The 285,875-nt window shown below is 43.5% G+C and overlaps 16 protein-coding genes across 18 annotated transcripts in view; 10 read left to right on the plus strand and 6 right to left on the minus strand.

Annotated features, from left to right (window-relative positions):
• Positions 1 to 16,893: 16,893 nt before the first annotated feature.
• LOC115775641 (butyrophilin subfamily 3 member A2-like) lies at positions 16,894 to 25,081 on the minus strand. The gene is made up of 6 exons (XM_030723112.1): positions 25,066 to 25,081; positions 24,795 to 24,837; positions 19,600 to 19,949; positions 18,401 to 18,679; positions 18,206 to 18,307; positions 16,894 to 17,288 (listed from the first exon to the last, which is right to left on the minus strand). The coding sequence occupies exons 1-6, from the start codon at positions 25,079 to 25,081 to the stop codon at positions 16,894 to 16,896; spliced, it is 1,185 nt and encodes a 394-aa protein (XP_030578972.1).
• Positions 25,082 to 44,287: 19,206 nt separating this feature from the next.
• LOC115775642 (butyrophilin subfamily 3 member A2-like) lies at positions 44,288 to 54,067 on the minus strand. Its single transcript, XM_030723113.1, has 5 exons — positions 53,945 to 54,067; positions 50,650 to 51,025; positions 45,259 to 45,537; positions 45,064 to 45,165; positions 44,288 to 44,688 (listed from the first exon to the last, which is right to left on the minus strand). The coding sequence occupies exons 1-5, from the start codon at positions 54,065 to 54,067 to the stop codon at positions 44,288 to 44,290; spliced, it is 1,281 nt and encodes a 426-aa protein (XP_030578973.1).
• A 789-nt stretch (positions 54,068 to 54,856) lies between these two features.
• LOC115775767 (uncharacterized) lies at positions 54,857 to 62,977 on the minus strand. 3 transcript variants are annotated; one of them, XM_030723295.1, is made up of 7 exons: positions 62,822 to 62,961; positions 58,999 to 59,163; positions 58,431 to 58,781; positions 57,354 to 57,689; positions 57,159 to 57,260; positions 56,092 to 56,421; positions 54,857 to 55,569 (listed from the first exon to the last, which is right to left on the minus strand). In XM_030723295.1, the coding sequence occupies exons 3-7, from the start codon at positions 58,753 to 58,755 to the stop codon at positions 55,175 to 55,177; spliced, it is 1,488 nt and encodes a 495-aa protein (XP_030579155.1). In that variant the 5' UTR covers positions 58,756 to 58,781; positions 58,999 to 59,163; positions 62,822 to 62,961; the 3' UTR covers positions 54,857 to 55,174. The 3 variants fall into 3 exon arrangements, with proteins under 3 accessions (XP_030579155.1, XP_030579157.1, XP_030579154.1); XM_030723297.1 differs by having other exon boundaries at positions 58,999 to 59,139; positions 62,822 to 62,931; XM_030723294.1 differs by lacking the exon at positions 58,999 to 59,163 and having other exon boundaries at positions 62,822 to 62,977.
• A 4,187-nt stretch (positions 62,978 to 67,164) lies between these two features.
• LOC115775818 (uncharacterized) lies at positions 67,165 to 74,696 on the plus strand. The gene is made up of 6 exons (XM_030723345.1): positions 67,165 to 67,234; positions 72,700 to 73,041; positions 73,213 to 73,314; positions 73,776 to 74,102; positions 74,175 to 74,465; positions 74,541 to 74,696. The coding sequence occupies exons 1-6, from the start codon at positions 67,198 to 67,200 to the stop codon at positions 74,612 to 74,614; spliced, it is 1,173 nt and encodes a 390-aa protein (XP_030579205.1). The 5' UTR covers positions 67,165 to 67,197; the 3' UTR covers positions 74,615 to 74,696.
• Positions 74,697 to 76,690: 1,994 nt separating this feature from the next.
• On the minus strand, positions 76,691 to 89,542 carry LOC115775759 (7SK snRNA methylphosphate capping enzyme-like). Its single transcript, XM_030723264.1, has 8 exons — positions 89,452 to 89,542; positions 85,859 to 86,269; positions 84,882 to 85,150; positions 80,541 to 80,838; positions 79,888 to 80,467; positions 79,600 to 79,812; positions 79,154 to 79,262; positions 76,691 to 77,165 (listed from the first exon to the last, which is right to left on the minus strand). The coding sequence occupies exons 2-8, from the start codon at positions 86,239 to 86,241 to the stop codon at positions 77,113 to 77,115; spliced, it is 1,905 nt and encodes a 634-aa protein (XP_030579124.1). The 5' UTR covers positions 86,242 to 86,269; positions 89,452 to 89,542; the 3' UTR covers positions 76,691 to 77,112.
• Positions 89,543 to 96,776: 7,234 nt separating this feature from the next.
• On the plus strand, positions 96,777 to 100,574 carry LOC115775701 (HLA class II histocompatibility antigen, DP alpha 1 chain-like). Its single transcript, XM_030723175.1, has 4 exons — positions 96,777 to 96,843; positions 97,447 to 97,692; positions 98,803 to 99,087; positions 100,115 to 100,574. Exons 1-4 carry the CDS (start codon positions 96,786 to 96,788, stop codon positions 100,228 to 100,230), a joined length of 705 nt encoding a protein of 234 aa, XP_030579035.1. The 5' UTR covers positions 96,777 to 96,785; the 3' UTR covers positions 100,231 to 100,574.
• Positions 100,575 to 101,680: 1,106 nt separating this feature from the next.
• On the plus strand, positions 101,681 to 105,799 carry LOC115775700 (H-2 class II histocompatibility antigen, E-S beta chain-like). Its single transcript, XM_030723174.1, has 8 exons — positions 101,681 to 101,811; positions 102,427 to 102,699; positions 102,940 to 103,153; positions 103,561 to 103,628; positions 103,708 to 103,809; positions 104,298 to 104,444; positions 104,678 to 104,876; positions 105,129 to 105,799. Exons 1-8 carry the CDS (start codon positions 101,757 to 101,759, stop codon positions 105,148 to 105,150), a joined length of 1,080 nt encoding a protein of 359 aa, XP_030579034.1. The 5' UTR covers positions 101,681 to 101,756; the 3' UTR covers positions 105,151 to 105,799.
• A 6,198-nt stretch (positions 105,800 to 111,997) lies between these two features.
• On the plus strand, positions 111,998 to 131,976 carry LOC115775643 (macrophage mannose receptor 1-like). Its single transcript, XM_030723114.1, has 6 exons — positions 111,998 to 112,126; positions 112,734 to 112,870; positions 130,089 to 130,230; positions 130,422 to 130,688; positions 130,977 to 131,202; positions 131,628 to 131,976. The coding sequence occupies exons 3-6, from the start codon at positions 130,197 to 130,199 to the stop codon at positions 131,974 to 131,976; spliced, it is 876 nt and encodes a 291-aa protein (XP_030578974.1). The 5' UTR covers positions 111,998 to 112,126; positions 112,734 to 112,870; positions 130,089 to 130,196.
• LOC115775677 (uncharacterized) lies at positions 115,507 to 120,630 on the minus strand. The gene is made up of 7 exons (XM_030723154.1): positions 120,514 to 120,630; positions 119,846 to 120,193; positions 118,384 to 118,716; positions 118,199 to 118,297; positions 117,241 to 117,567; positions 116,244 to 116,573; positions 115,507 to 116,175 (listed from the first exon to the last, which is right to left on the minus strand). The coding sequence occupies exons 1-7, from the start codon at positions 120,548 to 120,550 to the stop codon at positions 116,084 to 116,086; spliced, it is 1,566 nt and encodes a 521-aa protein (XP_030579014.1). The 5' UTR covers positions 120,551 to 120,630; the 3' UTR covers positions 115,507 to 116,083.
• Positions 131,977 to 138,313: 6,337 nt separating the features above from the next.
• Positions 138,314 to 144,700, plus strand: LOC115775644 (uncharacterized). Its single transcript, XM_030723115.1, has 8 exons — positions 138,314 to 138,492; positions 139,910 to 139,951; positions 140,054 to 140,290; positions 140,394 to 140,615; positions 142,090 to 142,188; positions 142,389 to 142,418; positions 142,495 to 142,539; positions 144,615 to 144,700. Exons 1-8 carry the CDS (start codon positions 138,462 to 138,464, stop codon positions 144,698 to 144,700), a joined length of 792 nt encoding a protein of 263 aa, XP_030578975.1. The 5' UTR covers positions 138,314 to 138,461.
• An 825-nt stretch (positions 144,701 to 145,525) lies between these two features.
• Positions 145,526 to 146,327, plus strand: LOC115775682 (V-set domain containing T-cell activation inhibitor 1-like). The gene is made up of 2 exons (XM_030723160.1): positions 145,526 to 145,843; positions 145,932 to 146,327. The coding sequence occupies exons 1-2, from the start codon at positions 145,594 to 145,596 to the stop codon at positions 146,171 to 146,173; spliced, it is 492 nt and encodes a 163-aa protein (XP_030579020.1). The 5' UTR covers positions 145,526 to 145,593; the 3' UTR covers positions 146,174 to 146,327.
• Positions 146,328 to 150,658: 4,331 nt separating this feature from the next.
• LOC115775674 (uncharacterized) lies at positions 150,659 to 161,168 on the plus strand. The gene is made up of 7 exons (XM_030723149.1): positions 150,659 to 150,710; positions 152,261 to 152,611; positions 152,718 to 152,840; positions 158,037 to 158,369; positions 158,537 to 158,866; positions 159,109 to 159,450; positions 160,062 to 161,168. Exons 1-7 carry the CDS (start codon positions 150,689 to 150,691, stop codon positions 160,247 to 160,249), a joined length of 1,689 nt encoding a protein of 562 aa, XP_030579009.1. The 5' UTR covers positions 150,659 to 150,688; the 3' UTR covers positions 160,250 to 161,168.
• Positions 161,169 to 195,978: 34,810 nt separating this feature from the next.
• Positions 195,979 to 211,992, plus strand: LOC115775645 (uncharacterized). The gene is made up of 6 exons (XM_030723117.1): positions 195,979 to 196,088; positions 197,893 to 198,243; positions 198,350 to 198,475; positions 209,546 to 209,878; positions 210,157 to 210,498; positions 211,985 to 211,992. Exons 1-6 carry the CDS (start codon positions 196,067 to 196,069, stop codon positions 211,990 to 211,992), a joined length of 1,182 nt encoding a protein of 393 aa, XP_030578977.1. The 5' UTR covers positions 195,979 to 196,066.
• An 18,463-nt stretch (positions 211,993 to 230,455) lies between these two features.
• LOC115775647 (C-type mannose receptor 2-like) lies at positions 230,456 to 232,353 on the minus strand. The gene is made up of 4 exons (XM_030723118.1): positions 232,232 to 232,353; positions 231,621 to 232,040; positions 231,111 to 231,455; positions 230,456 to 230,799 (listed from the first exon to the last, which is right to left on the minus strand). Exons 1-4 carry the CDS (start codon positions 232,263 to 232,265, stop codon positions 230,456 to 230,458), a joined length of 1,143 nt encoding a protein of 380 aa, XP_030578978.1. The 5' UTR covers positions 232,266 to 232,353.
• Positions 232,354 to 238,029: 5,676 nt separating this feature from the next.
• Positions 238,030 to 240,588, plus strand: LOC115775648 (C-type mannose receptor 2-like). Its single transcript, XM_030723119.1, has 5 exons — positions 238,030 to 238,105; positions 238,245 to 238,619; positions 238,698 to 238,925; positions 240,274 to 240,365; positions 240,487 to 240,588. The coding sequence occupies exons 1-5, from the start codon at positions 238,030 to 238,032 to the stop codon at positions 240,586 to 240,588; spliced, it is 873 nt and encodes a 290-aa protein (XP_030578979.1).
• Positions 240,589 to 283,176: 42,588 nt separating this feature from the next.
• The window catches only part of LOC115775649 (uncharacterized), a 13,319-nt gene continuing 10,620 nt past the window's right edge, over positions 283,177 to 285,875 (plus strand). Inside the window, exons 1-2 of the mRNA XM_030723120.1 lie at positions 283,177 to 283,654; positions 285,768 to 285,809. Coding sequence (XP_030578980.1) covers positions 283,177 to 283,654; positions 285,768 to 285,809 — 520 coding nt within the window. The remainder of the gene's footprint in view (positions 283,655 to 285,767; positions 285,810 to 285,875) is intronic.

Below are 285,875 nucleotides of genomic sequence, written 5' to 3' on the forward strand. Positions count from 1 at the left end.
CTCTGATGTGGTTTTGCTTCAGTGTTTCTGTGCCTCCCTGTCTGTTTGCCCTCTATTTGATCACTTCCTGTTTTATTTTGAACACAGATGTCTTTGATCCTTTTACTTCCTGTCTCAGTCTGTGCACTCAGTAGATCTCCTGGCTGTGGCTGAACTGTGAGTGTTTCTCAGGTTTCTGACCTGCAGCAGTGACCCTGAAGTTCCTGCAGCTGTAATCAGAGCAGGAGGAGTTCTTCAAGGAGCTTCATCGGTTCCTTCATCACCTCCTCTCAGATGCTGGAGCTGCAGCATGGAGGAAGATCTTATCTGTGCTGACGTTTCACTGAGTGAATGTCCCAAATGCTGCTGCAGGTCTTTACCCCCCTCTCAGAAATCTTCACTCTAACCTACCCTCAAAGCTTCTGCACTGGCTCCCTTACAGGGTCAGGCCTCCCTCGTGTCACTGAACTGCTCCACTGCTGTTGTGTATGCTGGGCTCTGAGGCCCTCAGATGAGCTTCCAGTGATTCTGGCTCACAGGTGGAGGAGACGGTGAGGAGAGAGGACCTTCATCTGATGGCTGAGGAAGAAGCAGCAGGATGGATTCAGCCAAAAAGGGGGCGCTAGAGGGAGGGACGTCCCCCTCAGTGAGAGAGGCAGATATGAGCTGAAACACAGGAATCAAACCGGGGACGCTGCTGTTGTGGAGCTGAACTGGAACCATTCACACACTGAGGCCCTCTGAACACATTTTAATTACAGCTGTGCAGACACACTGATGACTGACTGGAACACTATGATTCACATTTTAGATCAACACCATCCTCCCACAGGCTTTAGATATGGACACTAGAGGGAGCTGCTGGACTGGAAACACTACATGGACACAAGCAGGTCATTTCAACTCAAATCAAAGTTTACTTGTCATGTGCATGGTCATACAAGGTACAACTAGCAGTGAAATGCGTTGATGACTACCTTTACAAAATAGCACAAGATGAAGACATAAATAGATTGATTTCAAAAATGTAATTAGGAATATAATCAAAATATCCACTGAGGTAAAATGTAAGTGGTATGAAACAAAATTATTTCAAAATAAAATATATAATAAGTAACAAAATATATACACTAGTGTATATGTATGTACATATATATATATATATATATATATATACACACACACTACACACACACACGACACATGATGCACTAGAATGTAACAAATATTTATGCTATAATATATATATATATATATATATATATATATATATATATATATATATATATATATATATATATATATATATATATATACACAAGGTGTGTGTGTGTGTTGGGGGGGGGGGTCCTTCAGCTGTTCTGATTCAGGGCCCTAATAGCTGTGGAAAGAAGCTCTTCCTCAGCCTCTCAGTGTTAGCCTTCAGGGAGCAAAAGCGCCTCTCTGATGCCAACAGAGAGTAGAGTCCATAGTTGGGATGGCTGGGGTCTTTTACAATCTTCCTGGCTTTGGTCTGGCACCACCAGTAGTAGATGGTAGGTCAGGAAGTTCAGTCCAAATGATGTGTTCTGCTGAACACACCAGTCTTTCAAGACCTTCTCTGTCCTGCTTGGTGCTGTTCCCAAAGCAGACTATGATGTTCCCCATGAGGACCTTCTACACTGGTGCAGTTGTAGAAGATCTGCAGTACCTGGGAGGGCAGTCTGAAGTCTCTAAGACGTCCAAGGTGGTAGAGACTCTGATGAGCCTTCTTTGCTGTGGAGTTGGTGTGGCAAGACCATGACAGGCCCTGTGAGATGTGCACTCCAAAGTACTTGAAGCAGTCTGCTGTCTCTACTGAGGCTCCATTGATCTGAACAAGCTGATAGCTCCGCTCTTGCTTCTGCCTGTGGGCCACAATCAGCTCCATAGTCTTGCTGACATTGAGCAGAAGATTATTATTCAGTTTTCCAGGGGTTTAATCTCCTCCAGGTAGGCCCTCTCATTGTTGTCTGAGATCAGGCCCAACTCTACAGTGTCATCAGCAAACTTCACAATGGTGGTAGAGCTGGCAGTGGCCACTCAGTCATGGGTGTATAGTGAGTGAAGCAGAGGGCTCAGGACACAGCCCTGGGGGGCACCAGTGCTGAGGGTGAGGGTGGATGAGACATGATTGCCCACTCACACTATTTGTGGTCTGTTAGGAAGTTGGAGATCCAGTCACACAGGGATGGATGGAGTCTGAGATCTTGGTGGTGTGTATGGAGAGGATAATAGTGTTAAAAGCTGAAGTGTAGAGGACAAACAACATTTTAACATAATTACCCTCCTAATGTCCAGGTGGGTCAGTGTGGTGTGACGCAGATGTGTAACTGCATTGGGTCCATGGTGTCTGATAATGAAGTGATGAAGAGTCTGATCAGCCATTTTATGTAATCATGTATTTGTTTCTTTGAAGCAGATGAAAAGGTGGAATTTAATATAAACTAACACTAATGATGATTTGTTGACATTGTTGCTGTTTTACCATTACATGATCACCATAAGGGGGGGGGGCTTCATCACTGAGAGGACTGAAAATCCTTGGGCTGGCATCACTGTGCCCCCCCGGGGTTGCTTCCTGGATGTTTTCTAGCTGCTCCCTGCTCCACGTTGTGCTGTATGTGTGCTAAATACTCCATGTGTGATAGGTTGAATGCAGAGACTGAATTTCACTGCATGTGTATGAATGTGACAAATAAAGATCTCCCTTTCTTCTTTCTAATAGTGACAGTTGTGTCACGATGTGTATGGAAAACAACACTTCCTGCACTGATTTCAAAGTTAAAGAGCTCTGCTACTTCATTGCTTAGGCTTTTATTGTGAAACATTTACAGGAACGTGTGGAAAACTCAGATTCTACAAAAAATTCATCCTTTAAGACCTCCTCACTAACATCACTGTTACTTCATAACAGCAGAGGAGAAGTACATGAGAAGTTTAAAATAATTGTTTACATGAGTCTGATTAGGTTCATTATCAATTACAATGATTATTATAAAACTATTCCACTTTAAAGCAGTTCTCCTAATTGACTTTTAAAAAGGCCAGCTGATGTGTGATGTGCTCAGATCAACATGATATAGAAGATCACTGACACTGAATCCCCTCACACTGACACACACATTACACTTGTCTGTCTCTGCAGTGAGTCTGGGCAGCAGAACAAGTGGTTAAGTCCACACAGGCTCCATCCAAACTAGTATCACCTTCACACACACACTGACATAGTGAATGAAACTGATTCTTTGGGAAGTACTGATAAATCAGGCTGATACTCCTCATTAGTCTTTATCTCAGAGGAAAACATTCAGTTTCTAATAGCTAAATCTCACCTGCAGAAATAAACACAGAGACCAACAAACAGCAAAGTCAAGCTAACTCTGCACCTCTCTGCATCACACAGTCCCAGTTCAGACTGGTAAATATGAACTGGGACTGAGCTTCACTCAGGATGTGGTTTGGTTAGCTTAGCTTAGCATGATGGCTGCAAACAGCAGCTAGCTTGGCTCTGTTACAGAGCAGCTTTACCTGGACCTCCTTGATCTGATGGTTGTTGGTTCATAACTGACGCCTTCAGTTGTCACTGCTGAGTAGACTGCAGCTGAATCAGTGTCTGCAGAAACAGCATTAGTGAAGGTTACAAATGATCTTCGTCCAACTTCTGACAGTGGACTCATCTCTGTTCTTGTCCTGTTGGACCTCAGTGCAGTGGTTTGAATCATATTTATCTAATAGACTCCCATTTGTTCATGTTCTGTGGGTACTCTGGTTTCCTTCCACAGTCCAAAGACATGCACTTACTGGGGTTAGGTTAATTAGTCACTCTAAATTGCCCATAGGTGTGAATGTGAGTGTCTCTCTGTGTTGGCCCTGCGACAGGCTGACGACCTGTACAGGTGTGCCCTGCCTCTCACCCTATGATGGCTGGGATAGGCTTCTTCTTCTTCTTCTTCTTCTTTCCAGTGTTTCTGTCTTCATCTCTTCCTCTGTCTGGGGCATCTTGGTGTTCCCAACATTGCCGTGCTGTCTCTGCTCCACCTGGACTCATTGCTCTAAAAAGACAACACAAAACTCACCAATGATTGACCTTTATAGAAGTATGAGACTTATGTGAGAAAAAAAAGTTCAAAGAACTCTTAAATTATCACCATCTCTTCAAAATATGTAAAAAAATAAAATAAAATCCCAACTATACAATACAGAGTCCAACCTGTCATGCAGGGTTTGGTGACAGGGTGAACATTTTTGGATTAATTTAGTATCTAAGAACTAGGGTTTAAAAATTTTTCCCGAAAATGACATGAATCAAATCCCGGGAAAAAGTTTTTTATTTTATTTGATTTTAATTAGGGCTTCTGTAGCCTGTGTCGGCCTTAACGTATTCTGATATTGTAGAGGTAGCTTTCCAGCTATGTCCTGTTATGCCCAGTAGGGGGCAGTGTTGGCTTGATTAATGCAATATCTCGGCATTCGAGTGCTCGAGCTATGCGGTGTTGTATCGTTCCTCAACACTCCCTTAACAAATATAATTCAAATATTCCTGCATTGTACATGGAATTATACCAAGATATTTTACAATTGCTGGTGCAAAACAATACGGTTCATCTCCACAGCATTGATAAAGGCTCAGCCACTTGTGCTGTCCACAATGCACACCGTTCCACCAGTGGAACGCTGTAACAGTCATTGAAAAGTTAACTACCGTACTGCACTATAATATGACATAACACAGGGCCTTGAGTAATGCACTACGACTTGGTCATTGCCATTCTGGCAACAACAAATTTATAACACCGTGTCTGAGGGTTAAAGTAGGTTCGCTGTGAATCGTCTTTTGAAAAACTGGCCAATCCTTATAGCCTAAAAAATATACATTTTACTCAACTCCATTTTAAAAGCGAACTATGTTAAAGTATCTATTTCATGATACTTTCTTCACACATTAGGCCCGTATCCTAATTCATGATTGTTAGTAAGCGGCTGCAAACGAGGAAAAGAAACACTCGAAGTTAAACAGATATTTCTTTATTGTTCAGGGCAGGCATATTTTATAGGCTATATAATGCAATATAACAATATATAATAATATAAAATACCTTAGGGTAAACACATTGCCTAAGATTTCAACAAATTAAAGAGGAAAAAAGTACAACTGTGTAATACCTCTATTAAAACGCTTGAGATGAAGGCTGAACGTGCCTGAAATGAAGAGTAATGCTTTTCGCATTAAACGAACCCTTCTCTCAATATTTCTTTAAATTTAACATTCTGAAGCTTTCTTTTCTTTTCTTTCTTGTCTTTCGCGCGACTTTTTTCCCGCTTTCCCGTCTCAATGTTTCCCGGAAAACGGGAAATGGTTCTGATCGCATTTCCCGGGAATCCCGGATCCCGGGATTAAACCCTGCTAAGAAGCACACAGTGGACCATCAGCTACCAAAGTTATTGATTATTGAAGGAGACCACATGCTGTTTTCAAAATATATTTAAACTTTCTGAAAACCTTTTCTATTAATCAGCTTTTCCTCTGACAGGGTGGACATGTTAAGGTTGACCACATCTAACTACCAACATAATCACATGAAAATTAGGAAATATAAGTGGAGCTGCTCACTGTAGCTGCAGCAGCTGTTTGAACCTCCACTGAAGAAAGACAGATTCAGGCTGTTGATGTTACTGATTTCATTTGTTGGTTTCTTAAAGGGGCAGTTACTCCATGATGACAGGGTGGACAGTAGTTTTAGGGACGGGCACAAAATGTTAAATAAAATAATAAAAATGGAGACAAAAAAATCAAAATGGTTTGTTTTACCCAAGAATTTGGTAAGAGTAATAAGAACATTTAAAAAGTATTTTCATTTTGTGCCATTTAATACTTTATTATTACACTGCTTGAAAGGAGCAGAGCAGCGTGTGGGACATAGCAAAAACAGATCCATCCAACCAAAGAAAATGGTATAAAATTAGTGAAAATAATTTTAAGAAACTTGTTCTACTGATGTGTGTGTGTCAGTGTATCCACATTTATAATAATACCTAAATTTTTCATTATTTTGTAACATGTTAGTAATAATTTATTGATTCTGATGAGGACACCAAAAGGTACTTTATACTGATATTGACCCTTTTATGATAATCTTTGGTGTGTTTCATGCAACATGAGCACCATCTGCTGGACAGGCAGCATCTTGTCCTCATGCTACGCTGAATTGTTGTGAACTCCTGTAACGCGTCATAATGAGTTCAGGTTTATTGTTGTTTTATTGTTATTTCTGCAAATATGACAGACCTGATGTAAACATGCGTCTATAAATGGCTGCTGTGACTCTCTGAACAGACATGAAACAAATTCCTGAATCTTTTGGTCTCGACGCACAAACAAAAAGTTCTCCGCTATAAAGTTCTCCCTCACAGTAATATTCAGTAAATTTTGCTGAATTTACTGTCTGTACTACACAAAACTGTCAAAAGTTTTCACTCGTCTGCCTTCACACACATATCACCATGAGGGACACCCATTCATTATCCAGTGATGGATTCATCCGTATGATGACGGCCCAACAAATTACTTTCTCTTTGACCTGCCGCGGCAACTCCTCCTTCCAGTTGGTGCCGCTCCAGTTCACCCTCTTTGCCCAGTTCAAATATGTTTCAAATGGCATTATAGCCATGAAAATATTGGCAGCATAGTGCTCTGGGCGGTAATCACCACGCAGAAAGCACTCCTTGTAGAAATCCTCACCCCGCTCGGCGGTCAAAACCCTCACGCTTGGGAGTTGGGCGGCGGGTGTAGGAGGTGTGGGGGACGGCACTCGGGTCCTCCCTGGGCGTCGCTGCTTCTCTGTACAGAAGGTGGGGAAGTGATAGGCATCGTGCAGGCGTGGTGGACCTGGAGTGTGTTATTGATGGGATGGTTGGTTCGTCCTCGCTGGCCGGTGTGGAGCAGTGTTAATTTTGACAGCAAATTTTGATTTAGTTTTAGTCATAATTTAGTATCTGAATAGTTTTAGTTTTAGTCGATGAGTTATGGTAAGAATATATTTGACTAAATACATTTCACTGTGCATTGTACTGTGTATAACTGTGCATGTGACAAATAAACACTATCTTATCTTATCTTATCTTATCTACAGTCGATTTAGTGACTAAAATATAAAGGGTGTAAAATGTAAATGCTTTTTCTTCAGTTCCCTTTAATTAGTCATTATACACACTTACACAAAATTAAACATTTATTAAAGTTATGGAATATTATTAATAATATTAACATTAGCGTTTCACCTGCTTCCCACACACCTGATCATTAACACCACCTTACTGAGATAATCCAGCGTTTTACAGCAGGACGCTCTGAAAGGTACAGGGCAGTGTTCAGGACTAAGATTATAAAGGCTAATCCACCGCGGGGTGGAGATTTTCTCTAAACACAAACTGGGAAAAACACTTTACCCTGCATGACATTAAAATGCTGACCTTTGCATGGAGATCTGGGTGACTGGTTTGCAGATGTCGTTTAAGATTTGTGGTGTTTTTACCCGAGATAGTCGCCCCACATGGTTTACACATCGTTTTGTTTGTCACAACGTCAAAGGACAAATGTGTCCATACATCGGCTCTTCTCTTTCTCCCTGCTGACATTGTTTACATCACTTCTATTGGAAGGAACGACCAATCACAGACTAGTTGGTCTTCCCGGGTTTAGAGCAAATTTATGCAACTGTGCGTTTGATTGGATGTTTTCCTAACTTGTCCCGCCCTGTCACAAAATTAAATCAGTTCTGATTGGATTTCGTCCCTGCCAAGCATTTTCATCTCGTTTTCATTCGTTGCCAAAAGTGTCAATTAATTTCATCATCCTTTTTACATATTTAGTTTCTCCCGAGTAGAGTCCGTGCTCTCATTAGTGCACCAAGTTAACAAGAATGGTCTGAGTGTCAAAGTGTCGGAGTTTTCCTGAATGCATCCAAAAGATTAATGACCGACTTTTATCGGTCGTGTTCGCTCAGAAATTTCTACAGACACAGAGATGGGGGTGGGCGGAGCTTCTTGGCTGCAGGAAGTGTTTATTTCACACCTGATCACTGAGAGGTGAAAAGGTTTCACTGTGATTTGCATCACAGAGCAAATCAACAAGTATTAATACGGGAAAAACGTGGTCAGTTAAATACAAACTGGACTGTTTTTACTGTCATAAATACTTTCTGTTGTTTCCTCCGAAGAGGGCACACGAACCACTGTCTTAATGGGCATACTTAAACTGTATGCCTATTACAACGTAGAGATGCTGCATCTTAAAATTGCCGCACTCAGCTGGTGAGCCGGCTGCAGCAGTCCACAGTGGGGGTGGGAGAGAGAGAGCATTCTTTCCACAGAAGAATCCTCTGTAATGCTATAGTCTGGGCTCTCTTACTGTCTGCAAAGGTAGTTTCTGCCCTTAAAATCACTGTAGATTTACCAGAGATACGCAGGATTCATTTATTTTATCCAAAGGTGAGGACACTCTCTTTTGAGCGCCGCTTTCAGAACGAGATTTTAATTTACAGAAAAAGACAAAGTGGTTTGTGCAGGCAGTCCACTACATTTTAAAATTATGCAGTTTATAAAACTGTAAAACTGGTGATAAAACATCATGTAATTAGTGTGCTTAATTACTTATTCATCAGGTTAGGGTTATTCAGACTGAACATTAACACCCTGTGTAAGAGCCATTTTCTTTTGTTGTGTATTGTGTGTTTGGACACTAGGGGGCACTTAGTTTATGAGTTGTTGTATTTATATGGGAAGGGGTTTGCTCATTGGGTGGGCGTCAATAGTGGAAGCATAACAGTTTTTGACTGTGCAACGTGTTAATCAGGTATGCCAGCATTTTCACTGTTAAGTTAGGCTGCATATGCTGTTCAACGTTAGAGATGAGAGCTACCTGTTGTCGGTCACAAAATAATAAAAGGAAAGTGAACACAAAGATGTTTGATTTCATCAAAGTGTGTGAGTACACAGCTGTGGAGCACGCGTCAGAATCAGCTGAAGTTGAGTATCAGCACAGGAAAGCTGATTGTTCTGTCCTCATCAGGTGCCCATTTACTTGACTAGACAGACAGCTAACGATGGAATGGATTTCTGAGGCCGAAGTAGGTTTTGAAAGTTTATTCCAATCTTCAGATACACGAAATCCTTCCTTGGGATTCGTAAAACTAAATAAACAAACAGAAATGTACATAAAAGTGTGTTTGCTTCATCCTTCTACATACATTCATTGTAGCATACAAATTACATGCGGAAATGAACATGCTAGTTAGCTTGCTAGCTCTACATGACTTGCAGAAAATCTTCAGACATATTATCTACCCACAAACAATATATTGCCATTAATTTCACTACAAATTAACTTAAGATGCATGAAAGCATACATTGGTCCTTAATACACAAAATTACAAACAATATTAACTTACAAGCAAAGCCTTTCCAAGGGCAAGAACGACCTACAAGGATGAACGCCTCTTCACCTTAGCATGCTCTGACCCAACTGACGTAATGAACTTCTTACTCTAGCTAGATATGACGTCACAGGAAGTTACATCAACTGAAGGTAAGTGTCAAAATAAAATGCAGGCTTAACATTGAATATTCCCCCACTAGAAAGGTGGCGCTAAACCCCCAAAAAGTTCCAATGCCATGACACTGATACACCCTGTTCACTCTCTCCTACCTGTCAGCATACACAGTTTTTGTACCTGTAAATAAATACTGCAGTATTCAGCTGGACACTGTTGCTGAACATGTGGCTGTTGTTGCATTTGGTCGCTTTCACAGCGGCATGACTGCGATCGTTGCCGCTGCGACTGTTAATTTGGAAAGTAGATTATAGGTCAACAAGTCATTTATAGCCGTTTAAATACAGACAATAATTTTCCAGAAATACCTTTTTGGCAGACGATCACTTTTTGGCACAACACCAGCACGTCACCAGCACGGGATTATTCCCGTAAATGTAAGAGCCAAACCTTTGGGTCCCTCCCCTAAAGTAGCTTTTCACTGAGTCTTCACCCTTAATGTTTAGAACAGAGCTCCACATATTTCTGCCATATTTCTTTAGAGCAGAGTACACACTCACATACATCATTGTTGAACAATTGAAGGAATATACTCATGGTATACGTGTCCCCTTACCTTATGTACATTTATTTTCCTGAGGAATTTGGAAGATTAACATAACTGATTAAAAATACAGAAGCTTATAGTGTTTCGTGTCATCATGAACTTTGTGTTCTGACTGTGCAACGGACCACACTGATGGAGACTACACAATGATAGAAATGGAGACTCTGAGGTCACCCAGCAATTGAAATTCTCTGTTTTCCACATATTGTTTTGTATAATGATGTAACCAAGATAGATAAGCTGTGACTATATGAAACTGTAAGCTGAAAAAGACTGTGTCTGTACTTCATGCCATCCCACACAGAGATCAGATGCAGTTCTGACCCAGATTAATCTGTAAACTGTGTGACAAATGGTTAATTAAATTTAATAATTGGACTCCTTATTCCGTTGTGTTGTCTCATTCCTGTTCAATAAACAAACACGCAGAAACCTAAAAGGATAAACCAGCAGCTCATATTTTTAAAAATTTCTTCACACTCCTCTCTGTCGTATAAATGCACCGTTCACTGACAGAACTCAGCAATAATCAATTCATGTTTACATTTTCTTATTGTTTACAAACATTAGCAGTGCAGTTTAATGATTGTTTCATGCTGTCAGGTTCATTAATCAGCTTGTTCTGTGTCTACATCCTCTACTTTACTGTCAGCAAGCAAATATTTATATCAGTGTTTTACAGAAAGGTTCAACATTATGATTGTATTAGAATCATAGAACCTCTGAGCAAATATAATATGTATGAATTAAATACAGCATAGCGGGCTGTAAGTGAAAGTGCTTCCACTATCACTGCTCCTCCTGGTGGATACACAAGACATTACTACTGTGATGTATGAACCTAGAGATGTCCTACCAATACTTACCACCAGAGGGGCAGACCGCCACTAGGGCATACAGGGGTTCTGAATGTAACCATAGCAACAGTAGCATAATAAACAAATGAGTGAACCAGCAAGAAGTTGTCCTCCATGCTCTGTGTGTCGAGTAATAATGTTTACTTAGTGACACTATAAGGGAGCAACATAACATAAATTGGCGACGAGTCGTGTATTTCGGAATACTTTTCATCGACTGGCTGTGAAAGTTAAGTCAGCTTTGTGCAAGTTTGTGGACCGAAATGAACACCCGCGTTTTTGGATAGCTAATGTGCTGATCAACTATGAGCCAACCATCATCGGAGGGCCCGAGTGCAGCTAGTGTTACATCTGCGGATACAAGGACATCGAGTGCTTCGAGTTCATCTACAGTGCACGTAATCCCAGAAAGACGTATGATGGCTGGAATATATGGACATATGGACATTTTCGATGAGTCTGGTGAGCAATGGGCAACGTATATTGAACGTTTTGAGCATTACGTGGTGGCTAATGACATTCATGAGGCTAAGAAGGTTTCAGTACTGTTCAGTGTGATGGGACCTAAAACGTATGGACTGCTTCGTAGCTTAGTAGCTCCCGTGGCACCTGGCACAATGACTTACAAACAGGCTGTGACTGTGCTTAAAGATCACTTCACACCGAAACCGCTCGTTATAGCCGAGAGGTTCAGGTTCCACAAGCGAAATCAGGGGGAAGGAGAAACGGTAGCACAGTATGTAGCAGTGCTCAAGAAGCTATCGGAACACTGTGAGTTCGGGGCTTACCTAGAGGACGCTCTGAGGGACAGATTTGTTTGCGGATTGAAATGCGAAGCTGTGCAGAAACGCCTTCTGACTGAGGAAAACCTCACGTTCAAGAAAGCTGTTGAACATGCAGTGTCAGCAGAGACAGCAGCACGCGACGTACAGCAGTTAAGTAATTCCCTGAAAGTAAACGCAGTGTTTTCGCAAGGTGAAAAATGCCGCCGCTGTGGGAAGGGAAATCATAGTGATGATGACTGCTGGTACAAAGACCGCGAATGTCACCAGTGCGGGAGGAAGGGCCACACGAAACGAATGTGCAGGAGTAAATCAAAAAGCAGTCATGAAAGAGAACATAAACACAAAGATATTAAGCCTGAACAGAAAAGCCATGCACACAAACGCAGCGTGAAAGATAGAAAGAAAAAGATCCATCACGTCGAGGCGAATGAAAGTGAAAGTGAAGGAACGAAATCGGATAGTGACAGTGACTTGGGACTGTATGCAGTGTCTCAGAAAGGGAAATATTCACGCATATCAGTAGTGCCAACAGATAACGGAAAGAAAATGGAGATGGAATTGGATACAGGGGCTGCAGTGTCATTGATTCCTTGGGAACTGTACAAACGAAAGCTGCATAAGTTTCCTCTGCAACCCACTGATATCATACTAAAGACATACACAGGAGAGCCTTTGGCACCAGAAGGAGTTGTTAAAGTGCAAGTGGCATTGAACAAGCAACACGCTGTCTTGCCACTGTATGTGGTGAAGGCGGATGCTCCACCATTATTTGGCAGGGAGTGGCTGAGAGCCATTCAACTAAATTGGAGAGACTTAAAGACTGTACATGCAATTGAGTACAGACAGACAGACAGCTTAGAGACAGTGTTAAAGAGACACTCCGCTGTTTTCTCCGATAAGTTAGGCACCATGAGAGGAGTGAAAGCCAGGCTCACTCTAAGACCAAACAGTGTACCCAAATTCTGCCCACCACGCAATGTGCCATATGCTCTTCGACCGCGAGTGGAAGCTGAGCTGACACGCCTCACTGAGCTTGGCGTCATCTCACCTGTGGCGCATAGTGACTGGGCTACGCCAGTGGTGCCCGTGAACAAGAAGGATGGCGCCGTGAGACTCTGCGGGGACTTCAAAGTCACCATCAACCCAGCTCTCTGCATCGACAAGTACCCAATTCCACGTATTGAGGACTTGTTTGCTTCTCTCGCTGGAGGTCAACGCTTCAGTAAACTGGATCTATCTAATGCATATCTACAGATGGAAGTAGAAGAGAGCTCCAAGAAGTTGCTGACCATCTCAACACAGAAAGGACTGTTCTGCTTCAACCGCTTGCCGTTTGGTGTAGCGTCATCGCCCACCTTGTTCCAGAAGGCAATGGACCAGGTGCTCCTCGGACTGCCACACACTCACTGCTACCTGGACGACATACTGGTCAGTGGTCCTGACAAGCAGACACACCTGAAAACTCTGGATGCAGTACTCAGCAGGCTAGAGGAATACGGCCTGCACCTCAAGCAAGAGAAATGTCTCTTCTTCCAGGAATCCGTGGAATACCTGAGCCACATCATCGATGCTGCTGGGCTCCACAAGTCACCGGAGAAGGTACGTGCCATCGTGGAAGCACCAGCACCAGGCGATGTAAGTAAACTTCGATCTTTCCTAGGAATGCTAAACTATTATGGACGCTTTATCCCTGATATGGCCACTGTGCTAAAGCCGTTGAATGAACTGCTGAACAAAGAAAAGAAATGGCAGTGGACGTCAGCCTGTGCATCAGCGTTCCAGAAAGCCAAAGCACTCCTGGTATCACAAGAGGTGCTCACACACTACAACCCTGAGTTGCCTCTCCGTCTCGCTTGCGATGCTTCACCCTATGGGGTCGGAGCTGTTCTCTCGCATGTCATGCCGGATGGCGATGAAAAACCCATCGCCTATGCATCCAGAACTCTCAGCAAAGCAGAACAAAACTACGCTCAGATTGAGAGGGAGGCGTTAGCGATAGTCTTTGGAGTACGCAAGTTCCACCAGTACCTGTATGGCAATACATTCACGCTACTCACTGACCATCGCCCGCTTACAACCATCTTCAGTCCAGTGAAAAGCACACCATCTATGGCTGCAGCTCGCATGCAACGCTGGGCACTCATGCTTTCCGCTCACAATTACACCATTGAGTACCGAAAGGGGGCCCTACATGCCAACGCTGATGGACTGTCAAGGTTACCGCTCCCTCATGCCCCCAGTGAGAAACAAGGTGCAGTGGAGGTGTTCTACACGTCACAGTTGGACACATTGCCAGTCAGCAACGCCGAGATCAAGCGTCACACCATGTCGGATTCCACCCTGTCCCGTGTCATGGAAATGGTCACAACTGGTCGTTTTCCAGCTGCAAAGGACGCAGGTGAGCTGTCTCCCTATCTCCAGCGCCGCCATGATCTCACTGTGCAGCACGGATGCCTTATGTGGGGGTTGAGAGTGATTGTGCCACCCAAACTGCGCCCCCGGGTGCTGACAGAGCTACACTCAGCACACCCAGGTGTAGTAAGGATGAAGAGCTTAGCTCGTAGCTACGTTTGGTGGCCCAGCATCGACTCCCAGATCGAGCACCAAGCAAAATCATGCCACTCATGTCAACGAGTGCAGAAAGACCCTGGCCTAGCACCCTTACACCCGTGGATGTGGCCATCCAGTTCTTGGGAACGGATACATGTGGACTTTGCAGGTCCATTTGAAGGGCACATGTACCTGGTCATAGTGGACGCACACTCCAAATGGCCCGAGGTGCACATCATGGATAGCACCACATCCAGCAAAACCATCCAAGTGCTTAGGGGACTTTTTAGTCGCTATGGCATTCCACACAGTCTTGTAAGCGACAACGGCCCTCAGTTCTGCTCTGAAGAATTCAGCACGTTTCTGAAAGCCAATGGAGTCAAACACATTCGCTCAGCACCATACCACCCTGCCTCCAATGGCTTGGCAGAGCGATTTGTGCAAACCTTCAAGCACGCTCTGAAATCTTCCAGAGGTACTACACCAGTGCAGCAGCGTCTGGATACGTTCCTCCTGACCTACCGTAACACCCCCCATGCAACAACCAAGGAAAGCCCTGCAATGCTGTTCATCGGACGCAAGCTGCGTTCTCGACTGGATTTCCTGAAACCAAGTATGGCTGGAACAGTGCACCAGTCACAAGAGGCTCAACAGCAACGACGCCAGCTACACTCTAAACAGAGACAGTTTGAACTTGGTGAGCCAGTGCTCGTGCGTGATTATAGGAGGGGGGAGGATAAGTGGACGCAAGCTGTGGTGATCGAGAAGACCGGACCAGTGTCCTACAAGGTACATGTGGGAACACAAGGGGTCTGGAAGCGGCATGTGGACCAGATGCTGACTCGGCCCGAGTCAGACCCACCAGAGACTGCAAGGAGTTTTCCTGTGAGTTGTCCGCTGTCACTTCCTCAGACAACCACACCTGACCCAAATACACCTCAACAGAAGGAGGATACTGATACAGTGCCACACACACCACATGCACCACCAAAAACACTCAAGACACCACAGTCCACAGAAATGACACACACAGAACATTCAGAGACAACAGGGACTGTACGACGATATCCTGTGAGGATCACACGTCCGCCGGTACGTTACAGGGATCAGTAAACTTAACAACCACAAAAAAAAAAAAAAAAGAGTTGAACAATGTTGACATTCCAAGATGTTGTAAAAAAAAAAAAAAGAAAAGAAAAAGTTGAAGAATGTTTAAGAATGTTTGCTTTTGTAGAATGTTGTTAAATGGTTTTGAGTTTTGATATTTGAAGTGATTATAAGCCGTGACATAACTCTCCTATTTTCTGGTAATGTTGTGGAGAAGTAAAGAAAGAAATAATCTCATGTAGTTTAAAAGGGGATATAATGTCTTACGTTTGTTTCCGAAGAAATGTTTTTGTTACTGACAACAAATCTTAGTGGGGAGGAGATATGTGATGTATGAACCTAGAGATGTCCTACCAATACTTACCACCAGAGGGGCAGACCGCCACTAGGGCATACAGGGGTTCTGATAGCAACAGTAGGATAATAAAAAAACGAGTGAACCAGCAAGAAGTTGTCCTCCATGCTCTGTGTGTCGAGTAATAATGTTTACTTAGTGACACTATAAGGGAGCAACATAACAACTACCAGTTTTCCTAAATGCTGCTTAGGGGCGTTCCCACCCGTAGCTGCACTGCTACATCATGAGTGGGGGATTTCATTTCAGCCACGGACCGGCCGGAAATTTTGAGCGGCTTCAACACCTGCTGCTGATGCACAGAGAAAACCTCACTGTTGAACTTCTGACCTCAACAGGAAGTCTCTGTGTATGTCAGAGGAAACTGATCCGTGACTGAAAGACTGTTTACAGCCCACAGTTTTCACCTCGGTGCTGAACGTGGAGGAGTGATGATCCTCCTCAGACCCAAGCTCGCGTCTTCATGCATCTTTAATTTCTCTGAGCTTTTTGTGATTAGTATAAAAACTCACCATGATTATCATCATCAATAACAAAAGTATGTCCTTATTTTGGGACAGTGGGTTTATTTTACAGCATAACACAAAAATGTTGTTTAACAAAGTGTGAAAGACTTTATCAGAAGTATTAGGGGACCAAATGTAATGTCCCCGTGTGATAAGAGGTTAAACAAAGTCTCAGTGAATTAATTATCACGACTCCATCCACTATACAAAAAGAAAACCCAGAGATCAAAGAACCAAATGATCAATAAAACAAAGTGAGCTTTATTTAAAAAGTACTGACTGCACAGATGGTGAGACAGAGATGAGAAATGTGGATAATTACATGGAGGACCATACAGAGTGGAGGGCAGGACTATTTATACAGCAAAGACCGACTGGACTTGGAAACAGGAGGGGATGGTACTGATAGGCAGAATATGTGGACTGCTCCTTTATTACTACGATGAGCCATCAGGACTAAAGGTAGGAACAGGTTCAAAGGTCGGGTGAAGGAAAACTCAGGTTTTAGATCAAATCCATATTTACAAGAAAAAATAACAATTTAACACCATCATGTGATCTTGATGATTGCAGTGACATCAATGAACGCTCCTCATCTGCAGAGGATCCACCTGTGCTTCCTCTCCTCCCTCCTCCACCTGTGACAAACCTCTGACTGTGAGCAGCACTGATTTCTTCCTGATGAAGTCTCCCCTCCTCCAGACTAAACATCTGTATTCTCCACTGTCTGCCTCTTTTGGCTGTTTCAGGGTCAGAGTGAGGTCTCTCGGCGGGTCTTCATTCATCTCTGTTCGGTCTCTGTAATCCTCGTGCTGTTCTGTCTCGTCAGTCTTCTTGCAGAACACGTAGACCATCTTTCTTTCATCATAACGTTCCCACATCACTTTAGCATCAGCAGGCAGGTTTCTTGTAGTTTTAAAGGGCAGCTGGACAGACTCTGCTCCCTCCTTCACCTCCACCTTTACCTGAAAGACTGAGAGGATACAAACAACACATGAGCTGTACAGACAGCAGCAGCAGCTGGAGGACAGAAGCAGATCAGAGCAGAAGGTAACAGGGACAGAGATGTAGGAGGTCAGCTGTGGGGTCATGACGCACTTTCAATATGGCCGCACTTCACAAGAGCAGCAACAACACAAGTGTTCAGCTTTTGGTAGTAACAGTGAAAGGCTGAAGACTCTGAATAGCAGAGGTCGGCACTGCCTATACATTAATTACAGCAACATACACATTTATGACTACATGTGTGAACATTGTGTTCACTGGTGTTTTGTTGCTGTTGTAGCCTCCAAAGCTGAAGCTGACTTGTTCTTCTCAATCCTGGAGGCTCTCTGGGGGGAACTGTTTACAAACTTTACTGAGACTTCGGCCGGTCAGTACAGAACATTCAGCTGTTTGCATCAATGAAAGCAGCGGGTTCTAGCCCAGGCACAGAACAGCAAGTTTGCACTGTCCATGCGATGAGCCGTGAGCACCGTCTGTAGCCTTAGTAACCAAAAAACAAAGTCTCTGTTGTCTATATTCAGGAAAATAGAACATTCGTAACCAATCAGCATCCTACATGCATTACACGTGACACACTACGTAAGAGAAAGAGGAGGGAACAAACGCCTCGACTGTGGACCGCCTTACAATATTTTATTCACAATAAAACAGAAAATATGTTTAAAATGAGGCTTCATAATATTTCATGGAAATACAGGATGGATGGATGGATGGATGGATGATGATGCATGGATGGATGGGTGGATGGATGGATGGATGAAGCATTTTCTCAGTTTAATGTGATATTTTCTGTGAATATTTGTTTATGAGATTTGCAAACATCAGCACAATACAGGATACCTGTTAACCATCGGCATTATGGGTAATGTAGTAGGAGAGACTCACGTGACATGAAATTGTGCCAGAAGCAAAATAAAAGACCTCCAGAAACAACTAGAACAAGAACCAGTAAAACCAGGAAAGCTGTGGCCCAGGATAGAAATGGTTCTGTGGAGAAACAAAAAACAATAACAATGTGACCTTTGAACTGTGGATCTTACTCTCCTATACTCACCTCCTGTCTGTATCTGAATTACTGACCTTTGACCTGCAGCACTACTTTCTGTTTCAGGATGTCTTTGTCCCTGTAGATGGTGCAGATGTATTCTCCACAGTCTCTCTGTGTGGGCTGTTTCAGGGTCAGACTGCGGTCTCCAGTTCTCAGCAGGTCTTCATTCATCTTCATTTGGATTATGTACACGAGGTCTGGGTCAGAGCGAGTCCAGTCCACCCTGGTGTCCTCGGGCAGGTCAGGTGTTGTTCTGCAGGGCAGGATGACAGACTCTGAGCCTTCCTCCACCTTCACCTCCACCTGCTGGTCTGAGAGGACAATAAACCACAATATGAGCTGTAGAAGCAGCAGCAGTCACACTGATGGGAACTGGAGCCCAGCTGAGGATCTACTCTCTTGACCTCTGACCTCTGACCCAGTTAGAATAAAAACACAGACTTCTATAAAAACCATCCTGACAGTTTGATGTTACTGGCTGACAGAAAACCATCAACTGTAAATAAATCCACAGGTGTGTGTGTGTGTGTGTGTGTGCTGAGCCTCCCTGAGTGCAGCACACACACCTCTGTGCATGCTCTGCAAAAAGGAAAAAACGATCACCTTCATGGATCAGTTTTGTTTAAACCAACAACCTGAAGGATTAAATGAATCAGGTGAAGGATGCTTTGCAGCCTCTGAATGGAGCAACAGGTGGGGATAGTGCAGCAGTGTTAGCTCCACCTGTGTGTGGACAGCAGCCTGTGGTTAGCTTATCCAGCAGCAGGAAAGCTTGTTAGCTCCTAAATGTGTCGGTCTGTGTTTGAACAGTTTGTGTGTGCGATCAGCTGTTTGTGATCATCTTTGATAATAAAACCTGAAAACTTCAGTTCTCCACAGCAGAAAAATCTCATGCAAACATCATCCCTGCTGTCAGCCTGCAGTCCTCCTCCTGTTACCTGCACTGCTGATGTCTCTGAGCTGCAGTTCTTCTCACAGAGCTCCATGTTTGACTCTGTATACAGTCTGTAAATGTCAGGACTCTGATCCTCCACATGGAGCAAAGACTGCACAAGTTGTAGCAGTCACATCTGATTTTCTGCTGCTTTCTTCTTTCCACTGAGGTTCAGTCTGTGCTAAATGTTGCTGCTGAGTTCTGCAGGAAATGTTACCTTCAGTTTGACCTCTGACCTTTGTCTACAGTACTGACTTTGACCTGTAAATACAGAAGGTGTTGGGGTTTGTTACTGACCTTTGACCTGCAGCTGGATGTCTCCCAGTTTCAGTTCTTTTCTTCCATCACTGATGGAGCAGGTGTAGCTGCCGCTGTCAGTCAGTTGTGGGTTCCTCAGAGTGAGGCTGAAGTCTCCAGAGTCCAGAGCATCAGACCTCACTGATGTGCGTCCGCTGTAACGCTGGTTTTGTCCTCTAAGATCATCTCCTCCTTCTCGGAGCAGGTGGACAGATTTGGGATCCAGATCACTGCGAGTCCACATCACTGTGGGGTCCTCAGGTATAAAACCTGAGTACTGACAGGGCAGCAGGACAGACTCCGCCCCCTCATTCGCCTCCACCAGCACAGCCAGGGCATGCTGGGAAACAGTGAGGACACACAAACAGAAACACAAATGAACTGCATGCTGTGGGTTTGAGTCCACATTTATCTGCAGGGAGCAGAGAGCAGGTTTACAGTCAGTCACTCAAATCCAAACTAGATTTAATCAGAAACACTGAAGTCAAAGAAATGTTCATATTTAATCTGGACGAGTTTAAACTGAGTGAAAGGCTGAACTCTGAGTCCTCTCAGAGCACGGAGAACTCTGCAGGATCCAACCCACCACAACATGCTCTGAGATTCATTTCTAATGATTCAGTGTGTGTGTCCATCAATCAGCCTCAGTCAGTGTGTGTGTTCATCAGTCAGCCTCAGTCAGTGTGTGTGTCCATCAGTCAGCCTCAGACAGTATTTTGGGAACTGTTTTTTTCTTTTTTTTAAGTACTCCTTTTATGGTTTATCCTTTTAAATTATTATTATTATTATTATTTTATGTTTTTTTTTTTGTTTTTTTTTGTGCTGTATTGTATTGCTGTCTTTTATCTGGTAAGTGCTTTGTTCAACTTTGTTGTCTTTTAAAGCGCTCTATAAATAAAGTTGGATTGGATTGGAGTGTGTGTTCATCACTTAGCTTCAATCAGCTAAGTGGGCATGCACAGCCCACTCACAGAGGTTCTGCTTCCTCTATCGTACCATCTGCTGTGGCCCAGAGTTGAACTTCTTGCTCATGCCAAGATTTCTGCCAAGCTCAGCAGTTTTATTAAAAGAACCTCGTGGGGTTCATGAGCAGGACACCTGTCAGAACCGTTGCCCAGTTTTTGATTTGTTTTAGGGGCTGAGCATAAAGCTGCTGCTCAGGCAAAATTGGCCTCAACTTCTCCCAACACATAGCAAGTATAAGGTCTGAGCAGTCCTAAATCCTTTTAAATGAGCACTTTAAGAGAGTCCTGAGAGGGTTAACCTTGACAGTTGTTGTGAGGGATGTTACTTACTGTCATGATGATGACTTAAAAATGCTCTGGGCTGTTTGTGCCCTTTTAGATATTGGGGAGGATTAATAAGAGTCTCTGCTGGGTAACTGTAGGGGATAACAGGTGACCCAAAGTCAGGAAAACTGCATAAACTGCTCAGTGTGTGCAGTTTATCAGCAAAAGGCTGCAAACTCAGCAGTGGAGGCCTGATCTGATTTTGGGCAACATGGAAAACAACATAAATTCCCTGTTTGCATCCGCGCCTCTCGCAGGTGCAACTTGACTTGACAGTTTTCTACTGCATCATATGTGAGCGTGATCACGCGCTCCCTGAAGCTGCAGGTTTAACGCATTAAGATGCTTCATTGTGTCACACTTTTCCTCCCGGAGTCCTGCTCAGACTTTTACTTTACTTTCTATGAACTGACAGATTTGCTCAGGTAGCTCAGCACACCTATGTGATCAGGAACGTCACCAAACTCAGAAGGGATTTCCTCTGAAACTGCAGGTGATTTAAAGCTTTGCCTCTTATAGAGTTCACTGTGTTTCGGTGCTCATGGCGTGTTGTGTCTTCAGGACTTTGCAGCGTTTCCTGGTGTGTGAGCAGTGATGCTTTCTCAGCTCACCTGTGCAGGTCTCTCTCTGCATCTTCTCCATATCTGTTCCTCCAAGCTGCTCTTTTTCCCGCACATCACAGGCCAGGAAAAGAGACAGTTTACCTCTGATGTCAGCGTTCAGGTCCTCTGCCTCCCACCTGTTTGGAAAATCCCTGTTTTCCACTTTTGTTCTGTTAACTGCAATTTCCCCATTTGTGGGACTAATAAAGGCATTCTTGATTCTTGATTTTACCAGACCGCCCCACAAGCTGTTATCATCTCCCGATCAAGACAATCAAGCTCATTGTCTCTTTCTTACAAGGGTTTTTTTCCCAGACGGTCATCAAAGAGGTTCAATCTCACAACACAGTGGTTAATTAAAAATACAAAGGTAAATGATCTAATATCCGACCTAACCTGTCAAACATAAAAACAGACAAGACAGGGCTTAATTAAAATACTATGGTGAAATAATAGCTGTATATCCGACCTCACCACTGGGGGTGATACGCTACGTCATCTACATACAGAAAAGCCGGCTGTCCCACAGGCTTGTGTGATCTCCTTGAAGGAGACGCGTAATCAAAGAAATCCCTATCGTATTGAAACATGTCAGACTATGATCAAACTAGGTAGGCCTCGTGAACAGTCCTATATCAACATTCTTCCCACAGGGTTAAGACAGAAAACAGAATTTCATGCTCATCATAAGCTTTGTGCGATGACCAGTACAAGGCTTTTTTCCATGTTAAAGCCTGGAGTGTAGGCAGGGCGATCAGCTGACATGATGTTTTTGTTTGTTTGGAGTCATTGTTACAAGCTACAAACAGTTTATACGTATCAGTTTTCGAGGTGGACAGCTGAATGTATCCTGACAGTATCTATTAAGCATAATTTAATAAAATATCTATTACTAAAGTGTTTGTTGATTAAAGTAGGTTTTTTTTATCTATGAATTTCCCCCATGTTGTCGAGAAAGCAGGGCTTACTGTTGTTTTTTTCTCTCTATGTGGGATTTTTTTTCCACGGTTTGTGTAAGCTTTTGCGTGATGAGTAACACAGTGCCTTCTATGTTTCTTAGATGTGACCAACACATTATTTTTCAAGCATGGCACGATGAGAGTGTGATCAGCTGACACGGTGATTTTTGTGGTTGTTCAGATGAAGGTGCAAAGGATCATGGGAGTTCTCATTTCGGGGGTTTATGTGTTTAGTTACAATGTTATCAGCTATGTTTTGCTGTTCTGTCATCGATATTATTAATTTGAGATGTGAATTACGCACGTTGCCAGGTACGGAGGCTAGCTAGTAATGGAACACCGTGACTGAGATGGCTGTGCCCGCTAATGGCCTACTGTAACCGCGTTTGTTTCAGAGCAGCACGCCTGTGTTTCTTGTCAATAAAGTTGCAGTTCCTGGCTACGATCAGTGAGCGTATGTCAGAAATTCAAAAATCAACTCAAGTTCTCTGGTGTTTCTTGTACTTGAGCGTGACAAGACCGTCTCAAATGCTCGTTTGTCAAGAGGATCACATAGTTTCTTTTTTCCCCAAGTTTTTCTTTTTAAACTGACTCCAGCGCAATGCTACACTCTCTGTCTTTTAAATGGATTCAGGTAAGCATATTCTTTCACACAAAATTATGTGAACCAAACTCTATTCTGTATAGCAACGCATTCCTTTTTTTTTTTTAAAGAAAAATAAATAAATAATGGTACGTTTGTGTATTTTGTGTATATTACATCAATGATAACTAATGATGCTTGTTTTCCAGACGTTAAAACTTCACCACCTGCTACACCACCAACATCACTACCGCCACAACCATCACGGGTGATGACCGTTCCTCCTCCTCCTGATTCCTTCATCTTCTTCACCTCCACCATCTCACCAAATACCTGAAGAGCAACTGTTGCGGCGCGGGGTCACGGCTGTTAAGCTTGCCACACTACGCATTCTGTGTAAGGCCGTGCAGAACTATCATGAAGGGATATGCTACGGATGTCGACTCAAACACCCTAGCTATGATCAGCACAGCTGTAAGCAGGATATTCCTGATTTCTTCTATGCACCCCATTATGATGAAGTGATGAAAATATTCTGGACAGATCGTCTCATTCCTGCCATTCGACTCTTCTTGTGGTCCAACAGTCTGGACGACGCACGTAAGGATTTCACACGGATTGTGGAAGCTCAGGTGTCTGAATTGATGCATGCATCACAGATGCAATAGACATTTTTTATCATGAACTGAGGGAGGAGTATTTCTTTGAGGACTTACCAGCAAAGCTTCTCATGGTGGAAAACTACTGGTTAGGCAAACACAGACTGTGTATGTAATGCATACTCTGTATTTTTGGTTTATGGGGTTGAAATAAATAAATGTTAAAAACTGTACAGACTGCTCATTTTTAACTCTGGAATAGTATTACTCAAATAGATGTACGTTCCTAATAAACACCTAAAAAAAAAAAAGCCCCACAGTCTCAGTCATGCGAGGCCTAAATTGTTTTTATTCATAAAGAATCAAAAACTTCACATGCACTGTTGTTTTGATCAGATGTAAGCTCGACAAGAACCCCTGACAGGAGGAGTTGAATAACATCAGGAGCTATTTCCCTAAAACACTAATGAGTGTAGAAGATCATTTAATCATTAAAGATATGCGTTTTTCACACACTTTAACCACAGTGTGCATTGAATGATACCATAATCTTCTGTATCACCCCTCCTATAACCAACCGTCATTCCTATGTACAATTTAAAATCCACAACTTGATGTTTAAGCCTGTCTTTTTGACGTGGATAAATAAAGCTTAAACTACTTTATTTTACCCAAAAACATCTATACCAGCTTTCAGCATCATAGGGCATATCCTCTAACCGCTAGCCTGCAAAAAGACTCTAAAGTCAGCACAGAAACATGCGGAAACATCACAACTTAAAATACGTTTGTTTTTTTTCTGTATCGTAGTCTGCATGGTACACACAGGGCTAGTGTCAGTCAAGGACGGCCCGTCAGAGCAAAGGATCATGGGAGTTCTCATTTCGGTGTTTATGTGCTTACTTACAATGTTGTCAGTTATGTTTTGCTGCTCTCTCATCGATATTATTAGTTTGAGATGTGAATTACGCATGTTGTCAGGTATGGAGGATAGCTAGTAATGGAACACCATGACCAATATGGCTGTAGCCGCTAATGGCCTACGGCCACCGTGACTGATTCAGAACACGCCTGTGCTGTGTGAATAAAACCTGCAGTACCTACATATGGCCCGTAGTAGTAGTAGTAGTAGTAGTAGTAGTAGTAGTAATAATAATAATAATAATAATAATAATAAGGAAAACAATATGGTAAGTAGGATGAGGTCTTGAGCTCAAAAGTTGATTACCAACTTTGTTCCTGTGGCGTTTGCACAGAGTTGAGGATTTCTCAATGTCGCAGGAGTATGATCTGGTGGAAGTGCGTAACTTCCCTGTGGAGATGTGTCAGCTACACGCAGTCATGCTGGACTTTGTGACTTTACTAACACATCATAACCCTTTGATGGGAGGACTGGGACAGCCGGCTTTCTTGTATGTAAATGAACAACCCCACTGTTGAACTCGGCCATTGCCATTTTATTTAGCCATAGTATTTTAATTAAGTACTGTCTGTATCATGCTTGACAGGTGAGCTCGGATATTAGATTATTTACCTTTGTATTTTTAATTAACCACTGTGTTGTGAGTTTGAACCTCTTTGATGATCATGTGGGAAAAAACACTTGTGACGAGAGACAATGAGCTCAATTGTTTTGATCGGACACTGTGTACGTCATTATCACACGTCAGCGCAAACACGCACGGACACACGCACCTCACATGCACGCGCAAGGCTTTTTTCACACCTAGGTGTGAAAGGGCCGCATTATTATTACTACTGTCGCCCCACATGGTTTACACATCGTTTTGTTTGTCACAACGTCAAAGGAGAAATGTGTCCATACATCGGCTCTTCTCTTTCTCCCTGCTGACATTGTTTACATAACTTAGTTCTGTTGGAAGGAACGACCAATCACAGGCTAGTTTGTTGTCCGAACTTGTCCCGCCCTGTCACAAAACTAAATAAGTTCTGATTGGATTTCATCCCCGCCAAGCATTTTCATCTTATTTTCATTCATTGACGAAAGTGTCAATTAATTTCATCATCGTTTTTATCATTTTAGGTAGTTTTGAATTAGTTATCGTCTCGGTATCGTCATGAAAAAAAGGCTCTTTGATGAAAACTATGATGAAAATATGTCGTCAACGATTTTAACACTGGTGTGGTGTACACAGAAGAAGACTGTGCTGAAGAATAAAGGAGGTCATACCAAATACTGGCTTTCAGGCTCCGTTTTGAACCTTATAAACTGCATTCATGTATGTTTCAATAAATGGCTGCTCCCATTTCCTGTAAAATATAAAGAAATGAGAGATTTTGGAGTACTGAGCCACCAAATTAAAGTGAATTAGACCAGTGCTAACTTTATGGAGGTGGGGGCAGGGAAACGGTCTGGGTGATGGTGCTTTCCGGAAAACGGGACGTTCAAAGACCACCAATAAAAGCCAGCTTAGAACACTTCATTCTTCTGTAAATTTAAGGTTTTCCAAGTTGACATTCAGTTTTTGGTGGTTTATTTTTTGGTGTTGAAACCGCGAGTTTCTCCCGAGTAGAGTCGATGCTCTAATTACTGCCCCGAGTTAACAAGAATGGTCTGATTGTCAAAGTGTCGGAGTTTTCCTGAATGCATCCAAAAGTTTAACAACCGACTTTTATCGGTCGTGTTCGCTCAGAAATTTCTGCAGACACAGAGATGGGGGTGGGCGGAGCTTCTTGGCTGCAGGAAGTGTTCAGTGTTGCCAAGTCCGCTTATTATAAGCGACTTTGGGCTTGTTTTTTTCTAAAGTCGCCTGCAAATCTCGCGAGTCTCGGGTTGCGGTTTTTTGGGCTTGTTTTTGAACGTGGAGTTGCTTATGTGGGCTTGACTTTCTTTCCGAGTGAAACTCATTGCTTATCTCTCGGGGCCCCATAATAAAGCAAAGGACGAGTGGTAGGTAGTTTGTCCCTTCCAAGCCCCCGTTTCCTGGTTATCACTCCTGCCCGAGTTGACCGGGCGCGGACCCAAACAAACACTCATAACAGCCCAGAGTGAGGAGGCAGCGCAAGAATGAGCTCCAGTAAGCGGGGAAATATATTTAAAAAAATATAATAAAGAGTGGGAGGAAGAGAGCGCACTTACAGAATGGATCCGAGCTCCGATGGGAGCATAGGCGTAGGAACCGGGGGGGGACGTGTCCCCCCCAATTTTGGAGACAGGTGCATTTGTCCCAACAAAAAATTACACAGCAGAGGAGAAAAATACTTGATTTTGAAATCTTTAACTCACGTGCTTTTATTTTGAAGGCAAAACATGCGCTCCGCCGCCTCCCTCTGAACGGCTCTGAGTGTTTGGGAGGCAAGAGACAGCGGCAGGAGTCAGAAACTCTTGAATGAGGTAAAACATATTAAACAAATATGTAGGATCGCTTTTTTGCATTTGCGCAATAATTCTAAAATTAGAAACATCCTTTCTCAGAGTGATGCTGAAAAGCTCATTCATGCATTTATTACTTCTAGGCTGGACTATTGTAATTCGTTATTATCAGGCTGTCCTAAAAGCTCCCTGAAAAGCCTTCAGCTGATCCAAAATGCTGCAGCTAGAGTACTGACAGGGACTAGAAAGAGAGAGCAGATTTCTCCCATATTGGCTTAAAATCCTTCTCCTCACCTACAAGGTCTTGAATAATCAGGCACCATCTTATCTCAAAGACCTCATAGTACCATATCACCCCAACAGAGCACTTCGCTCTCAGACTGCTGGCTTACTTGTGGTTCCTCGGATACTTAAGAGTAGAATGGGAGGCAGAGCCTTCAGCTTTCAGGCGCCTCTTCTGTGGAACCAGCTTCCAGCTTGGATTCAGGAGACAGACACCCTCTCTATTTTTAAGATTAGGCTTAAAACTTTCCTTTATGATCAAGTCTATAGTTAGGGCTGGATCAGGTGACCCTGAACCCTCACTTAGTTATGCTGCTATAGGCCTAGGCTATTGGGGGGTTCCCATAATTTACTGTTTTTTTTTTTCATTCACCTTATTTACTTTTTTTATACTCCGCTCTGCATTTAATCATTAATTATTATTAATCTCTGTCTCCCCCCCCCTCCCTGAGCCTGGTTCTGCTGGAGGTTTCTTCCTGTTAAAGGGAGTTTTTCCTTTCCACTGTCACCAAGTGCTGCTCATAGGGGGTCGTTTTGACTGTTGGGTTTTCTCTGTATTATTGTAGGGTCTTTACCCACAATACAAAGCGCCTTGAAGTGACTGTTGTGATTTGGCGCTATATAAATAAAATTGATTTGAATTATATGCAGAATATGTGGACTGCTCCTTTATTACTATGTTGAGCCATCAGTAAAACAAATATTGCACACTTGGGAAAACAGACAACAACATAGGGAGAACTAAACTCTAAAGCTATGGGAGAGGAAACCTAAACACCACCCACAAGGAAACAACAGGGAGGGAAACTAAACAAAGAAAAAGGCCACGACATGGAGACAAAACGCACACAGGAACACAAAAACGGAGAAGAGAAGAACAAAGAGAAATCAGAATAAAGTACAAATAACTATAACCGTGTGTGTGTGTGTGTGCGTGTGTGTGTGTAGTGCAGTGGTGCTAGTTTTGATCATTATGTGTCTACAGGCCTCCAGCAGCCACTGCTGATGGGTGCAGTGTGATGAACACCTGCTGCTGATGCACAGCGAAAACCTCACTGTTGAACTTCTGACCTCAGCAGGAAGTCTCTGTGTGTGACGGGAAACTGATCCGTGACTGAAAGACTGTTTACAGCCCACAGTTTTCACCTCGGTGCTGAACGTGGAGGAGTGACGATCCTCCTCAGACTCAAGCTCTCGTCTTCATGCATCTTTAATTTCTCTGAGCTTTTTGTGATTAGTATAAAAACTCACCATGATTATCATCATCAATAAAAAAAAGTTTGTCCTTATTTTGGGACAGTGGGTTTATTTTACAGCATAACACAAAAATGTTGTTTAACAAAGTGTTAAACACTTTATCAGAAGTATTAGGGGACCAAATGTAATGTCCCCGTGTGATAAGAGGTTAAACAAAGTCTCAGTGAATTAATTATCACGACTCCATCCACTATACAAAAAGAAAACCCAGAGATCAAAGAACCAAATGATCAATAAAACAAAGTGAGCTTTATTTAAAAAGTACCGACTGCACAGATGGTGAGACAGAGATGAGAAATGTGGATAATTACATGGAGGACTGTACTGTTATCACTACGTGTTGGATACACTGTGTATGTTAACGCAGATCAACAGCAAGCCAAACTCGATATTCATGAGCCAGGAACCGAGCGTCTTGCTCCTTTATTACAGTCTTCTTGACAGCTTACAATTCTTTACAATTGTGGCTTGAAAGCTCAATGAACAAGGTCGAGTGAAACTAGAAAATAAACAGAAAATAAAATATACATCAGCTCTTGCTATGTGAAATAAATGCACCAAATAAAATTGCTAGTGCCAGAAAGCATGCATAAGAATTAACTTTGGCTGTTACTAAAGCTCAACAGCATTTTAGCAATCTTTTCATATGCTAATTAGATCGTTAGCATCGTTGCTATGCTAATATACAGAGCACAAAGCAAAATGAGCCCCTGGGATAAGGCTAATTCCTGGTATCAACACATTCACAAAACGATCTCTAAATCGGCTCTTATAACCATATAACATTAACCAGAACATAGATCAGACTTACAGCCATTGCTTTCGAAGGTGCAAATAAAGATTTAGGACACAGGAGGTGAAGTTTAAGCATGGATTGGCAGGTTTTTCGCTACAAACGTTTTTCCTCCACTAAGCTCTGCTTCCGCTACCCACAATGCATTGCTACCTCAGAATTCACCTTCAAGATAAAATACAGATAACCAACACTGACTATATAAGTTTTTTTAACTAAATGACCATCTTTTTTAACATGAATTACTGCAGATGAATTATGACATTTTTTACCACTGAATTATTATGAACTATTTCTTAACCTTTGCGTTGGGCAGAACACTCCCCGCCTGGCATTACTGATGCCACTACTTTTTATCAGTCTCTTCATTCTTTAAGAGCACAACAACATCTGAGATGGGGCGCAAATAAGTCTTTGAGACACCCTGGGATGATGTCCTCACTTCCACCTTTCTGACTTTCCCGTCGCTGCTCGGAAAAGTGGTTGTGACGATGGCCATTGTCCATTCGTTTCTGGGTGCTTGATTTTGTTTCAACAGCACAATGTCACCTGGCTGAAGATTGTGGTGTGTTCTATGCCACTTGCGCCTTGATTGGAGGGTGTTGAGATATTCGTTCTTCCAGCGACTCCAGAACTCGTTGGAGAGTGCCTGCACCTGTTTCCACTGGTTTTTGAACATGTCTTTTCCACAAAAATCTCCCGGTGGAGAAGGAATGTGCTGCTTCTGGGTCAACATCATTGCAGGGCACAGTAGGAATGGTGAGGAAGGATCTGTTGAGATCGGAACCAAGGGCCTTGCATTGATAATTGATGATACCTCAGCCATCAGGGTACAAAGCACTTCGTGTGTTAGACGGGTGTGTTTGTTGAGCAAGAGCATAGAATCCAATATTCTGCGAGTTACCCCAATCATCCTTTCCCAGATACCCCCCATGTGGGAGGCATGTGGAGGATTAAACTCCCATGTACAACCATTGGCGTGGAGATAGTTGACAATGTTGGGAGGGTTCTTGATTGGTTGTGTCATACCAAGCTCCACGCTTGCTGCGATGAAGTTGGTGCCCCTATCTGATCGCATTTGTTTTGCCAGACCTCGTATCGCAAAGAATCTGCGTATTGCATTTATGGTGCTGCAAGCATCCATAGATTCAATGACTTCAATGTGTACACCTCTTGTGGTCATACACGTAAAAAGTATCGCCCACCTCTTGCTTTGTGCTGCGCCACCTCTCGTGCGTCGAGTGACCACTGACCATGGGCCGAACACGTCCAACCCGACATACGAAAATGGAGGACATGTGTTGAGTCTCTCAGGCGGGAGATCTGACATCTTTTGAGTCTCTAGTTTTCCTCTGAGTTTCTTGCACGTTACACAGTGGTGGATAATAGATGAGACCAGCCTTTTGCATCCTACAATCCACAATCCGGCTTGCCTAACTGCACTTTCTGTGAACTGCCTTCCTTGATGCACAACCTTAGCGTGATAGTGAAGGACAAGCAACTTTGACACGTGATGGTTGCCTGGTAGGATGATTGGATTCTTAGATGCTGTGTCCAGTGAAGCATGTTTGAGGCGACCCCCAACTTTGATGAGGCCTCCATCTATATAGGGATCGAGAGTCACAATGGAGCTTGAGCTGTGGACGGTTTCATTGGCTTGGAGAGCAGCATATTCATCAAGAAAGGCATCTTTCTGAACGGACTGGAGAATGATATTCCTGGCAGCATCCAGCTCCTCTGGAGTGTGTGGAATTCTGCATCCATGCCAGCCTCTGCATGGATGGTTGGAAAAGTTGCTTGATGAGTGGGAACGAGCTTGGTGAATTAAGAAGGCAATGGCGCGTACCAGTGAGTTCCAGTTTGAGAAGCGTTGGAAGCGTTCTGTCGTGAGTCTGCCCCGCTTAACCTGTGTAGCGAAAGTAGCAACTTGTCGGATTTCAGCGTCCATTTCAGGTTCGATCAACTTGAATGATTCATGCGTGTCCGGTTCAGGTAGTTTGTAAAGGAAGTCTGGTCCCTTAAACCACATGGTGTCCATGAGCTGGGATGCAGGTACTGACCGGGTAGCTAGATCGGCTGGGTTTTGCTCTGATGTGACATAATGCCACTGTTCAGGGGATGTAGACTGGCGTATTCGGTGAACTCGATTATGTACGTAGACATAAAAGCGTTTCGAATCATTGCAAACATACCCAAGAACCACTCTGCTGTCGCAGTAGAACTTGACAGCGTTTGGTTTGTGATCAAGTTCTTCCAGAATGAGCTCCGCCATCTCCACTCCTAGAACTGCCCCACAGAGTTCAAGGCGAGGTATTGTAGGTTCTGGCTGTGGTGAAAGTTTTGCCTTTCCGAGCACAAAGCCAACTTCGCATCGACCCTCTGCATTGACTGTTTTCAAGTATGCCACTGCTGCTATAGCCCAACTTGATGCGTCACAAAAAACACACAATTCAGTGTAGGTGGACTTGGAAAGGGCGGCTGGTACGTAGCAGCGCGGCACTCTGAGGCTGCTCAGATCTTGGAGGGACATTTTCCATATCTCCCATGTGTCCATTTTGTCTTGAGGGAGAGGAGCATCCCAGTCTTGAACTCCAATTGATATTTTGCGTAACAAAAGTCTGCCTTTGATCGTCACTGGAGATGCTAGTCCCAAGGGGTCAAAGATACTGTTAATCACCGAGAGGACCCCGCGGCGGGTGTAGGGTTTGTCATTAACAGCTACCTTGAATGTAAATGAGTCAGTGTTTATGTCCCAGCACATCCCTAGTCTTCTCTGATCCGGTAAAGCATCATCACCGAGACTCAATTCTTTGATGCCAGAGGCCAGATCTTCTGGATTGAAGGCTTGCATGACTGAGACACTGTTTGAGGCGATTTTGTGGAGCTTAAGATTGGACTCAGCTAAGGATGCACATGTGCGTTTGAGCAGATCGATGGCTGCAGACTCAGTGGGAAGCAAAATCAACCCGTCGTCCACATAAAAATGTCTCTCGACAAAGTGCGTTGTGTCTGCTCCAAACTTTGTCTCGCCTTTCCGGATGGCTCTTCGTAGGCAATAGATGGCTACCGCTGGTGACGGGCTGTTGCCAAAAACATGCACCCGCATGCGGTACTCCTGCACCTCTTTTGACAAGTCGTTGTCCTTATGCCACAGGAACCTCAGATAATCTCTGTGGTCTGGTCTGACTAGGAATCCGTAAAACATTTGCTGGATGTCAGCAGTAGCTGCAATTAGCTCTTTCCTAAACCGGATCAGCACACCGAGGAGGGTATTATTGAGATCTGGGCCCGTTAACAGTACTGAGTTGAGTGACACACCACATTGCCCTGCACTGGAATCAAAAACTACCCGTATCTGACCGGGCTTCTGGGGATGATATACTCCGAAAATGGGCAGGTACCAGCACTCAGTATTGTCGACAATGGGTGGAGCGATCTCTGCGTGATTGTTCTCAAACAGCTTGTCCATAAACTCTGAGAACTGTTCTTTCACTTGAGGTTTATTGATCAAGTTGCGTCTCAATGAATTGAGTCTAGACAGTGCTTGGTCTCGGTTATTTGGGAGTGGCAAGCGCGGGGACTTGAACGGTAAAGGAGCGATCCAGTTATTACTTTCATCCTGGTGAACTTCCTTTTCCATTATCCTTAGAAAGGTCTCATCCTCGAAAGACAGGGCACGCTGGTTATCATCATCTGTGCGCTCAAAAACTTTCTCTCCGAGCTTTTCTTCTGCTACATCAGGTTTCGAGCTATGCTTCAAGACGCTATTCTTGTGCTCCCCGCCGTAGCATGGTTTTTCTTTGACGTTGATGCTGTTAGGACAAGGAGTGAAGAGAGATGGACGTCCGTTGGAGAGTATGTGCGTTTTGTAGACATTGACAGTTGGCTTATGAGCGTTGAGGCATACTTCCCCTACAATTACCCAACCCAGGTCCAGACGCTGTGCGAAGGGAGCGCTGGGGGGTCCGTTTATTTGCTTTCTTGCCTTGTGGACTTGTATGATGTCTCTGCCCAGTAAAACCGCTATCTGGGCGTCAGGATCATACTCAGGTATGAGAGGAGCCAGATGTTTCAAGTGAGGGTGGGCAAGAGCTACTTCAGGCGTTGGTATTTCATCTCTATTAAACACTATCTCATCACATTCAATGAGAGGAGGGAGGTCTAGACTTGGGCCTTCACCTACTGGTTCAATTTGGAACCCCACTGCTTTCCTACCGAGCATTTGAGTTAGACCGGCGCACGTTCTCATATGGTACGTCAGATGGCTTCCCTTGATTCCAAATAGCTCAAAGAATTCAGGACGGGCCAGTGAGCAATTGCTCTGATCGTCAAGGATTGCATACATTTTGACGACGCGTTCTGGTTGGCCTTTAGGGAAGACTCGAACTAGACATACCTTAGAGCAAGAACGTGGGGGACAGCCTTCACCACAGATCTTAGTGCACCGTGACGTTACCTCGGGTAGCGTGTTGTCTTGGGGCTGAGACTCTGGTTCTGATTTGTTTTCTGCCTGGGGTTGCTGAACCATATCAGGATGCATGGCAGAGCAATGTTTTTCACTTTGGCACTCCTCACAATTGACTTTCATGTCACAGTCTTTTATTGTGTGCATGGGGGAACAACAACGAAAACACCGTTTGTGTTCTTTAAGTATGCTTCGTCTTTCTTGCAGTGGTTTGATCCGGAAGGCTCTACATTTGGCTAGAGGATGCGTTTTCCTGTGGACTGGGCAATAACGTGTTAGATCATCCTCTTTGGTACTAGCAGGAGCAGTTGTAGCAACCTCTGTTCTGTTTACAGTTAGAGGAGATTTGTAGCTAGTTTGTCTAAGTAGTGGTCTCTCATTTTTGTTGAAGGGTTGGCTGCTGCATGTTGCAAAACTTGGGTCGTTTCTCGCTTTTGCCTCCTCTCGGACAAACTTAACAAAATATGAGAAGGGAGGGAATGCCACTTCATATTTTTGTTTGTATTTTGAGCCTGTGTGAAGCCATTTATCTTGTAGGTTTGGAGGCAGCTTTTCCACTATGGGCTTAACACCACGTGGCGTGTCAAGGTAGGCGAGGCCTGGGAGATAAGCTTCATCTTTAGCAACCTCCAGCTCTAGGAGCAGATCTCCTAGTTCCCTGAGTTTTGCGTTATCTCTATTCGTTAGGCGAGGGAAGCTGTCTAGTCTTTTAAACAAGGCATTTTCTACTACTTCTGGTGAAGCATAACATTCTCCTAACCTGTCCCATGACAACTGGAGGGCTGCCTTGGGGTTAGTGGTATAGACAGCTCTGATTCTTTTAACATGCTCTGAGGACTCTTTACCGAGCCACTTCACTAGGAGATCCAACTCCTGGCTACATGTGAGATCAATGTCTCCAGTTGCATTTAAGAATGATGACTGCCATGCTCTAAAGTTTTCAGGGGTGTCATCAAACTTGAAAAGCCCCGTTGTGATTAACTCTCTACGTGCAAGAAATTTAGCAAAGTCGGCCATAGGTGGGTAATTGCTGTGGGGAGCATTGCAACTGTTTGGTTTGTCACAGTCTCTTGGTGCGTTAAAAGCTTCCTCTTTTACATACATTTTCTTGAACACTGGTGGAGAGGGAGTTCGTCCAGAGCTCCTTGGTATGAACGATGGTGCGTTTGATGCCGGTTCAACCTGAGGTGTTTCTCCTTTAGCCGAATGTGACTTCAGCTCGGTTTGGTGTTGCACATACTCCATAGTTCTCTGTCTGACGACTTGCGGTGGGACTGCACTCTTTGCGCTTTCTCCTTTGTCTTGTTCAGCAGCTGCGGCAGCTTCTAGAACCTCTGCTTTTGCTGTAGCAGCTGCAGCTTTTTTCTCTATCTCCAGCATCTTTAAATCCAGTTCTAGACTTGCCTGTTGTTTTTTAATTTCTAATTGTTTCTTACTATAGGAGGCTTTAGCGTTTGTGGCTTCAGCCGAGGCCCGTGCAAAGATGGCTGCTTCCAATACGCTGGACCTCAAGGATAACTTGGAGGATGAGTGCCTGGAGCTGGAGTGTTTGGATCTGGAGCTAGCTATAGATGAGGCTTTAGACTATGCTGTAGGAGGGAGACTATGCTGTAGGACGGAGACTATGCTGTAGTCACGCGAGACTTTGTGAATCTCGGCAGTATCGTTAATGGCGGCGTGACTCTATCAGCAAACATTTGCGTGATTAGCCTTTTTTTTTTTTCGCCAATTTATAACTAGACAGGCTTAAAACTAAAAAAATATAGGTAGTTTCTTAGCCTAACTTAAATTATTTTCAACAATCTGGAGGACGGTGAAGAGGACCTGGATAGTTTGCTGCGGTACATCGACGGGTGTTTTGAGCGAGTCGTCATGGGGAAAACAGACAAGACGCCGACTCCCTCCACCAGCAAAGCAACGCCGTCCACAAAAAGAAGCCGCCCAGAAGATTCCCCAGAGGCAACTTCGCCACCCACCACCAATATTGTGGACATTCTGGAGTCCATTAATAACAAATTGTCCAGCTTTGACGCCCGCTTGGCCCTGGTTGAAATCCTTCACAAGGAGTTTCAGGCCCTGCGGGAGTCAGTCGAGTTCAGCCAGCATCAGGTGGAAACACTGGCTGCTGAAAACGCTGTCCTCAGAGAGTCGGTGAATTCCCTCACCGAGGAAACGACCCGGCTCTCAGAAGAAAATAAGAAAATTAAAGAATCGATTATCGAGCTTCAGGCCCGCAGCATGAGAGAAAATCTTGTGTTTTCAGGTATCCCGGAGAAGGCAGAGGAGGACCCGGAGGCTACAGTGAAGGAATTTATCCAAACTCACCTGAAGCTCCCGGAGGACGCCGTGAAGACCATCGCCTTCCATAGAGTCCACCGCCTGGGAGGGAAGCGACCCGGAGCACGCAGACCCAGACCGATCGTGGCCAAATTCGAACACTTCAAAGAAAAAGAGCTGGTGAAGAGCCGCGGCCGGGAGCTGAGAGGGACGGACTTCAGCGTCAACGACCAGTTTCCAAAGGAGATTCTGGAGCGACGCAAGGCCCTATTCCCCATCCGGAAGAAGTTCATGCAGGGAGGCTCCCGGGCTGTCATCGCCGTGGACAAACTGTATGTAAACGGACAGCTTTACCGAGACAAAAACACCACGCCATGGCTCAGCTGATCGATCAGGTGATCTGTGTCCATATTAACGTTCTTTTCTGAGTTTTTTTTTCAACCATCTAAACAGTACCATTAAATAGTCTAAATCTGTCTAAGTAGTACCATTAACGCCGACGAGTCAGCATAGTACCGTGATCGTTTGTTTGTTTGTTTGTTCTGTTTTGTTTTCCCCTCATCTAATTTCATTCTTATGTCACTTAGGTCACTTTTTACACGTCTTTTTTCTTTCTGCACTCAGCAATATGTTTACGTCACTTACAATGCTACAGTTTACTACACTAACATACAGCGCAGATGCACACACACCAACATACAGCGCACATACACACGCACACATCAATATAAAGGGCACACGCCAACATACAGAACATATGTACACACACACACACATCCTTAGTGAGCACACAACAGTCCATCAGTTAGTTTAAATATGAGCACACTCAGATTTGTCTCATGGAATGTGCACGGGGCTGGTTCGAGGGAAAAGAGACTAAAAATTTTTAATCGGTTAAAAGACTTAAAAGCAGATGTTGTTTTTCTACAGGAGACACATGTGTCCAAAACATCTGTGCTCACTCTTTCCTCTCCACAGTTCCCTCACACGTACTCAGCCTGCTATAACTCCAAACAAAGAGGTGTAGCTATATTGATTAACAAGAAGATAAACTTTAACATTAGCAACAGTACAATAGACCCTGAAGGTAGATTTATAATACTTAATTTATCTATACAGAATACAGATTTATGTATTGCTAGTATATATGGACCAAATGTTGATGACCCCTCCTTCTTTCATGCTTTGTTCACTTCACTCTCAGATCACTCTGACACCACACTTGTAATAGGAGGAGACTTCAACCTGGTACTTAATGCAGATATTGACAGGCTCAGTACAGCAGTGAGTCAGAGGAACTGGCAGTCTGCAGACATTCTTAAACAGTACATGAAGGATTTTGGACTTTGCGATGCTTGGCGTTCACATCACCCTACTTTGAGAGATTATAGTTATTTCTCACCAGTACACAAATCTCATTCCCGCTTAGATTACTTTTTAGTTAGCAGCTCCATAATGATGGATATCACAGACACTCAGATTCACCCTATCACTATTAGCGATCATGCACCGGTGTCTATGTCTCTGACACAGAAAAGAGTCACACCACCAATCAGGAACTGGAGATTTAATACATCATTACTTAAAGAAGAAGATTTTATTAATTATTTCAAAAAGGAATGGTCAGCATACTTAGAATATAATGATATTCCAGGAATATCACCATGTGTTCTTTGGGAAGCAGGAAAGGCAGTAATGCGGGGCAAAATAATATCTTACTGCTCGCATAGGAAAAATAAAGAAAAAGCACTTGTGTTAGAATTAGAACAAAAAATTAAATCTTTAGAAACTGCTTATGCCGCTTCACCACAAGAACATACAATTATCAGCCTGAGGAAACTGAAACTGGAGCTAAATGAAATAATTGATAAAAGGACACAATTTATGTTGCAGAGGCTGCGTTTGGAAAACTTTGAGCATGGAAATAAATCTGGAAAATTCCTGGCCAAGCAATTAAAACTGAATAAAGAAAAAACAGCTATTTTTTCTATTAAAGACTCGACTGGTATTATTACTCATGACCCACAACAAATAAATAACTCTTTCAGAGACTTCTATGAAGCCTTATATTCACCACAGATTAACCCATCTGATACTGAAATTGAAGAATTTCTTAATAATATAAATCTACCAAAACTAAATGACAGCCAGGCTGCAGCTCTGGATTTACCTCTTTCATTGTCTGAACTTAGTGAAGCCCTACAGCATCTCCCAAATAATAAAGCCCCAGGCCCAGATGGTTTTCCAGCCGAGTTTTATAAAGAATTTTGGTCTGAGCTAGCTCCCATTTTTTTCAGAATGGTAACTCAGATTCAGAATGACCACATCTTATCTCCAACCTTAAACTCTGCTAACATTAGCCTGCTTCTTAAACCAGGCAAAGACCCCACACTCCCACCCAGCTACAGGCCAATCTCTCTCATTAATGTAGATCTTAAAATAATTTGCAAAGCCCTTGCCAAAAGATTAGAAAATATTACTCCATTTATTGTACATCCAGATCAAACAGGCTTTATCAAGGGTCGGCACTCAGCCAATAATACACGTCGACTGATAAATATAATAGACTATTGTTCTATTAACAAATTAGAGACGACAATCGTGTCTTTAGATGCAGAGAAGGCATTTGATCGGGTAAATTGGAAATTCTTACTAGCAGTTCTGCAAAAATTTGGATTCGGTTCATCCTTTATAAACTGGATCAGAACACTACACAGCTCTCCGAATGCGCGTGTTAGGACAAATGATCTCATTTCACAAAGTTTCAGTCTGCAGAGGGGCACTAGGCAGGGCTGCCCACTCTCTCCCTCTCTTTTTGTAATTTTCATTGAGCCGCTAGCAGCAGCAATCCGTCAAAATGCAAATATTAAAGGGATTCAAACTGAAAATATGGACCATAAACTTAGCCTTTATGCTGATGATGTATTACTTTTCCTTGGGAATTCACAAGGCTCTCTTTTGAAGACTATCACACTGATAGATAAGTTCTCATCTATATCTGATTACTCTATCAATTGGAGTAAATCAACAGTTTTGCCTCTGAATTGTAATTTCCAGAGAACCTCTAGGACCCCACTAAAGTCAGGAAATATTAGATATTTAGGCATAAATTTTTCCGCCAGGCTCTCAGACTTGGTACGATTAAATCATATCCCCTTATTAAAAACAATAGAGGATGATCTCACACGTTGGAACAGTTTACCTATATCACTCATGGGGAGAGTTGCTGCCATTAAAATGATGGTTTTACCAAAAATTAATTATCTATTTTCATTGATCCCTAATAAACCTTCTATTCCTTGGTTCAAGTCACTAGATTCAAACATCTCAAAATTTTTATGGAAAAACAAACCGTCAAGAATAAGCTTAAAAACTTTACAAAAGCCAAAACACAGTGGAGGTCTAGAATTACCAAACTTTTATTACTATTTCTTAAGCAGTAGATTGCAGTATATTTCAAAGTGGATCAAATCCAATTCATTAGACAACCCATGGCTGGATCTAGAACAGGCGTTTTGTGGAAAAATAAAAATCTCAGATTTACCTTTCATTAGTTCCAGTATTAAACATCATAACTGCTATAAAGTCCTTAGTATAAATACCTCTCTGACAGCCTGGTGGGAATTTTTAAAAATAACTAAGTCTTCACTCATCCCCTGTAAACTAACACCCATTTGGAACAATCCAGATATTTGTCAGAAAAAGAAAATGCTGAATTTTCCGTTATGGCGTGATAAGGGTATAAATAACTTAGAACATATTATCCAAGATGGAAATTTTATCACGTTCCAAGAACTTATATCAAAATATAGAATTGGCAACGGTAGATTTCTGGAATATCAACAAGTTAAGTCCGTCCTACAGGGAAGATTTAACCTTAATCAATTGAATCTAGAAATGCCTACTTGGGTAACAGAATTTCTTAACCTCTGTACCCCAAAATTGTTATCAAAATTATATAAATTATTAATAAAAACTGATGATTCAGTTTCCCTCCCAATTACAAAATGGGAGCGTGATCTTTCTGTCAACCTGGATCAAAATTTATGGACAGAAATATGTTTAAATATCTTCAAAATGACTAAAAGACCCCAAATACAACTTGTACAATATAAGATTCTCCATAGAACATACTACACTGGACAAAGGATGTTCCAAATGGGCCTTACACACTCAAACATATGCACCCACTGTACAAGCAATTCAGAGGATAATCATCTACACGCTCTGTGGTCTTGTGTACCAGTTCAGAGATTTTGGCAGAGGATTTGTGAAGATCTATCCACATGGTTTAGCTGTCATATCCCAACTTCCCCTAGACTATGCATCTTAGGTGATGTCAGTGAATTAATTATGGAGTTAAATATATCACACATAGTTCTTACTGCCTTGTGCATCGCTAAGAAGATGATCCTCATGAACTGGAAGACAAAAAATAAACTATGTATTACTCAGTACAGAAATTTATTAGTAGATCATGTTAGTTTAGAGAGAATGTCTGCTTCTTCTAAAAACAAATTGGAGGAATTTGACTCTCTTTGGTTCCCACTGCTCAGCTCCATTACTTAGTGGGGGTGGTGGGCTGCGGGCTCTGCTCCTGATGTGCTTTGTGGGGGGGTGGGGGGGGACTCCGGGGGCCTGGGTAGCTGGTAGCCTCCTGAGGCTGGGGTCCTGGGGCGACCTTCTGGTGATGTCTGTGTGCCTGTCCTGGTTGATGGTGGTGGGGGCTTGGATGGTGCTGCCTTCGGTCCTGGGGTGTGGGCGGGGTGCTTGGGGGGGTGGTGCCGGCCCTCGGTCGGTTGGCTGGTCTTCCCTGTGTGGCTTGGGGGCTGGGGTCTGGGGCCCCGGCACTGGGGCCGCGCCGGCTCCCGGTGGGCCCCCCCTGGCGCGGGGGGGGCCTCTGCTGTCCCGGCCGCGCCGCCGGGTGGGGTGGGTTGGCCTGACGTCGGGATGTCCGGTCTACGCTTTTGGGGCCCTGGGGTGCCTGCATTGCAGGGGGGTGGGGTGGGGGATGGGGCCGCGGTGGGGTGGTTGGGGGGGACTGGGCACTGCATTTCCATGCCCAGGCCAGTATGTCCTGTCGCCTGTTTGTGTCTATTGTTGAGTGAATGGGCATCTAGGAGGAGCGGGCCGCCCTCTGCGGTGGGGGCGAGGGCGCCAACCTCGGGTGCTGCAGTGCTCCGGGATGCTGTCACCGCGGCCCCGGGCTCACCTCCCCCTGCCCTGGGCTGGGGTGTGGGAGGTCGGGGTGCCTATTGAGCCAGCGGCCAGCTGGCTCTCTTCTTCCAGGATTTTTCCTGGTCATATGCCCCCCCCCCCCCCCTCCCCCTCCCCATACACAAACACACACACACACACACACAGAATACACATCACTCACAGATGTAGGATGGAGAGGCCACGTGGAGAGCTGCACCACCACTTGCCTCTCCGTTTTAATTGCACTTTAGTCATTATAACTCACAACACATACACACTTACACCCTGATACACATAGGACCTTTGGGGCAGGCATGTTACTCAGAGGTTGATGAGATGGGCCGCTGAGGTGGCCCCACTCGGATCCTCGTCACTGTCTGTCTCCAAATTTTATTTGCACTTTAGACATGGAGGGTTTTGGGGGGGCAGTGTGGGCAAGCGCTGACGACCAACAGTTGGCGCTTGTGGCATAACTGTCCCCTCAATTTTAACTGCACCCTATACACCTCATTCACTCACAAACATTAACACATAGACCTACAAGTTGGGGAGGAGGAGGGGTGGATGGGTCATCTTACACCCCGATTTCTTGCGTCTCGCCCGGGGTAGGGGTCGGGTGGTTCCTTGGGGACCGGGCTGGTGGCGTCCTGGGGTCGCTGTTGGCCCTGGGGTGGTTTCCACTTGCCCCGCCTTCAGAGGGTGGGTAGCTATGGATGAATGTGTGTCTTTGTGTATTTGTCACCGTCTCCGTGAGTATGGGTGGGTGAGTGAATGTGTATGTATGGCATATCTGTGTGTGGGTAAGTATGTATGGGCATGTATGAGTATCTGTGTATAAATGTGTACACGGGTGTCTGGGTGTGTTTGTATGTATGGCTGGACCTGGGTCTGGGCCTTGTGCCTTGCCTCCTGGCCACTCCTTGCTGGTTGCCTCCTCCCCCCTACCCCCCTGGGATGGGGGTGCCTCGGGGTTCCTGGGTGGGGCTGGGTGTTCTGGCGTGGGTACTGGCCTGCCCCCCTTGGGGGTGCGGTGCGGGGCTGCGTTGGCTTCTTCGGCGTGGGGGGGGGGCTCTGTGGAGGGTCGGGCGGTCCTTGGGTGCCGTGGGCCCGGGAGCCCTGCCGCCGGCCAGTGCAGGGGGCTGGCCGCTGGGGGGGGGGCTGGCTTCTCATCGCCTTGGGTTCCCTGGAGCCCTCGCTCCTCGACTGGGGGGGCTCCGTCTGAGACCACCCTCTCCCGTCTGCTGGGGTAGGTGTGCGGTTGTCTTTGGACTGAGTGGCCGGGGGTCTTCCTGGCTCTTGGTGGGCTGCTGGTGGCCTGGGGTTCCGGGGGCTTTCCGTACCTGCCTCTGGCTTCTGATGGGTGGAGCTGCAGCGTTTTGCCCTCATTGGTAAGTACGTTCCATGACACAGACACAAACATGACACAGACACAAACGCCCACTCAATCACAACTCAACAAAATTGTTGGTGTGCGTAACATGCTTTGTTAGTTTTGTTTTTCACACACAAATTTATTTTTGCAAGTATTGATAGTATTTTTTTATATGTTAAAGTGATGAAGTATCTGATTAATAGACTTGTGCTCTTTCCCCTTTTTTTTTTTTTTTTTTTTTTTTTTGGCTCCCTTTCTCTCTCCCTTTTTCTTCTCTTTATTTTCCTCTTCTTCAGCCTGTCAGCTCTGGCTGTTACATAGTATGTGGAAAAATAACTCAGATAAATAAAATAAAGGGTTAAAACAACAACAAGAAGAGCCTATTGAGAACCTATAGAGCTCATCTTGAAATAGCAAATATGTTTGGCACAACAACGCATTCAGATCACAGTTCTGCTTGCAAGATCTACCAGACATGACAGGCTTAAAAAAAAAAAAAAAAAAAAAAAAAAAAAAAAAAAAGATGAGGCTTTAGCTTCAGATTTAGCCATTTCTTCTGCCTTCTCCTCATGCGGGTTGTCCATCGCTGTGGTGTAGGTTTTATTTTCCACCAACTGCTGATCTGGCTTTTCACTGTACTGTTATCACTACGTGTTGGATACACTGTGTATGTTAACGCAGATCAACAGCAAGCCAAACTCGATATTCATGAGCCAGGAACCGAGCGTCTTGCTCCTTTATTACAGTCTTCTTGACAGCTTACAATTCTTTACAATTGTGGCTTGAAAGCTCAATGAACAAGGTCGAGTGAAACTAGAAAATAAACAGAAAATAAAATATACATCAGCTCTTGCTATGTGAAATAAATGCACCAAATAAAATTGCTAGTGCCAGAAAGCATGCATAAGAATTAACTTTGGCTGTTACTAAAGCTCAACAGCATTTTAGCAATCTTTTCATATGCTAATTAGATCGTTAGCATCGTTGCTATGCTAATATACAGAGCACAAAGCAAAATGAGCCCCTGGGATAAGGCTAATTCCTGGTATCAACACATTCACAAAACGATCTCTAAATCGGCTCTTATAACCATATAACATTAACCAGAACATAGATCAGACTTACAGCCATTGCTTTCGAAGGTGCAAATAAAGATTTAGGACACAGGAGGTGAAGTTTAAGCATGGATTGGCAGGTTTTTCGCTACAAACGTTTTTCCTCCACTAAGCTCTGCTTCCGCTACCCACAATGCATTGCTACCTCAGAATTCACCTTCAAGATAAAATACAGATAACCAACACTGACTATATAAGTTTTTTTAACTAAATGACCATCTTTTTTAACATGAATTACTGCAGATGAATTATGACATTTTTTACCACTGAATTATTATGAACTATTTCTTAACCTTTGCGTTGGGCAGAACAAGGACCATACAGAGTGGAGGGCAGGACTATTTATACAGCAAAGACCGACTGGACTTGGAAACAGGAGGGGATGGTACTGATAGGCAGAATATGTGGACTGCTCCTTTATTACTACGATGAGCCATCAGGACTAAAGGTAGGAACAGGTTCAAAGGTCGGGTGAAGGAAAACTCAGGTTTTAGATCAAATCCATATTTACAAGAAAAAATAACAATTTAACACCATTGTGATCTTGATGATTGCAGTGACATCAATGAATGCTCCTCATCATCAGACGATCCACCTGTGCTTCCTCTCCTCCCTCCTCCGCCTGTGACAAACCTCTGACTGTGAGCAGCACTGATTTCGTCCTGATGAAGTCTCCCCTCCTCCAGACTAAACATTTGTATTCTCCACTGTCTGCCTCTTTTGGCTGTTTCAGGGTCAGAGTGAGGTCTCTAGTACTCAGTGGGTCTTCATTCATCTCTGTTCGGTCTCTGTAATCCTCGTGCTGTTTTGTCTCATCAGGCTCCCTGCAGAACACGTGGACCATCCTTCTCGGATCATAACGTTCCCACATCACTTTAGCATCAGCAGGCAGGTTTTTTGTAGTTTTGAAGGGCAGCCGGACAGACTCTGCTCCCAACTCCACCTCGACCTTCACCGGAAAGACTGAGAGGATACAAACACAACATGAGCTGTGATGCTGCAGCTTCTCATACAGTTTGTGTGGTCTTTGCCTTTCTTCCTGCTTCATATCATTTCCTCGCTACACAATTAAAAAGCCGGGGTTGTTTGGATCTCATAAATATTTCTTTCACAATAAAACAGAAAATATGTTTAAAATGAGCTTTCTTAATATTTCATGGAAATACAGGATGGATGGGTGGATGGATGGATGGATGGATGGATGGATGGATGAAGCATTTTCTCAGTTTAATGTGATGTTTTCTGTGAATATTTGTTTATGAGATTTGCAAACATCAGCACAGAACAGGACACCTGTTAGCCATCGGCATTGTGGGTAATGTAGTAGGAGAGACTCACGTGACATGAAATAGTTCCAGAAGTGAAATAAAACATCTCCAGAAACAACTAGAACAAGAACCAGCAAAACCAGGTGAACTGTGGCCTTGGATAGAAATGGTTCTGTGGAGAAACGTAAAACAATAACAATGAGACCTTTGAACTGTAGATCTTACTCTCCTGCACTCAGCTCTGGTCTGTATCTGCATCACTGACCTTTGACCTGCAGCACTACTTTCTGTCTCAGGATGTCTTTGTCCCTGTAGATGGTGCAGATGTATCCTCCTGTGTCTCTCTGTGTGGGCTGTTTCAGGGTCAGACTGAGGTCTCCAGTTCTCAGCAGGTCTTCATTCATCTTCATTTGGATTATGTACACGAGTTCTGGATCAGAGCGAGTCCACTCCACCCTGGTGTCCTCGGGCAGGTCAGGTGTTGTTTTGCAGGGCAGGATGACAGACTCTGAGCCTTCCTCCACCTTCACCTCCACCTGCTGGTCTGAGAGGACAATAAACCACAACATGAGCTGTAGAAGCAGCAGCAGTCACACTGATGGTAACTGGAGCCCAGCTGAGGATCTACTCTCTTGACCTCTGACCTCTGACCCTGTTAGAATAAAAACACAGACTTCTATAAAAACCATCCTGACAGTTTGATGTTACTGGCTGACAGAAAACTATCAACTGTAAATAAATCAACAGATGTGTGTGTGCTGAGCCTCCCTGAGTGCAGCACACACACCTCTGTGCATGCTCTGCAAAAAAGAAAAACTGATCACCTTCATGGATCAGTTTTGTTTAAACCAACAAACTGAAGGATTAAATGAATCAGGTGAAGGATGCTTTGCAGCCTCTGAATGGAGCAACAGGTGGGGATAGTACAGCAGTGTTAGTGCCACCTGTGTGTGGACAGCAGCCTGTGGTTAGCTTATCCAGCAGCAGGAAAGCTTGTTAGCTCCTAAATGTGTCGGTCTGTGTTTGAACAGTTTGTGTGTGTGATCAGCTGTTTGTGATCATCTTTGATAATAAAACCTGAAAACTTCAGTTCTCCACAGCAGAAACATCTCATGCAAAAATCATCCCTGCTGTCAGCCTGCAGTCCTCCTCCTGTTACCTGCACTGCTCTCTGACTGACACATCACAGTAATCCTGACGTGGACACATCCAAACCTGAGAGTCTCCTTCACATCAGGACCACCTGGATGAAGCTCTGCTGCAGCTTCTAGAAGTTAAAGCTGCGTCTCTGTTCACAGAGATCAGCTTCACAGCAGCTCCTCGAGTCTGAACATCCAAACACTTCCTGCTGCTGATGTCTCTGAGCTGCAGTTCTTCTCACAGAGCTCCATGTTTGACTCTGTATACAGTCTGTAAATGTCAGGACTCTGATCCTCCACATGGAGCAAAGACTGCACAAGTTGTAGCAGTCACATCTGATTTTCTGCTGCTTTCTTCTTTCCACTGAGGTTCAGTCTGTGCTAAATGTTGCTGCGGAGTTCTGCAGCAAATGTTCCCTTCAGTTTGACCTCTGACCTTTGTCTACAGTACTGACTTTGACCAGTGTTGCCAGATCTTGCGACAGAAACAAGCAACGAGCTCTATGAAAACAAGCCCAAAAGAAGCCCAACTGGCAACCCACAACATTGTGTAAACCTGAGGCCGCTTTTAAACAGTATAGCTCTATAGCAGTATAGCTCACTTCTTTGTTTTATCTCATTGTGTTTTGGAGCAGTCAAACCCATGGTTCTTAGCCTCATAGAAGAGCAGGGTGCACAGTTTTTGTGTGTGTGTGCTTCTCTGTATCAGCATGTTGAACTAAATCAGCATGGTGAGCACATATTTCACACTTGCAACATCTGGGGAATGCCTTTGGCACGTCTCCCATTAGGACCGCAGCTACTTTCAGAGATGTATGCAGACAGAATTTCTTTTTTTTTTTTTGAAGGGGGGCCAGGAGGAGGGGAGGTGAAGGAGCACAGGGGGTGACTAATCAGCACCATTCCTCTGTTACTGATCATTTCATATGCACAGCTGTTAAATACAGAAAATACGCCTAGAGAAATAATTTCGTCGCATCGTTTTAGCGCAGCCCTCTTGTGCGGCGCCCCTATGCATTGCATATAGTGCAAACCCACTTTTAGCACCACTCTCTCCCATCCAGGGGCATAGGAATGAGTTTCCTATTGGGGGGGACAGATATCAGAAACCTGACAGATCCATAAATACTCTAAGCAAAGCATTAAAAAAATGCTATTTAATCTTTTACTTTCTTCTTTTTCAAATGTTTTTTGGAAAAACAGTGTTGTGTACACGTATATTATTGCATGTATAATTTAAATATGTATATGATTTATAATCATAGGACGTGGGCAAACTGGCTTGAGCACAGATAAATGTTACCAGTGCACAGATAATTGTTACCAGTGCACAGATAAATGTTACCAGTGCACAGATAAATGTTACCAATGCACAGACAATGTTACCAATGCACAGATAAATGTTACCAGTGCACAGATAATTGTTACCAGTGCACAGATAAATGTTACCAGTGCACAGATAAATGTTACCAATGCACAGATAAATGTTACCAGTGCACAGATAATTGTTACCAGTGCACAGATAAATGTTACCAGTGCACAGATAAATGTTACCAGTGCACAGATAAATGTTACCAATGCACAGACAATGTTACCAATGCACAGATAAATGTTACCAGTGCACAGATAAATGTTACCAATGCACAGATAAATGTTACCAGTGCACAGATAAATGTTACCAGTGCAAAGATAAATGTTACCATTGCACAGATAAATGTTACCAGTGCACAGATAAATGTTACCAATGCACAGATAAATGTTACCAGTGCACAGATAAATGTTACCAATGCACAGATAAATGTTACCAGTGCACAGATAAATGTTATCAGAGCACAGATAAATGTTACCAATGCACAGATAAATGTTACCAATGCACAGATAAATGTTACCAGTGCACAGATAAATGTTACCAGTGCACAGATAAATGTTACCAGTGCACAGATAAATGTTACCAGTGCACAGATAAATGTTACCAATGCACAGATAAATGTTACCAGTGCACAGATAAATGTTACCAATGCACAGATAAATGTTACCAGTGCACAGATAAATGTTACCAATGCACAGACAATGTTACCAATGCACAGATAAATGTTACCAGTGCACAGATAAATGTTACCAATGCACAGATAAATGTTACCAGTGCACAGATAAATGTTACCAGTGCACAGATAAATGTTACCAATGCACAGATAAATGTTACCAGTGCACAGATAAATGTTACCAATGCACAGATAAATGTTACCAGTGCACAGATAAATGTTACCAATGCACAGATAAATGTTACCAGTGCACAGATAAATGTTACCAATGCACAGATAAATGTTACCAGTGCACAGATAAATGTTACCAATGCACAGATAAATGTTACCAGTGCACAGATAAATGTTATCAGAGCACAGATAAATGTTACCAATTCACAGATAAATGTTACCAATTCACAGATAAATGTTACCAATTCACAGATAAATGTTACCAGTCCACAGATAAATGTTACAAGTGCACAGATAAATATTACCAGTCCACAGGTAAATGTTACCAATGTACAGATAAATGTTACAGTGAACAGATAAACGTTACCAATTCACAGATAAATGTTACCAGTGCACAGATAAATGTTACCAGTCCACAGATAAATGTTACCAGTGCACAGATAAATGTTACCAGTGCACAGATAAATGTTATCAGTGAACAGATAAATGTTACCAATGCACAGATAAATGTTACCAATTCATAGATAAATGTTACCAGGCCACAGATAAATGTTACCAATGAACAGATAAATGTTACCAATTCACAGATAAATGTTACCAATTCACAGATAAATGTTACCAGTGCACAGATAAATGTTACCAATTCATAGATAAATGTTACCACTGTAATGGTCCTGGGCCGGTGGCCCAGCATTTTGAGTTTCTTGTGTGTAGCCGCCTTTGTTATACTTTTTAGGTTATGTTCCTTAGTGTTTCTTATAGTTATATATTGTTTGAGTATGCTGTTTAGGTTCCCTTGTTGTTTTTTGTGTATGTTCCCTTTGTCAAGTTTTCAGTGTTAGGTCTGCGTCTGTCTGTTGTAGTCAGTTCCTGTTTTATTTTGACAGTCTCGTGTTCCCTTTGTTTTGTATCTAGTTGTGCTTCCCCTTTGTTATTAGGTTCATTTGGTTCACCTGTCGTCCCCTGTTGTTTCCACTTGCCCTAATTCCCCTGTGTGTATTTAAACCCTTAGTCTGCCTTTGTTAGTTGTCGTGTCGTTGTCATTGTCCTCCCCAGTGTTCCCCTCCTAGCTGTGTGTTTTGGCTTTTGGTTTTCTCCCAGGCTTCTGTTTGTTTTTTGCCCTGGTTGAGATTTTTGTATTTTGTATTTTTCAAGTCCCTGCAAATAAACAAGTTTTAGTTTATGTCGGCACTTGGGTCCTTCCCTCCACACACAGCCCCTCACCGTGACAACCAGTGCACAGATAAATGTTACCAGTGAACAGATAAATGTTACCAATTCATAGATAAATGTTACCAGTGCACAGATAAATGTTACCAGTGAACAGATAAATGTTACCAATTCACAGATAAATGTTACCAGTGCACAGATAAATGTTACCAGTGCACAGATAAATGTTACCAGTGAAGAGATAAATGTTACCAGTGCACAGATAATTGTTACCAGTGCACAGATAATTGTTACCAGTGTACTAGCATATTAAAAAAAAGTTTCATTACAAATGTGAGTTTGGGGGCCCCCTGGTGGTCAGGGGGCCCTAGGCAGCCGCATATGTCGCCTATGCCTCGGTCCGGCTCTGTTAATGGCAACGATCCTGACAGACCGTTTTACCTCATTCAAGAGTTTCTCACTCCTGCCGCTGTCTCTTGCCTCCCAAACACTCAGAGCCGTTCAGAGGGAGGCGGAGGAGCGCATGTTTTGCCTTCAAAATAAAAGCATGCGAGTTAAAGATTTCAAAATCAAGTATATTTCTCCTCCACTGTGTAATTTTTGGTTGGAACAAATGCACCTGTCTCCAATATTGGGGGGGGCACGTCCCCTCCGTCCCCCCCGGTTCCTACGCCTATGCTCCTATCTGAGCTCGGATCCATTCTGTAAGTGCCTCTATTTCTCACACTCTTTATTATATTTTTTTCTATATTTCTCCCACTTACTGGAGCTCATTCTTGCGCTGCCTCCTCACTCTGGGCTGTTATGAATGTTTGTTTGGGTGTGCGCCCGGTCAGCTTGGGCAGGAGCGATAACCAGGAAACGGGGGCTTAGAAGGGACAAACTACCTACCACTCGTCCTTTGCTTTATTATGGGGCCCCGAGAGATAAGCAATGAGTTTCACTCGGAAAGAAAGTCAAGCCCAAATAAGCAACTCCACGTTCAAAAACAAGCCCAAAAAACCACAACCCGCGACTCACGAGATTTGCAGGCGACTTTAGAAAAAAACAAGCCCAAAGTCGCTTATAATAAGCGGACTTGGCAACACTGACTTTGACCTGTAAATACAGAAGGTGTTGGGGTTTGTTGCTGACCTTTGACCTGCAGCTGTATGTCTGTCAGTCTCTGTTCTTGTCTTCCATCACTGATGGAGCAGGTGTAGCTGCCGCTGTCAGTCAGTTGTGGGTTCCTCAGAGTGAGGCTGAAGTTTCCAGTTTTTAGAGCATCAGACCTCACTGATGTGCGTCCGCTGTAACGCTGGTTTTGTCCTCTAAGATCATCTCCTCCTTTTTGGAGCAGGTGGACAGATTTGGGGTCGAGATCACTGCGAGTCCACATCACTGCAGGATCGTCCTCAGGTATATGACCTGGGAACCGACAGGGCAGCAGGATGGACTTTTCTCCTGCATACACCTCCATCACCACAGCCAGGGCATGCTGGGAAACTGTGAGGAAATCAGTTGTTACGCCCTATTATTAGTAAGTCATAGGTAAATTTGCAGTCATTTTCTACAGATGTTTTGAATAATATTTACTTATTTCCTGTAATACCTTCTACTCAGGTTTTCAGTCTACTTCACATAGTATTTTTATTTACAGTTACTCAATTTATGTAGTATTTCTGCTGAAATAGTTCATTCAGATGTAACTGAAAATATCACATTTACTTATTTCTGCTGTTTTGTTGTAACCAATTTGAGGGCATTCAAATAAACTCAATATTTTTAAGTGTAAAAATGTTACACTAATTCAATTATTATTACTATTATTATCATTATTAACCGTACAACAGAATGCAGAGGCGCATTTATTATAGACGTCAATAGCGAAATAACGAGCGTTCCTCTGTGCGGGTGTAAACGCTGTGACACAGAGGTCAAGTTCAGGTGAAGGAAGAAGCAACAGAAAAATAACTGAGGTGATCAAAGCGCAGTTTAACGGAACCACAATCACTGGAAACAGACTTCTGGAAAACTCGGTCAGCTCAGTCAGCCCGATAAAGGCCACAGACATATACGTGTGTCTGTGGCCTTCATGAACCTTCAGCAGATGAAGCTGAATCCTAATCTTACATTTGATTTAAAATGAAATGATTCAGCTGCAGGAGAGAGAACGTGAAGATAAAATGTGGAGAAAGATCAGACGACAGACCCCAGATCTGCTCTCAGCCTACTTTATTAAATAAAACCTGTTGTTGCTGCAGTTTAATAAAGCCAGTAAAGCTTTAATGGAGCAGGATGAACCTCATTCTTATTATTTCTGTCATTACTGGATAAAAACTCTGCTGTGAGGATCTCAGCCTCACTGATAGATGAAGCCTCTCTGACAGTCACAGAGTGTGAGTTACTGTCAAAGGTCAGAGGTCGTCTCACAGTAAGTTCAAACTGCAGGGCAGCTCTCCAAGTCTGTAATAAATGTAAAGTTTTCTCAGTACAGAAAAAACGTGTTGGATGAAATATTTAGACACATCTCAGTCTGTTTAAATAAGGAACACGTTTCCATTTAAAGAGGAATACAGATCATTTATTCATGTGACTATAAACTGATCCCAGACAGATCCAAACAGGAAGAGCTGGGAAATGAGCGGATCTGAATCGGATTGGGGTCTGATCCAGTCTGAATCCATGATCCATTTTGTGGATGTCACACAAGCAGACTCTGCTGCAGACCCAGTTTCCTGATCTGTTACAGAGCAGGTCCTGGCGCTGAGGCTGCTGGATGTAATTATTCTGTGAACACATGAACTTCCTTTAATCCCCTTTTAAAGTCATTCCAGCCTCATGTCCAGATCCACCTGTGGCTGATCCCTGATCACTGTGGTCTGAGACTGAAACAGACTGCAGATCAGTTTGGTTTAAGCTGACAGTCAGCAGCTGCATTACTGCGCACAGAGTCTCAGAGGAACAAAGATGGACAGTACAGATCTGAGGCCCCGTTTACAGGAGAACGTTCCAGTGGAACCGGGATCATTTTTCTGTTTCCAAAAAGTACCGAGTTCACACGAAACATTTTAAAAACGGTCGCAGTAGTTCCCAGATTCTCCTCTATACACAAGTTGGCAGCAGCAATGATTCTGAGCTCAGAATAAACTCGACACATCTGCACTGTAAGAAGTAATTCTGCATATTACTTAATTTAATTAGTGTAACATTTTTACACTTAAAAATATTGAGGTTATTTGAATGCCCTCAAACTGGTTACAACAAAACAGCAGTAATAAGTAAATGTGATATTTTCAGTTACATCTGAATGAACTACCTAAGCAGAAATACTACATAAATTGAGTAAATGTAACTACATAAATACTATGTGAACTAGACTGAAAACCTGAGTAGAAAGAAAAAAGAAAGAAAGAGCTTTATTTGTCACATACATTTACATGCAGTGAAATTCATTCTCTGCATTTAACCCATCACACACATGGAGTATGTAGTACACACAGCACAGCATGGAGCAGGGGGCAGCCAAAGGGCGCCCGGGGAGCAACCTGGGGGGGTGGGCTTGCTCAGGGACCCACAGTGATGCCAGCCCGAGGATTTGAACCAGGGTCCTCTCAGTGACGAACCCTCTTCTTCTCCCCTAGGCCACCACTCCAGACCAGTAGAAGGTATTACAGGAAATAAGTAATTATTCAAAACATCTGTAGAACATGACTGCAAATTTACCCATGACTTACTAATAATAGGGCATAACAACAGCAGCAGCAGGTGTGTTTCCGGGTAAAACAGGAGCACAGAGCTCCATCAGTGATCTCACAGCAGAGGGTTGGTTGCACTTCTCTACGCAACCACTAGATGTCTCCATGCTCCGTGTTTGTCATTGGTTCCAATCAGAGCCTGCTGAGCCTGTTAGCAGACAGTGGAGGGACCTCCTGCTGATCCATATGACACACACACACACACACACACACACACACACACACACACACACACACACACACACACACACACACACACACACACACACACACACATTAATCTGTTGCAGTTTCCTGTGTGTACTGAAACTTCCTGTAGTCTCTGGAGCTTGAAAAACTTGAAACTTCCTGTGAAACCGAAAGCATTTTTCTTTGGGCGTTGGAAGGAGGAAAGTGACCGGTGTTTTTTGTTTTGTTTTGTTTTTCGTTTGTTTGATTATCATACAATATCAACATCAAAACTCATAGCAGAGCGTTCATCTGCCTAAACATTATTTATGGTGACTTCATCATCATCAGTATCAGTGTGAGGACAGAGACAGCGATAACTGGATGTGCTGGACTAAAATCTCCATCTTTCTCTCAGAGTACTCATACTCATGTTTTATCCAGCTTCACTTCTCCCCTAAAGCCCGCCTCCCTTCTAGATTACTCATTTCAACTATAATTTTCAGTATTGAATTGGGCCCGACCAGCTCAAACACTGACTTGATGTCTGTCACAAGAGTCACTGTCGTCCCCGTGGGCCCCGAGACTGTCTTTATTATGTTTTCTGCAGTTTTGCCTGGTGTATATTTGGGGATGAAGACCACCATATTTCACCATTTTAGATGTGAATGTCTCAGAGGAAAAATGGATATCAGTTCTCTGGTTTGGTTCAGACTCAGGATGGTCTTCATCTTCAGACTCATCCTCCTCTGTTTCACTGTCATGATCAAAGATGAGTTCCAGAGGCTCCAGAGCTGCCAGCTGTTCACTTCATCACATGCAGCTGCAATGAGATGTTGTTGGGACGCCCTTAAACTTGCTTTGCTCTTTCCCTGCTGAAGGACTAGTCTGTGTGTGTGTGTGTACAATGGTGCTAGTTTTGATCATTATGTGTCTACAGGCCTCCAGCAGCCACTGCTGATGGGTGCAGTGTGATGAACACCTGCTGCTGATGCACAGCGAAAACCTCACTGTTGAACTTCTGACCTCAGCAGGAAGTCTCTGGGTGTGACGGGAAACTGATCCGTGACAGAAAAGCTGTTTACAGCCCAGTTTTCACCTCGGTGCTGAACGTAAAGGAGTGATGATCCTCCTCAGACCCACTTTTCTCTGAGCTTTTTGTGATTAGTATAAAAACTCACCATGATTATCATCATCAATAACAAAAAGTTTGTCCTTATTTTGGGACAGTGGGTTTATTTTACAGCATAACACAAAAATGTTGTTTAACAAAGTGTGAAAGACTTTATCAGAAGTATTAGGGGACCAAATGTAATGTCCCCGTGTGATAAGAGGTTAAACAAAGTCTCAGTGAATTAATTATCACGACTCCATCCACTATACAAAAAGAAAACCCAGAGATCAAAGAAACAAATGATCAATAAAACAAAGTGAGCTTTATTTAAAAAGTACTGACTGCACAGATGGTGAGACAGAGATGAGAAATGTGGATAATTACATGGAGGACCATACAGAGTGGAGGGCAGGACTATTTATACAGCAAAGACCGACTGGACTTGGAAACAGGAGGGGATGGTACTGATAGGCAGAATATGTGGACTGCTCCTTTATTACTACGATGAGCCATCAGGACTAAAGGTAGGAACAGGTTCAAAGGTCGGGTGAAGGAAAACTCAGGTTTTAGATCAAATCCATATTTACAAGAAAAAATAACAATTTAACACCATCATGTGATCTTGATGATTGCAGTGACATCAATGAATGCTCCTCATCATCAGACGATCCACCTGTGCTTCCTCTCCTCCCTCCTCCACCTGTGACAAACCTCTGACTGTGAGCAGCACTGATTTCTTCCTGATGAAGTCTCCCCTCCTCCAGACTAAACATCTGTATTCTCCACTGTCTTCCTGTCTTGGCCGTGTCAGGGTCAGAGTGAGGTCACCGGTTGTCAGCGGGTCTTCATTCATCTCTGTTCGGTCTCTGTAATCCCCGTGCTGTTCTGTCTCGTCAGGCTCCCTGCAGAACACGTAGACCATCTTTCTCGGATCATAACGTTCCCACATCACTTTAGCATCAGCAGGCAGGTTTCTTGTGATTTTGATGGGCAGCCGGACAGACTCTGCTCCCTCCTCCACCTCCACCTGAATGACTGAGAGGATACAAACACAACATGAGCTGTACAGACAGCAGCAGCAGCTGGAGGACAGAAGCAGATCAGAGCAGAAGGTAACAGGGACAGAGATGTAGGAGGTCAGCTGTGGGCTCACGGCTCACTTTCAATATGGCCGCACTTCACAACAGTGAAAGGCTGAAGACTCTGAATAGCAGAGGTCGGCACTTCCTATACATTTTTTTTAAAGCCTCTCATGTCTGCCAGGTCTTGCAAGCAGAACTATGATCTTAATGCAGTGTTGTGCCAAACATATTTGCTTTTTCAAGATGAGCTCTTTAGGTTCTCAATAAGCTCTTCTTGTTAATGTTTGACCCTTTATTTTATTTATTTTTAACTTACTATGTAACAAATTCTGTGCCAGAGCTGACAGGCTGAAGAAAAAGAAAAGAGAAAAGAAAGAAAAGAAAAAGGGAGAGAGAAAGAGAGCGAAAGAAAAAAGGAGAATAGAGAGAAAGTAGAAATCAGGACGGCTAAAGGTAGAAAGTTTCAAACTCAAACCTTTGACTGTGAGCAGCACTGATTTCTTCCTGATGAAGTCTCCCCTCCTCCAGACTAAACATTTGTATTCTCCACTGTCTTCCTGTCTTGGCTGTGTCAGGGTCAGAGTGAGGTCTCCGGTTGTCAGCGGGTCTTCATTCATCTCTGTTCGGTCTCTGTAATCCTCGTGCTGTTCTGTCTCATCAGGCTCCCTGCAGAACACGTAGACCATCTTTCTCGGATCATAACGTTCCCACATCACTTTAGCATCAGCAGGCAGGTTTTTTGTGGTTTTGAAGGGCAGCCGGACAGACTCTGCTCCCAACTCCACCTCCACCTCCACCGGAATGACTGAGAGAGTACAAACACAACATGAGCTGTACAGACAGCAGCAGCAGCTGGAGGACAGAAGCAGATCAGAGCAGAAGGTAACAGGGACAGAGATGTAGGAGGTCAGCTGTGGGGTCACGACTCACTTTCAATATGGCCGCACTTCACAAGAGCAGCAACAACACAAGTGTTCAGCTTTTGGTAGTAACAGTGAAAGGCTTTTAAAAAGGAGTTTAAAGGCAGAGGGGGAGGGGCAAAAATCCAGCTGCTGTAATGCGAATGTGTGTGTGTGTGTGTGTGTGTGTGTGTGTGTGTGTGTGTGTGTGTGTGTGTGTGTGTGTGTGTGTGTGTGTGTGTGTGTGTGTGTTTGTATGTGTGTGTTTGTGTGTCAGACATCAACTGAGCTGTGATGCTGCAGCTTTTCATACAGTTTGTGTGGTCTTTGTCTTTCTTCCTGCTTCATATCATTTCCTCGCTACACAACCCCAATTAAAAAGCTGAGGTTGTTTGGATCTCATAAATATTTTATTCATTTTATATTTTATTTATGTTTAAAATGAGGCTTCATAATATGTCATGGAAATACAGGATGGATGGATGATGGATGATGATGGATGGATGATGGATGAAGCATTTTCTCAGTTTAACATGTGATGTTTTCTGTGAATATTTGTTTTTTTGAGATTTGCAAACATCAGCACAGAATAGGACACCTGTTAACCATCGGCATTATGGGTAATGTAGTAGGAGAGACTCACGTGACATGAAATAGTGCCGGAAATGAAATAAAAGACCTCCAGAAACAACTGGAAGAAGAACCAGGAAAACCAGGAGAGCTGTGACCCAGGATGGAAATGGTGCTGTGGAGACACATAAAACAATAACAATGTGACCTTTGAACTGTGGATCTTTCTCTCCTGCACTCTCCTCTGGTCTGTATCTGCATCACTGACCTTTGACATGTTGCAGCACTACTTTCTGTCTCAGGATGTCTTTGTCCCTGTAGATGGTGCAGATGTATCCTCCTGTGTCTCTCTGTGTGGGGTATTTCAGGGTCAGACTGAGGTCTCCAGTTCTCAGCAGGCTGTTGGTCATATTTGTGCGATCGCAGTAATGGCAATGCTGATTTTCAGGGTTGTTACTTCTGTTTGCATAAACATGGACGATTGTGAGTTTTCGGTCAGAGCGAGTCCACTCCACCCTGGTGTCCTCGGGCAGGTCAGGTGGTGTTTTGCAGGGCAGGATGACAGACTCTGAGCCTTCCTCCACCTTCACCTCCACCTGCTGGTCTGAGAGGACAATAAAGCACAATATGAGCTGTAGAAGCAGCAGCAGTCACACTGATGGGAACTGGAGCAGTGACACACACTCAGGTCTGAGTATCTACATACTAAATGTATTCACTGCAGGAAGGAATAAACAAGTTCCCATCTGAGAGAAACCATCATGCTGAAGGACTACAAAAAATGATCAGATGAAGGATGCTCAGCACCCTCTGAACTGATGGGATAACACTGTAGGCACACAACCTGTGGTGGACATCCAGCAACAAGTGGCTAACCCAGCACTGGCAACAGGGTCGTTCATTAGGTCCAGAAAAGGCGTGAGATCCTCACAGTTTAATCTTTACTGATCATTCAGGAGCAGCAGAACACCTTTAACCAGGTGAGAAGGAGTCAGGAACACAGCGGGAACAGAGCTTTATCAAAAAGCAAAGTCTGAGGCTAATCTTAGAAGTACAGAGATCAGTGATCTACACACAGCTGCTGCTCAGCTTCCTGTCTCTGATGTAACTGGTTGCAGGTTTACTGTGTATGCAGAAAACTATGAGATGTTATTTCTTCTGCTTTGTTGTCTCCTGTTTGGTGCTTCCATTAAGGTTACAGAACATCTGTGAAAGGTTACTGTTGATTTAATCAGGTCTGTCACCATGTTGAGGAAATACAGCCCTTTAGTTTGACCTCTGACCTTTGCCTAGAGTACTGACTTTTGACTTGTATTTACAGCAGGTGTTGGTGTTTGTTGCTGACCTTTGACCTGCAACTGTAAGTCTCTCAGTATCTTTTCTTCTCTTCCATCAGTGATGGAGCAGGTGTAGCTGCCGCTGTCAGTCAGTTGTGGGTTCCTCAGAGTGAGGCTGTAATTTCCAGTTTTAAGAGCATCAGACCTCACTGATGTGCGTCCGCTGTAATGCTGGTTCTGTCCGCTAAGATCATCTCCTCCTTTTTGGAGCAGGTGGACAGATTTGGGATCGAGATCACTGCGAGTCCACATCACTGCAGGATCGTCCTCAGGTGGAAACCCTGAGTACTGACAGGGCAGCAGGATGGACTTTTCTCCTGCATACACCTCCATCACCACAGCCAGGGCATGCTGGGAAACTGTGAGGACACACAAACAGAAACACAAATGAACTGCATGCTGTGGGTTTGAGTCCACATTTATCTGCAGGTTTATGTTCATAAAAACTGATCAGATATTTTACTACACACACACACACACACACACACACACACACACACACACACACACACACACACACACACACACACACACACACCCATCGCTCCTTGGAACCTGTTAGCACCTGACTCATACCTGTCGTCTGAATGGCAGAGGTGAACTACTTGACCCGTTTTGTTCCACCTCGCCTTCAGCTTTGCAGGGGTGGAGTGAACCCAAGGAGCCTTCTGACACTGAAACAGGTTCCTTGGACGGCTGACCCTGGCCCGTGGGACCCTATTAGGATTGCCCTGGTTAACGCTAGATCGGTAGGAAATAAGACATTCATAACAAATGATTTCTTCATCTGTCATAAGCTGGATTTCCTCTGTCTGACTGAAACCTGGCTAAGTGTTGGTGTTGTTTAAGTCCATTTTCAGATCTTTTACCACCAGAGTTCATATTTTAACTCACCGAGGATAACTGTGGAGGAGTGGCCACTATTTATAAAAATACTTTCCACTGTCATCAGCTGTCGTCTGTCTGCTATTCCAGCTTCCAACTGAACTTGTTTGTGATTGGGAAAAGTCATCCTGTCCTGTGCGCTGTTATTTATCGTCCACCCAAATAAAAGAACTTTATTAATGACTTTTCTGAGTTCCTGGCTAAAATAGTGCCAAAATATGACAGGATATTAATTCTTGGCGATTTGAACATTCATGTGTGTTGTCCTACTAAACCACTAGCAAGGGACTTTTTAAACCTTCTGGATGCTTTTAACCTTTTACAGTCTGTCACAGGTCCCACACAGGAACATGGACACACTCTCGATCTGGTTTTGTCTCATGGTTTACCTGTTTTTTAATGTTAAGATTTTTTGATGCTGTCTTTTCCGATCATATGCCTGTTTTCTTTGAAACCTCGTTTCCTCGTCCCATTGCTATGCATGGGCCTCCTGCAGCATCTCATATGTTCAAACCCTCAACTGCTGCTCAGTTTTCTGTTGCTTTTAATAAGATATTTGAGGGTCATTCAGAGCGGCTCGCTTGCACCAGCACTGAGGAGCTGACTGCTGAATTTTCTTCTATTTGTCAAAACATTTTGGATACTGTTGCTCCCCTAAAGGTCAGGCGGACAAAGTTCAAGTCTGAGGCTTAATGACGTCACTCGTGAGAGATTGCAGAAAAGCAGAAAAGCACGTGGGAAGCTTTTTTTCATTGACAAGATTTTGACTATCAAAGCACGTATTTCACCCCCTTCCTATGACCCTTCCATTGTCACCACTCCACCTGCAGCTTTTAGCCATTTTGAACCTGTGTCTCTATCATTATCTGGGGAAAATTGTTACACAAATTAAATCAGGCTCTCATAATGATATTTTTTAAAGAGGTTTGGGACACTATTGGACCTTATATTCAAAGGCTTATAAACAGCAGTCTGACCTTGGGTGAAGTACCGGTGTCCTTTAAACAGGCAGTGGTACAGCCTTTACTGAAACGACCTGGCCTGGATGCTTCTTTGTTATCCAATTTTAGACCGATTTCAAAGCTTCCTGTTGTGTCAAAAATCTTGGAAAAAGTAGTGGCCTCACAGTTGCAATCTTTCTTAAATACTCACACTATTTTTGAAACATTTCAGTCAGGATTTAAAGCATTTCATAGCACAGAATCTGCACTCTTGAGAGTTTTTAATGATATTTTAATAACTGCTGACTCAGGAGACTCGGTCATACTTGTGCTTCTAGATCTAACAGCGGCGTTTGACACAGTAGCTCATGATATTTTAATTTCTCACCTAAAACATTACGTTGGCATTAGAGATACTGCACTGGAGTGGTTCAAGTCTTATCTGACTGACGGTAAATTTTGTTCAACATCTGCTGCTCTGTCATGTGGTGTTCCCCAAGGTTCCATCGTTGGGCCCCTTCTTTTTAGCATTTATTTACTTCCCCTTGGCTCCATTATCAGAAAACATAATGTGTGATATCATTTTTATGCAGATGATTGTCAGATCTACTTCCCACTCAAGCGTAAAGACCCTAACTCCTTTAGACCTTTGTTAGAATGTCTTAAGGATATCAGAGCGTGGCTGGCTCTGAACTTCTTGGATTGTAATGAAAAGAAAACAGAGGTCATTATAATTGGGCCAAGCAGCCCAGGTGTTCCACCATCTGACCTGGGTCCACTTACATCCTGTGTAAAAACAGTTGTGACCAATCTTGGGGTAAAAATTGACACAGCTTTTAAAATGGATAAGCAGATAAACACAGTGGTGAGAAATAGCTTTTTTCAGCTGAGACAGCTTTTCCAAAATTAAGTCACTTATATCTTTTTGAGATTTAGAGAGGGTTTTGCATGCATCTGTGACCATCTGTGATTATTGTAATGCACTTTATGTCAGTATTGACCAGGCTTCACTGTCGCGCTTACAAATGGTCCAGAGTGCTGCTGCTCGTTTATTGACAGGGACACATAAATGTGAGCACGTCACCCCTGTTCTTGCCTCTCTACACTGGCTTCCTGTCTATTTTAGAATTCATTTTAAAATGTTATTGTTTGCTTTTAAAGCTTTCAGTGGCGTGGCCCCCACATACCTAACAGACCTCTTACACACACACACACACACACACACACTCTGCAAAGGTCCCTCAGGTCAGCTGACCACCTGCTTCTTGCTGTCCCCAAGTCGAGACTGAAACATCGGGGTGACCGAGCTTTTTCTGTGGTGGTGCCCAAACTATGGAATGAGTTGCCCCTCTATGTTAGGCTGGCCCAACACTAGAGGTCTTTAAATCTCATTTAAAAACACACCTTTTCTCTAAGGCATTTCAAAATATCAGTCTCTAGTTAGTTTGAGTCTGCTTTTATATTTTTATTTAGTACTCCTTTTACGGTTTATCCTTTTAAATTATTATTATTTTTATGTGTTTGTTTTTTGTGCTGTATTGTATTGCTGTCTTTTATCTGGGATGTGCTTTGTTCAACTTTGTTGTCTTTTAAAGCGCTCTGTAAATAAAGATGGATTGGATTGGCACACATACACACACATGCACACACACACACGCACACACACACACACACACACAGATACACACACACACAGGCAAATGTTATCAAATGTATTATTGTAGCACATAGATGTAATATTCCTAAGGTGTTACATTAACGATGCTTCACTGGGAATCTTTCTGGGAAAAATCAGGTCTCATTAGGAAAGATAGCCTCCATCTCACTTTGGATGGAGCAGCTGTCACTTCAACAAATATGACTGAAGTTATTAAACTACACAAAACAGTTTCAACAAAATGACACTTTGACACAATGAACCAGTAGTCTGTGTGCAGCTTATGTAACAGTCTATTATTAGTAAGTCATAGTTAAATTTGCAGTTATGTTCTACAGATGTTTTGAATATTTACTTATTTCCTGTAATACCTTCTACTCAGTTTACTTCACATAGTATGTTTAGTTACATTTACTCAATTTATGTAGTATTTCTGCTTAAATAATTCATTCATATGTAACTGAAAATATCACATTTACTTATTACTGCTGTTTTGTTGTACCCAGTTTGAGGGCATTCAAATAAACTCAATATTTTTAAGTGTAAAAATGTTACACTAATTCAATTATTATTACTATTATTATCATTATTAACCGTACAACAGAATGCAGAGGTGCATTTATTATAGACGTCAATAGCGAAATAACGAGCGTTCGTCTGTGCGGGTGTAAACGCTGTGACACAGAGGTCAAGTTCAGGTGAAGGAAGAAGCAACAGAAAAATAACTGAGGTGATCAAAGCGCAGTTTAACGGAACCACAATCACTGGAAACAGACTTCTGGAAAACTCGGTTTCCAAATTCTTTTCCGGGATTTAATCCCTGTACGAGAGTAACGATCACGTAAAGACACCGCGGTTAGCTGGTTGGTGTGATGATGGTCAAACTCAACTGAGAGCAGGTTAAAAAGTTTCTGACCGTTGATGAAGAGCAGCAGCAGCAGAGTCTTCATCGTCCTGTAGAAGAACTAGAACCGGCACAGAGTCCCGTTAAAACCGAACAAACGAACAAAAAGAGGCTAAAACCGTTACTTTCCTCCTTCCAACGCCTGACCAAAAATGCTGTTGGCTTCACAGGAAGTTTCAGTGCACACAGGAAACTGACAAGTTACCATATTAGGGTGTGTGTGTGTGTGTGTGTGTGTGTGTGTGTGTCTCCTCTTTGCACAGAGGAGAAAAATAACTATTAAATGCAGAGATAAACAGGCATATTAAGCAGTAGGGTTACATGCAGGGGTGAAAGTAAGCCGGTACGGTCCGGTACTGCGTACCACTAAAAGATTCTGTGTTGTGCCAGAAAGTGATTGTTGATGTTTCTATGTGCTTTTATGTGTAATGTCTTTGCTTATATTGGTGAATAGAGTGTAGTCAGTAGGATTTATAAAAGGCTTAGATATAAAATGAAGAACTGACCTGTTATTCAAGTATGTTTATGACTCTGCAATATTGCACGTACATTATAATAAATCCAGTTCTCTTTGGTCACTTAAAATATCTTTATAGAGTGTAATGTTATATTTGTTCTGATTTCTGCTGCCGTCTTGGCCACATATCTCTTTAAAAATCTCTCTCTCTCTCTCTCTATGTATATATATTGTAGCGATTCTCTTAGTTAGAGAGCGTGTTGATGTTGTGGGATTTCGGACTGTTCGGGAGGTTCGTGAAGGCAGCATGGAGAGAGAGAAAAGACCGAGAGCTTGCCTGTGTGTGTGTGTTGCTGTTCCGCTGTTGTAGTTGTGGTTGGCGTGGCTGTGGCCTACAGCCAGTGGCGGTTTCTGATATGGGCGACATGGGCAGCCGCCCAGGGCGGCATTTCATCTAGGGCGGCATGACCGCCCCCCTCCCCCCAACGCATTGCGATCGCCGCAGCAACGCCTACCGCACTGCTCCACTTGTGGGATAATGGGCGCCCTCTGCTTGCTGTGTATTGCATGTAGCTTTCTGCCATGGTCAGACAGGTTGTAACAGAAGAAAAAGGGCAGGCGGGGGATTCTCTCTCTGTCTCGCTGTCACTGCTTCACTCGATCGTCACACACACAGCGCTGCCCCGCCCCCTTCTCCTCTCAGCCTGGGGTGCGAGTCGAGTGAAGCAGTGATGGCGTGAGAGTGAGACTGTCAGCCGGGTTCATTCATTCATGCCTGTACAGTTTGGGCCTGGTTACAGCCAACAGTAACCGCTGAATTATAAATAAAGGCGACTTTTGCTGGCAGTCTCTCGCCAAACCTTTCATCCTCACGGACACTGCCATATCAAGATTAACGCGAAGTGTATGTCCTAATATTGAAAAGTTTTGCGAGATCTCGCAAAAGTAACTCAGGATCTCGCAAAACTTTTGCGAGATATGCAAAACTGACTCTTTTTTTTTTTTTTTTCCTCCCATGTTCCACAGAATGAATCTGTGCGTCTAATAAAATTAGATGCACACAACTGATAGAACACAAAGCCAATTTCATTTATAATACTGTAAATATGGTCATTAAATCACAGTATTTGTGTGAACCCGAATCCTGATAAAAAAAATAACACAAATACGAATCTAGACAGTTTGGACAAATGTTGGTGGATGGCGCAGTGTTGCCAGATTGGGCAGCTTGTGAACACATTGGGGTGGAATATTATATAGATATTTCTATATAATTATAAAATTATATAGATATATAATTTTACAATAAAAACTTCCTAAAAACCTACCAAATATGGTGAAAAGCAGCCAAAATTTTAACAAGTTACCCAAAGCTTGTATATTTAAATATATATCACACCTGGTGCTATTAACATGAGTTTCAGTGGAGGTTTTGTTGTGTTGGGCTGGCAACTGTCAGTCAGATCTGACAACCCTGGGGATGGCGGTGGTGGTGGCGAATTGTGGCAGATGGAAAGGAAAAGGTCAAAGCCATCAGGTGCACAGTTTAGGAAAAAGAGAAAAGAAGAAGAGGAGAAACAAGCAAAGATAAAGGTAAGCAGAAGCTGTGTAATATTTCAGTTTCTTCCATGTTTTTTCAAATAAAAATTTAAAAGAAGGCCCTGTGACAGGCTGGCGACCTGTTCAGGGTGTACCCTGCCTCTCGCCCTATGACAGCTGGGATAGGCTCCAGCCCCCCCGCGACCCTGACCAGGATAAGCGGAAGCGAATGGATGGATGGATGGAAATTTAAAAGAAATTCTGAGTGTGCCTGTGATGGTGGGGGGACCTTCTGTTAAAGCCTGTCTGTCAGACCATGGCAGAAAGCTACATACACCACACAGCAGTCGCTCATTACCCCCCCAAGTGTAGTAGTGCGGCGATCGCTATTGTGTGTGTGTGTGTGTGTGTGTGGGGGGGGGGGGCGCCGGCGGGGATGCTCGCCCAGGGCGCCAAACAGGCTAGGACCGCCACTGCCTACAGCAGCCGTTTTTCTGCTAATAAAGACGACCTTTGTTGTGAATATCGCCGACTGTGGAAGTGTGTTTACAACGTTACAATATATATATATATATATATATATATATATATATATATATACTTATATATACTTACACACACACACACACACACACACACACACACATATATATATATATATATATATATATATATATATATATGTGTGTGTGTGTGTGTGTGTTTTTGTCATATTACTGGCATGAATTTAAAACTACTTTCACCCCTGGTTACATGCATGCAGAAATGATAGTAGAGGGAGGGACTGGGAAGGTTCCTGTGTGGGAAGGACAGTCAGTGTGGGTCAGTCAGTGTGTACACTAACCCAGTACACCTCCAGAATCACCCGCACCTACAACCCAGAGCTGTGTGAACTGAGACTCCGGCTACAGAGATGAGGAGCCAAAACGACAGCACAAGGTTTTCAGTGAAGATAAAGGAGTGAGAAGCTCAGTCACATGATCACAGTAACTACATTTAAACTAAGCTGCACTCTTGAGTCTCCGCCCTCCACCAGTGACTGTTTACTGCTTCATCCATAGAGACTCTCTCATGTATTCTATTATAATGATGTTATAATGTGAGCAGACTTTTTCATACCCTCAGACGGAGCTTCTGCAAAGTGTTGAGAAGCACTGATGAGCCTCACCGTGCAGTCACACAGCAGCTCTGACTTTCCCGTTGCCACAGTTTTAGGTACTCAGCCACTGCCAGTCCCTCAAAACAGATCATTTCACCTGCAGATGCTTCTTTATGGTCCTGCAGTTGTGTCTGTGTTTGCATACAGAGAGCCTCCATGTGGCAACGTGGACACGTTCTGCAGGCTGGAACCTCAGGGTTCTCCCGATCTGACATGTTTTACAGTATTTGTGCTTCCTCTCTGCATCAGCTCTTATTCTGGTGGATGAAGCAGGCTGACCTGCCTGCCCTCCCCTCTGTGGACACACTGATTCAGGCTGGGTCAAAGCTGTTCAAAAGAAAGAAATGAATCTTATTCAGAGCAGATCACATGATCAGTGCTGGCTCTGATCCAGATCAGACCTTCAGTTTGTTTTTGAGCAGTGGGATCATCTGAAGCAGCTGAATGACTCTGTCCCAGGAGAGGGACTTAACCTAAAACATACACCATGTGGTATCAAAGCTGCACTGAGGTCCAACAGGACAAGAACAGAGATGAGTCCACTGTCAGAGGCTGTAAGAAGATCATTTGTAACCTTCACTAATGCTGTTTCTGTACTGTGATGAATTCTGACTGAAACTCTTCAAATAAACCGTTCCTCTGCAGATGATCAGTTAGCTGTTTTACAACGACTCTTTCAAGAGTCTTTGAGAGAAAAGGAAGGTTGGAGATTGGCCTATAATTAGCTAAGACAGCTGGGTCAGTGATGGCTTTTTAAGTAGAGGTTTAATTACAGCCACCCTGAAGGCCTGTGGTACATAGCCAACTAATAAAGACTGATTGATCATTTTTAAGATTGAAGCATCAATAATTGTAAAGACTTCTTTGAACAGTCTAGTAGGAATGGGATCTAATAAACATGTTGCTGGTTTGGAGGAAGTAACTACTGAAGTTAACTCAGAAAGATCAACTGGAGCATAAGTCTAAACAAATACCAGCAGTTATTAAAGTTGCTTTACTTGATGATTGTTCTGATTTGTTGCTTTCTGTAGAGGAAACACAGGACCTGTTATCTGCATGGAAACATCTATGGAGCACTCAGGTGTGAAACTATGAGGAAACTGAAGCTCCTCCTCTTTCCTAAGAAGTGCTGTGTGGCCGGCTGGACTTCATTCTAACAGAGTGTGAAGCTGAACTCTGAGCAGTGTGAGAGTGTCAGCAGATGATCACAGTGAGAGCTGCTGACAGAGGACCATGAAGATGTTGGTGGTGTTTGTGATCCTCGTGCACGGTAAGATCTCCTTCCTCTCTCTGCTCTCATCAGCAGCTTTTCTTCCATCTCTCTGTTTGATGTGTTGAAGCAGAAGGAGGAGATTTCCATCAAACACTGGATTCTGATTCACATCAAACTAACAACCCAAAGCAGCTCACTCTGAAATCACTGCGTTCTTCTTCAGAGGAGCTCATGTTGCACTCAGCTGCTCTCTCTGTGTGTGTGTGTGTGTGTGTGTGTGTGTGTGTGTGTGTGTGTGTGTGTGTGTGTGTGTGTGTGTGTGTGTGTGTTTCCCATACGGATCATCAGGATGTCCTGTCTGCTTCCAGGCTCAGCAGGCTCTGATTATTGTTGGAATCAGTGACAAACACGGAGCAGGGAGACATCTAGTGGTCGTGTAAAGAAGTGCAGTCAACCCTCTGCTGTGAGATTCGAGATTCAAGACTTTATTTGCCATTTGTACTCACATGTAAGGTTTGGGTACCTAAGAATTGTTGTGCAGAGCTTTTGAGTAGTGAAGTAGTGAAAAAAATAATAATATACGCATAAATATATATACAAAAATATATAAACAGTTACTCAAGTTGGAAAAAGATGATTTCTTATCCGGTGCTATTAATAAATATATATTACAGAGTGCCAGGTTAATGGAGACTGACAGCGGTTATTGCACGCTTAGTGTTACAAACACAGTGGATACTGTACACATGTAAGTTGCTTGCGTAGATCAGACAGATATTGCACCAGTGAGTGTTATTTTAATAAATAAAATGTTGCACATCAGGTTTTAGCTGTGTGAGGAATGTTGCACAGTGGAGTTTGGCTGTGAACGGTCCTTCACTCTGAGCTCTGGGATCCATCAGTCTGACTGTGGCAGGGAAGAAGAAGCTTTTACAGAATCTGGTCCTGAGTGTGATGATGCTGTCTGCTGTGTGTTTGGGCGTGAGGAGAAAGTGGGCGGGGTGGTGTGGGTCTCTGATGATGTGCTGTGCCCTCTTTATGCATCGTTGTGTGTAACTTGTTTCCACTGTTGGGAGTTTAGTCCTGATAATGTTTTCAGCAGTTTTCATGACTCTCTGCAGAGCCTTCCTCTCAGCCTGAGTGCTGTTGTCATACCACACTGAGATGCCAGTGGTGAGGATGCTCTCCACCAGGCCTCTGTAGGCTTGTGTGAGGGGGCGGCAGCTCCGCCCAGCCTTCCTGAGCAACCTGATGAAGTGCAGCTGCTTCTGAGCCTTTGTCACAGTGGCTGCAGTGTTTGCAGACCAGCTCAGGTCAGATGATACGTGAAGGTCAAGGAACTTGTGGCTGTCTACTCTCTGCACTTCGGTGCCCCTGATGGTGAGGGGGTGCAGTTGAGGGGCTTTCTTCCTGAAGTCAGTGATGATCTCTGCAGTATTTTCTACATTGAGGATGAGGTTGTTTTCCTCTCAGTAAGAAAGTGTGCTGTCGACCACCGCCCTGTAGAATCAGAATCAGAATCAGAATCTTTATTGTCATTGTACACAGAAGTTGCACAACGAAATTTAAAATGCATTCCTTTCTAGGTGCCTCAGACAATAAATAATAAAATAATAAAAATATGAGTGATAAAAATGATTACTAAAATACAGTGCACAATAGTAAATTAAGACGAATCTAGCCCCAATACACACACCAACGCACGCACACAGTCAGCACTACCACCCCACATCACTGTCCAAACCACACAGAGTTCAGTTCAATGATAGCCCTGGCATAAAAGCTGTTCCTCAGTCTGTTTGTTCTGGCCTTCATTGTCCTGAAACGTCTGCCTGATGGCAGTAGCTGAAACAAGGAGTGTCCAGGGTGTGAGGGGTCCTGGAGGATGTTCTGTGCCCTCCTCTGGCAGCAGGCATTGAACAGTTCCTGGAGGGAGGGCAGGGGACAGCCTATGATCTTTTGAGCCGTGTTGATGATTCGCTGGAGTGTTTTCCTGTCTGCTGCTGTGCAGCTGTTGAACCACACGCACAGACAGTAGGTCAGGATGCTCTCTACACAGCAACGGTAGAAGGACACCAGCAGATTCTGGGTCAGATAGTTGCTCCTAAGAACCCTCAGGAAATGCAGTCTCTGTTGGGCCTTCCTGACAATGCTGGTCATATTGATACTCCAGGTCAAATCATCCTGCAGATGTACTCCCAGGAACCTAAAATCTGAAACCAGCTCCACTTCATCCCCCTCGATGAACAGAGGTTGAATGACATGTGTTGTCCTCCTAAAGTCTACTACCATCTCCTTTGTCTTAGTGGTGTTCAGGATCAAGTTATTCTCACTGCACCACCTTGACAGCCGCTGCACCTCGTCCCGGTATGCTGACTCATCCCCGCCTGATATGAGCCCCACCACAGTGGTGTCATCCGCAAACTTAATGATGCAGTTACTGGCATGTATGGAGGTGCAGTCATGTGTGTAGAGGGTGAAGAGTAGGGGACTCAGCACACAGCCCTGTGGAGAGCCGGTGCTGAGGCTGATGGCTGAAGAGAGGTGGGGACCTACTCTTACCCTCTGGGAACGGTCTGTCAGGAAGTCCTTGATCCAAAGACAGGTGGAGCATGGTATCCCCAGATCTGACAGTTTAGTCACCAGTCTGCCAGGAAGGATGGTGTTAAACGCCGAGCTGAAGTCCACAAAGAGCAGCCGAGCGTAGTTCCCCCCCTGCTCCAGGTGAGAGAAGGCAGAGTGGAGGGCCGTGGCAATGGCGTCCTCTGTGGACCGGTTGGCTCTGTAGGCAAACTGGTGGGGGTCTAGTCTGGGAGAGAGACTGGAGATGACGTGAGCCCGGACAAGCTTTTCAAAGCACTTCATAACAATTGGTGTGAGTGCTACTGGCCTGTAGTCATTCAAACCTCTGATAGTGTTCTTCTTGGGGATGGGGACGATAATGGAGGACTTCAGGCAGGAAGGGACAGCAGCCTGGCTCAGGGACTGGTTAAAAATGCTGGTAAAAATACCAGCCAGCTGAGCCGCACAGACCTTCAGTATCCGTCCAGAGACACCATCGGGCCCCACAGCTTTCCTGGGGTTCACAGTTTCCAGCATACGCCTCACCTCTTGCTCTTGCAGCCTGAGGATGCTGCTGCTGCCTACTGATGGATGTTGGATGGCTGTCTCTGATTGCTGTACCTCAAAGCGTGCAAAGAAGCTGTTCAGCTCCTCTGCCAGATTGATGTTACGCTGATCAACTAACAGGCTGGGTTTGTAGTTCAAAATATGCCGAACCCCTTGCCACACCTGCCTGAAGTCGTGGCTCTGGAAACAGTCCTCAATCCTCCTCTTATACACAGCCTTGGCCTCCCTGATGCCCCTCTTCAGGTTGGCTCTGGCAGCGCTGTAAAGCGCCCCATCACCAGCTCTGAAGGCGATGTTCCTTTCTCTGAGTAAGCTCTGCACCTTTCCATTCATCCATGGCTTTCTATTTGGAAAAACCCGGATATTCTTGTCCACAGTTACAGTGTCGGTGCAGAACTTGATGTAGTCCAGAACAGCCGAGGTATACTGCTCCAGGTCCTGGTGCTTGAATACGTCCCAGTCAGTTGTTTCAAAGCAGTCCTGCAGCTGTTGAGAGGCACCTTCAGGCCAGGTCTGAACAGTCTTAGATGTAGAAAGAGCAGTTTTGCTGAGGGGGGTGTATGCTGGAATCATAAGCAGGGACAGATGGTCTGACTGGCCCAGATGTGGCAGTGGCACAGCCCTGAAACCCAGCTTGATGTTAGAGTAGACTTTATCCAGTGTGCTGTTCCCTCTTGTAGGGCATTTAACATGCTGATGGAACTTGGGTAGAACAGTCTTTAAATCGACATGGTTAAAGTCTCCTGCAATGATGTGTACAGCCTCAGGATATCTGCTCTGTTGACTGCAAACCGTGTCATGTAAGAGACTAACAGCCGAGTTAGCATTAGCATCAGGGGGAAGATAAACAACAGTGATCAAAACAGCTGTAAACTCACGGGGCAGATAGATGGGCCTGCATTTAACAGTCATGTACTCCAGGTCCGGAGAGCAGTGGCTGTTCACAGTCATACTGTCTGTACACCAGCTGTTGTTTACATACAAGCACACACCCCCTCCTCTGCTCTTACCGGAGGTCCGCATTCTGTCATGCCGGTGCGTTGTCCTGCCGGCTAGCTCGATGGCTGCATCAGGAATGGATGAATGAAGCCAGGTCTCAGTGAAGAGCAAAACGCAGCAGTCCTTCACGGTCCTGTTTGTAGCCACCAGCAGTCTCAACTCATCCATTTTATTCGGGAGTGATCTTACATTGGCGAGGAAAACACTGGGTAACGGAGGTCTATGAGGCCGTTTACGTAGCCTCTCCAAAACGCCAGCTCTGCCGCCTCTTTTCTGCCTCCTTTCTCTGCGCCGTCTCCGTCTGCGACCCCCCCTCACAGGGATGATGAACCACAAAGAGCCAGGTGGTCTGGCGATGTCCACCGGGATGTTGTGAGAGTGGAGGAAGTCAGCCATAACCGCCTGCTCACTTTGTGCTCCTATATGTAGGAGTTCGTGCCGTCTGTATGTTATAATGTCCGCCCGACATAATGGTGATGTGTTGAGCCACAGTTGAAGCACACATAACAACATACACAATTTCACAGAGCACCGAAAAGGAGAGCACTGAGCCGCTGCGACTATGCGCGCCGCCATCTTGAATGACCAGCATTCAATATGTACCCGGTCTCGTCCCCACCCTTGGTGAGGCCCAGGATGGTGTCATCAGCGTATTTGATGATGATGGTGTTGTCCATGTTGGATACACAGTTGTGGGTGTATAGGGTGAAGAGGCAGCAGCCCTGTGGTGATCCGGTGCTGAGACCCTTCCTCCCATCCTTACAACCTGCGGTCTGAATGTGAGGAAATCCAGAACCCAGTTGCAGGTGGCGGTCGGGACCCCAGGCCGGACAGTTTTCCAGTCAGCTTTCCTGGTCGGATGGTATTGAAGACAGAGGTGTAGTTGAGGAAAAGCATCCTGACATACGTTCTGCTGTGGTCCAGGTGTTGGAGGGTGTGGTGGAGGGGTGGTTACTGCATCATCCACTGATCTGTTTGGACGATAGTCAAATTGAAGAGGGTCGACAGTTTTTGGCATCATGGAGTTGAGATGTTTGAGCACCAGCTTTTCCAGACGTTTCGTGGTGATTGGTGTGAGCGTCACTGGACTGAAGTCATTCAGGGTGGATGCACCTGGTTTCTTAGGTACGGGGATGATGGTGGAGGATTTGAGGATATGTGGGATTATTGTCAGTGCAAGAGAGGCGTATAATATATAGTGTACACACTGATGGAGCTCTGTGATTGGTGGATTTAAACCACACATTTATGTTCCTGTTTTACCTGCAAACACACCTGAAGTCTTTGTGTTTGTTGCCTCTCTTTTGTTGTTTGTTTTTGTGAGTTTTAAAGTGAGTCTGAATTTGATCTTTATCTCAGAGTGTCACGTGGAGTCTCTGCCTGTGTGTCCTCAGTTTCCCAGCATGCCTCAGCTGTGGAGCTGTACGAGGGGGAGCCGTTCGTCCTGCTGCCCTGTGAGTTTCCCACGTTTGAATTGGGTGGCCCCTCGGTGGTGTGGAGCCGCTCCGACCTCAGTCCTCCGACCGTCCACCAGCGTCAGCTGCGAGGAGACGAGCTGAAGGAGCAGAACCAGCGTTACAGCGGCCGAACATCCATGAAGACTGACGCTCTGGAGACTGGAGACCTCAGCCTGAAGCTGACCGACCTCCAACTGTCTGACAGCGGCACCTACACCTGCTCCATCAGATCATCTAGAGGAGCGTGGAGACTGAGAGATGTACAGCTACAGGTCAAAGGTCAACAACAAACCCTGTGCCTGCTGTAGAGCCATCAATCCCCTCTGAGATTAAACTCAACTTTATTGTAATATTGTCAGAATGAACATGCTAACATCTGAAATATAATTCTTCTATTAGCTACATTTGGGCAGAGGTCAAAGGTCATGTTGTTCTTGGGTTTCTCCACAGAACCGTTTCCATCCTGGGCCACAGCTCTCCTGGTTCTCCTGGGTCTGGTTCTCGTTGTTTCTGGAGGTCTTTTATTTCATTTCCGCCACTATTTCACATCCGGTGAGTCTCTCCTGTCTTCTGCCTGCTGTGGCTTCATGTTTGGGAGGGGAGATGTTAGCAGATGTTAGCAGATGTTAGCAGAGCGAGTCTGTAATTGTCTCACAGCTGTCTCACACACTCGATCATCAGAGTCCCTTCCTGCTCCTCCCTGAGGCTGATTTTACCGAGAGCAGAGCTGAGCAGTGCTCACACTGAGCCTCTCTGTCAATCTGAACCACTAACAGTGACCTGTGTGAAAATGCAGCTCTTCATGAATCCCTGTTAGTGTGTGTTCATGTCTGAATGTGGAAAAGCTGATAAACACCATCATCATTCTTGTTACCGCTGACTGAGGCCAAGGCTTTGTCTAACCAGCAAACACAAAGAAATCCTGGCTGTGATGAATTTACTAGAAGATGAAGATGAGACAGGGAGGTCATGTGACCATTAGGGCATCATGTTGTGCTTTTTTGTCCTCTCAGTTTACAAGGTGGAGGTGGATTCAGGGGTGGAGTCTGTCCAGCTGCTCTGCAAAACCACAGTTCACCTGCCTGGAGATGCTGAAGTGGAGTGGAAGGACAGAGAGAACAGGAAGGTCCACGTGTATCAGAGCGGCTCTGACCAGCCTGGAGAACAGGACCAGCTTTACAGAGAGAGGACCAAGATGAAGAGAAACCTGCTGAGAATTGGAGACCTCAGTCTGACCCTGAAACACCCCCGAGACAAAGACACCAACACCTACACCTGCACCGTCTACAGCAGGGAGGGAAACATCCTGATGAAGAAAGAAATGCTGCTCACTGTCAGAGGTCAGTGCTGTAGTTACAGGTCAGAGGTCAGTGCTGTAGTCACAGCTCATGCTGTGTGTGTTGTCCTCTCAGTCCCCCAGGTGGAGGTGGAGAAGGGGGCGGAGTCTGTCCGGCTGCCCTTCAAAACCACAGCTCACCTGCCTGAAGACACTGAGGTGGAGTGGTGGCACAGTTCTGCCAATCCTGACAAAGAGGACCAGGACTACAGAGAGCGAGCCAAGATGAAAGCAGACCTGCTGAGAACCGGAGACCTCAGTCTGACCCTGGATCAGCCCACAGAGAGAGACAGTGGGAGGTACAGCTGTGTGGCCCGGAGCAAGGGAAACATCATTGGATGGAAGACAGTGCTGCTGATAGTTAAAGGTGTGTGTTTGTTTTCAGCTCTTTGTGTGTTTTCAGTTTGTTATTGTGTGTCTGACTGTGTCGTCTCCTCTGCAGGGAAACTTCAGGACATCAGGAACAGAAGCAGCTCCGCTGATCCGACTCCTCTGATGGCCGATCAATCAGTTTGATTTTGATTAGTGATCAGTGATGTCAGAGTGGAGTCAGTGTGATGACAGAGATATGAACACATAAATATGATGTAGCAGATGAAATGTGTTTTATTATATAACTTCTCTGTACTGGAAACATTAAATGATGCTTTTTAATACTTTGATTGTGATGTGTGTGATTGTTCCGCCATCCATCCGTTTTCTCCTGCTCGTCTAGTTGAAGTGTTTCATCTGTGTTCATTCACTGTGACCCTGACAAAAACCACAGGCTGAAACACACACGACTGGTTCTTCACACTGCAGGTGCTGCTGGAGCCTCTTCAGACCTTTGAAGGTAGGTGAAGCTGTGCCAGAAACCTCCATTAGGGTACTGAGAGCAGCACCTGTTGGTTTTCATGAGCCCTTTGAGGTGAATACCCTGCAGATCCATCACAATCAGGCAACAACCCTACGAGCAGCCACTTGGTAACACTGGGAACAAACAGAAACAACAGGAAGGAAGAGGTGAGGCACCAGATTCTCTACAGAGTCGTCACCCCATGACAGCATGGGCCAAAACTTTGGTGTCTCCTGATTGGTCGCTCTGAGGAGGCGAGAGGAAGAGCCCAAAGTTTAAAGTGTATCCAGGGCTCAGTTTGGTCTCCAAAGTCACATTCACAGCAGGCTGGAAGACCGATCTTAGCATCAGTGTTATTAATGATCTCCTGGGTGGGTGTTTTAAAGGAGGTGGTGTCCAAAGCATGTGGTCTGTGTGCTGCTCTTGTTCCTACTGCAGAGTGAAGCTCGAGCACACAGAGTGTTAAAAGCAGTAGGTGTGCACTGATGCCTCTCAGACTGGAGTTTATGCTCCTTTAGGTTTTTCGTGCTCCTCCCATTCCCGGTGAAGTCAGCTGTCCCTTCCTTCCCTCTCCCGCTCCACCTGTCAGCCAATCAGTGTGCGACCCACACAGAGCTTCATCCTTGGTGAGTTTTGGGCTGGTTTTGGAGGACTGCACCGGAGCATGTTTGCATAGACTGAAACACATCTGTGAGGCAGCCTTCAGACAAATACCTGACACAAGCCGGTGATCTTCTGGTGCCTGTGTGAATGAGGAGGGTTGCATCAGGAACAGTTCAGTTATGCTGAGCATAAAGAATGAAATTTCAATACCATCTCTAATGTATACAAGTACTAAACACTGTGTACATTTTTTCCAAAGCAAACACACTTTAACACAATTGCACACACGTGTTTTCCATTACCCTAAGTACCTGAGTTTGTTGTGTCAGAAAAATCCAAATGGTTTCTGAAAGATGAGAGCGAGCGTCATGGCAAACATCACTCATGCTGCTGCAGGAAGTCCGGGAACGGCAGGACTACATGCATAAATATCTTTAATGGCTGCTCTGTGTGTTTCGGTGAATCCAGTTGAGGCAGCAAGGTTTGGATCACCTGCTCAGACAGGACGCAGTCACACGGACCAGCTTCCTGCTGCTTTGAGATGTGGACTGCATGTCTGACAGACAGGTGCATGAGGTGGAGGGCGTGTCCTTCCCCATTCCAACATGAAGGCACCAAAAAATTTAAATGGTTTTAAATATTTTTTTCATGAATACATGTAAATGTTATACGGGTTGAATTACAGAGAAACTGCCCCGAGCTGGCACTTGTCCTTCACCTGTTTACTTTGTTTCCATTCCTTTTACTTTGTATCTCAAAGCATTTCTTTTTACCTGAGCCACAGTCTGTCTCACAGGATGCATTAACTGCTTCTATTGTTGCAGCTCCAGTCTGAGAAACCGCTGCTCTGCCTTTTCTTGCTTCCACCTCAGACATGATTGTTTTAGTTTCTTCAGCAGTAAAATTCCTTCGCTTTCTTCGACATGAATTGTCACCACGTTCACCTGAAGGTGAACTTGTTTTCTACAACTGTGCACGAGCCTGTCAAACACAGATTCAGGACTGCTGCCTTTTAAGACTTTATGGATCTACAGGAACCCTGGGAGTTGATTGGGCCCTCATTTGAAGGGGGTCACGTCACCTTGGTAACCTGAAGCTTTTAATTAATAAAAACTGAAGAAACTAATGATCAGTTTTAATTCAAAGATTCAGTTTTATTTTGAAAAGGAAACAAAGTGAGAAGAAAATTATATTTTGAAAAGACAGGTCACTTCCTGTAACAAGTGACCAATAGAAATGCAGTTTTTCCATCGTGTTTTAATCACCTTAACAGTCTGTGAACACTCCGATCGATCTGATCAATAACCAGTTTAATCCCCACATCAGAAACGTGACATCACTTCCTCCTTCTGTGTGGGTAAATGTCATTAGTCGGAAACATCATGTGACTTGTTCAGGTGGATATTGATACCTATCATCAACCAATCATGTCCACAAGAGCAGTCCTGCTGTCCAATCAGCTTCCAGTTTTTGTTCCTCTGCTGTGTGACATCATAAAAACCCATCCAATCAGCTTGTTCAGTCACAGTTTTAAAGCCACTTCCATAGAAACAAAAAAAATGAAGCAGGTGTGAGGTCATTTTTTTAGGGTGGAGCCTTTATGGAACAGGTAGATCGGCCGCTGGTTACCTGGGAACACAAGCACACAGCTCAGATCACACAAACAGCGGTACATTTTCTACATCTAAGTGCTTTCTATCTAACATTCACACATTCAGACTTGGACGGCTGCATCAGAGAGCAACTTGGGGTCAGTATCTGGCCTGACTAGAGCAGCCAGGGATCGAACCACCAACCCTCCAATTAGTAGGTGACCTGCTCTACAGCCACCCCGATGGTGCGGTTAATGGCACCAACAGACGGTCCGAGACGTCTGAGCTGCAGTTTTGGTGAGAAAAACTTGAGGATTTTATTCAGATGGTCCTGATTAGCAAGAACTAGGGTTTAATATTTTTCCTGAAAATGACATGAATCAAATCCCGGGAAAAGACGAGCCATTTCCCGGGAATCCCGGGAAAAACTTTTTTAAAATTTTATTTTAATTAGCCTGTGTCGGCCTTAACCTATTTTGATATTGTAGAGGTAGCTTTCCAGCTATGTCCTGTTATGCCCAGTAGGGGGCAGTGTTGGCTTGATTAATGCAATAAAACCTACATCTCGGCATTCGAGTGCTCGAGCTACGCGGTGTTGTATCGTTCCTCAACACTCCCTTAACAAATATAATTCAAATATTCCTGCATTGTACATGGAATTATACCAAGATATTTTACAATTGCTGGTGCAAAACAATACGGTTCATCTCCACAGCATTGATAAAGGCTCAGCTACTTGCACTGTTGTGCACACCGTTCCACCAGTGGAACGCTGTAGTCAACTGTAGTTACTACCGTACTGCACTGTAATATGACATAACACAGGGCCTTGAGTAATGCACTACGACTTGGTCATTGCCATTCTGGCAACAGCAAATTTATAACACCGTGTCTGAGGGTTAAAGTAGGTTCGCTGTGAATCGTCTTTTGAAAAACTGGCCAATCCTTATAGCCTAAAACATATACATTTTACTCAACTCCATTTTAAAAGCGAAATATGTTAAGGTATCTATTTCATGATACTTTCTTCACACATTAGGCCCGTATCCTAATTCATGATTGTTAGTAAGCGGCTGCAAACGAGGAAAAGAAACACTCGAAGTTAAACAGATATTTCTTTATTGTTCAGGGCAGGCATATTTTATAGGCTATATAATGCAATATAACAATATATAATAATATAAAATTATATAATACAAAATACCTTAGGGTAAACACATTGCCTACGATTTCAACAAATTAAAGAGGAAAAAAGTACAACTGTGTAATACCTCTATTAAAACGCTTGAGATGAAGGCTGAACGTGCCTGAAATGAAGAGAAATGTTTTTCGCATTAAACGAACCCTTCTCTCAATATTTCCTTCAATTTAACATTCTGAAGATTTTTTTTCTTTTCTTTTCTTTCGCGCGACTTTTTTCCCGGTTTCCCGTCTTAAGGTTTTCCGGGAAACGGGAAATGGTTCTGATCGCATTTCCTGGGAATCCCGGCTCCCGGGATTAAACCCTAGCAAGAACCTGTGTATATGTGTGTGTGTGTGTTGCTCCCAAACAGCCTGGTGATGGAGCTAGTTAGCATTAGCTTAGTTAGCATATTTATGAAACATGTCTCACTGTGGTGGTCTCCTGTGAACCTGCACATACAGCTGTGATCAGAAGTTTCCATCCTCATCATGGACATGAGCTTCAGAGTCAGGAGGGGCTTTAATGGTTTCTCTGGGCTTTTTCCCCAGGCTGGAATGACTGTACAGCATACATCATTAATGACTTTAATGAAGAGCACTCAAATATCCAGCCAGAATTATTCCACAAGTTTGGTGATGGCTACCAAACATTCAACCAAACATTAGTGGGGGTGCATGTATATATGTGAGCCTGTATGGATGAAAGAAAATCCAAAATAAATTCAAACGTGTGCAAACTTGATGTATGCTGTACAGTAACTCCACCCTGGAAGAACGAAAGAAACCAGTCATGTCCATGACGAATGTGTGGAAACATCTGAGCACACCTGTGTGTGTCCTCACCTGTGTGTGTGATGAGTCTGTAGGAGCTGAAGCCAACACTGTCAGTCAGGTAGGAGGTGAACTGTTCAGGTCTGAGCCTCAAACTCCTGTGGTGACTGAACGTGGTTTTCTGGAAAAAACACAGAAACGAGCCTTTTACTGTCTGCACACACACACACACGCACACACACATTTATATCCAGTTAAGCCAACAGCCATTCACCCCCTTCCTGTTTGTATGCTCTGTGCAGCAGTATCCATCCTAAAGGATTTTATGCAGTGTATGAAGAGCACTGATATTTTCTATTATTCTTAACTTTATACATCAACTAAAAGTATTAATGCTTACTGTTCTACTATAATTAATTTGGCCATGAATTAGGGACGGATGCTGCTGAAGAAAACACACCAACAGGCAGAGGTGAAGTGTAACTGTGTATGATTACATTCATGTTTCGGGGCGTTACCGAAGCTCTTTTGCTGTGGCTGTAGCTGCTCCACGGCTGTGGCTCCAGGATGAATAATCCGCCCGGCGACAGACTCTGATAGGCCCGTTTGAACAGTCTGACCACACCCGCGTCACCTGACTGCAGCTGCACCCACTTGGTTACATTGAGACACATAATGACATCATACTGGCCCCGCCCAGGCCAAGCTTCCCGCTCTGCAACATAGTCGCCCTGTGGGAGGAGTCACAGCGGTGAGCACTGCATGGACGCCACTGAACTGAGTGTCTGATGGAGCGTGGGACTCACCTGGATGAAGGTGACATTGTTGGGGAACCTGGAGGAGGAGGAAGACTGAGGGAGGAGAAGGGGAGGAGCTGCGAGAGGACCCCGACTCACCCTGAAAGACAGGGGGAAGGAGAGGAGAGAGAGCGCCTTCTGGAACTCCTCCATCACCTCCGCCTGCTCCTCCTTCACTTCCTGCTGGGGAGGAAGAGGAGGAGGCGGAGCTGCCATTTCTCCCCTCTTCCCTCTCTCCTCCACCACCAGTTCATGTGACAGGAAGTGTCTGATGTTCTGCTTGGCAGCCTGCACCAGTTGCTTGTCTAGCTCCACCCCCAGGATGTGGGTGGGGTTGAACCTCCGGGCGACAGCCAGTGTCATGTGACCAGTGCCACAGCCCACATCCAGAACAGTCTTGTCTCTGAACCAATCGGCTTCCAGGAGGCGGAGCCGTGGATCTTCCTCTGCCCCGACTCGCCCCTCCCACTTATCTCCATAGAAACCGTGGTAGCCATAGTAACAGCTGTGGTTGCCATACTGGTAGCGGTGTTTGTCCTTCTTCTTCTTCTCTCGGGGGTGAGCGGCACCGATCTGAAGACCTCCACACCTGCCGGAGGAGAAACAGATGTCACAAACACATCCAATCATCACACAGTTTATTACTCAGGTGTCACACTCACCTGCCGGCTTTAGCCCCTCCCACCAGCGGTGTCTGGAATTTGGTTGGCTGAGACGTGGTTGCTGTGACGATGGCATTTCCAGCATCGTCTGCTGACCTCATCGAGGTGGTGCGTCGCCGCCTCCGTTGCCGCCCATCGCCCTGGGTCCCAGGTTTGTGGGTGGGGCCTGGTGGAGGGTGGGTGTGTCTCCTGGGCAGTATGGGGTACGGGGCCACGTCGTCTCGACAGGTGATGGCCGTGTTGAGCTCACATGGGAGAGGAGATGGAGGAACGCTGCCTTCTCTGGTCAACAACGGTACTGCAAGCAACAAAACTGTTAGACAACTTAGCTCCACCCAGACTTCACCCAGGTGCACTGACAGGTATAACATCAGCTGTTATTAATGTAAAATAAAGTAAGAATTACCCCCAAAATGTTGTTCTCACGTTTTTCAATGATAAAAAGTCACAGAAAAATGTTTTCGAACATGTTAATTCTGGAATAAGAAATGAGATGAGTTTTTGTGACTGTTCGTAACAAAGAGCCTAAAGATAAAATCTAAACCAGTCCTTTGGTAAGTGGGCTGTTATTAGGCCCGAGCCTCCCGAAGGGATCGGCGAGGAGCCTATTGTATTCGCTCGCGCGAAAAATGAAAAAGGGTCAAAGTCGAAGCGCTCGACTTTGACAACGGACCCTCAAACAAGGTAGGTCAGGTCGAACGCTTCTCGAAAACGTATATATGGGGGTGAATGGAGCAGCCCATAATTGAAATCGTTAGCGTCATGAGCTAGCTTGCGCGATGAAATTGACCATGGACCTCACGACAACGTGGGTCGTGTCGAGACGTTTCCGAAAACGTATATATGAAGGTGACTGGAATGGCGCATTATTGGAATCGTTGGCGTTCTCCATTATTATTAGGCCCGAGCCTCACGAAGTGATCGGCGAGGAGCCTATTGTATTCGCTCGCGCGAAAAATGAAAAAGGGTCAAAGTCGAGCGCGAAGCGCTCGACTTTGACAACGGACCCTCAAACAAGGTAGGTCAGGTCGAACGCTTCTCGAAAACGTATATATGGGGGTGAATGGAGCAGCCCATAATTGAAATCGTTAGCGTCATCAGCTAGCTTGCGCGATGAAATTGGGTCAATGACGAGCGCAACGCGCTCGTCATTGACCATGGACCTCACGACAACGTGGGTCGTGTCGAGACGTTTCCGAAAATGTATATATGAAGGTGACTGGAATGGCGCATTATTGGAATCGTTGGCGTTCTCCATTATTATTATTATTATTTTTCTTTTCCGCAAATGATCGCAAATTTGACCCCCTGAACATTTACGAAAACGCACCAATTTTTGCACAAAATTCAGGACCGGTGAAAAATTTTGTTTTTTAATATCGCCATTAAAAAACTCAAAAAACCAGTGCAACTGCGCCCCCTGTCAAAATCAAAATACATTGCGCCTATGGGAGGCCTTGCCATGTAAAGTTAGCCCAAGAGTCATGAAATTCGGATCAAACGGAGATCTTGTGAAACCCAACAAAAAAATATATTACACCAACTCCGGACAACAAACAGGAAGTCGGCCATCTTGAATTGAAGTTTGTGAAGCGCAGAGTCAGCATTTTTGCACACCTCGTACTTGAATTAACTTGTCCTAGGGCATTAAACCGACTGGCACCAAAATCGCTCAGGAACATCTTCACAAGTTGGGCATCAAAAGATGTGCGAGGTTTTATAGAATATTCAACGGTGTTGGCATGGCAACCGCGTGAATTTGGTCTTCGTTTTTGTCTCTCGCCGCAATTTTGTTTGTGCATTCGTTCGCACAATCTTTGGCCGATCAGCCTCAAAATTTAATAACTTGTTTACTGACCCGACCTGAACCCACAATTAGGGAATCAAGTTTCTAGGTGCAATAGCGCCCCCTACAGAAGCAAACAAAAGTTTGTATGGAGGTCCACAATTTTAGTTTCACTGAAATGCATGACAATTTGTGTCAACATTCTTGACGTCATCCTCATCAAAAAAGCCAATCACACCCATGCTCTATTTTGTAACACGTTGCCATGGCGGAGCCCGAAATGCCCCATTTTATTGTAATGGGAAAAAGCCAAAAATCCCCCATACTAAAGTTTCTGCTTAGTTTGCCCGAAATACATGAAATTTGGTACACAGATTGCTGATGTCAGCCTGATCAAAAAAGTCAATCACACCTATGTCATATTTTGGACGCTGTTCCCATGACGATGCCAAAACTGCCCCATTTTATCCCTATGGGAAAAAATGTGAAATTTCTGCGATGGAAAAATGACCCTTGCTTTCTCAAAAATGCATACAAATGCCTGAAATTTGGTACACGCATTGTCCACATCTCCCTGAACATAAAACCTACAGGTGAAAATACTGTAATGTGTAAGGCGTTGCCATGGCGATGCCCAGAATATGGCATCTTTTTCGTTGAGTTAGACAATTCATGCATTTCAAAATTTCACACGTAGCAGCCAAAAAAAACGCTAAAACTGGCACGGCCGGAAAAGCACGGTTCAAATCGGCACCGGCGCTTGGGCGGCGGCCGGCGAGGGCCTATTATCGCCGCTTGCGGCTTTAATTATTATTATTTTTCTTTTCCGCAAATGATCGCAAATTTGACCCCCTGAACATTTACGAAAACGCACCAATTTTTGCACAAAATTCAGGACCGGTGAAAAATTTTTTTTTTTAATATCGCCATTAAAAAACTCAAAAAACCAGTGCAACTGCGCCCCCTGTCAAAATCAAAATACATTGCGCCTATGGGAGGCCTTGCCATGTAAAGTTAGCCCAAGAGTCATGAAATTCGGATCAAACGGAGATCTTGTGAAACCCAACAAAAAAATATATTACACCAACTCCGGACAACAAACAGGAAGTCGGCCATCTTGAATTGAAGTTTGTGAAGCGCAGAGTCAGCATTTTTGCACACCTCGTACTTGAATTAACTTGTCCTAGGGCATTAAACCGACTGGCACCAAAATCGCTCAGGAACATCTTCACAAGTTGGGCATCAAAAGATGTGCGAGGTTTTATAGAATATTCAACGGTGTTGGCATGGCAACCGCGTGAATTTGGTCTTCGTTTTTGTCTCTCGCCGCAATTTTGTTTGTGCATTCGTTCGCACAATCTTTGGCCGATCAGCCTCAAAATTTAATAACTTGTTTACTGACCCGGCCTGAACCCACAATTAGGGAATCAAGTTTCTAGGTGCAATAGCGCCCCCTACAGAAGCAAACAAAAGTTTGTATGGAGGTCCACAATTTTAGTTTCACTGAAATGCATGACAATTTGTGTCAACATTCTTGACGTCATCCTCATCAAAAAAGCCAATCACACCCATGCTCTATTTTGTAACACGTTGCCATGGCGGAGCCCGAAATGCCCCATTTTATTGTAATGGGAAAAAGCCAAAAATCCCCCATATTAAAGTTTCTGCTTACTTTGCCCGAAATACATGAAATTTGGTATACAGATTGCTGATGTCAGCCTGATCAAAAAAGTCAATCACACCTATGTCATATTTTGGACGCTGTTCCCATGACGATGCCAAAACTGCCCCATTTTATCCCTATGGGAAAAAATGTGAAATTTCTGCGATGGAAAAATGACCCTTGCTTTCTCAAAAATGCATACACATGCCTGAAATTTGGTACACGCATTGTCCACATCTCCCTGAACATAAAACCTACAGGTGAAAATACTGTAATGTGTAAGGTGTTGCCATGGCGATGCCCAGAATATGGCATCTTTTTCTTTGAGAAAGTTTTTCATATGTGGCAGCAAAAAAAACCCCGCTAAAATAGGCACGGCTGGAAAAGCTGGGTTCAAATTGGCACCAGCACCTGGGCGGCGGCCGGCGAGGGCCTATTATCGCCGCTTGCGGCTTTAATTTAGTTTGGAGCCGTTTTTATGCTTGAATGAGTCACAGGTCAGAGTGAAGTGGTGTCACAGAGTGGAAAAAAAGCAGCCAATGTCCAAAGAAAGAGTTCTAAAGACCTTTGGAAAGCCTCGAGAACTATTTCTGAAGACCACCTTAAAATTACAAGAAGGTCTGGCTTTGTTGTGGCTGTACTGTTGTTTCTTTTTAAAGTTTTTGCAGTTAAATAGTTTCTTTGCTAGTTTTTGCTGGTCTGGGAGCAGATACAGTCTCTATGATGGGATCCAAACTGGGATGCACGCTGTTTCCCCTCATCATCACCTACATTCCACATTTTTGGAGACAGGCCCTGATTACTGAGGTTTTAATGTTCCACAGCAGCCCTGAATAAAACTGCAGTTTCCTGCTGCGTCCACTGGGTGTCAGTAAAGCTGCACATGTCTCACCTGTGAATCCACCTGTGGGAGGAAACAGTGGAGCTGCTGCCACCTCCTTCTCTCCTTCTCCATCTCCTCCTCCTCCTCTGTGGTGTCTGTTCCTGTGCCTCCTCTTGGACTTCAGAGGGGACAGCAGGACTCCTCTTCCATGCTCCCCGTCTCCTCCCCCTCCCTTCAGGTTCAGAGGGTCAGTGATGTCACGCGGGACCAGGATCTCTACGGGGTCTTCGCCTCGTGATGGTAAGGGCGAGCATTTTGGCGTCTCCTGATTGGTTGCTCTGAGGAGGAGAGGGGAGGGCCATAAAGGCTGAAGTGAATTCAGGGATCAATTTGGTCTCCAGGACCTTCAAGGTCAGCACTCTGGAATTACTCCTTCCTCCTGAAGCCCATGCTGGCTTCACTCTGCATCCCCCAGAACAGTTTCTACTGTCTGCGTATTTCTGTACACTACACATTTTAATGTATTGAATAACATCACCGCTTAACAATAATTCAGGAACACAAACATGGATGTAGAAACTTGGGGGAAGTAGCCGGAAATGCAGGGAAGGAAGGGTGTTTCTCCGGGGGTGCGCTTCAGGTTACGTTGTAAAACTTCAAAAACTGAGTTATGGCATTTTTCTATAATGATGTCAGGGCTGCAGCTCCATCTGGTGGCAGAGGGCTGCATTTACAACAAACGTTTACCAGCACTGGGCATCAATTAAACCCTTAACCATTAGGCTAACCGACTAGTACGCCTGGTACGACTAATGACAATAGCAACGATTAATCGTCTAGTTGACTAGTCGCATACATTCCTAGTTTTTATGGTATACTTTGGTCCTGTTATATTATTGGATGATGGACTATGGAAGACATAAATGTATATGCTGTAGCTTTTCATGCTGCTGAACAGCCAGCAGGTCCTCTTATTACTGCAGCGATCGTTTAATAGATCCCTGAATTCCTCGATTAATAATCTGTGAGTAGCGCCATCGCCTCACCTGTTCACGTCTTCGTCCAACAGCGAGTTCAGGTTCAGTGGGTCAAAGATGTTTCCGCCCAAAAGGAAGTGACTTGGCAGCACGGGATCTGATTGGCTGTCACTATTGATCCGGCGTCGGCGCTTGGCCAGCCCCTTGAAGCCAGTGCCCATGGAGTAACGCCTCTTCCCCATTCGCTGAGTGGTTGAAGGAGGAGGCGGCGGAGGAGGAGGGAGGGCTGGCTGGCTGTCATCAGGTGCCTGGAGGCCATTTTTAGCCCGGATGAGGGGGAGGGGCTTAGCCAGCTGTGGCTGCTCTGATAGGTCAATGGCAGCAGAGAAGGCCGGGCTGACTTTGATGGGTGCCTCATGGGCGAGGACGACCTCTTTGTCCACTGACATCATCTTCCACCTTCCAGCCAATCACAGCAACCTGCAAAGGAAGAGGGGGTGGAGTCAGATCAAAGAGCTCAACAGAAGCTCTATGAGAATCAATCGATTAATAATCCCAAAATTAACAAACCCTGAATCTGAAAATCTTCTGGGCTCATGTGGAGCTCATCTTCAGAGAGAAACTAAACGAGTAAAACCGGAAACCAGCTGAGCACCAAAATTCAAAATGACAGGAAAAGTATGGATCTAATAACGGAGCTGGGTCGGCTCTGAGCGGTTATCGGACAGGACGCTGCAGTTCATCCTTTAATGGTGTTTTTATCCTCGCTGAATTTTTCCTTTCTCTACCTGCAGCTCGTTAGTTCGGCTCAGTTTTAGACTTTTCAGTTGTGCTTCTATTTTTCCTTTTCCCATTTTAAGGTATGTTTAAGCAAGTTTTCTTTTATTATTGTGAGGAAATAGCAGAATGTCTCATGTGGACCCCGATAAAAATGAAAAATACACCAGTGTAAGCTGCACTGCAGCGAACAGTAACCCTGTCTGCTCACACTGACACCACTGTGGGTTTACTGCTGAATCCTCCCTGCCTACATCCACCCTGCACACTGCAGTATTCAGTTTATTTAGACATGAGCTATAACTTTATCTTATTAATTCTTCTCAGGAACCGAATCCAATGTGTTTTAAGTGCAGTCAGATAATTAGGCTACTGTGCATTAATAAATGTGAGCATCAGCTCAGCAGCATTTCTGTTCATTTATTTTACTGTTTATTTTTTACTCCTTCTTTTTTAATCTACATAAACAGCTGAGTGAGTGTCCATCTGTCGCTCCATCCAGTAATAAACTGTTCAGCTGATTTAATTACTTTCATTTTACTCTAGTTCAGTAACGACTATTTTCATTTGCAGACCTTCCATAATTAGATCTTTTTGTATCACAGCTAATCATCCACACATCCACCTTCCTCCACCTATCCAGTTAAGGGGCTGGAGCCCATCCTGAGCCCAGTGGTCAGGCTGATGCAGGGCTGAGTGAAATATTCACATTTATTTTTTAAATTTTATTTTTTAAATTTTGCTTCTTTAAATTTTTTCCAATATTCAAACTATGTATCAAAACCTGTTTTAACTTCAGCTTGTATTTAGTTTGAACTCACTTAACACATATTTTTTAAATGATTTTTCCTGTTTCTAATAAAATGTAAACCGGATGTCGGTGCTGCAGAGATCCAGCCAGCGGCTGATCGCCTGAACTGTTCGCTGCCACCACGATCATCCAGCGATCATCCAGCGATCATCCAGCGATCATCCAGCGATCATCCAGCGGTCGTCCGATCCTCAGACACCGTCGGGCTGTGAATTTTTCCTGCATTTCCTGCTGTGGCTGGGATCAGCAGCTGATCTGATGACAGCTATAACTGTGCTGGTCAGTGTAGCTACACCTTAAATTCAAACACCGCTGACAACAAGGAGACGCCCACACTGAGCGAGGCGCATCAAACTGTGATGCAGTTTCACACATTTAGAGTTGAGTTCGATCATCTTTAAACCGTCTGGAAGATGATACCACGTGCCCTCCGTGAGATTCAAACCTTTAACAGCTTATCGTTTAGACTAATTAGTTATCAGGCCGGTGAGGGGTAAACCTCTGACCTCCTGACCTCAGGGGGGCGTGAGACGCTGGATGCTGATTCTGCAGCACCTCTGGAAGCACCATCAGGAGCTTTGAGAGCTCCAATCAAATAAAGCAGGTCAGGAAACCGTCTCCTCTCCCTGCTGAAGGGGGTTAAATGTGCGCTGTAGGCACACTGTAACCTGACGAGTGCCTCCAACTACACCCAGCCTGCTGCAGCTATGATTGGCCCATCTGGTACAGGTGTTTCCTCCTGAAAAGCTGCTAAAGCTAACAACAAAGTCGCTAAGTTGGGAACACTGCCATGCTGTCACTTCCTGCATGAGAGAGGCGGGGCAGGGTGAAGCTGTGCAGAGACAAACTGGAGGAGCTACAAGTACGATTGTAATGCCACATAAACTACATCGATATAAACAATATTGTCCCATCTTATATATGAATATCTATCGATATCTATCTAATCTATCTAAAAATTCGACATATCACCCAGCTCTAGCTGCTAGTTTCAAATTTTTTCCCAAAACACCAAAAAATGAGATGCGATATGAAGGCACAGCTGTAACTCAGCTGCATCCCATCGAATAATCTGAGTAACCAGCCCTCGTTTGCTCGTGCACATCACACAGCTCAACAGGAAGCAGATGCAGTGTGTGCAGAACGAGCCCCGTTATTCTGGAAAAAGAGAAAGCTTAACCCACAACCTCGCCCTGACCAAACCGAGTCACATGCTTCTAATAAGACCTCACACAAACGAGGGTGAATCCTTTTGATTTAACCTTTCCCCATACCAGCAGGAAGCAGACTTTCAACTTTCTCCTGAGTTTTATCTTTCTTTGGGTGGTGTTCTCCACCCAACAAACCGATCAGTTTCACCTCCTCCTCACCATCAATCAGAAGTGTGTAAAATCAATGTGTGTTAAAACTTCCTTCTTTCTGCTGCTCTCTTTAGGGATCATCTGCCTCCATCTCCCCCTATCCCAGCATCTTCCTCTGTCACATCCACCCTCTGCATGTTCTCCTTCACTACATCCATGAACCTCCTCTGAGATCTTCTCATCCTGCCTGGCAGCTCCAGTATATCCACCCTTGCTCCCCTCACAGGTCCAGCCCTCTCAACCTCTCAGCTGAAGGACACGTGGGAACCTGTGATCCAGTGAAGCGATTAAATCTGCTACCAAAAACTGATTTTGTCTGTGCCCCTCAGCAGGCTTCCAGAAGTCAGCCAGTCAGAGTGAAAGTGGGCCTCCTGGGAGCAAGGAGCTGAGACCCTGGAGGGGTCCAAGGGTTACAGTATAGAGACTGGAACAATACCCCCACCCACACTGTGACCCCTCAGGGAAGCTCAACTTTCTGGTGCTTTAAAGTAAAAGCACTGTGAAGAGTTTCCTCTGATTGGAGAACCCAGACTTTCAAGTCGAGACTCTTATTTTGAAAACACCATAGAAAAGTTGCTAAAAAACAGTACCATGGTCCTGCAGTAATCTGATTACTGTAATAATCCGATTACTTCATTAAAGCCTTCACTCACACACAAGCAGCCAAACGTCATGGATCAATAACCAATCACTGATGGATCGATCATACTTACCGAGTCCTGCAGAGCTCCGTCTGGACTTCACCCTCTGAGTGAGGGTGTGTGTGTGTGTGCGCGCGCGCCCCCAAACCCCAAGGAAACCCCGTCTTAACCCCGCCCCCGGCACTCGCTCAGCCAATCCCGGCGCTCCCTCATGAATAATTCAAACGCCCAGAAACAAACAGTTAGCTCGTGCAACTAGCCGCCTAGCACGCCCCTCCGGAGGTAAACAAGCCCCGAAACCCAGCCTGAAACCCGCTCTACGTGCGGACACGGCCCGCACCCAGCTGCCAGTGCATGTGCGTGCGTGTATCAGTGTGCGCGTGCTCTGTGACGGCTCGTGCCTCCACTTGTAACCCTAGCCTTAACTGACACTAGCTGCTGACTGCTAACTGCCCTCACCGTGCTCACACACCCGAGCCCGCACTCTTATAGGTCAGCGCAGGGACCTCGTGATCGACCGCAGCGTTGACCAATCGCCTTCCGCGTTGTACGCGCGCCTTCCCCTATTTGCGACCAATGATACGGCTTTCACAGGTCTAGCGCTAACTTGATTGGTCTCGGCTCAGAGAGGGCGGGAGAATGGAGCGAGGAGAGAGGTGTCCTAAGCGGTGCCTGACTGAAAACACGAGCTCAGCGGAAAACAAGTGGCGTAACTGCGAAAAGTAACGGTTCATCGGCGGTGTCCGGCGGCTGCGGCTGCCAACACACAGAGTTAGTGTGTTCGATAAAGTATCACCAGGAGACGTCTGAGTTTAACGCCTCTGTTTGTCAGAGGGAGCGTAAACTCGGCCTGGAGAGGGCATTTTATCCCCTCAGTTTTGTTCTGCAGGAGGGAAAACCTCCCAAACTCCCCATTAGCTCCCCAGCATGCGTGGCCACATGAATAATTCAGATGAAAGATGGACAAGTTTCAGTATCAGTAAATATGTGAAGATTTTGCTGCTCACAGAAACTTAGGGCACAGGAGGTCCTGAGAGGTAAAGCTGAGGGAAAAAGAGCTCACAGCACAGTGATGTTAACACGTTTGCTGCCACATACGTGTAGTTTATCATGTTACACAGCAGCAGCGACGACTTAAAAGGGTTTAAATGATCAGCTCTGACACGTTCAGGTGTGTTTCTGTGAGTGTAGTAACATCAGCTGTGTGGGTGGGGTCAGTGACTCCTGCTGTGATGACTGTGTGACAGCTCACCTGTCTCAGGTGTAGCTGCTGCGTCAGCTCCTGGTGTTTCCTCTCTTCTCGCTGCTGCAGGCAGGTGTGGGGACCGCAGCAGGATGACCTCACTGGGCTCCTTCCAGAGGTTCATGTTTGACCCACAGCTGGATTTATTAATCAGATAAAGCACATTTCTTTTTTTTTTGAACATTCTTTATTTAAGAGTATGTGTTATTATGAACCCAACATATGTGCATCTGTACATATTTACCTGCATACACATAATACAACAGAAAAAAGAAAACAAACACACAAAAAAAAAAAAAAAAAAGGAGGGAAAAAAAAAGGAGGGAAAAAAAAAAAAAAAAAAAAAGGGGGGGGGGGTTAGTGTCACAGCAAACAATTAACATGCATTTCAGCAACTGAAATCGATCAAAATGGTCCTTGTGGACTCACATGAGGGGTGGGTGAACCCACCCGGCGTCTTCCATAGAGAAGAGGAAGAACAAAACCCACAAAAGGGGCTGACACAACTTCTTAGAACCTACATCTTCATCTGTGAGACCATCCAAAGTGGGAGATGGCTGGGGTCCATACTCTTAGAAAGACGTCCATTTTTACTTGAAGTGTTGCCGTTATCTTTTCCATTGTATACACCCCTTTCAGTCTTTCTTGCCATTGTTGAAGGGTGGGGGGCAAAGGCTTGAACCAGGACAGAGTTATCATTTTCCTTGCAACCAGTAGAAGAATCTGTAGTAACTGAACTTCCTTTTTCCCAATATTTCCTCCTGGGGTCAAGCCCAATATGTAATGCAGTGGGTTCAGCGGTAGTGTGAACTTAAAAATTTTTTGAACTTCTGTCTGCACTCCCTGCCAGAATGAGGTCAATGCTGGGCAGTCCCAGAAAATATGAGTGTGATCCCCTATCTGGTTACAATTCCTCCAACACAAATTTGTAGCATTCCTGTCGTATTTTGAGATACTAAAGGGCGATTTAAAGAATCTCATTTTCAATTTCCAATCAAATTCCTTCCACCCTGGGCTATGGGTGATCTTATGACCATTTTCACAAACCCTCTCCCACTCTTCGTCTTCAATAACAATGTTCATTTCCAGTTCCCACTTTTGTTTTATATCTAAGGAATTGTCAGAGAAATGCATCTGTAAGTGTCTATATATATTAGACACAATCTTCCTCTTGCTATTTTCCTCTACGCATTTTACCATAAACTTTTCCAGGGGTATTATATTTTGTTTCAAAGTAGGCCATTCCTTGTGTGATAAGAGAAAGTTTCTTAATTGTAAATATCTATAAAAATCTTTAGAGCATAATCCATATTTGTCTTGTAGCTGCTTAAATGACTTAAGGGTTTCTCCATTGAATAACTGGTTGATTCTTATTAATCCCTGCTGTGCCCATCTCTGGTATCCTGTATCCAGTTTGTTTGGAAAAAAGTCAATAATCTTGGCTATTTTCACTATGCGTGATATTGTTAAAGGTGCTCCTATTTTTTTCCTCACCAAGGACCAAACCCTGTGCGTACAGATAATCCACTCATTTTCAACTTTTAAATCTTTCCATTTCTTTCCCTCCATAAATGGGATCCCTTCAAGAGGTACCAACTGGCACGCATTATTCTCCAGGCCAATCCAGTTCGTCTCCTCATCTTGTACAAGCCATTCGACCACGACACGAAGTTGTGCTGCCCAGTAATACAACTTCAAATTAGGCAAACCGAGACCACCTCTTTCTCTTGGGCTGAATAGTAGTTTCTGCCTAATCCTTGGCTTCCTCCTCTGCCAAATAAAGTTATTAATCATTTTATCTAAAGTTTTAAAAGCAGAGGCAGGTATCCAAATAGGGAGTGCCTGAAATAGATACATTAATCGTGGGAGTAAATTCATTCTCACTGTTTCTATTCTGCCCAATAAGGACAGAGGAAGAATCTCCCATCTGGTTAGGTCCGACTTTATTTGTGTGATTAGTCTACCATAATTTCCATTAAATAGTTGCGAGGTTTGTGGTGTAATCATCACACCCAAGTATTTAAACCCCCTTTTGGGCCAATTAAAAGTGGCCTCTTTATCTAAACTTTTTGGCCATTTGCCCACCAGCATCATAGCCTCTGACTTGGTTTCATTGATCTTGTAGCCTGAGATTTCTCCAATATCTCTTAAACCAGTCATGAGCCTGGGGATCGAACTCAGAGGGTTAGAAATATACAAAATAATGTCATCCGCGTATAATGAAATTTTATGAGTGACTCCTCCTGCTGTTACTCCATGAATTCTAGAGTCTGTCCGTATGCTTTCCGCCAGGGGCTCGATACTAATTGCAAATAGTAGAGGCGAAAGAGGACATCCCTGCCTAGTCCCTCTTTTTAAACTAAAATTCTTTGAGGAATATCCATTCACCCGTACTTTGGATGTGGGTCCAGAATATAACACAGTAATCCAATTAATAAAATCTCTATGAAATCCCATTTTTTCTAGTGTGTGTCTCAGGTACTGCCAGTCAACCCTATCAAATGCTTTTTCAGCATCAAGGCTGAGAAGCATTGAAGGATCCTGTTTTTGTTTTGCCACAGAGATCACATTTAAGGTTCTCCTAATATTATTTATCCCTAGACGTCCCGTTATAAATCCTGTTTGGTCCGGTTTAATTATTGTGTGGATACATTTTTGAATTCGATTTGCCAATATTGTAGTCAGAATTTTTAAATCACAGTTAAGCAAACTTATTGGTCTGTAGGATGAACAATTTGTGGGGTCTTTGCCTTCCTTGGGAATTATAGATATTATTGCTTCTGACCAAGACTTTGGGGGATCCTTATTTGTGAGGGCATAATTAAATACCCTTTGTAATAGGGGTGTGACTTCTGTTTTAAAATACTTATAAAATTCCCCAGGGAACCCATCTGCTCCTGGCACTTTGTTGTTTTTTAAATTTGTTATGGCTTCCTCAATTTCCTTTTTTGTGATTGGATCCCTCATTGCTCTAGCGTCATTTTCCATTAATTTTGGTAGATAAAGCACATTTCTAACTATAAATCACAGATGCATGCGCACACTTTAGAAATCAATGCATAAAATGACAGTAGAAACACTGTTCTGTCCCATTGTCTGAAGCTACCAGTGTGCAGTGTCTACTGTTTGTAAAAGCTGAGGGAAGGAGCTTCAGCGCCTCTTTAGCAGAGGACACACTGGACCTTTAAGAGGGGATCATGGGACAGGGACTGGTCCTGATGAAGTGCTTTTCTACTCTATCTGAGCACCCCATTCACAGAAGCACTGTTCCCTACACCTACACCTTCTGAGCCAGAACCATCCCATAACCCATAGTGACAGACCATCAGAACATCCATGGAAACACAGAAACCAAGGCACAGCTCATGTAAGCGTTTGCTTCAGTGTGTTTTCCATGTGAAACTGTGACCTGCTGGTAGATGAACATCTGACTCTGGTCCAGGTGCTGCTGCAAGAACAGAGATTGATATAAACTAAAGACTGTGAGCTATACTGACTGGTTACTTTTACATGTTTAAGCCTCTGCAGCAGTGTGGTCCTCTGCTGTGTCAGCCTTTAGGATCACCATGAGCTAATGTTTCCTTCAGGTGAGCTGGTGTCATGGCCGGGGAGGAAACGGACGAGGAAGGACAAACATGCAGGACTCCGGAGATGGGCATAACTTAAAGGCATTTATTAAAGTAGGGAAAAACAATACAAAAACCGTTCAGAAGGGAGACGAAGGGGAACCACAGGGAGCACAGGAACACACGGGCACACAACATCAACGACGCGACAAGGAACACATGGAAACTGAGGGCTTAAATACACACTGGGTAATCAGGGCAAGAGGAAACAGCAGGGAACAACAGGTGAGGCAAATGAAACTAATTACACAGGGGAAGCAAAGCTGAACACAAAGCACAGGAAAACCAGACTGTCAAAATAAACAGGAAGTGACAAACCAAGGAACATACTGACTAAACACGGGGAACAGGCACAGACTCAGGACAGAGACGCAGACATATCACAACACTAGGAAACACAAGACATCAACCTACTGGGAGGACACACTCAGGAAATAAACTAACACAAAACGCTGGGCAAACGGCCCAGGACGTGACAGCTGGGATCAGTGATGATGGAGGGAATTTCAGTGCAGTCACAGAAATCCTGACAGGGAGGAGGGAAGGAGTTCCTCTGGATCATCTCTGCAGCAGGGAATCCGATTTATCTCATTTCATGGTGATCGATTACTAAACAAGCCAGTTTACTGTGACGCAGTGATCCACTGACGGCGAACATCATTTAACTACAAAGATGCAGCCGGGACCCTTCAGCAATAATAGCAGCCTCAGTGTTTCTGTGAGACAGCAGCTCAGATCACTGAGAGGAGGACCAACGTGTCTCTGATATCAGGAGAACTCTGCTGATAGGGGCTGCTGGGACTGAGGAGAGACTGAGTCAGGATCATTTTGCATTGTTTATTGGTCATTGGTCATTTACTTTGTTTATACTCCACTCTGCATTTAATCATTAGTTAATTATTAATCTCTGTCTCTCTCCCCTCACAGCAGATGACTGCCCCTCCCTGAGCCTGGTTCTGCTGGAGGTTTCTTCCTGTTTAAAGGGAGCTTTTCCTTCCCACTGTCACCAAGTGCTGCTCATAGGGGGTCGTTTTGACTGTTGGGTTTTCTCTGTATTATTGTAGGGTCTTTACCCACAATACAAAGTGCCTTGAGGCGACAGTTTGTTGTGAGTTGGTGCCATTGCAACCAGAGGTCAGGCAGACACTGTCGATTTCTGTATGTGGACTCCCTTTATTCTCCTTGCTTTACACCAGTACAATCACATCTCTGGTGCCCTGATGAGAACTTCTCTCGTCACTCTTTTTAATCGTTTTTTCATGAATCAACAAAAAAACCCAACAATAACAGAAGACGAGTTTTTCCTTTTACCACTTTTTCATAAACAATTTGTCTAATTAGCACCACCTTGTGGCAGAAACTGTGCAGTACACTTCTCCCTGCTCTGTAGATTCCTGAATTACTTGTGAACACTGGGAACTGGAAAAACACAGGCAACTGATACAGTCACTAAATAACAGTTTACCCTTTGCATTTGATCAAATAATAAAACTCTAATAATCAATGGACAGTGACATTTACTATATTAGTTGTCCCCTTACATATACAAATAAAACTGAATTGAAGTGAATGCACACATCAGTGTAACACTATCACAGCCTTATTAATCGCTGCAGTCTGAGCTCAGGTAACCTCTGACCCACTCATTCCACAGATTTCAGAGTGCATCTGAAAGTCCTACAAGCACACCTGTCCACAGTGTCCACCTGCTGCAGAGCGACAGCAAATCTGATCCTGAATCTGCCTTTTTCAGTAAAGCTGCAGCCTCTGTAATGAAGAGGCATTTCTCACAGCTTGCTCTCATCTATCTGACCTGCATGGAGCAACAAGGTAAGAGCGTGCTGAGCTGATGTCAGATGAACATCGTGTCCATCTTCTGGACAGCTCAGCTTCTGCACAGCAGACCTGCTGCCTGATGTTGTGTTGGAATTTAGTGTGAGTGCAGTCAGAGTCTCTGAGCACGGCTCTTCTCTGGTCCTCAGTGCTTATCAGAGCTCCTTCACACATTTCCTTCCTCTTGTTGTGAGGAAAAGTTGCCAGGAAAAGGAGGAAGGAGCTCATTTTCTGGACTGTTCAGTGTTCAGGGTTTATTATGGAAACATGATTGGTTGTGAGGTGTTAGCATCTTATTCTGTGCCTCATAATATTTACTCATGTCTGTAACCAGCATGAATCCTGTTCTTCCTCTGTGGATGATTTCAGTGTTTCCATCAGGTGAGTCCACTCAGCAGCTCCTCCTGGACTCTGCAGTTCTTCATTTGTCCACCAGGTGTCCTCAGTTTACCAGCAGTCCAGGCTCACTGGAGTCAGCTGACCTCTGACTACCTGCTTCCTGTTTCCTCATCAAGTATTGATAGAAATGAGTTTCTATGTGAAAATATTATTAATGATCTCAGCTGTGTTTGTGTGTGTCTGCTTCCTGTCTCTGCCTGGTTACTGATGACATCATGTGGTCTCAGCTCTGTGATTGGCTGCCGTGTGAGCGCTCACAGAGGTTCAGAGAGTCTCAGAGTCACAGAGAGCTGCTGCTGCTGAAGATGAAGGTGTTGGTGCTGCTCCTCCTCCTCTCCTCTGTCCTCTGTGTCTCTGCTGACGGTGAGTCTCTGAATCACTGCTGCAGTTATTTATCTCTGGCAGCCAGAACAGATCAGGGATCAGTAACTACAGATGTGACACTGATTTAGTCAGAAGCAGCATGAAGGGTGGAGGTGGGTTGCAAAGGGGCTTGCTGTGTTTGTTACCCAAGTTGTTGGATGGTCCCCGTGTGAGTACTACACACTCCACAGTGTGTAGTACTCACAGTGGCAGTTCCCCTCAGCTCTCTGCACCGTGCACACTCGGTGAAGACGAGGCTTAGAAACACTTCCACCCAAAGTTCCTCTGAGCGGACAAACAGCAGCTCTGAGCAGCAGACACACACCGACCGAGTGTAGGCTCACCTCAGCACTGGTTTATGTAGAGAATATTTAATAAACCTGTATGTTTGCTGTAGAATTTCAAACTGATACATTAGAGGTGATGTCTCAATTCCACCATTGGTGGGTGTCACCAACATACTGAGAAGGTCTGCTGGATTTAAGAGGTTACTGTGGTTTCATTTGAAGTGTGATGAGCTGTTCAGTCAGGGTTAAAGGTCAGACAGACTGATGGTTCATATGAAACTCACAGACACTAAATCAGCCCTGATTTTCCGATCAGTTCAGCACGAGAGCAACGCCATCACTGGCTGTTCAGATACTGATGGAGAGGACGTGGTGATACTGGATGATGAGGCGGTGTGGTACGCAGACTTCAACAAACAGACAGGAGTCGATGCTCTGCCTCCCTTTGCAGATCCAATAAGCTCTCCAGGTCAGTATGAACAAGCTGTGGCTAATCAACAGATCTGCAAACAAAACCTGAAGGTGATTCGTAAGGCTATGAAGGACTTCCCCAGAGAACTCGGTAAGCAGAAATCACCTGCCTCTTTAATACAACCACACAGCCCAGAGCAGGGAAACCTTCAGAGAGTGGAGGTAAATCAAACACTTGTGGCTCTGTTAAAGAAACAGGAGCTTCATCAGGTTCATGGTGAATGAATCCAGCTTTGACAGGCTGACAGGTCAGATCAGAGCAGCAGACAGAATGAAACACTCCTCAGGTAAACCACCTGACTTTGATTCATGTTTGGGTTCAGGATCAAATCCAGCCGTGTTGAAGTGTTGAAGGTCGGTTCATTCCTGATCATTCCTCAGCTAAACTGATCAGATCACTTCATCAGCTGGATTAACGGTTGGCTTCATCATGTTCAGTCATTATACTGATACTCAGGTACACAGTGATACTCGGTTCTCTCAGCTGTTGGACCACATACACAGAACGATAATGTCATTAATAACAGTGTCTCTCTGAGGTCACACAGAGCTCTTTGAATGCAGAGAAAACTTCAATATTCACCAGATTTGAAATAAAAACACATCCAAACAGAAATGTTTCCATAATTGGTGAGTGAACAGATGCTGTGACTCTTATTGTCACTGAGCTCCAAGTTTCTCACCAAGACTCAAGATTAGAAATTAAAGTGATTGGATGGAGAGAGACAGGACAGAAGCCAAACAATAGATACTGTGAGTAAAGTGTGTGTTTGTGCACAGATCCTGATCATGCACACCATAACAAATGTGCAGCTCAGAGTCAACAACTCTGACAGCAGCAGATTTATGTACACAAATCAAAGAAAGAACAAAAGAGGATCAAAAACCCGAGGAACAGGAACGAAGCAGGAACGTAGAGATACTTCCTCTTTCTCATGACTTTGGAGATTTTCCAAACATCAGTTTGTTTCACAGTCATGTTTGTTCAGAGGTGTGTGTCCTCCCAGTGTTTCTCTTCTGTTGGTTATAAGTTCATTGTAAGTTTTACTTCATTAAACTAGATTCATTTATCAGCCTAACCACAATAACACAACTCAAAGTGTTTCACTTTGAGATGTTATTTAATAAAACCAACAACTACCACATAGTCAGTGCAGGTCCATACTGCATACTGGTGCCTGTTTATGATGTTTGTGCACAGATCCTCCTTCCAGCCTGATCATCTACACCGAACTAAACGAGGAGCTCGGAGTCAAGAACACTCTGATCTGCTATGTGACCGGTTTCTATCCCGCTCCCGTCAACGTCTCCTGGACCAAGAACACAGAGAAAGTGACCGAAGGAACCAGCATCAGTGTTGCCTTCCCCAACAAAGACGGTTCCTTCAGACAGACGTCCAAACTGGACTTCGTCCCACAGCTGGGAGACATTTACAGCTGTACAGTGGAACATGTGGCCCTGACCCAACCAATGACCAAATTCTATGGTGAGAAAATTCAGCTCAGTTTTATTCACACTGTACCAACAGACAGCAGTTATCTTATCAGACAGCTTTATGTTCTAAGATAAAAATCCAATGATATTAAAGAGAGAACCTTTATCATAAAGTAAAGTTTTAAGCCTAATCTTAAAAATAGAGAGGGTGTCTGTCTCCTGAACCCAAACTGGGAGCTGGTTCCACAGAAGAGGGGCCTGAAAGCTGAAGGCTCTGCCTCCCATTCTACTCTTAAGTATCCGAGGAACCACAAGTAAGCCAGCAGTCTGAGAGTGAAGTGCTCTGTTGGGGTGATACGGTACTATGAGGTCTTTGAGATAAGATGGGGCCTGATCATTCAAGACCTTGTAGGTGAGGAGAAGGATTTTAAATTCTATTCTAGATTTAACAGGGAGCCAATGAAGAGAAGCCAATATGGGAGAAATCTGCTCTCTCTTTCTAGTCCCTGTCAGTACTCTAGCTGCAGCATTTTGGATCAGCTGAAGGCTTTTCAGGGAGCTTTTAGGACAGCCTGATAATAATGAATTACAATAGTCCACCCTAGAAGTAATAAATGCATGAATTAGCTTTTCAGCATCACTCTGAGAAAGGATGTTTCTAATTTTAGAATTATTGCACAAATGCAAAAAAGCGGTCCTACATATTTGTTTAATATGTGCATTGAAGGACAAATCCTGGTCAAAAATGACTCCAAGATTTCTCACAGTGTTACTGGAGGCCAAAGTAATGCCATCCAGAGTAAGTATCTGGTTAGACACCATGTTTCTAAGACATGTTTCTAAGATTTGTGAAATTAGAGGTCATCCAGGCCTTTATGTCTTTAAGACATTTCTATCATCTCATCTGGTTTCATAGTTGAATATAACAGAATATCATCAGCATAGCAACTGAAGTGCACGGTGTGATTTCTGCAATTCTGCATGAAATTCAAAGTATTGGTCCCAGCACAGAACCCTGTGGAACTCCTTGACTGTTTCCAGATGTGAAGCTTCACGTCTCTCTGTGTTTCTGTCTGCAGCTGTGGAGAACCCTGAGCCCGCTATTGGACCTGCGATGTTTTGTGGAGCTGGTATGACTGTCGGTGTCCTCGGTGTGGCAGCAGGAACCTACTTGCTCATCAGAGGAAACAAGTGATGCTGATTGGCTGGAGCTGATTTTTTAATAAAAATTGTTTGTTTGATTACACAGAACCTGAAGGTCTACCTCTGGTGCAGACAGACTACACCCTCTGATAAACTGCTGTTCTTTATTGAATGCATGGGTATTTTTATGTTACATATCAAACATCTGGAAGACCTTTCCATTAAAAACAGGCCGCAGGTCAGAATGATGTCACACCTTTCTGAGATTTTGATTACAGAAAACAGCTTTGACACTCTGAAGGCTTTTTGTGTTATTAAAGATTAAATCTGTGCAGTCAGCAACTTTGAGTTTGACTTGATGTTTTTTCTTCACATATTTGACTACGTGTGTGCAGTTTTCAGTTAAAATGAATAAAAGCTTGAATTAAAGGTAAGTTTGTGTGCCTTCTTTAAACAGTTGAAGTTATTGTAAACAGTTTATTATAAAGAAATTTAATAATAAAGGTCTAACTTTACTTGTGTAAATTTGAATGTGAATATAAAATATGTATAAATGACTTAACACAGTTCCATCAACTTAAATATTAAGTCAGCACCACTTTAGAAAATTCATTCCAAGATTAACTAAATAATAACAATAATAACTTATAGCTGAGTTAAAGCATCAGTGTTTCACAGTTTAAGAGTGGTCACAAAAAATGATGTCGCACAAGCCGAGTGCAGCTTTTACACTGCATGCTGCCTCCTGTTGTGAAAATCTATTACACAGTGAACATACAGTCTGTACAGTAGTAAGAGGTCAGAGGTGAAGCCTTAGAACTGATCACAGACCTGCGAGGACCCCGACAGCTGAAGGTTAACTTGGCATCAGGTGATGGTGCAGTGTCAGCTGCATTTGAGCTGATCTTCCACCTAAAATAAAACTTCTCCATTTATGCTCGCTCCTCCTCTGCAGCACCAGCTCAGTGCTGAAGCACAGCAGCCCAAACTTTTACACTGACACCATGAACGCATCACAGGGTGTCAGCAGAGACATTATCTACTCATTACTGAGCATCTGCATGCTGTCAGCTGGAAGCAACACCAGGCTGCAGCTCAGAGAAGGACGTTCCACACACACTTCTATGGTTCATACACACTTCCTCTGAGGTTTGTTTGTTTTATTTGATAAAGACACCGCTCTCAGTCATGACAACACTGTGATGTTTCATCGGATTATGAGATTCTGATTTAAAACAGCACAACAGCTGCTCACAGGGTGGTGCCACAACAGGCAGGGCTGCATGTTTGACACTGCTCTGGCACACCCCCCCCCTCGTCTCCTGCAGGGTTCAAACCTGGGATCTTCTGCCTGTTGGGAGATCGTGTAAACCACCTTTTAGACAACTTTAGAGAAGGCTGTTCAGGTTAAAGTGGTTCCAGCTGAATATATTCTGCTTATTAATCATCACTTCCTGTTTTCCTGTCAGAGAGATCTTCCTGCAAACAGCTGATGCTGCAGGTCATGTGACCATCTGCTCTGGTTTTTAGAGCCGCTCTCAGTCAGACTGTCAGAGTTTGTCGGGAGAGCTCAGGAACATGGCTTCATCCTTTCTCTGCTTCACCCTCCTCTTCCTCACCATCTGCACAGCAGGTAGGATCAATACACTGATCAGTTATCGATGCACTGATCACATGTATGAACAGGGGTGAAGAAGTGTGAGCCACTCAGGGATGTTTTCATTGATAATGGATCCATGAATCAATCACTTCACAGGAAATATTTCCATCATTGGAGACAAACATTGTTCCATAAAGATCCTCCTGCTGCTTTATTTCACTTTGTTCACAGTTTACAAACAAACTGATCAGATCCATAATCAGCTGATTCATCTGATAAAAGTAACTCTTAGTTTCAGCCTTCATCACTTGTGCCTGTCATGAGTGAAGTCAGTTTATACAGTTTACTGCACATCATTTCTCATGTTTTTACAAAATAATTAAAATGTAAAATAAATGTTTTGTATCAGGTTTTAATTTACGATTTAATGTTTCTGATTTTCTTTAAGACATAATGTATATTTTGATTGTTTCCAATACACAACATTGTCTATAGCATTTAGTGTACATTTATTCTACCATTGTTTATAGTTGGGTTATTTATATTTCTATATGTAAAATAGTTATTAAATACCTGTATGTACTTTATAGTTTTTAAATTTCTAGATATGAAATCATTTACCAGCTCAGCCTGAGTTTTGTTTTTCAGATGGATATGAGTGTTACACTTCGGCTCGCTGCCTGTTTAACTCCACTGAGCTGAAGGACATCGAGTTCATCTCTTCTTATTATTACAACAAGCTGGAGTATGTCAGGTTCAGCAGCAGTGTGGGGAAGTTTGTTGGATACACTGAGTTTGGTGTGAAGAATGCAGAATACTGGAACAATGATCCTTCACTGCTCGCTCAAATGAGAGCTCAGAAGGAGACATACTGCCAACACAACTGTGGGCTCTATTACACAAATGTTCTGACAAAATCAGGTGAGTTATGATTCATCATCAGATCATCATAGAAAACTTCATCTCACTGATGGATCAATATCAACACAGCTGCTGCCTGAACACAGTTTACAGTTAACACTGCAGTTCTGTTAGTTTACAGGAAGCTCTGACCCAGAGCACTCCTGCACTCACTGTTGGATTTAGTGTCACTTCAGCTTCACTGTGTTGTAGTTCGAAGTGGAAATAAAGTAAAGAGTCTTCCTCATTCTGATGTTCCAGTGAAACCATCAGTCAGACTTCACTCCATGACGCCCCCTGGTGGTCATCATCCTGCCATGTTGGTGTGCAGTGTCTATAACTTCTACCCCAAACAAATCAAAGTGAGCTGGTTGAGAGACGGACAGGAAGTGACCTCTGACATCACTTCTACTGAAGAGTTTGCAAACGCTGATTGGCTCTACCAGGTCCACTCTCAATTGGAATATCTGCCCAGGTGAGTCCAGGCGTGGCACCAGGACCCGTTGATTCTTTATAAAAATGTGTGTGTTGGCCTGGACAGCATGGATCACTGTTAGTTAGTTTGAGGTTATGGAGCTTCACAGATATTTACAGGTAAAACCTGTTCACAGCAGTGCCTCATTTCCTTCCTCATTGCTGCTAGAACGTCCTAAAGCCATCCAGCTTTCACTTTCTGCAGACCGAGTGTTTGAGCAGGACGTCAGAAGCTTCAGCAGAGCTTCAGCAGAGCATGTTTCACTAAATGGAAGCTAGAACCAAAGTCCCGATGTTAGTTTGTAATATAGGAGCTTAGAATCAGATGATCAGGTAACCATGAGCTGGCCATACAGACACAGGTCAGATTTATGTGATGACGTTCAGTGATGTCGTTTTGTGTTGAAGGTCTGGAGAGAAGATCTCCTGTGTGGTGGAGCACGCCAGCCTGGAGGAACCTCTGATTATTGACTGGGGTAAATACCTGCCTGTTTCTACACACCTGTGCACTTGTGAGTCTGTTCACCTGTGTGACTCTCACCTGTGTGTCCTCAGTCCCACCCATGCCTGAAGCAGAGAGATTGGCTATCGTTGGAGCTGTAGGACTGATCCTGGGTCTGATCTTATTTCTGGCTGGAGTCATCTACAGGAGTCGAGGTCAGACCAGCACACACACTCTGGATCATTCCAACCAATTTAAGCCAGACTGAACCCAGTTTAGACCAGACCAAAACCCAGTTTAGACCAGACCGAAGACATTTCTGACCACACTAAAACCAGTTTAGACCAGATTAAACCAGTGTGGGTTTTAAACGTTGTATGTAGTGTGATATGTTGCATGTAGCACATGTTAGAAATGTGTTTTGTTATGGATGACTGAGAATCTACACAGACATACTGTTTTGTTAATTGTGACTCAAAACTCTATAGATGACACATCTAAGTTGGACTCTGTGAGGATTATTTTAAAGCAGAACCTGAGCATGAACATGAGAATGATTCAGGGTCAGATTTATGAATCTCTTTACCAGAAACCAAACTGTGTACATCACAGCGCAGCAGACATGTGACCTGTACCTGCTGGAGGAGCAGCTCAGCCTGAGTCATTCACTCTTTAACCTGATTCCCTCGTCCTTTGTTCTCAGATCCATCTTCATCTCACAGGTTCAGTGAGAAGCAGGCAGAGAGCTGGAACAAAGATCCTGCAGCTCTGAGCTTGTGGAGACCTCAGAAGGAGATGTTCTACAAACCCGGCTCTGAGCTCTGCTGCACAAATGTTCTGTCTAAGTCAGGTGAGCCGGTGTTTCTGTGACATCATCAGGTCATCATATGAAAGCAAAGTGTTCAGACGTCTTGTTGGTGTTCTTGTTGGTGTGCTCAGTGAACATCTGCCAACAGCTGCAGTTTATTAATGTGAGAGTTTCCAGGCGACTTCCAGCTCTCACACAAACTTCACTTTTACAGAGTTTATTGCGCTGCAGCTTTAACTGAATCATGATGATGTCATCTCATTTTTATGATCCAGGAATGCCGTCAGTCAAACTTCATGCCATGATGCCCCCTGGTGGTCATCATCCTCCCTTGTTGCTCTGCAGCGTCTATGACTTCTACCCCAAACAGGTCAAGAAAGACGGACAGGAAGTCGCCCCTGATGTCACTTCCAGTGGTGGGACAGCAGCAGCTGATGGGCTTTGTCAGGCTTTAGTAGACCACCTGGAGGCCAGGTGAGTCCATGTCAGGTCTGAAGTGACTGACATGGTGAAGAAGCAAATGTTTTTAATAAAGACGACTTCAGGCTGGTTTTATTGATCATTATTGGAAACAGATCCTAAATCATTTCTAGTCTTTCTGCCAGCAGATCCTGATACTGAGCCAGTACAGACTCTGGTTCCAGGACCTGAGTTTAAACCAGTCAGACCTGTTTTCATGGAGAGCTGTCAGTGCTTCATCTCTCCTTGTCTTCTTTTTGTACCCAGGACTTGCTCTGGTTCCCAGTAGCTGATCCTGATTGTGGACCTGGACCTGGTTCTGCTTCTGTCCATCAGCTGGAAGCAGAAGCAGCAGCTGCTGTGAGCTTCCTGTTTCTCTGAACTGGATCCTGTGAAATTTTAAAGCCTCCTGTTCCACAGCCTGATAAAGAAGACGTGGAAATTGCTTCAGTTTTTTGTAGATCAAAGTGAAATTAATGTCACTGATTGAACGTGAATTCGTCCATAAGATTTTATAAGAATGCCTCAGTAATTATAATAAAGTTTCACACAAAGAAGAGCTGACAACAGCAGGGCTTACTCCACCCTCTGAGGTGGAGGTAGAGAGGAAACTGCATGTTAATGCCTGTTTAAAGACGTCAGGGCTCATTTATGGAGGAGTGGAGCTTTGACCTCTTATCCAGTCAGCCTGTAAACTCTCAGAAAGCTTCCAAGTACAGCGAGTCTATAACATCATTAATATGCTGTCATCATAAAGAGCTCTGAACACTGGAGCAGTGTTGGAGTTATTACTCAGAAAAGTAATGCAGTACTTTACTCTGTGTAACTCTGTGTAATTTGTTACACTGCTCTTTACTTTTGCATTCCTGTGTAACACGGCCTGAAAGGCTCTGACAGCAGAAACTTGAATAAAGAAAGAAATCAAATAAATAAATGGAGCCATCCACGGGTTGGAGGAGTCTTTTTTTTTTGAAGCTAAAGCTTTTGGAAAGCAGATGTGATGAGTGAGCCATTCTGATGACATCACATGGTCCCTGCTCTGTGATTGGTGAGAGCTCACAGAGTCAGAGAGCTGCTGGCAGGGTGGTAGAATTAGGTAGTGATGGTAGGGATATGTACCTAGCAATGTTTCTAATTGAAAAAATCACACTCTGTACTCCACGGCACACGAAGGGTTAATAACGGGCAGAATAACCTCATGAATATGCGCTCTGGGGGTGTGGTCACATCAGGAAGTGTGACTGCAGTAACGGGCTGCTAACTAACAAACTGGGAACGGCACAGAGGCAGAAACATGTTCAGATATCTTTCTAAATGAAGTGTAATCCAAGTCACAAATGTTATCCAGTGGTTTGCCTCAGTGTTCATATGGACATCAATTACAGGTGAGAGCAGGGACAGGTGCACAGCGTCAGGTGAAGCTGATGAAGGACAGTTTTTAGCAGTAACAGGTTCCCCCAAATCTTCAGGCCAAGTTCCACCTCAGAATACATCTTTCTATGTGACATATTAAAATCCTGACATGACCCTAAACACGGCCTCAATTAAAAATGAAGATTAACCCAGGAAAAGTATTCCTAAATCTGGGAATAAAACAGGACTAGTGTGTGTATAAAGGACCTTTGGCCTATAATATGTCATACATGCAGTATTCAGTCAGTTTGAGCCAGAAACAACATTCCTGTCACAGGTAGAAGCTGCAGTCGGTTTTTGCCAAAAAGACTTTTATATATTTATCCAGGTAAAAAGTCTCATTGACATTAAAAATGTCTTTTTCAGGGAGATCTGTCCAAGAGGGCAGCAGAAAGTGCAACAAATCTACCATCACAGTTTTATAAAGGTGGCCAAAAGTACTGAATCCATTTATGATGTAGGTACAATAACAGAGTCATAAAGAGACAAAATTATTTTAAATACAACCAGTTCATAACTCCTGTAGGCTGCAGTCTATTTACCAACATAAGCAAAGATATTACACATAGAAAACACAGAGAAACTTTGGAAATCACTTTTTGGCCCAGCAGCAGCTTCAAGCCCTTCAAAGGTCGGGGTAGATGCAGCAGACTGCCAGTGAAACTGAAAACACGGCTGCTTCCTCTGCAACAGTCAGATTCCCTCAGCATTTTGGACCTCCCGTCACTCCGTGGGACAGTTGGCACCTGGCTGTTACCTGTTGTCGTCCTGTTGTCTCCCTCATCTCGCCTCCACAGTGGTGGAGGGAACCCACAGAGCCTCGGGCCCCTAAAGTGGTGGTTGCTGCTCAGGTTGCCCTTTTGCCTTTAGGTGGGCATAGATTTACCATCCACCTAAATATAACAGGCCATATTAATATTCATGTATGTTGTCCTATTAAATTACTGGCAGCCCGCTCAATGCTTTTAACCTTCTGCAGTCTGTCACAGGTCCCACACAAGAACATGGACACAGTCTCCATCTGGGTTTGTTAGGCCAGAAAGTTGATTCAGTTGAGTTTTCAGTGGAATAAACATTTTGTCACTCATCCAAGTGTTTTCTGCACTTTGGAGAGTTTTCAGTGATATTTAGTAACTGCTGACTCTGTCATACTTGTGTTTTTAGACCTCACAGATTGAAGTATTTTAATTTCTGACCTAGAACATCGTGTTGGTGTTAGTGGAACTGCCTTGGAGAGGTTCAAGTCACACCTGACGTTCTCTCTTGGTCATTTCTGTCCATCGTCCACCCCCCTCCCATGTGGTGTACCTCAGGGATCCATCCTCGGGCTCCTTCTTTTAAGTATTTATTTATTTCTCTTGGCTCCATTGTTAAAAAAACACAATATCTCATTTCATGTTTATGCAGATGACTGTCAGATTTACTTACCACTTAAATTCAATGACCCTCACTTCCTCAGACCTATGTTAGATTGTCTTAAGGGCATCATAGCATGGCTGGCTCTGAATGTTCTTTTAGTATAACAAAAACAGAACACAGTTCATTATATTTGGGTTGAGCGGCCCAGATGCTGTCTGACTGAGGTCCTCTCACATCCTGTGTTAACACATTTTCTGACCAAGCTTCTTTGAACCCTGACACAGCTCGTACATGGGCACTCGCCCTGATTACTGTAACACATTCATGTTGGTATTGACCAGGCTGTACTCACTAATGTCACTGACAGGTGACAAAATTATGGACTGAGTTGCCCCTCCACATTAGGCTGGCCCCAGCACTACAAGTTATTATACCAGGTTTAAACACACACTTTTACTCCATGGTACTGCAAGATAACTAGACGAACCAGACTGGACAGTTTTAGTCAGTTTTTAGTCAAATTAAAAAAAAAAAAAAACATTTTAGTGTTATTCATCGTTAATTTATTTCTATTTTCCATGTTTTACTGTTATTGTTTTTATCGTGTATTTTTATTTCACTGCTGTCTCTTAACTGGAAGCACTTTGGCTATGATGTTTTAATAAAGTGCTCTATAAATAAAGTTGGATTGGACTGAACTGGAACAAACACACTGACCATGAAACTTCCTCAGCTCATTGCTTACATTAAGACAATCATTTTTTTATATTAAGGTTTCACAAATTTTACGTTTGAATATGCAAAGAAGGAGCTGTCACAAAAACACACTGGAGGAAACAACTTCCAGCACCTGATCTCTTTACAAGGAACCAAAATGATCCACACATGAGGCCCTGCTGGTTTTTCCAGAATAAATCTGCTCAGGAAACAAAGTCAGATTCCTTCAGCAGACACAAAGACCTGCAGCACACAGACGGGTCAGCAGGGTCAAAGGCAGAATTTGGAGGCAAAGCACAAAAACCTTCAGCAGAGAAAATAAAGAGAGGCCAGCAGGAGCTTAATGCAACGACTAATAAAAATGAAAGAAGCAGCAAATGTGGGGAAACACACAGGAAGCAGGAAAGAAGAAGAAGAACATACTTCCTGTTTTCACATGACTTTGGGGGTTTTCCAATAAACCGTTCTCACACATTCCCGTTTGCTTGGTGTTCATGAACAGAAACTCACGTCCTTATTGATGGTTAGAAGCTCGTTATAACTTTCAGTTCACTTTCATTTATATCAAACCAAAGCCACAACAACTCAAAGTGCCTTACATCGTAAGGTTAAAATAAATATACCACACAGTCAGTGCAGGGCCTCTCCCTACTCTATACTGGTGCCTGTTAGTTGTAATCATGTTAGAGACTGCCTGTCCAAAAAAATGTGAACACTGAAGCAGCCACGTCTGAAGACAGATCCCACGGTCCTAGAAAAGCTGTCAGAGAGCTTCAGAAGGGTCAGATAATGAGCAAAGGAAACAACTGAAACTACTGAAATAGACCTGGAAGGATAGACGTGAAGCATCATCTTCAAGGAAGAAATGTGACTGGAAAAATATCTTGAATGATCGTGAAGGTTGTTCTGTATGGAAATAAGCAGATTTCCACATGGAGAGAGCTTCAGGAGCTGCAACTAAGCAGCCTGAAGAAAACTTTCATGATGGAGCTGCTCAGAAAAAAGGCTTCAGTTTGAGGAGCGGCTGAAAGGTCAGACCTTTTTTCTTTTACCGTGTTATGGAAATTATTTATCAAGTGAGAGAGACAAGATTCCGTTAAATGGTTTTTAGGAGAAGTCGCATACACACTCAAAGGAATGTAAATGAGTTCTGAAAATCCACACAAAGACACATTGCACTTATACCCTTTTCACCCCTGTTACCCCCTCCTTAGCCCAACCATAAAGAAGAGCAGACCCTCTCCCAGTGACATGTTCCTGCATAATGAGAAGCTAACCAGAAAGACACTAAAACTAACAATTGTGACCCCATTAATGAAGAGGGTCCTGAGAGAGGAAGGCTGTGTGTTTATAGATAAGGCATCTGGTTTTTACAACCCGTAGGTCCCTCTATGGTACATGTGTCAAACCCAAGGCCCGCGGGCCAAATCCAGCCCACAATGTAATTTCATATGGCCCGCGAGATGATTTCATATAGCTATTATTAATGGCCGATGGTAAACAGTGCTCCCACTACTTATACTACAAATCCCACAATGCAAAGTAGCACTTTCCCACCGCCGAGACATTGTCGTTGAAGCACTCGTTATGTGCCCTTACCTGGCATGAACAGCTGTTTAACACTGACCCGGCTGATCAAAGGAATTTTGAATCACCGTAATTCCGCGACCGTTTGTCCTATTGGAAAAATTCAAACAGTTTCTGAAAGCTGAGAAACTGCATTTCACATCCAATATAGGGTTTATAAAAGTTCACAAATGGCGGCACCTTTGTCCCTGCAGCTTCAGGGATGGAAATCAGAGCAGGTCTCCACCGCTGTGTTTGCAGCTGCGCTTTTTGCTGACACCATGATCTCAGACATTTTTCTGCATATGAAGTGCAAAATTCACATCACAATTTTTACCTGAAAAAATAACAAATTTTCATCAGCTTGAAATATTCTCATTTTTCCTGATGAAAATTTTTGAAGAAAAATATCATTTTATATTTTATTTAATGTGTTGAGGGAAAAGTTGCTGAATTCTGACCATTCAAATCATATTGCTGATTTTTAATTCTGTTTAATTCTCAGACTGTGGCTTCAATTTTGGCCCTTCAAATGATTGAGTTTGACACCACTGCTCTGTGGTCAACCAACAGATAAAAAGTTAAAGTAAAATTTTCTATTACAATTCCCCCTTTTGTTTACAAATTAATCACACTATAGGAAATTTTCTCTAACACATCTAGTACATAATGAATGATATTTCATGCAAAATACAGCCAAACCAAACTTAACATCAAACCAGGCTGTCTTCACACAGGATTTTCCAACAGGTAAACACAAATACAGATACAACCGGCTTATACGTCAAAAAGGGTGTCATCTTCATCTTCTACTACAGAATCAGCATTTTCCTGGCTCACAGGCACTTGGGCATATTGCAAAAAATGGGTGGTAAACATCTGAGACAACATGGAACGAAACAACGGAATAATGCAACAAGATAAACACAAAAGAATACCATAACAACAGCTGGGAAATACCTGCCTGTGTCTACACACTTGTGCACCTGGGTGTCTGTTCACCTGTGTGACTCTCACCTGTGTGTCCTCAGTCCCGCCTATGCCTGAAACAGAGAGACTGGCCATCGTTGGAGCCGTAGGACTGATCTTGGGTCTGATCTTATTTCTAGCTGGAGTCATCTACACAAGGAAGAGTGGAGGTCAGATCAGCACACACACTCCACATCACTCCAACCAGTTTAGACCAGACTGAAACAGTTTAGACCAGACTGAAACAGTTTAGATCAGACTAGGGATGGCACAATACCATTTTTTTTAGGTCCGATACCGATATTTTACATTTGACTATCTGCCGATACCGATACAAAAAACAAAAAACAAAAAAACAAGTGATTTCAAATGCCTGGATACATTTGACATAAGTCAACAGTCTCTCACACAACAAAATCAAAATCTTTTAGTTGTTCCACGTACAAGACTAAGAACCAGGGGGGGGGCAGAGCTTTTCAGGCAGTGGTGCCAAAGCTCTGGAACTGTTTACCACTCTGCTGACTTGAATTTTATTCTTTTTCCTTTAATATGGTAATGTTATGTTTTAACATGGTGTTTTATCTGGGTTTTTTTGATATTGTGTTTTAATTATTGTACAGCACATTGTGACTTTTTGTCTGTGAAAAGCACTAAATAAATAAACTTTACTTACAACAACGCTCTATCACCTGAATCCTGTTGCTCCTATGTGAGAAGGTGATGCGTTGGCTTATGGTATGTTGCAAATTTCAGTAGGGCTGCAACTATCGCTTATTTTAGTAATCGAGTATTCAATCAATTATTCCATCCGAGTAACAGTTCATCTGCATATTTTAACTTCCGTACTGCAGTTTTTCCCTGTGTGAAACAAACAGGGTGGATGGAGCAGCTACAAAGTTCTCTTTTCTTCACTTACTGATCAGGTGGTTGATGAAGGACCTCCAGCTGTTTCCCAGTAAAGGTTTAATGGAGGTTACAGGGAGGAAACTTTCTTCCGCTCCATCTGAGCTCACCGGCTCCGCCTCTTTGCGCTTGGGCAGACGGACTGCACGTAAATTAGATTCAACTCATTGTGCGCACAAGGCACACAACGAAATGATCGTTCCAGATCACTCATCCAGAGCCGAGCATCTGCGGTCATGCAGCCAGAGACCGTTAGGCAATGTCGTTTAAGTGTCTTGCCCAAGGACACAACGCAACGCAGGGACAGAAGCTCGAACCTGCAACATTCGGGCTGCAAGGTGAGCGCCTACCCACTGCGCTACTGCCACAATGTCAGCAGCAGCTGACTGCTGCTGTTGCGTCATCAGTGTTTATGTTGGAAAAACTGGGGGCTGCATGAGCGTAATCTTGTAATGCTTTATATTCACAAGCATTCTCCTAAATACGTTTCTACTGCAGGTCTATATTTAGTCACTAATCAGGGATTAAAGTATAAAAAATATTTTCAAGGGGAAGGGGTCCTTCCGGTGCCGGACGCGGATACTGAATATCGGATCGACGCATATCGAAGACTGAAACCCTTTTAGACCAGACTAAACCAGTGTGGGTTTTAAACTTTTTATATAGTGTGATATGTTGCATGTAGCACGTTAGAAATATGTTTTGTTAATTGGGACTCAGAACTCTTTAGACGACACATCTAAGTCGGACTCTGTGAGGATTATTTTAAAGCAGAACCTGAGCATGAACATGAGAATGATTCAGGGTCAGATTTATGAATCTTTTTACCAGAAACCAAACTGTGTGCAGCCCAGTGCAGCAGACATGTGACCTGTACCTGCTGGAGGAGCAGCTCAGCCCGAGTCATTCACTCTTTAACCTGATTCCCTTGTTCTTTGTTCTCAGATCCATCTTCATCTCACAGGTTCAGTGAGAAGCAGGCAGAGAGCTGGAACAAAGATCCTGCAGCTCTGAGCTTGTGGAGACCTCAGAAGGAGATGTTCTACAAACCCAGCTCTGAGCTCTGCTGCACAAATGTTCAGGTGAGCTGAGCCATCAGTGATTCACCTGGACCAAACCCAGGTGTGTGCTGGGAAACAGAGTTCGATTGTCTTCTTAGGCAGTAATTCTGGTGGGGGTGGGGCTTGTGTGTGTGTGTGTGTGTGTGTGTGGTGGTGGTGGGGGTTCCAACAAGTGTAATGCAGTAAGCATTGTTTATTTTTTGTGTTCTATGTGTTAATGTTTTATTAAAACTGATAATTAGAAAATGATGAATTAATTAAAGTAGTTCTGAGAACAGTGTCTAAACAGCTGTAATGATTATAAATGATGATGATATAATAAATCCCAACATGTCCAGAATGTTCTTCCCAGTTTCCCTTCCAGTAAACGGTACTTCCATCATTAGAGCTGTGATTTTCATGCCTCAGGTTAAACAGGAGATGCTCTTGTATGATAATAGATTAAGTGGAACCAGGAAATATGAACACATCACTGCAGCACTGACACATTCACACTGACCGCCTGTTCAGACTTTAACATCTTAACAATGAATTTAAATGTTTTTGATCTGAATCCTATGAAGGTCTGATGAAGCCTTATTAAGCGTGGGTGCTTAGATCAGTGAATGGGGCTCTGCTCGGTACAAAGGTCAGCGGTTTCGACTGTGGAGCATTCAGCTCATTGGAGTTCATGACCTTTAACCTGAGAGAGGCAGCATGATTGCCAACCATGTCCACTTACACCCATGCCTTACTTACTGATTTGTTCCTGTAGTTAAAGGTTGGCTGAGCTGCAGTGGAGCAGTTTTCATGGACTGCTCCTTCAGTCTCAGCAAAAACAGAAGAGTCCTGACCTGCCCAGAGATTCACTGTTTGTACAAATCTTCTAATGTGGGTCAAAGAGATTCACATCCACACATCCTGTGGATCAGCAGGCAAAGCCATAGGCCTCATTCCATGGATGCAGACTGGGCTACAGCATCATCAGTAATGTCAGTAACACATTACTGCATTCATGGTGTTTGGACGTCTGCAGGGTTTACCTGGATTGTTCGGTCAGTAGAGAATAAAGCTCTAAAATGCAGGACTATTGGTGGGGACTGCATGCTGGGCACCAGTGAACACCAAAACAGTGAAGTGGGTGGTACCTGCATCAGTGAGCTTTCAGATGTCTGCAGACAGCAGCAGCGCACACACACCTGCAACAGGAGGACAGAGGTCATGAGGTCAGGCAGGTGGGATAAGCTCACCTGCAGCAGTCAGCAGAAACGGACCTGAAACTAAAGAACTGATCAGAGGTCAAATGGTCGCCCTCCAGTGGTGGAAACCTCTCAGTGCCACATTATCTCTGCAGGTTTGTGGTTTACAGTTAGAAGGAGAAGCAGAGGTTAGATCTCCATGTCCTCATCCCTCACTCACTCACACACACACACACACACACACACACACACACACACACACACACACACACACACACACACACACACACACACACACACACACACACACACACACACACACACACACGAGCTTTGTGTTTCAGAATCATTCAGCTTTAATGGCTGAAAGCTTTAATGCTCACTAATGTATTTGGCTTTTGTTTGTCAGATGTGTTAAAATAGAATTTGGTGATTATTTCTGAGGTCTGCCTTCACCTGTTTTCACCTGGTCTGTAACATTTCCCCCTGGACAACTCTGGATAGAATTCAACACAATTTCATGTTCAAAATCCTAGAAATATTTAGATTTGGGGAAACTTTGATGATAAGCACTGTGCTGAAAAGATCTCAGTAGAAACAGCACTTCTAGGTTCAAGGAGGAAACAGGCAGGAACTTTGAGCTCTAAGTCTGTTCCCTACAATAATGTGCGTGTTCAGCAGAAAATACTTGTTGCTGCAGTCACGACCCCATAAACAGGAAACAGCTGAGCAGGTTCACATAACCAAAACCACAGACTCACACTGAGTGAAGCGTCAGACGGCCTCATCGCTGTAAGCTGTAAATGAAGGTGAGGAAAGTTTATTGGTGGTCGCTCAGTGAAGGATGACCTGCTTGCTCACATTTAAAATCAGTCAGCATGTCACAGCCTGCTGTCTCCAACAGTCTCAGCGTCTGTCCTTGTTTGTATGAAGATTTCTCCAAAGCATGCACTGATCCTAATTTTTGGTAGTCTGCTATAATAAGGAGCCTTGTTCAGCTGTGTGCAGGGCTGGTCTGTGTCCTTGGTTATTAACATGTGATGATGGCAAAAGTGGCCAGCAGGTGTCGCTGTGAAAATGGTGTCAGACTTTCCCACACAAATGCTTCAAATGTTTGCGCGTGCTGCTCTGGTCATCACTGAGGTGAAGATGATCCAGCAGATCTCTGCTGCCTGTCCTACTGCATTAACTTAGAGCAGGTGTGAGGAGGACTCATCAGACAGCTATACTCTGCCCAAAGGCGGCGCCCACCATTCCACCTTAAACTCAAATAGTTTAAGGTGGAGTGTGTAACTCTAATGAAGTGATGTGTTTGTGGTTGGTGTTAATCTGCTCCTAAACTTCACTGAGTGACCTTAAAAAGTCTTCAAAGGTCTTAAATGTGAGTTTGCTGAAGCTGCAGGAACCCTGCTTTGATCCTCAAACACATCAGGAGCAGCTGCTCCATCACAAACACCACAGAAGAAGAACAACACTGGATCAGGTTAAAGGTCAGCAGCTGTTTTTATCTGCATTAATATCACTGGGACAGTGCATGTTCATGGACATCAGTACAAACGTAGAAGATGGAAAGCTGCCAGATTGGAACTAAACTGCTCATGTCCATCTGTAGTCCCTGGGCAGGTCACATGACTCTATCCAATATCCCAAAGACACACAGACACACAAGAAAAGCAGCAGAGACACAAAGACAAATGGCAACAATCCATCATAGTGAGTTAAAGTGATCACAGGTCTGCTTTGTTGGAGATGAGCCTTCAAAGTGGAACATGTGACCACTGAAGTCCACACCCCTCTGATCATGTGATTATGCTGCACTCCTCTTCCTCAGAGCATCCACCTGTGCTTCCTCTCCTCTCTCCTCCACCTGTTCCAGTGAGGGAACGTCCTCCATGATGGAAAGTGCTGAGAGTTTCCTCCAGAGTGAGACCTCTGTCACAGTTCAGAGGATCTACGGCAGCAGAGACCTTCATGGACACTAAAACACTCAAACACACAACAACATCACACTGACTCCACTCTGACATCACTGATCAATAATCAAAGAACAAACAGATCAAACTGATTGATCAGCCATCAGAGGAGTCGGATCAATGGAGCTGCTTCTGTTCCTGATGATGCCTGTTTGATCCTGGACCTGAGCTCTCCCTGCAGAGGAGACACAAGACAGTCAGACACACACACACACACACACACACACACACACGCACACCTACCTTTGACTTTGAGCTGCACTGTTTTGTATCTGAACATTTTCCATGTGTTTCCCTCCATTGTATTGACCTCACAGATGTATTTCCCGCTGTCTCTCTCTGTGGGCTGATCCAGGGTCAGACTGAGGTCTCCAGTTCTCAGCAGGTCTTCATTCATCTTTGTTCGGTCTCTGTAAACCTGGTGCTGCTGAGGAGTCCTCCCTTCTGGATAAAAGTGCACTCTTCTGCATGAACTGTCCTTCCACTCCACTCCAACATCTCCAGGCAGGTTTTGTGTGGTTTTGAATGGCAACTGGACAGACTCCACCCCCTCCTCCACCTCCACCTGACAGACTGACAGAACAATCAAACATAACACGAGCTGTACAAAGTCTGAGATCAATATGGGAGAAATCTGCTCTCTCTTTCTAGTCCCTGTCAGTACTCTAGCTGCAGCATTTTGGATCAGCTGAAGACTTTTCAGGGAGCTTTTAGGACAGCTGATAATAATGAATTGCAATAGTTCAGCCTAGAAGTAATAAATGCATGAATTAGCTTTTCAGCATCAGTCTGAGAAAGGATGTTAGCTGTAACACTGTGTGAATATGAGGATGAGTTGAAAATCAAATAAAACTGCAAGCCGACCCTCACCCTGAGTAGGATGTGTAAACCATGGGAGTTGGAAGACCCCACTCCCACTCATCAGTATTGAGAGGGATATGGGATGATATGTTGGGTGCATGTGTTGGGGTATGTAAGCGTATGGTGTAAAAAAGATGTATTTGACTATGTGAAGGTAGAGTGCTATTAAAATTGAGGGGAGTGATGTAACACAAGAACTGAGCAGTAGTTCCCTCCACACCGCCCCACCAATCCTTTAACTTCTAAGATGCAGATAAAACTGAGTAACAGGCAGCAGTGAAGAGATGACTGGGCCAACTAAGCAGCTCCACCCACTAATGTCACCTGGTACCTGGCATTAGTGGCTGTCTAACCTTTGACCTGTATCTACAGCACTGACCTCTGACATGGAGCAGCACTTCTTTCTTCATCAGGATGTTTCCGTCCCCTCTGTAAACGGTGCAGGTGTAGGTGTTAGTGTCTCTCTCTGTGGGGTATTTCAGGGTCAGACTGAGGTCTCCAGTTCTCAGCCGGTTTTTCTTCATCTTCGTTCGGTCGCAGAAAAACTGGTGCTGTTCTTCAGGCTGATCAGAGCCGTTCTGATACATGTGGACCATATCATCCTCGTTATCCTTCCACTCCACTTTACCATGTTTTGGAAGATGAACTGCAGATTTGCAGGGCAGCTGGACAGACTCCACCCCTGAGTCCACCTCCACCTTATAAACTGAGAAGACAAAAACGTGCAACATGATTATATCATCAACAGGCCTGATGGTCATATGACCTCCCTGTCCCCTCCTCCTAGTCTCAGATTGTGTGTCAGTTTGTTCCTGATGTGTTCCTGACTCGTTCTTTGGTAACTAGTCACAGCGTCCTGTAAAGAGCTGCAGACATGTTGGATGAAGAGCAGAAGAACAGACACACTGAGCCTCCACAGTTGGCCACGTCTCACACACATCAGCACAGAAACCATGAAGATCTCGTGTGTCTGCTCTGAACATCTGAAGCTCTCCACCACATGACTGAGCACAACTCAAGGAGGAACATTTACTGAAGCTGCTGCCACACTTCCTGTCAGCACATGTTTCCATGGCAGCCTACCACCACAGAAGAAGAACAGCTGCGTGTCAGATCAGTGCAGTGAAGCACACACACTGTTTAGTAAAGTCATGTTGTGGAGCTGTTTCACTGATCAGTGACTGAGTGTGAAGGAGGAAGTTTCTCTTCAGCTCTCTGTATCAGCTGTTTGAACTCTGAACTCTTTCAGCTTCTGGAACAAATTTGTGTGAGAGACAGACCCCAGAGGACACCTGCTAACCATCGGCATTATGGGTAATTTAGGAGGAGAGACTCACCTGACATGAAGTACTGCAGAAAATAAAACGAAAGACCTCCAGAAACCAGAAGAAGAACCAGGAGAACCAGGAGAGCTTTCACCCAGGATGGAAATGGTTCTGTAGACAGGCACAAGAAACAACATGACCTTTGAACTCTGACCTAAATCTACAGCACTGACCTCTGTCTTTTAGCCACATCTGACCTTTGACCTGCAGCACTAGTTTCTGTCTCAGGATGTCTTTGTCCCTGTAGATGGTGCAGATGTATCCTCCTGTGTCTCTCTGTGTGGGCTGTTTCAGGGTCAGACTGAGGTCTCCAGTTCTCAGCAGGTCTTCATTCATCTTCGTTCGCTCTCTGTAAAAACCGTCCTGTTTGTTAAGGTGGTCACTTCCATTAGAATACACATGGACGATCATGAGTTCTCGGTCAGAGCGAGTCCACTCCACCCTGGTGTCCTCGGGCAGGTCAGGTGTTGTTTTGCAGGGCAGGATGACAGACTCTGAGCCTTCCTCCACCTTCACCTCCACCTGCTGGTCTGAGAGGACAATAAACCACAATATGAGCTGTAGAAGCAGCAGCAGTCACACTGATGGGAACTGGAGCCCAGCTGAGGATCTACATTCCTGACCTCTGACCTCTGACCCTGTCCTGTAACCAGTAATCAGATGGTAACTAAATGGAACTGATGAAATGTTGCTATGGTTACAAACTACAAAGAGATCATAATGAATATTTTTGGAATCAGATCATTAAAATCTCTGCTGACACAGTTTGTGACACGCTCATACTAAACCATTTTGATAGTTGACCATGTCACATCTGGCCGACATAAAGAGTCAACCAACATCTTTAAATACACTATATTTCCAAAAATATTCACTAACCCATCCAAATCAATGAATTCAGGTGTTCCAGTCACTTCCATGGCTACAGGTGTATAAGCCAAGCACCGAAGCATGCAGACTGCTTCAGCAAACATCAGTGACAGAATGGGTCGCTCTCAGGAGCTCAATGAATGCCGGTTTGGTTCAGTGATACTGTAGGATGCCACCTGTACAGGTGACCAACTTTCTGCAGAGTCAGTCACTACAGGCTTCCAACCTTCATGTGGCCTTCAAATTAGCTCAGTAACAGTGTATAGAGAGCTTCAATGGGTTTCCATGGCTGAGCATCTGCATCCAAGCCTTACATCATGTAAATGACATGTCGCACCACAGTAATCCTGACATGGACACAACCAAACCTGAGAGTCTCCTTCACATCAGGACCACCTGGATGAAGCTCTGCTGCAGCTTCTAGAAGTTAAAGCTGCGTCTCTGTTCACAGAGATCAGCTTCACAGCAGCTCCTCGAGTCTGAACATCCAAACACTTCCTGCTGCTGATGTCTCTGAGCTGCAGTTCTTCTCACAGAGCTCCATGTTTGACTCTGTATACAGTCTGTAAATGTCAGGACTCTGATCCTCCACATGGAGCAAAGACTGCACAAGTTGTAGCAGTCACATCTGATTTTCTGCTGCTTTCTTCTTTCCACTGAAGTTCAGTCTGTGCTAAATGCTGCTGCTGAGTTCTGCAGGAAGTGTTCCCTTCAGTTTGACCTCTGACCTTTGTCTACAGTACTGACTTTGACCTGTAAATACAGCAGGTGTTGGGGTTTGTTGCTGACCTTTGACCTGCAGCTGGATGTCTCTCAGTCTCCGTTCTCGTCTTCCATCACTGATGGAGCAGGTGTAGCTGCCGCTGTCAGTCAGTTGTGGGTTCCTCAGAGTGAGGCTGAAGTCTCCAGAGTCCAGAGCATCAGACCTCACTGATGTGCGTCCGCTGTAACGCTGGTTTTGTCCTCTAAGATCATCTCCTCCTTCTCTGAGCAGGTAGACAGATTTGGGATCGAGATCACTGCGAGTCCACATCACTGTGGGGTCCTCAGGTATAAAACCTGAGTACTGACAGGGCAGCAGGACAGACTCCACCCCCTCATTCACCTCCACCAGCACAGCCAGGGCATGCTGAGAAACTTTGAGGACACACAAAAAGAAACACAAATGAACTGCATGCTGTGGGTTTGAGTCCACATTTATCTGCAGGGAGCAGAGAGCAGGTTTACAGTCAGTCACTCAAATACAAACTAGATTTAATCAGAAACACTGAAGTCAAAGAAATGTTCATATTTAATCTGTACAAGTTTAAACTGAGTGAAAGGCTGAACTCTTAGAGAGCTGTAGACTAATCATCCTATAAACACCACACAGTGAGAATATCGTCCTTTCTCATGATGGTCAAACAACAGTCTGAGTGCAGATTAATGGGCTGCATTTAGTTTTTAGATTTTCTTACCGTTCACGAGAAGCAGGACCAGCAGCAACATCTTCATCCTCCTTTAAAACATTAAAATCAGCACAAAGTCGTGTTGGGTCTGCTGCTGACTGAACACAGAAACACAACCTCAGCAACTGCAAATGCAGAAAGAAAAGTTCACTTTTGATTTGAAGAGGAAGTGTGCTGCTGCATGACGTGAAACTAAGCAGTGTGAGGAACAGACTGGCCCACATCTTCCACCTCAGTGTTGTCTCACCATGGCTCATCAGACTCAGACATATCAAATGTCATGTGAACAGTATTAGTGATTTTGTTGTCACACCAGATTAAGTGTTTGTAGACAGCAGATGTTTTAGACATTACACGGTCCATACTTTACATACTGACAGCAAACCGCAGTCTCTGCCAGTGAAGTCTTCTATTCCTGTGTAATAGAAAAAAATGTAATTCGAGTTTTGTCTGAATCCTTCATGAATCTCAACTACAACTACAAGCTGAGCTCTGCATCACATTAATTCCTGAAGTTAACTTTATTTTGCTGAAATCAGGTTATGAAAGTGTTGCTGTTTAAAACATGCTTTAAAAAGTTTCTCTATGTCAGCCACTTCTTCCATCTGCCGGTGGTACATGCCGTGCAGAGACTTGTCCTTCCATGATGGTTCCTGTTCTTCGTCCTCTTCTTTCTCAGGTTTCTGCTGCCTGAGGTACTCACTAAGCACATGATCCTTTGTGGCCATCTTCCTGATGTATGCATGGATCTTTGTTGTTTCATCTAGGACAGTGGTTCTGACACTCACTAGTCCCCGGCCACCTTCCTTCAGCTTAGCGTACAGTCTCAGGGTGCTGGATTTGGGGTGAAACCCTCCATGCATGGTAAGGAGCTTTCTTGTCTTAACATCAGTGGCTTCCATCTCCTCCTTTGGCCAGCTTATTATCCCAACAGGATATCTGACAACTGGCAGGGCGTAGGTGCTAATTGCCCGGATCTTGTTCTTCCCATTCAGTTGACTCTTCAGGACTTGCCTTACTCTCTGCAGGTACTTGGAGGTTGCAGCTTTCCTGGCGGCCTCTTCATGGTTCCCATTTGCCTGTGGGATTCCAAGGTACATGTAGCTGTCCTCAATGTCTGCAATGTTGCCTTCTGGTAGCGTAATCCCCTCAGTTCTGACTACTTTTCCTCTCTTAGTTACCATCCGACCACACTTCTCCAGTCCGAATGACATTCTGACATCATTGCTGTAGATCCTGGTGGTGTGGATCAGCGAATCGATATCTCGTTCACTCTTAGCATACAGCTTGATGTCATGTACAGGAGGTGGCTGATGTTTGCTCCATTCCGTAGTCGGTATCTGTAGCCAGTCTTGTTGATGATCTGGCTGAGGGGATTCAGGCCTATGCAGAACAGCAGTGGGGACATAGCATCTCCTTGGTAAATCCTACACTTGATGTTGACTTGTACAGTGGGCTTCAAGTTGGCCTCTAGTGTTGTTCTCCACATTCTCATTGAGTTCCTGATGAAGGCTCTTAAGGTCCTGTTGAGTTTGTACAGTTTTAGGCATTTCAGGATCCATGTGTAATCAATGCAGGCAGTGGACAGATTATTCAGTCTGATCTTACAGTGACTGCTCTATCTACCAGTAGCTGGTGTTTTGCTCCCCTGGTCTCTCTGCCAATTGCTGTCTGGGCCCAGTTCATGTATTGAGCCACATGACTGCTCAACTTACTGCTATGATGCCTAACAGGAGTTGCCATGTTGTACTGAGGCAGGTTACTGACTGGTAGCTGGATGGGGCATTCACACTAGGGGTGTGCAATATATATCATCTACGATAATATTGTAATTGTGTCTCTAACCTGTCTCTAACCTGTGTGTTAGAGACTGAGACAGCAGGAGACCCTGGGGGGAGCTGACCTCAGGTCAGTTTGTTACTTAATAAAAACTGTTTTTGCTGCAGTTTATGACAGTTCAGTTTATATAAAAACTGTTTTTTAAAGTGAATTTCATTATTTCTGCCATGACTGAATAAAAATGAGATTTAAAGAAAATCTCCTTTAATGTTTCCAGTTTAACTGTTTTAATCTGATCTGAGATCAGCTTCACTGATAGATGATGGCTGTCTGACAGCCACATGAGAGACCTTTCACTGAGTCACTGTTAAAGGTCAGAGGTCAGTCACAGTTGCATGTTCTCAGAAGTGACTCAGCTTTATAGGTTTTAAATATTTCAGTACACTTTGGGAGAATGAAATATTTTAATTAAAGAATGCAGATCGTGTCAGAAAAATTACTCCATTATGAACAGATCCAGACTGGATGAGATGGAAAATGACTGGAGCCTGAACTGGATCTGGACCATATCTGGTCTGAATTCCTGATCCTGATCCGTTTGGATCCTCCTGCTGTGCAGGTGGACTCGGACACAGTTTGCTGATCAGTTATAGAGCCAATGATTACCGATTTAGGTGATTTTTGGTGGAAAATATGTTGAGATTAATACTCATCACAACTTTCATATTATTGACATTTAAGTCACTTTAACCCTTTGGGGTCACCGGTGACCCCTGTGGTAGTACAGTTAGTATTCAAATCATTTCAGGCTCAGCGTCACTCAAACATTCACATCATCTCCAGTTATGTGTCACGGCCGGCGATAAGACAGGCGGAGAAGAGCAAAAACTCAGGACTCCAGAGGTAGGCATTATGTAAACGGTGTTTATTTAGGTTCGGGGGCACGAATACAAAATCCTTCTGAGGGTAGGCGAAGGGAAGACACAGGGAGCACAGGAACACACAGGCACAGAAACATTAACGACACAACAACATGCAGAGAAAACACAGGACTTAAATACACAAAGGATCTGATGAGGGAAGAAGAAACAGGTGGGAACACAGGTGACGCTGATAACCAAGACGAGACCAGGGGAAGCAAAACTGAATACAACAGACAGGGGCTGGACGGCTATCAAAATAAAACAGGAAGTATGACGAGGGAACAGAGACGCAAACCTGACACAGAATACAGGGAGACACAAGGAACTAGAAATAACTGAGGGCAAATACAAAAGATAACAAAACGCAACCCGAGAAAACCGAAACCATACCAAAAAAAACATAAAACACTGGGCCACCGGCCCAGGACATGACAGTATGTTCTTGGTCACAGTTATTGCTTTCCCTGAATCCCTGTCAAGACTGTCTTGTTGTGTCATGTCTAGTCACTTCCTGTTTTGTTTTGTCAGTCTGGCCTCTTGTGCATTATCATCAGTTTTGCTTGCCTTGTCTCATTAGTTTGATTCAGTTCACCTGTTCTCTGTGTGTTTTTAACCCTTGTGCGATCTTGACATTCTGTTTACTCCCCTTGTCAAAAATGACCCGCCCTACCAAAGCCCCAAAATAAAGCAGGTTAATTGAATTTTAAATCCAAAATCTATTTTGCATGATGAAACAACCTGTTATTTATCAATTCAACTCAATTCAATTCATTTTTTATCATGTATTTTTTGTTGCATAAAACAAAAACACAATCACCAGTGAACAGCATTATACTTTTTTTCTTTTTTACAACCAATCAACTGTCAAAACAGTTTTGTTTTACACAGTAAAGGTTTAAATTGCTATTAAATAAATGTGAAGTAATTACTTCTGAATTAATTATATTGATGGCTCTGATAGCTGCCAGTTTGTCCGTCACACACTTTGCTGGTCTTGACTCACGGCTTTCAAATCTCAGCATTCTTGAGAAAGTGGGAAAGATTTTCAGCAGCATTGTGGCACGAAAAATTGCCCTTCCACTCTCTGCATCCCAGCAACTATATGTAGCCTGGCCACGGGACCGATATACACCTGCTAATATCAAAAGCCCTATGTAGCCACACAGGTCAATCTCATCCATATTTTTCCAGTTTTCTCCATATTTCTGGAAACCCTCCAAATTTGTATTCTCCAGGATGATTTTTTCGATGGCTGGTGTGATGAACAGGAGAAAGGTGGATGAAATGTCCTGGACAAGGGCAGCCCAATACCTTGTTGGCCCTGGAGTCATCCTTATGATGTTTGATGCTGCTGTACTTCCCAGGTTGCTGTCTGAATTTGACGAGGACCATGCAACTTTGCCGTTCTTTGACAAGTATGGTGCAGTAGTCTGTGGGGCGTCCTGCTCCACCCAAGAGTCCAGAGCTGATGGGTCCCCCTCCTTCTATGTCTTCTTCCTGCTCTTGGTGGAGATGGACGCCTTTTTTTCTCTCTCCCAACCCTCTCCTTATCCACCCTGCTTTGCTGCTTGGCTTAAACTCAAGAGCCTCTCTTTACACATCTCCGAAGTAGAAATTAAAACTATGGATTTGATCAGCTGGTCTCTCAATGCTATTGATCAAATTTTCTCGATGATGAGATTGGGAAAAGGAGAACCGTCTTCTCCAACCGGAACTTACCCAGCTGGCTACATTTTGGACTCCTGGGGACACCTGAGGATAATGTGCTTGGCAGGTTTGTCCATTGAAGACGTGGAAGATGCTTACATATTTGGCTTATTGGTAACAGGATACTTTCTTAATGGACTTGGAGGGTTCCTAACATCGGGAAATTCAGAAAGTCTGGGCAGCCGTTCGGGCCTTGACAAGACTGCCTGGTCAATATGAAAGTATGTGCAGAGCATTAACCACACTCAGAATCTGCTGGAGCTGAACCGGAAGCGAGTCTTGTGGCTTGTAGGCCAGTTTCAGTCATGCCTGTGGATGAAATGGTTTAAATCTTGGAGAAGTGTATGTTCTGAAGGCGAGGAAGAACCAAAAGAATTCGACTAATTGGAATTCGCCATTGAGAGGTTTCAGTAAGACTTAAGGCAGTCAGTAAATTTTCAGCGACTGCCTGTACCTCAACAACTGCATAATCTGGAATTTGGCCCCCCTGCCTGGCCTTGGATAGCTGGCAATCTCATTTTCTCCTGGAAGTTATGTAAACAGATGCTCTTCCCCGGCACATCCCATCTTGTGATCTGTGTGAACTGGTACTCCTCGCGACCGTTTCCTGATGAACACTCCACCTTTATCAGGACTGTTTAGTTGAGGGAGAGCTGGGTCAGCTCCACAGTAACCCTGAACCCATCCGCCTCCATCGGCTCCCTCCATGCACACCCCGTTTCCCACCCTAACACTTTCCCATGCAGTGCTGGTAATTAATTTGTTTCCTCAAATAAATACAATCATATTTATTTGCCCCAGAGTTATTGATCCAGAGGTCTGAGAACATATTTCTGCATTTCTTCAGAGTTTCTTTTGAGTACTAGAGAGCCTTGAGCACAGTTGTGGTCTGGGGTGTGGTCACTGTGGGCCCTGGGGTGGATGGGTACTTTTAATGAGTGTTCATGACACATCTGTCCCTTCACTTTTTATAGCACTATAGCATTCACACAGTTATACACATGCTTTCCATGCCATACACTCACATACACCAGCACATACACCCAACACATCACCCCAAATACTTTGAGTTGGGGGAGGGGTTAGGCAGGTCGTTGCACACCCCTGTTTCCTACACCCTTCCCAGGGTCTGGGGTGGTTGGTGATTTGTGGGCTGGGTCGACTGCTTCCCAGGGTTGCCACTAGCTCTGGCTTGCTCGTCCACACTTGATTGGAGGGACTGATGAGGATTGGTGTGTCTTTGTATGTCCTTGTATGATTGGTATATGGGTGTGTGTAAATGAGTGCGTGAGTGGCCTATATGTATATTTATGTATTTGTATATGTGGGTATGGGTATGGGTCTCTCTCTGTATTGTATGTGTACAGCTGGGCCTGGGTCTGGGACCTGCTCAACCTTGGTCCCTGTGGAACATGGTCATGCAGGGTGGGGGCTATGTGTTCTGCTGTGTGTTGGGCGCCTGGGGCCTCAGAGCTGTATTCTTGGTTTCTGCTTGGGTGCCCGGCCTCCAGTGGGTCAAGAGGATCATTGCCTCTGACTCTCTGAGGCTTTTCTCCTTTGGCTATGAGGGCTCCATTTACGGCCTCCCTCCTTAGTCTTCTGGGGTGTAAACCACAGGTCACTACATTTTCACGTACAGGTGTTAAAAAAGTGTCAAAAACCTGAAATTACAGCTGACCTGTAATGTTACATGAATTTATGTGAGCATAAATGGAGTCTGGGTCCACCTGTCCTGGTGTACCTGTCATAAACCCTTCCACAATGAGAAAACATGATGCAAACAAGGAAGACATATTTCCATATGTGAATGAGTCTCACTCATTCACAGTCCTCAGTGCAGTGTTTTCTTTCCTTCTTCCGTAGCTACATGTATGAGTCCTTTCATAACTGATACCTGTGCTGAGTCTGGATGTTGTGGAAACAGGAATGTGTGTATTTTAATATTCAGATGCTGGGCAGACAGAGTTGTCTGTGTTAATACAGTGTATCACAAAAGTGAGTACACCCCTCACGTTTCTGCAGATATAAAGTATATCTTTTCATGGGACAACACTGACAAAATTACACTTTGACACAATGAAAGGTAGTCTGTGTGCAGCTTATATAACAGTCTAAATTTATTCTTCCCTCAAAATAACTCAAATAGCTCTGCGGTATGTCGGGTGGTTCTTGGGCACCTGGGCCCTGGGGCCCTGCCGCCGGCCTGCACGGGGGGCTGGCCTCTGGGGGGGCCGGTTTCCTGATGCCTCGAATTCCCTGGGGCAATTGCCCCTCAACTGGGGGGGGGCTCCATCTGGGACCTCCCTCTCCCCTCTGCTGGGCTGGGTATGCGGTTGTCGCTGGAATGTGCGGCCACAGGTTTTCGTGGCTCTTGATGGGCTGCGGATGGCTCGGATTTCCTGGGTCCTTCTCTGCCTGCCTCTGGCTCCTTGTGGGTGGAGCGGCGGCTTTCTGCCCTCGTTGGTAAGTGCATTCCATGACACAGACACTAACGCAATCACAGCATAACAAAATTGTTGTTCTTATACAATCATGCTTCATTTTGTTGTGCCTTTTCCACATAGTTATTTTTCCAGGTATTGCTTGTTCTGTTTTGGTATGCTGTCTTTTCTTTTTTTTTGTAGTTGCAGCATTTGAATTGTTTTGGTTAGTTTAGTGGTGCTCTGTCCTCTTTTTCTGTTTTCTCCCCTTTTTCTCTCCTTTTTTTTTTTTTTTCTCCTCAGCCTGTCAGCTGTAATTAAATGTATATTTACACAAATAAATAAATAAAATAAAACACACAAACAAACAAACAAAACAAAAACACAAACATTAACAAGAAAAGCTTATAGAGACTCTATAGAGCTTTTCTTGCAAGGTTCCAGGTTGGAACCTGATGGAGGGCATGTGGGACATTTATCTTTAATTTGAATGGTGCAGACTGGAAACTCGATTTAGGACCCCCCCCCCCCCCCCCGCCCCCATCTCAAACAACAAATCTGATCTGCTCTGTTTGATTCAGTTACTAAAACATGAGACAATTAATGAGAATCAACATGAACACTACAGAATTAACCAGCCACATTAAAATAATTATTAAAAACATGCACTTCCTCTGTGTGTTAGTGTGCTATCATCTCCTATCGATGCACTTCCATGAATACAGACCCCGTCTACCTCACCGGGGGAGCACCGGGTGGCATTTTGTATCACAACAGACAAACAAAGGTTCTTTTTGTCAGTTTTGGGAACTCGCCAAACAAACTTAAACCTGAGCTAAAACATTAACTATTGAAAAACTGCACATCCATATTTATCCGGGAAGACAGCTGCAGAAGGACTTCTCAACAATCTGCATTGTGTTCTTTTCTGTATCATATACAAGCACAGCTACCTTATGAACAGCTGCTTAATATGCAGGAACTCACCTCGTTTGTTATGATGTCATCGTTTGTCATTTTGTTAACCAAACACAGCCTCTTTGTGTGTTATGAATATGATATTGCATGTGTGCAACATGGATGCTGATGTTATATAAGAATGATAGTAAAATAATGTGAGAACATATTTTAATTGGACCGCGCCTGTTTATTTTTTTACACTTTTAGAATAAACAAAACATTAATTTGAGTTTTGTTTGTTTTTTTTTTAGAAAAAAGTCATCTTTGTTAGCAACAAGAACTTACATTCATTATGTTATTATTTTTATCAGTGAGGAGAAAAACAACGGAGACAAAGTAACATAGGTGTACCCCCACCTCTTACACTATGACAGCTGGGATAGGCTCCTGAACAGGATAAAGGGAAGAGGATGGATGGAAGGATGGATGGATGGATGGATGGATGGATGGATGGATGGATGGATGGATGGATGGATGGATGGATGGATAAATTAAAAACTACCCAGTCAGCAGTGCTACACATCTGGATCAGAAACGTGTGTGTCTGTGGACATGTGACCCTCTGATGATCCATCTGTCAATAATGACCTCACTCCCATCATTCTAAGCTCCGTCTGAGGCACAGGTCAGAGCTGTAAAATCAGCTCTTCTTGGAGCTTCTTGGGTCCAGATTTGTATATCAGCACCAACAGAGTCAAATTCCTCTGCATGGATGCAGACATGCTTTCACCTCTTCAATCTTGTTGTTGGGATATAAACGACTGTCCGGTGTTACAGCAGGCTCTGAGTCGTTAATAGTCTTTATAATCTATAAGAGGGTATCCACAGGGGGCAGCTGCCGGGTCATTAAACACTTTTATAAAGTATTTGTTGTTACAAAGAATCATCCGTCTCCCAGTTTCTGTTTTAATTTTTCTCTTTTCTTCCTGCCTGTAAAACCTGCCAATATCATATTACACATGCACCTGAGTAAATATAAAAAATAGAAATGAATGAATAAAAGGAAAAACATTAACAGGAGGAGCCTACAGACACGTTACAGAGCTCTTCTTGTCAAAGCAGACATGTTTGGTGTATCAGTGCATTCAGATCATGATTCTGGTCAAAGCTGGACGGCTTTATAAAACAAACTTTACTCTCACACCCTTTCATGCTCCACCTCCACAGGTAGCTTCATTTTCACACTCAGGTGTTAAAAAGTGTCAAAAACCTGTGATTACAGCTGTGAGTATGAATGGAGTCTGATTGTCTAACAGAGGGACACCTGTCCAGGTGTACCTGTCCCCACGCCTTCAGTAAGAAAATACGATGCAAACAAGAAAGACATATTTCCATATGTGAATGAGCCTCACTTTGTCTCTGCGTGTTGGACAGTCTTCAGTGCAGCGTTTTCTGTTTATTTTCCTTCTTCCGTAGCTCCATGTAAATGAGTCTTTCCATAACTGATACCTGTGCTGGATCTTTGTGTTGCACAAACAGGAATGTGTGTATTTTAATATTCAGATGGGGGGCAGACAGAGTCGTGTGTGTTAGTATATATGATTATTTCCTGCAGAGCTGCCTTCATGAGCACGTCCACAGCAGAAGAACCAGAGGTAAGTGTCAAAGCTGGACTTCATGTTTGTGGGTACAGAGGTGGTGTGTCCACTACATCTGAACTGCTGCTTTTTCCTTCACGGCTTCTTTCAAACAGATGATCATTGATTAAGAATAATCATACATTTATTATAGCAGTGTGTGACATATACTCTAAATCCTGTCCTACCATTGAATATCCATGTGTTTGCTTCTGTAGTATTGATATCAGTGCTGACGTACGGCGTCCATCAAACACAGCAGAGCTGCTGAGGTCATCGTTTCCCTGCAGAACAAAGAAAAGTCCTTCTGCTGTGACAGAGCCGCCATGCAGTGGAGTCTGTTTCTGCTTCTTCTGATGGGTGAGTGACTCATGCTACCAGGGCTCCTTTGGTTTCCACCTGAAACCCTCTGAGTCTGATCAGGACTCGTTAAACACCTGTACTCTTACTGATGACATCAGGGATTTACCTGTGAACTGGACGCTTTGATGGTGAAATGAGTTTCCTGCTTGTATCAGCGCAGATATTCAACCAGATTTCTGCTGTTTCAGGTCAGAGCTTCTTCCTCACATGTGGCCTGTATGAGTTCCACTTTATTAATGTGAACAAGACCTGGGAGGAAGCACAGGCATACTGCAGAGAGAATTATACAGACCTGGCCAAAGTGTTTGACCTGACAGACATGAGAAGACTCCAGAACTCCACACAGTATAAAGGAGAAGCCTGGATTGGACTGTACAGCAAACCAGGAGAAAACAGGACGTGGCACTGGTCTCTGCCGGGGGTGGAGGAGTACTCTGAGAAACAGTACTCTGACAGTAACAGCTGGTGGGGAGATAAGGAGCCAAATGATAAAAGATCCCCCGAGAACTGTGTGGCTACAAAAAACAAATGGGCAGATTTTCAATGTAATCAGACTAAGGGGTTCATCTGCTATGATGGTGAGAATATGTGGACATTAATGTGATAATATAATATTTAATAATGATATAATCTAATTTATAATCAGTGTTGTATCAAATATTCCTGATTTGAAAGAGTCAGTTTGAAGAATGAGACAAATGACCTGATAAAGATGTTTTTGTGTTTTTCTGTTGGTTCGACAGAAATGATGAAAAACAATAAAACATTTCATTTGATTTATGAGGACAAGAACTGGACTCAGGCTCAGAGCTACTGCAGAGTCAATCACACTGACCTGGTCAGTGGACTCCATCAGATAAACAGCACAGAGTTTAAGGAGCTGAACAGGTCTGCAGGTTTCTGGATCGGCCTGTTCAGAGACACCTGGAGGTGGTCAGATGGGAGTAAGTTCTCTTTCAGACACTGGGACATGGACTCATTCAATGATGGACTCAGCACAGAGGAATGTGCTACGACTCTGTTGGACAGATCAGGAAGGTGGAGCTCTGATGGATGTAACCAAACAAAGCCTTTCTTCTGCTATGAAGGTCAGTTGGAAAGGATTCATCTTTTCCCAAACAGGAGAATCCCTGAGAGGATTCAGGTCAACAATGATGTGTTTGCATGAATCTGTTTGTCTGTATCAGGTGAAATATCAGTTTTAGCTGCATGCGCGGCATCTTCAAAGATTTCTCTCTGTGGTTATAATAATAAAGCTCTGTCTGCCTTTCCTCAGTTGTGTCCCTCACACACCACAGACACACTCACATGTGTAACTGTTTGGACCTGTTTGTCTTGTTTGTGCTGTTCACATTCATGAAAATCAAGGATTCTGTGTTCTTTGTGTTTCTGATCACAGATAAAGTGATCCTGATCAAGGAAAGCAGGACCTGGGAAGAGGCTCTTTATTACTGCAGAGAGAAGCACCACGACCTGGTTTCCATCAGCAGCTCTCAGCAGCAGGGATGGGTCCAGGAAAAGGCCAAAAATGCTTCAACTCCTTTTGTGTGGCTGGGGCTGCGCTACACCTGCACCCTGGGGTTCTGGTTCTGGGTCACTGATGAGACCGTCACTTATAACAACTGGGACTCTAACAGCACGGATGACTGCAACATGTCTGGAGCCATGGCCTCAGCAGGAAGCCACGCATGGAGCCGTCAGCCTGATGATGGCATGTTTAATTTCTTCTGTTCTAAATATTAAAGCTGCACTAACAGGCTGCTTATTCACCAACTCAGCATCTTTCTGCCTCTGTAATGTGAAAGGGTTCTTTAAAGGCATTATGGGAAATGTAGTTGTTCACAGTGAGGCTGTAGCTTGTGTTTAATGTGCTGTTTATTTTCTGCATCAACAACAACAGGGTCGTTTCCCTGGAAACAGAAGAATTAAGTATGCAAACAGTGTGTAATTTCTGATGTTTGATGTGGTGGTGAAACTCTGGTGATGGTTATAATGTAACAATGCAGTTATTGTATGAATTCACTGTTGCTCAATAAACTGTTAAACCATGTTTTCTTTAGTCATCGTGATTTACATGAACAGCACATATGATTAAAATAAAAGCATTAAAGTAGGATCAATATTTAAATAAGGTTTCAGACGTTCATCCTGTTATAAAATATGCTGTTACGCTTTAGCTGAGACATGAAAACAGCCTCAATGATTTAAATCGATTCATCAGGAACATTCTGGACCTGATTTATGCTGTAAATAAATGAGATCTATAACCATCTATAACCATGTAATAGACCATTAAACTGTCCTCACTGCTCTGTCATCAGAAATCCTCAGAACTGCCTTCTATAATATCAGTAACACAGAAACTCGTCAGAGCATTCAGAGAACCTCGAGTGTGTTTCCCACACACAGGGCAGCTCAGGCGCCTTCATGGGCAGCAGGGAGGTGACGCCATCAGCAGCAGGGTTCCTGGTTTGATCCCAGGGTGGAGCCTCTCTGTGCGGGTTTGCTGTGGGCGCTCTGGCAGACGCGTGTGTGTGTTAGGTCAGCTGGTGAGTCAGAGGAGTGCACAGAGTAAAAACACTGACAGTTAAATCTGTCTGAGTTATCAGACTGAGTGGATTCTCCTTTATTTCCAGGTCATTCAGGTGCAGGTGCAGATCTAATGTCCTCTGTGTGACCTCTGTGTGACCTCTGCTCTTTAAGTGCACGTATACAGCCACTCCACCACAGTTTCAATGAGCGACCACAGAACAATCATCTCTGCAGTTTCTCAGGCTGTCGTATCCTCTATGGAGCATTTCAGCTTCATCACTACAAACTTTACATGTGTTAGTGTTAGTGAGCTGGATGCAGCACATCCTCATAAACCTCACAGAACGACCCAGAATCTGTAGAAAAAATCTATAAACTTTTATGAAAGCCGTCAAACATGTAATGCTGAACTTTGCAGAAACATTTCACACATTTCAAAGGGCAGAAATGCAGCTGTGACAGAAGCTTGGATGAGTTCATGCCCTTTGACCTTTTCACATTACAACCTCAAACATTTTTATCTGGATTTTTCGTGCTGGACCAACACAAAGCAGTGCATTAATGTGCAATGGAAGGAAAATGATACATGCTGCTCAAAATGTTTATAAATAAAAATCTGAAACGTGTGGTGAGCATTTGTATCCAGCATCCTTTACTCTGATACGCCCAAAGAAAATCCAGGTAACCAGCCGCCTTCACAATGCACCTGATCAGGAAACAGAGCCCACCTGTGCACACCTGAAGGCTCCGCCTCCCATTCTACTCTTAAGTATCCAAGCAATCACAAGTAAGCCAGCAGTCTGAGAGCGAAGTGCTCTGTTGGGGTGATATGGGACTATGAGGTCTTTGAGATAAGATGGGGCCTGATTATTTAAGACCTTGTATGTGAGGAGAAGGATTTTAAATGAAGAGAAGCCAATATGGGAGAAATCTGCTCTCTCTTTCTAGTCCCTGTCAGTACTCTAGCTGCTAGCTGATGCAAAAAAAGGCGACTGGACTTCTTTTTTTTCTTGAAGACGTTCCTCCTCTCATCACAAAGGCTTCTTCAGTTCTCAGACCAAAGATAGAGAGATGCAGGTGTTTAAACCCCTGTGGGCGTGGTCCCCTGGAGGTGGTTATGACCCTCTATTGTTCATGTGCATAATCACATGTGCCAAGGTGTGAAAGGAGTTGTGGTTTCAGGTGAAACCAATTGTACCATGTGACCTATTGAGGTCACATGAGCAAAGGTGTGAATGGGGGTTGAGACGTCTGGGAAGGATCAGGATCAGACTGTAAGTGGTGAAAGTTGGTGATGTAATCAAACCCCGTGTCTTCTCCAAGCGTTGATGTTTCCTCCCACAGGAACAGATGTTCGGGTGCTGCACAGCTTAACATTCAACAGCTGCCGTCAGCTTTCAGGAAACTGATGTAAACATTAAGTTAAAGTTCCTCTGCAGGTTTGATTGTACCGTGTGCATCTTTACTGCAGATAGCATCAGTCTGCACAGTCCTCGTCTTACTGGGATACGTCACTGTAAGAAAGGGAATTCTGGGCAGCAGGTGGAACAGCAGATCAGAGCTGCTCCATATCTGTGCAGAGGTTTGGTTTAAAATGAAATGATCAGTAACTGCAACCCTGCACTGGATAACCAGAAGAAAAAAAACTTTTAAAAAGTTTCACGTCCTTTTTACACTCGTATTACGCCATTATCAAATCTTATGTAACAAGATATCAAAACTGTGTTTGGATGGTTGAAGTTGCTTACAGACCATTGAACCTATTTTGTTGTATTATGTCATACTCTCTAATGGACGTTGATATTCATTTTGTCCTCAAGGCTCCACCTTGAAACCCCGAGACAGGGTTTGAAGGGTATTTAAAAGGACACGAGGGCATGTTGTTGAATTTGTACCATTATCTGATAGTTCCTGTGGGTCTAGTTTTATAAAATTGTTTCCTCTGAGTCTGTGTGGGGTCTGGTGACGTTTCCACTCTGCAGCGATTCACCCTGAAACAAAGAGACTGGACAGTTTTGGTGACCTGCCTTATCACACAGGTGTGCCTGAGGAAACCTGTCAGCTCATAGAAAGTAAGGAAGAAAGTTTCTGATGTTATTTTTGAAAAAAATAGAATTTTATAATTTATTTAATGTGTTGAGGAAAAGGTTTTCTGTTTCCTGGCCATTCAGATTCATATTGCTGATTAAAATATTTTCAGTTTCAGCTGTTCAATAAAGGTTAATCCTGTTTGTCTCAGGACTTAGACCGTGTTTGCAGTTTTGGCCCGTTCTGTGACTGAGTTTGACGCCTACATCAATGATTCCCAAAGTGTGAGCTGCTGCCTCCTGCTGGGCTGTGACGGTACTGCAGCTGCTTGTTTACAGTCATTTTTGACCTCCTATATGATACTGAGTAGATAGAAACAATGAATTTTAAAAGGCACACCTTTTGAGTTTCTGCACAGCACAATGCTACAAGCAGAACCTGCTAAAAAAGTGAAAATATCAATTTGATATTGGTATACACAGCTATTATTTCATATCATTTATTGATAATTATATTAGTCCCTTCCACTGGATACCAGAGATACTCACTCTCATTTATGTTAGGGCCTCATTTCACGTTGGGCACTGTTTTTGACCCTGTAACATCTCTCTGTATTTCAGGTAACTTTACGCCCCTCAGAAGCTGCGTTCTGCAGACCCACCTGTGTTTATGCTACATGAATTAGTGAGGAGGTAAACGTTAGCTCAGTGGGTCCTGTCAGAGGTGTTTTCATATGACATTATCTGTCAGAGCTGCTGGAAACCTTTGGCTCCTCTGCTGATGTGTTTAACCACGAGGGAAGGAGCTGGTTAGCAGAGCTCAAAGGTCATTGTTCAAGTTTCAGGGGGTGACACTTCATGCAAATTAAAAGGGGTCAAAGGCCAGTGGGCAGAGTTAGAATTTCAGGTAATTAATGAGGTGCTCTCTTTAGCTACGTTCACACTGCAGCCTAAAGTGACCCAATTCAGATTTTTTGTGAAATCCGATTTTTTGTTTTGTGTGGTCGTTCACATTTCCAAATATATGCGACTTGGTCTGCGATCTGTGTGTGAACTGCAGACGAGCCTAAAAGCGTCCCACATGTGCAGCAGAGGACATGATAACATCACATGTAGTGAGCGTGCTCAGTGTTTGCAGAAGTAAGTTTGTTTTCCTTCCTGCGTCCGCGTAACATAGTGACATTTGTTGACGTATCGGATTTAGGACCACATATCCAAGTGGCCTGGGTCGCACTTGAAAAAATCGGATCTGTGTTGTTCAGACTGGCATGAAAAGATGTGATACAGGTCACATATGTCAGGTGTGAGTGGTGTAGCGAGCAGGGTGGACCCAAATGCAGAACTCCGAGGCAAAGGTGAACTGAAAAGGTGGCTTTATTGTAGAAAAAGAAAAGCAACCACAGAGGAGCAGAACTGAAAGGAAACCCAAGCTGACAGGAGACCAAGACAAAACCACACCTCCACGACAGAGAACAGAACACACACAGGGGCTTAAATACACACAGGAAGTAATAATGGAGGTCAAGAAACAGCTGGCGAGCTCAGGGCACAGGTGAACACAATCTAACAAATTAAAAAAAGGGAAGCAAGGCTAAACACAACACACAGCGAACACCGGACTAAAACTGAAACACCTAACAAGGTCCACTCAGACTTACAGTAACACTGAGGAAACTAAACGGGGACCACGGCACAGGGAAACAGACAAAGACACTCAAACATGGGACAGCAACACAGAGTAGAGACAACACTGGCAATAAAACTCAATATGAAAACAGAGGAGGTCAGGGTTAAGACATGAGGACAAAACAGACACGAGACCACAGATGCAGGGGAGACAGGGACAAAGGGAAGTCGAAAACCACAAATGATAACAAAACCAGAACTAAGATGAACAGTGTAATCCAAACAAACTAGGAAATAACAAAACTTAGTGAAAACAGAACTAAACACAAAACGCTGGGCAGTGTGTGTGTGTGTAATCTTAGTGCTGTTACTGTCTGTGTTTTGTGTAACCTCCATGTCTAACAAACAGCCTGCACTGGATCTTGCTCATCCCAGGGATTTTTTTGGAAACTTTGGTTTTAATTGAGTTTGATAGAGGATTGATTCCACTTCATATAAAATATCACCAACAGCAGCTTCTGTCCATGGACCCACAACAACAAAGAAATCAGAGACACACACAGTGTGAGACGTACATGTGTCATAGTGGAATTTCCTTCTTTGCTCAGTTCTTCCTCTAAATATAGTTCAAAAAGGAGAGATCATTAGGAGAAATTGAACATTTATTGATAGTACAAATAGGTGTTTGGCGATTAGACTCTGATGGTCCTGTGGAGATAGGAATTAGGCAGAACCTCCAGAGTCTAGATGCTGGTGGTGGTGGGTAGTGAAGGGGAGGTGGTGGGTTGCATGAATGAATCTGGAATGGAGAATGACAGATTAGCAGTGATATTAAAAACACGCTCTGTGGATGCTGATTGGCTCAAAGAAGGTGGGCAGAAAGATGATTGGACTAGAAGAAGTGAGGTCAGCATTGAGTCTGATAGTGTGAGAAAGTGGAGGTGATGACAGAGAAGATGCTGAACACCTGGGAATGAATGAGTGATTTCAGACCTGAGCCTCATGTGGCCACAGTGCTGAGTCAGTGACAGTGTGAGTCAGTGAGTCATGACTCAGTACGCTTCACTGTTTCTTTGAGTTGTGTTTATAGTTTGAATTAGATTTTAGGTTCCCGTGTTTTTCTGTTGCAGGTTATTATCTGTGTTCTGTTTTGCCTCTCAGGTCCTCCTCTTCTGCTCTTATGTCTGTTTTAGTGTCATGTCTTGTGTTTAGTGTGACGTCCCGGTGTTTCCCTGTGTGTTGTGTTGAAGTTTCTCTTTGGGTCAGGTTCAGTTAGTTCCTGTTTTGTGACAGTCTCGTGTTCCCGTGTTTAGTTTCACTTCCCCTTCTCTCAGCTGTGATCCCACCTGTTATCCCTCTGTGTGTTTATTGTGTGCGTTTCCCCTCAGTCTTTGTCGTATCCTCGTCTCTGTGTGGTCAGTGTTGCTGTCACTGCCCTGCTGTGTGCTTTATGTTTCATGCTAGTTTATAGTTCATAGTAATGTTCATGTTGAAGTTTAGTATTGTGTACTGCTGGCTCCTGAGCTGCCTCACTTTATGCTTGACGTTGTCAATAAAGTTTAAGCTTAAGTGTAGCTCTTACACTGGGGTCCTGCTTTCACTGCCACAGCAGAGACTCACTCAGTGAGTCTGCAGAGAAACACAAACATGGAGGATGTGTCGAGTTTGTGTTCCTGAGCGACAAAGTGAACACAATCAGCTGATCACCTGTTGCATCATCAGTCTGTGGAAACATTAAGGAGGCTGGGCTGTGTGTGTGTGTGTGTGTGTGTGTGTGTGTGTGTGTGTGTGTGTGTGGTCTCTGAGACAGCCTCCTGAAGGTGGAAGTGAGAATCGTCCAGTACAGAAGTGAGTGGCTCTGAGAGCTTTCTGTCTGTGTGGATCTGAACATTTGAGTTCTTTGTGGAAACAAATTCAGGCTGATTATTAGTGTGGACCCACTTCCACACGGTGAGCCTGGACTGCTGGAAGAAGGCAGCAAACAGGCGTCTGCTGCCATCAGCTCCACCCTCCTGACTGACCTTCAGTCGTCATCCAGACACTATGAAGACTCCACTTGTCTCTCTGCTCCTCGGTGAGTCGCTCAGCAGCACACACTCTCAGAGGAAAACACACACAGTCTGATTATTGTCACCCAGCTGACCTCTTTTTTTTTTTTTTAAACCTGTCATGTCTGTCAGTTTTCGCAATCGGAACAATGATCCGAATGCTCTGGTGTACCAAACATATTTGCTTTTACAAGAAAAGCTCTGTAAGTTTTCAATATGCTACTCTGGTTAATGTTTGTATTTTAATTTTATTTTATTCATTTATGCCAGGCCTGACAGGTAGAAAGGAAAGGGTAAGAAAAAAAATAAAAAAAAAAAAAAAAAGGGGAGGAAAAAAAAATTAGAGAACAATATACATACATACATATAGTGCTTATGTATATGTGTATAGATTTTTGCTCTTTTATTTTATTCTATTCTATTTTAGTTTTTAGTTTAGTTATTTGTTCTTACTCATCCTTTTCATTTTTTCTCCGTACTGAGCTGCTGTAATGCACAAATTTCCCCGTCGTGGGATCATTAAAGTTTTATCTTATCTTATCTTATCTTATCTTATCTTACATACATACATACGCACGCACGCACACACACACACACACACACACACACACACACACACACACACACACACACACACACACACACACACTTGCAATAATGTGTGTATGTGCCTCTGTCATGGAATGTACTCACCCATGGGGCCAAGAAACGGCACCCACGCCCCCGGTGATCCAGAGGCAAACAGGGAAGGATCCAGGGGACACGGCCTATCCATGGCCCACTAGGAGCTCAGAAGACAGGAGGCCACACATCCCGATGGCAACCACGCGCACACCCCAGCTGACCTCCGACTCTAAGATCATCCACCACTCAGACTGCTCGAGTGTTTCTGAGCTGCAGGAAAGCAGCAGAGACTCTGCTTGTAGAAACATAAGTGGTGCAGATGAGTCAGGATGAGTTCCTGTTGTTCTTCTTCTGTCATGAAGTTTCCTGTTGGAGCAGCGATGGTGTCGTGGTGCTCGCTCTCTCTCTCTCTCTCTCTCGACGTTTAATGTAACAACAGATCGATGCTGACATGTTCCCACAGTCTGGTCACAAAACATGGACGTAGCTTCAGGCTCTGAAGGTGAAACCTTCATCCTGCATTCTTTCTACTGTCCAGCAGGGGGCGATTCCTCTGACTGTAACAAGGAGTCTGATTGGATAGAAAATGAGGCTCCTGCTCAGTAAACTCTTTCCTGATGGGTTGATGATGGTCCCATCAGAGCCACAGAGGAGCAGGAAGCAGGGGAGCGTTCAGGGTGGGGCTACACAATGATACAGCTACTGTATAAGTGAGCAGTGACCCTCAGATATTCAGCTTTGGTCTATTAGTTGCGCTAATCCTCAGTGACCTCTGACCCTCAGTGACCTCTGACCTTCAGTGACCTCTGTCTGTTGCAGGTGTGTGTGTGCTGCTGCTGTCTGCACTGGCTGCTTCTGCAGGTGAGTTGAAGTGAAAAGAATCAGTGAGACTCCAACAAGAACACAAACAGACTCCTGAGCCGTCTCTGCATCACTCTGTGTGTCTCTGCTGGTCAAATAAAGGTTTGATCCTGGAGATCCCTCCACATCCTGTGCCAACAGGAAGTGATGTCACTCTGCGTTGCAGGCTGAGGAATGGTGACATAATTGCAGCTTATTTCTTCTTTGATGGAAGTCGTGTTGGATCTGGATCTAAATCAGAGCTCATCATCACTAATGTCCAGCAGACTGATGAAGGTCTCTACTCATGTTCTACTGATGTGTTTGGATCCTCTCCTCAGAGCCTCCTGAGGGTCAAAGGTCAGCACACTGTCATCACTTCCTATTTAAAGACAGATACTAACATGCTAAGCTGATAATGAAATGATCACTTGCTGAATTATCTTCATCATGTCTCCTACAGAGTCTCCTCATCTTCATACCACCACAGAGTTCTCTCTTCCTGTGAACACGCCTGCTCCTTTTCCTCTTGTAACAGCCTCCACCATTCCTCATTCCTCCACTATTCCTCATTCCTCCAATGTTCCTGGTTCCTCTTCCATCCTTGTTCCAGTTGTAGTAGGTCTGGCTTTGATGGTTCTTCTGGTTTTGGTTGGAGTTCTGTTCCCCTACAGGAAACTGAAAGGTATGAAGTCATCTCTAAAGAACTGATAGACATCTACAGTAAAGAGATGTATTCCCGGTGCTGTGTAATCCTTTATTGTATATATAATTGTTGTTCAGGATGTTTAAGTCAGCAGCTCTAATGATGTTTTTTCTGAACTGAGAACTAAATTAAATAAAGTCTGAGAAATCAGAAATGCCAATTGAGGAACAAGCAGATAATAAACAGCAACAAATAAAACTGTTTTCTTTTTCCAATTAGGGTGAACAAGCTTCACAGTCAGGCTTTCAAATCAATTCTATCTCTGTCTGGGTCTTTGCTTAATTGATAAGATAGAGCCTGCTGATACTCCCCAACCTGTGCTTCTGACAGTTAATATCAACAGAGTTGAGACAGAGCAGACAGATGACTGGGAAAGTGGAGCTGAAGTGGTGAGGAAAACTGCCAAGATGGTGTTTGATGAAACATCTGTACAGAGGAGAAAAGACAAGGAGACTTGGTAGTGGAATGAGGAAAGTATGGGAAAGTATTCAAAAGAAGAGGTTAGCAAAGAAAAAGTTGCAAAGTCAGACAGATGAAGAAAATAGACAGGTGTGCTGGGAGGCTGGGCATACAGCAAAGACAGGTGGCAAAGGAAGATCTATGTGAGGCTGGACACTGAGGGATGAGAAAAGGAACTGTACAGATTGGCTGGACAGAGAGATCGAGCTGGAAGGATGTGCAGCAGTTTAGAGTGATGAACGAGTGAAGAGTGAGGTCAGAAGATGGGAGGAGTACCTTGAGGAGGTGATGAATAAAGAAACAGCGAGAAACAGGAGAACAGATGGAGGACAGTTATGCTGCGTTTCCATTAGTACCTACTTAGTGTGGCTCAGCAAATGTTGAATTCAGTGAATGAATCTCAGCATCAGCAGCTTTGATTCAAACTCATCTCGGCTGCACTGATCTGATTTTAAAATGAGGACATTACATGTAAGTTTTAAATTTCCCTGAGCAGCAATCTAACCTAGCAGTGAGAGTGAAAGGTAAAGACTTCAAGATGGTAGTGAGACCTGCTATGATAGATGGCTGAGGTGGTTTGGACATGTGCAGAGGTCGGATGGTGGACAGTCTGGACAAAGGATGATGAAAATGGAGCTGCCAGGCAGGAGGAAAAGAGGAAGACTTTAGAGGAGCTTCGTGGATGAAGGACATGCAGAGGCTTGGTGTGAACGAGGAGGATGCTGGGGTAGGGTGAGATGTTGGCAGATGATCCACTATGGTGTTCCCTAAAGAGCTGAAAGAAGGAGAAGGTTCATCCTGATGTAACCAGGTTTCTGTAAGGCAGAAAAATTCGATATGTTGATCAATCATGAAATCATTTAATAACAGAGTAGCGAGAGCAGAAGGTCAATAATCCACAGTGAATAGTTTTCTTCTTTGGTGCTGTTGGAGTGATTTCACTGATGTTCATGTAGAGCTCCTCTTGTACTGATGTGTGGTTTCTGTAATGCAGGAGTTCTGGGAGCAGACTCAGTCTCTGTGGGGTTTTGTGGAGGTGACGGCTGTGAGGAACCTGCAGAGAAGAATTTGAGACGGAGCATCTGCCTCTGCTGTGAGTCTCCTTCATGTTACTTCACACCTGCCTGATCACTTCCTCCTCACAAGTCTCTGAAGCCTCTCATTTATCTACATTTGTTATTTTTGTTTCCACCACTGGAGGGTGCTGTTGTTTATTGATCTGTGAGAACAGGAACCAATCAATGCAGTCTTTGCTCATGTGACTATTTGACCTCTGATCTGTTTGTTCTTCAGTTTCAGGCCTGTTTCTGCTGACTGCTGCAGGTGAGCTGATGTTTCTACACCTGTTTGACTTTATGAGAACCTCTGACCTTTAGTGACCTCTATCTTACTGTTCCAGGTGTGTGTGTGCTGCTGCTGCTGTCTGCACTGAGTGTTCCCGCAGGTGAGTTTCACGTACATGAAATGTGGCTTGACCAATGCAGGTAATACTCAGTTAGACCCACACTGTTTTCACTGTTGTGGTGTTGACTGGTGCATCATGGTTTGAACCAAAATCCTTTTAGAGCTTTGTGCTCCACTGGCTGAACACACTAAACAAAGTGTAAACAAGACCAGCAGCTGAGAAAGACTCAATAAACCCTGCATTATCACTCTGAGAAAGGATGTTTCTAATTTTAGAAATATTGCACAAATGCAAAAAAGCGGTCCTACATATTTGTTTAATATGTGCATTGAAGGACATATCCTGGTCAAAAATGACTCCAAGATTTCTCACAGTGTTACTGGAGGCCAAAGTAATGCCATCCAGAGTAAGTATCTGGTTAGACACCATGTTTCTAAGATTTGTGGGGCCGAGTACAAAAATTTCAGTTTTATCTGAATTTAGAAGCAGGAAATTAGAGGTCATCCAGGCCTTAATGTCTTTAAGACATTCCTGTAGTTTAACTAATTGATGTGCGTCATTTGGCTTCATGGATAGATAAAGCTGAGTATCATCTTCATAACAATGAAAACTGATGCAATGCTTTGTAATAATACTGCCTAACGGAAGCATATATAATGTAAATAAAATTGGTCCTAGCACAGAACCCTGTGGAACTCCATAATTAACCTTAGTGTGTGAAGAAGACTCAACATTTACATGAACAAATTGGAGTCTATTATATAAATATGATTCAAACCACTGCAGTGCAGTACCTTTAATACCTATAGCATGATCTCTGTAATAAAATGTTATGGTCAACAGTATCAAAAGCTGCACTGAGGTCCAACAGGACGAGAACACTCCTCACCCTATCTTTAAGTTTAAGGGCCAGCTACCCTTCAGAGGAAGCTCATTTTTGCCGCTTGTATTCACAATCTGATTCTTTCAGTCACTACCCAAAGCTTGTTGAGTAGGGACACAGACTGACCAATAAATCAGCATCTGCATCTGCATTACTACTGACACAGCCCAAATCCCTCTGTCAGTCTCCCACTCCCTTCTCCCATCATTCATGAACACAACCCTGGAACCTCCCCCATCTCCTCCGCTTGGGGCAGCAACTTATCCCTGAGCTACAGTGTGCACTCCAACCTTTTCTGGTTGAGGACTATGACCTCAGACTTGGAGGTGCTGATTCTCATGCCAACCGCTTCAGACTCGGCTGCCAACCATTCCACTGTGAGTTGGAGGACACCACCTGATGAAGCCAAAAGGACCGCATCATCCAGAAAGAGCAGAGATGAGATTTTGAGGCCACCAAAGCAGAAGCCTCCTGCCACTTAGCTATGCCTAGAAATTCTGTCCATCAAAATTAAGTACAGAATCAGTAACAAAGACCAGACCTGACAAAGTTCAACACCCACAGGAAATGAGTTTGACCTACTGTCGGTAATACGGACCAAGCTCCCACTGCAGTTGTACAAGAATTGAATGGCCCCCAACCACAGGTCAGACACCCCATTCTCCCACATCACCTCCCACAGGATACCCACAGGATACCCCCAGGGACACGGTCAGATGCCTTCTCCAAGTCCACAAAACACATGTAGACTTGATGGGCAAACTCCCACACACATTCAAATATCACTGGGTGTAACCTCACCCCCAGTGATAGGCAAGTCATCCTCCTCACCCCCACACTATGCTTAGACTACAGAAGGCAAGTCAATGGGATTACGGAAGTCCTCAAAATATTCCTTCCAGTGCCTGACTACAGCCTTAGTTGAAGTCAGCAGTGCCCCACCTGCACTATAGACTGTGTGAGTAGAGCACCGCTGTCCCCTCCTGAGTCACCTGACAGTTTGCCAGAATTGCTTCGAGGCCATCCGAAAGTCTTTTTCCATGGCCTCACCGAACTCCTCCCACACTCAGATTTTTGTTTCGGCCATCACCCAAGCCACATTCCATTTGGCCAGCTGGTACCTGTCAGCTGCTTCAGGAATCCGATAGTCTAACCAAGCCCGATCCTTTAGCTTGATTGCTCCCTTCAACTCTAATGATCAACATCTAGTTCTGGGATAATGGCCTTGCAGCGACAGCCATGGGCAGCAGCCTGAACAACGGACGTGTGGAACATGGTCCATTTGGACTCAATGTCCTCAGTCTCCCTAGGAGTTGAAGTTCTTCCAAAGATGGGAGTTGAAGATCTTGCAGACTGGGGCCTCTGTCAGGCATTCCCCGCACACCCTTACAACATGTTTACATGCATTGGGTCTTTCCGGCATCCTCCCCCACCATCTGATTAAATCACCACCAGGTGGTTATGAGTTGGCAGCTCAGCTCCTCTCTTCCGTGTATCCAGGACATACGGACGCATATTTGATGATATGATTACAAAACTGAACCTCAACCTACAAGCTAGGGTGTCCTGGTGCTATGTGTACTTAAGGACAACATGGTGTTCATTATGGACAAACTGTGGTTTGCAAATAAGTCCACTCACAGAACACCATTTGGGTTCAGATCAGTTCCTCCCAGTCATGCCCCTCCAGGTCTCACTGTCATTATCCATGTGAGCATTGAAGTCTGCCAGTAGGATGATGGCGTAACTGGACGGGGCACCCTCGAGCACCCCGCCCAGCGACTCGAGAAAGGGTGGGTACTCTGAACTGTCATTCAGCGCATAAATGCAAACAACAGTCAGGACCCATTCCCTGGCCTGAAGGTGCAGGGAAGCGACCCTCTCATCCACCGGTGAAAACTCCAACGTACAGGCAGTAAGCCAAAGGGATACAAGAATACCCACCACAGCTTGCCATCTCTCACCGAGGGCAACTCCAGACTGTAATTGTGTGTTACATTATTGATGACACTGTAGCCTAGTCTGCATTCATGGAATGAGGTCTATGGCATTGTGTTTTTTGCTATTGTACTCGACCCAAATTAAAGTCTGATGTCTCATAATTTGTCTCTTTCTTCTCAGTTTCTCTGGATGGGCCTGAGGTGGAGGTGTTTGATGGGGTGGAGTCTGTTCTGCTGTCCTGTCAGGTATCAATTCATCAAGCTGATGACATGAGAGTGGTGTGGAAGCACAGAGAGTTCAGGATCACAGTCCACGTGCATGGATCAAATGTGGATGATCTTAGAAACCAAAGCCAGCGTTACACCAACCGAACATCAATGAGAGCTGACGCTCTGCAGACTGGAGACCTCAGCCTCACTCTGAGGAACCCTACAGTCTCTGACAGTGGAACCTACACCTGCATCCTCCAGACAGGTGGCCGAGAAGAGAGCCAGGCAGAAGTACAACTGAAGGTCAAAGGTCAGTCCTGTTCATAGAGGCCAGAGGTTAATGCTGCAGGTAGATTTTTAATTTCCTGACTTGTCCGTGTTGTTTCCTCCTCCTGCAGCTTCCTCTGTGTCTGTACATCGACTCTTCTGCCATCTAGTGGTCTTCTGTCCGTACTGTATCTCCACTGCTCTGCTGCTGTCCATCTACTACAAGAAGAAGACCCCAAAAGGACCAGCTGTCTTCATGGAGATGAGCCAGCATGATGAAGGAAATCAGCGATTGAATGAATATTATGAGGACATGACTTCTGATGTCACCACTGAGCAGGTCTTCTGTGCTGCAGAGTCTGTTAGTTGTTAAAGTTGTGAAGTTGTATTTCATTTGATGATGATGTGCCTGAGTGTTCCTGGATTCATGTGTTCATCACTTTAATGCTGCAGCTGCTGAAGGTGGAGCTCCTTCAGTGACTCCACCCTCTACTGGCTTTGTGACCAATCAAACATCTCAAAGGTCTTTTCTGCTGCTTTCAGCTTGAGCTATTAGCTGAGCTCAGCTGTGCTAGCTTGTATCTCCATCAGAAAGCTCTTTGGAAATGCTGAATAACAGTGAGCTGAATGATGTAACTTCAGAGCTTCTAAACTGGAGGCTGTCACACACCTGAGATCATTCTGTTATTATCACAATCAATTCAGTTCAGTTCATTTCAATTTTATTTGTATAGCACCAAATCACAACAAACAGTCTCTTCAATGGTGGGTTGGAGCCAAAACAGCATGACTGTCTCTGATTCATCACACAGAGGATCTGCTCCTGCTTTAGGACAGGTTCTCTGAGTAAAAGTACCAGGTTTAAGTAATACAAGTACTTTGATTATTATCTGTGTTTGGTTAGCAGCCATTTTCTTTAGCACGACCCTCATTCCTTTCTCTGTAGGTCCCTTTAAAATCATGGAGCCATGTTTTGTGATGCAAGCAGAGATCAGGGGGACACTGATGTATTCTGTTCATGGCACAACCTTTATTATTCTTGTTTTACATGAGTACATGATCCATCATTGGCGATTGCACAGTCCACCAAGAATGTTCTCTGGTGCCCCAACAAAACTTCTCTCATTCTCCTTGTCAAAGTGTTTTTTTTTCATTAGTCAACAAGTAAAACAACAGAAGATATATATTTTTTTCTTCTACCAGTTTCTTTTACAAACTGCTTATCTCACAGCTGCATTGTTGAGGCTGCTGCTTAATGCAGAGGCTGCAAGGTGGTTGGTGCGTGTCGTGCTCGTAATCCCCAAACCAAATGGTGATCACTGGAGGTGGAGGGAGTCATTGAGCTGAAGAAGGAATCCTATCGTGCTCGGTTAGCTTGTTGGACTCTGGAGGCAGCTGACGGATACGGGCAGGCCAAGAAAAACACAGCTGAAACAAAAACTCAGGTGTGGCAGGAGTTCAGTGAGGCTGGAAAAAGGCTTTGAAGCACCTACAAGGTCTTCAATAATCAGCCCCCATCTAAATCAAGACCTCATAGTCCCGTATCACACCAACAGAGCACTTCACTCTCAGACTGCTGGCTTACTTGTGGTTCCTCGGATACTTAAGAGTAGAATGGGAGGCAGAGCCTTCAGCTTTCAGGCCCCTCTTCTGTGGAACCAGCTTCCAGCTTGGATTCAGGAGACAGACACCCTCTCTATTTTTAAGATTAGGCTTAAAACTTTCCTTTATGATCAAGCTTATGTCATGGTCCTGGGCCATGTGCCCAGCATTTTGTTCTTTTTCATTGAGTTTCTGTTATGTTCGTAGTTTGTTTTGGGTTTGATTATCCTTCATAGTTTCCTTGTTATTGTTATTATTGTTATTTAAATATGAATGTACTAGTTCCCTTTGTTTAGGATATACAGGAATTACAATTTCTCCTTAAGTGCAGTTTTTTCAGGCCTGAAAAAATAATTAAAAGTCAACAATAAATAATGAAGATAATTAAATAAAATGTAAATAACCAAACAAGTTTCCTAGTTTTCAGTTTTCTCTGTGGGCGCTGTCTCCCAGGAGAACAGAGACTCTGGTTGGAGGATTTTGCTGAGGAACAGTTTCATTTTGTAACTCTGTTTTCTTCCAGAAGATTTTTCATACTTGTATAAATTTGTTGTGTTACCACTGTAATTTACAACATCTTTACAAATTGAACAGCTTACCGTTGTTTCATTTTCAGCCTGAAATTTTACCCACACGGTGCTCCTCTTCCTCACTGCTCCTCTCCTCTCGGTGCTCCTCTTCCTCACTGCTCCTCTCCTCTCGGTGCTCCTCTTCCTCACTGCTCCGCTCCTCTCGGTGCTCCTCTTCCTCACTGCTCCTCCCCTCTCGGTGCTCCTCTTCCTCACTGCTCCGCTCCTCTCGGTGCTCCTCTTCCTCACTGCTCCGCTCCTCTCGGTGCTCCTCTTCCTCACTGCTCCGCTCCTCTCGGTGCTCCTCTTCCTCACTGCTCCGCTCCTCTCGGTGCTCCTCTTCCTCACTGCTCCGCTCCTCTCGGTGCTCCTCTTCCTCACTGCTCCGCTCCTCTCGGTGCTCCTCGTGCTGCTGCTGCCGGTCGGGCCTGCTTGCTTGTCTGGCGCCGCTGAGTCACGCGCAAGGTTATTGTCGTTAACGAAATAAATTAAAACGATAATTAAAATAAAAAAAAACGAAAGTGTATTATGGGTTTACAAACTAACCTAAACTAAATGAAATCATGATAAAATGCGCTTCATTTTCATGTTGCATCCTTGTAGATTGATATGAAATCACTTTTTGCGCTTTAGCAGTTTTAAGCAGCACTCCTGCACCTCACCCTGTGTCTGCTCACTGCGCTGGTCTGCAAAATAACGGCAGAGTTGGTGCTTCTGTCAGCACCGCAGATAAAACACGAGCACATGACCACAAAGGTAATTAGCGCACACAGTGCAGCTACGCAAGGATAAATGCTGATTGGTTGCGTACCTAAGAACTCCTTCTTGCTCCAGCCTCTGGCGGGGACGGTCGCATTCTATCTCTCTCCCTGCCCTCCCTATCTTTCCTGCTTGCTGCTTGCTGTGAGAGCGTCTCTTGCACACTGTTCGAATAAGAATAAGATTGAGAGCAATATGGATTTGGCAAACTGGGCCTTCAAGACCATTGACCGAATTTTTTCCACTATGAGATCTGGGAAAGGGGAGCCTGCGTGTCCGAGTGGAACAGACCCGGTTGGATACGTCATCGACTCTTGGAGCTCGTGGAGACCTGTGTGCTTCTCGGCCCTCGAGGTGGAAGACGTGGAAGACGCTTACATATTTGGCTATCTGGTAGCGGTATCTTTTCTGTTTGGGCTCAGAGGATACCTGATTTACCGAGAAATCAAGAAAACCTGGACGGCAGTTCGACATCTGCAGAGGCTGCCGACCCAGGTGGATGGGCTGACCAGAATGGTACAGACTCAGACTCAAAGCCTGATGAACCTGAGCCGTAGACTTGGGGAGTAGCAGGTGAGAGGGGTTCGATCTGGAGATAAGGTACGGTTCTGCACAGTGAGGACGGTAACTAATGAATTTGGATTATTGGATTTATTGAATGGTTTCCCAGTGAGACTGAAGGCTGTTGAAAAAACAAGCAGCCTGTTCCAAAACAACATCTGCATTATCAGAATTCGGCTCCCTAGCCGGCCTTGGCTGGCAATCATATCTCTCCAGAACTATGCGTAACGGCCGCCCTCCCCCTCAGCCCTCTCTGTGATTTGTGAAGCTGGATCTGGTGTACCAAGGCCGCTGATGAACTTCCATCACTATCAGCGAACTGTTTGGCTGGGAGCTGGCATCTGGGCTCCACAATGCCCCCACCCTCTCGTCTCCGTCTGCATCCCCTCCTGACCCTGACCCTACCCACCATACTGCTATCCCGGCTTTATATGTGCAATATGCTTTTTGCTGAGGTGTTTTTTGGAACCTCGTAAGGTGTTCTTTATGAACACAGTATGAGATGATTTTTTGAACCTAACTATCCCAATGTATCTCTTTCTGTCTCTCTGCTAAAGGTAGCGCCGTTGAGAAACGGTTGCATGACCTCAGACATCTGTCCCCCCTGTCTGTGTTATGTTTATGCTTGTTTGGATGGATGTTCTGTTAACTGCAATTTCCCCATTTGTGGGACTAATAAAGGCATTCTTGATTCTTGATTCTTGATTCTTGAACCAGCGCAGAAATCTAATTAGTATGTAACAAGCTACCTCTGTGAGCAGCTCCCACAGAACCAGCATCGCAGCCACGCAGCAATAATCATAATGGACCCAATTCAGCTAAAAGGAACGATGTTAAGTTAACAGACAGGAACTCTGTGAGCGGGAGGATGTGTTACTGAGTCCACACCTGTGTGACGCATACAAATATAAAAAGCTGTATTTGATTTTTGATTCGTTCAGAGTTAGGTTTGTTCTTGTTTCTAATGTTTCTGTGATGCTATAAACCACATGGAGCTGATGTTAGTCTGCTGCAGCTGCTGCTGGGCACTACAGTTTATTCTTGAGAGAAATGTTTTTATTCACGTTTTTCATTTTTTGCGATAAGCGCGTATTGGGAACGCAGTTTGCTCCTCTCCTCTGTGACAGAGCACAGAGAAAAACGGATTTCTTTTATTTTCATTTCATTCTCCAAAACCATAAAATGTCAATGATTTGTATTTTTTTTTTCCTTTGAAAACAAAACATGAATTTGCAAAGAATAGAAAACAGATTTTGGCCAAAAAGCACACGCAGGCCACCCGACCCCACCCCCAAAGAAAGTGAAAGTAAACTGCAGTTTCGGTCTACCTGCGCAGGTCTGGCGGTTCCTTTGTTAAGTTGATCAGATTAAACAGGACCTTTTAGTGCGGGCTGCAGATGCTGCTGCTCCTCTTACTCGGTAAGAAAACTGCTCCTCTGCTCCACGAATGCACACACACATGCGCACACACACACACATGCGCGCACACACACACACACACACATCTGTAACAGCTGGTTACTCTCTTATGCGGTGGTTTTCAAACTTTTCCCGTCATTTCTCCGGTCGGGTGCTGTGCTGACACACCTGCGAACGTTTCCTTCTTCAGAATTTGTTCCGCATGATTTTTCTCACAGGTCGTTCGTCTGTCATGACCCCCACAGAGTGAGAAACACTGCTTTAAAGACCGCAGTCACACCATCTGCGCTTTAAAAAAAAATCTGAATCAGTATTTGCGGTTCAAGCCATGGTGCCTTTAGGTACACCTCGTAAATTAAGCTTTCTGTATTTTCACAGATTTAGATAAGATAATTTAGCACCTTTTTTGATAGTTTGCATATTTTATTCAAACTAAAGTGATACACAATATAAGCAACACTATACAGGCATTTTTACATATTTCCAAGAATATTATAACCAGGTTGTTGCAAGCATATGGCGCCATGTTCATGCTGAAAGTTTATTTGTGAAAAGACAAGCTTTAAATGGTTAATGCAACATTTGGCTAATATTAGATAATTATGAGATAAGACAAATGCATTATGATACCTATATACAATCATATGTAGGTACATGGTACTGCGTGAAAAAGATCTAATCAAACTGTGATCAACAATTAACCAAATATTCCTTCTAATAAGGGGAGAAATTAAAATAGATTTAAATAGAAATAATTTTAATACTTGGGTGTAAAAACTTTGCAGCCATTGTCTCTTCTAAAAATGTTTTAAAAGTTGATAATTTGAAGATTATTTTGAAGATTAAAAATATGCACATATTTTCTGAGTTATACCTAAAGTACCATGTGGAAAACTTGAGTGTTTTGCTCTATTTGGAGAATCAACTGCTACTTTTGCTTTGGTGGTACAGTCAATCCAGCATAAAATTAGAATAAAAAGAGCTTTTTCTTCACCGTGACAAAGAATTTCATGTAAAAAAAAAAAAAAAATCTACATGCTTTCTGTACCAATTTTGTGAAATTCAACTATATACTGTTCAGAAATAACCAGTAGTTGTGGTGAAGTTGTTTTTTACTTTGTGCTCAAAAATGAGACTTTGCAGTGCTGGATTTATTTATTTTCATATTTTAAGTAGCCAATACCATTTTAATGCATCTGTCCCAAATTACAGATCCTGATTCATTTTGATGGTAACAAAAAAATGAAAGGCTTTTCTATAGTTTATGAGATTTTCATTCAAGCATTCCTTCAGATTTCAATCTGTGAACAAAAGGCCTGAAAGTAGGTTGAAGGAACATTTGTCAAAAACACAAATCTTTGCAGCATAAAATGTTCATAGAAATCAGAGACAGTAGAGCTGAAGGCTCACACTGATTTGAGATGGAACTTGCTGGATTGATCACCTGTGTACCAAACTCATCTTTACCTCTGTAGATAAACCCTGAAGTTCTACCTGCTGTTGTTGTCCTCATTACTGAATACAAACACTCACCTGCTTTCTCTCCTCAGCTTCCCAGCAGGCCTCAGGGGTGGAGGTGGAGGTGTATGAGGGGGCGGAGTCTGTCCTGCTGCCCTGTCAGGTACCACAGAATGTTTCCAATGAGTCCACAGCAGCAGTGTGGGACCGTGAGGAGCTCAGCATCTCAACAGTCCACGTGCGTCTGCAGAGCGGAGATGATTATACTTATCAGAACCCTCGTTACACCAACCGAACATCAATGAGAGCTGACGCTCTGCAGAGTGGAGACCTCAGCCTCACTCTGAGGAACCCTACAGGCTCTGACAGTGGAACCTACACCTGCACCACCCGCAAAGATGGAGAAGATCAAAACAAGAGCCATCTGCAGCTGAAGGTGGCAGGTTAGTGTGGTACACAGAGGCTGGAGGCCACAGTAGTAGGAAACACTTTGAGTTCATCAAATCCTGTTGGATGATGTTCAGGCTGTTTGGTTTCTTTGGATTACAGAACCTCCAACTCCACCACCTTCAATCTTGTCGACAGTTCTACCTGCTGTCCTGGTTCCTGTGGTTCTTGTGGTTGTCCTGGCTGTCATATATCTTCAATGTAAAAGGCAGACGAGCAGAGAAGGTATGTGACCCAGGAGTTTCAGACTCCTCTGGAATTTAGTAAAGTGCATCAAAAAAATTGGTGCTTTAATTTTCCAATTTTCAGGGCTGCAGAAAACATTATGTTCTGTTAAAAATTGCAACCAAATTGACTTTACATCCACTCTTAGAGTTACAGGCTAAAGATGAAATCATAAAAAAAAGCATTGGTAACCTGGATGTTTGATTTGTTTTCTGATAGTTTACTGAAGAAAAGTTAAAGAGGAGCATTGTGGGTAAACTCTGAAGGCTCGTGTCACCATGTGGGATATGTGGTTGGTCAAAGCAAGTCAGAGCACATGAAAGGTCTCTTTTTAAATTTAATATAACAGCTGGATAATATTACTGTTTGGTTGTTTGTTAACAATATTATAGCAAAGCTACCCGTCTAATTCATACATGTATATTCATACATGTTATATTTGCTCAGAGGTTCTATGATTCTAACAGAATCATAATGTTGAACCTTTCTGTAAAACACTGATATAAATATTTGCTTGCTGCCAGTAAAGTAGAGGATGTACACACAGAACAAGCTGATTAATGAACATGACACCATGAAATGATTATTAAACCCACTGATAATGTTTGTAAACAAAAAGTAAATTCTAAATATGTTGTGTTTTGATATTGATGCCGCGTGAATGTAGAGTTCTTGTCAGAAAGTCAGTTCCTGTCTTACATAACTGCTAACGTCATTCATGTGATGTCACCTGTAGACGGGCTTGAACCAGCAGAGAACTCAGGGAGCCTCTGGTATGCATACATTTCCTTATTTGGTCAAAGGAAAGAAGAGAACTTTAAGGACAAGAGCCTCAGCTATAATACAGATCTCCTAAAGAAAACCATACATGGAGTTAAAAACACACAGTAAATCAGACACCACAAATGTAAACATGAATTGATTATTGCTGAGTTCTGTCAGTGAACGCACTGTTCACTGACAGAACTCCGCAATAATTTATACGAGCGGGATTGCACAATAATGCTGTGTGTACATGTGTACTCTGCTCTAAAGAAATATGGCGGAAACATGTGGAGCTCTGTTCAAACATTTAGGGTGAAGACTCAGTGAAAAGCTACTTTAGGGGAGGGAAATTAAAATTGCGTGCTCTGAAAGCGGCGCTCAAAAAACAAAGTGTCCGCACCTTTGGATAAAATAAATGAATACTGCGTATCTCTGGTAAATCTACAGTGATTTTAAGGGCAGAAACTACCTTTGCAGACAGTAAGAGAGCCCAGACTATCATTAGCATTACAGAGGATTCTTCTGTGGAGGGAAGTCTCCCTCTCTCCCACCCCCACCGTGGACCGCGGCTCACCGGCTGGGTACGGCAATTTTAAGAGGCAGCATCTCTATGTTGTAATAGGCATACGGTTTAAGTATGCCCATTAAGACAGTGATTCAGTGAGCCCTCTTTGAAGGAAACAACAGAAAGTATTTATAAGAGTAAAAACAGTCCAGTTTGTATTTCCTTTACCTGACCACATTTTTCCCATTTTAGAGCTTGTTGATCTGCTGCCCTGCATGATTTTCATCACAGAGAAACTTTTTCACCTCTCAGTGATCAGGTGTGAAATAAAACACTTCCTGCAGACAAGAAACTCCGCCCACCCCCCATCTCTACTAGGGGTTGCATGAACTAGTCGACTTGCCGAGTAGTCGATTCTAGGAAATCTTGCGAGTTTTTAAATTTCACATCGACTAGTTGCAGTCACGTGACTGCTGGCGACAAAATGGATTCCAAACAGATGGAAGGCGAGGACGAGGAGCAGGCCGAGTCTTCGCAAACAGCTAGAAAATCAACAGTGTGGAAGTTTTTTACTAAAGATGACTCTTCTGGTTCAACTACCACTACATGCCAAATCTGCAAAGCTGTGCTGAAGTACAACAAAAGTACGACCGTGATGCACAGTGACTTGGAAGGATTTTGAGCACCTTTTTGGGCCACATTACCAGAGTGACAGGAGATCAGCAGCACACTTCTCCACTGCTGCAGAAGAGGTCTGTGATTTTCTTTTTTTTTTTTTTGTTACCGCAGATTCCCACCATGGCGAACCCGCTGGAGTGGTGGGCCAGCAATCAGGACAGATTTCCCTGATTGGCAAAACTCAGCAGAAGGTATTTAGCTGTTCTGGTGTTGTGCGAAATTCTGTTTCCCCATGAAAATCTGTTCCCCCTGTGTTGGGAGTATGAACTGCAGGCAGAGAGGCAGATCGGACTGTCTTCACGGCGCTTCTGATTGATTTCTCGGTAAAATGACACAGTAAAGGACTTGCTGGTAAATTAATTTGTTCCCATATCATGGAGGGGAACCAAATATTTTGGATGGCTGAAATATTTGGTTCCCTCTGTGTAACTTTGGCAAATAAAGAACAAATGTTTTCATATTCACAGGAGTTGTTGTTCTTGATGAGAGGAATTAACACGGTAAAAGACTTTACCGAGAAATTGATCAGAAGTGCCGTGAAGACTGTCAGATCCGCCTCTCTGGCTGCGCTCTCCCGACACGGGGAACAGAATTTCGCACAACAAATGTTTTATCTGTGAATATGGGTAATAAAGCCTGTAAGTTACTGCAAAGCATCGTGTCTCAAGTTTGTATGACGTCATAGCGACTAGTCGCTGTCGACTCGACTTTTATCATGTTGACTTAGACCTTAAAAAATCTAAAGTCGTGCAACCCCTAATCTCTACCCTCTTTTGCACCAACAGGGTTCCGGTGCCGGTGTTAGGTCGATTCGCGTTTCCCCATCAGATACTGTTTCCGTAGCGTCTCCTCGCCGCACATGCGGCAAAAACGTGCGTGTTTGTTCTGTGCTCGTAACCATCGCGCCGTGCTTGTGCTGCAAGAGAACTACGGACACCGTGAAAGGTCAAACACAGGGGGAACTGTATCTGATGGCACTTATTGGGCCATCAGGATGCTTTCCCCTAGTTTTGGCCCCAGTTTTGGGCAGTTACAAAAAAAAAGGGACAACTTCGCCGAAACACGTTTTTCGAGCTTTCACGGTGTCTGTAGTTCTCTTGTGGTTCAAGCACGCATGTTTTTTGCTGCGTGGGCTGCACGGAGCACCGAGGAGATGCTGGGGAAACAGTATCTGATGGGGAAACGAGAATCAACACCTGTGCTAGTATTTGAACCGTTCAGCATTTTTTCCACCAAAGCCACCTTTGCACCGCCGGGGTTCCAGTGCCCGTGCTGTTCCCAAAAGAACCGGCGAAAAGCTTAGGAAAAGGCCCGCGTTTCCACCGCGCTTCTGTGAACTGCCCCTTTACGTATGAGTGTGGGCGGGTCCTCGTCTGGACACGGAAGCCGAAGCGCACAAACGTGGGAGAACACGCTCCCCTTTGTTGTGCTGCAAACACGTTTTACAGTCCAAACCAAACTACTGCAGCATCTGTGTGCAGCACAGAGGTAAACACCGACAGCGATTAGAGCAAGACGACAAGTACGCACTTTGTGTCCTTTTATCTGTGATATGAACTGATACAAAGCAGCAAGTTCAGCCTTAGAGCCCAACCTAATTCACAGCCATGGAAATCACTTCGCTTTTCTCATGTATTACACATGTAATATGGTAGAAAACTTGATGTTGAGACTGCAGAGTCACGCCCTTCTGCCGCTTTTGTCACATGTTCTTGGTTCCATCGTCTTGCTAGGACACTTCAGTGCTCATGTGGGCAATGACAGTGAGTCCTTGAGGGGCGTGACTGGGAGGAACTGTCGGTCTCTAATTTTTAGGGTCTCCGTGTTCCTTTTGGCCGAAAATTCAAACCAAATTTAGTCCAAAGTTTCTAAAAAAAAAATCATTGGGATGGACAGGTTCCAGTGCAGGCTGTTTATTAGACATATTGGTTATGTACAACACAGACAAAGACTAAAACACAGACAGTAACAATTTTAAGGTTAAGATACACACACAGAGAAAGAGAAAGATGCAGAAACGGGAAGAGAAAGAGGACAGGAAAGCAAGAGCGAGCGAGAGCCAGGAGAGACAAAGAGCTGGCCAACATTTATATCTTAAAGATGATAACTGCCCACTTACCTTTGACCCCTCCTAATCTACATAAAGTCTCAACCCATGAAACTTGAACCCCAATCAATCGCCTATTGGCTCTGGTCAATCACATGCTTAAGGCATACACTTCATCGGGGTACCTCTTGGTTTATGATGGTCTTGGTAAATATCACAACGATGAACCTTCCTGCAATAAAACTCTGTTAAAACACCTCTTAATTCCATCCCCACTTAGCCAGGTTTTGTCTCCTGCTAATCTACGTTACAAAAACACAGGCAGGTCTGCGGAACTCAACATTTTTGGAGCGTATCTGTCATAAGACTTCCTAAAAAACAACATGAAGTTGCAAAGGTCATGTGAAACAGAGATGTTCTTGCATCCCACCAAGGTCTTAAGCACATGTGAGCATCAGATATAACAGGCCTTACCTTTACCCTAGTAACATTAAAGCCTACAGGGTTCATTAATTCAGTGTATGTGTAACTTATATACTATGTTCTGGGCATGTCCCAGGGGGAGGAGGCCCCGGGGCAGACCCAGGACACACTGGAGAGATTATATCTCTCAGCTGGCCTGGGAATGCCTTGGGGTCCTGCCAGATGAGCTGGAGTAAGTGGCTGAGGAAAGGGAGGTCTGGGCTACACTGCTTAGACTGCTGCCCCTGCAACCCGGCCCCGGATAAGTGGAAGAAAATGGATGGACGGATAGATAAAAGCGGAGTCTGAACATGCATTCATGGAGCTTCTAGCAGGAGACTGAAAAGGGAGACAGCTTAGATTGTTCAGCGCAGTGCTACATAAGAAAAACAAATCTATGTATTAAATTCACAAAAATAAATGTATCAAAAGAATGTTTGGTGATTTGCAGTGGAAAATGTGTGAAAGGTCATACTAACTGCAAATTTATCTATTTTAGATTTTCCAAACTTGTTCCACTGGTTTCAGCTTTGTTTTAGACAGTGAAAATACTTCAGCGTGAAATGTTAACAAAACATTTGTGAATCACAGAAGTCAAAGTGTTTGTGAAGAAAGCGCCATCTCTTGGTGACACTCTGCAATTGAGGGAAAGGGGTGTGGTCATGCTGGGAAGTAGATACGCCCAGGAGAAGGAGGGCTTCATCTGTACGCCTCATGCTCTGCTGTGTTCTCCTCACAGATCCTGAGTTGGAGATGGTGGAAGTGACACAGGGAGAGGACTCTGTTGTGCTGCCCTTTATAACTGAAGATCGCACATTTACGGATGTCAAAGTAGAGTGGACACACAAAGGCAAGAAAGTCCACGTGTATAAGCATGGCAGAAACCAGCCAGACAAACAGGAACAGGATTACAAGGATCGCACAGAGATGAATGAAGATGCACTGATAGCTAAAGACCTCAGTCTGACCCTGAAAGCCCCCCAACCTGGTGACCATGGTGGCTACACCTGCACCGTCTACAGTAAGGGTGGAAAAATCCTGCTACAAAAAATGGTGTCACTCAGTATCACAGGTGAGAACAACAGCACACTTATCCAAATCCTAAATGAAAAAAAAAAACAAAAGGGTGTCTGTCAGAGAAAAGGGTGTCAGCCTCTGTCTGTCTGTCTGTCTGTATGTCTGTCTGTCTGTCTGTCTGTCTGTCTGTCCAGCTCATGCTCTGCTCTGTTCTCCTCTCAGCTCTCCAGGCAGAGATGGTGGAAGTGACGTGGGGAGAGAAGTCTGTCGTGCTGCCCTTTAAAACAAAAGATCTTCCTCAGAACATTAAAGTGGAGTGGAGACATCACAACATGATGGTCCATATCTATCAGAGCGGCCCAAACCATTCCAACTTACAGGACCGGAGTTACAGAGGTCGCACAGAGATGATCGACAATGCCCTGAAAAATAAAGACCTCAGTCTGACCCTGAAGGACCTCCGCCTCACTGACACTGGAGTCTACACCTGCACCGTCTACAGTAACAGTGGGCACATAATGCTACAGAAAGTAGTCACACTCAGTGTCAGAGGTGAGTGTAACAGCTGTTTGCGGGTGTGTGAGAATAAATGTGTGAGTCAGCAGAAAGCAAAGCAGCTGTTTGTGCAGCCTCACACATCAACACACAATCAGTTCAGCTCCAAGTCAGAGGAAACACTGAAACAGGAGTGAAGAGCTGCTGGTTCCACAGCAGAGGAGATGATGGAGGATCACACTCACTGACACCTGTCTGTCTGTCTGTAACTGACTGTATCCCTCATGTTCTGCTCTCAGTTCTCCAGACAGAGATGGTGGAGGTGGATCAGGGCCAGAATTCTGTCCTGCTGCCGTTTAAAATCACAGACGAGCTTCCTCACAGTGTCAAAGTTCAGTGGAGACTCACGTATCCTGAAATCAAGATGATTCACTGCTTTGACAGCAGCCAGAATCACCCTCTCTCACAGGATCAGGTTTATGGAGATCGAACAGAGATGAAGAGAGACCCACTGAGAAATAAAGACCTCAGTCTGACCCTGAAAGACCTCCAACTTACTGACAGTGGAGTCTACACCTGCACCGTCTGCAACAAGGATGGACTCATGCTGCTACAGAAAGTAGTGACTCTCAGTGTCAGAGGTGAGTGTATCCAGCTGTTTGCAGCTGTGTGAGAATAAATGTGTGAGTCAGCAAAGCAAAGCAGCTGTTTGTGCAGCCTCACACATCAACACACAATCAGCTCACACTCACTGACATCATGTATGTACAGTATGGATGTAATTCTGTCTGTACACACACCTGAGTTTCAAACCTGAACTGCACACATTTTTGTCTCATGGTTCCTTCAGATAAATAAATAAACTGAGTATTAGAGATCTGATCACTGCTAATTTACAAACATGGCAAAATATTTAATATTTTTGAAATCTTTTTACCAGCTTTGTTTGAATCTGTTTCCTGTTGTTTGTGTGGGGAAATGCAGTTTGTCTCAGTGATGTCATTGATGAGCACTGAGTCGTAGGAACTCAGTTTTGTCTCTAGGACAGAATCTCTGCACAGCTCTGCCATGTTCATGAAGCCAGGCAGCTTTCATCAGTGTCACTGATTCCAGTATTTTAGAAAAACACACCTGAGAGGAAAAACATGTTCAGAGTCACATGATGTGTTCATGATGTGTTTATGTGACTGATGCGGAAATAAGTTCATAACGACTCTGAGCTGAGACTCATTCTTGTTTATCTCTTCCACAGGAAAACAACGAACTTCCAGGTCTCAACGAGCTTCAACGTCTCAACAAGCTTCAACATCTCAACAAGCTTCAACATCTCAACAAGCTTCAACGTCTCAACAAGCTTCAACATCTCAACAAGCTTCAACGTCTCAACAAGCTCCCAGGCCTCAGCAAGCTCCCAAGTCAAAAGATTGTACCGTGCAATGAGTAATGTCCTCTTTCTCCCTCCACTTTGTTCCTTCTCTTTTTGTTCAGTTGTTAAAGTTGGTGTGAAATGTTCAATATGAAGGTCCCTATAATACAATAAATATCTGATCTGATCTTGACTGATCTTTAAAGCCGCCTAGTTGTGCACCTCTGGACGTCTTCCAGTACTGCTGGCTTTTTAGATCACTCCATGGAGCAGATGTTCTAACCATGTGCTCCATGGTCAAAACATCTGCCTCAGTCTTACACAGAGAGCAACCAGTGACTTGTTTCAAACTGCCCTGACCTTTATGTGGAGGATAATGACTGCTGAGGAGACATATAGTATTGTCCAGAAGTCTTAACCAAACGTGGAAATACGGTACATGAGGCAAAAGCAATCTGTATAGGTCTAATGAGTTTAACAGTCAGTGTTTGGTATTAATTTATTCTTCAACACAGCCTGAAATTGCATGGGCAGGTTTCTTGTAATTGAACAGTGGAGACAGTAGTCTTCAGAAATAGTTCTCAAGGCTTCTAAAAGGACATTCAAGCTCTTCTTTGGATCTTTGCTGCCTTTTGCTCCGTTGTCTGTCAGGATGATCCTGCACTGCTTCAGTACGCCGAAGTCTGGGCTCTGGGGAGTCTAATCCATGAATATAGTGTTCAGTTGTGTGTTTCCAATCCAGGAATGCTCTCACAACATTGGCAGTGTGTTTGGGATGCTGATCAATCTGTTGCCAATAAGATGGTTTCCAGATGGATGGTCAATCAAAATCTGATGGTACTTTTCTGTGTTCCCATTCTACTTTTAAGGCCTTTACACACCGGATGCTTAAATTTCTTGTGAATGTTTCATGTGTTAAAAATGTTTTTTTGGACTCAAATGTCCTTGATGCAGCCGTTCACACCAACCACATCATTTCACAGGACGAATTTGTGGCACTTATTTTTTCAGATCAAGTTTAATTTTTCTTATTTTCAGAAGCAAATAAACAGATCTGACCAATCAGAGTGCTGCATTTGGCAACATATTTCAAAGCTTGAACACATACACTGAATATACAGTGAGGAGTAAAATAATAGCATTTTTTCTCAGACACACAGCTAGATGCCAATCTGGGTCAATCGAGCCACTGAGTTTATTTCTCTCCCTCCTCAGATGTGATCCCAACTCTCCCAACAAGACATCCTGAAATATGCACAACTCTGGGATCAAAACATGAAACGCTCCCTGCTGCTGCTTCCTACTCTTGTTTAGAAACATCAACGATCGCTTGATGTTGACTTCATTTTTTCACAGTGTATTTAGGTGTGTGTAGGTTACACAAGTTTGCATCTGAAAGATTCTGAATTTCGCATTCAGTGTCTTAACGGTCATTGAGTATCCGAGGAACCACAAGTAAGCCAGCAGTCTGAGAGTGAAGTGCTCTGTTGGGGTGATAAGGTACTATGAGGTCTTTGAGATAAGATGGGGCCTGATTATTCAAGACCTTGTAGGTGAGGAGAAGGATTTTAAATTCTATTCTAGATTTAACAGGGAGCCATTAAAGAGAAGCCAATATGGGAGAAATCTGCTCTCTCTTTCTAGTCCCTGTCAGTACTCTAGCTGCAGCATTTTGGATCAGCTGAAGGCTTTTCAGACTTCATTAACATCCAACCAAAAACGCTGGGTCAATGAATGAATGAATGAAGTTTATTGCCATGTGGGTGAACAAGTTCACACATTGGAAATTGCAGTTACAGAACACCATCCAAGAATACACAAAACACAACACACATGGGGGGATATGTGTCCTGGGGTCATGCAGCCGACTTGCAGCGCTACCTTTGGCAGGAGGAGAAAACAACACATCATGGGGAAGTTAGGTTAAAAAAAAATCATCTGGTACAGTGCTCAAAAAGAGCACTATACCAGGGTCCAAAAAAACCACCTTAGCAGAGCATTTGCACATGTAAAGCTAGGACAGCGGCGGTAGGTGAGGTCAGGTCAGGAGGGAATGCAGACGGAGACGAGAGGTGGGGGCATTGTGGAGCCAGATGCCAGCTCCTAGCCAAAACAGTTTGCTGATAGTGGTGGAATTTCATCAGCGGCCGTGATACACCAGACCCAGCTTCACAAATCACAACGCGGAGTGGGGGAAAGAGCAGCCGCACACAGAGCCCTGGAGAGAGATATGGTTGCCAACCCAAGGCCGGCAGGGGAGCCGAATTCCTGATAACAAATGTTGTTTTGGAACAGGCTGCTTGTTTTTCCAACAGCCTTCAGTCTTACTGGGAAACCATTCAAAAATCCAATATTCCAAATTCGTTGATTGCCGTCCTCACTGTGCAGAACCGAACTATATCTCCTGATCTAACCCCTCTCGCCTGCGAGCTCGCTAATCTTGCGGCTCAGGTCCACCAGGCTTTGAGTCTGAGTTTGTACGGCTCTGCTCAGCCCTCCACCTGGGTCGGCAGCCTCTGCAGATGTCGAACCGCCGTCCAGATTTTCTTAATTTGCCAGTAAAGCAGGTATCCACCGAGCCCAAACAGAGAAGATACCGCTACCAAAAAGCCGAATATATATGCGTCTTCCACGTCTTCCACTCCAAGGGCTGAGAAGCACACCGGTCTCCACGAGCTCCAAGAGTCGATGACGTATCCAACCGGGTCTGTTCCACTCGGACACGCAGGCTCCCCTGTCCCTGATCTCATAGTGGAAAAAATTCGATCAATGATGGAGAATGCCCAGTTTGCCAGATCCATGTTTCAATCTTGTTCTTATTCGGACAGTGTGTAAAAGACACTCTCACAGCAAGCAGCAAGCGGAGAGATGGGGAGGGCAGGGAGAGAGAGATAGTGCGACCGTCTCCAACAAGAGCAGGAAGAAGAAGAACCCAGGATCATGACAAAAGCGGTCAAAGTGTTTTTCTCATATGTCAGATTTAGAAACAGTTTGATTCTTCAACCAGACATCATCAATGTCTGAGTCATTAGTGGATAAAGTGACATTACACCAGGACAGCTCCCCCACCTCCTCTCATCCTGCCCTGTTTCCTGAATAGGGTTAAGAATCAGAATCAGAATCTTTATTGTCATTGTACACAGAAGTTGCACAACGAAATTTAAAATGCATTCCTTTCTAGGTGCCTCAGACAATAAATAATAAAATAATAAAAATATGAGTGATAAAAATGATTACTAAAATACAGTGCACAATAGTAAATTAAGACGAATCTAGCCCCAATACACACACCAACGCACGCACACAGTCAGCACTACCACCCCACATCACTGTCCAAACCACACAGAGTTCAGTTCAATGATAGCCCTGGCATAAAAGCTGTTCCTCAGTCTGTTTGTTCTGGCCTTCATTGTCCTGAAACGTCTGCCTGATGGCAGTAGCTGAAACAAGGAGTGTCCAGGGTGTGAGGGGTCCTGGAGGATGTTCTGTGCCCTCCTCTGGCAGCGGGCATTGAACAGTTCCTGGAGGGAGGGCAGGGGACAGCCTATGATCTTTTGAGCCGTGTTGATGATTCGCTGGAGTGTTTTCCTGTCTGCTGCTGTGCAGCTGTTGAACCACACGCACAGACAGTAGGTCAGGATGCTCTCTACACAGCAACGGTAGAAGGACACCAGCAGATTCTGGGTCAGATAGTTGCTCCTAAGAACCCTCAGGAAATGCAGTCTCTGTTGGGCCTTCCTGACAATGCTGGTCGTATTGATACTCCAGGTCAAATCATCCTGCAGATGTACTCCCAGGAACCTAAAATCTGAAACCAGCTCCACTTCATCCCCCTCGATGAACAGAGGTTGAATGACATGTGTTGTCCTCCTAAAGTCTACTACCATCTCCTTTGTCTTAGTGGTGTTCAGGATCAAGTTATTCTCACTGCACCACCTTGACAGCCGCTGCACCTCGTCCCGGTATGCTGACTCATCCCCGCCTGATATGAGCCCCACCACAGTGGTGTCATCCGCAAACTTAATGATGCAGTTACTGGCATGTATGGAGGTGCAGTCATGTGTGTAGAGGGTGAAGAGTAGGGGACTCAGCACACAGCCCTGTGGAGAGCCGGTGCTGAAGCTGATGGCTGAAGAGAGGTGGGGACCTACTCTTACCCTCTGGGAACGGTCTGTCAGGAAGTCCTTGATCCAAAGACAGGTGGAGCGTGGTATCCCCAGATCTGACAGTTTAGTCACCAGTCTGCCAGGAAGGATGGTGTTAAACGCCGAGCTGAAGTCCACAAAGAGCAGCCGAGCGTAGTTCCCCCCCTGCTCCAGGTGAGAGAAGGCAGAGTGGAGAGCCGTGGCAATGGCGTCCTCTGTGGACCGGTTGGCTCTGTAGGCAAACTGGTGGGGGTCTAGTCTGGGAGAGAGACTGGAGATGACGTGAGCCCGGACAAGCTTTTCAAAGCACTTCATAACAATTGGTGTGAGTGCTACTGGCCTGTAGTCATTCAAACCTCTGATAGTGTTCTTCTTGGGGATGGGGACGATAATGGAGGACTTCAGGCAGGAAGGGACAGCAGCCTGGCTCAGGGACTGGTTAAAAATGCTGGTAAAAATACCAGCCAGCTGAGCCGCACAGACCTTCAGTATCCGTCCAGAGACACCATCGGGCCCCACAGCTTTCCTGGGGTTCACAGTTTCCAGCATACGCCTCACCTCTTGCTCTTGCAGCCTGAGGATGCTGCTGCTGCCTGCTGAGGGATGTTGGATGGCTGTCTCTGATTGCTGTACCTCAAAGCGTGCAAAGAAGCTGTTCAGCTCCTCTGCCAGATTGATGTTACGCTGATCAACTAACAGGCTGGGTTTGTAGTTCAAAATATGCCGAACCCCTTGCCACACCTGCCTGAAGTCGTGGCTCTGGAAACAGTCCTCAATCCTCCTCTTATACACAGCCTTGGCCTCCCTGATGCCCCTCTTCAGGTTGGCTCTGGCAGCGCTGTAAAGCGCCCCATCACCAGCTCTGAAGGCGATGTTCCTTTCTCTGAGTAAGCTCTGCACCTTTCCATTCATCCATGGCTTTCTATTTGGAAAAACCCGGATATTCGTGTCCACAGTTACAGTGTCGGTGCAGAACTTGATGTAGTCCAGAACAGCCGAGGTGTACTGCTCCAGGTCCTGGTGCTTGAATACGTCCCAGTCAGTTGTTTCAAAGCAGTCCTGCAGCTGTTGAGAGGCACCTTCAGGCCAGGTCTGAACAGTCTTAGATGTAGAAAGAGCAGTTTTGCTGAGGGGGGTGTATGCTGGAATCATAAGCAGGGACAGATGGTCTGACTGGCCCAGATGTGGCAGTGGCACAGCCCTGAAACCCAGCTTGATGTTAGAGTAGACTTTATCCAGTGTGTTGTTCCCTCTTGTAGGGCATTTAACATGCTGATGGAACTTGGGTAGAACAGTCTTTAAATCGACATGGTTAAAGTCTCCTGCAATGATGTGTACAGCCTCAGGATATCTGCTCTGTTGACTGCAAACCGTGTCATGTAAGAGACTAACAGCCGAGTTAGCATTAGCATCAGGGGGAAGATAAACAACAGTGATCAAAACAGCTGTAAACTCACGGGGCCAGAGGTGGCAAAAGTACTGACATTCTGTACTTAAGTAGAAGTACAAGTACTTATGTTAAAAAATACTTTAGTAAAAGTCGAAGTACTGGTTCAACTTCTCTACTTAAGTAAAAGTAAAAAAGTACAGGCTCTGAAATGTACTCAAAGTAAGAAAGTAAAAGTAGTTCTTTGGAGGATGTTTCTACCTGCTATTTTTGTGTAAAACTAACCGAACCTCATTATATATTATTGTAATAATATAAAATAATATTACATGAGAATACAAACGTTATTCCAATCTAAATTTTAATCCTAATGAATGCACTCAGCTTGAAACTGTTATGTAGGACACAAACTGTGAAAGGGAATTTAAACACAGCTCTGTTCTCTGTGTCCTCCATAGTAGAGGGTGACTGTGCCTCCACCTAAACACAAACATGAGGATACTCAGGGGTTACAGTGGGATTCAGAAGGTGGAAGAACCCTAAGATCAGCTGTAGTGGCTCTGCATGGGGAGAAAAATCACAACTTTCTATTGTGAGCTGCAGTAAATGATGTTGGTGTGCAGGCTGTGATCAGCTGACCTGCTGCTGCTGCTCTGAGGTTTACTGCTCTGTGTGGATGAACTGAACTCACAAAGATGTAACCCAGTATTTCACAGCTATCTGTGCTGATCTCCATCCCCTACACTGACAGCATACAGGCTGTAGAAATGTTGGATTCAGTGAATGAATCTCAGCATCAGCAGCTTTGATTCAGACTCATCTCTGCTGCACTGATGTAACCTGTAACTCTGACCATGAACACAGACACTGTGCTCCAGTCCAACACAGAGCTTTACTGTAAATACAGTACAACAAGCTAACCTAAACTGCAGTATTTTCATAGAATCTTTGAATAACACAAAGTCAGCATACTTCAGTTTATTTTCCAGTCCTTACCTTTAAATCTAACCTCTCTTCTTCCTCTCCTGTCCTCTTTCTCCATCTCTGAGTGAACTTCTCTCTCTTTGCTCTCCCTGAAATACAGCAGCTCTTCTGTTAGCTAGCTGTGTAACAAACTGCACACACGGTGTGTTTGCTGATATTTGTTGAGCATTTAGAAACGTTGCATTTATCTGCCACACGTTACTCCCTTCGTGCTCGCTCCTCTTCAGTAGCGCTAGCTAAGCTGCTTATGTGCTGCAGCACAACTTACGGACTCGGTCCGGCCCGCTGTAACCCCTGATTATGGCGCTATAAATGAGACATTAATTATATGGGTTTGCGTATTTAATCCCTTTGTACGAGATAAGCCCCGATGATGGAGGATACGCCAGTACGATTGTCTCTAATGTGTTATTATTCCTCCGTTTAGGCTCAGATCGTTTGATGTTTGACGGCGCACTGACCGGAAATGCAAACTTCTCTCTGACGTGTTAAAAAGTAACGAGTCTGTTTGAAAATGTAAGAAGTAGAAAGTACAGATACTTGTGTAAAAATTTAGGGAGTAAAAGTAAAAAGTAGTCAGAAAAATAAATACTTAAGTAAAGTACAGATACCTGAAAAATCTACTTAAGTACAGTAACGAAGTATTTGTACTTCGTTACTTCCCACCTCTGCACGGGGCAGATAGATGGGCCTGCATTTAACAGTCATGTACTCCAGGTCCGGAGAGCAGTGGCTGTTCACAGTCATACTGTCTGTACACCAGCTGTTGTTTACATACAAGCACACACCCCCTCCTCTGCTCTTACCGGAGGTCCGCATTCTGTCATGCCGGTGCGTTGTCCTGCCGGCTAGCTCGATGGCTGCATCAGGAATGGATGAATGAAGCCAGGTCTCAGTGAAGAGCAAAACGCAGCAGTCCTTCACGGTCCTGTTTGTAGCCACCAGCAGTCTCAACTCATCCATTTTATTCGGGAGTGATCTTACATTGGCGAGGAAAACACTGGGTAACGGAGGTCTATGAGGCCGTTTACGTAGCCTCTCCAAAACGCCAGCTCTGCCGCCTCTTTTCTGCCTCCTTTCTCTGCGCCGTCTCCGTCTGCGACCCCCCCTCACAGGGATGATGAACCACAAAGAGCCAGGTGGTCTGGCGATGTCCACCGGGATGTTGTGAGAGTGGAGGAAGTCAGCCATAACCGCCTGCTCACTTTGTGCTCCTATATGTAGGAGTTCGTGCCGTCTGTATGTTATAATGTCCGCCCGACATAATGGTGATGTGTTGAGCCACAGTTGCAGCACACATAACAACATACACAATTTCACAGAGCACCGAAAAGGAGAGCACTGAGCCGCTGCGACTATGCGCGCCGCCATCTTGAAAGTCCAAGATGGCGGATGACTAAGGAGGTCGGATTACTGCAGTCAGTGGGAACAGATAGTACAGGATGGTACAGTTGTAAAGTTCAGGTGAACCAAATAACTTCAGGATGTTGTGCCATCTATTGGGATCAAATTGGTTATCCAGAGGAAATGAAACTTTGCCAAGTCCAGAGCTGTGTCCAAATGCAGGGGCTGCATCCTTCGAAGGCCACATTTGTAGGCCAGCGAAGGCTGTCCAATTTCGAAGGCTCCTCCAAATGCACTAAATGAATGCGTCCTTTTCTCAAATTTGAAGGATGGGTCCGGTGTATCCTTTTTTTCCTACCATTTCCCATGATTCATTGTGCAACAAAACTCAAACACAACAATGGTGGAGGATAGTGGCCAAAAAGTGACACAAAATAAACTTGATGTTTTCAGGTGAGAATGTAAATGTGTAAACCACAAATATCAGCTTGTTTTATCAAGATTTCGCTTAATTGCAAAAAGGTGCTCTGCTGTTTTCGGAGCTGTCCATTGCCGCTGCTCTACATGAGCTCGCCTCGCTAGCTGTCAACTGACCGAGCTATTGAGGCTCGCTTTAGAGAATGCCTGACTGCCGGCACATCCTTTTCAAACCCCTGCTGGCTTTTGCTGCTGAGTGGAAGTGTAAAACACAGATATAATTCACTCAGATGATCTCTAATGTCTGATGTTTGGTTTATTTCAGTGTTTGGCTTTATCAGTTTGGCTGAGATTAACGTTAAGCATCATAACAGGATAGTTTTATTCAACATTAAAGTACAGCAGCTTCTAATAACTGCAGGACAGTAAGAAAAGTCAAATCTGTTTCACAGCAGCCACTTCAACAGGAAACAGCTTCATCATTTATCATTTCTATATTCATAACTAAACAGCTGCTGTGTTAGAGGTCTGTGCTGAAACCCTCATCATCTGCAGTTTACAGTTGGCTTCAAATCAAACTACAGCAGGTCCTAATCAATAATAGCAATGCTCCTGTTTTGTTCTCTGGAGCTTGAAAAAAGGAGACTGGACACCTCGCATCCCAAAGGCTTCTTCAGTTCTCAACCCAAAGGTGGAGAGACCCGGGTGTTTAAACCCCTGTGGGTGTAGTCCCCTGGAGGTGGTCATGACCCTCAATTGTTCATGTGCATAATCACATGTGCCAAGGTGTGAAAGGAGGTGTGTGTCATTTCAATCAGTGGTTTCAGGTGAAACCAATTTAGGACTTTGCTCCATTGTTTCATGTGACCTGCTGAGGTCCCCGGAACAAAGGTGTGAATGGGGGTTGAGACGTCTGGGAAGGGAGCTCAGGACAGCACTGTAAGCGGGGGAAAGTTGGTGACGTAATCCACCTCCTCTGTTCAATGATGGTTGTTCACAGTGGACATTGATGCTTCTTTTACTCCTCTTTTAAACCATCTGTCTTCCCTGTCCAAAATGTGGACATTGGCATCCTCAGAGTGACCTTTGACCTTCAGATGTACGGGGTGAAACTTATACTCCGGAGAAACTTGTATGTGAAATTATTACATACCTGTCAAATACATGAAATTTTCCACTGCTGAAAATAGAAGTCACTATATGATGTCATCACCTAATTTAATCGAGGCTGTAGGAGAGAGGAAAAACATCTTTGAGAGACCAAAAGTGAAGAAAAAAACACCCTAATATGTTTAGAACTAGAACTGAACTCTATGAAATAACTTAATAACTTTAATGCTATGCCTAGACCCACATTACATAGATCAATTTTGTCCCATATTGTTTAATGTTAGAATATCAAATTTAACGAAAACACTGTGGGGTGAGACTGCTCGCTACATTCAACCCTCCTTTATCTGGGCCACTGTTGCCAAACTTGCTGTCGGCTGACTCAAACAAAGGAATTTTGATAATAAGTGTCTCTGTTTGTTGCTGTTTAAGCCTTTAGGTTTCTGCTTGTTCATTTGTTCGAACAGGAATGACACAAAACAAGAATAAGGAGTCCAATTATTAAATTTAATAAAACCATTTCAAACAGTTCAGATATCTGGACCAGACTGCATGCTATGAGATGGCATGAAGTACTGGCACTTTCTAATTCAACTTACAGTTTCATATAGTCACAGCATATCAGTCTTGATTACATCATTTACAAAACAGAATGTGGAAAACAGAGAAATTCAACAACAGGGTGACCTCGAAGTCTCCATTTCTATCATTGTGTAGTCTTCATCAGTGTGGTTCATTGTACAGTCAGAACACAAAGGTCATGATGACACGGAACATTATAAGCTTCTGTATTTTTAATCAGTTATGTTATTTTTCAGACAAATTTCTCAGGGAACGTACATAAGATATATATGTGGCATATATCATGAATATCCCTACAGTTGACAAATACCAAAGCGAGGGCCAAGAATAGGAATGGGTAGGCAGGCTCTGTGTTTAAGTGAGGATCGGGGTTGGACGGTGGAGTCGAAGTGATGTCTAGGCAATGCCAAAGTGTACGACGCAGTACGAAGGCTTTATGTACACAAAACACAGCGACAGTGGAGGATTTCACTGTCGCTAGTAAACTGAACTGTCAAAAACAACTTGACCCAACAGCTGTCCAGATGTTTTTTTTTGGGTTTGTTCCAGCTGTTGGCACTGACCTCGCGAGAGCTGCAACCCAGGCTACTGCAGGTGGCAGTTCTCGCGAGGCTAGTGACAGAATTCAGTTTGGAGCGGCAGGAATACTTTTTAAAAATTATTATATTAAAATACGGGAAATTTACGAGAAAATGAAAATACGGGAGGACGGCGGGACAGAGGGGTAAAATACGGGAGTTTCCCGGTCAAAACGGGAGACTTGACAGGTATGAATTATTAACACATTATTATGTAATTTCACATGTTTGTTATTTTCGCACTGACAACCGCACGAGGGCACTCTAGGCTTGTGTACCTGTACCTGGTATTTCTGTACCACTGAAAATTCAAAATTTCAACTTATAAAAACAACTGAGAAGGGCTGAAAAAAATGCCATCAAAAGAAAATCATATTCTGCAGATTACAAGTAGTGAAATATGCAGCCGAAAATGGTAATCGAGCAGGAGAAACAAAGTTTGGAGTGAGTGAGAAACTTGTGAGGGACTGGTGAAAAGCGGAGTTTACTGTTACTGCAATGAAGAAAGCAAACTAAGCTAATCACAGGCTAAAAGCTAGGTGGCCACAGCTAGAAGAACGAGTTCACACGTGGGTGCTTGAACAATGTGCTGCCGGGAGAGGCTTGTCAACATTGCAGTTGCGTCTCCACGTAGTTGCCAAGATAGTTGCCAAGGAGATGAATATAAATGACTTTGCGGGAGGACCTTCTTGGTGTTATCGCTTCATGCAACGCAACTGTGTCTCTATCAGAGCAAGGACAACAATGTCCCAAAACTGCCAGCAGACTTTCAAGCCAAGGTCAACAGTTTCCGTGAGTTTGTTGAAAAGCATGTAACTGAGGACAATGTGACACCGGGTCATATTATTAACATGGACAAGGTGCCCCTCACGTTTGACATTCCTATGGGCTGAAGTATGGCAGAGAAAGGGCTAAAGAGTGTGAAAATAGTCATGAGCAATCACACTTCACAGTGGTGCTGCCATGTTGTGGAGAGGGATCAAAATTGCCACCAATGATCATTTTCAAATGAAAAACCATGCCAAAAATCCAGTCCCCCTCAGTTGTGGTTGCTGTGAAAGAGAAAGGGTGGATGGATCAAGAAATGATAAATTTGTGGCTTACAAAGTGCTTCACTAAGCATCCAGATGGCTTCTTTAGAACACGCATAGCCCTGCTTGTGATGGACAACATGCGAGCGCACATCACGCCACAGTTCAAAGATAGATTAAAAGTCTTCAACCAAACTTAACCAAAATACTCCAGCCACTTGACATCTCTGTGAACCGGAGCTTTAAGGCAGTCTTGCGTAATTTGTGGGAGCAGTGGATGATGGATGGAGAGCACAGCTTCACGGCAACCGGGAGACTGCGCCATGCAACTTTCCTGGATGGATCAACAAAACATGGGCTTCAGTGACAACCGAAACCATCCTGTCGGGATTCAGAAAGGCTGGAATAATTGGAACTGCAACTGACAACAAGTCTATAGAAGAGGAAGCGGTGCTTTTTCTGTCTCCGGAGTTGGCAGAGTTGAAGAATTCAATGGCTTTTAATGATTTGGAGTGAGACTGATGGTTTGGTAAACTTGTTAGCATGTTTTTTATGCTATAGTTATCTGAATAACTGTTAATATGTTACGTTTACATACCAGACATGTACTCATTCGTTGTCTAAGCGTCATGCAGCTGAATGTGTTACGTTGGCATACCGTAACCCTATTCGTCCTGTTCTCTAATCCATTATTATTTTAAATTGCTATTAAATCATTATTAAATGAAATGTCTGTTCTTAGTCTCACATTTTATCAAATACATTTCCTCAAAAAATGCGACTTATGCTCCGGTGTGATCTATATATGTTTTTTTTCTTCTTTATTATTCATTTTTTTGGCTGGTGCGACTTATACTCCAGAGCGACTTATAGTGTGAAAAATACAGTAAGGTAAGTGCTTTTACTGTCTAACATACACACACATTCACACTCCAATGCTTGCATCACAGAACAACTTGGGGTTCAGTATCTTGCCCAAGGATACTTTGGCATCCAGCTTGGACCAGCCAGGAATCAAACCACCATCCTTCCAATTAGTAGGTGACCTACTAAACCACCCCAAGCCAATGCGCCCCGGGCCGTCGCATCAAGTCACTCTTTATCCAAATAGATACAGCCTGAGGGCCAGGTAAAGACAGAAACCTGGCTCCATGACTTTCCACGGAACTGGAATGTGACATTTATGTCTTTGAAATTCCCATCTCTGGAAAGGCCATGGAAACACTTTAAAGGTGGTTTCCAGCTCACTGCCTCAGCAGGTTCATTACGTCACATTCCTGCTTACTCTGAGATTAGGACAAAACACCTCCAAAAAATCCACAACAATTTTGAGGTTTTTTTTTTTTTTTCTTCCTGCTCTCGGTGGAGACGGACACATTTTTCTCTTCTCCCCAGCCTTCCCTATCTACCCCTGCTTTTTGCTGCTTCGCTGCTTAGAGCATCTCTTCACACATCCCCGAACTGGAAATGAAATTATGGATCTGGTCAGCTGGTCTCTCAACACTACTGATGGCCAAATTCTTATCACGAGGAGATTGGGAGAAGGGGAACCCTCTTTCCTCTGGTCCAACTACACACCCGGCTGGTTATGTTATGGATTCCTGTGGGGATGGAAGATAACGTTCCTGGCTGCACTGTGTGGATGTGACATATATACATTGATACCAGGATTTTTCCCGAATTGGACCTGGGGATATCTGGTTTCCGGGCAGCTGTTCAGGCTCTAGTAAGGCTGCCTATGAGGGATGCAGAAACAGTACGAACTCAATCAGACTCAGTAGAGCTGAATCGAAGTGGATTACATCTGGAGGAGTGTTGGAGTGTCTGTTCTGTGTGGCGGAGTAGAACCAAATTCAGATGATTGGACTTCTGAGAGGTCACCAGAAAACTGTAAGTCTGTCAGTAAATAGTTATGACGGCCTGAACCAAAACAATTGCAGTATTTGGAGTTTGGCTCCCAGACGGCCTTGGATGCTGTCTGTCTAAATCGCCTCTTGGAGATGTTTGTAAACAGATGCTCTTCACCCCCGCCCCGTGTTGTGACCTGTATGAACTGGTATCCTGGCATTTTTTTAACCCACCTATCACAGTGTATCTCTTTATTTTTTCCTGCTAATGGTAGCACTGGTAAAATGGCTGCATGACCTCAGACACCTGTCCCCCCTGTTTGTTTCTGTTGTTTGTATTTCTCTTGGATGGGTGTTCTGGAACACAAATTTCGTTATATGTTTACATATAATGACAAATAAAGTCTTCTTCTCCTTCTCCTTCTTCAGCTGCATGTTCTCCATAAATTGCTGTCTACCTGAGTAGTGTCCACAAAAAAGATAGATTGATAATTGGGAAAGTTTCTGGGGAAAACCTGGTCTTGTTAGGAGAGACGGCATCCATCCCACTTTGGATGGAGCAGCTCTCATTTCTAGAAATCTGGCCAAATTTATTAACCCTCCTAAAACCTGACTACCCAGGGTTGAGACCAGGAAGCAGAGCTGCAGTCTTACACGCCTCTCTGCAGCTTCTCTCCTCCTGCCATCCCCCCAAAACCCCATCCCCATAGAGTCGGTGCCTGCTCCCAGACCACCAGAAAACAAAGCTAAAATTAGCAAAAAGCTATTTAAGCATAAAAATTCAAAAACAATAAATAATACAGCTTCATCAACTGCACCAATGAATAAAACAATTAAATGTGGGTTATTAAACATTAGGTCTCTCTCTTCCAAGTCCCTGTTAGTAAATGATTTAATAATTGATCAACATATTGATTTATTCTGCCTTACAGAAACCTGGTTACAGCAGGATGAATATGTTAGTTTAAATGAATCAACACCCCCGAGTCACAGTAACTGTCAGAATGCTCGAAGCACAGGTCGAGGAGGAGGATTAGCTGCAATCTTCAATTCCAACTTATTAATTAATCAAAGACCCAGACAACGTTTTAATTCTTTTGAAAGCCTGACTCTTAGTCTTGTCCATCCTAATTGGGAAATTTAAAAACCTGTTTTATTTGTTATTATCTATCGTCCACCTGGTCCTTACTCAGAGTTTCTATCTGATTTCTCAGAGTCTTTATCTGATTTTTCATATGTACCTGTAATAACAGAGCAGAATCCAGGCATTTTGTGAGTTATGAACTTGGACTGCATCAGCAGATCTGTAATATCACCACATAATGACATTCAGGATGGCTTTATTGCAGTTACAGTACACATGTTTGCATTATGGTCGAGGAACAGGATCATCTCCACAGTCTCAGTCGTACAGGCTCAATGATAAAGTGAATTTATGTCAGCTGTTCACATCATGGCAACATTATGTAAAACAAACAGAATATGAAAACATTTCCAGATTCAAGATTTAGTTCAGTCATCCTTATATTAGGATATGTTAACAACAAAGTCACAAACAAACACACATGCAAACATCTGGAAGCACCTCCAACAGCATTTTATCTGCTAACATGATACTTCTGTCTTTAGCTGATGTCATAGGCAGTGTGACGCTTGCACAGCTTTTTTTTTCCATATTTAGCCCAGAATATAAAGACATAAATGGTAAATATCCTGGATGGTAGCAGGAAGACAGAGGCTCATCTGTACTCACATCACAGTGGTGATGGAGAAGGTGACACCAACAAACTCTCAGATAGTTGCAGACTGTTGCTGATGGTGTAACTTTAAAGAATGAACTACTGTTCTAGCAAAAGGTGATCAGTCTTTGAAATCCACAGTCAGTGAAAGTGCAGGCCTGTACTGACATGCACTTTCACTGACTGTCTTCAGAGCAGCTGCAGCAACAGGTCACCAATGAGTCACCATGTTTGTCTCTCACTGACAGCTTGTTAGAAAAATAGTTGCTGTACTAATTATAATTATCATGCTTTTATGGATTGTTTTGTATAAGTTGTTATATGAACAGAAATGTGTAAACAGGAAACCTTTGTATGACTTGTCAGGAGGTGTTTTGTCCTAATCTCAGAGTAAGCAGGAGCGTGACGTAATGAACCTGTTGAGACAGGGCCCAGTGAGCTGGAAACCACCTTTAAATTGTTCCCATCTCCACCCATTCTTGGATGGTGGTTTGTGGGATAAAGGTGTTTTGCCGAACCTGCAAAATAGTTACCAACCTCTGAGCAGTAGCCATTAGTTTTTGTGTTGATTGGCTGTTAGTGTAATTAGCATGTTGGGGAAATGTGACGGCTGATGTTGTGTTCCTTTAACCCTTTAATTCATGAATTATGAGAACCTCAGTCAAGATTTATTTTCCTGTGTTTTTATTCCTCTTTAGGCATCAAAGGTGTTACAAACATGTTCACTCACCTGGACACCGTGAGTTTGACTTTTGAACCACAGAAATATGTATTTAACTAACCAGTAACAGAAAATGATTTTACATCCTCAGACCCACTGTCACCACTGCTAGCACTGACTAATCCTGATCTGTTACTTACATTCAAATAACAAATAAAAATAACAAAAACAAATTCCTATGACTGGCCAGTAGGTGGCAGTGTATGGGATGATGCACAAGCTGTGTAGGCTGATGTGCAACTATAACAACAAAACACCTGCATATACAAGAGAGGAGCTCTTTAGCAGCTCTCCACTGCAGTGATGGTTTCATGGCAAATCAGACCTCCAGCCTCTGAGCGGACTGCAGTGAGAACATATTCAGTCGTCCATTCCTTGCTGCTATAGGCTTAGGCTGCTGTGGGGGTCCCACAATAGACTGTTTCTTTTCATTCACCTTATTTACTTTGTTTATACTCCACTCTGCATTTAATCATTAGTTATTATTAATCTCTGGCTCTCTCCCCTCAGCAGATGACCCCCCCTCCCTGAGCCTGGTTCTGATGGAGGTTTCTTCCTGTTAAAAGGGAGTTTTTCCTTCCCACTGTCACCAAGTGCTGCTCATAGGGGGTCGTTTTGACTGTTTGGTTTTCTCTGTATTATTGTAGGGTCTTTACCCACAATACAATTCAATTCAATTCAATTCAATTTTATTTATATAGCGCCAAATCACAATAAACAGTCGCCTCAAGGCGCTTTGTATTGCGGGTACATAGCGCCTTGAGGCAACTGTTTGTTGCGATTTGGAGCTATATAAATAAAATTGAATTGAATTGAATCCTTGAAGAAGGAACAAGTAGAATCTGAATGTCTATATATGTGAATGTAAATATGGTATTATGAGGTACATATATGGAAGGAAAGTGTTAATGCTGCATGTACATGTGTATAAGTGTGTATGTATTTGTGTACATGTAGATACAAGTGTATTGATGTCATCTGTAACTTGTGCATCTTGCTCTGAGCAGCTTTCAGTGAGCGAGCAGCAGATACAGTCTGCTTCTGTCAAACATGCACCAGCTGCCTTCATGTCAGAGGTCACTGACCCACAAACCTGTTACACAGCAGCCATTTTAACAGGAAACAGCTTCATTATTTATCATTTCTATCATTTCAATAGTTCATATCCAAAGAGGTGAGATAGGTGTGCACTGAAACCCTCATTATCTGCACTAGTAAATGATATTAATGCTTCCTTTGTCAGGCTGCTGCTGTATGAACATGTTTGTGCTGTTAGTGGTCAGACTGGAGGATCCTGACTCTGTAAACTGGCTCACTGCAGCTAACCCTGCTTAACATCAGAGGGGGTGTTCCTAACATTGTGGCATTAGCTGGTGTTACGCATGGATACACATTAGTTTGTAACATGTTGGCTAATCTGTGAGCACACACCCACTTACACTCATGAACATGAGCATATCTCACACCACTGCTAGAACTGAAAAACTTAATGAACACACTTATTCCAAATATTCAGTTTATTCACTGCTTACAGACACTTGTTACATGTAACAAGTGTCTGTAAGCAGTGAATAAACACTTGTTACATGTAACTCTCCAGGCCGACTGTTTAGTAAACTCTAGTGTTTCTGAATCAGCGATCAGTCGATAAACTTAGTGGTTGCTACATTAAAACTGTAACATAAGTTCTAATGTTCAAACAACAGAAAAGATTTACAATGTGAAGACATTGTAAATCTGCTGACAGAGTCAGCAGGCGTCAGCCACGCGACCTTTCACACTGAACCTTTTTAACCCTTTATGAGCGACCCCAGAACAACCAGAGCTCCTCTCTGCAGTTTCTCAGTCGTATCATCTCTGGAGCATTTCAGCTTCATCACTACAAACTTTACATCCCAAACTTTTTAAAGTTGTTGTTGCAGTTTTCTGCTGGCATAAAAACCAAATCATAGTTCATTCTGACAACGTGATGACGTATTTTCCAAAGCAGGAGGTGAACAGCTGATCAGATGGATGAAGAACCTGGGTTATGAAGGAAGGAGTGTAAATAAGCTGCATAGTAGACATACCATAAATATAACAATTTAAACAAGTGTTGTGTGTTCGGTATCGTTCAGGAATAAGGAGTTCAATTATTCCGTTTAATTATCCATACAGTCACAGTTCTACAGGTTAAACTGGGTCAGACTGCATCTCGTTCCCCGTGTGTTACGGGACATGATGGAGTATTGACACCTCCCAGTTCATTTGCACAGTTTCATATAGTGAAAGCTTTTCTCTCTTGGTTACAGAGGATTCCAACAGCCGTGTCTTCCCTGAAGTGCTCGTTCATCATCTCTTTAGTCTCGCTGACCTCTCGAGTCTTTGCTTCTGTTATTGATAAAATAGCGACATGGCAGGAACATTCTGTCCTAAAACACTATGAGCTTCTGTGCCATTAATCACTTATGTTTATTTTCTAGGGCAAAGGTGTAAAAATGGTAAGAGCAAACATAAACCATCAATGTATTTGAAACTTCATAAAAACTCATTTCCTTCATCGTCTCACTGGTGTGCCTGAGGAAACCCGTGAGCTCATAGAAAGTAAGAAAGAAAGTTTCTGATATTATTTTCTGAAAAAAATATGTTTCTATTTTATTTAATTGTTAAGATAAAGGTTTTCTGTTGTCTGGCCATTCAAATTCATATTGCTGATTAAAATATTTTCAGTTTTAGGTGTTCAATAAAGGTTAATCCTGTTTGGCCCAGGACTTAGACCGTGTTTGCAGTTTTGGCCCGTTCTCAGAGTTTGACGCCTCTGCTCTAAATCAATGATTCCCAAAGTGTGAGCTGCTGCCTCCTGCTGGGCTGTGACGGTACTGCAGCTGGGCCGCAGCAGCTTGTTTACAGTAAAGACATTTTTTGACCTCCTATACAATACAATAGTCGTTTCCAGGTCGAACCTGGATCAGAATTTTTTATTTATTTATTTATTTATTTTTTACCCACTGCAGCGCTTGCTTTGCAGCTCTCGCGGCCACAGGTGCAGACAGTGATGGTCGGTCGGAGCTGGCTCTTCACTGAGAGCCGTTTTTCATCAGGAGGCTACAAACTCAACAGCCCAGCCAGCACACCATGAGAGGTGAAGGGCGAGACACCCTTACCTCTCAAGTCTCCCGTTTTGGCCGGGAAACTCCCGTATTTTACCCCTCTGTCCTGCCGTCTTCCCGTATTATTATTTTCCCGTAAATTTTCTCGTACTTTAATAGAATAATTTTTTAAACAAGTATTTCTGTGCCGCTCCAAACTGAATTCTGTCACGAGCCAACAGTACCGACAGCCGGAGCATCCCCGTAAAAACAACTGGACCTCGGTTGGGCTCAGTGTTGCCAACTTACCGGGTTTTTGGTTTTTTTTTCCCCATAAAGCGACAGTGAAATCCTCCGCTGTCACCATGTTCTGTGTACATAAATCCTTCTTACTGCGTCCCTTCGTACACTTTGGCATTGCCCAGACCTCACTTCTACTCCACCCTCCAACCCCCGAACCTCACTGAAACACCGACCCTGCCCACCCGCTCCCTCCGCTCCATCCCCGGTCCTCGGTTCGGCCTTTTTCAACCCTTGAGACAGGCGACAGAGTTTTCTTACACAAGTTGGCAACAGTGGCCCAGATAAAGGAGGAGAGTTGAATGTATCTAGCAGTCTCACCCCACAGTGTTTTCATTAAATTTGATATTCTAACATTAAACAATATGGGACAAAATTGATCCATGTAATATGGATCTAGATCCGGGGTCAGCAACCCGCGGCTCTTTCATCCTTCTCCTCTGTGCGGTTTGAGGCAGTAAATTATAAGTATCCAATTGAAGTGCATTTTATTTTTGTTAGTTTGCTTTGTTGTAGTTCTAAACTGGAACACTATGATCTTGAAATATTAAAATAAAATTATTTTATTATTTTTCTCCTCTCTCAATATGTGTCACCCGCGTAGCGGCACTTCATGGTGGACATGACAGTGAAACTGAACACGCTGAACAGGGGCGCAGCTATACTTTCTGAGGTGCATGGGACACATTTTTAGGTGTTCCCCCTCCCCCTGCTAGTGTGTGTGTGTGTTAGGGGCACCTAATCAGTGGCATTCCTCTGTTATTGATCATATCATATGCACAGCTGTTAAATACAGAGAAATCATTTCCCCGCATCGCTGTGGCGCCCCTATGCATTGCACATAGTGCAGACCCACTTTTTGTGCCACTGACGCTGAATACAACTTTTCAGGGGAGAGGAGGCACAGAGCTACACATGCTGGATGAGGTGGTAAAGGGATAAAGGCATAAAGGGAGTAACATGGCAGGTAAATGCAACGTTTCTAAATGCTCAACAAATATCATCAAACCCACAAAGTGTGTCCAGTTTGTCACACAGTGTGTCTGCTAGCTAAAAGAAGAGCTGCTGTATTTCAGGGAGAGAAAAGAGAGAGAAGTTCACTCAGAGATGGAGAAAGAGGACAGGAGAGGAAGAAGAGAGGTTAGATTTAAAGCCAAGAACTGCAAAACAAACTGAGGTATGCTAATTTTGTGTAATTCAAAGATTGCATGAAAATACAATAACAGGTCAGCTTGTTGTACTGTTTTTACACTAAAGCTCTGTGTTGGTGCATAGAGGCTGTGTTCATGGTCAGAGTTACAGGTTACATCAGTGCAGCAGAGATGAGTTTGAATCAAAGCTGCTGATGCTGAGATTCATTCACTGAATCCAACATTTCTACAGCCTGTATGCTGTCAGTGTAGGGGATGGAGATCAGCACAGATAGCTGTGAAATACTGGGTTACATCTTTGTGAGTTCAGTTCATCCACACAGAGCAGTAAACCTCAGAGCAGCAGCAGCAGGTCAGCTGATCACAGCCTGCACACCAACATCATTTACTGCAGCTCACAATAGAAAGTTGTGATTCTTCTCCCCATGCAGAGCCACTACAGCTGATCTTAGGGTTCCTCCACCTTCTGAATCCCACTGTAACCCCTGAGGATCCTCATGTTGGTGTTTAGGTGGAGGCACAGTCACCCTCTACTATGGAGGACACAGAGAACAGAGCTGTGTTTAAACTCCCTTTCACTGTTTGTGTCCTATATAACAGATTCAAGCTGAGTGCATTCATTAGGATTAAAATTTAGATTTGTATTCTCATGTAATATTATTTATATTATTACAATAATAAATAATGAGGTTCAGTTAGCTTTTGAAGAAACCTGCTGCCAGCTTATTCCTCCCAGGTTTCAGCGTGTTTGTTCATTGAACAGGAATGAGACAAACAAAGAATAAGGAGTCCAGTTATTAAATTTAATAAAGCCATTTCAAACACTTTTACAGATTAATCTGGGTCAGGACTGCATCTCATCCTCGTGTGGATGGCACGAAGTTCCAACTACTTCTAGTTCAGCTTACAGTTTCATATAGTGACAGCTTATCTATCCTGGTTACATCATATACAAAACAATATGCTCCTCCCTCCAAGTGTTCGTTTATCATGTTTAGTCTCACTGACCCACTCCACTCAGGAGTCTCTGCTTCTGTTATTGATAAAATGGCGACATAGCAGAAACATTTTGTCCTAAAACATTATGAGCTTCTGTGTCATTGTTCAGTTATGTTTATCTTCCACTCTAAGACAAATTTCTCAGGCAAGTAAATGTACGTAATGTATACATATGGCATATACCATGAGTATATTCCTTCACTTTACACAAAAATAGCAGGTAGAAAGAACTACAAAGAACTACTTCTACTTTCTTACTTTGAGTATATTTCAGAGCTTGTACTTTTTACTTTTACTTAAGTACAGAATGTCAGTACTTTTCCCACCTCTGTTTATTGATAATTATATTAGTCCCTTCCACTGGATTAATGTACACTGTATAGTGTAGATTAGTAGGATAAAACTGTGTACTCACTCTCATTTATGTTAGGCACTGTTTGGTCCACATGACCCTGTAACACCTCTTGTTGTATTTCAGGTAACTTTATGACAGGACGCCCCTCAAAAGTTCAGTTCAGCAGACTCTGTGTGTATGTGTGTGTGTGTGTGTGTGTGTGTGTGTGTGTGTGTGTGTGTGTGTGTGTGTGTGTGTGTGTGTGTGTGTGTGTGTGTGCATCTCAGTCTTAACTATGTTACTGTCTGTGTTGTGTGTAACTAAGATGTCTAATAAACAGCCTGCATCAGAACCTGCTCATCCCGGAGATTTCTTAGAAACTCTGGATTTAGTTGAAAGGAACACGAGGACCCCTAAAAATATCACCAACACCAGCTTCTGTCCATGGACCCACAACAACTATGCAAAGAAATCAGAGACACACACAGTGTGGGACGTACATGTGTCATAGTGGGATTTCCTCCTGAAAACAGCCAGTTCCACATTCTCACAGACAGCATCACTTTACTCAGTTCTTCCTCTAAATATAGCTCAACACGGAGAGATCATTAGGAGAAACTGAAGATTTATTGATAATACAAATAGGTGTTTGGTAATTAGACTCTGATGGTCCACTGAAGCTGAAGGAATCCCAGTGGAGATAGGAATTAGTTAGAACCTCCAGAGTCTAGATCAGGGGTGGGCAACTCCAGGCCTCGAGGGCCGATGCCCTGAATGTTTTAGATGCGTTCCTGAGCCAACACACCTGAATCACATATAGAAGTCATTAGCAGGACTCTGGAGAACTTGACTGCATACTGAGGAGGTAATTCAACCACTTGATTCAGGTGTGTTGAATCAGGGACACATCTAAAACCTGCAGGACACCGGACCTCGAGGCCTGGGATTGCCCACCCCTGGTCTAGATGCTGGTGGTGTAGACCAAGATGGAGCTCTTGGGTGGTGAAGGGGAGGTTGTGGGCAAAGTGTCCCACAGTGTGAGAAAGTGGAGGTGATGACAGAGAAGATGCTGAACACCTGGGAATGAATGAGTGATTTCAGACCTGAGCCTCATGTGTGGCCACAGTGCTGAGTCAGTGACAGTGTGAGTCAGTGAGTCATGACTCAGTACGCTTCACTGTTTCTTTGAGTTGTGTTTATAGTTTGAATTAGAGTTTAGGTTCCCGTGTTTTTCTGTTGCAGGTTATTATCTGTGTTCTGTTTTGCCTCTCAGGTCCTCCTCTTCTGCTCTTATGTCTGTTTTAGTGTCATGTCTTGTGTTTAGTGTGACGTCCCGGTGTTTCCCTGTGTGTTGTGTTGAAGTTTCTCTTTGGGTCAGGTTCAGTTAGTTCCTGTTTTGTGACAGTCTCGTGTTCCCGTGTTTAGTTTCACTTCCCCTTCTCTCAGCTGTGATCCCACCTGTTATCCCTCTGTGTGTTTATTGTGTGCGTTTCCCCTCAGTCTTTGTCGTATCGTCGTCTCTGTGTGGTCAGTGTCGCTGTCACTGCCCTGCTGTGTGCTTTATGTTTCATGCTAGTTTATAGTTCATAGTAATGTTCATGTTGAAGTTTAGTATTGTGTACTGCTGGCTCCTGAGCCGCCTCGCTTTATGCTTGACGTTGTCAATAAAGTTTAAGCTTAAGTGTAGCTCTTACACTGGGGTCCTGCTTTCACTGCCACAGCAGAGACTCACTCAGTGAGTCTGCAGAGAAACACAAACATGGAGGATGTGTCGAGTTTGTGTTCCTGAGCGACAAAGTGAACACAATCAGCTGATCACCTGTTGCATCATCAGTCTGTGGAAACATTAAGGAGGCTGGGCTGTGTGTGTGTGTGTGTGTGTGTGTGTGTGTGTGTGTGTGTGTGTGTGTGTGTGTGTGGTCTCTGAGACAGCCTCCTGAAGGTGGAAGTGAGAATCGTCCAGTTCAGAAGTGAGAGGCTCTGAGAGCTTTCTGTCTGTGTGGATCTGAACATTTGAGTTCTTTGTGGAAACAAATTCAGGCTGATTATTAGTGTGGACCCACTTCCACACGGTGAGCCTGGACTGCTGGAAGAAGGCAGCAAACAGGCGTCTGCTGCCATCAGCTCCACCCTCCTGACTGACCTTCAGTCGTCATCCAGACACTATGAAGACTAGACTTGTCTCTCTGCTCCTCGGTGAGTCGCTCCGCAGCACACACTCTCAGAGGAAAACACACACAATCTGATTATTGTCTGACCTCCGACTCTAAGATCATCCACCGCTCAGACTCCTCGAGTGTTTCTGAGCTGCAGGAAAGCAGCAGAGACTCTGCTTGTAGAAACATAAGTGGTGCAGATGAGTCAGGATTGAGTTCCTGTTGTTCTTCTTCTGTCATGAAGTTTCCTGTTGGAGCAGCGATGGTGTCGTGGTGCTCGCTCTCTCTCTCTCTCTCTGTCTCTGTGAAGCAGACATGTTTAACGCAACAACAGATCGATGCTGACATGTTCCCACAGTCTGTTCACAAAACATGGACGTAGCTTCATGCTCTGAAGGTGAAGCCTTCATCCTTCATTCTTTCTACTGTCCAGCAGGGGGCGATTCTTCTGGCTGTAACAAGACGTCTGATTGGACAAAAGTCTAAGATAAAACGAGGCTCCTGCTCAGTAAACTCTTTCCTGATGGGTTGATGGTCTCAGTCGCTGCTTTCAGGTCTGATTGAATCAAACATGAAGTTCATGATGGAGATGATGGTCCCATCAGAGCCACAGAGGAGCAGGAAGCAGGGGAGCGTTCAGGGTGGGGCTACACAATGATACAGCTACTGTATAAGTGAGCAGTGACCCTCAGATATTCAGCTTTGGTCTATTAGTTGCGCTAATCCTCAGTGACCTCTGACTCTCAGTGACCTCTGACCCTCAGTGACCTCTGACCTTCAGTGACCTCTGTCTGTTGCAGATGTGTGTGTGTTGCTGCTGTCTGCACTGGCTGCTTCTGCAGGTGAGTTGAAGTGAAAAGAATCAGTGAGACTCCAACAAGAACACAAACAGACTCCTGAGCCGTCTCTGCATCACTCTGTGTGTCTCTGCTGGTCAAATAAAGGTTTGATCCTGGAGATCCCTCCACATCCTGTGCCAACAGGAAGTGATGTCACTCTGCGTTGCAGGCTGAGGAATGGTGACATAATTGCAGCTTATTTCTTCTTTGGTGGAAGTCGTGTTGGATCTGGACCTAAATCAGAGCTCATCATCACTAATGTCCAGCAGACTGATGAAGGTTTCTACTCATGTTCTACTGATGTGTTTGGATCCTCTCCTCGAAGCTTCCTGAAGGTCAAAGGTCAGCACACTGTCATCACCTCCCATTTAAAGACAGATACTAACATGCTAAGCTGATAATGAAATGATCACTTGCTGAATTATCTTCATCATGTCTCCTACAGAGTCTCCTCATCTTCATACCACCACCGAGTTCTCTCGTCCTGTGAACACGCCTGCTCCTTTTCCTCTTGTAACAGCCTCCACCATTCCTCATCCCTCCACTATTCCTCATTCTTCCACCATTTCTCATTCTTCCACCATTCTTCGTTCCTCCACCATTTCCCGATCTTCCACTGTTCCTCGTCCCTCCAACGTTCCTGGTTCCTCTTCCATCCTTGTTCCAGTTGTAGTAGGTCTGGCTTTGATGGTTCTTCTGGTTTTGGTTGGAGTTCTGTTCCCCTGCAGGAAACTAAAAGGTATGAAGTCATCTCTAAAGAACTGATACTTTACTTTACTTGCTTTACTTTATTCATTTTTAAAGCACTTTAAAAGCAGAAACTGCAACAAAGTGCTGTACAATAAAACAAGAAAAACATCAAAAACACAAACAAAAAATAATAAAAACAGACAATAAGAATCTCAATGTGTATTAAAAGCCAAAGAATAAAAATGTGTCTTAAGAAGGGTTTTGAAGGTTGACAATGAAGGGGCACTCCTAATATGCAATGGCAAGTCATTCCATAATTTAGGGCAACAATACTAAAAGCTCTATCTCCTCTGTGCTTTAATTTTGACCTCGGTACCTCTAAGAAAAGCTGATCAGCTGATCTGAGGCAGCAAGTTGGGAGATAAGGATTAAGTAGCTCAGAAAGATAAGATAATAGGCATGTACTGTAAAGAAATGTATTCCTGCTGCTATGTAATCCATTATTGTATATATAAATGTTATTCAGGAATGACAAAAGAGGAGAGGGTTGCGAACTGCCCCTTTACTTATGAGTGTGGGCAGGTCCTCGTCTGGACACGGAAGCCGAAGTGCATAAATGTGGGAGAACACGCTATCCTTTGTTGTGCTGCAAATATGTTTTAGGGTCCAAACGGGCTGCAACTGTGTGCGTGGAAGTGCGTGCGTGTGCATGTGTGTGCTCACCGAGCTGGTCCAAAAAGTAATGGCAGCGGTCTGCCAAGTAAGCGGTAGAGTATCATATGGAATTTCTTTGAGTTAGATAGCACGGATAGAAGCGACTATCTTGATGTCTTGATGAAAACGTGTAGAACACTTCTCAGTCAGGAAAAAACGCCAGCATCAAAGTCTGCATGAGAACACAAGGCAGCACCCAAAGAGGAAAAAGTCACAGCTAGCACTGCATATAAAACACGGGCACACAACCACAAGGTAATTAACACACACAATTCAGCTACACAGGACTAAATGCAGGTTGTGTACAGAGGCTGCACAGAGACCCAGCAGAAGTCTAATTAGCAAGCATCTAACCAAGCTAGCTCTCTGAGCAGAAGCAGCTTCAGCATCAGGATGCAGCTGGATTTGACCTTTGACTCCTTCAAACAGTTCAGTTTGTTTTTGTCAAACACCACACCTGTGTTATTAATCTGCTGCACTGACGCTGAACTTTATTGTAGATTTTATTGAGTTTTGGACTTTGTTTTTCTTCATGTTACTCGATGTTGATGTTCATGTGTATCTTTAATATTACACAACTTTAGCACATAGTGCTGCTGTCTTGTGAACTTTTGGTTGTTGAATATATTTTTTTAAACAGTATCTTTGTCAAGTTTTTATTACACAATAGTCACTCTTGAATTTTGCACCTGACAAAGTATTAAAAATCTAAAATTAATACTAAAACTAAGCATGAAACAAAAAATAAAAACCAATAAAAATGAGCAAAACCGTTCTGAAAACTAACTAAATACTTTCACCCCTGCCCTTCACCATCTGGTTTGGGGGTTACCACCACGACAGGCACCCACCAACTTGCAACCACAGCTCTGACCAGCAGCCTCAACAATGGAGGTGCAGAACATGGTCCATTTGGACTCAATGTCCTCAGCTTCCCCTGGAATGCCGTCGAAGTTCTGCCGGAGGTGGGAGTTGAAGCTCTCGCGGACTGGGGCTTTGCCAGGCGTTCCCAGCGCACCCTCACAACACGTTTACGTGTGCCAGATTTATCCAGCATCTTCTCCCACCACCTGATCCAACTCACTACCAGGTGGTGATCAGTTGACAGCTCAGCTCCTCTTTTCACCCAAGTGTCCAGAACATATGACCGCAGATCTGATGATACAATTAAAAAATCAATCATCGAGCTGCAACCGAAGGTGTCCTGGTGCCATGTGCCCAAAGGCACAGGGAGAAAAACTCTCGCCCTCTTGCCGCCTCTCACCGAGGGCAACTCCAGACTGGAGTCTGGACTGGCTCCTCTCCAGGAGACTGGTTCCAGAGCCCAGGGCATGCATAGAGGTGAGCTCAACTATATCTAGCTGGTATCTCTCAACCTCATGCACTAGCTCAGGCTCCTTCCCCACTAGAGAGGTGACATTCCATGTCCCAATAGCCAGTCTCGATAACTGGGGATAGTCCGCCAGGGCAACTGCCTGATGCACACTGTACCTGAACCCTACGACGCCTCCTGCGGATGGTGGGCCTACAGGAGGGTGGGCCCATGTAATCTCTTCAGGCTGCGCCTGGCCAGGCACCATGGGTTAATGCCCGGCCACCAGAAGCTCTCCCTTGAGCTCCCGCCCCAGACCAGGCTCCAGGGTGGGGCCCCGGTAACCCTATCCCGGGCAGGGTAACTGTTCCCTTGTTGGTGTAGCCATAGGGGTCTCTTGAACCGCTCTTTGTCTGGACCCTCATCAATGACCAATTTGCCATTGGAGACCCTACCACGAGGACAAGGAGGAGACAAGCCCCCTGGACAACATAGCTCCTGGGATCACTGAGATGCACAAACACCTCCATCACGATAAGGTGGTGATTCATGGAGGGGAACAAATAAAACTGGTTTTCTTTTTCGAATTAGGGTGAATAAGGTTCACAGTCAGGCTTTCAAATCAATTCTATCTCTTTCTGGGTCTTTGCTTAAATGATAAGATAGAGCCTGCTGATACTCCCCAACCTGTGCTTCTGACAGTTAATATCAACAGAGTTGAGACAGAGCAGACAGATGACTGGGAAAGTGGAGCTGAAGTGGTGAGGAAAACTGCCAAGATGGTGTTTGGTGAATCAACTATACAGAGGAGAAAAGACAAGGAGACTTGGTAATGGAATGAGGAAAGTACGGGAAAGTATTCAAAAGAAGAGGTTAGCAAAGAAAAGGTTGCAAAGTCAGACAGATGAAGAAAGTAAGACAGGTGTGCTGGGAGGCTGGGCATACAGCAAAGACAGGTGGCAAAGGGAGTTCTATGTGAGGCTGGACACTGAGGGATGAGAAAAGGAACTGTACAGATTGGCTGGAAATGATGTGCAGCAGTTTAGAGTGACGAACGAGTGAAGAGTGAGGTCAGAAGATGGAAGGAGTACCTTGAGGAGGTGATGAATGAAGAAACAGCGAGAAACGGGAGAACAGATGTAGGATAGTTATGCTGCGTTTCTATTAGTACCTTCTCAGCACAGCTCAACTTGGTTCAGTATGTTTCGTAGGCTTTTCCATTAGGACCTGGTACCACTAGGTCCCAGGTACTTTTTTTAGTACTCAATCAGCTGGGATTCCAGGCGATCCGAGGCAATCAGAAAATGTGACGTCGAAGAGCAGCATGCCAGAGAGTGTTGTCACTAGCTGATGACACTCTTTATTTATGAGAGTGACTCCTTCACCAGAATCAACTGCACCACTTCTAAAGCCTGACAGCAATGATGTTGTGCTGTGTTTGAGTCCATCCATCCATCCATTTTCTTCCGCTTATCCGGGGCCGGGTCGCGGGGGCAGAAGCCTAAGCAGAGAAGCCCAAGCTTCCCTCTCCCCAGCCACCTCCTCCAGCTCATCCGGAGGGACCCCAAGGCGTTCCCAGGCCAGCCGAGATACATAATCTCTCCAGCGTGTCCTGGGGCTACCACGGGGCCTCTTCCCGGTGGGACATGCTGTGTTTGAGTCACATACAAATTATATCAAGAGAGTACTGATGCTGTGTCGACTCCACCCACATTGAGGTGGTACTTAATTGTAATGGAAACAAAACAAGACCGTGCCAAGACGAGTCAAGCCACACTGAGTAGATACTAATGGAAAAGAGGGATTAGGGAATGACATGCTGCACTTAAGTAAGTGCAGTACTGGAGGAAGCTGAGGTAGGGTGAGAAGTTGACAGATGATCCACTATGGTGTTCCCTAAAGAGTCGAAAGAAGGAGAAGGTTCACCCTGATGTAACCAGGTTTCTGTAAGGCAGAAAAATTCGATATGTTGATCAATCATGAAATCATTTAATAACAGAGTAGCGAGAGCAGAAGGTCATTAATCCACAGTGAATAGTTTTCTTCTTTGGTGCTGCTGAAGTGGTTTCATTCATGTTCATGAAGAGCTCCCCTTGTACTGTTGTGTGGTTTCTGTAATGCAGGAGGTCTGGGAGCAGACTCAGTCTCTGTGGGGTTTTGTGGAGGTGACGGCTGTGAGGAACCTGCAGAGAAGAATTTGAGACGGAGCATCTGCCTCTGCTGTGAGTCTCCTTCATGTTACTTCACACCTGCCTGATCACTTCCTCCTCACAAGTCTCTGAAACCTCTCATTTATCCACATTTGTTATTTTTGTTTCCACGACTGAAGGGTGCTCTTGATTATTGATCTGTGAGAACAGGAACCAATCAATGCAGTCTTTGCTCATGTGACTATTTGATGACCTCTGATCAGTTTGTTCTTCAGTTTCAGGCCTGTTTCTGCTGACTGCTGCAGGTGAGCTGATGTTTCTACATCTGTTTGACTTTATGAGAACCTCTAACCTTTAGTGACCTCTGTCTTACTGTTCCAGGTGTGTGTGTGCTGCTGCTGTCTGCACTGAGTGTTCCTGCAGGTGAGTTTTACGTACATGAAATGTGGCTTGACCAATGCAGGTAATACTCAGTTCGAACTACACTGTTTTCACTGTTGTGTTCTTGACTGGTGTTTCATGGTTTGAACCCAAAATCCTTTTAGACCCTTGTGCTCCACTGGCTGAACACTCCAGGCAATGAGTAATCCAGACCAGCAGCTGAGAAAGACTCAATAAACCCTGCAGACCTCCAACCAACATGAATAACTGTCCATTCATCCATCCATTTTCTTCCACTTGTCCAAGGTCAGGTCGTGGGGGCAGCAGACTAAGCAGACAAGCCCACACCTCCATCCACCAGTTCTGGAATGCAATTTTCATTATATGTTTACATATAATGACAAATAAAGTCTTCTGCTTCTCATCCAGGGGGACCCCAATGCATTTGCAGCCAAGCCAGAAGATAATCTCTCTAGCGTGTCCTGGGTCTGCCCGGGGCCTCCTTCCGGTAGGACACGCCCGGAACACCTCACCCAAGAGGTGCCCAGGAGGCATCCTAGTCAGATGCCCGAACCACCTCACCTGGCTCCTTTCAATGTGCAGGAGCAGCGGCTCTACTTTGAGACTGTCCCAAATGGCTGCACTCCTCACCCTATCTTTAAGTTTAAGGACCCGCTACCCTCCAGAGGAAGCTCATTTTTGCTGCTCGTTGAGTAGGGACATAGATTGACCAGTAAATCAATAGCTTTGCTTTCACACTCAGCTCCCTCTTTACCACAAAAGGCTGGTGCAGCATCTGTATTACTACTGACACAGCCCCAATCCCTCTGTCAGTCTCCCACTCCCTTCTCCTGTCACTCGTGAACAAGACCCCGGGACCTCCTCCATCTCCTCCGCCTGGGGCAGCTACACATCCCGGAGCTAGAGTGTGCACTCCACCCCTTTCTGGCTGAGGACCATGACCTCAGACTTAGAGGTACTGATTCTCATGCCAGCTGCTTCACACTCTGCTGCCAACCACTCCACTGTGAGTTGGAGGCCATCACCTGATGAAGCCAACCACATCACACAGAAAGAGCAGGGATGAGATTCTGAGGCCACCAAGTCAGAAACCTCCCACCACTTGGCTATGCCTAGAAATTCTGTCCATAAAAATTATGAACAGAATCAGTAACAAAGGGCAGACCTGACCAAGTCCAACACTCACAGGAAATGAGTTCGACTTATTGTCGTTAATATGGACCAAGCTCTTGCTGCAGTTGTACAAGAACTGAATGGCCCTCAACCACATGCCAGACACCCCATTCTCCCGCAGCACTTCCCACATGATACCCACAGGATACCCCCATGGATGCAGTCAAATGCCTTCTTCAAGTCCACAAAACTCTTGTAACCTGGATGAGCAAACTCCCACACACACTGAAATATCCAAGAGAAGATGAAGAGCTGATCCTGCGTTCTGCGACCAGGATGAAAACCGCATTGTTCCTCTTGAATCTGAGGTGTGATTAATAGATGGACCTTCCTTTCCAGCATCCTGGCATAGACTGCACTGGGGAGGCAGAAGAGTGTGATCTCCTGGTAGTTGGAGCACACCCTCCTGTCTCCCTTCTTGAAGATGGGGACAACCATTCAGGTCTATTAATCCAGTGGCACTGCCCCAGATTTCCACGTGATGTTGCAGAGGCATGTCAACTAAGGTAGCCCTACAATATCCAGAGCCTTCATGAATACAGGGCGAATCTCATCCACCCCAGGGGCCTTGCCTATCACTGGAGGTAACTTCACCCCCAGTGATAGGTGAGTCATCCCCTTCGTCCCCAGACTCTGCTTCCAGTAGAAGGCATGTCAATGGGATTAAGGAGGTCCTTGAAGTATTCCTTCCAATGCCTAACTATAGGCTGTGTGAGTAGAGCACCGCTTTCCACTCCTGAGTTTCCTGAGGGTTTGCCAGAATTGCTTCGAGGCCATCCAAAAGTCTTTTTCCATGGCCTCACCACACTGCTGCCACACCTGAATTTTTGATTCAGCCATCGCCCAAGCCACATTTTGCTAGGCCTGCTGGTACCCATCAGGTGTCTCTAGAATCTGAGAATCTAACGAAGCCTTATAGGACTCCTTCAGCTTGACTGCTCCTTTCACCTCTGGTGATAGCTCTCTGGTTCTGGGATGATGGCCTGGCAGCCACAGCCCTGGGCAGCAGCGTCAACAATTGGGGTGTTGACGCTGCAGAATTCCTGCAGAATGGTTCCTCTGCCAGGCATTCCCAGCGCACCATCACAACATATTTAGGTGCATCGAGTCCGTCCATCATCCTCCCCCACCACCTGCTTCAACTCACCACCAGGTGGTGATGAGTTGACAGATCAGCTCCTCTCTTCACCCAAATGCCCAGAACATATGACGGAAATTTGATAATATGATTACAAAATTGAACACCAACCTGCATGCTAGAGTGTCCTGGTGCTCCGTGTAATTATGGACATAATGTTCAAACATGGTGTTCATTATGGACAAACTGTGGTTTGCACAGAAGTCCAGTCACAGAACACCATTCGGGTTCAGATCGGGCAGGCTGTTCCTCCCAATCACGCCCCTCCAGGTCTCACTGTCATTACCCATGTGAGCACTGAAGTCTGCCAGTAGGACAATGGAGTCAAATTAAAGACCCAAATTAAAGTCTGATGTCTCATAATTTGTCTGTTTCTTCTCAGTTTCTCAGGATGGGTCTGAGGTGGAGGTGTTTGAGGGGGTGGAGTCTGTTCTGCTGTCCTGTCAGGTATCAATTCATCAAGATGATGACATGAGAGTGGTGTGGAAGCACAGAGAGTTCAGGATCACAGTCCACGTGCATGGATCAAATGTGGATGATCTTAGAAACCAAAGCCAGCGTTACACCAACCGAACATCAATGAGAGCTGACGCTCTGCAGACTGGAGACCTCAGCCTCACTCTGAGGAACCCTACAGTCTCTGACAGTGGAACCTACACCTGCATCCTCCAGACAGGTGGACGAGAAGAGAGCCAGGAAGAAGTACAACTGAAGGTCAAAGGTCAGTGCTGTTCATAGAGGTCAGAGGTTAATGCTGCAGGTATATTTTAATCTACTGGCTCATCCTTGTTGTGTCCCCCTCCTGCAGCCTCCACTGTGTCAGTACTTCGACTCTTCTGCCATCTAGTGGTCTTCTGTCTGTACTGCATCTCCACTGCTCTGCTGCTGTCCATCTACTACAAGAAGAAGACCCCAAAAGGACCAGCTGTCTCCATGGAGATGACTCATAATGATGGAGGAGATCAGCGATTGGATGAAGATTATGATGACATCCCTTCTGATGTCACCATTGAGCATCTCCTCAGCCCTAGAGAGACTGTTTGTTGTTGAAGCTGTGAAGTTGTGATTGGTTTGATGGTGGATGTTCCTGAGTGTTCCTGGATTCATGTATTCATCACTTTAATGCTGCAGCTGCTGAAGGTGGAGCTCCTTCAATGACTCCACCCAATTCTGGCTTTGTGACCAATCAAACATCTCAAAGGTCTTTTCTGCTGCTTTCAGCTTGAGCTATTAGCTGAGCTCAGCTGTGCTAGCTTGTATCTCCATCAGAAAGCTCTTTGGAAATGCTGAATAACAGTGAGCTGAATGATGTAACTTCAGAGCTTCTAAACTGGAGGCTGTCACACACCTGAGATCATTCTGTTATTATCACAATCAATTCAGTTCATTTCATTTCAATTTTATTTGTATAGCACCAAATCACAACAAACAGTCTCTTCAATGGTGGGTTGGAGCCAAAACAGTGTGAGGACAGGTTCTCTGAGTAAAAGTACAAGGTTTAAGTAGTAAAAGTACTCTGATTATTACATTGTTGAATTTAGAATGTAACCTGTGTTTGCTATGTTCGTAGTTAGTTTTGGTTTTGATTAGCCTTCATAGTTTCCTATCTTGTTATTAGTTATTATTTACATATTGATTTCTTTGTTCCCTTTTGTTCACCTGTGTTTCCCAGATGTGCCCACTTCCCTCATCAGCCCTCATTATCTAACTCCTGAGTTTCCCCTTCTTGGTGTCGTTTCCTCATTGTCACCAACCGCTCCTGCTGAAGCTAATTTAAGTTAACTCAAGTCCAAGTTTTACGTGACTGATGATGTTGCTGGAACCCGACCAGCTCTGTTACGTGTTTTCTTCCAGATGGTTTTGTTGTGTTACTGCTATATTTTACAGATTATTACAAACATCTTGCCGTTGTTCCATTTTCAGCCTGAAATCACACCCACGCTGCGCTCCTCTTCCTCACTGCTCCGCTCGGCTTCGTGTGTGTGCTGCTGCCGTCACACCTGCTTGCTTAACTGGCATCACTGAGTCACATAGAAGGTTATTATTGTTAACAAAAACTGAAAAAAACATCTTTTTTCACTGAAATAAATAAAAATAATCAATAACTGAAACTGAATGGTGGGTTTAAAAACTAAAACTAAGAGAAATTAGGATAAAATGCGCTCCGGTTTCATGTTGGTCAGAATATTTAAAAGCCTTGATGATATGAAATCACTCTGAGCAGCCTTACCAGAACCAGCATCACAGCCATGCAGCAACCTGACAACCATAATGGACCGTTTCAGCTAAAAGGAACTGCTGGATACACCTGTACAGGTGTGGCAGCCTATGGCAGCTGATCCTGAACAGGATGAGCAGAAGAGAATGATGTTTAGTTAATACACACAGCGGGAGGATGCACTGATAAGGTGTTACTGACACAAACACACAGTTTTAAAAAGCTGTATTTGAGCTGTGGTTCGTTCAGAGGCTCTGAGGTCAGTTTGTTCTTGTTTTTAATGTTTCTGTGATGTTTGAACCACATGGAGCTGATGTTAGTCTGCTGCTGCTCCTGCAGCTGCTGCTGGACACTACAGTTTATTCTTGGTTTATTCTTGACATATATATTTTTATTCAAATTGTTCATTTCTGGCCGCCTCCTGGGTGAGGTGTTCCGGGCATGTCCCACCGGGAAGAGGCCCCGTGGTAGACCCAGGACACGCTGGAGAGATTATGTATCTCGGCTGGCCTGGGAACGCCTTGGGGTCCCTCCGGATGAGCTGGAGGAGGTGGCTGGGGAGAGGGAAGCTTGGGCTTCTCTGCTTAGGCTTCTGCCCCCGCGACCCGGCCCCGGATAAGCGGAAGAAAATGGATGGATGGATGGATGTTCATTTTTTGAGATAAGAGTTTATTGGGAAGGTTTTTGATTTTTTTTTTTTTATGTCGCTGTCCGTTGATGTTCATGTGTGCCCTTTATATCACACACGTAACACACAATGCTGCTGTTTGTGAACAGTTGGTTGCTGAATACAGTTTATTTTTAATGGTATAATTTGAGTTCTTATAGTCACTCTTGCACCTACAAATAAAATATGAAAAAACAAACTAAAATTAACTGAATAAGAGAGAAAGTTAAATCTAAATAAAAATAAACTATAATGTAAAATCCAGAACCATTATAACCCTGGTCACGTGACGGTATAACGTCAAAACGCTGTGGGAAGGGAGGAGCAAAGTGCGCTGTGACTGGAGCGGCATTTACAGTCAGCTCCAATCTGATCTAACCGCAGCGCTGCACACAGGACAGAACCTGTAAAGTATCGATCTCATTACATCAATATCAATGCCAACGGTGATCTGTCTGCTTTTCTCGTTATGAAAACTGATTATTGAGAAACGAAAAACGGATTTCTTTTACTTTCATTTCATACTCCCAAACAACAGAATGTCACACACACACACACACACACACACACACACACACACACACACACACACACACACACCCCCACCTCCACAGGAACTGAAAGTAAATTCCAGTTTCACTCTGCGTAGTTCTGCTTTGCTGAGATTTAACAGGACTTTTTAGTGCAGGCTGAAGATGCTGCTGCTCCTCTTACTCGGTAAGAAAACTGCTCCTCTTCTCTCCGAATACCCACCCACACACACACACACACACACACACACACACACACACACACACACACACACACACACACACACACACACACACTCTGTAACAGCTGGTTACTCTCTTAAGCAGTGGTCCTCAAACTTTTCCCGTCATTTCTCCGGTTGGGGGAGGGTGCGTCAGCCAGTCGCGGTGCTGACACACTTGCGAACGTTTCCTTCCTCAGAATTAATCCGATGTTCCGCACATTTGTTCCGGACATGATTTTTCTCACAGGTCGTTCGCCTGTCACGACCCCCACAGAGTGAGAAACACTGCTTTAAAGACCGGAGTCACACCATCTGCCCTTGAAAAAAGTTTGCGCATCTACATCAGTATATGCGGTTCAACCCATGGTGCCTTTAGGTGCACCTTGTAAATTTAGCAATCTACACTTTCACAGCTTTAGATAATATACTTGAGTGCCTTTTTTGATAGTTTGCATATTCTATACAAACTAAAGTGATACACAACATAAGCAACACTACACAGGCATGTTTACACATTACCATGAATATTATAACCAGGTTATTACAAGCATATGGCACCATGTTCATGCTGAAAGTTTATTTGTGAAAAGATGAGTTTCAAATGGTTAATGCAATTTAATTTTAATTTGGCTAATATTAGAAAATTATTAAATAAGTCAAATTCATTATGATACCTAGTTACAATCATATGTAGGTAAATGGTTGTAACTGTGTGAAAAAGATCCAGTCAACCTGTTTTCAACAATTAACCTAAAATCCTTTTAATAATGGGACAAAAAATTGTGTGATTGTGTGAAATTCAATTATATACTGTTCAGAAATAACCACTAGTTGTCTTTTGCAACATTAAGTTGTTTTTTAGTTTGTGCTCAAACAAGGGACTTTGCAGTGCTGGACTTCATATTTTAACCAGCCAATACTATTTTTAATGCATCTGTCCAGATTACAGATCCTGATTCATTTTGATGGTAAGAAAAACGAAAGGCTTTATGTACAGTGGGTACAGAAAGTATTCAGACCCCATTAAATTTTTCACTCTTTGTTTCATTGCAGCCATTTGCTAAAATCAAAAAAGTTCATGTTATTTCTCATTAATGTTCACTCAGCACCCCATCTTGACAGAAAAAAATAGAAATGTGGAAATTTTTGCAAATGTATTAAAAAAGAAAACCTGAAATATCACATGGTCATAAGTATTCAGACCCTATTTAACTCACATGCTGTCCATTTCTTCTGATCCTCCTTGAGATGGTTCTACTCCTTCATTGGAGTCCCACTGTGTTTAATTTAACTGATTGGACTTTGATTAGGAAAGGCACACACCTGTCTATTTAAGACCTCACAGCTCACAGTGCATGTCAGAGCAAATGAGAATCATGAGGTCGAAGGAACTGCCCAAGGAGCTCAGAGACAGAATTGTGGCACAGATCTGACCAAGGTTACAAAAGGATTTCTGCAACACTCAAAAAAGGTCTGAAAGTAGGTCAAAGGATTAATAGGATAAAATTATTTGATATATGGAGCCAAAATTTCACAGCACTCATATATTTTCAATCTTTGCAGCATAAAATGTTCATACAAATCAGAGACAGTAGAGCTGAAGGCTCACACTGATTTGAAATGGAAGTAGCTGATTGATCACCTGTGTACTGAACCCACCTTTACTGTACCTCCATAGATAGACCCTGAAGTTCTACCTGTTCTTGTTGTCCTCATTACTGAATACAAAATCACAGCACTCACATGCTTCATATTTTCTCTCCTCAGTTTCCCAGCGGGCCTCAGGGGTGGAGGTGAAGGTGTATGAGGGGGTGGAGTCTGTCCTGCTGCCCTGTCAGGTACCACAGAATGTTTCCAATGAGTCCACAGCAGCAGTGTGGGACCGTGAGGAGCTCAACATCCCAACAGTCCATGTGCGTCTGCAGAGCGGAGATGATTATACTTATCAGAACCCTCGTTACACCAACCGAACATCAATGAGAGCTGACGCTCTGCAGACTGGAGACCTCAGCCTCACTCTGAGGAACCCTACAGGCTCTGACAGTGGAACCTACACCTGCACCACCCGCAAAGATGGAGAAGATCAAATTAAGAGCCATCTGCAGCTGAAGGTGACAGGTTAGTGCGGTACACAGAGGCTGGAGGCCACAGTAGTAGGAAACACTTTGAGTTCATCAAATCCTGTTGGATGATGTTCAGGTTGTTTGGTTTTTTTGGATTACAGAACGCCCTCCTCCACCACCTCCTTCAGTCTTGTTGACAGTTCTACCTGCTGTCCTGGTTCCTGTGGTTCTTGTGGTTGTCCTGGCTGTCATATATCTTAAATGTAAAGGGCAGACGAGCAGAGAAGGTATGTGACCCAGGAGTTTCAGACTCCTCTGGAATTTAGTAAAGTGCATCAAAAAAATTGGTGCTTTAATTTTCCAATTTTCAGGGCTGCAGAAAACATTCTGTTCTGTTAAAAATTGCAGCCAAATCGACTTTACATCCACTCTTAGAGTTACAATCTAAAGATGAAATCATAATAAAAGCATTGGTAACCTGGATGTTTGATTTGTTTTCTGATAGTTTACTCAAGAAAAGTTAAAGAAGAGCATTGTGGGTAAACTCCACTTGGTTGGTTGTTAACAATATTATAGCAAAGCTACCCGTCTAATTCATACATGTATATTCATACATATATTTGCTCACAGGTTCTACGATTCTAACAGAATCATAATGTTGAACCTTTCTGTAAAACACTGATATAAATATTTGCTTGCTGCCAGTAAAGTAGAGGATGTACACACTGAACAAGCTGGTTAATGAACATGAACATATGAAATGATTATTAAACCCACTGCTATTGTTTGTAAACAAAAAGTAAATTCTAAATGTGTGTTTTGTTATTGATGCCACGTGGATGTAATGAAGAACTTCTGCGCCGACAAAGTTCTTCTTAGAATAACACAGATTTATTTACAGGAACAGTGTCATACCAACCACTCTGAGTCTGTGTTTGGGAGAGACGTATCATGGTCCGGGGGCCGTGGGACCCGGTGTGTTTTTGGTTTGGGTTTTGTTTGACTGTTCTGTGGTTTTTCTTTTGTTGTGGGGTTTGGTTTTCTGGTTCCTTGTGTTTCCCAGTTTTCTGTGTTAGGTCTGCGTCTGTTATATTTAGTATTTCCTGTTTTATTTTGACAGTCTCGTGTTCCCTGTGTTTAGTTTTGCTTCCCCTTTGTCATTAGGTTCATTTGGTTCACCTGTGATCCCCTGTTTCCACTCTCCCTGATTTCCTTGTGTGTATTTAAGCCCTTAGTTTTTCTCTGTTCTTTGTTGTGTCGTCGTCATTGTTTCCTCCCAGTGTTCCCCTCTTAGCTGTGAGTTTTATTTTTTGCTTTCTCCCAGGCTTCCGGTTTGTCGTGTCCTGGTGGAGATTTCAAGATTTGTGTTTTGTATTATTCGAGTTCCTGCAAATAAACAGTTTTTTAGTTTACGTCTGCGTTGAGTCCTGCATTTGGCTCACAGCCCCAACCGTGACAAGATGACCAATTGTCATCTTTGTCTCTCCCAGAAGAAAGTCAGTTCCTGTTTTATATAGCTGCTAAAATCTGTTTACATTCATGTGATGTCACGATCTCTGGAAAAAAGAAAAAAAAAACCCAAAGTGGATAAAATAAATTAATACTGCGTATGTTTGGTAAGTCGCTACAGTAATTTTAAGGGCAGAAACTACCTTTGCAGACAGTAAGAGAGCCCAGACTATCATTAGCATTACAGAGGATTCTTCTGTGGAAGGAAGTCTCCCTCTCTCCCACCCCCACCGTGGACCGCTGTGGCCGGCTCACCAGCTGAGTGCGGCAATTTCAAGAGACAGCATCTCTATGTTGTAATAGGCATACAGTTTAAGTATGCCCATTAAGACAGTGGTTCAGTGTGCCCTCTTCAGAGGAAATGACAGAAAGTATTTATAACAACAGTAAAAACAGTCCAGTTTGTATTTGCTTTAACTGTAGGGCCACGTTTTTCCATTTTAATGATTGTTGATCTGCTGTCCTGCATGATTTGCATCACAGAGAAACTTTTTCACCTCTCAGTGATCAAGTGTGAAATAAAACACTTCCTACAGACATGAAGCCCCGCCCACTCCCATCTCTGTGTTAAAATCCAATCAGGAAACTTTTGGATGCATTCAGGAAAACTCCGACACTTTAGCCCCTTTTCCACCGATGGGGTGCCGGTGTTGGTGCCTGTGCTGTACCCAAAAGAACCGGTGAAAAGCTTAGGAATGGGCCCACGTTTCCACCACGCTTCTGTGAACTGCTCCTTTATGTATGAGTGTGGGCGGGTCTTCGTCTGGACACTGAAGCCGAAGCGCACAAACGTGGGAGAACACGCTCCCCTTTCTGTGCTGCAAATACGTTTTAGGGTCCAAACCAAACTACTGCAGCATCTGTGTGCAGCACAGAGGGAAACACAGACAGCGATTAGAGCAAGACGACAAGTACGCACTTTGTGTCTTTACTGCTCTCCTTGTGTGTGCGAAAGTTCACAATTCAGCAGCAAGCCAAACTCCATTCCAAAGAATACAGGAGTCAGGACGTAGCGTTCGTGCTCCAGCTGCTTTATTTCAAGCTGTACTGCCATATACCATTGAATAGGAGTGAAAATAAACCACAGAAACAAAGAAATACAATAAGCAAAATGAGTAGCACAGTTATACAACATAACACTAAATGTATGTATGTAATGCTTAAGGTATAGCTGCCACTACATTGTTAGTGCAGAGAGAAATATCAATATCACATATCAACTACCAAAATACAAATGTAAAATAACACCAGTATCCATGCTCCTTTAAATTTACTTACATATTCCACAACAATCAAGAGGAGCAGTAAAGGATAAAGATGTCTATATAGGATATCCTATGTCTACATGACATGTAGTTGCACCAGCTATATATATTAACAACAAACTTGGGCTTTACAACATCAACTTAACAAAATGTCACTGAAATGCTTCTCTGTAGTCTGTGGTTAACAAATACTTACAGATGATGCTTTCAAAGGCATAAACAAAAAGGAGGATTGCAACACATAACTACAGGAATCCTTCAACAAATGTAGCCTGCTTGTTCCACTGACATAGCTCACTTCCTGTTCTGGGGTAAGGAGCATGTCACACCAGCAAAATCAACAAGGCCCACCAGGGGGCTCTAAAACAAAGGCAGAACACTCCCCGCCTGGTATCTATAAAGATGCCATGTAAAGTGTCTTATAAGAAAGTCTTTTTGGTATTACTTTTTCATAAGGAAAACAATCTCAGATACTGGCCTGAGGAATCTTTTGTTTGATCCTTGCTTGGAGACCTCAAGCTCTACTTTGCGAACTCTCCCATCATCACTGGGAAAAGTGTTTGTAATGATTGCCATAGCCCAGTCATTTTGGGCTGCATTGCTATCCTTCAGCAGCACAATGTCGCCCTTCTCAATGTTAGGATGTGACTTGAACCACTTCTGACGAGTTTGTAGTGTGTGTAGATATTCCGTTTTCCAACGACTCCAAAAGCAGTCTGCCAGACACTGTACCTGCTGCCATTGCTGTTTATAAAGATCCTTCTCTGTGAACTTCTTTGTGCACTTGGCTTTTGAGTGAGACTGGGCTAAGTATCTGAGGTGAGTCTGGATCTGTAGAGATAGGAACTATAGGCCTGGAGTTGATGATAGCTGTTACTTCCACCATTAAAGTAGAAAGTACTTCGTGAGTCAAATGAGAATGATCTGTGCGCATCAACATAAAATCCAAGATCCTCCTTGCCACTCCAATCATGCACTCCCATGTGTCCCCATATGTGAAGCATGTGGAGGATTGAACAACCAATTACAGTTTTGATTGTTAACATACCTCTATACTTTAGCGTCTTTTACAACTTTATGGAACTCAAGTTCATTGCAAGCACCAACAAAATTAGTCCCACAGTCAGAATGTAGTTGTTTAGATGGGCCACGGCTGGCAAAGAACCTTCTGAGACAGTTAATGAATGATGAAGCATCCATGGACTCGATCACTTCTATATGGAGAGCACGAGTGCTTAGACAAGTAAATAGTACTGCCCAATTCTTGCTGCAGGCTAGACATCCTCTTGGCCACCTTGCTAACTATACTCCAAGGTCCAAAGACATCTAGGCCCGTGTAAGTAAAAGGCGGAGATGTGCTAAGTCGTTCCTCTGGCAAGTGCGCCATTGTCTGACTTTCCATCCTGCCTCGCAGCTTCTGACAAATGACACATCCATGAAGAACTCTGCCTACACATCTTTTGCCACTTATCAGCCATAATCCAGCAGCTCGAATTGCACCTTCTGTGAAGACGGGGCCTTGGTGTTCCACTTGCTCATGATAATGCTGTATGAGTAATGTGGAGAGATGATGTTTGCCAGGTAAAATGATTGGGTTCTTCTCCTACTTTTAGTCTGCCACCAATCCGTAGGAGACCTTCCTCATCTATGAACGGGTCCAACTTAGCCAATGGGCTTCTCTTGCTGAGGCTGCTTTTTTGGAGAGTGTCTAACTCATCTGAGAAACTAGCTGCTTGCACAGAGTGTATAACAATATATGTTGCCTTGGATAGTTCACTGGCAGTATGTGGTTTTGAGCACTGATGCCATCCACTACACTGATTGGGAACTTGGGTCGAGGTCTGAAAGGAACGGGCTATATGAATAAGTGTTGCGAGTGCTCTTTGCAAAGAGTTCCATGAAGAAAATCTCTCAAACCTTTCAGGGAAGCTGGTTTGCTGTTCAACTGAGCTCTTGTTTGGTTCATGCAAGAATGCTGGTCCAGTCAGCCAGTTGGTATTGGTGAGGCGAGAAGCTTGGACAGACCTTGAGGCATGATCAGCTGGATTATGCTCCATAGGGACATACTGCCACTGTTTTGGCTGTGTGGACTGCCGAATTCTTTGAACTCTATTGTGAACATACACACGGAACCGTTTTGACTCGTTGTGTATATATCCAAGCACCACTTTACTATCACAATAGAAGGTGACTGCATCACGCTCCAAGTCCATCTCATGAACAATAAGCTCAGCCATTTCCACAGCCAGCACAGCCGCGCACAATTCTAATCTGGGTATGGTGGGTTCAGTTAATGGTGCCAGTTTTGCCTTTCCTAGGATAAAGCCAGTATTAATCCATCCTTCCTTGTCTGTTGTTTTTAGGTATGCTACAGCGCTGATAGCTTTGGTTGAGGCATCCGAGAAGATACAGATTTCTCTTTGCTTGGCCTCTGAAGGGGAGTTTATTGCATAAGCTTGAGGGATATGTAGCTGTTGGAGCTCCTGTAATGACTCCCTCCACGCTTCCCATTCGCTGTATTTTTCTGATGGGAGCAACGCATCCCAGTCGCTTCCTAATGCAGGCAGCTCTCTGAGTAGGAACTTTCCTTGAATAGTGATGGGAGCCACAAACCCCAGTGGATCGAAGAGGCTTTTACTGTGGACAAAACACCACGCCGTGTAAATGGCTGGTTGTTGGAAGATGCCTGAAAAGTGAAAGTATCTGTAGCCACTTCCCAGCTGAAACCGAGGCTGCGTTGTGTAGGAATAGTTTGTGCCTAAGTCAAGCTCTTTGATGTCTTTTGCATGATCTTATACTGGAAATGCTCTGAGAACATTTATGCTGTTTGATACAATCTTGTGAAGCCTCAAATTTGACTCTGCAAGAGAGGCTTGTGTTCTGTTTATCAGGGAGATTGCTTGTTTCTCTGTTGGTAAGGAAACAAGGCCATCGTCCACATAGAAGTCACGTTCTACAAAGTGTCTGGTATCTGACCCATATTGCCTTTCTCCCCTCTGAGCAGCTTTTCTAAGGCAATAGGTGGCCACCGCTGGTGAGGGGCTGTTACCAAACACATGGACCCACATCCTGTACTCAACATGTTTGCTTAGGTCAGTATCATGATACCACAGAAAGCATAAGTAGTCTCGATGCTCCTGTCTCACCACAAAACAATGAAACATCTGCTCAATGTCTGCTATCACCGCCACCTGCTCCTTCCTAAAGCGGATGAGTAGACCTAAGAGACTGTTATTTAGGTCTGGTCCGGTGAGTAGTAAATTATTCAGAGAGATGCCATTGTACTGAGCGCTAGAGTCAAACTACTCTGATCTGATCTGGTTTTCTCAGGTGATAGATTTCAAAAGTTGGTAAATACCAACATTCTGTTCCTCCTTCCAATGGAGGTGCTAGTTCTGCATGGTTGTTGTCAAATACTCGCTGCATGAAAGCAATAAACTGCTCTTTCTTATTTAGATTGCGATCTCAGGTGCATCTTAAAAAAGAAAGATGAGTTGCAGCTTGCTCCCGATTGTTTGGTAGTGGTGACCTTGGAGACTGAAAGGGGAGAGGTGCTACCCAGCTCCTAGACTCACTCTGGAAAACTTGCTTATCCATTATTGTTAGAAAGTGTTCATCTTCTACTGATAATGCAGGTTTATCATCATCTGTTGTCATGAAAACTGTGCTTCCAATGGACCCTACCATTCCACTATCCCAACAACCTTGTAATGCACCATGTGATGAACACATCAACTCTTTCTTTGACATGCACATGGCTTGTGCATGGTCTGAAGAGTGAGGGTCTAATGTTCTCCAGAACATCTGTCTTGAAACTGCAGATTGAAGGCTTATGGACCCTTCCTAAGCAAACGTCACCCACCAAAACCCATCCTATGTCCAGCTATTGTGCAAAGGGTGCTTTGTCGGGGCCATTAATCTGCTGTCTGACTTTGTGAGCTCTGAGAATGTCTCTGCCAAGCAGAAGTAAAATGGAAGCATTCTTGTTCATAGCTGGAATTTGCACAGCGATTCTCTTTAGAATAGGGTGATGGAAAGCGGGGCCGGAGTTGAACCCGTTTTTTGACCGAGCACCAAGTGCGTTCGTGGTGGAAAAACCGCCGAATGGTTCAAATACTGGCACCGGCATCTTGTCGGTGGAAAAGCGGCTTTTGACCGTTCTTGTTAACTTGGAGCAATAATAAGAGCACGGACTCTACTCGAGAGAAACTCGCGGTTTCAACACCAAAAAATAAACCACCAAAAACTGTCAAATTGGAAAACCTTAAATTTATGGAATTCATAAAGTGGTCTAAGCTGGTATTTGAATGTCCCGTTTTCTGGAAAGCACCATGAGCTTTGCTCTCAGCCACATCACCCAGACCGTTTCCCTGCCCCCACGTCCTAAAGTTAGCGCTGGTCTAAGGCCCCATTTACTATTGATGGGAATTCCGGCTCTTTTTAGAGAGCCGGCTCTTTAGGGTCGGCTCCCAAAGAAGAGCCGGCTCTTTCAGCTCCCAAATGGCTCCTTATATTTTAATTTTTTTTTTTTTTTTTTTTAAAGTGTAAAATGAATTACTAAAACATACATTATATCGAACGTTTCTTTATATACTCAACATATAATAGAGTGCTCCAAATACAAATTATAAAACAAAAGATTGGAACTCAGAAAATCCAAGGGCCTTTGAGGAGTTGATCCTGTTTCTCCTACCTGATATGACCTGCCCTGTTTTGTTCCTCTTATTGCACGAGGGATGAATAATTCGTATATGCCTGTGCAGGTTGTTTGTGGAGCCTGCTTGATATTAAATTTAAAATTTGCAGTCTACACGCTGTCTATCACATTAATCTTTTAACACCAGGCGATCGCTGCTGAATCGCCAGTTTCCTACCCTTACTAGCCGCGAACAGCTGATTAAGACGTAGCGTCTCACCGAGTTGCTGATCAAAGGACTTTGATCAGCTGGCTTTTTACCCTAACTCCGCAACCGTTTATCCTATCCTATTCCTGAAAGCTCTGAAATTACATTTCAGTCATGTAGGGGTGTTGTGGTATTTGTGACTGGAAGTCCACAAACGCCGGCACTTTTGAAATACGCTGTGTCTCCTTCGACATGTTTGGAGGTATAAGGTTAAAATGTTTCCAGTCTTTACTACTTTTCCCGTCACTCATTTTCCTCACCATTCCCGTGTGTAGCCTCTATGTAAAGCACAACTTCCTCTGGCTCTTTCCTGTCTCCATTTGGCAGGAGCCCCTCCCTCTCTGGTGTTTGTTTACTCACTGCGCAGTGTGTCCGTGCCCCCTCCCCTCCCGCTCAGTGTAGACGCTCATATACTACCATTCATCTTACCACTCATCGGCTTCCACAAAAAAAAAATCAAACAAATGAAAAGACAAAAAATAGAAAAGTGTCACTACCAGCAACTGGTTCTTAGAGCCGGATCGTTCGCGAACATTTTGATGCATTTCGGCCTTCCGTTTACACGACAATGGAGTGAAAATGATGTATTTCGGTAACGGGGGTCCAGAGTAGAGCGTTTGAGAAACACACTGGCAAACGTTTCCACGTAAACTGATGAATACGCTGTGTTTTGGAAATGGGTGACTCGCACATGCGCAATATGGTTGTGACCACCACAGTTTTTTGCACATGCACAAATTGATAAACAGTATCGCGGAGTCACGTGTGCTTCTTGTGCTTTTCTTGTGTTTTTGCCGTTTTATAATTCAGTGTTGTGTGCAGCAGTGATCCAACCTCATCGTCAGTCCACACAAAACCTCTCACATTGGCCGTTTTGGAAACAATTTTCCACACTTCCTACTGTGTCCCTCCACGCATGCGCGTCTTGTGTAAACAAGCTTTGCAAAAAGAAAATGCCAACTTTTGGCCTGGCATGGGAACTACATCGTTTTCACAGATTCACGTGTCTCCGTGTAAATGGAGATTGTTTCTGAAAGACCACCGTGTAAACGGAAGGCTGAAATGCATAAAAATGACATCATTCCCAGTGGAAACGGTGTCGGGTAAACCGGCCCTAATTCATTTTAATTTGGTGGCTCAGTACTCCAAAATCTCTAATTTCTTTATATTTTACCGGAAACATGTACAGCCATTTATTGAAACATACATGAATGCAGTTTATAAGGTTCAAAATGAAGCCTGAAAGTCAGTATTTGGTATGAGCTCCTTTATTCTTCAGCACAGTCTGATCTCTCTGAGGCAGCTTTCTGTCATTTCTGAAGTCTTCAGGATCAGTTCTCCAGGCTTCTTGAAGGTCATTCAAAGCTCTGCTTTGGATGTTTCTGCCTTTTGTTTGATTCGCTGTCAGGACGCTCCCACACTGCTTCAGTAATGTTGAAGTCTGGGCTCTGGGGAGGCCAATCCATGACTGTTAGTGCTCCATTGTGTGTTTTTCTATCCAGGCATGCTTTTACTGCAGTGTCAGAGTGTTTGAGACTTTTCTGTGCTGATAAGATTTTTGAGAACATCTCAGCACCAGTGGATGAAATGCAGCCTCAAACCATGAACCAGAACCTCCTCTGTGTTTCACAGACAGCTGTAGATGTTCAATGTTGCACCTCCCTCCTGATCTCCTCCATACATCGATTATAATTTGAACAAAAATTTCCAATTTGTGCTCATCACGCCATAAAACCCATTATTAAGTGCCATTTTTTAGTAATTCATAGTTTATTTTTAAGAGCCTTTTAAAAAATTCCAAAAATCAGGATTAATGAGTATCAATCAGTTTATCTTCAGGACACATTTCTGAGAAGACTCATCTGTCTGATGGTGGAAGGACAGCTGGGACAAATCTGTCATGCAAATCAGGTTTGACACCAGGGAGCAGAAGTGGGAGGAGGCGGTGGGTGTTCATATTAATGCCCATGACACATCATAAGCTCCCTTTAGTAGGTAACTTATAAAATAATTTTATAATTGATAAAAGTGGAACTACATGCAGAACTTCTAACAGGAGTGTCTTGCTCCAGCCTCTGACGGGGACGGTCGCATTCTATCTCTCTCCCTGCCCTCCCTATCTTTCCTGCTTGCTGCTTGCTGTGAGCGCGTCTCTTGCACACTGTTCGAATAAGAATAAGATTAATATGGATTTGGCAAACTGGGCCTTCAAGACCATCGATCGAATTTTTTCCACTATGAGATCTGGGAAAGGGGAGCCTGCGTGTCCGAGTGGAACAGACCCGGTTGGATACGTCATCGACTCTTGGAGCTCGTGGAGACCTGTGTGCTTCTCGGCCCTCGAGGTGGAAGACGCTTACATATTTGGCTATCTGGTAGCGGTATCTTTTCTGTTTGGGCTTGGAGGATACCTGATTTACCGAGAAATCAAGAAAACCTGGACGGCAGTTCGACATCTGCAGAGGCTGCCGACCCAGGTGGATGGGCTGACCAGAATGGTACAGACTCAGACTCAAAGCCTGATGAACCTGAGCCGTAGACTTGGGGAGTAGCAGGTGAGAGGGGTTCGATCTGGAGATAAGGTACGGTTCTGCTCAGTGAGGACGGTAACTAACGAATTTGGATTATTGGATTTATTGAATGGTTTCCCAGTGAGACTGAAGGCTGTTGAAAAAAAACAAGCAGCCTGTTCCAAAACAACATCTGCATTATCAGAATTCGGCTCCCTAGCCGGCCTTGGCTGGCAATCATATCTCTCCAGAACTATGTGTGAAGGCCGCTATCCCCCTCAGCCCTCTCTGTGATTTGTGAAGCTGGATCTGGTGTACCAAGGCCGCTGATGAACTTCCATCACTATCAGCGAACTGTTTGGCTGGGAGCTGGCATCTGGGCTCCACAATGCCCCCCACCCTCTCGTCTCCGTCTGCATCCCCTCCTGACCCTGACCCTACCCACCATACTGCTATCCTGGCTTTATATGTGCAATATGCTTTTTGCTGAGGTGTTTTTTGGAACCTCGTAAGGTGTTCTTTATGAACACAGTATGAGATGATTTTTTGAACCTAACTATCCCAATGTATCTCTTTCTGTCTCTCTGCTAAAGGTAGCGCCGTTGAGAAACGGTTGCATGACCTCAGACATCTGTCCCCCCTGTCTGTGTTATGTTTTTGTTTTGGATGGATGTTCTGTTAACTGCAATTTCCCCATTTGTGGGACTAATAAAGGCATTCTTGATTCTTGATTCTTGATTCTTGAGACTGAAAAGGGAGAAAGCGTAGATTGCTCAGCGCAGCGCTACAAAATTATTTTATTTATTAGATTCACAAAAATAAATTGATTTGGTGATTTGCAGTGGAAAATGTGTCAAAGGTCATACTGACTAAAAATTTATATATTTTAGATTTTCCAAACTTGTTCCTTCACTGGTTGCAGGTTTGTTTTAGACAGTGAAAATACTTCAGCATGAAATGTTAACAAAACATTTGTGAATCACAGAAGTCAAAGTTTTTGTGAAGAAAGCGCCACCTCTTGGTGACACTCTGCAAATGAGGGAAAGGGGTGTGGTCATGCTGGGAAGTAGATACGCCCAGAAGAAGGAGGGGGACTTCCAGCCGGCTGGGAGCGGCAACTTTGAGTGGCTTCATCTGTACGCTTAATTTCTGCTGTGTTCTCCTCACAGATCCTGAGGTGGAGATGGTGGAAGTGATAAAGGGAGAGGACTCTGTTGTGCTGCCCTTTATAACTGAAGATCGCACAACTTGGGGTGTCAAAGTAGCATGGACACACAACGGCAAGAATGTCCACGTGTATAAACGTGGCAACAACCAGCCTCTCCTACAGGACCAGGATTACAGGGATCGCACAGAGATGAATGAAGATCCACTGAGATCTAAAGACCTCAGTCTGACCCTGAAAGACCCCCAACTTAGTGACCGTGGAGTCTACACCTGCACCGTCTGCAACAAGTGTGGACATGTCCTGCTACAGAAATCAGTGACTCTCAGTGTCAGAGGTGAGTGTAACAGCTGTTTGCAGCTGTGTGACAATAAATGTGTGAGTCAGCAGAAAGCAAAGCAGCTGTTTGTGCAGCCTCACACATCAACACACAATCAGTTCAGCTCCAAGTCAGAAGAAACACTGAAACAGGAGTGAAGAGCTGCTGGTTCCACAGCAGAGGAGATGATGGAGGATCACACTCACTGACGTCTGTCTGTCTGTCTGTCTGTCTGTCAGACAGTAACTGACAGTAACTGACTGTAACTGACTGTATCCCTCATGTTCTGCTCTCAGTTCTCCAGACAGAGATGGTGGAGGTGACACAGGGCCAGAGGTCTGTCCTGCTGCCGTTTAAAATCACAGATGAGCTTCCTCCAGATGTCAAAGTGCAGTGGAGACTCACTCACCCTGAAGACAAGATGGTCCTCATGTATGACAGCAGCCAGAATCACCCTCTCTCACAGGATCAGGTTTACAGATATCGCACAGAGATGAAGAGAGACCCACTGAGAAATAAAGACTTCAGTCTGACACTGAAAGACCCCAAACTTACTGACAGTGGAGTCTACACCTGCACCGTCTGCAACAAGGATGGAATCATGCTGCTACAGAAAGTGGTGACTCTCAGTGTCAGAGGTGAGTCCAACAGCTGTTTGCAGCTGTGTGAGAATAAATGTGTGAGTCAGCAGAAAGTAAAGCAGCTGTTTGTGCAGCTGTTTGTGCAGCTGTTTGTGCAGCTGTAGAGCCAATAATAAGAGGGCACCGTTTGTGCACACATCAATCAGCTCACACTCACTGACATCATGTGTGTACAGTATGCGGGTAATTCTATAGGTTCTGTCTTAAAATTAGAATATCATGAAAAAGTTGATTTATTTCAGTAATTCCATTCAAAAAGTGAAACTTGTATATTATATTTATTCATTACACACAGACTGGTATATTTCAAATGTTTGTTTCTTTTAATTTTGATGATTATAACTGACAACTAATGAAAACCCCAAAATTAAGTATCTCAGAAAATTAGAATATTACTTAAGACCAATCCAAAAAAGGATTTTTAGAAATGTTGGCCAACTGAAAAGTATGAGTATGTACTGCACTCAGTACTTAGTTGGGGCTCCTTTTGCCTGGATTACTGCAGTAATGCGGCGTGGCATGGAGTCCATCAGTCTGTGGCACTGCTCAGGTGTTATGAGAGCCCAGGTTGCTCTGATAGTGGCCTTCAGCTCTTCTGAATTGTTGGGTCTGGCGTATCACATCTTCCTCTTCACAATAGCCCATAGATTTTCTATGGGGTTAAAGGTCAGGTGAGTTTGCTGGCCAATGAAGAACAGGGATACCATGGTCCTTAAAGCAGGTACTGGTAGCTTTGGCACTGTGTGCAGGTGCCAAGTCCTGTTGGAAAATGAAATCTGCATCTCCATAAAGTTGGTCAGCAGCAGGAAGCATGAAGTGCTCTAAAACTTCCTGGTAGACGGCCGCATTGACCTTTGACCTCAGAAAACACAGTGGACCAACACCAGCAGATGACATGGCACCCCAAACCATCACTGACTGTGGAAACTTTACACTGGACCTCAGCCAGTGTGGATTCTGTGCCTCTCCTCTCTTCCTCCAGACTCTGGGACCTTGATTTCCAAAGGAAATGCAACATTGACTTTGCTCAGAGAACATAACTTTGGAGCAGTCAGCAGCAGTCCAGTCCTTTTTGTCTTTAGCCCAGGAGAGACGCTTCTGACACCGTCTCTGGTTCAAGAGCGGCTCGACACGAGGACTGCGACAGCTGAAACCCATGTCTGCATACGTCTGGCAGCTTTCATCAGTGTCACTGATTCCAATATTTTAGAAAAACACACCTGAGAGGAAAAGCATATTCAGTCATGTGATGTGCTCATGTGACTGATGCAGAAATAAGTTCATAACAACTCTGAGCTGAGACTCATTCTTGTTTATCTCTTCCACAGAAGAACCAGCTTCCACGTCTCAACAAAATTCTACATCTCAACCAGCTTCCACGTCTCAACAAGATTCCACGTCTCAAACAAAATGTACTGTGCAATGAGTAATGTGTTCATCAGGACTCTTAGCTGAGACTCACTCTTGTTTATCTCTTCCACAGGAGCATGAGCTTCCAGGAATCAAAAATGTTGTAACGTGTCCTCTTTCGCCCTCCACTTTGTCCCTTCTCTTTTTGTTCAGTTGTTACAGTTGGTGTGAAATGTTCAGTATGAAGGTCTATATAATCAGTGTTGTCAGTAATGGATTACTAAGTAATGCATTAGCCCATTAGCCCATATGTTACTAAGTAACACATTATTCTAATCTGATTACTTTTTTCGGTAATGACCAGGGGTGAAAGTAAGCCGGTACAGTCCGGTACTGCGTACCACTAAAAGATTCTGCACTGGTACTGCATACCAGCAAGAGTTGGTGCGACTGTCTGCTGTAAAGCCGTCATTCAGAACCGGTCATGTCCGTACTTTGAGTCACAATAGATCCGCTAGCAATAAGCAGTCTAAAACACAACTTAATCAGTTAACAAAGAGTTTTTTTTCCTCATTTCAAATTGTCTCTGAACCGTTCATGGTATGCCGGAGCCTCAAGTCTCTAGCTTCTCTCCCCTCAAGATCAAGGGTTTCGTCGATGGACAGTCACGTCCCGTAAGCGGGACGGCTGTAGTGCATTTTATATGGCAGGCTAGACCCTCCTATTTTGATTGACAGCTCATTCGGCCAGTCATGTAACTGGCTGCACCAAAATCAACCGAAAAGCTACGTGACGCCCCCTGGTTATTATTGGCTCTGGAAAACCCATTTCTTAAAATGATTGGCCGAATGAAGTGTCAATCAATATGGGAGGGTCTAGCCTTCCATATAAAATCCACTACATACCGGACAGGACTCGACCATTCAACAGGTAACAACATGGATTTTCTAGAGCCAATAATAAGAGGGCAAAGTTTTTTTCAGGTGATTTTGGTTCGGCCCGTTAACAGGTTAAAATGTTCACCGCTACGCTTAATGTCGGACTGCTTGTTATAAAATATCCCAATTCAAAGCAAAGAGAGATTAACTAATTGTGTTTCATGTTATTCTGCTCAATTTCAACAACACAGCACAGCTTGAAAACACTGCTTATGACCGGAGATCACGAGAGCGCATCCACCTCCAAAACACAGTGGATGCCAAGGGGATTGAGGTTTGAGAAAGTTTGGTGGTTATTTCTGTCCAGATGTTTTGTATTGGTGGACAGAGGCAGAATGCATGGAGGTGGTCATCAGTTGTGCTAGTGTACAGTGTGTGCAAACATCTCAGTTCCTTAACAACAAAAATATATTCCACATTGTCAACTGATTCTAATTTCTGCCTTATCCAGGCAGACACACACACACACACACACACACGCACATATATATGTGTGTGTGCAGTCCAGTAATCAGATTAAAGTTACTTATCCAAGTCACTGTGTGTTACTATTTTTGTCATTAAAAGATATATTTTTGCTTTTTTGTGTCTCGGGGAGTGATGTCTGGCAGATGCGACAGTTAAGTCCCGTTTTCATCATGAGGACAATAACAGCGCAGCGACACAAACATAAACAATGGAGGGAGGAGAGAGATGCGCGTTTTCTAGCTGAAATACAGTAACTATTGTGAGCTTGTGTCAGCTAAAGATGACAATATCAAAGTGCTATCTAGCTTCAAAAACACTACGTCATATCTGAAGAAACATTTGGAGTCACGGTGCAGTCAAACTTACAGAGCGAGTCCCACCATGTGGTGAAGCAGAGCTGCGGCTAATGCAGGAGCCCGCCAGCACTCAAACAACAAAAACTGGACTTTGGTACAAACAAGTAAGTGGGGGGGGCTGAAGAAGCTGGAGAAACAGTATGTAGTAGAGGAATTGCTGCCCTTAAACACAGCTGACTCACCTTATGTTGAGGCGGCGGGGGGGGGGGGGTGCTGCTGCTGTTGTGCCAAAAAGTGATCGTCTGCCAAAAAGCAATTTTCAGTATTTGCCATAAAATGATCACCTGTTTTTAAATGGCTGTAAATGACTTGTTGACCTATAATCTGTGAAATGTGTCAAACATATCTCTCATGATAATATCAGGTCATTCTGAGTGAGAAACAGCATTTCTATCACAAGAAGAAGCTGCACTCAGTTTTTAGCAAAGTGACTTTTATATATTGTCTTTTTTTTCATCAAGGTAAAAACTGTCATTGACATTAAAAATGTTTTTTTAAACAGAAATCTGGCTCATATAACATCACAGATCTATAAAGATATTTGAAGTGGCCAAAAAGCTCTGGATTGATTATAATGTAGGTACAATAACACAGACTCCTAAAGATGGTTGAAAAACAGGTTATTTCTTCATTTTATATATAAGCCCCTCATAAATCATGCTGCTTGCACTCTGTTTACCAATATAAGCAAATACATTACACAGAAAAAAACACAGAAACATCAGGATCACTTTATGGCAGACAATCACTTTTTGGCACAACACCGGCAGCTGTTGAAAGTAACTAATAAAGTAACTAGTAATCTAACTTAGTTACTTCTAAAATTAAGTAATCAGAAAAGTAACTAAGTTACTTTTTAAAGGAGTAATCAGTAATCAGATTACTTTTTCAAGGCAACTATTCCATCACTGCCGCCTACTTGTGCACCTCTGGACCTCTTCCAGTACTGCTGGCTTTTTAGATCACTCCATGGAACAGATGTTCTAACCATGTGCTCCATGGTCGAAACATCTGCCTCAGTCTTACACAGAGAGCAACCAGTGACTTGTTTCAAACTGCCCTGACCTTTATGTGGAGGATAATTACTGCTGAGGAGACATATAGTATTGTCCAGAAGTCTTAAGTGTACATGGAAATACGGTACATGAGGCAAAAACAATCTGTATAGGTCTAATGAGTTTAACAGTCAGTGTTTGGTATTAATTTATTCTTCAACACAGCCTGAAATTGCATGGGCAGGTTTCTTGTAATTGAACAGTGGAGACAGTAGTCTTCAGAAATAGTTCTCAAGGCTTCTAAAAGGACATTCAAGCTCTTCTTTGGATCTTTGCTGCCTTTTGCTCCGTTCTCTGTCAGGATGATCCTGCACTGCTTCAGTAATGTTGAAGTCTGGGCTCCGGGGAGTCTAATTCATGAATGCAGTGTTCAGTTGTGTGTTTCCAATCCTTACAACATTGGCAGTGTGTTTGGGATGCTAATCAATGACACTGTTGCCAATAAGACGGTTTCCAGATGGATGGTCAATCAAAATCTGATGGTACTTTTCTGTGTTCCCATTCTACTTTTAATGCCTTTACACACCGGACGCTTACATTTTTTGCGAATGTTTCATGTGTTAAAAATGTTTTTTTGGACTCACCTGTTCTTGATGCAGCTGTTCACACCAACCGCATCATTTCACAGGACGAATTTGCGGCATTTATTTTTTCAGATCAAGTTTGATTTTTCTGATTGTCAGAAGTAAATATACAGATCTGACCAATCAGAGTGCTGCATTTGGCAACATGAGTTCATATCTCAAAGCATGAACCCATACAATGAATATACAGTGAGGAGTAAAAAGATTGCGTTTTTCCTCAGACAGACAGCTGGATGCTAATCCGGGTCATTGAAACTCTCCCTGCTGCTGTTTTCTCATGAGAGTTGGATGAACCCAGAATCTGTTTCTTCCTCTTGTTTAGAAACATCAGCGATCGCTTGATGGCAACATAATTTTTTCACAGTGCATTTAGGTGTGTGTAGGTTACACAATAAGTACGCATCCGAAAGATTCTGAATTTTGTGTCATTTTATGCAACGCATTCAGTTTCTAATGGCCATTGAGTATCCGAGGAACCACAAGTAAGCCAGCAATCTGAGAGTGAAGTGCTCTGTTGGGGTGATACAGGACTATGAGGTCTTTGAGATAAGATGGGGCCTGATTATTCAAGACCTTGTAGGTGAGGAGAAGGATTTTAAATTCTATTCTAGATTTAACAGGGAGCCCACACTGAAAACCCAGATTTTGATTGGACTTAAAAATATTGAGTTACTACTTAAAATTTTCTAGTCTGTGTACATTACTTGTTAATGCTGAGTAAGCTGAACTGTTTCATGTCCTTTTTTATTGTAATTGTTTTTAAGTCCAATCAACAGCTCCCACTGAAATGAAGTGAGTTTATATTACTTAAACAGCTGTCATTTTGCTACATTACTTATTAATTCTGAGTAGACTGTACTGTTTGATCTTATTGTAATTATGTGTTTGAGTTCAAACAACTTAATATTATTATCAGGTTTTGCACCCACTAAAAATCTAGTTTATACCAGTTTTAACAGACTGGATTGATGAGCAGCAGCATGGTGGTGTGGTGGTTTGCAGCGCTGCCTCACAGCTAGAAGAATGTTTAGAAGGTCTGTGTTCAATTCCACCTTGTGCCGGTCCTCTCGCTGTGTAGAGTTTGAAATAGTGGATATTTGGTCTTTTTGTTTGGTTTTTGTTCCCCCTCTGTTTCTCTACTTGTACAGTTTTTTATTGTTCCATGGACAAATGTTATTTGTAAATGTTAATGTACTAGTGTTCAGCACTGCTGCCTCACAGCTAGAATAACTGATAGTCTGGGTTTGATTCCACCTTGGCCTGGGCCTCTTTCCCTCTGTGTGGAGTTTGCATGTTCTCCCTGTGTGTATGTGGGTTTCCTTCCACAGTCCAAAGACATGCAGTTAGTGGGGTTAGGTTAATTGGTCATTCTAAATTGCCCACAGATGTGAACGGTTGTTTGTCTCTCTGTGTTAGCCCTGTTACAGGCTGGCAACCTGTACAGGTGTACCCTGCCTCTCACCTTATGTCAGCTGGGATAGGCTCCAGTAGAAATGGTTTGATTCTTCAACCAGACATCATCAATGTCTGAGTCATTAGTGGATAAAGTGGCATTACACTAGGACAGCTCCCCCACCTCCTCCCATCCTGCCCCGTTTCCTGAATAGGGCTAAACTAAGGAGGTCAGGTTACTGCGGTCAGCAGGAACAGATAGTGCAGGATGGTACAGTTGGAAAGTTCAGGTGGACCAAATAACTTGTCGTGCCATCCATTGGGATCAAAATGGTTATCCAGAGGAAATGAAACTTTGCCAAATCCAGGGACCTATTCCAGAAAGCAGGTTTTGCTAATAACTCTAAGTTTGTTAACCCTAAAATGAGGGAAACTCGGGTTTTCAGTTCCAGAAAGAGCTAACTCCAACTCTGAGTCAGTTACCGAGGTAACAGACTCTGTGAACCTAACCTGCTCACTGGCAGGTTTTATCCAACAACCTCTGAGTGTCTCTCTGACTCCTCCCCTCCTGCTGCACCTGAACCACCTGTCTGACACTCCCATTCATTTCCTCATTCATAAAGTGTCTGTCAGAGTGTCAGAGGAGCGAATTCATCTGCAGACGTTTGTGTTTCTACAAGCTCTGAAATCCCAGTTAGACGTTAGTTTGTTATTTTGTAACATGAAGCTTTTACAGTCGTTCACTCGTCAACAGGCTGTAAGGACGGAGACAGCAATGATGTCACGCATTTATAATGAGGCAGCTGCAGCTGTCAGACTGTCAGTCAGTTCCTCTGAAACATTTACTGTAGTAACTGCAGCATCACTGTTACATCACACTGATCTGGATGAAGCTGCTGACACAGAACACACTGTGGATGGAAAAATGTCCGGATCCTGGAGATGATGTGAATGTTTGAGTGAAGATGAGGCTGAAATGATTTGAAGGCTTGAAAACTGAACTAAATGGATTTAAAGTGACTTAAATGATGTCATTTTTGAAGGTTACGTTGTCTGAAATTCTGTGTGAGAATAGTTGCAGATCAGCCTGCACAGTGGATGCTTGTGCATCATCTCATACACTGCCACCTACTGGCCAGTGAAGGAAATGAGTCTTTATGAAGTTTCATGAAGTTCATGGTATATGTTTGTCTTTATTAAATGTACATTTATTTCCCTGAGAAATTTGTCTTAGACTGAAAATAACATAACTGATTAAAATACACAAGTACATAATGTTTTAGGTCAGACTGTTCCTGCTATGTCACCATTATATCAATAACAGAAGCAAGGACTCCTGAGTGGAGTGGACACCGAGACTAAATATGATAAATGAACACGTCGAGGGAGAAGCAGCTGTGGAATCCTTTTTCTCTGTCTGGCACATTTCTTGTTTTTTAAGATGATGTAACCGAGACTGATATGCTGTGACTATATGAAACTGTAAGCTGAATTAGAATGTACCAGCACCCATGTCATCCCACACAGGCATGGCATGAGTCTGACCCAGATTAATCTGTAAACTGTTTGAAATGGCTTAATTAAATTTAATAATTGGACTCCTCATTCTGTTGTTTAGGTGTCATTCCTGTTCGATAAACGAACACGCAGAAACCTGGGGGGAAATAGCTGGATTTCAGGCTCCTTCACCAGTCATAGGAATTTGTTTTTGTTATTTTTATATGTTATTTGAATGTAAGTAACAGATCAGGATTAGTCAGTGCTAGCAGTGGTGACAGTGGGTCTGAGGATGTAAAATCATTTTCTGTTACTGGCTAATTAAATACATAGGCATGGTGTCCAGGTGAGTGAACATGTTTGTAACACCTTTGATGCCTAAAGAGGAATAAAAACACAGGAAAATAAATCTTGACTGATAAATCTCATAATTCATGTATTAAATGGTTAAAGGAACACAGCATCAACCGTCACATTTCCCCAACATGCTAATTACACTAACAATCAACACAAAAACTAATGGCTACTGCTCAGAGGTTGCAGGTTCAGCAAAACACCTTTATCCCACAAACCACCATCCAAGAATGGTAAATGGACTAGTTCTTATATAACGCTTTTCTACTCTATCTGAGCACTCAGAGCACTTTATACAACAGGTTTATATTCACCCATTCATACAAGCACTTGCATGTGTAACTAAGCTAAGTGCTTTTACTGTCTAACATTCACACACATTCATCCTCCAACGCTTGTGTCAGAGAGCAACTTGGGGTTCAGTATCTTGCTCAAGGATACTTTGGCATGCAGCCTGGACCAGCCAGGAATCAAACCACCAACCTTTAGATTAGAAGGTAACCTATACAATAAAACTATACAATAAAACTGCCCAGCCTGAGAGCCAGGCAACGACAGAAAACAGGCTCCATGACTTTCCACAGAACTGGAATGTGACGTTTATGTCTTTGAAATTCCCACCTCTGATAAGGCCATGGAGATGGGAACAATTTAAAGGTGGTTTCCAGCTCACTGGTCCCTGCCTCAACAGGTTCACCTCCAAAAAAACCTCAGCAATTTTGAGGTGTTCAGCTGCATGTTCTCCTTGAATCGCTGTCTGCCTGAGTGGTGTCCACAAAAAAGTTAGATTGATAACTGGGGAAAGTTTCTGTGGAAAACCTGGTCTTGTTAGGAGAGATGGCATAGAGAATGCCTTTATTTTCAATATACAGGATGTACCATGAGATTGGAGGACCACTTCTGTTGAGTGCCATGCAACAGAGAGTCAAACTCTCTAAAATAAAATAATATAATCTAAATATATACAAGAAATAAGACAATGTGTATAAAATATACAGAAAATAAAATGTATTAAAAATATCCATCCCACTTTGGATGGAGCAGCTCTCATTTCTAGAAATCTGGCCAAATTTATTAACCCTCCTAAAAACTGACTACCCAGGGTTGAGACCAGGAAGCAGAGTTGCAGTCTTACACGCCTCTCTGCAGCTTCTCTCCTCCTGCCATCCCCCCAAAACCCCATCCCCATAGAGTCGGTGCCTGCTCCCAGACCACCAAAAAACAAAGCTAAAATCAGCAAAAAGCTATTTAAGCATAAAAATGCAAAAACAATAAATAATACAGCTTCATCAACTGCACCAAAAAATAAAACAATTAAATGTGGATTATTAAACATTAGGTCTCTCTCTTCCAAGTCCCTGTTAGTAAATGATTTAATAATTGATCAACATATTGATTTATTCTGCCTTACAGAAACCTGGTTACAGCAGGATGAATATGTTAGTTTAAATGAATCAACACCCCCGAGTCACAGTAACTGTCAGAATGCTCGAAGCACAGGTCGAGGAGGAGGATTAGCTGCAATCTTCAATTCCAGCTTATTAATTAATCACAGACCCAAAGTTTTCATTCTTTTGAAAGCCTGACTCTTAGTCTTGTCCATCCTAATTGGGAAGTTCAAAAACCTGTTTTATTTGTTATTATCTATCGTCCACCTGGTCCTTACTCAGAGTTTCTGTCTGATTTCTCAGACTTTTTATCTGATTTTTCATATGTACCTGTAATAACAGAGCATCCAGAATCCCACTGACACACCTTCTGTAGTGGAAGCAGAGTCTGAGGACGATGGGGATGACTTGACCATCACTGGATGTGAGGTCACTGAGGTGGTTAAACAACTCCTTGGTGGCAGGACCCCTGGGGTGGATGAGATTTGCCCTGAGTTCCTGAAGGCTCTGGATGTTGTAGGGCCATCTTGGTTGACACACCTCTGCAACATCGCGTGGAAATCTGGGGTGGTGCCACTGGATTGGCAGACCGGGGTGGTGGTCCCCATCTTTAAGAAGGGAGACCTGAGGGTGTGCTCCAACTTTCAGGGGATCACACTCCTCAGCCATCCTGGTAAGGTCTATGCCAGGGTGCTGGAAAGGAGGGTCCACCGGTTACCTTGGATCCAAGAGGAACAATGCGGTCTTCATCTTGGTTGTGGAACACTGAACCAGCTCTTTATTCTGTTAAGGATGTTCGAGTGTGCGTGGGAGTTTGCCCAACCAGTCTACATGTGCTTTTTGGACTTGGAGAAGGGATTCTACAGTGTTCCTGGGGATATCCTGTGTGAGGTCCTGCGGGTGTATGGAGTGTCTGGTCCATTGTTGCTGGCCATTCAGTACATGTGCAACCACAGTGAGAGCTTGGTTCATATAGCCGACAATAAGGTGGACTAATTTCCTGTGGGTGTTGGACTCCACCAGGATTGCCCTTTGTCACAGATAATTATCATGGAAAGAATTTCTAGGCGTAGCCAGGTGGTGGAAGGCTTCCATCTTGGTGGCCTCAGAATCTCGTCTCTGCTTTTTGTGGATGGAGTCCTGTTGGCCTGGTGGCCTCCAGCTCACAGTGGAACAGTTTGTAAATCAGCTGGCATGAGAATCAGCACCTCAAAAAGGGTGGAGTGCCTTTTTTGGCTCAGGGGTGAGTTCCTGCCCCAGATGGAGGAGTTCAAGTATTTTGAGGTCTTGTTCACGAGTGACGGGAGAAGGGAGCGGGAGATCGACAGACGGATCGGGGCTGCATCTGCAGGGATGCGGACGCTGCACCGATCTGTTGACAGGTAATCAGGTTGTTTATGAAGGAAGACAAATGAAACACTTTAATTAATAAAGTAAGACATTTAATATATTAAAGAATCAGAAAATTTACACACATGGCCATGTGTGGACTCAGAGTAAGAGTGTGCACTCTCTCTCTCTGAGCCCGTGTTTCTGTCTAACCACAACATCTTTAAACAGCCTGTTATCTAAACATAAACAATCTCTGGTTGACCTTCGTCATTCAGTCTTTGTCAAGCTGGTTTTTCATGACTCAGATTCCTCTCAGTCATAGGCACATCTTCTTCCTGATGTTCTAATTTAATCAATACAGAGAAAGCTTGTCCAGATTAATGACAGAACATGGTGACGTTGGTGATGTTTTAATTGTACGTTCTGTGGCCGGTCCTCAAGATAAGATGCTCTGAAACAGAGAAGTTAGTCTAGAACTTTCTGATCTGTTGCTCTCTGTCTAATGTATTATTTAATTGTTTATTATTTGGTTGATCCACTGTTTATTATTAATTTACTGGAGTTTACCTTAAACATTTGTCCTTTATTCACTGAGTAAAAAATAACCCCTAACAACTCCCTCCTTTTTCACACCTATCCAGGTGTGAAAAATTAACACCCCTATGGTTAATAACCTATTGATTAAAACTAAAAACAAACAAAATGGCATGATTATAATATATTTTAAAGCACAATAAGTCACTACAAGCCAGAGTTGCTCTCAAATGATTTTCTGTGAGCCACTGAGTTCTGTAATCAATGTTTATACTAAACAAGGTCACACACACACACACACACACACACACACACACACACACACACACACACACACACACACACACACACACACACACAGAGGGAGAGAGCAGCTCTCTTTTTCAGTAAAGAATGGAAAAGCGTTCTAAAACATAATTATTATTATTAGTAAGACCAAACAAAGAAAAATGCCAAGCAAGTGGACTAAAGCACGAGACACAAGATCATAAAACATAACCTCAGAATATATCTGTTTAGAGCACATCACATAAAACAAATATTTATTATCACACTTTCATCAATTAGTATTTATTTGCTGAATAATTGATCCTGTCGTTACAGGTTCAAACCCCCCTTTTTTTATGTCTTTTCCCAGGTGACTGATTCCTAGGAAAAGAGGAAAAGTTAGAATTTATCCATCTGATTTCCCAAAACATTTTCCCATCATTAAAGATACAGGATTTATTTATTTATTTGAGTTCTCTACTAATGTTGACAATGATCTAAAGAATTGAACTGTTTTGGTTAAAGATTATTTAGACTGAGTAAACCACACAAGTAACATCTGTCATTTTATTCTGCTGTTAATGATGTTCAGGTCTATCACTAAGTTTTCCAATCAGCCTCTGTGAGGTTAATCAACATTCCTGATTTAATATTATAATGAACCCAATCTAAGTTTTGTTTAATTTTGACCCAAAGACATACAGTGACACAAACTCTGCTGCTGCACCTTAAATTTATTAAGAACTTCACCAGGAACTCTGAGGCATAAAGAACCTTTCAGGCTGATTGTTTTATTACAACCTGGACTAATTCAGACACCACTCCATTTTCCCAAGACTCCCATCCTCCACACGTCAGTCCTCTGCTTGGCAAACCAGGGATTTTTAATGCCATTTATACTCAGATAACCATCACACTGAGATGTTCCCACCCACAGTGTGACAGACAGATGTTCTAGTCCGAGGCCAAATATTCCCTGTAAAAAGGCACATTTCCTTATCAGCGGGGAGCAGTTACTGGTATCTATGAAAAACTAGTCCAGTTGTATTGTACTGATTTTTCCTGCTGTCTTTAGTTTGAAAAATTGAGTCTGAGCTGCAGGCCTTTGGGGTCAATATTTAAATATGAATAGAACCTGTGGTCTGATCAGGTCTAACTATTCAACATGATTTTATTTATTACTTTTACCCATTAAATATAACACCCTGACTCAAAGACTATCAAATTAAAATCTACACACTACAGTTAGCCAAGAGACATATTTAACAGCAGAAGTTTGAAAGATCTATTATTCAGTGTCTTCATGTTAAAGATCTCTTGATTAGTTTAACTCAGTCTAAATTTCTCTATTCTAGAAATGATTCAATTTATTCAGATAAAAATAAAAATGAATTAATGCTCTGAAATCAACACAACACAGATTTAGGTCAGAAACCAGGAAAAATAAAAATATATGCTGAAGCTCACACAGTCTATGATTAGTCCTCCTAGAATCCTACAGTTTAAATTTGCACAAAGTTTTAGAGCAGCTCCCTCCTTTTGGCCTCCAGAAACACCCAGTCAGCCAGATTTAAGACTTTACTGGCCAATTCCGGCCCCCAAACCTTATTTTTGACATTTCAGAATTCACCCATTTATTTTCTTTTTCTGTTAAAATAGATTAAAAAATAAAATACAAAAATAAAAAGCAATAAAAACAATAGGCATTGCAAATGATATTTGTTTTCATTCTCTCATTATTCAGTTATCTTTCAGTGACAACATTGGTATTTGAGTTCTCATTAAGCACGTTATTAAATGTTATTGTAATGGAAAATAGGAGCTGAGTGTAAAAGCGAAGCTCTCGATTTACCGGTCGATCTACATTCCTACCCTCACCTATGGTCACGAGCTTTGGGTAGTGATCAAAAGAATAAGATCGCGAATACAAGCGGCAGAAATGAGTTTCCATCGAAGGGTGGCTGGCCTCTCCCTTAGAGATAAGGTGAGGAGTGCGGCCATTCGGGAGGGGCTCAGAGTAGAGCTGCTTCTCCTCCACATCAAGGGGAGCCAGTTAAGGTGGCTCAGGCATCTGATTAGGATGGCCCTGGGGTAGATCCAGGACATGCTGGAGAGATTATATCTCTTGGCTGGTCTGGGAATGCCTCGGGGTCCCTCTGGATGAGCTGGTGGAGGTGGGTAGGAAGAAGGAAGCCTGGGCTTCTCTGCTTTGGCTCCTGCCCCTGCAATGGATGGATGGATGGATGGATGGATGAATGGATGGAGTTTTATTTGTTCACCAAAACTGTCCAGTCTCTTTATTCAGGGTGAATCACTGCAGAGTGGAAACCTCACCAGACCCCACACAGACTGTAGGTGTATGTATGGAACAATTTTATAAAACTAGACACACAGGAACTATCAGATAATGGTACAAATTCAACAACATGCCCTCATGTCCTTTTAAATACCCTTCAAACCCTGCCTCTGGGTTTCAAGGTGGAGCCTTGAGGACAAAATGAATATCAACGTCCATTAGAGAGTATGACATAATACAACAAAATAGGTTCAATGGTCTGTAAGCAACTTCAACCATCCAAACACAGTTTTGATATTTTGTTACATAAGATATGATAATGGTGTCATACGAGTGTAAAAAGGATGAGAATGGAGTTTTTGTAAGGACAAAATTAATCAAAGTCCATCCATCCACTGACACGGAGAAAGTAAATCTGCAGAAGTTACAGTAAAATCTGCAGACGAACTTTAACTTAATATTTAAATCAGGCTGACGGCACCTGTTAATTAATAACAGGTAAAACATCAGAACGTCTGTTCCTGTGGGAGGAAACATCAAAGCACAGGACAGGAAAGACAGATGGTTTGAAAGAGTTAAAGAAGCATCTGTGTCCACTGTGACCAACCATCACCAATGTTCCCCCGCTTACAGTGCAATCCTCAGCCCATCCCAGACGTTTCAACCCCCATTCACTCCAGTGTACCATGTGCCCTCAATAGGTGGCATGTTACAATGGAGCAAAATCGCAAATTGGTTTCACCACGCCTCCTTTCACACCTTGGCACATGAACAATAGAGGGTCAGAACCACCTCCAGGGGACTACGCTCACAGGGTCTCTCCACCTTTGGTCTGAGAAGTGAAGAAGCCTTTGGGATGAGAGGAGAAACCCAATAGAGCACTTCACTCTCAGACTGCTGGCTTACTTGTGATTGCTTGGATACTTAAGAGTACAATGGGAGGCGGACCCTGCAGGTGTGCACAGGTGGGCTCTGTTTCCTGATCAGGTGCATTGTGAAGGCGGCTGTTGCCTGGATTTTCTCTGGGCGTATCAGAGTAAAGGATGCTGGATACAAACGCTCTCCACACGATTCAGATTTTTATTTATAAACATTTTGAGCATCGTGTATCATTTTTATTCCACTTCACATTAATGCACTACTTTGTGTTGGTCCAGCACAAAAAATCCCAATAAAAATGTTTAAGTTTTAGGTTGTAATGTGACAAAATGTGGAAAAGGTCAAAGGGCATGAACTCTTCCAAGGCTCTGTATGTTCTGACTTGTTTATAACGCTGCTTCTTTCACAGATGCATTTCTGACCTTTGAAATGTTTGAAATGTTTCTACAAAGTTCAACATTACATGTTTGAAGGCTTTCATAACCTGCTGCCTCCAGCTCAGCTCACTAACACGTCATCAGCATTCAAAATGACCAATAAGAGCGCCCCGCACTATTTACATATCTATCTTTGAATGCTGGGAGAACTGCAACCACAAAAGAGACCAATAGTTCTTTTTGCTTATACAGTAAACCCAGAGGAGTTACATTTACATTTGATTTACATCCAGCATGTCCCAGAGTGCCGTTTCTTCCTCTAACAGGTCAAACAGAGGGCAAAAATATTATAACCCAGGTTCTTCATCCATCTGTTCAGCTGTTCACTTCCTGCATTGGAAAATACAGGTGCCGGTCATAAATTAGAATATCATGAAAAAGTTGATTTATTTCAGTAATTCCATTCAAAAAGTGAAACTTGTATATTATATTCATTCATTACACACAGACTGATATATTTCAAATGTTTGTTTCTTTTAATTTTGATGATTATAACTGACAACTAATGAAAACCCAAATTCAGTATCTCAGAAAATTAGAATATTGTGAAAAGGTTCAATATTGAAGACACCTGGTGCCACACTCTGATCAGCTAATTAACTCAAAACACGTGAAAAGGCCTTTAAATGGTCTCTTAGTCTAGTTCTGTAGGCCAGAGGTCCCCAGGCCCCGGACCGGTAACGGGCCATCGGTCATTTGGTACCGGGCTGCGCTTAAAGACTAAATAACTTACATTATTTCCATTTTACTTATCTGAGGCTGAACAATGTTTTATTTTGAAAAATCGGTGGGTTCTCTCCGTTACATCCGTCTATGACTCTCTCTTGATGTGTATCTAGAGGCTTGTCTCGGTCACGTGATAGTCACCGCTAAAATTAAACTCACAAGCTTTGCTGGTTCCCGTACCTGTCTGACCAAGTAGGTTGGTTGACCTATGTTACGCTTGTTTAAATATTTGAGTGCTCAACAACAGTACCAAAGCACCATATAAGAACCAGTCCATTTTCCATTTATATTTAACAACAAAAGCCTCACACCATCAAGCTGACTCTCTCCGGTGCTCCACACCGCGGCTCTGCTGCCACTCTCCTGTGAAATCAAAGCAAGCCCACAAGCTAGCAAAAATGAGTAGCAGAGAAACAAGCTCAGGGCTCACACTAATTCAGCGTTAACGTGAGTTGTATTTTTCATGCACTTTACAGAGTAAAAATCACTTAAGTCAAAGTCACACAAAACTCTAGTCGGATGGCTTCTGCAGGTCCTGAATTTTCCTGATGTTAATTCCAATAAAATCAGCACCTAAATCAGTCGGATTTTCACCTACCTTGGGTGAAAAATCTCCTCCCATTGTAATACATTTCCTATTAAATGTGATCCATAAGCCGGATGAGTTTGGCGCTAAAGCCCTCCTCAGCTCCTGTCCGCCCAGTTCCATACATCGGCTCGTTCATGCAGACCAGAGAGCCTTGTGGCGTATTTATCCGCCACACCTTAAAGGCTGGTCCTTGGAACTAAACCAGTCCATGGCTCAAAAAAGTTTGGGGACCACTGCTGTAGGCTACACAATCATGGGGAAGACTGCTGACTTGACACTTGTCCAAAAGACGACCTTTGACACCTTGCACAATGAGGGCAAGACACAAAGGTCATTGCTAAAGAGGCTGGCTGTTCACAGAGCTCTGTGTCCAAGCACATTAATAGAGAGGAGAAGGGAAGGAAAAGATGTGGTAGAAAAAAGTGTCCAACAACAGGGATAACAGCACCCTGGAGAGGATTGTGGAACAAAAGAAATTCAAAAATGTGAGGAGATTCACAAAGAGTGGACTGCAGCTGGAGTCAGTGCTTCATAAACCACCACGCACAGACGTATGCAGACATGGGTTTCAGCTGTCGCAGTCCTCGTGTCGAGCCACTCTTGAACCAGAGACGGCGTCAGAAGCGTCTCGTCTGGACTAAAGACACAAAGGACTGGACTGCTGCTGAGTGCTCCAAACTTATGTTCTCTGATCAAAGTCAATGTTGCATTTCCTTTGGAAATCAAGGTCCCAGAGTCTGGAGGAAGAGAGGAGAGGCACAGAATCCACACTGGCTGAGGTCCAGTGTAAAGTTTCCACAGTCAGTGATGGTTTGGGGTGCCGTGTCATCTGCTGGTGTTGGTCCACTGTGTTTTCTGAGGTCCAAGGTCAACGCGGCCGTCTACCAGGAAGTTTTAGAGCACTTCATGCTTCCTGCTGCTGACCAACTTTATGGAGATGCAGATTTCATTTTCCAACAGGACTTGGCACCTGCACACAGTGCCAAAGCTACCAGTACCTGCTTTAAGGACCATGGTATCCCTGTTCTTCATTGGCCAGCAAACTCGACTGACCTTTAACCCCATAGAAAATCTATGGGCTGTTGTGAAGAGGAAGATGTGATACACCAGACTCAACAATTCAGAAGAGCTGAAGGCTACTATCAGAGCAACCTGGGCTCTCATAACACCTGAGCAGTGCCACAGACTGATCGACTCCATGCCACGCCGCATTACTGCAGTAATCCAGGCAAAAGGAGCCCAAACTAAGTACTGAGTGCAGTACATGTTCATACTTTTCATGCTCATACTTTTCATGCTCATACTTTTCATGTTCATACTTTTCAGTTGGCCAACATTTCTAAAAATCATTTTTTTGTATTGGTCTGAAGTAATATTCTAATTTTCTGAGATACTGAATTTGGGGTTTTCATTAGTTTTCAGTTATAATCATCAAAATTAAAAGAAACAAACATTTGAAATATATCAGTCTGTGTGTAATGAATGAATATAATATACAAGTTTCACTTTTTTATAGAATTACTGAAATAAATCAACTTTTTCATGATAATCTAATTTTATGACCAGCACCTGTGTGTCACCACGTTGTCAGCATGAACTTTGATGGGGTTTCCAGTGGAAAACTGCAACAACAACTTTAAAAAGTTTGGGATGTAAAGTTTGTAGTGATGAAGCTGAAATGCTCCATAGATGATACGACAGCCTGAGAAACTGCAGAGAGGAGCTCTGGTTGTTCTGTGGTCGCTCATAAAGGGTTAAAAGGTTCTGTGTGAAAGGTCGTGTGGCTGACCCCTGCTGACTCTGTGAGCAACACTCAGGCAGCACTGAAGGAAGAAAACACTGCAAATACATTATGCTGTCTTCTTCTGCTTCTAAAAGCATTTTCCTGATTATACTTAAATATTCACTACACCCTGTAACAGAATATTTTGGAGTATATTCAGTATATATTAGTAATGATATTAATACTTCCTTTAATCAGACACGGTGAGGCTCCAGCTGCTGCTGTGTGAACATGTTTGTGTTAATGATCAGACTTATGTTGTTGCTGTTTTTCTTTGAGCTGCAGTTGTATGAAAAATGATCTACTAATAAAGTTTTGTTTGATTTTTGAGTTTGAATATGAAGATGCTGCACTCTCCGTCATCAGAGATCCACAGATGGAAAAATCATTTGCATGAAGTATGAAGGAGGCGATTCACGTGGTGCTGCAGGACCAGGAAAGAGGAGACTTCCTGTTTGTTGTTCAGTGAGCAAAATCAGAGGCTCACTATGACGTGTGGACGGCACCTTTATTTTAGTCCCGCTCCTGTAATTGGCTTCTCGTTATCTGCTTTAAACCCAGAAACAGGAAACGCTGTTCTGGCTCAGATTGGATTCATATTGATTCACATGTTTTAGATCATCAGAGCGGCTCAAATCCAGAAAAATGTGTTTTAGGGAAACTTGACACTGTGTGTGTTTTTATGTTCCCACCACATTCACATCAGGTTCCCTCAGAGACAGACACCTGCTGGACTTTGAAACTGTGGTGGAGTGGCTGTATACGTGCACTTAATGAGCAGAGGTCACACAGAGGTCACACAGAGGACATTAGATCTGCACCTGCACCTGAATGACCTGGCAATAAAGGAGAATCCACTCAGTCTGATAACTCAGACAGATTTAACTGTCAGTGTTTTTACTCTGTGCACTCCTCTGACTCACCAGCTGACCTAACACACACACGCGTCTGCCAGAGCGCCCACAGCAAACCCACACAGAGAGGCTCCACCCTGGGATCAAACCAGGAATTCTGCTGCTGATGGCGTCACCTCCCTGCTGCCCATGAAGGCGCCTGAGCTGCCCTGTGTGTGGGAAACACACTCGAGGTTCTCTGAATGCTCTGACGAGTTTCTGTGTTACTGATATTATAGAAGGCAGTTCTGAGGATTTCTGATGACAGAGCAGTGAGGACAGTTTAATGGTCTATTACATGGTTATAGATGGTTATAGATCTCATTTATTTACAGCATAAATCAGGTCCAGAATGTTCCTGATGAATCGATTTAAATCATTGAGGCTGTTTTCATGTCTCAGCTAAAGCGTAACAGCATATTTTATAACAGGATGAACGTCTGAAACCTTATTTAAATATTGATCCTACTTTAATGCTTTTATTTTAATCATATGTGCTGTTCATGTAAATCACGATGACTAAAGAAAACATGGTTCAACAGTTTATTGAGCAACAGTGAATTCATACAATAACTGCATTGTTACATTATAACCATCACCAGAGTTTCACCACCACATCAAACATCAGAAATTACACACTGTTTGCATACTTAATTCTTCTGTTTCCAGGGAAACGACCCTGTTGTTGTTGATGCAGAAAATAAACAGCACATTAAACACAAGCTACAGCCTCACTGTGAACAACTACATTTCCCATAATGCCTTTAAAGAACCCTTTCACATTACAGAGGCAGAAAGATGCTGAGTTGGTGAATAAGCAGCCTGTTAGTGCAGCTTTAATATTTAGAACAGAAGAAATTAAACATGCCATCATCAGGCTGACGGCTCCATGCGTGGCTTCCTGCTGAGGCCATGGCTCCAGACATGTTGCAGTCATCCGTGCTGTTAGAGTCCCAGTTGTTATAAGTGACGGTCTCATCGGTGACCCAGAACCAGAACCCCAGGGTGCAGGTGTAGCGCAGCCCCAGCCACACAAAAGGAGTTGAAGCATTTTTGGCCTTTTCCTGGACCCATCCCTGCTGCTGAGAGCTGCTGATGGAAACCAGGTCGTGGTGCTTCTCTCTGCAGTAATAAAGAGCCTCTTCCCAGGTCCTGCTTTCCTTGATCAGGATCACTTTATCTGTGATCAGAAACACAAAGAACACAGAATCCTTGATTTTCATGAATGTGAACAGCACAAACAAGACAAACAGGTCCAAACAGTTACACATGTGAGTGTGTCTGTGGTGTGTGAGGGACACAACTGAGGAAAGGCAGACAGAGCTTTATTATTATAACCACAGAGAGAAATCTTTGAAGATGCCGCGCATGCAGCTAAAACTGATATTTCACCTGATACAGACAAACAGATTCATGCAAACACATCATTGTTGACCTGAATCCTCTCAGGGATTCTCCTGTTTGGGAAAAGATGAATCCTTTCCAACTGACCTTCATAGCAGAAGAAAGGCTTTGTTTGGTTACATCCATCAGAGCTCCACCTTCCTGATCTGTCCAACAGAGTCGTAGCACATTCCTCTGTGCTGAGTCCATCATTGAATGAGTCCATGTCCCAGTGTCTGAAAGAGAACTTACTCCCATCTGACCACCTCCAGGTGTCTCTGAACAGGCCGATCCAGAAACCTGCAGACCTGTTCAGCTCCTTAAACTCTGTGCTGTTTATCTGATGGAGTCCACTGACCAGGTCAGTGTGATTGACTCTGCAGTAGCTCTGAGCCTGAGTCCAGTTCTTGTTCTCATAAATCACATGAAATGTTTTATTGTTTTTCATCGTTTCTGTCGAACCAACAGAAAAACACAAAAACATCTTTATCAGGTCATTTGTCTCATTCTTCAAACTGACTCTTTCAAATCAGGAATATTTGATACAACACTGATTATAAATTAGATTATATCATTATTAAATATTATATTATCACATTAATGTCCACATATTCTCACCATCATAGCAGATGAACCACTTAGTGTGACTACATGGATCATCTACCCAGTTTCCTGTTGTAAACACACAGTTCTGACAGCTCTGAGAGTTCTCACAGTTCTGAGTGCCACCGCCGTCATTTGGCTCATTTGTTCCCCACCAGCTCTTACTGTCAGAGTACTGTTTCTCAGAGTACTCCTCCACCCCCGGCAGAGACCAGTGCCACGTCCTGTTTTCTTTTCCTGGTTTGCTGTACAGTCCAATCCAGGCTTCTCCTTTATACTGTGTGGAGCTCTGGAGTCTTCTCATGTCTGTCAGGTCAAACACTTTGGCCAGGTCTGTATAACTCTCTCTGCAGTATGCCTGTGCTTCCTCCCAGGTCTTGTTCACATTAATAAAGTGGAACTCATACAGGCCACATGTGAGGAAGAAGCTCTGACCTGAAACAGCAGAAATCTGGTTGAATATCTGCACTGATACAAGCAGGAAACTCATTTCACCATCAAAGCGTCCAGTTCACAGGTAAATCCCTGATGTCATCAGTAAGAGTACAGGTGTTTAACGAGTCCTGATCAGACTCAGAGGGTTTCAGGTGGAAACCAAAGGAGCCCTGGTAGCATGAGTCACTCACCCATCAGAAGAAGCAGAAACAGACTCCACTGCATGGCGGCTCTGTCACAGCAGAAGGACTTTTCTTTGTTCTGCAGGGAAACGATGACCTCAGCAGCTCTGCTGTGTTTGATGGACGCCGTACGTCAGCACTGATATCAATACTACAGAAGCAAACACATGGATATTCAATGGTAGGACAGGATTTAGAGTATATGTCACACACTGCTATAATAAATGTATGATTATTCTTAATCAATGATCATCTGTTTGAAAGAAGCCGTGAAGGAAAAAGCAGCAGTTCAGATGTAGTGGACACACCACCTCTGTACCCACAAACATGAAGTGCAGCTTTGACACTTACCTCTGGTTCTTCTGCTGTGGACGTGCTCATGAAGGCAGCTCTGCAGGAAATAATCATATATACTAACACACACGACTCTGTCTGCCCACCATCTGAATATTAAAATACACACATTCCTGTTTCTGCAACACAAAGATCCAGCACAGGTATCAGTTATGGAAGGACTCATTTACATGGAGCTATGGAAAAATGAAAAAAAGGAAAAAAAGGACAGAAAACGCTGCACTGAGGACTGTCCAACACACACAGAGAGAGAGCGAGGGACATTCCCATACGGAAATATGTCTGCTTGTTTGCATCGTGTTTTCTTACTGTGGGAGCGGAGCATGACAGGTACAGAGGGCCCACCTGGACAGGTGTGTTTCTCTGAGTCGTGTTAACAGGCTGATTGTGATCTGAACACACTGTGAGCCTTTCACAGAGTTCAAACTGTTCTCACGATAAATTCAAAGCTTTGCTGGATCCACTTTGTTTTTGTGTTCAGAGCTCTGAGGAAAGGAAGCACAGTGGAGCAGGAATCAGCTACAGAGCTGCGTCACCTCCAACAGGATTCCTGTACGTGCAGGGATTTGGCCTTGTTTTCCAAAACTGCATGAATTACATGAAATACAGCTTTCCACAGCAGAGCTGGGGTCACACTGAATATGCTTCACATGTTACTGTATTATGAGCACAGAATGAACTTGGACTGACACATGATACACATGATACACATGATACACACAAATGTAAAAAGTACAGTAGAATTTATTGAGTTTGGGAGTTCATGTTTTTCTTTGTTTCTCCCTGTTGATGTTCATGTTTGTCCTTAATATTACACACATTTAGCACGTAGTGCTGCTGTCTGTGAACAGTTGGTTGTTGAATATATTTCTTAAAAACTTAACCAAAGGTACCCTTTAATTACACAAGAGTCACTCTTGTACTGTGAATCTTGCACCTGACAAAGTATGAAAAACTAAAACTAATACTGAAACTAACAAAACTAAACTGAAACTAAGCAATAAACCAAAAATACTCTGAAAACTAATTAAAACTAACTGAATTGAAGAAAAGAAAAAGTAAAAACTAACTAAAACTAAATGATAATGTAAAATCCAAAACTATTATAACCCTGCTACAGATCTAGACTGGTGAGTTCCTGTGAGATGTGTATAAAGTTGTGCATGAAAAATTGATCGCTTGCTTGAGTTTTTTGTTCCAAAAGAAAAGGACTTTTCTGTGATTACTGATCTTTGTTTTTTCCCACCTTAAACGTCCAAACTCGCGTTTCTTTTCACCTGTTTATGTGTGTCTGATCATTAAAAACTGTTACACAGATAAAAAACTGTGATGTTTACTACAGATTAATCGTGGTTACACACTAAGTGTACGAGATCCGTTTTGTTACAACAAAATATGTGTGAATGTATAAATGAGATCCATGAAGCCTGCAACCCTCGTGCAGCTGCATTATTTTTATTTAACTTAGTTTCAGAATCCACTTACAGCTGATGTAGGATCTGAAAATACGTGGCTAATTTACTCAATCATAGCTCATGATGGTTTAGCGTGAGAGGAATTAAAACAGCTGTAAATTCATAGCCCTTTCATTCCTATAAAGCTTTAGGGTTTAGTGGAGAGAAACATATTTCTTTGGGTATACAGTAGTCTGTAGTGATGAAAAGTTGTTATAGATCCATTCATGAGCAAAATAAAACTGTGTGGTTATACTATATAAACATTAGTTTAGCCACAACAAAATTAAACATCAGGCTGTAGGTTTAAATCAAGCGCAGGACTGCTGGTATGGGCTGATGTCGGGGTAGTACTGACCTGATGGGGGAGAAGTGGTGTTGTTGTTCTGGTGGGGTGTGATGGGGGGATCTTACAACAGGGGGGACTACTGTTGGTGTTGGTAGGATTTGTGGATGTGGGGGTAGCTGTTGATCTGTGTGGATGAGGTTTTCTGAGTTATCTCCTTCAGTCTGTGGGATTTTGCATTTGCTTAGAGTCCATTTTTGCTTAATCTGTGAAACTTTATTGGGACAAGCTTGTAAAGTGTGTATAAATGAACCTGCAGCAATAACGCTTTCAGAGCGCTGAATTTTCAATTTTTGGACACATAAACATCACAACCTTGTGTGATGGTGTTAATTTCACCTCATAGTTTTAAGTAATATAATTCAATACAAATGATTTTACTCATAAAACAAAGCCTGGTAGCTAATCCTAACTGTTATTCACCCATTTCATAGTAGATGTGCGCGGTGCAGCGCTGGTTTGAGTAAAACTTTGAGCTTTCTTTCAAGTGTGCTGTGAGAATATAGTTGATGCTTTTCTCTCTCTCTTATACAGCTGCTTTAAACTAAAACCACAATAGGAGCGATATAGATGATGCACATCTATTAGTTAAACTGCAGGAATGTCTTAAAGACATTAAGGCCTGGATGACCTCTAATTTCCTGCTTCTAAATTCAGATAAAACTGAAATTCTTGTACTCGGCCCCACAAATCTTAGAAACATGGTGTCTAACCAGATACTTACTCTGGATGGCATTACTTTGGCCTCCAGTAACACTGTGAGAAATCTTGGAGTCATTTTTGACCAGGATATGTCCTTCAATGCACATATTAAACAAATATGCAGGACCGCTTTTTTGTTGCATTTGTGCAATATTTCTAAAATTAGAAACATCCTTTCTCAGAGTGATGCTGAAAAGCTAATTCATGCATTTATTACTTCTAGGTTGGACTATTGTAATTCATTATTATCAGGCTGTCCTAAAAGCTCCCTGAAAAGCCTTCAGCTGATCCAAAATGCTGCAGCTAGAGTACTGACAGGGACTAGAAAGAGAGAGCAGATTTCTCCCATATTGGCTTCTCTTCATTGGCTCCCTGTTAAATCTAGAATAGAATTTAAAATTCTTCTCCTCACCTACAAGGTCTTGAATAATCAGGCCCCATCTTATCTCAAAGACCTCATAGTACCGTATCACCCCAACAGAGCACTTCACTCTCAGACTGCTGGCTTACTTGTGGTTCCTAGGATACTTAAGAGTAGAATGGGAGGCAGAGCCTTCAGCTTTCAGGCCCCTCTTCTGTGGAACCAGCTCCCAGCTTGGATTCAGGAGACAGACACCCTCTCTATTTTTAAGATTAGGCTTAAAACTTTCCTTTATGATCAAGCTTATAGTTAGGGCTGGATCAGGTGACCCTGAACCATCCCTTAGTTATGCTGTAAAGGTCTAGGCTGCTGGGGGGTTCCCATGATGCACTCTTTCTTTTCATTCACCTTATTTACTTTGTTTATACTCCATATGAACTCAATATTGAGGCCATCTGACAGCAGCTGGAGCTGTTTGATCCCACTTTTCTACAGACACAGCAATAAAGGAGAGAGCCTAGAGAACAGTGACAGAAATCATAGGTTTCCATGGTCCATCTATCCATTTTCTTCCAATTATCTGGGGGCGGGTTGTGGGAGCAACAGCCTAAGCAGAGAAGCCCTCTCTGCAGCCACCTCCACTAGCTCATCTGGAGGAACCCCAAGGCATTCCCAGACCACCCGAGAGAGACGTTGTAGTCAGATACCTGAACCACCTCAACTGGTTCTTTTCGATGTGGAGGAGCTGTGGCTCTACTTTGAGTCCCTCCCAAATGGCTGCACTCCTCACCCTATCGCTAAAGGAGAGGCCACCCACTCTTGGGAGGAAGCTCATTTCACCCATTTGTATTTGCAATCTTTTTTTGGTCACTAGCTCGTGACCATAGGTGAGGGTAGGAATGTAGATCAACCGGTAAAATCGAACAGCTTTGCTTTTACGCTCGGCTATCTCTTCACCACGACAGACTGGTGCAGCGTCTGCATCACTGTAGACACATCCATCTGTCGATCTCCCATTGCTCTCTGCTATCACTTGTGAACAAGACCCTGGGATACTTAGAGTCCTCCACCTGGGGCAGCAACTTGTCCCTGAGCCGGAGTGGGCACTCCACCCTTTTCTGGCTGTGGACCATGGCCTCAGACTTAGAGGTGCTGATTCTCATGCCAGCTGCTTCACACTCAGCTGCGAACGTTCCACTGCGAGCTGGAGGCCTCCACCAACAGGACTACATCAGTCGCAAAGAGCAGAGATGAGACTCTGAGGCCAACAAGGTTGAAGCCTCCCACCACTTGGCTATGCCTAGAAATTCTGTCCATAAAAATTATGAACAGAATTAGTGACAAAGAGCAGCCCTGGCAATGACTTCATGGTGAGGATCAAAAATCTGTCTGTGGAACTTCATTTCAGCTGTTGGTTGGACTCTTCTTCATCCTGTCAGCTGTTAGGTTAGAAGATTCACAGCTTTCCAACACAACTGCATTCACAGAGGAACATAAGGAGAAACTATGCTGTGAACTCACGAGAACAGGAAGCTGATACCCTCCATGAGCTGCTTTAACACTGGGAGCTGCTCTCTAAAAACTTCCCGACGCTCAGACCTTTACTTGATTGCCTTTTAAAAACTGTAAAATATATGATTATAATTTGAGTCATGTTGCTGACAGACAAACCAACGGAGATAAAAACATAACCTCTCTCCACCTGCTGTAGCTATATTTATTTATTTTCATGAAACAAAAACACTGGTTAATTATCTTGGCCCCACAAAGCAGGTCATGTGGGTCAAACATCAACAATATCTCTGTTTTATTAAGCAAATGAAAGTGTTGCTGGCCAGGACAGGAAGCTGATAAAGTGTTGAGGTAAGTAATGGGAATGATTGGATTTGGTTAGACTCACAGATGGAAGCTTAAAATTCATTTGCTTAGAAGAAAGCCTGCACAGTACAGCTGAGCTGCTTCTACCACAGAGTTCACAGATCAGGGACGACTCATCATACTGTCTGGGTCTGGATGTGATAACACACTCAGTCAGAGAGCCTCACTGTCATTTTTATTCCTAAAGCATCAAAGGAGCACAAATATTTGGGATTGTTGCAGGAAATCTTTGCCCATGTGTGAGAACTGCTGCTCCTCTGAGGATGCACTGAGTTTACCCACAGTCACTGTTGCATTTGTTGATAGTGAGGTGAGGATGTGCTCACATTTAGTGTGGAACCCTTTATCACTGCTGCTGCTGAGTATTCTGTTCATCTGCTGATGGACATTTACACAAAGTTTAGGACAACCACGTGGTGTTTAGAAATACTGGCTGGTGCTGACAAAAATGAAAAAAATGAGCTTGAGTCAAAAATAAAGTGGAAACAAACTGGCAGCATCCCACATGGACTGCACTGGAATATGATCACGAGAAGCGGGACCCCCACAGTCCTCTGCAGCTCCTCGGGCTCTCACTGCGTGCTGCATGGAGGCGGTGAGCAGGCCGTGCATCGCTGTGGATCACAGATGTAACTGTGAGGAGCAGCAGGCGGGTTTTGCATGCATAAACATTTAAAATGAGGGGATGAAGCAGCTTTGAATGTGTGTAAATATGAATGTGCTGGCACACAGAATCCAGAGCAGCAGCATCATGGAGAGGATCCTGCTGTGTGTCTGCTGTTTCTCAGGTGAGTCGAGTCTTTATCAGGTAGAACTTATCACTGACTTTAAATGTTAGTGAAATAGGACAGAAAACCCTTTCAGCTCCTCAGAGGTTCAGACTGTCTGTACAAACTGATGGAGTCAAACCTTCTCCCCCTTTTCCAGGGTGGCTCACCTCCACCTGCCTTCCCTGTCAGTATCACTATGTTGCTGATGCAAAGACCTGGACTGCAGCTCAGTCCTACTGCAGACAGACACACACAGACCTGGCCACCGTGGAGAACAGTGATGAAGTGAAGCAGCTTAACAGCACAGCTTCTTCTGCTGCTAACAGCTCTAAGGTCTGGATCGGTCTGTACAGTCAGATCAGCTGGAAGTGGTCAGATGGGTTCACAGGGAGCGGAGCTGACTACAGGAACTGGGACACCTCTGAACATGAGCCAGATTTTTACTCAGGGGTTCAGTTCTGTGTGTCCTCTTCAGAAGGAAAGTGGTGGGATTATGACTGCAGCGTGAAACTCAAATTTATCTGCTACACAGGTAAAAAAGAGTCTATATTTCATTTTAACTTTAGTAAATGCTCCATTCCAAAGAAAAGTTTCATTTATCGACTTCCAGGAACACAGAGGAACCCCGAGTTTCATTTGGTGGATAAAAACATGAGCTGGTCCGATGCTCAGAAGTACTGCAGGGAGAACTTCTTGGACCTGGCCACTGTGACGAACCATGGAGAGAACCAACAAGTCCAGGAAAAGGCTCAGAAGGAAATGGCATGGATCGGCCTGCACAGAGATCCAAACATTTACTGGTCTGATGGGAGCAAGCACTCCTTCACAAACTGGGCCAGTGGGATGAACCCATTTGGGGGGCTGAGTGTAATCTGTGCAGCTTTGGATGGTTCAGGAGGATGGAAGATGTTATCCTGTGAAGGACCATTACCATTTGTCTGCTACAGCGTCCCAACACGTGGTACATACACACACACACACACACACACACACACACACACACACACACACACACACACACACACACACACACACACATGCAGTGTGTCCAGTCTGCGTTTCTGTCTCCATCTGGTTGTTTCCTGTTTTACTTTGTTATTTCTTGTCTCTTGTGCTCTGTGTTTAGCTTTACTTCCTTGTCTCATCTGTGTAATTAGTTTCAGCTGTGCCCTCACCTGTTCCCTAATTATCCCTCTGTGTATCTATGGTCCACTCGTCCCCTTGTCTCTTTTTGGATTGCTGTTGTCTCTATGGCTGTATTCTGCTCCTTGGAGAAAGCCTGGACAACTCTTGCTAAAGGCCACTTTAAAAATTTCCAGTACAGGTGCTGGTCATAAAATTAGAATATCATTTTTTCTAATTTTCTGAGATACTGAATTTGGGGTTTTCATTGGTTGTCAGTTATAATCATCAAAATTAAAAGAAATAAACATTTGAAATCTATCAGTCTGTGTGTAATGAATGAATATAATATACAAGTTTCACTTTTTGAATGGAATTACTGAAATAAATCAACTTTTTCATGATATTCTAATTTTATGACCAGCACCTGTATGTGTAAATCCTGCTGATCCATGAGGATGGGTGGGATGGTTGGGTTTCAGCCAAGCTGTATGACTTCATATTGTGAGTCCTTCCCTTGTTTTATGGTGCAGATACCTACACCATAAATAGCAGCAGGTGAAGTAAAGCATGAATAATGTTTTGTATAATAGTAACAGTTTTTATGATTATCAAAATGCTCCAATTTTTTTTTTTCAGTGTCTGAGTTAAGTGTTTGGAAAAGTGCATAAAAGTTATTCCAGTTAATATTGCTCTGTTTTATAATGAACAAGGAAAAAGAAGAACAATGTGAGTGCAGTTTGAACACACTTACCTCGGTCTTTTTTCTTGGATCTCTGACAGAAATGCTGAGTGCAAAGTTAACAGTCATGGTGAGCAGATCCCAATGAACTGAATGTGGGACACAATGACCGTGCCAGTCAGACACACTGTGTTTGTCGGCTCGTCTTGTTGTGACCCGATGTGACAGATGTGTTCATTGTTCCAAACTAGATCCCATCAAAATGTGGGACACAGCAGCAGCACTGATGGGAAATATGGCTGGTTGGAATATGCTGGGAATGTCCCTCTGTGCTCATAAATATGGTGATGGTTTCAGTTGTGTTCTTGTTGTGTGTCTGCAGTACAGAGGCAGGCAGTGAAGATGACGGTAAAGCTGGAGAACTCTTCTGTGGATCTGAATGACCCTGCTGTGAAAGCATACCTCCTGGAAAAGGCAAGTTTCCACCTTTACTCTCAAATCATTTTATGTGTTGCTGTGACTTTAAAATCTAGAGAACAGAAAACATTTACTGACGATCTGCAGTTGGAGAGCTCTAAAAGTCTCTGTTTGACAGCTGAAGGAGCAGCTGAAGGCGGGAGGACTGGATGGAGTCACGGTGAAGTGGAGAGAGCAGCCTGATGGGAAGGTGTTTGATGGACACAGGAAAAGAGAGTAGCCTGAGCTCTTAGAGAGAAGACAGCAACAAAGATGGTTTCAGCAGTGCTTTTTGGAGCAGCGCTGCTCTCATATCTGCAGGATATCGCTGCGAGGGCAGTGATGAACGTATCAAACACAGATGTTTCATCCTGAAATCTGGGCTACAGTCACTGAAACACAGAGGATGAGAAATTACAGAAAACAGCACCATAACATGTCTTAATAAGGCAGTTAGCCACTGTTTTGGATATTCGATGAGATTCTTGGATTTCTTTGTTTATACTCATTACTTTTCCTTTTAGAACATTTCACATGTCCTTCTGGGTCTTTGATTGTGACTAAATAAAATATTATTATTAATCAGAATCACAGCTCTTCTTTGTTTTGACTCATAATTGTTGAGGTAGATACAGTATACTGATAAAAGTATTCACCTGCACATGAACCAGAATAACGTCCACTCTTAATCCAGAGGGTTTAACATGATGTGGGCCCACCCTCTGCACAATAAATATCAAATAAACAATGCATTTTAATTATTTTTAAATGAAAATAATATGTGCAAATAAAAAAAAATGGTTTCTGTCCAAAATTTCAAACATGGCTTCAAATTAAATGAAAAAATATTTTTCTGCCCAAAACAGCTAAAAGGTTTACAGATGATTCAGTTCATGCAGAGGTTTATTATTCAGAATGAACGCTGATATTAATGCGCGAAAAAAATGAGAGCCGACGTAGCTGCTCCTGTTGTCCTTCACTCGTTAGCTAACATCACTGAAATGATGAACTTTTAGGACAGCTATTGGCTGTCCTAAAAGTCGCTATATGATGTCATCACCTAATTTGCATAATTGGTTGGTTGCTTGTAGTTGCAATCGAGGCTGTAGGAGAGAGGAATAACATCTCTGGAGAGACAAAAAGTGAAGAAAAACACCCTAAATGTGTTGGACCAAAATAATATCTCAATATTTTTTAGCTGAATGGTGATATACGATATATATCTCAATATTCTTTTCTTCCCAAAAGGTATAAACAGAAAGGCCCTTCAGAGTCAAAGCTACATGTCCTAAATGTCACACAGACACTTTTATTAACATTCAGCTGTAGATGTTCATGAGAAACTGCTCAAAAATAAACCACTATTCTACAGTGGCTTGCAAAAGTATTCATACCCCTTGAACTTTTCCATATTTTGTCACATTACAACCGCAAACATAAATATATTTCACTGGATTTTTATATGAAAGACCAACACAAAGTGGTTACAATTGTGAAGTGGAAAGAAAATTATACATGATTCAAAACATTTTTTAAAATAAAAAACTGAAAAGTGCGGTGTGCAAAAGTATTGAGCCCCCTTTTCTCTCAGTGCAACCAGTTGCATTCAGAAGTTGCCTGATGACTGCTAATGACTAAAAAGAGTCCACCTGTGTGTAATCTAATCCCAGTACAAATACAGCTGCTCCGTGACAGCCTCAGAGGTTGGTTAAGAGAATATTGGGGAGTAAACAGCATCATGAAGTCCAAAGAACACAGCAGACAGGTCAGGAAGAAGGTTGTGGAGAAGTTTAAAGCAGGCTTAGGCTATAAAAGAGATGGTGAGATGAAGCTTCATGAAGCTTTCCATCCAGTCAGCGAACCCATGGCTCAAAGCTTCATGGTGCTTTATTTGCTCTATTGTGCCATCAAGTGGACAGTCAACGTAAAACAAGCAGAGTGATTATAATCTAGAGACGGTGAGATGAAGCTTCATGAAGCATTTAAGCTTTCCAGTCAATCAGTAAACCCATGGGTCAAAACTGCGCCATCAAGAGGACAGTCAGTGTAAATCAGACTGATTATAATCGCAAAGTGGCTTTGGTGCGTGAAGCTTTGAGCAGAATAAATGATTTTTGTGATGACTAAATAAATCCTGAGCTAAGGGATATGGTGTCTGTCTTTATGATACAATGTTGGGGTCAAGAGGGAAAGTGGAAATAAATTGGAGAGAGAGCTGTGCTGTGAATGTGATTGTGTTACTTGGTAAGTGTGCTCACTAGGGACATTTTACTTATTCATTTTTACTTAGAAATAACAGCTTTGCCACAGAGTTGAGCTTCACTTGTTTTCTTTTGTTTCAAACGATTTCACCTGCTTCAGAAAATACACTTTCACAGGGCACACATGAAGCTGGGGTAATAATTTTATTACTATGCGCACACATTATTAGGAGAGATCAGCTGAAAATGTTCCCAAACAGGGAAAATCTCCTCTTTCTGGCTGGTTCCATCACCAAAAAAGAAGCAGCTCAAAGAGAGTGCAAACCAACGCACAACAGTCGCCAATACAACAAACCCATGAATCATTTCCTGAATCACTCACGTGGTACAGCTGGCTTGCTAGGCTTCGCACATCACGACACCAGCCTCGATACGAGCTTCACAAAAGTCTCCTTCAATTACTTGATACACGCTCCGAAGCCTCGACACAGAACCACACATCACTAATAAAAAGATTTCCCAAGCTTTGAACATCTCACGGAGCTCTGTTCAATCCATTATCTGGAAATGGAAAGAGTACAGCACAACTAAACCTACCAAGACAAGGCCGTCCACCTAAACTTACAGGCCGAACAAGGAGAGCACTGATCAGAGATGCAGCCAAGAGGCCCATGGTGACTCTGGACCAAATGCAGAGATCCACAGCTCAGGTGGGGGAATCTGTCCACAGGACAACTATTAGTCGTGCACTGCACAAATGTGGTCTTTATGGAAGAGTGGCAAGAAGAAAGCCATTGTTAAAAGACTTGAGACTGGGGCGGAGGTTCACCTTCCAGCAGGACAACGACCCCAAACTTAAAGCCAGGGCTACAATGGAATGGTTTCAAACCAAACATATTCATGTGTTAGAACGGCCCAGTCAAAGTCCAGACCTAAACCCAATCGAGAATTTGTGGCAAGATCTGAAAACTGCTGTTCACAAACACTCTCCATCTAATCTGACTGAGCTTGAGCTGTTTTGCAAAGAAAAATCGGCAAAAATTTCAGTCACTAGATGTTCAAAGCTGGTGGAGACATACCCTAAAAGACTTGCAGCTGTAACTGCAGCAAAAGGTTATGTATTTATCACTGCAGGTTTAATGTCATACGGGTTACAAACTGCCTTCCAATCACTGGTATATACAGTTCATTGATAGATTATTGGTGTTCCAATGTTAATGTTAATGTAGGTTAACAGCAGATTTATCATAAATGAGTGGAGTGAATGTCCTGCTGCGTGTTGCTGCTGGTTGGCACCTTCTTGCAGAGAAGCTCTTGTGGACATTTGCAGTTCTGCTTGCAGCGCTGTTTCAAGAGAACAAGATATTACAGCTTTTTTGTTTGTTTCTTTTGTCTTTTATAAGCATTTGTTTATATTTATACAGAAAAAAACACGTTATTCTTAATAAACATCTTTGAATCCAGTCTTCAAACTGAATTCGGTGTGCATGAATAGAATAGAATAGAATAGAATAGAATAGAATAGAATAGAGTTTTTATTGTCACTGAGAAAAACAATGTTAAAACAGTGAAATGCAGTTTAGCATCCTCTCTGCAGCAGTGGTTAAAGCGATAAAAAAAACTGTACATATGCAAGACAACAATAAATAAGTAAATATAGTAAATTTAAGGAAATATATCGACACTAGGAAAAAGTATGTACAAGCTTAAGATTGTTTAAGGTGATGTGTGCAATCGGTGGTGGGCTGGCGGGTGGGGGTGCGGGTGGTTGGGCTGGAGTTCTCCGTGATTGTCCATTCAAATCGATGCTTAGCCGCTAGTCCTCCCCTCTTCCCCCTCTTTTGTTTTCTGTCGTTCCGCCATCTGTGTCGCTTCAGCAGAGGAGGGATGATGTTAATGCCCTCAGGATACCTTCGGATGTTTTCCTGCTGGAGGAGTCAGGAAAGTCCAAGAAACAGACACAGATGCTAAAATTCTCAGATTTTTTTTGGGAAGGCTGCAACAGAGGAACAGCAGCAGCACTACAGTAGTAAAGGAAGAGGACATTTAAACTGAGAACTGATTTTAACCATTTCCTGTCAAGAAGCTGCCAAACCAGGGAGCCCAGCAGAGCAGCTACCAGCTGATCTGGTTGTGGAACGGTTTCTTCATCCTGCTGACCAACGCTCACCTATGCAGAATTTTATTTTCCTCTTTGGTGCAGTGCCTGCAAACACTGGTGAAAGCTGCCTTTAGGTCTTTTAGGCTCATCTTTCACTCAGCTGTGCTTCACAACAGGCTTATAATAGTTTGGGATTTTACATTATTGTTTAGTTTTATTTCGTTGTAACTTTTGCCTCTAATTCAATTAGTTTTAATAAGTTTTCAGTGGTTTCACTCATTTATTAATGTTTAATTTTTGTTTAATGCTTAGTTTTTTAGATTTTTCACTCTTTTTCAGGTGCAAGAGTGACTATTGTGTAATAAAAAACTTGACAAAAGATACCATTTTAAAAACATGTATTCAACAACCAACTGTTCACAAGACCGCAGCATTATGTGCTAAATGTGTGTAATAGTCAGAGGTGGCAAAAGTACTGACATTCTGTACTTAAGTAGAAGTACAAGTATTGGTTGGTAAAAGTTAATGTACTGGTTCAACTTCTTTACTCAAGTAAAAGTAAAAAGTACAGGCTCTGAAATGTACTCAGAGTAAGAAAGTAAAAGTAGCTAGTTTCTACCTCTGTCTTACATCTTTCTCCATCTGAGTGAAGTTATTTGTCCTTTACATTTTCTGTCACTTATTTTCCTCATGTATTCCTCCTGCATGTAGCCTCTATGTAAAGCACAACTTCCTCTAGCTCTTTTTTTTCATGTTTTTATTAAAGCCTGTCATATCTGACAGATCTTGCAAGCAGAACTGTGATCTGAAGGTTGTGCCAAACATATTTGCTCTTTCAAGATGAGCCGCATAGGTTATAGGCTATAGGCTATAGGCTCCTCTTGTTAATGTTTCACCCTTTATTTTATTTATTTATTTGTGTTATTTTTCACATATATATATCTGTGCCAGAGTTTACAGGCTGAGGAAAAAAAAAAAAAGAGAAAAGAAAGAAAAGGAAAAGGAAAAGAGAGAAATTCCCACCAGGCTGTCAGAAAGGTGTTTACAGTATACTGAGGCTTTTATAGCAGTTATGATGTTTAATACTGTGGCTAATGAAAGGTAGATCAGAGATTTTTATTTTTCCACAAAGTGCCTGTTCTAGATCCAGCCATGGGTTGTCTAATGAATTTGATTTGATCCATGTGGAAATGTACTGCAATCTACTGCCTAAGAAATAGTAGAAAAAGTTTGGTAGTTCTAGACTGCCACTGTGTTTTGGCTTTTGTAAAGTTTTTAAACTTATTCGTGATGGTTTGTTTTTTTTCCATAGAAATTTTGAGATGGTGTTGAATCTATTGACTTAAAACAAAGAAGATAAATACACAGGAGGATAACGAGGGAAGTGGAAACAGCCGGGAACACAGGTGACGCTAACTACAAGGACAAGATCAGGGGAAGCAAAACTGAACACAGCAGACAGAAACAGTGAAACCATAATAAAACAGAACTATATAACAAGAACATAAAATACTGGGCCACCAGCCCAGGACCATGAGAGTGTCTGTCTGTTAGTTGTTTAATTCTTTCCTCAATATCTCATTCGAGTTTTTGTTCCTGTGTTTCTTATATGAGGAGTATGATATGATTGTCCCCCTAATTACAGCTTTTCCTGTTTCCCAAATTAAAGAGGGAGATGTGTTTGGAGAATCCTCTGTTTCTATAAAGGCGTCACCCCCCGCCCATGGACACTCCGTATCCAGGTCATGACCTCATCTGAACTGACAAGTACATATAAATTGTATTTGTCGGTTCTAATTTTTTTAAAGATGAAGAAAAATGGAAAACAAATGCAGTCAGTTATGCTCTTATCACATTTATTACTAAAAAAATAAAGAGAAATATAAAGTCATTGACATATCTCTTGTCGTTTCTGCAAAAAAACTGCAAAAAGGGGAAGTTTTTGGCTAGAATTCCTGGAAAATTTAATAAAAGGCTTTTAAGGAAGCTACAGATAATCTTACATGGTTCCCCTGGGTTCACTTTCACCTAGGACACTGGATTTTTCTGTCCTGAAATTGATTCTTCACTTTTCCCATCTGTTTTGCTTTTATGAGTACTATCCCCTAAATTTTACTACTTTTTAAAGACTTTCATTCAGTACTCCCATAAATATATCAAATTTGCTATAAATGAACAACGGTGTCGTGCAAGAAGGAAGCCGGTAAGACGTGTTGGATTGTTTTGTTGGTCTGCTGTATTTGTGTAGTTAGCTTGGGAATGCAGTTTTATTTTTGGGAAATATTACTTCTTGTTTTTTTAACTTTATATAAAAACTGGCTTCTTTTGAACAACCTAAAATGTATATAAAAAGGTGATGCAGTGAAGGTGAAAATAATTAACACTGAATGTTTATAGTTTTAGCAGCTGTAACATTTTGGGACCTAAAGATAAAAAGTGTATAATCAGTTTAAAGGTGCCTCAAGGGTTAATGACCAAAATCATTGAAGTACTTTTATCAGTGTTAAATGTTTTCAAAGTACTTGTTCATTTGTCTTTTATTCACAGGATGCAGGAGTTGGTACTTTGTCACATAACCATTGTTTTTGGTGACAAAGATGGGCTGATTAATTTTTTTCTTTTGCATTCAGGGTCTTATCTGCTATGTGTGCATTCAAAGTCAAGAGACTCAAACTTTAAGTGTAGTTTCCTGATTTTTCACAATATTTCATATTATTTCATAATGACTTAATGTGTGCTCTGTGTCAACAGCTGCTGGAGGCGAGGGCGAGTGTCCTGGCAGTGAAGGAGGTTGCCTTCTGGGACGGTGTCACCACTGACCTCATGTTGGATGAGGAGGATGGCGTCTCAGAGGGCGTATCGGGCTGGATTAAGACCCCCAAGCTTCCCCAGCCAGGAGCTCAGTGACCTCTGAGCCAAACTGCAAGACAGACTAGAAGCTCACCCTAAATACAACACTGTGCACCATAAGTGTTTGTATGCTGGACCATGCTCTGAGAGAAAGCCACCACCACATGGCCCAGAAGTAGCAAAGCATTATATGTCATAATGTTTTTGTTTTCTTTATTTATATTTATATATTTTATATATATATATATATATATATATATATATATATATATATATATATATATATATATATATATATATATATGATGTGTGTGTGTGCATATTGCTTTGTAAATAAAAAAAAGAAATTCAAACTTGTGCCTCACATTGAATTCCTTTTAGTTGAGGTTATTAGCATGGCATGAATACAACATAACATACAAGGTATATCACAGAAGGTATATCACAGAAATAATAATTAAAAATAATTTTTATTACTGGGTTATTATTTATTAGGGAGGGGCTTACCCAGGCCTGTCTTTATAAAGGCCAATGGGGGACAGATCTACCAACCAATCACATGTGAGTGCTGAATTGTGATGGCATTTTTTTCATCCAATGACAGAGATGCTACGTGGGTCTGTTGCCGCTGCTTCGGCTTGCAGCGCTGCTATTCATATGTAAAGTAGAGACGTTAACACCTCCCGCTGGCCGGCTTTCCCCGTACCTTTACCCCCCGCTGCTTCTGGTGGTACGTAAACGACCATATCCGTCTCAGGCGAACGAAAATGCGCATCCCCGTATGCTGACGAAAGCTGCCGTTTACTAGCGGCGCCCGCGTCAGTATACGGGGACGAATATGCTTCTTTTCGTGCAGTGCCACCCTTTTCCGGCTTAGGACCATGGTCTCAGATTTAGAGGTGCTGATTCTCGTGCCGGCCACTTCACACTCAGCTGCGAACCGTTCCACTATGAGCTGGAGGCCACCACCTGATGAAGCCAGCAGGACCACATCATCTGCAAAGAGCAGAGACGAGATTCTGAGGCCACCAAGCCTTGCCTAGAAATTCTGTCCATAAAAATTATGAACAGAACTGGTGACAAAGGGCAGCCCTGGTGGAGTCCAACACCCACAGGAAACGAGTCCGACTTATTGCCAGCTATACAAACCAATTCAATTCAATTCAATTCAATTCAATTTTATTTATATAGCGCCAAATCACAACAAACTGTCGCCTCAAGGCGCTTTGTATTGTGGGTAAAGACCCTACAATAATACAGAAAAAACCCAACAGTCAAAACGACCCCCTATGAGCAAGCACTTGGCGACAGTGGAAAGGAAAAACTCCCTTTTAACAGGAAGAAACCTCCAGCAGAACCAGGCTCAGGGAGGGGCAGTCATCTGCCGCGACCGGTTGGGCTGAGGGGAGAGAAAGACATGCTGTGGAAGAGAGCCAGAGATTAATATCAATTAATGATTAAATGCAGAGTGGAGTATAAACAAAGTAAATAAGGTGAATGAGAAACAGTGCATTATGTGAACCCCCCAGCAGACTAGGCCTATAGCAGCATAACTAAGGGATGGTTCAGGGTCACCTGATCCAGCCCTAACTATAAGCTTTATCATAAAGGAAAGTTTTAAGCCTAATCTTAAAAATAGAGAGGGTGTCTGTCTCCCGAAACCAAGCTCTCGTTGGGGTTGTACAGGGACTGAATGGCCTCCAACAACAGGCCACACACCCCATACTCCTGCAGGACCTCCCACAGGATACCCCAAGGGACATGGTCGAATGCCTTCTTCAAGTCCACGAAGCACACGTAGACTTGCTGGGCAAACTCCCACACACACTCAAACATCCTCGAGATGATATAGAGCTGGTCCAGCGTTCCATGACCAGGACGAAAACTGTATTGTTCCTCTTGAATCCGGGGTTCGACTAACAGATGAACCCTCCTTTCCAGCACCCTGGCATAGACCTTACGGGGGAGGCTGAGGACTGTGATCCCCAAAAGTTGGAATACACCCTCTGGTCCCCCTTCCTGAAGATGGGACCACCACCCTGGTCAGCCAGTCCAGTAGCACCGCCCCAGATCTCCACATGATGTTGCAGAGGCATGTCAACCAAGACAGCCCTACAACATCCAGAGCCTTCAGGAACTCAGGGCGAATCTCGTCCACCCCAGGGGCCCTGCCACCAAGGAGTTGCTTAACCACCTCAGTGACCTCACCCCAGTGATGAGCAAGTCATCCCCCTTGTCCCCAGACTCTGCTTCCACTACAGAAGGCGTGTCAGGAGGTCCTCAAATTATTCCTTCCACCGTCTGACAATAGCCTCAGTCAGCAGCACACTATAAACCATGTGAGAAGAGCACAGCTTTCCCCTCCTGAGTCACCTGACGGTTTGCCAGAATTGCTTTGATGCCCACAGCTCTTGGATAGAATTAGAACAGACAGATTGTAACAACATTAAACTTCCAGATCTTCCCTTTATTGCTGTTTCAATTAAATGCCATAACTGTTTCAAAAACCTGTTGATCTCCTCTACCTTGACAGCCTTGTGGAAAACCCTTGAGATTACAAACTCACAAATGGACCCCTGTAAGCTCTTTCCAGTGTGGCACAACCCAGATCTTCAGATTAACAGAGCAACTCTGCACTTTACAACATGGGAATGGAAAGGAATCACACACCTCCATCACCTCTTTCAAGATGATAAATTCATGTCAGCTACAAACTTGTCTAAAAAATTTTGATTAGGTAACAGAAATTTTATTTACTACCAGCAATTAAAGAACTCAATTATGAAAAGATTTCCTACACTTAATAGCCCTTTACAACCACCTACATTTGTAAGAGATTTCAACTCTTTGTACAACAAACAAAAAATTCTTTCTAAACTGTGTAAATTCATTTCAGTCACAGACTCAACATGTTTACCCATCTCCAAATGGGAAAAATACTTTCCACTGTGTTTAGAACCTGATTACCTGACACATATTTGTAAAAATACATTTGACAAAAAAATAGCAATTTACAATTCATTCAACACAAAATCCTGCACAGAACCTATATCACACAGCATGTTGAACAAAATGGGTTTCTCAGTTTCTATATGTATTCAGTGTACTCAAAACATCACAGAGACTTATTTTCATGCATGGCTCTGCTCAACTGTCCAGAACTTCTGGTTTGAAGTCACACAAAATTTTTCCTCTATCTTGGGCTGTAGAATCTCATTATCTCCTCGTTTGTGCTTGCTTGGTGAAATAACTCAAATCAATCACGCTCACAGCTTTAGTCATCGCGAAGAAAACAATACTTGTTAACTGAAAAGATGAATAATTGGGGATTTGGGGTGGTACCTTTGGACCTGCGTCTCTCCTCCCTCCACCCTGCTGTCTCTCACCTCAGTACTCTTGCAGTACTGGTGGGGTCCGGTCCCCTCTCGGGGGTGGGGTTTGCCTGGTGGGCCTATTCGCATCTCTTTGGGGGATGGCTTGCAATGGAAGATGGGGTGGTGTGGGGGCTCTGTTTTTGCATCAGTGGGCAGGTTGAAGGTGGTGTGGATGTTATGGGCGGTGCGGCTAAGGGATGGGTGGGGGCAGATGAGTCTTGGTGGCTGGGCTATGTGGCTCCTACATTCCCTTATCCTTCTCTTTATCTTTGGGTCTGGTGATCCTGTGCCACTGGGTCTGTGCCCAGACGCCCTGGCTGTGCTGGCTGATGTCCTTCCTGGGCTTTGGGTCTGCTCGGTGCCCCTTGGCTCGTACAGTGCTCTAGGCTCCTCTTCCTAGATGCCCGTGCTGCCTGGGTGGGACCGGGTTGTGCTCTTGGCCTCTGTTGGGTCCATACCTGTCAAGTTTTGTATTTAAAAATACGGGAAATTTTCCGCTGCTGAAAATAGAGGTCACTATGTGACGTCATCACCTAATATGCATAATTGTTAATTTGGATGGACTGTAGTTGCAATCGAGGCTGCAGGAGCAGAAAAACATCTTTGGAGAGACAAAAAGTGAAGAAAAAAACACCATAAATATGTTTAGAACTACAACTAAACTTTATGAAATAACTTAATAACTTTAATGCCTTGCCTAGACCCACATTACATAGATCAATTTTGTCCCATATTGTTTAATGTTAGAATATCAAATTTAACGAAAACACTGTGAGGTGAGACTGCTAGATACATTCAACTCTCCTCCTTTATCTGAGCCACTGTTGCCCCGTTGTTTAAGAAAACTCGCTGTCTCAAAGGTTGACAAAGGCCGAAGCGAGGACCGGGGATGAGAGCGGAGGGAGCGGGTGGGCAGGCTCGGTGTTTAAGTGAGGTTCGGTGGTTGGAGGGTGGAGACAAAGTGAGGTCTGGGCGATGCCAAAGCGTGCGAAGGGACACAGTAAGAAGGCTTTATGTACACAGAACATGGTGACAGCGGAGGATTTCACTGTCACTATATCGCTTTATGGGGCAAAAAAAAAAGACGCTAAGTTGGCAACACTGAGCCCTAGCGCAGATTTGTTTATGCTGCTAAACTAAACACGAAACACATCACCAAACTCTGTGAAAAGGGCGCACTGAGGTCCAGTTGTTTTTATGGGGTTGTTCCCACTGTCGGCACTAACCTAATGATAGTGACAATTCAGTTTGGTGCGGCACAGGAACGCTTTATAAAAAAATTAAAATTGAAAACTGAAAGTACGGGAGAAATACGGGAAAATAAAAATACGGGATGACGCTAGGACAGAGGGGTAAAATACAGGAATATCCCGGCCAAAACGGGAGACTTGACAGTTATGGTTGGTTCTCTGTTGGCCAAATTAATTATATTAATTCTAAAATTATTTAATATCATAGTGAACCCAAAAAGTTGTGGATTATTTTGAAAAATGTTGGCATAGTAATTAAAAACAAGGTTCAGTCAAGTATTGTCAGTCTTGATATGGGTAGTGAACTTTGCTGTGATATTGTAAAAGTATGTAACAAGTTTAATGTTTAGTTCGAAAACTACTTAAGAGCACTGGTAAATATGGCAGAACATAGTCTCTGGAGCTTGAAAAAGGCGACTGGACTTCTTTTTGTTTCTTGAAGACGTTTCACCTCTCATCCGAAAGGCTTCTTCAGTTCTCAACCAAATGGTGGAGAGACCCAGGTATTTAAACCCCTGTGGGCGTAGTCCCCTGGAGGTGGTTATGACCCTCTATTGATCATGTGCGTGAACACATGTGCCCAGGTGTGAAGGGGGCGTGGGTCATATTTAGGTGCCGTTTACACGAGACCGTTTTCATTTTGAAACGGTGTCGTTTTGATGCGTTTCGGCCTTGCGTTTACACGACAACGGTGTTGTTTTGATGCGTTTCGCCCTTCTGTTTACACGACAACAGAGTGAAAACGATGTGTTTCAGAAACGGGGTCCAGAGTGGAGCGTTTCAGAAACGCACCGGCTTGCGTTTTCGTGTAAACACTTGAAACCGGGGTGATTTGAAAACGCTCGACTCGCACATGCGCACTATGGTTGCGACGGCCAGTTTTTCGCGCACGCGCAAACTGATAAACAGTACTCGCGGATTCACGAGTGCTTCTTATGCTTTTCCTGTGTTTTTACCGTTTTGTAATTCAGCGTTGTGTGCAGCAGCGATCCAACCTCATCATCGGTCCACACAAAACCTCTCACATTGGCCGTTTTGTAAGTAATGAACAATTTGCCGCACTACCTACTGTGTCACTCCACGCATGCGCGTCTTGCGTAAACAAACTTTGCAAAGAGAAAACCAACGCCAACTTGTGGCCTGGCATGGGAACTACATCGTTTTCATCGTTTCACATGTCCTTGTGTAAACGCGGATCGTTTCTGAAACGCCATCGTGTAAACGAAAGGCTGAAACGCATCAAAACGACACCGTTTCCAGTGAAAACGGCTGCGTGTAAACGGCACCTTAATCAGTGGTTTCAGTTGAAACCAATTTAGGACTCCGCTCCATTGTTTCCTGTGGCCTATTGAGGTCACTGGAACAAAGGTGTGAATGGGGGTTGAGACGTCTGGGAAGGGAGCTCAGGACAGCACTGTAAGCGGGGGAAAGTTGGTGACGTAATCCACCTCCTCTGTTCAATGATGGTTGTTCACAGTGGACATAGATGGCTTCTTTCACTCCTCTTTCAAACCATCTGTTTTCCCTGTCCAAAATGTGAACATTGGCATCCTCAAAAGAGTGCCCTTTTTCCTTCAGATGCAGATGTACTGCTGAATCTTGTCCTGTCGAGGTGGCTCTTCTATGTTGTGCCATTCCTTTGTGAAGAGGCTGTTTGGTTTCACCAATGTAGAGGTCCGAGCACTCTTCACTGCACTGAACAGCATACACTACATCGCTGATCTTGTGTTTGGCGGGTTTGTCCTTGGGATGAACCAGTTTTTGTCTTAGGGTGTGACTTGGTTTGAAGTATACTGGGATGTCATGCTTGGAGAAAATTCTTCTGAGTTTCTCTGACAAGCCTGATACATATGGCATGACAATGTTGTTCCTCTTGTCCTTCCTATTCACTGTAGTTTGTGTTTGGCCTTCATTCCTGTGCATCTTAGCTGATTTGATGAAGGCCCAGTTGGGGTAACCGCATGTTTTGAGGGCTTTCTCAATGTGTGTGTGTTCCTTATGCTTCCCTTCTGCCTTAGAGGGAACACTTTCCGCACAGTGTTGTAGGGTCCTGATCACCCCAAGTTTGTGTTCCAGAGGGTGGTGGGAGTCAAAGAGGAGATACTGGTCTGTGTGTGTGGGCTTCCGGTAAACTTCAATGTTGAGGCTTCCATCTTCCTCGATAAGCACCGCACAGTCCAGGAATGGTAACTTGTTATCTCTGGTGTCCTCCCTGGTAAAACGTATGTATTTATCCACTGAGTTAATGTGACGAGTGAAGGCTTCTACTTCTTGGGTTTTGATTTTGACCCAGGTGTCATCTACATATCTGTACCAGTGGCTAGGTGCCATCCCTTTGAAAGAACCAAGAGCTTTACTTTCCACTTCCTCCATGTAAAGGTTGGCTACAATGGGAGACACTGGGGAGCCCATGGCACATCCATGCTTCTGTCTGTAGAATCCATCATTGTATTTAAAATATGTTGTGGTAAGGCAGAGATCTAAAAGTGCACAAATCTGATCTGGGGTGAAGCTGGTTCTGTTCAGTAAGGAATCGTCTTCCTGTAGTCGTCTTCTGACGGTCTCCACTGCCTCAGTTGTGGGTATGCAAGTGAAAAGTGAAACGACATCAAAGGACACCATGGTTTCATCTGGATCCAGTACAAGATTCTGGACCTTGTTAGTAAAATCTGTAGAGTTTTCAGTGTGGTGGGGTGTGATGCCAACAAGCGGTGATAAGATGGTGGCGAGGTGTTTGGAAATGTTGTAGGTGACCGAGTTTATACTGCTGATAATGGGTCGAAGTGGGACTCCTTCTTTGTGGATCTTTGGGAGTCCATAAATGCATGGAGTGGTCTCTCCAGGGTACAGGCGGTAGTAAGTGGGGCGGTCAATGGCTTTTTCCTTTTCAAGTTGTTGCAGGCAGCAAACAACTTTTTTCTTGTAGTTGCTTGTGGGATCACGTCTCAAGACCTCATAAGTATTGTTGTCACTGAGGAGTGTAGTAATTTTGTTGTGGTAATCCGATGAATTCAGCACAACCGTGCACCTCCCCTTGTCGGCTGGCAGTATGGTGATGTTTTGATCCTTGCTTAGGGCTGTGATGGCCTTCTTCTCCTGAATGGTGAGGTTGGATGGAGGAAGTCTTGCACTGGAGAGAGTGGCTGAAACTTTCATCCTGATCTGTTCTGCTTCAGGATGAGAAAGTTTGTTATTTCTTATAGCGGTTTCTGTTGCTGTGATGAGGTCTACTATAGGAAGCTGTTGTGGGGCTATGGCAAAGTTGAGTCCTTTGGCTAGCACATTTTCTTCAAGCTCCAGAGACTACTATGACCTGGATGACTGAGAATCTACACAGACATGGCAGAACATATGTTCAACAATTTTATAATAGTGTGGGGGATGGTTTTCGTCTTTCTCGGGTATCAGAGGATGATGTACGTCAGATTTTGTCAAATTTGAATGCGAGTAAAGCTACTGGTCTGGATCAGGTATCACCTAAATTTGTTAAAGATGGTGCTAAGATAATCTCAGAGCGCCTTGCCTATATTTTAAACCTTACTTTTTCCTTAGGTCAAATTCAAGATGATTTAAAGGTGGCAAGGGTTATTCCACTACATAAGAAAAATCATAAAACGGATCCTGGTAATTACAGACCTGTGTCACTTCTTCCTACCATATCTAAATTATTTGAGAAAGTGGTGTAGAAACAACTGTACCTCTACTGTCTGATTGGAATCGCTTGTATGAGTTTCAATTTGGATTTCGTTCAGCTTTTTTGACTTAGGCTTGCTTGGTTCATCTTATGGATTACATTAGAATGGAACAAGATAAAGGTAATTATATAGGAATGGTTCTGTTAGATCTCTAGAAAGCTTTTGACACAGTGGACCATGGTATCTTACTTATGAAACGTGAAGCTATAGGGTAGTGTTGTAGTGCTTGAGATAGGATAGGTCTTGGTCTCTAACTGGTCTCGAGACCACTTTTGATGGTCTCTGTCTTGTCATGACTCGACCGCATTTGTACTCGGTCTTGTCATGGACTAAGACATTGAGGACTCTGGATTTTATTTCAAGACTAGTCAAGACCACAGCCTTGGAAATATCACTAAATTGCCAGAATATTGTCCAGTTTATTTATTAAAATCTTTGCTTTTATTGGATGCAAATCGTGCTGATTCAAATCCAACAAAGATTGCACTCCTCTGCCCTCTCCCAGGAGCGCAGCCCCGCAGACTCCACCCGGGCTAGGTCGCTGCTATTATTGGATCTACCACAGAGCACGGGCAGTTGTACATGTTTGATCTTGCTACGGTCATGCGTGCGCTTGATTTCTTCGGCAACAGAAATCAAAATGACAACCAGCGTGAACGCGAGGAGGAGTAAGAGGGAAAATGAAGATCAAATGAAAATTTTAGCTTTGAATTCAACAAAAAAAATCCCAGCATGAAAGGTAAATACCAAACTTCATGTATTTTGATACACAAACTGAAAATTTAATGCAAATATTAGGTCTGCAATGATTCCTCGAGTATCTCAATTCTTAAAAATTCTGGACACAAATTTATTGCTTTGATGTTTCGTTTTAAGTCTGCAGCTCAGGTGTCTCCGTGTAAGCGGAGCATTTCCTCCACATTAGCTCTCTGTCGCTGCGTTTGATTTACGTCATTTGGAAAAAACGACCCTTTAATACGAGTGGATCATCGCTGACAAGTTTTCCACACCCCCACTGTATGGAGCTAAATTGGGGCCATAATGTTTGTTCAAAAAAAAAATTTTGAAACTGAAAAATTATTTTGAACCCGAAAAAGAAATTTAAATAGGAAAACAAAGTTTTGCAACTGAAAAAAAATAGTTTGAAAATGAAAAAATGTTTTGCAACTGAAAAAAAAATGATGTGAAACTAAAAAAAAATATTTCAAAACTACATTTCAGATTCAAGGTTGTTTTTTTGCACTTTCAGATTTTTTTTTCGCAGTTTCAAATTTTTTTTCGAGTTCAAACTTTTGGCCCTGTTTTGGCGTGGGGGGGGCGGAGCCTCAGATACTACTTAGCATTAGCACTGGGCTGAAAAATGTTTCTTGCTAGAACCTTGTAGTTAGCACGGCCACCAATGACGGCAGATAAGTAAGTTGTTTCTTCGCCATTAGTTCACTGAGCTAGTGGTGGGCAGATCGACCGATAATATCAATACCAACGTTGGTAGTGATCAATACCAGTGTAATGAGATTGATACTTTAGCTTCAGTTTCTCTCCTGTATGCAGTTTCATCAAAGATGTGAGCTGATTGTCTGTTTAAGTGCCGCTCCTGTCACAGCACAGAGCAGGCACACTTTGCTCCTCCTCTCCCTGCAGTGTTCTGATGTTGTACCGTCACGTGACACATAACATATTTTTCTATAAAACATTTAAAGCAAATTCTAACTATTGATAGCTCGTATCAATGGTACCTCAGAGGAAACCTTGAATACCTGGTGAGAATCCATGAGAAACATGTTATAAGTCTTGCCTCCAGCCTTCTTCACCTCAGTCTCTTAAGCTGTTCAGTCCCTTTTGTTTTGAATGTGTCTTGCATACATACACTGCTCAAAAAATAAAGGGAACACTTAAACAACACAATATAACTCCAAGTAAATCAAACTTCTGTGAAATCAAACTGTCCACTTAGGAAGCAACACTGATTGGCAATCAATTTCACATGCTGTTGTGCAAATGGAATCGACAACAGGTGGAAATTATTGGCAACTAGCAAGACACACTCAATAAAGAAGTGGTTCTGCAGGTGGGGACCACAGACCACTTCTCAGTACCTATGCTTTCTGGCTGATGTTTTGGTCACTTTTGAATGTTGGTGGTGCTTTCACACTCGTGGTAGCATGAGACGGACTCTACAACCCACACAAGTGGCTCAGGTAGTGCAGCTCATCCAGGATGGCACATCAATGTGAGCTGTGGCAAGAAGGTTTGCTGTGTCTGTCAGCGTAGTGTCCAGAGGCTGGAGGTGCTACCAGGAGATGTGGAGGAGGCCATAGGAGGGCAACAACCCAGCAGCAGGACCGCTACCTCCGCCTCTGTGCAAGGAGGAACAGGAGGATCACTGCCAGAGCCCTGCAAAATGACCTCCAGCAGGCCACAAATGTGCATGTGTCTGCACAAACGGTTAGAAACCGACTCCATGAGGATGGTATGAGGACCTGACATCCACAGATGGGGGTTGTGCTCACAGCCCAACACCGTGCAGGATGCTTGGCATTTGCCAGAGAACACCAAGATTGGCAAATTCGCCACTGGTGCCCTGTGCTCTTCACAGATGAAAGCAGGTTCACACTGAGCACATGTGACAGACGTGACATAGTCTGGAGATGCCGTGGAGAGCCATCTGCTGCCTGCAACATCCTTCAGCATGACCGGTTTGGCAGTGGGTCAGTAATGGTGTGGGGTGGCATTTCTTCCGAGGGCCGTACAGCCCTCCATGTGCTCGCCAGAAGTAGCATGACTGCCATTAGGTACCGAGATGAGATCCTCAGACCCCTTGTGAGACCATATGCTGGTGCGGTTGGCCCTGGGTTCCTCCTAATGCAGGACAATGCTAGACCTCATGTGGCTGGAGTGTGTCAGCAGTTACTGCAAGATGAAGGCATTGAAGCTATGGACTGGCCCGCCCGTTCCCCAGACCTGAATCCGATTGAGCATATCTGGGACATCATGTCTTGCTCCATCCACCAACGTCACGTTGCACCACAGACTGTCCAGGAGTTGGTGGATGCTTTGGTCCAGGTCTGGGAGGAGATCCATCAGGAAACCATCCGCCACCTCATCAGGAGCATGCCCAGGCGTTGTAGGGAGGTCATACAGGCACGTGGAGGCCACACACAATACTGAGCCTCATTTTGACTTGTTTTAAGGACATTACATCAAAGTTGGATCAGCCTGTAGTGTATTTTTCCACTTTAATTTTGTGTGTGACTCCAAATCCAGGCCTCCATTGGTTAATAAATTTGATTTCCATTGATGATTTTTGTGTGATTTTGTTGTCAGCACATTCAACTTTGTACAGAACAAAGTATTCAATGAGAATATTTCATTCATTCAGATCTAGGATGTGTTATTTGAGTGTTCGCTTTATTTTTTTGAGCAGTCTATGTGCAGGTGTTACGTGATGTGCATTGCCCACTTTTGTGGTTGCGCTTTTATGATTGTGGTCTTATGTTTCCTTTTCTCTCTTTTTTTTCTTCTTCTTCTTTTTCTTTTTTTTTTTATTGTTTGTGAACTTTATTGAACTGAAATAAAAAATGTGATCACAAAAAAAAACATTTAAAGCAAATTCCTTTTTTTGTACAGCTTGTTTATTTAAGAAAAAATCCAGAAAATGAAATGAAGTGAACTAAGGGATATTTTTTTATTACATTTTTGTATTATACTTTCTGAACACTGTACCTGGAAAAAAAAAGTTTGCATTTGTTCTTGAGTGATGATTTTGTCCACTTCCTTTATGAAAAAAAAAAAAAATAATCCAGACATCTATGTATGGGGAAAATTGTTTTGTTAATGTTCTATTGTTTCAGAACAATTACTTTTTTTGATAAAGTATTTTCTACTTACCTATAAACTTTGCCCAATTCTATCCTGGGTTTTAACTAATTAATGATCCAAATGAAAAAATCACAAACCAGTTAAACTTCCTGAAAATTCTTCATAATTTTTAAAACGTATTGGTATCAGCATCGGTGATACTGGCCCTGTATTTATTTGACATCGGATTGATACCAAATCTTGCAGAATCGCACACCACTACATTGAGCAGCGCATACATGAGGAGTGATTGACAGTGCTGAGACCCTCCTACTGGCTATGACTGGTTGTTTTTTACCTGGAGCGGTTCAGGGAGGAGGTGGAGAAGCTCGATTTTTTTTTATTCACAGATTATCGATCTCATACTGTGGTAACATGGTGACAGCTTTAACAAATATGTAAAAAACAGATTTTTTATAAAAGTTACATACTGCAGCTTTAGTTCTTACTGTCGATGATTGTTTGCCATTTTTTTCAGTTTTACACATTTAGCTATGTGGTTTTGAAATAACATCCATTTTCACAAAGATTGTTGTTGGTTTAAAAACAACATAACTTTATGTATTGTTTATGAAAGGCAGAGAAAAATTAAGACTATTGTGATGAACTATGAGTAATTGTTTTACATTCTGTGATAAATGATGGGAAAAGATATAACCAAAGATAGTTATATTTATTTGAGCTGTGAGTGTTTAATATCCTTTGTTTTTATGGGAATGTGGATCTTTCAGATCAATATGAGAAGTGATTTTGATCATGTTTCACATTTTATTGTGTCATATAGCGTCAGGCACTGGTCTTGATCTTGTCTCGGTCTCGCCCTCCCTCGGTCTTGGTCTCGACTCGGTCTTGGACCCTAAAAGTCTTGGTCTTGTCTCAGTCTTGGGTTAGGTGGTCTTGACTACAACACTGCTACAGGGTTTCATAAATAAGCGTTATACTGTTTTGTTTCATATTTGCAGAATAGACAGCAAAATGTTGAAATGGGGAACACTCTTTCTGAACCAGAAATTATTACTTGTGGGGTACCCCAAGGACCTATTCTTGGTCCACTGTTATTTTTAGTCCATATAAATGATATTGCCTCAACTGTGTTTTCTAAGTTGCTTTTATATGCGGATGACATGGCTCTTATTGTGGCAGATAAAAGTAGTGAGATTATCCAGCACAGCATCCAGCATTAGAGAAGGGCTAGTTGACAATAGGTTCTCCCTACATTACGGAAAAACTGAGTCAATACTCTTTGCGTCAAAAAGAAAATGTGACAAAATGAACTCCATACAAGTGCAATGTACTGGTGGTAAAATTAATTTTGCTCACGTATCAAGTATTTGGGCTTAATTTTGGATCAATATTTGAATGGAGAACACATTGTGGATAGAATAATTTAAAAATCCATTACTAAGTTAAAGTTTCTTTATAGGCAAGCAAATCATGTGACAAGAAAAACAAAAGGAATGTTGGTATTGTCTCTTATTCAAAGTCATTATGATTATGCCAGTATTTCATGGTACTCTGGGATATCAAAAAAGCTTCAAAATAGACTACAAGCATCCAAGAATAAATGAATTAGATATATCTTGAATGCACCAAACAAAAAGCATATTGGTGCTACTGAATTTTTGTCAGGCTGGTATGTTACCAGTTAGTATACAGGTTGCTCAGTTGAAGCTTAATCTTGTTTTCAAAATTTTGAATGGCACTGCACCAACTATTTTGGCCGATGGCTTTAATTTTATTAATAAGCTTCATTCAATTAATACTAGTGCATCATCCTTGCAGATACCAGGGGTTAAGTCTTTGGAAAATGTAGTTGTTTTGGGGGGGGGTTTATTATACTGGCATTCTGGCATGGAATAGTCTTCCTTCAGAGTTCCATTTTATAAGTGATTTGACTCTTTTTAAGAAAGCTATAAAAAGGTACTTTTTGAATAAGTTGCTGTGTCAAGAGCAAGATATTTTTAGGATTTGTAACTGTTTTATGTGCTTCTTCATTGTTGTTGTCATTTTTTTCTGCGACCGCAATGAAAATAAGTGTTTACAGTATTTTTTTTATTTATTTATTTATTTTGCAATCCTGGTTCTTATGCTTTTTTGTTTGGCATGATGAATTGAATAAACTAAACTAAAGTGGCAAGGTCCACAGGCACTGATGGAGACCTTCCTGCATGTTTCTGCTTGGCACACAGGCATCCACTGCTTCTTGGCATTTGATGTAGGTTGCTACCACTTGGAGTCTCTGAGCTCTGGCAACTTTGGTTCTTAGCACCCTCCTGTGTTGATGTTTGTACTCTGGTGACTTTTCTGAGACTGGGGGTGTCAATACAATCACCACACTGTCTGATTTGCTTTCAGCTAGTCTCTTTATCCCTATTTAGAAGTCTGGATGCTTGCACTGAGGTGCATTTTACTGGTGACTTTTTTTCTAAAACTTTTTTTCTCCCATAATGAGTCAAGTTCACCGCTTTTGATTTGGGAAAGATCACATGCATGTCCTCACATATGCATGGATATGTACATGTATGCACATGCGCGTGCACGCACACACACACACGCACAAAAAAGGGGGGTAATGATATATCAAAAGAATTCCAGGTGACAGGTATCGCATCCTGTAGTTCATTGCTGTTTCCCACCTGTTCAAGCTACAAGACCAGGGCATCTGTCAATATTTTTTCTGAGTCCCTTTAAAAAACGAATGAAATGTCAGTCAGCCTGAATGCTGTGGAAGCCATTCTGAGAAATAATCGTCCACTACGACAAGATCCCAGGGTGTCAGAGTTGGAAAAGGCTCTAACAGAACTGAGAGAGCAGGTACAGGCCAGGGTTGGCGCTCTATCACCTCCATGTCTCCGCTGTGGCAGTGGCTCAGCTCCTCTGCTGTACATCACCCTCTGAGCAAATTACTTGACCTCATCTTCATCATCACCAGTAAGCTCTTCTCCAGCCTCCTTTTTGAGGATGAGGAACCTGCCTGTGCGCCTCCTGCACCCTCTCGCTGGAGGAAGCGCAGCCCTCATCGGCAGGATCGGCAGCCCCAGCCTGCCACCACAGCGAGCCACGCAGGGCCTCTGCTTGGCAATGCCCCGTGCAGCTTCAGCTCGCCTCTCAGGCTATGTGTGCTGGAACTGTGAGTAAAACTGTTTGTTTCTGGAGCTTGAAAAAAGGCGACTGGACTTCTTTTTGTTTCTTGAAGACGTTTCACCTCTCATCCGAGAGGCTTCTTCAGTTCTCAACCAAATGGTGGAGAGACCCAGGTATTTAAACCCCTGTGGGCGTAGTCCCCTGGAGGTGGTTATGACCCTCTATTGATCATGTGCTTGAACACATGTGCCCAGGTGTGAAGGGGGCGTGGGTCATATTTAATCAGTGGTTTCAGTTGAAACCAACTTAGGACTCCGCTCCATTGTTTCCTGTGGCCTATTGAGGTCACTGGAACAAAGGTGTGAATGGGGGTTGAGACGTCTGGGAAGGGAGCTCAGGACAGCACTGTAAGCGGGGGAAAGTTGGTGACGTAATCCACCTCCTCTGTTCAATGATGGTTGTTCACAGTGGACATAGATGGCTTCTTTCACTCCTCTTTCAAACCATCTGTTTTCCCTGTCCAAAATGTGGACATTGGCATCCTCAAAAGAGTGCCCTTTTTCCTTCAGATGCAGATGTACTGCTGAATCTTGTCCTGTCGAAGTGGCTCTTCTATGTTGTGCCATTCGTTTGTGAAGAGGCTGTTTGGTTTCACCAATGTAGAGGTCCGAGCACTCTTCACTGCACTGAACAGCATACACTACATCGCTGATCTTGTGTTTGGCGGGTTTGTCCTTGGGATGAACCAGTTTTTGTCTTAGGGTGTGACTTGGTTTGAAGTATACTGAGATGTCATGCTTGGAGAAAATTCTTCTGAGTTTCTCTGACAAGCCTGACACATATGGGATGACAATGTTGTTCCTCTTGTCCTTCCCATTCTCTGTAGTTTGTGTTTGGCCTTCATTCCTGTGCATCTTAGCTGATTTGATGAAGGCCCAGTTGGGGTAACCGCATGTTTTGAGGGCTTTCTTAATGTGTGTGTGTTCCTTATGCTTCCCTTCTGCCTTAGAGGGAACACTTTCCGCACGGTGTTGTAGGGTCCTGATCACCCCAAGTTTGTGTTCCAGAGGGTGGTGGGAGTCAAAGAGGAGATACTGGTCTGTGTGTGTGGGCTTCCGGTAAACTTCAATGTTGAGGCTTCCATCTTCCTCGATAAGCACCGCACAGTCCAGGAATGGTAACTTGTTATCTCTGGTGTCCTCCCTGGTAAAACGTATGTATTTATCCACTGAGTTAATGTGACGAGTGAAGGCTTCTACTTCTCGGGTTTTGATTTTGACCCAGGTGTCATCTACATATCTGTACCAGTGGCTAGGTGCCGTCCCTTTGAAAGAACCAAGAGCTTTACTTTCCACTTCCTCCATGTAAAGGTTGGCTACAATGGGAGACACTGGGGAGCCCATGGCACATCCATGCTTCTGTCTGTAGAATCCATCATTGTATTTAAAATATGTTGTGGTAAGGCAGAGATCTAAAAGTGCACAAATCTGATCTGGGGTGAAGCTGGTTCTGTTCAGTAAGGAATCGTCTTCCTGTAGTCGTCTTCTGACGGTCTCCACTGCCTCAGTTGTAGGTATGCAAGTGAAAAGTGAAACCACATCAAAGGACACCATGGTTTCATCTGGATCCAGTACAAGATTCTGGACCTTGTTAGTAAAATCTGTAGAGTTTTCAATGTGGTGGGGTGTGATGCCAACAAGCGGTGATAAGATGGTGGCGAGGTGTTTGGAAATGTTGTAGGTGACCGAGTTTATACTGCTGATAATGGGTCGAAGTGGGACTCCTTCTTTGTGGATCTTTGGGAGTCCATAAATGCATGGAGTGGCTTCTCCAGGGTACAGGCGGTAGTAAGTGGGGCGGTCAATGGCTTTTTCCTTTTCAAGTTGTTGCAGGCAGCAAACAACTTTTTTCTTGTAGTTGCTTGTGGGATCACGTCTCAAGACCTCATAAGTATTGTTGTCACTGAGGAGTGTAGTAATTTTGTTGTGGTAATCCGATGAATTCAGCACAACCGTGCACCTCCCCTTGTCGGCTGGCAGTATGGTGATGTTTTGATCCTTGCTTAGGGCTGTGATGGCCTTCTTCTCCTGAATGGTGAGGTTGGATGGAGGAAGTCTTGCACTGGCGAGAGTGGCTGAAACTTTCATCCTGATCTGTTCTGCTACAGGATGAGAAAGTTTGTTATTTCTTATAGCGGTTTCTGTTGCTGTGATGAGGTCTACTATAGGAAGCTGTTGTGGGGCTATGGCAAAGTTGAGTCCTTTGGCTAGCACATTTTCTTCTGGTTTGGTGAGGACCCTGTCTGATAGGTTCTTCACCCACTTTCCTTGGTTTCCATTGCTTATCGTGTCGTCCTGTTTGTTAACAGATGAATGGTATGCCTTGGTTTGCAGAGTTTGAAATTTACGTAGTTGTCTTTCCTTGCCTTTGATGTGTTGTGCGAGCTGGGCTTTGTCCACAAATGTAGAAACTTCTTCTGCGATGGTGTGAGGTAAGAGTGATGAGAGTTTCTGCTGAGTCTGGTGGATTTTGTTCTGGAGTGCATCTATGGTGAAATGGACCTGTCTTATCCTTTCACTTAAAAGGTGGTTCTGTGCTCTCCATAGAATTTGGTCAGCTCTATGTCCTTTTACTGTGGACCCAAGGTGCAAACTCTTGGGAACCAGTCTGGACTGTCTGCATCTCAAGTTGAAACGAAGGTGGTTCCTGTAGTCCGCTAGCTTTCTTGAGTCCCTTTCATACTCCCGCACCAATTGAAGGGTGTTCAATTGGAGGGTGTTCCTCCCAAAGTGCAAGGCAATATGTCTGTGTAGAAACAAAAAGAAGTCCAGTCGCCTTTTTTCAAGCTCCAGAGACTACTATGACCTGGATAACTGAGAATCTACACAGACATAAAACTGTTTGTTGTTTTCCTGAGGTGGCCAATATAATGGCAAATTTAATTTCAAGGCCAGCCAGTACAAAGGCTGCTTCTAAGTTAGGCAAAGTTAAGACCAAAACTGTTTTGAAGCAAACCACGATGTGTAAAACATTTTTTTCTGTTTGGAGCCAGCAGAAATGAAGACGTTTTCTGTTTCCACCTGGCTAAAACTGAAAAAGAGTTCTCCTCTTTTGAGCCTTTGCCCTCTGAGACTGAATTTTGTGCCTCACAGCTTACAGAGCCAGGGACTGCTTTCTGTTTTGCCCAGCTGGCACTGTCCAAAACTGCAAATATAGAGGCTGCTCGTTTCCTCTTATTGGCTGGGTTAGCAACTGTGCACCATGCACCTGCGTTTGCCTCTGCAGAAACTGTAACTCTTTCTGAGGCTTCCCCAGTGCCTGAGCTCCCTGCACCTGTATCTGTTACGCGGATGGGGTGGCCAAGGTCTGGCTGAAGCATTGGCCTCTAGGAGCAGCAGTCTACCCTCATAAGCTGCCCCAGTTTTCTGAGGAAATGGCTGTGCAGAGCGGTCCCAGTTCTTGGAGGAAACAGTTCAGCATTCAGCACATCTACAGTCTGAACCCACAGTCACTACAGCCTGCAGCTGCACCCCTTCAGCTGTCAGAGCCTGCAGCAGCACCTCCGTCTCATCAGCCATCAGAGCCTCCACTGCCACTGTCATCCTCACCTGCACCACCAGAGCCTTTACTGCCACCCCAGTCTGCCACATCCTCCACGTCAGAGTCTTTGTCCTCACCACTGTGTTCTGCTCCATCTGTGTGTTCCGCTCAGTCATAGCCTCCAGAGGGTCTTGCTCCATCTGAGCACCAGCCCGTGAGTCCAATTAAGTTAGTAGAGGTTCCGTCATCTCCCCCGTCGGCCTTATATCAAGTCACCCGTGGGTCTCCGTTATCACTGCCTTCCACGTCCTTGTTATAGCCGAGCACTCATCAAGCCAAGAGAGGTGTCTCAGCGGCCACCTGCCAAGGCTCCGGAGATCCTTCATCGCTGACCCTGTGGGCGGCACCCAGAGCGTCTACGCCACAGGCCACACAGCCAATCTCCTGCACTGATTTGACTTTGTTGCTGGATACTGCCATGGCCCTGGGCTAGCTGCTAGGGGTCTGAGATTTTTGGACTTTGAGTTTTGTTCTGTAGGTGTGCTGTGGGGTCTTGCACTCAAAAAAAGGAATTTAGGTTGTCATTACATTAAAAAAATAGTAACATGTTCTTTTAACAAAATAATTTCATGTTTCAAAGGCAAACGTGATAAAATCATGTCAGATAAGCATGAAATTTAACAACCTAACGTTCATGAAATTCAGTCATGTTGAGATAACATGATTCAATGGAGTCAGAATGATCTTGCGCCGAAGACGGAGCAGCGAGATCACGGGAGATCACGCGAGATCACGCGAGATGACATACCATTTGGTGTGCCCGGGAAATTTCGAATGGCAGTTATCAAGCGAAGAAGGAAGTTGGCTGGCGTGCATCATAAAAGGTAAGATTCAGTCTTTTTTTTTCTCGTCCGTCTAAATGCAAATGATAATATGTGAATCAAATCATCAGCAGACTTTTAATCATTTTCCGTAATATTTGGTCGCGTAACATGTTTATGTTAGCTAAAGTGACGATAGTTAGCTGGCAATTATTCGTGCTTCTCTACCATTTGCGCCAATGTTTTGCCTGTTCCATGCTTGTATGTGGCACATTATTTTATGTTGTGTGGATTAAATAGGTTAATTTTAGGCACAAACAATGCTTCGTTTTAACTCTGCAGCTCCTGGAGGGATGTCGCTCGCGCTCCATTCATTTTTTCCTATAGAACTTGTGTGATGAGGCCACCGTGGCTTCACACAAGTTCCATAGGAAATGAATGGAGAGGGAGCGACGGATTTCCATCATTTGGACAAAACGACCCTTTAACACGAGTGGATCATCGCGTACAAGTTTTTCCACGCCTCCACAGCTCTGTGCTGTGAGCGTGCATGCGTGTGTTGTGCTCGCTGTGCAGAGGTCAGCTGTTATTTTTTCTTTACGTCAGCTGAAGCCACCGTTAGCAGCCATCGTTCAGTGTTGGTCTTGTGCGAAATTCTGTTCCCGTGTGAAAATCTGTTCCCCCTGTGTTGGGAGCACGCACTGCAGCCAGAGAGGCGGATCGAACTGTCTTCAGCAAACCTCATTTGGTATTTTCCCCAGTGATTTATGTACAACCTTCCCTACCACCCCTAACGTGCCCTATATTTCCAGTTATTATCATGTTGCATTCCAGAGACCTATACCAAAAGTTTGAATACATGTATAGATGCACCTCTGCTCAGGATGAATTAAATATTTTAATGGTTGAAAATTTATCTGATCTCTTTCAGAACATCACTTGTCTGTTGTTCATCTGCATGAGTACCAGTGAAGGGGGTCATCGGCCATCAAGTTTTTGATTTCAGTGGTTAATAGTAAGTTTTACCAGATCTGAAGTGACTGATTCTAATGTTGGAGTGCTTATAAAGCTAAACCTGCATGTGAAGAAGCCAAAAAAAGCAGAAGTAAATTACTGCCCCAGCTATCCAGCCGGTGAAACAGCAGAGACACTGGAAGAGTTGAGAGTGACGCTCCTCTCAGAAGTAAAAAAGAGAAACAATCATCAGAAGTTGGCAGAAATGATGGACAAGACCTTTGCACTCAGAAGGCAAGAATGTATTTGGAGAGGCCCCCATGATAGCAACAAGGTGGCGAGCTCTCTTCCATGTTTGTGACATAAGTGGATGAATGCATAAAAGAACAAGCCCCACTGCATGCAATGTGTCACAATACATATTGGCAGACTCCGAGAAGTTACTCATACTGATGTGGATTTACTGAAGGCCAGCAACTGTAGCCTAAGGCTACATTCACACTGCAGCCTGAAGTGACCCAAATCTTTTTTCTTTTTTTTTTGCCCTTATGTGACCTGTATCTGATCTTTTCATGTCAGTCTGAACAACATTGGATTTCACAAAAAAATCGGAATTGAGCATTAAGGCCTGCACTGTGAACGTAGCTTTAGTTGGCCTTCTGACAAAGAAAGTTCATGTATAGATAAAAACATTTATTATGCATTTACATTGCTTAAACAGAACTGCTATCTCAAACGTTTACCAAAGGTGACGGTACAGTGCCAAACTAAGTTTTGTCTACTTTTTTGGTTTTTTTTGTAGGTGAGTGCAGAGTTCGAGAGAATCACAACAATCCATTTGCAGTCAACATTCTTCTCCAGGCTTGATGTTCAATCTGCAAACCTAATGAAGGCGTATGCCAAGAAAGGAGGCGTTCAAGGGAGAAAAATCAAGACCATCCTGGCACCCATAACCCAGGTATGATACCAGTGTAAAAGTGACATTACTGAAAACTTGTCTATTGTAGAAATGACTGAGCACCACATCCTTTGTTAAACTAGAAGGATGTAAACTGTTTTGGAGTGGTCTACTTTTCACATATTTCAGGCATAAATATTTCTTAGATGACATCTTCAACTAGGTGGTAAAATAAAATGTTAAAATAATTCATTTTAATCATGGCGTGATGAAAGGAAAACACAAAGTAGTAAAAATAGTTAAGTAATGGATTCTTAAAGATCTTTTAAACAGACTATCCCTGATCAAACAATCTAAGCTGTATAAAATGTTAGCCACTGATCACTTTTATATTATGACTTCCTTTGAATTTAGTTAAGTTTCCAAGTGTGTGAACCTACACTGCTGGATTGTTGAAATTGTGTTTTCACTGCTTTCTTCTTTTTCTGATCTGCATATTAAGAATGAAACTATTGAAGTCAGAAGAGAATACATCCTCAAAGGTCTCTGCATGTACCTGAATGAAGACCCAGAGAAGCTGGTGAAGGAATACCTGGTATGTTAATTTACCTATGTGTTTATGATAGGGATGATCAGAGTTGGAGTTAATTGGGCTTCCTGTGTATTCCTATTAGATTTAAAATTATGTTAAGAGAAGGTCATTAAAACTCTTCTTTTTCTTCTTTCTCTTGGTTAAATTTCCAGTTTCCAATTTATTTATAATGCACATTTAAAAATAACAAAAATTTGACCAGACATTTAAAAACATGCACCATACTTTGGCACAATCACAAACCGCCCTTACCTACTAGACATTTACAACCCATTGTTACTCTAAATTGAATCACTTGCTGTCATTGAGGGTCACTTGAAGAAGGGGGAAGGTATAAGCACTGACTTGTGGGACGTCTTTACTAGGGCTGGGTGATATATCGAGTTTTTAAGAAATCTCGATATATATTTTTATATGCGATATAAGATGAGACAATATCATTTATATCGATAGTCATGTTACAGTCATACTTGTTTGTCTCTGAAAAACTTCACACTGCCTCGCCTTTCTCCCTCACCGCTTCACCCATAAATAATGCAGGAAGCGACAGCATGGCAGTGTTGCCAACTTAGCGAATTTATCACTAGATTCAGTGGCTTTTCAGACCCCGCTGGTGACTTTTTTTTTTTTAACCAAAAAGCACCTCGCGACCAATGTAGCGACTTTTCCCGGTGATGTCGCCGATTTTTGGAGAGTTTTGGAAACCTGAAATCCTCCGCTGTCGCTGTGTTTTGTGTACATACAGCCTTCATACTGTGTCCGTTTATATGCTTTGGCATTGCCTGGACCCCCAAGAGTCCCTGGCCATACCACAACTAGATAGCATAATTTGGTTTGTACTGTAAGTCATGTGACCTTAAAAGCGGAGGTGGGTCTTTTTTGTGTGCATGCATTGTCATGGCATTTACTCCATCATGGGAACAAGACAGGTTCTGCACATGGAAAATGTTTGGTTTGTATACAGAGTTGCTATGGAGGGCTTTGTACTCGCCCATAAGTATGACTGGTTTGGAATGACAGGCAATGTGGCAGACCCTCCAAGCAAACTTGCAAATTGAGGGAGACTGGCCATGGAATACTGGGCCTGTTTGGGATTCACCCTCTGTCCTTGTCTTTCTGACAATAACAAACACACATACCCTACTTTAGCTCCTAGTTTTTCCTGTAATGAGACAATATACCTTTTCCAAATTGGAAAATCTAACGCTGGACTCACGATTACCACAGACAGGCCTATGGTGGAGCTTAGTTGTTGGAAGTATTTCACCATGACTCAGTCAAATTTTTATGTTAATTGGTTATTTGATTACATGTGTTTTGTTATGAATATGGATTAGGGTAGTGAAAGCTGTTTTACATACTGTAAAGATTGTGTACTGTAAATATGAATGCAGTGCAAATCAATTTAAGAAATCTTTATTCTTTTTTGCAGGATGTCAATGAAGGTGCTCAAACGGCCATAGCAGAGACTGCGTTTGAAATCTTTGTCCTTCAAGCAGAAGGTGCAGAGCCTGGTGATGACCCCATGGATGTTGGGAGTGGAAGTGATGAGTAACTTGGACAGTGTATCTTTTGCTGTAGAGATGTTGCTGGGTCTTGTCTATGTGCTAAGAGAGGCAAGAGAGTTTATTCCTTGTTTAGTAGTCAGCAAGCATCTGCACTGCACATGTAAAAGTAAATGCATTACATTTTTGGAAATACATTTTTGGAAATACAATTCTATTGTATTTTTTCTAATTTGTTGTGTATTCTTTCCACCCTTTCAACCAGTACTGTTAAAACACTTAATTTATTAACACTAAAAAACTATTCTTTAAGGTAACGTAATTCAATCATGGAAAGTATTTCCACAAGATTAAATTGCTTTCTTTCAGCATAAAGCAAATTTGTTAGGCTAACTTAATTTCCATGAATTGGATCAACTTAATTAAGTAGTGTAGTTATACCACTGTAAAATAAGTTGAATTCAACTAAATTTGAATTCATCTGAAACAAGTAAATTCATTTAGTTGGTCCAAAACATTACAAATTAGTTGGGCTGGCTCTATTAAATTAAATTGGGCCCAACTATAGTAAATAGGTTGAATCAACCTTAATAAATTAAGTTGAACCAACACAGGTGCTTTAAATTGGAGCAACAGAATTACATAATGCTGAAATAAAGTAAAGTAATCATGTGGAAATCTTTTCCATGATTTTTTTATGTTAATCCAAAGAGTTATTTTTTTGAGTGTGGTTTGCTTGGGGTTATATCTTGTATAGGGTTTTGTTAAATATATTTTAAGTAGCTCAGTCTGTTCTCCCTCAGTATTCCCCCCTTCTTTGTCAAGTCTTCTGTGTTGTGTCATGTTTGTGTGTATATTACATATTAAGTCACTTCCTGTTTTATTTTGCCAGTACTCTCTTCTGTGTGTTGTGTTTAGTATTCCCTTTATCTTGTTTGTGTAAGTCTGTTCACCTTTTCTCCTCTGATGTTTCCACTCTCCTCTCATTACCTTTTGTGTGTGTGTGTGTGTGTGTGTGTGTGTGTGTGTGTGTGTGTGTGTGTGTGTGTGTGTGTGTGTGTGTGTGTGTGTGTGTGTGTGTGTGTGTATTGTCTGTGTTTTCCCTTGTCCTTTGTTGTGTTGTTGTGTCCTCCCGCTGTGTGCTCTCGTCACTCAGTCAAAGTGAGTTTTCTGTTTTGTGCTGCACGTCTAGCTCTCCTCATCCTGTCTTCCAGCAATAAAGCTTAAGTTAAATCAAGTTCTTTCTGGAGTCCTTCATTCTGGGTTATAAACCTGCCTGCCACAGTAGCACATAACATTAAGGCAAACATAGTATTATAATATTTGTCACAGCAGCAGGTTTATGCAGGGCGCAGCCAGTCACGCTGAGTGTGAACAGGGAAGTGAAGATGCTGTAGCTGAAGCCATCGCTCTGTTGGTCAGACTTCATTTAGTCGTCATCCAGACAACATGAAGGCTGCATCTGTTTCTCTGCTCCTTGGTGAGTCAATCCTCGTCTTCCTACTCTCATTAATCCATTCATTCCAGCTCTAACACACCTTTGTAGAGGAAACACACATTTCCAGCAGAGAGTGACTCACAGCAGCACAAAGACTGAGCTAAAACACAGTTTGAGCCTCAGCTGCTGATTATAGTCCTCACAGTTTACCTCTGACCTGTAACTGTGAGATAGTCCAACACTCAGACCAGTTACTGCTACTCCTTGGGTAAGAGTCAGTAAATCAGCAGCGATCACAGAAAGTGTCTGCTCCTAGCCACAAAGATACTAAACTTGTAATAAAACAAAGTGTAGATTTGAGTCAGTGTGAGTGTTTGTTGATTAAAACATGGTAATGATTGGGATGTGTCAGCTTTATGAACTAAATCTGACTCACCTTCTTCATTTACACAAGCTGCATGATCCAAATACAGCAGGTCCCCATTCAAAGCTACTCAGTCAGTGAATGTAATGTCAGTGAAAGCTAATGTGACAATGTGACCCAGCTGGAGGTCTTATTGTGTGTTTGTGTGTATTATTAATGAGAGAACAAGGACACAACTTGAATAACATGTTCTCTGTGTGCTTTAACACCACAGTAACTTTTTTTCATAGTTCCTGTAATCATTCGTGGTGGCACCATGGTAATTATTAGAACGTTGTTGTAGGGTCTCCTTTAGATTCTAATGCTGATTACATGCTTTTTACCATAAGAGATACACACTGCACTGTAAAACCCAATGAGTAAGTTCAACTCAAGTTACTTGAGGAAACCAATTGCCTTGAATCATTTAAGTTCATTAACTCGAATCTTTAAAGCATAAAAATGACTCAATATGAGTAATTCGTAACTCAAATATTTTTTGTTTAAGTAACTTGGTAGAGTAAAGCTGATTTAGTTTATGAAACTTTTAACAATCAAGCATTCTACACTCATATGCAGCATTTTTCTGAACCTTTTATAAACATGTTTGTGGAATTTATTTGAACTAAATAACACTAACTTAAACTTATCTTTTTTGTACAAATATTACCACTTATGTTGAATTTACTGTTTTATTCCACAAAAGCAAATTATTAGATTGTAGCTGTGACAACTTTCAACTTTGCAGAAGTTACTCAGTTCATTTGAAGAAACCGATTTAATGAAACATTTTAAGTTGTATCAACACAATATGACACACACAACTTAAACCAACAACTTTAAAATGTAATTTGTTTGCTGAACACTGGCGGCTGCATTACATCACATGCACACACGATGCACAAAAACCATCTTTTTCCATACATTTTATTAACAGGTTTTTAAAATATCATGGACACAGGAGTTTTCAATGTGCCAGTTCCACAGGAACCCCACCTTCCAACAGGTTATGCAGGATAGCAGGTGGAAATCCTGTGAATGGAAATAAAGAGAACACACACACACAATTTACCCCTCCACATGATGCGTACATATCAGAATAACTGACAAATGATGATAAAACAGTTCGGCAGTAAACCTGTTTTTTAGAGGTCTGATTAACACATTGAATGCCTGAAAGCACCAAGTCTAGCCCAGCCTGCTTCAGAGTTAACATTAACTTAATGTTACAGGTTAACATTTTCATTGCCATTCTCTCTTTAAGTTAAAGACAGAGGGCAGGCAGGAGTGGTGAAGCAGAGATTTGCTTGTTTTGTCGAGTTTCTCCCTAATTGTGCACAAAATCTACCGTTTCTCTAATCTGAGTTTGCTTAATTTTAGCTGACTGAGACAAACAGGCAAACAGATTAAGAACAATTTCTTATTTACAACTGTGGCCTGGAAAAAGGCAAGGCCTTTTGAGGGGAAGGGAACATGGAGCATTAAACAAACAATACAGAACAATAACAAAACAATACACAACAAATGATAATCATAAAATCTCAGTAACCAACATCTACAAATGTAGAAAGTTTTTCAAATAGCTCTTAAAAATGGGAAGTGAAACAATCATAGTCAGTCTCAATGTTTTCTGAAGCAAGTTCCAGTCATCCGAAACAGCAAAAGCAAACGCCATTGAGCCAAAACGCGACTTGGTCCTCATCAGGTTGAGGTCTGGACTCTGACTGGGCTGTTGCAGCACCTAGATTTGGTGGTGTCCAAGCTTTAACCATTGGACAGATGGCATCACATTTGACTGACATTAACTGAGGAAAAATTGTACATGAATAACACCATGTACAATTTCAGTGTTTTTTTTTCCTCAGTTAATGTCTAAAATCAAATGTTGCTTTTTGTTTTTTCTTTATTTAACACTGTTGATACACTCTTTTATATAAATAGTAAATAATTGTCAGATATTCAGTTCCAAGTATTCTGGAAAAATGGGCAAAAGCACTTACTCACAGGACATTTTCAGGCCCTTGTATAGTTCAAATAAGCAGAAAAGTCCAGGCGGGCATATTGAGGCTTAGGCGATAAAGAGTTACCAAAAAGCTCTATCTTGTCTCATCTGTCTACAAGATATTGTCTGAGAATGATTTTGGCTTACTCGCGTACACTTTGCCAAACTGCAGTCTAGCTTTTTATGTCTGTGTCAGCAGTGGGATCCTCCTGGGTCTCCTGCCACAGCGTTTTCTTTCATTCAAATGTCAACAGATAGTTCGCGCTGACACTGATGCACCCTGAGCCTGCAGGACAGCTTGATTTTCTTTAGAGCTTGATTGGGGCTGCTTAGTCACCATCTGGACTATCCTGTGTTGCAACCTTTCATCAAATTTTCTCTTCCGTCCACGTCCAACTACTACAGTGCCGTGGTTGTAAACTTCTTGATTACGTTGTGCCCCATGGAAAAAGGAACATCAGCATCTCCTGAGATTTAGGGTCTTTACCCACAATACAAAGCAACGTAAGGTGATTATTTGTGATTTGGCTCTTTATAATGTAGTACTCTTGAAATTAAACTTGCGTGTTCATTTAATGAAAAGTGCAGGAGGCGCTCAATTAATCTCCAGTTGCGTTTATTTTCCCATCAAAAGAATGAAGTCAAAATACGAAGCTCCAGACCAGCCATGAGTCCCTGACCCTAAGATCAGTTCACAAAGACTGGTGCTCTGTCTGTCCCTGAGCCCGGTTTTTATTACAGCTACACAAAGTCATAAAATGGATGTTGGTGCATCTTCTTCTGTCTTTGCAGCTGTTAGTGGGGCTCATCTCCTGTTCCCAATCTCCTGTTGCCTTCCAGCCTTTTGATCTTCCAACCCCCTTCGCTTGTTTCCCGGAGTTTCTGCTTCACGTCGTAAACCAACAAAGCAACAGACACCACGCAGTTCTACCCAGTTCATGTCCTACGCAGTTCATGTCCCATTATATATATATATATATATATATATATATATATATATATATATATATATATATATATATATATATATATATATATATATGACATACTCATGCAACTTATATTCCTTCCCACTGCCACATATGGCAGATTGTATTGATCAGGTAGGCCATGTATGTAAATATGTTAGTGAATTTGAGTATTGGCAAGCCCCATTGTCTGCACACATTGTCTGCATTCATCACATCTAATGGCTTTTATTCATACAAACTCATGCATTTTTGGACTGTGTAATGCCCTAGCAACATTTCAAAAGCTCATGACTAAAGTACTGGGGGATCTGGAAGGGTGTACAGTCTACCTAGATGATTTTGTGGTTTGGTCTGATATGTGGTCCTCGCATTTAGAGCATATCCGGAATCTATTCAGCCATTTGGAAGATGCAAATCAATCAACCTCACCAAATGTGAGTTAGAGAAACAAAGGTGACGTACCTGGGGAGGGTGGTTGGACAAGGTACAATTCATCCAGTGCAAGACAAGGTAAAAGCTGTGGAACAGTATCGTACACCTACCACAACAAACAGTCGCCTCAAGGCGCTTTGCATTGTGGGTAAAGACTCTACATGCAGAGAAAACCCAACAGTCAAAACGACCCCCTATGAGCAGCACTTGGTGACAGTGGGAAGGAAAAACTCCCTTTTAACAGGAAGAAACCTCCAGCAGAACCAGGCTCAGGGGCCTGAAAGCTGAAGGCTCTGCCTCCCATTCTACTCTTAAGTATCCTAGGAACCACAAGTAAGTATAGCACAGAGCAAAAATAGCAAGAGTATGACTTATTCTTTAAAAAGCCAGTCTCCAGTAAAGTAAACTTCACCAAAGTGCTTACTCCTGACATCTAGAACTCTATGCAAATAATAAAACATGTAAACAGACTGAATATATGCGCTGATTTTTCACAGCAAAGGGCCCACCCTCTCAATCCAGCATCTAGATATATATGGCTATGGCTGCATCACAAACACATGAAAAAGACCCACTTCCACTATTAAGGTCACGTGACTTACGGTACAAACCAACCGGGGGTCGGGGCAATGCCAATGCATACAAACAGATGCAGTACAAATGCTGTATCTACACAAAACATGGCAACTGCGGAAAATTTCAGGTTTCCAAAACTCTCCAAAAGTTGCCAACGCTACCGGAAAAAGTTGCTAAATTTGTCGCTAGTCACTTTTTGCTAAAAGAAAAAAACTCTTGATATAGCGCCCAGCCCTATTCTGAACACATTTTAATGAGCACTAAGTCAGTGTTGACCCAAGTGGAGTGGTTGTTGAAGATCCTGCGTGGGTTTTTTCCAGGTACTCCAGTTTCCTCCCACAGTCCAAAGACATGCAGTTACTGGGGTTAGGTTACTTGGTGATTCTAAATTGCCCATAGTTGTAAATGGTTGCCTGTATGTGTCTCTGTTTTGGACCTGTGACAGGCTGGCGACCTGTTGAGGGTGTCCCTGCCTTTCGCCCTATGGCAGCTGGAATATGCTCCCTGAATATGTGACCCTGAATAGGATAAGTGGAAAAAGATTGAAAAAGCACTTTGGGTCAGCTTCTGTTAAGTGTATTACATTAAAAAATTGATTTGTCACTCTACACAGAAGGTTATTATATTCAGACATTTTTCATAGTTCATCACTGACAGAGTTTTTTATTTCCAATAAAATGATTTAACTCAATTAAGTGGGCTGAATATATTATTTGATCATCTGAATTCACACTATACATTATTACTGTTACTCGATTCAAAGATGGTGGCGCCATAGGCCAGCGGCCACTCCAGCTCCTGATAGTGATGTGCGTTTTATGTTGTACGAGAAGTGTCTACAACAGACTACAAAACTCCAACTTCTCAAATGATCTCTCCAGAGTTATGTTAGCCTTGGATTCCAAAGCACTCAGGGAGCTAGGCATTTTACACCGGCGAGACCCAAGGGCCTACAAAGCAGCGGACTCCACCCCTGCCCCTGGCAGACGCTGGAAGCGACGCAAGTGGGGCAGTCGAGCAGGAATCAGTGCCAGGCTAAAGGCTAAACTATACAGACCTGCACTTCCTTCTATTCTGCTCTTCAAAGTTTGTTCTTTGGAAAACAAAATGGATTACCTCAGATTGGATTTAATTACACAAAGAAAGGTGAGAGACTGCAGCGCCATCATCCTCACTGAGACATGGCTTAATCACGCCATTCCAGACAACGCCATCCAGGTGGACGGACTAACAACGTTCCGGGTGGACAGGAGCCACACTCTCAGTGGTAAATCTCGGGGTGGTGGTGTGTGCATTTTCATTAATAACAACTGGTGTACTAACAGCAAAGTTATCTCAAGTCACTGTTCTGTAGGGTTTAATATTTTTCCCGAAAATGACATGAATCAAATCCCGGGAAATGGCTCGTCATTTCCCGGGAATCCCGGGAAAAAGTTTATTTATTTTTTTATTTTAATTAGGCCTTCTGTAGCCTGTGTCGGCCTTAACCTATTCTCATATTGTAGAGGTAGCTTTCCAGCTATGTCCTGTTATGCCCAGTAGGGGGTAACGTCGGCTTGATTAACGCAATAAAACCTACATCTCGACATTTGAGTGCTCGAGCTATGCGGTGTTGTATCGTTCCTCAACACTCCCTTAACAAATATAATTCGAATATTCCTCCATTGTACATGGAATTATACCAAGATATTTTACAACTGCTGGTGCAAAACAATACGGTTCATCTCCACAGCATTGATAAAGGCTCAGCCACGCTGTCGTGGCGACATCTGTTGCGCTATATCTCCACCAGTGGAACGCTGTAATAGTCATTGAAAAGTTAACTACTGTACTACACTATAATATGACATAACACAGGGCCTTGAGTAATGCACCACGACTTGGTCATTGCCATTCTGGCAACAACAAATTTATAACACCGTGTCTGAGGGTTAAAGTAGGTTCGCTGTGAATCGTCTTTTGAAAAACTGGCCAATCCTTATAGCCTAAAAAATATACATTTTACTCAACTCCATTTTAAAAGCAAAATATGTTAAAGTATCTATTTCATGATACTTTCTTCACACATTAGGCCCGTATCCTAATTCATGATTGTTAGTAAGCGGCTGCAAACGAGGAAAAGAAACACTCGAAGTTAAACAGATATTTCTTTATTGTTCAGGGCAGGCATATTTTATAGGCTATATAATGCAATATAACAATATATAATAATATAAAATTATATAATACAAAATACCTTAGGGTAAACACATTGCCTACGATTTCAACAAATTAAAGAGGAAAAAAGTACAACTGTGTAATACCTCTATTAAAACGCTTGAGATGAAGGCTGAAGCCTTAAACGGAGGCTGAACGTGCCTGAAATGAAGAGTAATGCTTTTCGCATTAAACGAACCCTTCTCTCAATATTTCCATAAATTTAACATTCTGAAGCTTTCTTTTCTTTCTGAAAGTCAAATCAACGCGCGCGACTTTTTTCCCGGTTTCCCGTCTAACGTTTCCCGGGAAACGGGAAATGGTTCTGATCGCATTTCCCGGGAATCCCGGATCCCGGGATTAAACCCTACTGTTCTGAGGACGTTGAACTTCTATCAGTCAAATGTCGTCCAGTATACTTGCCAAGAGAATTTTCTTTCTTTTTTTTCTTTTTTTTAAATTAAGGGCCTCAGAGAAAAAAAAGTCTTACAGGTACCCCAGTCATGCAGCATGAACAGGCAGGAAACTGAAAGAAAGAAAAAAAAAAAAACAATCATTTATGCTATCCGCTACAGGCTGGGGTATCTGTTGGTTGGTGGTGTTTTAATACATCATTGCCCCCTCTCCTTTTTTTTGAGTGTGTGTCTGCCTAGCCAGTGGTGGTGCCTGATATGGGCGACATGGGCAGCCGCCCAGGGCAGCTTCTCATCTAGGGCGGCAACCCCCCCCCCCCCCCCCCCCCTCCCCCCCCCCCCTCCCCACGCATTGCCATTTCCGGAGCACCGCCTACCGCACTACTCCACTTGTGGGGTAATGGGCGCCCTCTGCCTGCTGTGTGGTGCATGTAGCTTTCTGCCATGGTCTGACAGGTTGTAACAGAAGGAAAAGCGCAGGCGGGGGATTCTCTCATCTCAGTCAACAGCGTCATGACAGAAGCGTCAAGATAAAAAGCATTACAAAATTATGTTCACAGTTTTTCATCAACAGCAGCAGCTGTTTTATGTGCAGTCTGTGCACACACACAGCAAGGTGGAGCTGTTACCGATGAGCTCAAATGGAGCGAAAGGAAACGTTTCTCTGGCGTCCAAAGCAGCAGCGCTTTTTCCTGTAACCACCGTTAAAAACTTTACTTTGAAACAGCTGGAGGTCCTTCATCAACCACCTGATCAATAAGTGAAGAAAAGAGAACTTTGTAGCTGCTGCATCCACCTCTGTTTGTTTCACAGCAAAAAACTGCAGTATGGAAGTTAAAAAAATACAGATGAATTGTTAATACCAGAAAAGTATTTCTAATCCGATCACTCAGTCAATGGAGTAATCAATAGTTGCTACCCTATTTGCCTGTACTGCTTTCACTATACTGTATGAATAATCTCCATCTCATGTAACATTTAGTTGATGAGGACTGCCAGAGTCTGGCTGGCTCAGAGGTTCTCACACACCTTGCAGTTGTATTTTATGTTAAAATATTATTAGTATTCATTTTGAAAGAGGAATTCTTATTCTGTTTTTTTTATACCAGTTTTAATTTTGTTCTACTTTACATTTAAAAGAATTAATGCAAACCAACCCATTTGTGGTATATTTTATTCACTAACCCAATGAGAATCGATAAGAGAATCGATAAGGAATCAAATTGATAAGTGATATCAATAATGGAATGGGAATTCTTATCAATTCCCATCCCTATTTATAATACTGTAAATGTGGTAATTAATTCACAGTATTTGTGTGAACCTGAATCCTGATGAAAACAGGCTAGGACCGCCACTGTTCATAGCACCCTCAGTAAAATGCTTAGCCCCCCCCTTAGCACCTGCAGAAAAATATCTCTGGAGCCTCCACTGAGCTGCTCCATCCACCCTGTTTGTTTCACACAGGGAAAAACTGCAGTACGGAAGTTAAAGTATGCAGATGAACTGTTAATGTGAAAAAAGTATTTCTTATTACTCGGGTAATTGATGGTATAATTGATTGAATACTCGATGACTAAATTAAGCAATAGTTGCAGCCCTACTGAAATTTGCAACATACCATAAGCCAATGCATCACCTTCTCACATAGGAGCAACAGGATTCAGGTGATAGAGCGTTGTTGTAAGTAAAGTTAAGTTTATTTATTTAGTGCTTTTCACAGACAAAAAGTCACAAAGTGCTGTGCAATAATTAAAACACAATATCAAAAAGCCGAGATAAAATATGATGTTAAAAACATATTAACATTACCATATTAAAAGAAAAAGAATAAAAATAAAGTCAACAGAAAGCCTGGTTAAACAGAAAGGTTTTCAACTATTGGTATCGGACCTAAAAAAGTGGTATCGTGCCATCCCTAATCACAACACAAGATGGCAACAAGAACCTAAGTGTCAGCAACCTGCATTAAAGACCAAGAAGCAGTGGAAACCCCTGTGCCAGGGAAGAAACATGCAGGAAGGTCTACATCAGTGTCTGAGACCCTCTATAAAGCCAAGAGAGGCTGAGAGTACAAGCCGGTCCCATCCAGGCAGCACGGGCACCCAGAAAAGGAGCCCAAAGCACCACACGAGCCGAGGGACAGTGAATAGACCCAAGCCCCAGGAGGCACAACAGCCAGGACAACCCGGGTGCCCAGGCACAGCCCCAGCAGCACAGGACAACCCAGCCCACAGGACGCCCACCCAAGCCCCCCACACCACCGCCCCCGCCACCCCCTGACCAAGTAAAGGGTGCCCACCCCGCCCCAGAGAGCCAGGTACAGGGGCAGGGCATCAGGCCCCCAGGGCAGATGACAAACCTGCACCACACGGGTACATGCGGTGAGGGGGAGAGGAGCAAACAAACGGAGAGACTGTGGGGCCAAGAGAATTTTCACCTGTCGATATTACAGCCGTGTACATCCCGTCCAGTGCGAACACAAAAGATGCTCTGTCTACATAGTATCAGTCTGTGACCTCAATGCAGGACTCTAACCCAGACTGTGCCTATATAATTGTGGGTGATTTCAATCAGGGTAATTTGAAGACAGTACTCCCACACTATCACAAATATGTGGATTTTGCAACTAGGGGAGAAAGCATTCTTGACCAGGTCTACACAGACATTAAACAGGCATACAGAGCTGTTCCCCACCCCCACCTGGGAACCTCGGACCATCTTTCTGTTATGCTAATTCCAGCTCACAGACCACTGCAAACGAGGAGCAAACCATCTGTGAAGCAGGTCAGAATTTGGCCAGAGGGGGCTACCTCAGCACTCCAAGACTGTTTTGACTGTACAGACTGGGCTGTTTTCAGAGAGGCTGCCAACCAGCATGCCAACATAATGGAGTGTGTGACAGGATACATATCCAAATGCATGTCACCGTCATAAAACACATCACCATGAGGGCAAACGTAAAACCTTGGTTCACCAGGGAGGTATGTGAGCTGTCAAGAGTACCGAATACTGCTTTCAAGTCCGGAGACAAAGAAGCTGTCAGAACTGCTAGGGCCAACTTGAACCAGGGCGTGAGAGCAGCATCTGTGTGCAGCACAGAGGGAAACACAGACAGCGATTAGAGCAAGACGACAAGTACGCACTTTGCGTCCTTTTATCTGTGATATGAACTGATACAAAGCAGCAAGTTCAGCCTTAGAGCCCAACCTAATTCACAGCCGTGAAAATCGCTTCACTTTTCTCATGTAATACACATGTAATATGGTAGAAAACTTGATGTTGAGACAGCAGAGTCACGCCCTTCTGCTGCTTTCGTCACGCGTTCTTGGTTCGAGACCAGCTAGTTTGCGGGGCCAGAGTTGAACCCATTTTTCGGCCGAGCACCGAGTGCTTCCGTGGTGGAAAACCCACCTAATGGTTAAGGAACCCTGTTGGTGGGAAAGAGGCCAGTTTGGACAATGCAACACTCCAACTGGACCCTGCTGACGTGAGCAGGACCCTTCAAAAGGTGAACCCCAGGAAGGCTGCTGGTCCTGATAAAATACCTGGGTGTGTACTTAGAGACTGTCCTGACTCACTGACCAGTGTTCTCACTGATGTCTTCAACACCTACTCAAGAAATATCCAACCACATCACTGAACAACTACCGGCCCGTAGCACTCACTTCCATCATGACGAAGTGCTTTGAAAGGCTGGTCAAGGCTCATATTACATCCAGCCTATCTGCCACATTTGATCATCTCCAGTTTGTGTACCGTCCCAAGCGCTCCACTGATGATGCCATAGCAACAGCACTCCACCACAGCCCGACTCACCTGGAGAACAGAAACAGCTGCGTGCAGATTCTACTCATTGACTTCAGCTCCGCCTTCAACACTGTCATTCCACAACACCTGGTAAACAAACTCAGTAGGTATCAGCACCCCAGTTTGCAACTCACCACCAGCAGTCTCTCAGTCTGGTATGGCAGCTGCTCTGTTGCTGACCAGAAGGTCCTACAGAGGGTGGTGAGAACAGCAGAGAAGATCACCAGATCAGCCCAACCCTCCATCCAGGACCTATACTCATCCCGCTGCCAGAAAAGAGCCATCAACATCACCAAAGACCACACACACCCTTCACAGGAACTGTTTACCCTCCTACCATCTGGTAAGCGCTACAGCAGTATGCGCTGCAGGGCTACCAGACTCAGTAATAGCTTTTTTCCCACAGGCCATCAAGCTGCTCAACTCACTCATGAAAACGCATAAAATGACCAGCAGACTGTGAAAACAGCAGACTCAACGTGTGCAAAATACTATTTTTATGCACATGCAAATTCATTTTTGCACAGGAACATAACAAGTTTACTAAAACTTATCTATCTCCATGCTGCTATTCTGAACTTTGCACTTTGCTATATTGCACTTTGTATTGTTGTACACCTGTACTATTAACACTGCACTCGAGTAACATACCTCAACCTGACTACGTTTTGGTACACCGTGTTAGCCTGGAAACTGTATCCCCACTGCCTGTCTTATGTTGTGTGATCTGTTGTTATTTATTTACATTTTATGTCTATGTCTATGTTGTGTGTCATTTTTGTTTTTAATACTGCACATTTTGGGGTTTGGAGAAATGAAATTTCAGTCTTCTGTGTAATGTACTATTACATGGTTTGATTGACAATAAAGTTCACTTTAAGTTTGAAGTCTGTTAAAGTCACAGCTATGATGACCAATAACATTTTAACATTAACTAATGCTGAAGAGCCAACATCAGTCATGACTAACACATCAGTCTCACCACTATATGAGCCACCTTATTATTCTTTGCCTCCATGAAAGGACCTTTGACCTCTGTGCTGGGGGTCTGGGTCTTTCTAAGGGATTTTCTTCCTCCTGATTAGGGGTAGCATGAACTAGTCGACTTGTCGAGTAGTCGATTCTAGGAAATCTTGCGAGTTTTAAAATTTCAAATCGACTAGTCGCAGTCACGTGACTGCTGGCAACAAAATGGATTCCAAACAGATGGAAGGCGAGGACGAGGAGCAGGCCGAGTCTTCGCAAACAGCTAGAAAATCAACAGTGTGGAAGTATTTTACTAAAGATGACTCTTCTGGTTCAACTACTGTTACATGCCAAATCTGCAAAGCTGTGCTGAAGTACAACAAAAGTACGACTGTGATGCACAGTCACTTGAAAGGATTTTGAGCACCTTTTTGGGCCACATTACCAGAGTGACAGGAGATCAGCAGCACACTTCTCCACTGCTGCAGAAGAGGTCCGTGATTTTTTTATTTGCTACCGCAGATTCCCACCATGGCGAACCCGCTGGAGTGGTGGGCCAGCAATCAGGACAGATTTCCCTGATTGGCAAAACTCAGCAGAAGGTATTTAGCTGTTCTGGTGTTGTGCGAAATTCTGTTTCCCCATGAAAATCTGTTCCCCCTGTGTCGGGAGTATGAACTGCAGGCAGAGAGGCAGATCGGACTGTCTTCACGGCGCTTCTGATCGATTTCTCGGTAAAATGACACTGTAAGAGACTTGCTGGTAAATTAATTTGTTCCCATATCATGGAGGGGGAACCAAATATTTTGGATGGCTGAAATATTTGGTTCCTCCTGTGTAACTTTGGCAAATAAAGAGCAAATGTTTTCATACTCACAGGAGGTGTTGTTCTTGATGAGAGGAATAAACACGGTAAAAGATTTTTACCAAGAAATTGATCAGAAGTGCCGTGAAGACTGTCGGATCCACCTCTCTGGCTGCGCTCTCCCAACACGGGGAACAGATTCTCACGGGGGAACAGAATTTCGCACAACAAATGTTTTATCTGTGAATATGGGTAATAAAGCCTTTAAGTTACTGCAAAGCATCGTGTCTCGAGTTTGTATGACATCATAGCGACTAGTCGCTGTCGACTCGACTTTTATCATGTTGACTTCAACCTTAAAAAAGTCGTGCAACCCCTACTCCTTATCAATTTCTTTGCCAATTTTCTTTTCCAGGACAAAGCTTTTTCTTTCATGTCTTAATATCTGTTAATGGTGACACCACAGAACACAAGTTCCTTCCAACACACATTCCTGTTTGCAGTGTTTTAATTTACAACTGTCAAATCCCTCTACACCATGCTCCTCTCACTCACTGCAGTCTACATGCTGGTGCCCAGTGCTGCTGAGTCATTTCTATGTTACATTTCATGACTGTATTCTCATAAATTAAAGTAATTCATCCACAGCGACTTCTGACCTTAAGTGATCTCTGTCCTGTTGCAGGTGTGTGTGTGCTGCTGCTGTCTGCACTGACTGTTTCTGCAGGTGAGTTGATGGAAGAGAAAACAATCAGAGAGACTCCAACAAGGACACAAACACATTTACTCTGTC

Source organism: Archocentrus centrarchus, unplaced genomic scaffold (genome assembly GCF_007364275.1).
Source record: "Archocentrus centrarchus isolate MPI-CPG fArcCen1 unplaced genomic scaffold, fArcCen1 scaffold_24_ctg1, whole genome shotgun sequence".
Lineage (NCBI taxonomy): Eukaryota > Metazoa > Chordata > Actinopteri > Cichliformes > Cichlidae > Archocentrus > Archocentrus centrarchus.

Excerpts from the sequence above, each read along its gene's own strand:
- LOC115775641 (XM_030723112.1), bottom strand. Across the intron at positions 18,308-18,400 it reads AGTAGTGCTGCAGGTCAAAG|AACCATTTCTATCCTGGGCC; the intron begins GTCAGTAATTCA and ends GTTTCTCCACAG. Across the intron at positions 17,289-18,205 it reads CTGGCACAATTTCATGTCAC|TCTTTCAGGTAAAGGTGGAG; the intron begins GTGAGTCTCTCC and ends GTATCCTCTCAG.
- LOC115775642 (XM_030723113.1), bottom strand. The coding sequence starts at position 54,067 with ATGGTGGTCTTCATCCCCAAATATACACCAGGCAAAACTGCAGAAAAC. Across the intron at positions 51,026-53,944 it reads TCAAGTCAGTGTTTGAGCTG|GGCGTAACAACTGATTTCCT; the intron begins GTCGGGCCCAAT and ends TACTAATAATAG. Across the intron at positions 44,689-45,063 it reads CTGGAACTATTTCATGTCAC|TCTTTCCGGTGAAGGTCGAG; the intron begins GTGAGTCTCTCC and ends GTATCCTCTCAG.
- LOC115775767 (XM_030723294.1), bottom strand. The coding sequence starts at position 62,855 with ATGAAGACTCTGCTGCTGCTGCTCTTCATCAACG. Across the intron at positions 57,261-57,353 it reads AGTGCTGCAACATGTCAAAG|CACCATTTCCATCCTGGGTC; the intron begins GTCAGTGATGCA and ends GTGTCTCCACAG. Across the intron at positions 55,570-56,091 it reads AGTGCTGCTCACAGTCAAAG|TCATTCAGGTGGAGGTGGAG; the intron begins GTTTGAGTTTGA and ends GTATCCTCTCAG.
- LOC115775818 (XM_030723345.1), top strand. The coding sequence starts at position 67,198 with ATGAAGATGTTGGTGGTGTTTGTGATCCTCGTGCACG. Across the intron at positions 73,315-73,775 it reads CCGCCACTATTTCACATCCG|TTTACAAGGTGGAGGTGGAT; the intron begins GTGAGTCTCTCC and ends TTGTCCTCTCAG. Across the intron at positions 74,103-74,174 it reads AATGCTGCTCACTGTCAGAG|TCCCCCAGGTGGAGGTGGAG; the intron begins GTCAGTGCTGTA and ends TTGTCCTCTCAG.
- LOC115775759 (XM_030723264.1), bottom strand. The coding sequence starts at position 86,241 with ATGATGTCAGTGGACAAAGAGGTCGTCCTCGCCCATGAGGCACCCATC. Across the intron at positions 85,151-85,858 it reads TTGGACGAAGACGTGAACAG|AGCAACCAATCAGGAGACGC; the intron begins GTGAGGCGATGG and ends TCTCCTCCTCAG. Across the intron at positions 79,813-79,887 it reads ACAATGTCACCTTCATCCAG|GGCGACTATGTTGCAGAGCG; the intron begins GTGAGTCCCACG and ends CTCCTCCCACAG.
- LOC115775701 (XM_030723175.1), top strand. The coding sequence starts at position 96,786 with ATGAAGGTGTTGGTGCTGCTCCTCCTCCTCTCCTCTGTCCTCTGTGTC. Across the intron at positions 96,844-97,446 it reads CCTCTGTGTCTCTGCTGACG|TTCAGCACGAGAGCAACGCC; the intron begins GTGAGTCTCTGA and ends TTTTCCGATCAG. Across the intron at positions 99,088-100,114 it reads ACCAATGACCAAATTCTATG|CTGTGGAGAACCCTGAGCCC; the intron begins GTGAGAAAATTC and ends TTCTGTCTGCAG.
- LOC115775700 (XM_030723174.1), top strand. The coding sequence starts at position 101,757 with ATGGCTTCATCCTTTCTCTGCTTCACCCTCCTCTTCCTCACCATCTGC. Across the intron at positions 102,700-102,939 it reads AAATGTTCTGACAAAATCAG|TGAAACCATCAGTCAGACTT; the intron begins GTGAGTTATGAT and ends CTGATGTTCCAG. Across the intron at positions 103,629-103,707 it reads ACCTCTGATTATTGACTGGG|TCCCACCCATGCCTGAAGCA; the intron begins GTAAATACCTGC and ends GTGTGTCCTCAG.
- LOC115775677 (XM_030723154.1), bottom strand. The coding sequence starts at position 120,550 with ATGAAGATGTTGCTGCTGGTCCTGCTTCTCGTGAACG. Across the intron at positions 118,298-118,383 it reads ACTAGTGCTGCAGGTCAAAG|AACCATTTCCATCCTGGGTG; the intron begins GTCAGATGTGGC and ends GCCTGTCTACAG. Across the intron at positions 116,176-116,243 it reads AGTGCAGCTCAAAGTCAAAG|GGAGAGCTCAGGTCCAGGAT; the intron begins GTAGGTGTGCGT and ends TCTCCTCTGCAG.
- LOC115775643 (XM_030723114.1), top strand. The coding sequence starts at position 130,197 with ATGCAGTGGAGTCTGTTTCTGCTTCTTCTGATGG. Across the intron at positions 130,231-130,421 it reads GTTTCTGCTTCTTCTGATGG|GTCAGAGCTTCTTCCTCACA; the intron begins GTGAGTGACTCA and ends CTGCTGTTTCAG. Across the intron at positions 130,689-130,976 it reads TGAGAAACAGTACTCTGACA|AAATGATGAAAAACAATAAA; the intron begins GTAACAGCTGGT and ends TTGGTTCGACAG.
- LOC115775644 (XM_030723115.1), top strand. The coding sequence starts at position 138,462 with ATGAAGACTCCACTTGTCTCTCTGCTCCTCG. Across the intron at positions 139,952-140,053 it reads TGCACTGGCTGCTTCTGCAG|GTTTGATCCTGGAGATCCCT; the intron begins GTGAGTTGAAGT and ends GGTCAAATAAAG. Across the intron at positions 142,419-142,494 it reads GTTTCTGCTGACTGCTGCAG|GTGTGTGTGTGCTGCTGCTG; the intron begins GTGAGCTGATGT and ends TTACTGTTCCAG.
- LOC115775682 (XM_030723160.1), top strand. The coding sequence starts at position 145,594 with ATGAGAGTGGTGTGGAAGCACAGAGAGTTCAGGATCACAGTCCACGTG. Across the intron at positions 145,844-145,931 it reads AGTACAACTGAAGGTCAAAG|CTTCCTCTGTGTCTGTACAT; the intron begins GTCAGTCCTGTT and ends CTCCTCCTGCAG.
- LOC115775674 (XM_030723149.1), top strand. The coding sequence starts at position 150,689 with ATGCTGCTGCTCCTCTTACTCG. Across the intron at positions 152,841-158,036 it reads AAGGCAGACGAGCAGAGAAG|ATCCTGAGTTGGAGATGGTG; the intron begins GTATGTGACCCA and ends TTCTCCTCACAG. Across the intron at positions 158,370-158,536 it reads GGTGTCACTCAGTATCACAG|CTCTCCAGGCAGAGATGGTG; the intron begins GTGAGAACAACA and ends TTCTCCTCTCAG.
- LOC115775645 (XM_030723117.1), top strand. The coding sequence starts at position 196,067 with ATGCTGCTGCTCCTCTTACTCG. Across the intron at positions 198,244-198,349 it reads TCTGCAGCTGAAGGTGACAG|AACGCCCTCCTCCACCACCT; the intron begins GTTAGTGCGGTA and ends TTTGGATTACAG. Across the intron at positions 209,879-210,156 it reads AGTGACTCTCAGTGTCAGAG|TTCTCCAGACAGAGATGGTG; the intron begins GTGAGTGTAACA and ends TTCTGCTCTCAG.
- LOC115775647 (XM_030723118.1), bottom strand. The coding sequence starts at position 232,265 with ATGCAGTGGAGTCTGTTTCTGCTTCTTCTGATGG. Across the intron at positions 231,456-231,620 it reads GTGGTTCATCTGCTATGATG|AAACGATGAAAAACAATAAA; the intron begins GTGAGAATATGT and ends TTGGTTCGACAG. Across the intron at positions 230,800-231,110 it reads GCCTTTCTTCTGCTATGAAG|ATAAAGTGATCCTGATCAAG; the intron begins GTCAGTTGGAAA and ends TTCTGATCACAG.
- LOC115775648 (XM_030723119.1), top strand. The coding sequence starts at position 238,030 with ATGAATGTGCTGGCACACAGAATCCAGAGCAGCAGCATCATGGAGAGG. Across the intron at positions 238,106-238,244 it reads GTGTGTCTGCTGTTTCTCAG|GGTGGCTCACCTCCACCTGC; the intron begins GTGAGTCGAGTC and ends CCCCTTTTCCAG. Across the intron at positions 240,366-240,486 it reads AAGCATACCTCCTGGAAAAG|CTGAAGGAGCAGCTGAAGGC; the intron begins GCAAGTTTCCAC and ends TCTGTTTGACAG.